The sequence below is a fragment of the Vulpes vulpes genome, chromosome 2 (genome assembly GCF_048418805.1).
Source record: "Vulpes vulpes isolate BD-2025 chromosome 2, VulVul3, whole genome shotgun sequence".
NCBI lineage: Eukaryota > Metazoa > Chordata > Mammalia > Carnivora > Canidae > Vulpes > Vulpes vulpes.
This window is the reverse complement of record NC_132781.1, coordinates 51,546,135-51,821,775: the sequence shown is the minus strand read 5'-3', so window position 1 is coordinate 51,821,775 and position 275,641 is coordinate 51,546,135. Positions and strand designations below refer to the sequence as shown.

Genomic DNA, 275,641 nt, shown 5'->3' with positions numbered 1-275,641 from the left:
GTACTAGCGTCTCGGGAGATTGGGGGGGAACCGCGCCAGTGTAGGTTGGGTCAAACCTTAGTGAACATACTGGTCTTTGTACCGACAGTCACCAAGTACAGTTTTTGAGATTTCTTTAAAGATTTTACTTACCCATGACAGAGAGGCGGAGGGAGAAGCCGGCTCCCCGCGGAGAGCCCAATGCGGGACTCGATGCCGGACCCCAGGATCACGACCTGAGCCCAGTGCAGACCCTCAACCGCTGAGCCACCCAGGTTCCCCAGCTTTTTATATTTTTAGGGAGGGAAGTGCTGATGGAGGCAGAAAGTGATGCCCAACCCAAGTCACTTTCATGCTGCCTCTGAGTCCACGGACTGCATTTGCTTTCAACCTGTGAATGATATATTGGTGTATTTGCTGGCTTTTTTAGTTTTATGAAGTAGCACTGAGTGCGTTTTTTCTGGAAACTTCTTTTTTTAACCCTCCACATCATGTCCCCTGACTCACTGATCCAGGATGTACACAACTGGAGGGTTGGGGTTATGGGCTGTAAGACCCCAACAGTCTCAGTACCTAAGTACAAAATTAGGAATAAAATTAATATTTGGAATGACTAGCACAAATTATACATTTTGTAAAGAGACAATCCACCAATATAAACTCCACCCTAACAAAAAAACTGCAAACATAAATCGACAAAAATTGTGTATTGTGGCTTCACACACTTCAGTGACCTGGACAATAAGGTTGAAGATCAGTTTCAATAGAGAACACAAAGGGAATGCAGTCTTTCCTCTATCAAGGTTGATGGAATTTTATTCAGAGTTTAGGAAAGATTTGGGCACCTGGGTGGCTCAGTCAGTAGGGTGCACAACTCTCGATCTCTGGGTTGTGAGTTTGAGCCCCGTGTTGGGTGTACAGATTACTTAAAAATAAAATCTTAGGGGTGCCTATGTGGCTAAGTTGGTTAAGCATGAGACTTGGTTTTGGCTCAGCTCTTAATTTCAGGATTGTGAGACAGAACCCTGCATCAGGCGGTGCGCTCAGCAGGGTCTGCTGGGGATTCTCTTTCCTCTCCCTCTGCCCCTCCCCTCACTCTCTGTCTCTCTCAAATAATAAATCTTAAAAAAATAAAATAAAATAGGAGCACCTGGGTGGCTCAGTGAGTTAAGGATCTGCCTTTAGTTCAGGTCATGATCTTGGGATCCTGGGACTGAGGCATGTGTCCAGCTCCTGGCTCAGTGGGGAGTCTGCTTCTCTCTCTGTCTCTCTCTCATAAGATAAAATCTTAATAAAAATGTTATAAAAGTTTATTTCAAATTATTCAATCTGATGTCATGAAATTTTTAAGATTGTCAAATTAAAATTACTATCAAGTTCTTTTTCACATATGACCTATAAGATTTCAGAGCACATAGTTTCTAATGTAGTGACTGAGCCTAAATATTTAGAATTGATGACACATTATTACAAGGTTGTGATAGATGTTCTCATTTTTTAGCAATATATTGTGACTTTTATGTGTCAGTTATGTTAAAATTTCAGTACTTTCGGGGTGCCTGAGTAATCGGTTGGGCACCTCTTGGTTTTGGCTCAGGTGTGATATCGGGCTCCATTATTTGTGAGAAATCTGCTTGGGATTCTTTCTCCCTCTCCCTCTGCACCTCGCCCTGCTCACATGCTCACTCTCTTTCTCTCTCTCTCAAATTTATAAATCTTTAAGAAAGTTTTCAGTACTTTCTCCAGTTTGATCATGTGACTCATTCCTCATTATTATTTGCATAATCAACAAGCATGAGAACCCGTTATTATTATTTCTATTTGAAATAGATCTCTTGGGTCACCTGGGTGGCTCCGTCAGTTAAGCTTCTGCCTTTGGCTCAGGTCATGCATGATCCCTGAGATTGAGCCCCACATCAGGCTCTCTGCTCAGCAGCAAGCCTGCTTCTCCTTCTCTTTCTGCCTGCCACTTAGGCAGTGTGCTCTGTCAAATAAATGAATAAAATCTTTAAAAAAGAAGAAACGGATTGTGTGCTTGTGTGCTCTGTCAAATAAATGAATAAAATCTTTAAAAAAGAAGAAACGGATTTTTTAATAAATTGTTGAATTTTTGTTATAATTGCTACTGATTTCAATGTCATTTATCTTACTTTTGCCTCATAGTCATTTTGTCAAGTTTATGTAATTTATATAAAATCATACACAATAAAACAGAGATTCTAAGTGTTTGAGGACTTTTAAACAACTCCATACTTTCATGTACCATCTCCAATCATGATATAAAACATGTTTTTTCATCCAGAAAGTGCTCTTGGGACACTCTGCAGTAATCCCCTTCTCTATACTCACCAAATAGAACTGGTGGTCTGATTTCTATCACCTTATTTATCACCACAGATTCATTTAATCAATTCTAGAATTTTTTTTTTTAAAGATTTTACTTATTCATGAGAGACACACAGAGAAAAAGAGGCAGAGACACAGGCAGAGGGAGAAGCAGGCTCCATGCAGGGAGCCCAACATGGGACTCCATCCTGGGACTCCAAGATCAGGCCCTGGGCTGAAGGCGGCGCTAAACCGCTGAGCCACCCGGGCTGCCCGAACTTTTTTTTTTTTTTTTTTTTTTTTTTTTTTGAGAGAGAGAGAAAGAATCTTAAGCAGGCTCCATGCCGAGTGCATAGTCACATAGGCCAACACAGGGATCAAATTCACAACCCTGAAATCATGACCTGAGCTGAAATCAAGAATCAGGTGTCTGACTGACTGAGCCAGCCCAGGCACACTAGAACTCTTTTTAATGGAATTATACATTATGTAACATTTTGTCAGTCTTCTTTTGTTCAAAATAAAGGGTATGAGGATCAGAGATGTCACTGCATGTATCAGCATTCATTTTTATTATGGAGTATGATATAAGTGAATATACCACAATTTTTTTCATTCATCTACTGATGGATATTGGGTGATTTTAAGTTTTCTGGTATGATGAATAAAACTGTTATGAATTTACTGTACAAGTCTTTCAATGGACATGTTTTCACTTAACTTGGATAAATAACCAAGAGTGGAAACGTTACATTACAGGGTATGCCCTTAAGGTTAAGACAATTTTTTTTTTTTAATTTTTATTTATTTATGATAGTCACAGAGAGAGAGAGAGAGGCAGAGACACAGGCAGAGGGAGAAGCAGGCTCCATGCACCGGGAGCCCGACGTGGGATTCGATCCCGGGTCTCCAGGATCGCGCCCTGGGCCAAAGGCAGGCGCCAAACCGCTGCGCCACCCAGGGATCCCAGGTTAAGACAATTTACAATAAAAAAAAAAAAAAAAGACAATTTACAATCCACCTTCCAAAGTAATTTTTACCATCTTACATTCCTATCCGCCAATGTAAGACTTCCATTTTCTTCCACAATCTTGTCAAAACTCCCTATTGTGAATCTTTTAAACTTCAGTCAACCTATTGCGTTAAAAGTGTACCTCATTTGTATTTTCAATGATAACTAATAGTGTAGAATAGCTTATTGGGAATTAGTATATCTTTGGGAATTGTCTGCATGAGTTCCTTTGGCCATTTTTTTTTAAGGACTTAATTTCTTTAGAGTAGTTTTAAGTTCACAGCAAAACTGACAGTACAGAGATTTCCAATATGCTTACTGCCACCCTATATATGCACAACCTCCTCCACTGTCAGCATCCCTCACTAGAGCAGTACCTTGGTTACAACTGATGAAACTACACTGATAGATCTTTATCACCCAGAGTCCATGGTTTACATCAGGGTTCACTCTTTGTGCTGTACAATCTATCTAGCTTAAACAAATGCATAGAAAGGTATCTATCATTGTATCATAGAAGGCTTTCACTGCCCTAAAAGTCCTCTGTGTCCTGTCTATTCATCACTCCCTGGTCTCACCCCTGGCAACCACTGATCTTTTTACTGCCTCCATAGTTTTCCCTTTGTTTTCCTTGTCATATAACTGGAATCACACAGTATGTAGCCTTTTCAGATTGGCTTCTTTGACTTAGGAATATATATTTAAGGGTCCTAGATGTCTTTTCATGTCTTGCTAGCTTTTTTGTTTTTTAGCACTGAATAATATTCCATTCTCCAGACATACCACAGTTTACCCATTCACCTACTGAAGGGCCTCTTGGTTGCTTCCAAGTTTAAGGGATTATGAATAAAGTAGCTATAAACATCTATGTGCCAGGTTTTGTATGGAAATAAATTTTCAGTTCATTTAGATAAATAGCACAATCACTGGATCCTATGCTGAGTATGTTTAGTTTTCTAAGAAACCATCAAACTGTCTTCCAAAGTGATGGTGCCATTTTGTATTCCCACCAGCAATAGATGAGACTTCCCATTGCTCCACATCCTCACCAGTATTTGGGGGTGTCAATGTTCCAGATTTTGGGCAGTCTAACAGGTGTGTAATAATATCTCACTGTTGTTTTATTTATTTATTTTTTAATTTTTATTTATTTATGATAGTCACACACAGAGAGAGAGGCAGAGACACAGGCAGAGGGAGAAGCGGGGTCCATGCACCGGGAGCGCGACGTGGGATTCGATCCCGGGTCTCCAAGATCGCGCCCTGGGCCAAAGGCAGGCGCCAAACCGCTGCGCCACCCAGGGATCCCTCATTGTTGTTTTAATTTGAAAGCCTTCAATGAAATAGGATATGGAGCATTTTTTCATATATTGCAACCTGTATATCTTCTTTGGTGAAGTGTCCAAGTCTTTTGCCCATTTATTCATCAGTTTTTTTTTTTTTTTAAGAGAGAGAGCGAGAGCAGGGGAAGGGACAGAGGGAGAGGGAAAGGGAGAATCTCAAGCAGACTCCCCGCTGATCTCAGAGCCTGAAATGGGGCTCAATCCCACCACCCTGACATCATGACCTGAGCCAAAACCAAGAGTTGTATGGTCAACAGACTGAGCCACCCAGACACTCCTGTTTGTTTGTTTGTTTTCTCATTGTTGAGTTTGAAGAGGTTTGTGTATATTTTGCATGACAGTTCTTGATCAGCTGTGTCTTATGCAACCATGTTTCCTGAATCTGGTTTCTCTTCTCACTCGACATTGTCTTTCATAGAGCAGAGGTTCTAATTTTAATGAAATCCAGAGTATCAATTATTTCTTTCACGGATTATGCCTTTGGTGTTGTATTTGGAAAGTCATCACCATAGCCAAGGTCATCTAGGTTTTTTTTTTTTTTAAGATTTTATTTATTTATTCATGAGAGACACAGAGAAAGAGAGAAGCAGAGACACAGGCAGAGGGAGAAGCAAGCTTCAGGCAGGGAGCCTGACGTGGGACTCAATTCCGGGTCTCCAGGATCACGCCCTGGGCTGAAGGCAGGCACTAAACCACTGAGCCACCCAGGGATCCCCTCTAGATTTTCTCCTATGGTATTTCCTAGGAGTTTATAGTTTTGCATTTTATGTTTAGATCTATGATCCATTTTGATTTAATTTTTGTGAAGTGTGTATGGTCTATGTCCACCTTCATTTTTTTTGAATGTCCAATTGTTCAGCGCCACTTGCTGAAAAGACTATCTTTGCTCCATTGTGCTGCTTTCAAAGATCAGTTGACAGGTCAGATCACTTACGAGGATCTATTCCTAAGCTATTTTGTCCCATAGATCTACTTGTCTATTCTTGTACCAATATGATGCTGTCTTGATTACTATAGTTTTATAGTAGGTCTTGAAGTTGGGGTAGCATCAGTCTTCTTTGTTCTACTTCAGTATTGAGTTGGCTCTTCTGCATCTTTTGCCTCTCCATATAAACTTCAGAATCAGTTTGTCAATAGCCACGGAAAACTTGCTGGGAATTTGACCAAGACTGCATTGAGTCTATCAAGTTGGGAAGAACCAACATCTTGACAGTATTGAGTCTTCCTATCCATCTATTTACTTCTTTGTTATTTTTCATCAGAGTTTTGCGGTTTTCCTCATATATATCTTGTACATAATTTGTTAGGTTTATACCAAAGCATTTCACTTTGGGGAGTGCTAATGTAAGTGCTATTGTGTTTTTAATTTCAAGTTCCACTTGTTTGTTGATGGCATACAGGAAAGCAACTGACATTTGTGTATTGACCTAAATCTTGCAGTCTTGCTATAATCTCTTATTAGTTCCAAGGGTTTTTTTTTTTAAAGATTTTATTTATTTATTCATAGAGACAGAGACTGAGAGAGAGAGAAAGAGAGAGAGAGAGGCAGAGACACAGGCAGAGGGAGAAGCAGGCTCCATGCAGGGAGCCCGATGTGGGACTCGATCCCCTGTCTCCAGGATCACACCCCGGGCTGCAGGTGGCACCAAACTGCTGAGCCACCCAGGCTGCCCAGTCCCAAGTTTTTTGTCAGTTCTTTTGGATTTTATAGATAGATGATAAAGTCATACATGAACAAAGATGGTTTTATTTCTTCCTTCTCAGTCTGTATACTTTTTATTTCCTTCTCTTGCCTTAATGCATTAACAAGGATTTCCAGTGTAATGTCAAAAATGATGGTACCTGATCTGAATGGGAAAGCTATGAGTGGGACATAACTACTTAAATCTTTCCTATGGGGATCCCTGGGTGGCGCAGCGGTTTGGTGCCTGCCTTTGGCCCAGGGCGTGATCCTGGAGACCCGGGATGGAATCCCACATCGGGTTCCCGGTGCATGGAGCCTGCTTCTCCCTCTGCCTGTGTCTCTGCCTCTCTCTCTCTCTGTGACTATCATAAATAAATAAAAAATTTAAAAAAAAATAAATAAATCTTTCCTATGGCTTCTTTCAAGAATTCTTTTTTTATCTTTGACTTTCTGTGATTCGAAAATGATATGCCTAGTTGTAGTTTTTTTTGGCGTGTATCCTCTTGGTGTTCTCTGAACTTCCTGATGTGATTTGGCATCTAACATTAATCTAGGGGAAATTCTCCACCATTATTTCAAATATTCTTTCTGTTCTTTTCTTTCTTTCTTTCTTTTTTTTTTTTTTTTGGCAAACAGCCCCCAGCTGTCCTTCCTTTTTTCTTTTCTTTTTTTAAGATTTTATTTATTTATTCATGAGAGACACACAGAGACAGAGGCAGAGACACAGGCAAAGGGAGAAGCAGGCTTCATGCAGGGAGCCCAACGTGAGACTCGATCCCGGGTCTCCAGGAACATGCCATGGGCTGAAGGCAGTGCTAAACCGCTGAGCCACCTGGGCTGCCCCCTTTTCTTTCTTTTTCTGGTATTCCCATTATGTGTATGTTACACCTTTGTAGTTGTCCCACAATCCTTGGATACTGTTTGTTTTTCAATCTTTGTTTTCTTTGCTTTTCAGTTTTGTTGTTGCTGTTTTGTTTTTTTTGCTTTTGTTTTGGTAATCTTCATTGCTATATCCTCAAGCTCAGATTCATTTCTTAGCCATGTCCAGCCTACTACTAATAAGCCCATCAAAAGCATTCTTCATTTCTGTTACAGTGCTTATTTCTAGCCTGCCTTTTTAATTGTTAGGATTCCCAACTCTGTACTACATTGCCCATCTGTTCTTGCATGCTATCTACTTTATCCACTAGAACGCTTAGCATTTTAATCATAGTTGTTTTATTTTTATATTTATTTGAGGGACAAAGAGCATGGGGAAGGGAGGGAGAGAGGGAAGGAGGAAGGGAGGAACAGAGGGAGAGGGACAAGCAGACTCCCTGCCGAGCACGGAGCCCAACACGGGACTTGACAGGGGGCTCGATGGGGCTTGATCCCAGAACCTTGAGATCATGACCTCAGCCAAAGTCAGGTGCTTAACTGACTGAGCCACCCAGGTGTCCCAATCATAGTTGTTTTTTTGTTTTGTTTTTTTTAATTCCCAGTCTGTTAAGTCTAAAATCCTGGCCATGTCTAGTTCTGATGCTTGCTCTGTCTCTTCAAATTGTGTTTTTACCCTTTGGTATGCCTCAAAATTTTCTTGATAGTTGGGCATAATGTACCATGTAAAAGCAAAAGTTGTAAACAGGTCTTTTGTAATGTGATGGTGAGTTGGGGGGGGTAAGTGTTTTAGAGTCTTAGGATTAGACCTCAGTCTTTTTTTTTTTTTTTTTAGACCTCAGTCTTTCTTTTAAGATTTTTAATTAATTTATTCATGAGAGAGACACAGGCAGAGGGAGAAGGAGGCTCCATGCAGGGAGCCTGACGTGGGACTCGATCCCAAGTCTCCAGGATCATGCCTTGGGCTGAAGGGAGAGCTAAACCGCTGAGCCACCTGGGCTGCCCTAGATCTCAGTCTTTTAGTGAGCTTCCACCATTGGACTGTTAACTTTAAAAGTGTTTATAATTTTTTTCTTCCCTTTAGGAGAAAATGGCCAGAGTGGGCTGCAGTTGGGCATTCCCCTACCCCCAGGTACTGGAGTTGATTGGATTTGGGTCTTGTCCTTCCCCCTAGGTCATTTAGGTTCTGACAACACCCAGGCAGATTGGACTCTGGTTAGCTAGTTTCTCCTGAGGTCAGGTCTTGTGAAAACAGGGTGCTCTAGTGTATTTCAAAATGATTTTTTCCCTTTTCCCTGCTGGAAAAACAAGGGTTTTTTTCCCTCTGATATTTACTGTGGAAACCTGGTTAAGCTCCTGGAGGTCAATCTCCTAAAACAGTGAAGGCGCCTCTCCAAATCAATGTTCCTGGAGTTTGTAATTCTAAGTTGTCTGCACCAAGCCTCCAAGGATTCCTCAATCACAGGGCAGGTTTTCCTACTCAGCATTTGCTCCCATGGTGGTTTCCATTTGTGGTGTCTGCTCATGGAAGCTGTTATCCTATTTGCCTGCTTGTCTCTCTAATCTTTGAAGCAGCATGTTGCGTGTGTCCTCCTCTCTCTTATAGACCCCAGAAGAGTTGATTCTTCAGTCAGTTCAGCTTTTTACTTGTTAGGATGGAGCAGTGGCTTCTAAGCTCCTTACATGTAAGAACTGGAGTTTATTATATGTATTTGCCTCTCTCAACTTGTGGCTTGCATTTTAATTTTCAGCAGTATCATCAGCAGAGTATAAGTTTTAAATTCTGATGAAATTCAGTTAGGGACAGGTGGGGCCAGGCAGGGAAAGATAAGGGAAAGGCCTAGAGTCGCTCCTATAAATCTCTGGGCTCCCATAAATCCCAAGGACACCAAAAGGCCCAGAGTCAGGTTCCAACCAATCCCAAGTTAACAGAGATAAAGCAACAAAAACAGAGAAAAAAAATTTTTTTAAACCCTGGCTTCCTAGCTCCAGAATGTTAGGGAGTATCTCCCTTTGATGGTTACTAAGCAATCACAGAAACTCACCAGACCCCCAAATAGCCATATGTCAATCACACAAGACAGCATAAAGAAATCTCAAGGCTGTGGGCTCCCTGGTTAGTTTCTCAGTAAATGGCCAGCCAAAAAAGCCGCCCTTAGTGGCAACCCTGTTGGGACCCCTCTCACTTCTGAGAGCTTTCTCTGTATTTTTGCTTAATAAACATTTATCACTTTACTCTCTTTGTCCTTGAGATTCATTCTTCGACTCTTGAGACAAGAACCTAGCTTTCCTGTATCAAAATCCAATTTACTAACTGCCTCCTTAATGGTTCGTGCTTTTTGTGTTCTAAGAATTTATAAGGATTTTGTCTTATATTTTCTGCCAGAAGTCTTATATTAACATTTTTTCCACTGTGTATGCAATGAAGTAAGAGACTAGATTTCCATTTTTCCACTTCTCAGAGGGGAAATTACAGCTGTAGATACTTTCATTAAAAAAACTCAAATCACTGTACACTTTAAAAATCTATTAAATGAAGAGCAAAGAGAACCCAAGATTAGCAAAGGAAGGAAATAAAAGTAAGAGTGGGGAGAAATGAAAAACAAGAGAGAAAATTAACAAAAGCAGAAGTTAATTCTTTGGAAAAGTTAACAAAATTGGCAAATATTTAGCTAGACTGACAAAAAAGAGGTAAGAGCCAAATCACTAAAATTAGAAACAAAGTGAGGACATATAATACTGGCCTTACATAAGTCAGAAGGGTGCAAGAGAATCCTGAGGAAATTGTAGGCCGACAGATTAGATAAACTTGGTGCAATGCACAAATTCCTAACCATCCTCCTCCCCCCCACCAAACTATGAAGACTGACTCAAGAGAAAATAGTGTCTGAAAAGACCTGTAACATTAAAGAGATTGAATCAGTGACTGTTTTTTTTAAGACTTTATTTATTCATGAAAGGCCAACTCTAAAACACTGAGCCACGCAGGAGCTCCTGAATCACTGATTAAAAACTTCCCAAGGGGCAGCCCGGGTAGCTCTGCGGTTTAGCACCGCCTTCAGCCCAGGGTGTGATCCTGGAGACCTGGGATGGAGTCCCACGTTGGGTTCCCTGCATGGAGCCTGCTTCTTCCTCTGCCTGTGTCTCTGCCGCACCCCACCCCCCGCCCCCGCCCCGTGTCTCTCATGAATAAATAAATTAAATCTTTAAAAAAAAAAACTTCCCAAGAAAGAAAAATCCAGGCACAGATGGTTTCACTTGTGAATCCCACCAACCATTTAAAGAAGAATTAATGCCAATATTTCTCAAAGTCTTAAAAAAAAAAAAACAAAAACAGAAGAACAGGAGGTCATTCCATAAGGCCAGCATTACCCTGATATCAAAAACAGATTAAGACATCACACGAAAATAAGACTACAGGCCAGGTTCCTTTATGAGGAAACACGTAAAAATCCTCAACAAAATACCAGCAAAACAAACTCAGTTGTACATGACAAAGATTATACACCATGACCAAATGGAATGCAGGGTTTGTTCAACACAGGAGAAATCAACCAATGTACATTAATAGAATAGAGGGGGGAAAAACATAGGATCATCTCAATTGATGCAGAAAATAACATCATCTTTGACAAATCAGACCTCCTTTCATGATTTAAAAAAAAAAAACACTCAGGAAACCAGAAATAGAAGGGAACTTCCTCAACATGACGAAGGGCATGTATGAAAAACCCCTAGTGGACATCATACTCAATGGTGGAAGACTAAGAGCTCTCCTTATACTTAGATGAGGAACTCGATGAAGATGGCTGCATTCACCACTGCTATTTGATATTTCTGGAAGTTCTAGCTAGAACAAGTGAACCAGAAAAAGTAATAAAAGGCTTCCATATCGGGAAACTATCTCTAAACCCAGGTGATGGGATTCTGTATACAGAAAAACCAAAGAAAGCACAAAAGACTAGAAATAACACCCTTCAGACAAAGCAGGAACTTACAAATTCTCAGTCATGTTTTTGAAACATTCTGAAGCATCTTTCCAAAGTCGAAAGTTGTCTTTCCTTTTTTTTTTTAAGAGAGAGAGAAAATCTTAAGCACTCCACACCCAACAAGGAGCCCAGCACAGGCTCCATCTCACAACCCTGAGATCATGACCTGAATGAAAATCAAGAGTTGGATGCTTAACCAGCTCACCCAGGCACCCCAAAAAGTATTATTTCTATATGAAACCCCCCTAAAAACACATCCCCAAAATGTCCACCACCCTCCCAATGCCACCTTCCCTAGAAGTAACAGAAGTTTAAATCAGTTGAAGTTGAAATAAATACCATGCTTTTGAAATGCTTATAAAAATGTTTTACTTGGGATCCCTGGGTGGCTCAGTGGTTTAGCACCTGCCTTTGGCCCAGGGCGTGGTCCTGGAGTCCTGGGATTGAGTCGGCTCAATCAGCTCCCTGCATGGAGCCTGCTTCTCCCTCTGCCTGTGTCTCTGCCTCTCTCTCTCTGTCTCTCATGAATAAATAAAATCTTAAAAAAAAAAAAAGTTTTACCTCCTAATGCAACAACTTCAAATACAGTTTTTCCCAGTATTTGGTAGAAAACTTGATCCTAGGAGAACAGAAAGTGAGGTATTTACTGTCACCGCTGAGCTAAATTTCAGTCCCATGCCCTTCCATCCCAGGTCCTAGGCCCTCCTCATACCCTCCAAACGTCTGCCTGTGCTTCTCTTCCCATGCTGTGAGAGTTGGCAACAGGGCCACTTCACCATTGGATCCATGAACACAGAGTCCAGGGCTTTGGAATTTGCAAGCGGTTATTAAAATATTGCAATTCTGGAAGGAAATTACTGAATACAAAATCTAAAACTATAATAAATGTTGAAGCTTTTACAAAAAGAAACATGTCTAACCATCAACTGCAATTCATTTCCACTCACAGGATTTTATGCCAATATCCTCAAATGTGGGCTGTGGGTATCTTATATAACATGAGAGACATAGGGCTTCCAAGAAAGCCAGAGTGCATGGAGCCAGTAGAGGCCTTCGAACAGCCCTTGCTGGTAGCTTGGACTTCTCTTCAGCTTTACCAGTGTTCCCAAAATCAGGCTACATAGCCTCCTCTGCTTGCAAACAATGGTGCCCCCAGAGGAGATGAACAAACATTCCTTCTGGACCTGCCTGTGCCACTATGACAAGCCTGAGGGTGAAAGGTGTTCTTTGATCCCAAGCTGAAAACCACTCAACAAAACAGCATTTTCAAGGAAGTAAGTCAATGTTCCAGAGGCAATGACTGGTCTGAAAGAAGAGAAATGCAGGCTTATTAATCTTTTGATGGGTCATATGAAAGACATGCTCTCAAGTGAATAGATGCAACACACAGGGACTTTATTACTGAGCCTGGGGAGGGAAAATAAAACACACAAAATTTAAAAAAAATTTTAACCTTCTGAATACATGATGAGAGCATCTCTAAGCACCTGAGAAAATGCCCTTGCAAAAGATGGCCCCCGGAGCTGAAGATTTAGGAGCTTCATGGTCAGTTCATCTCTGCATCCATCAATCCATTCACTCATGAAATATTTATCAATCACCACCTAAACTAGGGGGACAGCTATGAAAAGATCATTGCCCAGAATTATGATGTGCTGTTGTTGTATTTTTCTGTTTGTTTCATTGGTCTGTCTTTGCAACAGTGCTATATTATAGATTTAGAGTAACTCTTGAAATTTGCATGTAAATATTCCCACCTTGTCTCATTCCAAGATTGTACTCACTTTTTGTCTTTCCATATAAGTTTTAGAATTAGCTTATTAATTTCATAGCAAATCCTATTGATATTTTTACTTTATTGTATAGGGTCTATAGGTCAATTTGGGGAGAACTATCATCTTTACAATGGAGTCAATCATTAAATATACTGTATCTCCCCATTTGTCTTTTAAAATTTCCATCAGTAATATATGTGTATATGTATACATACATGCTTGTTTTGTTTTATTTGACATCTTTAATATTAAGGCATATACCTTTATAAAAAAAAATTTTATTTTGGGACGCCTGGGTGGCTCAGGGCATGATCCCGGGGATCAAGTCCCATATCGGGGCTCTCAGCTGGGAGCCTGCTTCTCCTCCCTCTGCCTGTGTCTCTGCCTCTCTCTTTGTCTCTCATGAATAAATAAATAAAATCTTAAAAAATAAAAAATTAAAAAGATTTTATTTTTATTAATTTCTCCACCCAGCGTGGGCTCAAACTCACCTCGAGATCAAGAGTCACACACTCCACTGAGCCTGACAGGTACTACAGCATTATACCTTTTTTAAGAAAAGTGTTATTTATTTTTTAAAAAAAGATTGAGAGAGAGAGTGCGTGCTAGAGAGAGAGACCATGAGCGGGGCGGGGCAGGGGTAGGGGAGGGACAGGGAGAAGCAAACTCGCTGCTGAGCAGGGAGCCGCATGTGGGGGGTTGATCCCAAGATCCTGAGATCATGACCTGAAGCAAAGACGCCCCAAATAAAGTATTATTTAAAGAAATTATATAAGGTAAAAAAAAAAGTCAAATAAAAGTCAAATATCAGTATTTACCAATGCTTTCTTTATCTGAAACGTTATTTCAGTTGTAAAAAAAACCATCTCCTATTACAAAAAAATAATCAAAATCTTTACTGGATTTAACTCATTTTTAAAAAGTCCTAAATCTTTTTTTCCCTTCTTTTTTTTTTATAGATTTATTTGAGAGAGAAAGAGAGAGAGGTTTGGGGGAAAGGGCAGAGAGGGAGGGAGAGTGAGAATCCCAGACTCTGTACTGAGCCCAGAGCCTGATGTGGGGCTTGATCCCACAACCTTGAGATCATGAACCGAGCCAATACCAAGAGCCAGATGCTTAACTGACCAAGCCACCTAGGTGTCCCTGAAGTCCTAAATCCTAAGTAGAAAATATGGTAATTTTAAAAGTTTGGTATATTACTTCTATGGCTTATTAACATATATTATGTACATACAGCTTGTCCTTTTTATAGTAAACCTGGCTAGATGAATCACTTATACTAAGCACTGTAAAATAAAAGCAAGAGCAAAATGTTTTTAGCAAAATTCTCTGTATGAGAGAACTCTAAGTATTAAAGATATTAATTAGTAGTTGTTACGGACTGAATGGTGTCCCCTACCTTCCCAAATTCATATGTTGAAGCTTCATCTCCAATGTCAATGTGTTTGGAGACACAGCATTTAAGGAGATAATCAAGGTTAAATGTGGTCATAAGGGTGAGTCCCTAAAACCAATAGGATTGGTGTCCTTATAAGAGGGAGACACCAGGAGAGCACACAGAGGACCACAGAAGACAACAGCGAGAAGGTACCACCTGCCAACCAAAGGGAAGGCTCACCAGAACCCAACTCTCCTGGCATTCTCATCTTGGAATTGTAGCCTTCCCAACAACAAATTTCTGTTGTTTAAGCAATATTGTTATGGTAGACCTAGCCCATGAATACAGTGGTTGATCATCATCTGCTACAAAACATGTAACAAAGCATTTTCATTGAATTGTTTTCCCTATTGCAGCTGTCCTTTGGCATCTAAAAGAAGGATTTCCCATAACAATAAGCTGCAATGAAATTCACTTAATGATTAGCTTATAACAATCTCTTTAAAAAATTTTTTTTTTCTTTCTGCCTATTCTCATAGGGGCATCATGATATTGGAAGTATTTATAGGAAGATATTATTTGAGTAATTTCAAATGATGCATAGCCCTTCATGTTAGAAAGGTGCTTTGTGGTCACAACTACTTCAAAACATTAATTATATTCAAATAACCTGACATATCAAGCTTCAGCAATTCCAGAAGCATGGTTTTGACACACAGCAATTTTTTAATCATGCAAATGTGAAATGTGCAGTGCTGAAAACTAAAGTGTACAGTGCTGCAAAACTCAGATAATGACCTAAAGTCCAGATAACATAACCAGCTCACAGTAAGCCATACTACATCATCAAGACTTTGGGGAGCATAATTCCAAAGAAGGGAATACCTTTCCCATTGTTACAACATTTCACTATATCAATACAGTAGTCTTTAACACAATAGTCATACTTTTGTTGGAATCATATACTACTTTCAAGATGATTTTCACTCCATGATTTAAGTACCAAAACAAAGTAGAGTCTCATGATGGACTGCAAGATCATTCACAGAAACTCATAAGGCTTTTAAAAGAATGTATTTCTCCACTTAAAAGTAAATTTTTTTAAAATTTTTTTTTTAAATTTTTATTTATTTATGATAGTCACAGAGAGAGAGAGAGAGAGAGGCAGAGACACAGGCGGAGGGAGAAGCAGGCTCCATGCACCGGGAGCCCGATGTGGGATTCGATCCCGGGTCTCCAGGATCGCGCCCTGGGCCAAAGGCAGGCGCCAAACCGCTGCGCCACCCAGGGATCCCACTTAAAAGTAAATTTACTCATGCAAGCTGTTGAGGTTTAAGACAGCAGAGCAATTGTGTGTATATAAAATGTGGCTCTTCTTTATCCATGGGTTGGTCTGAAAGCACGTAGTTTCAATACACAAAAAAGCTTCAAAATTCTACCTTAAGGAGATCCAACAGCCTTTAAAAAATTTTCCCAATAATATTTTATAGTTCTTTTGCACAGAGGACTTGGACATTCATTCCTAGGAAAGTGATACTTTTTCATGTTATTATAAATTGTGACTGTAACAGACAGAATCATAGTCCTCAAAGATGGCCATATCATAATCCCCAGAGTCTGTGACTATGTTACATTAAGTGACAAAAGGGACTTAAGGTTTGCAGTTCGCAATTAAGGCTGTTAATCAGATAATCTTAAAGCAGAGATCATCCAGGTGGGCCCAATCTACTTAGCTTAATGGCTAAAGACTGAAGCAGAAGAGTGGGTCAAAGGGATGCTACACAGGGATTCAATCTCTCTGCTGGCTTTGAAGATGAAGGAAGGGGACTACAAGCCAAGGAAAGCAGCGGCCTCCAGAAGCTGGGAATGACCTTGAATTTACATCCAGCAAAAAAACTGCTCTGCAACCACAAGGAACTAAATTGTTCCAACAAAGCCAAAGGAGCAGGAGGCAGAATCTCCTAGATCTTCCAGAAGAGTGCAGCCCTGAAGACCTCTTCATCTTAGCCTTGGGACCCTGACCTTTGAAGATACTATGACATAGAGTTTGACATTCCCCCCAGTGCAGAGTAACCCATAGGGGACTCACATCATGGATTTTAAACAGGGTGGTGTGATACAACCACATCTGTAGCTGTGGGAGGACACCAGGAAGGGCCAATAAGTGGAAGCAGGAAGATCAGTGTAGTTCAGAGAGGATGATGTCTGAAACCATGCCAGATGGTGGTGGAGGTGGACAGATTCCAGATGATTGGCTGGAGGCACAGTTGATGGGTTTGCCAAGGGACTGGTTGTAGAGGGTGGGCAGCAGCAACACTGGATGGTTCCTAGATTTCTGACTTGAAATCAGTGAATATGATTTCCCTGGTGGAGATGAGAAAACCTGGGCAGGTGACACACTTTGATGTACGTGTGGGTGACTAAGAAACTAATGTGTCAAACTTGAGATGTGAGACACCTGAATGGAGATCACAGGTAGGCAGACACATTTTTCATTCTTAAAGAAATTTTTAAAAGCTTGTGTTAGGTCATCTCTACCCCCAACATGGGGCTCAAACTCACAACCCCAAGATCAAGAGTGCACGTTCTATCGCCTATGCCCCCCAGGAGCCCTCCAGCAGATGTCTTTTTAAGCTTGGAGTTCAGGGGAGAATCTGACCTGCAACCACACAACTGGAAGCCATCAGCATGTAGATGTTGTTTCAAGGTACTGAGATGTGAAGAGAACCCCCGATAGCCCTGAGGAACACAAACATTTAGAAGTTGGGTGCAGGGGCAGCCCTGGTGGCTTAGCAGTTTAGTGCCACCTTCAGCCCGGGGCATGATCCTGGAGACTGGGGATCAAGTCCCACTTCGGGCTCCCTGCATGGAGCCTGCTTCTCCCTCTGCCTGTGTCTCTGCCTCTGTGTGTGTGTGTGTGTGTGTGTGATGAATAAATAAAATCTTTAAAAAAAAAAAAAAAGAAGTTGGGTGCAGTGGAAGGAGCACCGTGTTAAGTGTTGATTCCGCACTTGTACTAATACATACATATTATATATATATATATACAGATATACATATACATATATATAAGATTTTATTCATTTATTCATGAGACACAGAGAGAGGCAGAGACACAGGCAGAGGGAGAAGCAGCCTCCCCCCAAGGAGCCCGATGCGGGACTTGATCCCATGATCCTGGGATCACAACCTGAGTCAAAGACCACTCACTCACTCAACCACTCAACCACTGTGCCACCCAAGTGCTCTTATGTATATATTTAAAGATGGAAAAAAAAAAAAAAGATGGATGGTATGGGAACACCGGAACCGGTGACGATGATCCAGAACAGGAGACGACAATTTAGGAGAGGGATAAGCAAGAGATCCAACTCTTCAAGAGACAATGTAAGGGGAAGAGTGCAGGGCTCAGGTGCAGGGCGCGGCTTCTGGCAGGAGGAATGAGTACAGAAGAGGTAGGTTTGCCTGGTTGGTGGAGGGAAGAGGGAGTATAACATCTGCCGCCTTCATCCTGCTCAGTAAATCATGAAAAGAGCAGAAGGGTGTGGGAGGGTTGAAGGTACAATAGCTGATGTAGGGAAAGAACAACTAAGTATCAGAGATCAGAGTAGGATTGGATCCTCTGGTGACTGACTGTGTGTCTGAGGTTGACAACCATTAAAGTGAAACCAGCCAGCTCAGTTGTGTGGTTTTCTTCTAGAAATACTCAGCTCTTAGGTGCAGGGAGGAGGCACTCATCCAGGCTTGGCGTCTTGAACAGGGAAGGGCCAAGGGAGAGGATGCAGACACGGGGTGTTGGATGGATGCACTGGTGGATGGATGCACTGTTTGACAAGGTCAGAGAACTAGGGCTGGTGTGTATTTCAGGAGGTGAACTGGAAATGGTGTTCAGCAAGCTTTTAGACTGTGCAGCCTCCAAATCTGCACTTTTAGCTCCCTGCAGCACCTGACTCACCATGTGTGGTCAAAGCTTGCATAACTGAAAGCACATAGGAAAATCAGGGTCTTGTCTGATTACGACGCTCATGCTCCACCTCCTCTGTGCTGTGGTCTTGGACCTCTTTTTTGGGGAATGATGTCTACAAATGAAGCTGAAGAGTTGAAAAACATGCCTACTGAAAAGTGCAAGTGGCCAGCACTGATCCAGGAGTTCAAACCATGCACAAGCCAGACTTTCAAAAACAATTCTCTTTGCTCCTCCGTCTTGTTTCTTATGAGCCAGGCGCACTTTTTTCTCTCTCTGGGTCTGCTAATCCTCCTTCACGTCCTCCCAAGTAGACCTTATGTTCCTCTTCCTTTTTTCTGACTCTAAATTGCGCTTGTCCCCTTGCTGGCTCAGCCCTCACCTCCGTGGAGCTGACAAATCTGCATCTCTTGCATGGCTACTGCTTCTCTTCCACCCATTCTACTCATGCCATGGACCAGGCATCTCCGCAAAGCCTGTACATCCCAAATTCAACTCCGTTTCCCCTCACAAGCCTCTCTTCTTCTGGACCTGCATTTGACATATACAGTTTACCCTAACCTTCTTTTTCTCCCATATTCCTGGACTCTTCTATGTAAAGACAGTGTTTGGCAAAGGTTAATATTTGCATGGTACTTTTTTTTTTGAGGGGGTAGGTATGGAGATATCAAGAAAAAGTTACGAAAATAGAACTTTTACAAAAAGTACACAAGTTTATTGGGTAAGATTCACGGCATGGGCAATGACCCACTGTCAGCACACAATTGTGGGTTGCATCCTCAGAGTCTGTTCACCTCCTCTGCTTAGGGGCCCTGATTTTTTTCACTGGGGTATTTATCCTCTCAGCTGCCCCAGGCATGCTGAGCTAAATCCCAGCTCCAGAGGTGAGCCCAGACTGGCTGAACACAGTCCTATCTTCCTGGCTCCAGTGATGGTTCAGAGCTGGACACAGGCTCTAATTTGGGCTCTAGAAGCAAAACCCAGGATGTAAGCAAGAGTAATTGGAAGAGACCTTTTTTCCTTCCTATGAACAGGGACCTGGTCTGCTGAAGCCTGTGGCTGTGTAAAGGGGCCTCCCTGTGTGCACTGAAGATGAATACACACATGGCAAAGGGGGGAACAGAGAATCTGCAAGGAACCCCATCTTTGGTGACTCCGAGTAGCTAGATCAGTCCTTACTTAAAATGAGCACTCCCTCCAGACTTCCAGGCTTGAGAGTTCCTGGATTCCTCAGACCTACCTGGGTCCCATTTTCTGGCATTTGCAGATCAAGAGTTCTACCCTGTAAATTCACAATCCCACTGCCCCGAGAAGCAATATCGATACTTTGGGTTTAATTTCTCCCATATGTTTTAATGCATCTATGTATATACAATTTTTTTGTTACATTAACAAAATTGAAAATATATACTCTTCTGAAATATTTTAGTCGATAATATTCTTTACTCCTTTTTATGTTGGCCCAATCTATCATGATTGTTCTCAATTATCAGATGACGTCCCCTTCTAGGAATATTCCATAATTGAGATTTCCATTAGGGAACATTTACATTTTCGTCTGTTTCTCAAACTATAAACGTGCCATTCTTATACACGAGTTCTTTTACTTCTAAAAAGTGAAACTGCTCTATCTCTATAAGTGAAATTGCTGGATCATAAAATACATATATTCTTAAGGCTGTATTTCACCCGATCGCCCTCCAGAAGGAACTTCTATTCCCATCAGCAAGGAGACAGGTTACATTTGACAGACCGGAGGTGACCAAAGGTAAAATGCTCACTAAAAAGAAATAGCCACTTGTTTGCTGCATATTTACTGTGTCTTTTTTCTGTGCCCAACACTGTGGCAGGTGCTGGGGATACACCAGCCTCCTCCTAGACTTGTCTCTGGATCCTTCCTTCTCCAAGGACGGCAGCTTTGGAGAAATGTCTAGCTTTGTGGATGACTTAACAGCACACACATCATGATGTTAGATAAGTGGCATCAGAGAGAACACTTAGGAGATGGTAGAGTTCCATCTTGGCACAGATGGTGACATCGCCGCAGGGGATGCTGCTCACCTATGCTTTCTCTTATGTTCAGGTGTGGCCAGAAGCCTGGAAAGCTCACACCCCTTGCTGGCAGGGTTCTGCTGAGAGAAGGCTCATGGAAGACACTCGGAAGATGCTGGGAGGCAGCAGGCACTGTGTTCCAAGAAGACACAGACTCCAGCAAGGGCAGGGGCAGCAGACAACCCAGGTCACCGCGGGACAAGCAGGGCTGCAGTACCTTCCCTCAGCTACCCATGGCTAGGCAAGTCGGCTTTTCTGTTTGCGCCCTCATCCTGTTTAACATCCTGTTTAACAATCCTTACCTTAAGTCCTTCTCTGTTTGAAACATCTAGAGTGGTTTTGTTTCCTGACTGACGGAATCGCCCAACATCTAAATTATCCTTGAAATTCCATGAGGGGTGATGAGCTGTGCCTTAGACCCACGTGGCATCTTTCCATAAATCTAACAGAGCCAGACCTTCTGGAAACAATGGAAGAGACTGCTGGGTTTTTGTTTTGGATTTTTTTTTTTTTTCCCAGCTAGAACACCAGATGAATTCAGTAAATGGCTTTAAGCTTTGAGAACGCAGCTTGGATGCAAAATATGTATCCTTAAACACTCGGCTCCCTCAGGAAGATGAGATCCACACGTGAGGCAGGTACATACAAACAGAAGCCAGTTGGAGAGAGCAGCAGATCTATGACCCCTGCTAATGCTTATCTCATACTCACATACACTGGGAACATAGAGTGACGACCAGGAAAAGAGAAAGCAAACTGACCTCACGCTGGACTATGTCGGCAATCCCTGTTTTGCGGAGTGTGTACGGTGAGATCCACACAATACAATGTTCATGGGACATGACTCTATCCTCTGCTGCAGTGAGAGGGATGTGGGATACTGTTGTTTTATGGAAACTGCTAGTTGTGCTTTTCAATGGTACAGAAATAGTAAATCGACCCTGATGCTTATTTTTCTTTATGTGCTCCAACACACTAGAGTATGAATGTGTGAATCACATAGGGGTGCTCCACAATATGAAATATCATAGACATCCCCTCCCTTGGCCAGGACCCCTTCCCTACTAAACATCAATACTGAAAGCAGTTTCTTTGTCCCATGCATAGAAATACAACCAAACCTGGAAAGCAAATGTGGGGAGGCGAACAAGACACAGTGCCATCCCCTAACTCTTCTCCTCCCCGTCTTCTCCTTCACTGTCGTCATCACGATAAAAGATGTCTCTGAACAGAAAGACCTGCCTGGGTGCTGCGGGACTCTGGATTTCGGTACCCTCTTTCTCCATCTTCTTCTCTAACTTTTCCTTGAGCAGAGGCAGGGTGGTCTCGTAAAGGTAGTCTATAATCTCTAAAAAAAAGAAATGTTAGTAGGGGCAAATGCAGCCAGGATTCAAACCCTGGCAAGGTTTCTGCTGAGTGCCAGAAGAAGGTCATCATACACTTCAGGGCAGTGTCACCCAAACCTATGGTTCTGGAATACTGCTGCTGGGCAGACTGAGTGAGGCTCTCCTGTCTGCTAAGAGAAAATTTAGGCTCTAGACGCAGCTTGGAGGTTAGGATTTAGGATGTATGGGACAAGGCCCAGGTATATATGTGTTCAACAAAGTCCCCATAGGGGTCTGATGATCTGAGTTTGGGAATACCTAAAAAACCCACAAATGGCTGCAGAGAAGGAACTGGACGTCTTAGGTTTATTCTGGAATTGTGTGTGTGGCGTGGTGTGTATGTGTCATGTATGTTGTGTGTGCCCAAGATGGTGATCCAGGAACACTCACAGTTATTTACTGAGTGCTTGCCACGCACCGAGCATGCTGCTGACCACGATTCATCTATTATCTTGTTTAGTACCTTTGAAAGTCCTGTCAGGTGGGGATGAGGATGTGACAATCTGTACCATTTTACAACTGAAGAAACTGAGGCTCCCAGAAGATAAGTCACGTGCCCAGGGTAACACTCCCACACAGCGTACCACCTGCTGTGTTCTTAACTATTTCAATGTTGGAAATACTGACCTGGAAAAGTCTTCTTCTGCCAAAAGGGAACACAGGTAGCTTTCAGCTTATAAAATTTAGTTTGAACATAGGATGGAGGAACATCACTTTAGAAAAGAAAAGATAAAAAAAAAAAGTTAGCATCGGTTTTAAAATCTGGCCATTTCACCACTGTGTACAGAGCACGCTGATTCGGGAGAAGCTACAGACAAATCCCACACTCTTTACTGCTACACTTAGGGTAAATGCGTTTTTGTCATAATCCAAATGCAGATGTCCCCTGATTTTTTATTTTGTGAAGCTAAAAAAAGCAGATGCTTATGATATTTTGGTGAGTCACATGTATTTTCAATTTATGCTAAGGACAGAAATGACCAAATCAAAAACTGTTTCTTAAAGTAAAAATCCCTGACTTCATGTACTGGACACTTTTTCTTAGACAACAAAAGCATGACTTACTTGTTTCTAATAATTACTCTAATAGTTAAAATAATTAGTGTGAATAACTACTCTTATCAGATTCTTCCTCATAGCAACCACTAGCCAGATGCACACTGTGTCTGCACTGGGCTACGTGTCCTCCACGCACGATCTCCCTGGTCCTCATTATGGTCCTATTAAACCATTTTATGGATGAAGAAATTGAGGCTCAGACACAAGTTAGGGAACAATGTGCCCAAAGGCAGCTAGACAATCATCACCAAGAGTCAGTGCCAGGTCAGTCTGACCACAAAGGCCAAGTTCTAAGGCCCCTATGCCTTTCCTCTTCTGCAGTGCCGTGTGCCCAATGGGGCGTACTGCAGACCCAAGCTTGGGCTTGGACAAGTCACAATAATGGATCTGGATGTTTTCAAACCCATGAGGCATTCATTATATCTCAGTAGGCGGACATGCTTTCTTTATATCCTGCCTAAATAATTCACAAGAGAGGCTTTAAGACTCCAAAAAGACTCAACTTTTAAATTTACTTGATTATTTTTCACGTTTAAATTCATTTTTAAAACTTGACAATGCACTATTTTAAACAGTATTGGACTAGATGCCATCATCTCTATTTTACGGTTTTGAGATTTATTAATCTTAAGTGGAACAATCTGTTTTTAAAATACATAATTTTACTAAAAACCATTAAAAGCCCATAATTTAAAAATATTTTATTTATTCATTTGAGAAAGATACAGAGAGAGGGAGAGGAGGAGAGAGAGAAAACTCATCACTGAGCAGGGAACTCAACTCGGGGCTTGATCCCAGGACCTGAGCGGAAGGCAGACATCTAAGCCATCCAATCCAGGTGCCCCATTTTAATTTAAGAACTTGTGATCTGAAGCAACATCATAAAATATACAAGAATTACTGGAAAAGCCCAATTTTTCAAAAAGTGGTTTGCTATTCTTTACAAAGAGAGGGCTTTGCGGCCATGAGTGCTTCTCAAGATGGGAGTTGGTGGGTACAGAGCAAGGTCCCCTCTTTCAAAGCACCTGCCACCTTCACCTCTCAGGGACCCATGATACTGAGCAGTGGGCTTCCCACCCCCTCAGGTCACCTGGAAAAGGGAAGGGTTTGGAACCATGAGCATGTCTGGGACATGGCAAACTTCCCATTCTCCAAGTTACAAAAACCAAACTAATCGTTCTTTGTCCATAATCCCAAGGTGCTAATAACTATGAGACCCAGTTTAAATCCTCGTGGATCAAGGACAATGTCACACTTCTGAAAGTCAGCCAGGTGGCAGCAACCCTGCCCCACTGTCCAACCTTCCAAAACTAAATGCCAAATGACACCTAACACCCCCGCTTCTGAGAGCTCATCAGTCCCCGCACACCACAGCCTTCAAAAATCTGCTCTGCTTACGGGGATTCACTTTGCGAGCGATAAATTGATGCCGAGAGTGGTGGCCTCTGTCTTCAGTAGCAGGAAGGGTTTCAAAACATAAGGACAATTCACAACAAAGGCTCATGGCAAAGGCCAGCAGAGGTAGCTTATAAACATAGGAAAGTTCACTTCACCCCCACAGATGAGAGATGCAAATGAACATGGCCCTCAAAGTACCAAGGGAGCCTTGAAGGAGGAACAGAACCTTCACATGGTCCCAAAATATCTCCCACACCCTTTCTTATCCCCAGGAGAAAAACTGGTATACAGTTAAACAGCGAGGCAACATGGCAGATGCCACCAGAGCCAAAGAATCAAAACTCAGAATCATGGGCCTCACGACATGATGATAAAGACACAGCATCACCTATGTCATATTTCTGCCTAAAATACAAAAACCTAACCACGAAGAGGCACCAGATAAACTCCAAGCAAGGGACAGTCTACAACCAGCCTGTACTCGCACACGTCCTCAACATCCCAAAGACACAGAGATTCCTGATGGAGAAGACACTAAGCAGACAAGACAGTTAAATGTGTGGAGCTGGATCGGATGGTAAATCGGGGGGAGATGCTATAGAGGACATTACCAGGACATCGTTAGTGGGGAAATTTGAATGTGGACTGTGGTTTAGAGCACAACACTGCACCAGCATCTGATTTCCTGAATCTAATAACTGCACCGTGATTATGCAGGATGACGTTCTTGTCTAGGACACGCTGCCCACCACTAACCCTGTGGTTAAAGGAAACGACTTTATTCCCTTGGAAGTGGGAGTGGGAGTAGGAGGGTGGATGATGGAGCAAATGTGGCACACTCAAGAATGTATGATTTGGGGCACAGGGTTTGTGGGGTCTCTATGAGTCATTCAACTTGTTAGCTCCCAGAAGCTCTCACTTTGCACATGTTTCACTCACACTTCCTACGGGTCTTCAGTCAGGTGGAGGGGTAGAGGAAGGGTCTGATTGGCCCAGGCACCCTGATCAGAGGCTCTATATACATGCACATGCAGAATGATTTACATGCGAATCCCATCAAATCTGTCACTCACAAGGCCGGCTCTCACCTTTCAATTAGTCTCACACTGAACACATGGCCTTACCCTATGGCGCTTGCGAGGTCTTCCCAGTCTATCTCGTTAGTGTCCTCCACATTTACCTCATACAATCTACGAGAAAAAAATGAACACAAGGTTTTTGAGCACACATCGGCACGAGGGATACCCTCGTGAACTCACATACGTCCCAGCTTCCTTAGCCCAGTGAGGATGGCATGCCAGCCCAAGGTCATTCACCACAAAAAAAGCCATCTCTCCTCCTCCTGGGCCCTTTGCATCTCCCAAACCGTGTTGCTTTCCCCCAGTAAACAGTCCTGCAGACACATAGTAATGGCATCTGTGTGCCCAACATCATCATGTGCCAGAGCTGTGTTGAGACTTTCACACCTGCTGAGGTCAGGGGAGTACCTCCGTTCCACAGCAGAGGGAACGGGGCCAAGGGCCTGAGTCATTGGCTCAGGGTTTCATGACTATTGGGGCGTGCCAACACTGGAGCCCAGGCCTGCCTGACACGATGGCCTCCTCAGGGCTGCTAGTCTCTGTGCTGCCTCTGGTAGAAGGGAGGTGGAGGCACCACAGGCCAGGCCACTGTGGAGAACTTTAAGCAGGGCTTAGGACACAGAACAGGAAGGATGAGGCTGCACAGGGTGGCCGAAATCCCAAGTTTCTTCTGCTCTTTGCTGTTACCCATTTGGGCTCATGAGCCCAGCCCATGAGCCTTGATGGCTTTGGAAATAAAACAGGCCTGTGCCTCCCCTGCCTTCAGTGGAGGGAGGACTCTGGGTGGACCAGGAACCAAAGACAAAACCAAAGACCAGGCAACAGTGATACCAACTAAGCCATGCTGAAGAGCAGCAGGGCTCAGCTAGAATTGACCTCCACTTGCCAAAGGACAGACTTTCACCCACACAGAACTTTCAAAGTCTGAGACTACTCCATTTATCACGTATGTAGTTCATTGTACATGCATTATTTCACTTCTCCTCCCCAAAACACCAAGAGGCAGGTACTGTTATTATCACCCTCATTTAAAAGGAACCAACCAAGACCTAGAAAGGCAGGAAACATCCCCAAGGTCATACATGTAGGGAGCACTGAAAGATGGCTCTGAACCTTAGCAAAGTCACTGCGGATTGTGCTGCTCAACAGATACTCTTGGGTGAGAGAGAGAAATAGAACAGCATTGCTTTCTATTTCGGTACCTTTCGATCAGGTTGATTTTGGCCTGCAGGGCATTAACTCCACGGTATACATCCCGACCATTTGTCATCCTCTTGGTTAGGATTTCCGTCCTGCGTGAAAAGAAGCAAACACACAGTGTCCTTTCAGGGGTGAAGTTTGCATTGATTTCCAGCACTTTTCTCACCTACATCACCATTACTGAGAACTAGTTTCTGACTTGTGACTCGTCACCGCTAACATTTTCCACCACGGAGAGTATGTCTATTTCCTTTCTGAAAGTGGGAAATGATCAACAAAATGATAGAAAGTTGATAGTTACTGAAACTGGATGAAGGATACAAGGAGTTCTAAATTCTTGTGTGCTATGAAACTTCTGTAATACAAAGTTACAAAAGTGAGAAGAGAAGCAGGTGCTAAAAGAAACTGTAAGCTCTATTTTTTATTGTTTTAAAACAGAGGGACACTGCTGTTGTGACTGTCACCGGCTCTCGGGAACACCGAGAGAGATTTAGTACAGTCATAAATGATTCCACTAAAGACCCAAAGCTAATGGCTGGAGGGAAGGGTGACTGGAGCTCCTAATGAGAGCTCCAAACAACCCAGTCAAAAATATTTTTTAAGTACTCCTCTCAAATAGCAAAACTGGTCATGATCTGATGGATAGGATCTCTAGCTGGATAAGGGGATTCACAATACACATTATGAGGATGATGCTGCTGTTCATACTAGCAACCCTCTGTTCGTTTGAAATGCATCCTCCAGACGCCTGAGTGGCTCTGTCAGTTAAGCAACTGACTCTTGGTTTCAGTTCAAGTCATGATCTCAGGGTCTCAAGATGAAGCTCATCACCGAGACTGCTTAGGATTCTGTCCCTCTCCATCCCCCCCCAACCCCTGCCACCCCAAGCACATGCTCCCACTCAAACAAATAAATGAAATATATCATCCTTAGGTCATTTCAATTTATAGGAAGGAAATCTATATTCAGGTTTCAAGTTTCCTGCTCTTCAAGTTAAAAAGCAGTCACTCTTACACAACCTCCTAATTACACTATCCTGAAGCATGGCTGCTCCGCAGCATTTCCCTTTTAAAACACTGATCTATCATCCTCCAACTGCTTATAAAACACTCCTTCTTTTAGTCTAAACTATAAGGGTAGAAAAGGACCCCGGTTCCTCCATATTAATATGCTTCGTCCCCTAAAACATCATCTGTTCTGTGGAGTTTATGTCCTAGTGTGTAGACTTCCATGAAAATAAACAGATAATTCTACGACAGAATTCTAAGGTAACAATAAATGATATTAATTTAGGAGTCTTCGGGGATCCCTGGGTGGCGCAGCGGTTTGGCGCCTGCCTTTGGCCCAGGGCGCGATCCTGGAGACCCGGGATCGAATCCCACATCAGGCTCCCGGTGCATGGAGCCTGCTTCTCCCTCCGCCTGTGTCTCTGCCTCTCTCTCTCTCTCTGTGACTATCATAAATAAAAAAAAAATTAAAAAAAAAAATTAAAAAAAAAATTTAGGAGTCTTCTTTTAAAAAATATACCAAACTCTGGATCTCACTCTCATTTGACACTGATGATGACCGCATGTCCTGTGTACAAGGTGTGGGCCATGAGCTGTGGGACCCCTACTCCAAGGGGCCCTGCAGCAGCTGAACACCCAGCTCAGAGACTTTGCAGGGCTTGGAAAAGCCACGTCAGGCAGAGAATGTGCAGGGAGGTCAGGACTGAGAATGCTACTATGTGACAAGTGTGTCTTAAAAAGTTCTACAGTAGGGATCCCTGGGTGGCGCAGTGGTTTAGTGCCTGCTTTTGGCCCAGGGCATGATCCTGGAGAGCCAGGATCGAGTCCCACGTCGGGCTTCCGGTGCATGGAGCCTGCTTCTCCCTCTGCCTGTGTCTCTACCTCTCTCTCTCTCTCACTGTGTGCCTATCATAAATAAATAAAATTTAAAAAAAAAAAAGTTCTACAGTGAATACCACACCTCAGCTAGTGAGGATAGAGGAACCACCGAACAAGACAGGCTTGTGGAAAGGGCAAGCTACTGCATAGCACCGTGCTCGTGATCTCTCTCCTAAAGGGGAGTTTTGTGGTTTTTTTTTTTTTTTTTTTTTTTTTTTATGCTGCAAAGAGACAACTATCTTGTTTTACTAAAAACTTAGCAAGGGACAGAGTGAAGAAACTAAAAGTCAATAATGGGTATTAAAGATGTTCAGGTTCCTTTTGAGGAAACCACATGATGAATCAGGGTAAGTGAAGTGCTAACTTGGATCGGATGCTGATACTGAAGTGGTTGGAATGGCTGGCCAGAGATGATCATTCTTGCCATAGAAGGCTTTGTACACACTACTCACACAGATCTCCTTACTAATCCCACTCATCTCCCCACTCTAATGATGTGCGTGGTGTGTGTATGTGGGGGGGGGGTGGGAAGGAGGGAAATATCTTGAAATTTATATAAGAAGCCTTAAAACTTACCACTTACTTTTACACTGCATCCAATTTCTGGTTTCTACTTTGGCTTCTACTTCTACCCAAGATATGCCCTTGTAGAGTTTTTCCCTAACAATAGACAAGCAGCCTTCAGGATTATCTTGGAGTTTAGAATCCACCTCTTTTAACTCATGGGGAGACATTTTCTTTAGAATCACTTCTTCAACAGCCTTGATAAGCTTCTGGGTTTCCGTCTTACTCCAAGCACCGTGATTTCTTGCTACAGACATAAAAGGATGATTTTATAGTTGCTATTTGTTTTCAAGCACAGAATTAAGAAAAAATGATAGTGATGGATACATCCCATTACACATTTGTCCAAACACATATACCACCAAGGGTGCACCCTAACATGAACTATGGACCTGGGGGATAATGATGGGCCAGCATAGATTCATGGACTGTGTCATTTGTGGAAGGGAGGGAAAGATGTTGATAATGAGGGAGGCTGTGTGTACGTGGGCGCAGGGTACATACGGGAAATCTCTGCACCTTCCTTTCCATTTAACTCTGAACCCAAAGCCACTCTAAAAAAATAAAGTCTAAGGGGTGCCTAGGTGGCTCAGTCAGTTAAGTGTCTGACTTAGGATTTTGGATCAGGTCATGATCTCAGCTCAGGTCATGACCTCAGGGTCTTGAGATCCAACCCTGCGTTAGATTTCATGCTGAGCGTGGAGTCTGCTTGATATTCTCTCTCTCCCCCTCCCTCTGCTCCTTCCTCCTTCACCCACTCACTCTTTTCTCTCTAAAACTAAATAAATCCTTAAAAAAAAGATAAGTCAGGCACTTTTCAGAAGACAATGGGCAACATCTCAATACACAAACATACAACCGTCAAACATAGCTACACACAAATTAAAATGGAACCACTTCTTTTTAAGGAACACTGCCAATGGGGGCTGGGAGGCTTAGTTGGCTAACCATCCACTTTTGGATTTGGCTCAGGTCCTGATCTCATGGCTCATGAGATCAAGCCCTGCATCAGGCTCTGTGCTCAGCAGAAGACTGTGGGAATATTCTCTCCCTCTGTCCACCAAGCCCCCAACCCTGCGCTCATGCTTGAGAGCCCTCTCAAATAAATAAATCTTAAAAAGGGGGGGGGGGGGAGGGGAACCAATGCTAGAAAAGTCCTTTCTTAAGGCAATGTATATTTTTTTATTTCAAAAACATTGTTCTTGTTTCTGAGAATAATGTTTCCCAGGTGAACCTGGGATGTTCTCAAACATTTAATGGGGACAAAATACCCACACACCACCACTCTGGTGGCCAAACCAAAGATATCTGTAGGCTGGTTTGAGGCCTCTTCCTCAGCCTGACTGTGACCATCTAGACAAGGAGGATGAACCACAGATGGTTTGATGCCCTCCTCAGAGGTTGCCTTGAAGTTCAGGTGCCTTTTGTCATTGTGGCCTAGGGTCACAATGCAGCCCAGTGACCCACTGGGAGCTCCTGGGGAGAGTTATAGACAATATAAAGTGGTGGTGTTACTTTTTCTCCACAATTTAGATGAATATTTAAAAATCAAGAGTACTACAGGAAAAAAAAAAGTCTACACTACACACACACACACACACACACACAGACACCCCAAATCCAGACTTCTGTTTTACTTCTCAGAACCTGGAAGAACTGGCCACACTGAGTCCTTGCATGTCTCCAGTGGCTGGACGTGGTGGCACAAAAGGCATGGCTCACAGTCACGCCAGGTCCACAGATGCCCGGCCACTCCTTCTGCTACACGGCCCTGCCATGTGATGGAGCATGTCACCCCTTGTGGGCTGTCCTCTTTAAGCAACTCAGGATTTTATAATGCAACAGATAAAACCAAGAAAACTTTTTATGAAAGAGGAGAAAAAGACACAGGAGTTTTGGAAAAGTCCTTGCCTAACCTCTGTTGCCCTCTGGTGGGGGGTACCTCCTCCACGCTGGCTCTGCTACCCGCCAGCTCCCTAGGGTATTGGTCAAGCTGGTGGTGAGAGCTGCGCTGAATGGGACCAACCTCAGGTGGCAGGAATCGGGCTTGTGAATAGAGGCTGCGTGGTTTCAGAAACACACATGAGGAAACACAAAAAATCAGGATGGAGGACGGCTTAAAAAGTGCTCCCTCAGAAGACAGGCAGGCCTGGATGCCTGCACCAGGGGTCCGGGGGCTCATCTGCTCACCCGGGGGGCACCAGAGACCACCACTTACGACTGCCAATTTGGGAGAACTTCAGGGCAACGGAGAGGCTGCTTCGAGCCACCATTTCGCCAATCTTTTTCCAGTCGTTCCCATGCAGGGAATGGTATATCTTTAACTTCTCCATATCTCCTTTGCTATACCTGAGAGAGGAGAAACATGTCACAATTCTCAATTAAGTACAAGATGCCCAAAAAACTGTATTTTTGGGGTGCCTGCGTGGCTCAGTCGGTTAGGCGTCTGCCTTCGGCTCTGGTCGTGGTCCTGGGGTCCTGGGATCGAGCCCTGAGTCGGGCTCCCCGCTTAGTGGGGGAGTCTGCTTCTCCCTCTTCCCACTGCTCATGTTCTCTCTTGCCATCTCTCAAATAAATAAGTAAAATGTTAAAAAAACAAACGAAGTGTATTTTCTTCGCAGTTCCCTGTAGTTCTGAGAAGAGTTGCTGGGACAGGCTGGTCCCAAGGACCAGAGCTCCCGTTACTTCCTATCCCAGCATCTTGGATATGGTCACCCTATAAATCAGTCACTGCAGTCCCAGGCCATAGGCCTGGCTCAGTTACACAGGAGCCAGAGCAAATAACTGGGTCACTTTATTCCCCATCCAAACCCCCAAGGCTTTGTACTGCACACACAAAATACCAGCTCCTCCATGTGCCTACTAGGCCCAGTGCTCCCTAGAGTTCAGCCCCACTAGCCTTCTTTTCCTTCTTCCTCTTTTTTTTTTTTTTTAGAGACTTTATTTATTTATTCATGAGAGAAACACAGAGAGAGGCAGAGACATAGGCAGAGGAAGAAGCAGTCTCCCCACATGGAGCCCGATGTGGGACTTGATCCTGGATCACGCCCTGAGCCAAAGGCCAACACTCAACCACTGAGCCACACTGGTGCCCCCCCCCTCCCACTAGCCTTCTTTAGGCCTTTCTCCCCTAGGAGCCTCTGTGCTGTGGTGAAAATGGCCTTCCTCCACCCACCTGGATGGCTCCTGAAACCCCTGCGGGTGGCCCATCTTCAGCGAGGCTGCCCCGACCACCTGAGCATCCTGTCCCCTTGCTATTCTCCTCCAGAGAAAGCTCTGCCCCTTTCACTGCACTCCCCACAGACAGGCAGTAGCACATCTAGGGGTCCCATCATTTACCCATCTCTTCCCCTAGACCAGCGCGGTCCAACATAAATGTACCATGAGCCATATATTTAATCTAAACCTTGTAGTGGTTGGGTGAAAATGAATTTTATATCATTTAATAAATTTAATAAAATACTAGATTTTTTTTAAAATTTTTATTTATTTATGATAGTCACACAGAGAGACAGGCAGAGACACAGGCAGAGGGAGAAGCAGGCTCCATGCACCGAGAGCCCGACGTGGGATTCGATCCCGGGTCTCCAGGATCGTGCCCTGGGCCAAAGGCAGGCGCTAAACCACTGCGCCACCCAGGGATCCCTAAAATACTAGATTTAATCCAATATATTAAAAATGTTAATCATTTCGACATGTAACTGGGATCTGAAAGTATTAATGAGATATTTCATGTTATTTCCTTCTAACTCCAGCATGTATGTCACTCTTACGACATCTCTGAACTTGGACTAAATTGATTTCAAGTCCTCCTCAGCCACTTGAGGCTGGTGGCCACTGTGATGGACAGGATGGTTCTAAAGAGCCTACGAGGGCAGGGGCGCTGTTGTTTCTACACCATGGTATCCATAATGCTTGACAGACAGCAGACATTCAATAAATATGTAACAAATGGCTTCACACAAATACTCAATTGTTTAAGGAACGTACAGTGTATTAATCCCACATGAAAACAAATATTCTAAAGACAAGGACCAAAAAAAACACTAAAAGTGGATTTGGAGATTAAATCCCTTCAATGTCTAAGTGAAATGAAAGCAATCCTTAGGGCATTCTATAATTCCTTAATATGGGGATGGGGAATGGTGGTTATGTTATTACTAACTCAATCTAAGAAAGCCTTAGCAAACTACTAACCGTTCCTGAGGACAGTGATCCAGAACTACTTTCAACAGTGCCTAGCACTCTCAGAAATTCAACTACAAATGCAGAGTGCAATTTAGTAGAAACCTATAATCCTTCAGTAAAGAATCAAGCTTTCTAGCAGTTTCCTTCTCAAGGCAGTCAGGGTATTTCTGAGATTAAAAACAAATTAATCAACAAAAAAGGAGGAGAAGAGAGAGAAAGTAAGGGCATAACAATGAGGAAACAGGTACTGACCTCTGAAGTTCCCCAGGGCTTTAAAACTCTTTGATTTTTGACTTTCTGTGGGGTTTCTTTTCCAGTTAAGAATCCTTAACTTAGAAAAAATATTCTAAGGGCAAATGGTTAGCATACACAAATCATGTGGTGCAAATAAATGAATTAACTTTCTTATTAGAATGACAGACTTCTATTATTTTAAACCTTTCATTCCCATGCTTATGTCGCAGTTAGAAAAATTCACCTCAGCTGCCACCATTCATTTGCCAAAAGCACATTCTTTCAAGTCTCACTTAAAATGTCATCTTTAGTGAATATCCTTAAGGCTCTGTCCACAGATGTCCAATCCCAGGGCTTGGGAAAAAGGGGAGGGCAGGTATTAGTCTTCAGGCAATCTTTTCCTCTGCTTAAGGTGTATTTTTTTTGGTCAAAATTTAAGAAACCAAGGTCATATCAATGTTTGGAGGTCAGATAATATGTATGTCTTGGTTTAAAATCATGCAGCTAGGGGCGCCTGGGTGGCTCAGTTAAGTGTCTGTCTTCACCTCAGGTTGTAATCCCAGGGTCCTGGGACTGAGCCCCATATCAGGCTCCCTGCTCAGTGGGAAGTCTGCTTCTCCCTCCCTCTGCTCCTTCCCTCTCCCTCTCTCAAATAAATCAATAAAACCCTTGAAAAAAGCAAAAAAAACCAAAAAAAACAAAAAAAACAAAAGACAATGATGCAGCTACCTGGAACACAACTGGCCCTGCCACTAGATTTACTAAATCTGCTTTCCAGAGTGAGATAAAGTAGCTGAGCCACTGGTTGCTTGTCTGGGCCCTCAGAGGGAGAGGCTGATGCCTTCTTGCCTATTCCCTCTCTCCTAAAGCAAAGTGCTTACCTGTAGCTAACACCTGAACTATGCTAGTTTTATCTGGAACATTAGGAACAAAATATAATTGGGTATTTTACTTGGGGAAAAAGGGAGAATGGCTATCACAAGACACTCTGCATTGTCACTACCGACCCACTCCTATGTGACCTCCTGTTAGTGTTTATCCCACCTTCAAATATTCACTAAAAACTCAAATAATTGTGCTGAGTGCTGAAGGGAACACCGCATTGAAAGGGAACGTTTGAGGGGGTGCCTGGGTGGCTCAGTGGGTTGAGTGTCATGGCTCAGGTTATGATCTCAGGGTCTTGAGATGGAGCCCCACGTCTGGCTCCCTCTTCAGCAGGGAGTCTGTGTCTACTTCTCCCTCTCCCTGCTGCTTGTGCTCTCTCACTTTCTCTGTATCTCTCAAATAAATGAAGTCTTAAAAAAAAAAAAAAAAAAAAAAAGGAAAAAAGAAAAGGAATGTCTGGGTACACAGGGAGCTCAAAAATTAGCATAGAGCAAAGAACTTCATGACTAACATAAAAGAGGCATGGTACACTTAGTGCTTAAAAAAAAAAAAAAAAAAAAAAAAAAAAAAAGCCAAGGATTTAGAATGGGCAAGATCACAAGTGTTTACTAAAGATGCAGAAACTGGGCAGCCTGGGTGGCTCAGCCGTTTAGCATCGCCTTCGGCCCAGGGCATGATCCCTGCATGGAGCCTGCTTCTCCCTCTGCCTATGTCTCTGCCTCTCTCTCCCTCTGTCTCTCATGAATAAATAAATAAAATCTTAAAAAAAAAAAGAAAAAGAAAAAGAGGCAGAAACTGAAATGGGCTCTGAAGATATACACCTGACCACAGACATACAGTCTGCTTTCACACACAAAAGATGTTCACGGTTTTTTACCTCTAATGTGTTGTGGACATTCTGATTTATACCATCAGCAAAGACCAGAGAAATGTTCTGCTCAAGCTGCTAAGACTTTTTCTTACCTGCCTTTGTAGTTATTGATATCAAACATCTTCTTTGCTCGATAGTAAACAAGCTTCCAGGGCCGGGCGATGCCCTTTCCTAAAGCCAGAAGAAAGGCAGTCAGGGGGACACATAGGTTTGAAATGGAGTCACAATTGTAAAAGGAACCCAGCATGGCTCCTTTTAACACCATGACCCTAGACCCTGTGTCAAGGCTGGGATCTCACACACCCTGCACAGTGCCAGGTGGGAAGCAGATGCACAAAATCACCAGAGTCCTCGGAGAGATCTGAAAACTACCTGCTTACTATGTCAAGGCTCTCATTTTTGGTCTACCAAATTCCAGGGAAAGGCCCTTATAAAGCAAAGTATCATTAACAAAATTTGATTCAAGAGCAAAGGATGCTAAAGTGGAGGACACATGCCAACAGTTTCCCATAAGATTAACAGAAGAGCTTTCCAAACAAGCAAGCTTTGCTTGCTTCCTCACTCTAAGGACAAAATGGCCTCTTGACAGGGGCGCCCTAGTCTGTTTTCTCTTGTGCACTTGATAGAACACCTAAGAAATCATCCTCTTTAAATTCAGGGATTTTTTTTTCAGTCCGATGACGTGTTGCTTCATAACTTTCTCACTTTCCAAGGACATCTGCAGGAGGAGGGTTCCAGTGGCAAAGCACAGAGAAGGCAATACTTGGAAAACTTCGAAGACCCTGGTGCACATAAGAATGTGCTTTGGGGTGCCTGGGTTGGGTGAGCATCCGACTCTTGATTTCAGCTCAGGTCATGATCTCAGGGTCATGAGATTGAGCCCTGCATCAGGCTCTGTGCTCAGCAAGGAGTCTGCTTGAGATTCTCTCTCTCTCTGGCTCTCTCTCTAATAAATAAAATCTTCTAAAAAAGAATGCGCTCTGTGCAGCATATGCAAAACAACACATAATAAAGACCGGGAAGAGAAACCAAAATGATACTTATTACCAGGTAGGAAAGCTAGAAGTTGGTCGTGTCACTTTTTATAAAATCTGTAAAAGCGCTATACTGGGGAGACAAGAACACATTCCAAATGCCCAAAAGTACAGGCTGTCAGTAAGAATGCTACTGAGTTAGCGACAGATGGGGCCAGGCAGGGAAAGATAAGGGAGAGGCCCAGAGTTGGGCTCCCATAAATCCCAAGGACACCAAGGCTCCTACCAATCCCAAGGAAACAGAGATAAGGCAGCAAAAACAGGAAAAAAAAAAAAAAAAAATCTGGCTCCCTAGCTCCAAAATGTTAGGAAGTATTTCCCTTTGATGGCTAGCAAGTAATCACAGAAAGTTTTCACCAGACGTGAAAGACCAGACCACAAAGAAATAAGTCCTTAAGAATATTATCAGTAGTCTTTGCTCAAACCAAAACTACACAAGAATCTCAAGGCCACAAGCTTCCCAGTCAGTTCTCAATAAAAGGCTGCCACTAACAGCCTTTAGTGGCAACCCTGTTGGGACCCCTCTCACTTCTGAGAGCTTTCTCTGTATCTTTGCTTAATAAACTCCTATCGCTTTACTCACTTTTCATTGTCCACGAGATTCATTCTTCGATCCTGTGAGAAAAGAACCGAGTTCTCCCGTATTACTACTAACCACAGCAGCAGGTAACATGTACCACGTGGGCCAGGTGCTGCACTAAGTACTTACCATGGGTTCTCCCTTTAGGGTTGGAAGGCTGTGGATGGTCAAAAAGCAAATAGTTTTAAACTTACCAATGTGCAATCGAAATGCATATTTTCTTTTTAAGTCGGTGATCACAGATTTCTCCTCTGGGTATCTGTCTGTGTACAGCAGTTTGTCTGCATTCTCGATTCCTGTCAGGGACAGAAATTCTTGCACGTTTTTCTCTAGCTGCTTATTTTCCTTTACAGAAAACTTGCCAAATCGAATAGCAACACCTAGGATTTGGGTGGTGAGAAAAAGTATGTATTGTCAATAATGAGAAAAGCCTACCACCTGATCTTCAGCAATTACAATAAGGTGGCCCGCCAGCTGCCAGCCACCCCCCCCACCCCCCCCCCCAGCAAACTCCCCGCCCCCTGCCGGCAACAGCCCCTGGCACTGGAGGTGAGCTTCCCTGGCCTGGCTGGCTACACTACCCCGACCCCTGCTGTGGACCTCTTACCCCTTCAAGTATAGCATAAGCCCCTCAGCTCCCAAAGTCTTCCCTGGTCATCCTCTTCCAAAGTGATCTTCCCCATTTATTAATCTCTTTTGAAAATAGTTATTTTTTTATATTAAAAAAGAATATACATTCATTAAAAATTCAAGCAGTATGGAAATAAACATCTAAAAGCAGCATCCTTCCCCTTTACTCTCTTCTGCTACACTCCTCTCCCCAAGGTGGTGCTGTGAATTGGCCAAGAAGAGCGTGAATATTCACATACCCTCTATGCATACCTAAGTGGGGTAGGGGTAGCAACGTCACCATGCTTTACATTCTTTCATAAATCCCTTTTATAACTCAAAGCAACCAAGTTTTATTATGTATTGATAGTCTTATATACTATGTTTTTCTACGCTTAGACTCATTTTAAGAGTATCTTTTTATAAAATACACAAATAGAATGGGACCATTCTACAGATACTACTCTATGAATTATATTTTTCTTGTCTGTTTTTTCAAGTGAATCTTTTCAACATGATTAACTCCGTAAGGCCAGCATTCTACTTTTCACAATGACCAGAAGTACTGGGCCTCACGGAGCTACTCAGTAAATAATCACTTATTTGTAGCACACAGCCTTAAATTTGTAGTTTACTCTTCAAATTCCATAAGCTTTCTGGGAGGTTCTTAAAACAGTGAAATTAAGGAGACTATACACTGGGTCCTTGTGTGAAACGGTGGCCACTATGACCAGCCTACCCTCAACTTAATACCTTGGGGAAAGAAGCTATAGTTCATCAATACTGTTTTCATTTTCTTTTACTACTGCATCCTCCCCAAGGGTTCAGCCACTGGGCCTTCTCTTCTTCTGGGCTACACTGGGCTCCTCCACCCCATCCTTCTGTGCCTCCCCTATCAGAAGCTAGGTGGAGAAGACCAAGAACCAGGCTTCTAGACCCAGGCTTCTCATTTTGCTAATTTTATGGCTCAGATAACAATTCAGGAAGGAGGGGAAGCTGAAGGCACCCTAGAGGATGCTTCTTGTGAATCTAGAAATCTGCATCACTCACAAAACAAAGGCAGGGGCTCCCGAGGCAGACAGGAAAGTAGACAGGAAAGTTTGACAAATATTAAAGTGCCACCAGCTCACCCTGTGCTTTAAATTCCTTAAACCGCCCCAAGTCATCCCGGTACATCCGCTTGATTGTAGTGGCGGCCCTTTCCTTGATGTCTGGAATGAATTCTTGGAGCTGCTTCACAGCCGAGTCCAAATCCACATCTGAGTCACCCGAATCTCTTGAATCTTCTGATAGATATTTTGTTTCAGAATCTTTGGCCAATTCCAAGTGGATTTCCTCTTCATTTGTAGGTTCTAAGCTGTGAGGAGAGAATTGGATGGACTCACATTAATGTATCACTTGCCCTAGTGGATTACCGATTCTTTTCTTAAAATGATCCTTAGTTAGGCTAGACAGTGTTAGAGCTAGGAGGGATGTTGGAGCTGATTTGGTCTGTGACATTTGGACTCTCTGATGTAATTTTACTAATGTGCACACACCTCAGAGGCCAGGAGGCCTGAAGCCCTATTTCCAGGATGTGCTAGTTATTTCTTATGTCGCTATATCCCAATTATTCTTGTGTCAGATACTGACTTCTTAATGAGCTAAGCCCTGTTCTATCCCATGGACACTCAAGACACCTCCCCCTCAACCCTTCCAAGGACTTAAATTTTGTGATAATGGTTACTAATCAATTAAATCACTATTCAGGGTCCATGTGGTTACAGTTCCTTTGCTGCAGGTGACAATGGCCACATTTTCCCCCTCTGCTTAGTTTTCTATGCATCTGTCACTAATTAATCCCCAAACTCTCTGCCAGATGTCCAAATCCCCTCTATGGTCAATCTTATCAGCTAACCACTCAGGCAGGAAACTTAAAAAAAAGAAGAAAAAGAAAAATTGTGTGCATTTGTCTGAGCAAAGGCTCAGCAGCTTTCAGAAGGCCCACAGCCCAATACAAGTTTCAAACCACAGTCCTCAATATGCCTGCCTCATATCAGCATTTCCCCTGATGGAGAAGAGGTGAGTGGGCCCCACTTACTGATACCACCTGAAGTGGCATCCTCTCCCATTGAACTTTTTTTGTGGGAAACCATTTTAGGCCAGGGCTACCTAACAAATGTAAGAAAGAAAAAAAGAGCCATTGAGTAAAAACGGGGAGAAAAATCTGTCCCAAGTCCTAGGAACCAAGATAAAGTGGTTTAATAAAAAAAACAAAAAAACAAAACAAAACAAAAAAAACTGCTCTATTATAAATGCTGTGTTTATTCTATCAGCCAGTTGACTTACACAATAATTATATAATTACGCCTAAATTTCTTTTATTAGGGAGAACCCTACTTCAAGGTCTTTCCTGCTCTATAAAAATTCTAAGTTACATGATCCTTTTCTTCTGTGTTATGCACACAGACAAAGGTAATTCAGAGGTCTTAGGATGCCCTTTTACTTATTATTATTTTTTAAAGATTTTATTTATTTATTCATGAGACACACTGAGAGAGAGGCAGAGACATAGGCAGAGGGAGAAGCAGGCTCCATGCAGGGAGCCCAATGTGGGACTCGATTTCTGGACTCCAGGATCACACCCTGGGCTGAAGGTAGATGCTTAACCACTGAGCCACCCAGGCGTCCCTTAAAATGCCCTTTTAAACCTATTTGTAGAATTTCAGGGATGGCATAGTTCTCAGTGAAAATCCAATATAACTGCTTTACTTTATACATGAAGAAAGGAAGCTTCCTGCCAAGTGACTCAGTTCAATGTATACATCGTTCTGTACATTTGATGGTCTGTCTCTCTATGATTTCTGCCATTTACTACAGATGCACTGGATAAAGAGGTCATGGGCAGAATTCACACAAAAGACATACACACCAGGAGACACAACATTCCCACGTTACCTCTGCACCTCTTCCAAACAGGCCTGGGTTTTCTCCTCCTGTGGCCTGGGTTTCGCACTTTCTTCAATCAGGGCACCATTACCTTCTAGTGAATCAGAATGTGCATCCTCAAAGCTTGCAGCAGGCACTGTGAAATCACCACCTGGCATTACGAGACTTTCAGCAGAAGACCTTCGCTTCCTCTTCTTAGACTTTTTCTTCACTCGACCAGCAGTCCCAACTTCTGCAGTCCCAACTTCACTGACCCCTTGCCATTCTTCTGTGGTCCCAACTTCACTGACCCCTTGCCATCCTTCGGAGTACGCATTCTCGACACTACCAGGCCCAGCCAATGCCTCAAGTTCCTGGTGGTGTGAAATTTTTCTCTTTTTTTTCTTACGCTTTTTTTTATCGGCTGCTACTGGTAGTTGTGGGATTCCGCCCTCTGGGCCCACAGAAAGCAGGCCTTCCAGCTCCTGCGGATCCGGATCCGACTTGGGCAGGGCGAGCCTAGCAGGTGGGCTCTCCTGCTCAGCATCACAGGAGGCCTCTTTCCTCCGATGTTTTTTTTTACGCTTTGTCTCCTTAACTCGACAGTTCAGCTCTTCCAACTCGTTTTTATGTGACTTAGGAACTGAATGTAGTTCACCTGCTTCAGGATCTTTTGCTGGTTTTTGTTCCTGGCTCACATCAACATACACGACATCGACATCCCTCCTGAAATTCTTTGGGGTGTTCTCGATATTTTCTTTATCCACTAGGACATACACCACACCTGTTTCCTCATCCACTCCTGAATCTCTGTGCTTTTTCTTTCTTTTCTTTTTGGGTACAGAAGTGGCCATTTCAGTCTCATCACATATTTCTGATTTTTTCAAAGGGGAAGAAAGAAGATGCTGGAAATCCTTTCTTTTTTTTTTATTCTTGGTTACACGAGACTGCTCACTTGCCAGGGGGGAGTCTCTGACACTTTCATGGGGATGCCTTAGATGTCCTTCCTTATATACAGAATACTTTTTCTTTTTCTTGTCAAAAACTGGAGTATGAATTTCCAGTCTGCTCGATTCTCCTTCCATTCTGTTCCTGTGGGGAAATGACAACAATGGTTTATTTTGGCAAAGCATTTATTTATTTTTATTTGTTTAAAGATTTTATTTATTTATTCATGAGAGACACACAGAGAGAGGCAGAGACATAGGCAGAGGGAGAAGCAGGCTCCTCACAGGGAGCCCAATATGGGACCTGATCCCATGACCCTGGGATCATGCCCTGAGCTGAAGGCAGATGCTCAACCATTGAGCCACCCAGGTGTCCCCTGGCAAAGCATTTAAAACCTCACTCTCAGGGAAAAAAACAAAAAAATCACAGAAAATTAAGATTGTATGACAAATGACAAGGCTAGTGTCATGATCATAAATTTTGTATTATTCTAAATGCACAGAAAGTTCACTGTAATTTGCTGTCTGGTCCCACTGGCTTTATGATATGGTAAAAAAAAAAAAAAAAAAAGTTAATAGAGAATAACAGTACCCAGCATGATCAGGGCCCTGTTCCCCTCCTGCCTCATCTTTTACCTCTCCTATCCAACTTTGTGCTCTAGCCACACATGCCTTTTTTTGGGTTCCTCAAACATGCCACATTCTTTCCCTGGCTCAAGGTCTTATACCCTAGGAGTCCCTCTTTCTAGAATGCAATCTGCAGCCTCGCCATCCTCCCACTTCTTTTCATCCTTCAGAGCTTGGCTTTAGTATGGCCTCTTCAAGAAAGCTCTCCCTAGCTAAAGAGTTACCTTATGATACTATGTCTACTAAGTTTAAAACCACAAAACAATTTTACATTATCTTTTTGGATAACATTTGTCTTTTCTGATAACATTTATTTTATAGGTGTGGGGATTACAACTGGCAAATGCAGAGATCAGGGACAGTACAGAGCCAATTTCTCTTATATTTGTCATCTTTCATTTCTTTTATTAATTGGTGGTAATAAGAACAAGGGTGTTTGTTATATTTTTATTTACACTTATTTGAATGCTTGAAATAGTTCACTTAAAAAGCAAGAAGTAGAACAAGGGTACAGATGGCTTTCATTTGTATTTAAAAACAAGCAACTAGGGATGCCTGGGTGGCTCAGTGGTTTAGCACCTGTCTTTGGCCCAGGGCGTGATCCTAGAGTCCCAGGATCGAGTCCCACATCAGACTCCCTGCATGGAGCCTGCCTCTCCCTCTGCCTATGTCTCTGCTGCTCCCTCTCTGTATCTCTCATGAATGAATGAATAAATAAATAAATCTTAAAAAAAAAAAAAAAGCAAGCGACTAAAGGATATACACATATAAGTATTTACAAAGGAGGAAAAGGAGGAGGAGGAGGAGGTGATGGAGAAAGAGAAAAGCATTCTTTGACTCCCTGGGTCCATGCATTCCAAGGTGATATACTTTCAGAGGAAGCTGTACTTCACCTTTGTAGCACTGAGATCATACTGTACTTTAAAGAATAAAATGCTTAGTTATTTAACTAGTCATTTCATGTCTGTCTGCTCTGCTAAAAAAGTAAACTCCCAAGAAAGAAGGCAGTTTGCCTGTCTTCTTGCCCTCTGTATTTCCACCATCTAGAATCCACATTCTGGAATTCCTTTAGAGATAAGTTTCCATGCATCTTTGGGTGACACGAGGTAGAAAGGCCTCTAGGTGCCTCCACTGAAGGGGAGGTCCTGGGACCGGGGGATCTGACTTATGGGGATAAACCCACATGTTCTTTCATACTTTTCCTTCCCTCTAGCCACACAATTCTCAAAGCATCTTCACTACCCATGAAAAATTAGGGACCCTATCCCTCTCCTGTATCTTCAGGCTGTCTCTTCTGCAGTGGCTCCCTTCTGGCCACATTAACTTCTTTGTAGCTTCCACCCCCACTCCTCTGCTGAGACTGCTCCAGTAAGAGTGCTTATGACCTCCAAACCACTAAATCCAAGAGACACTTTCCTAGCTCATCTTTCAGGACTTCTTAATAATAATGAACAAAGCAGGTAATTTATTTAAATATTTTCTCCTTTCTCTCTCCACCATCCTTTTCTTTTTTCTTTCTTTCTTTCTTTCTTTCTCTCTCCTTCCTTCCTTCCTTCCTTCCTTCCTTCCTTCCTTCCTTCCTTCCTTCAGTACCTCTTAAACTTCTCCCTCTGGTCTCTGGAACTCAGCATGACCTTTTATTTTTTATTTTATGATTTTATTTATTTATTCATGAGAGACACAGGTAGAGAGAGAAGCAGGCTCTATGCAGGGAGCCCGATGGGGGACCCGATGCTGGGTCCCGAGGATCACACCCAGGGCCCAAGGCAGGCACTAAACCGCTGAGCCACCCAGGCTGCCCGCAGTATGACCTTTTAAAAACATAGTTGCACCTCACCAAAACTTTTTATTTTTTATTTTAGATACAGAGAGAAGTGAGTGAGCATGAAGGGGAGTGGCAGGGGGGAGAGACTCTTAAGGAGACTCGGTGCTGACCCTGGAGCCCAACTCAGGGCTTGATCTCATGACCCTGAGATCATGACTGAGCTGAAACCAAGAGTCGGACACTTCACTGACTAAGCCACCCAGGTGCCCACCCCACCAAAACTTTTTATGGTTTCCCTGTCATTCTTAAGATCAGGTCCCAAATCCTTATAGACCTACCATGCCCTTCGTCATCTGGTCTGGTCCACGTCTACCTCTCCCCCTATCATTTTTCTCTGGGTTTCAGACACGCTGCTTCTTCTCTCAGTTCCTAGAATGCACAAGTCCATTTTCATTCTCAAGGACTTTTCAAAAGCAATTTGTTCTGCTGGTGATGCTCCTTCCTCTGAGTTACCTTTCTTCGCGTTAACTGGTCTCAGTCCGAAAGTCGTTTCCTTAAGAATGCCTCTCTCTAATCGCTGCCTGGGTGCCGGCTGCCGGGACGCAGCTGCCCTCTAGCACTCGGTGCCGCCGGAACACGACCGGCCTCCCTAAGGCTGGCATCTCGTCGATCTGGCTCCTAAAGGTGCCCTCGTGCTCGCCACATCCGGGGACAAGCATCTGAGCCCACCGGCTGGGAACACGCCCTCTCCCGCCACTTGTGAGGTGCGACAGAAACCCTGCTCGGTGACCGGCGCTCCGGGGCCGAGAAGGGCGGCACGGCCCGGTGTCCGACTCTCGACTCTGTCCTGCCCAAGACCCAAGCCTCGGCCCCCGCGGGCCGGCCTGGAGACCAACGCCATAGGCGGCCTCTGCGAGGCGAACGCCCCACCACACACCACCGGACTCCACGCGCGCATCAAAAATCCCCAACAATCAACGAGCCGAAAAGCTTTTCAACCTACCGCCCAAAACGCCGCCACCTTTTTTCCAATCCGGAAGTGCAGCGGTGGTGGAAGCGGAAGTAGTCACGCGTCACTTCCGGTCCCCGCCTCGGCATCACGCTGCCATGGCAACAAGCACGCCGCCGCGCTTTGACGTAGGCGTCGGAGCCGGTGGGTTTGGTTCCGGGTCCTCCCGGAGCGCAGTGGTGGCGGGTAGAGTGTGATCCGAAAACAGAGGGGACAGAAGCCCCCGCCTGGCCTTCTGGCTCGCGCGTGCGTTCCACCTCGTCACGTTTTTGCAGAGCTCGTTCTAGTTCAGGAGTGAACCGGGCGGTGAGATACCTGACCTAAGCAAGACATAAACAAATGAACCATGATCCTGTTACGTTATCCTAGGGAAAGGAAAACAGGGTACTGTGCTGGAGAGTGACGGTGGACAGCGAGTGTGGATGGAGTATCGTAGTGCTGTGGGTGGAAGGGGAGTGGTGCTGTAGTGCTGTAGGTGGGAGGTAGCACTGTAGTACTGCAGGTGGAAGGGAGATTGCAGTGTAGTACAGCAGATGGAAGAGGGATAGCGCTGTAGTTCTGCAGGTGGAAGGGAGATTGCAGTGTAGTACAGCAGATGGAAGAGGGATAGCGCTGTAGTTCTGCAGGTGGAAGGGGGATAGCGCTGTAGTTCTGCAGGCGGAAGGGAGATAGCGCTGTAGTTCTGCAGGTGGAAGGGGGATAGCGCTGTAGTTCTGCAGGTGGAAGGGGGATAGCGCTGTAGTTCTGCAGGTGGAAGGGGGATAGCGCTGTAGTTCTGCAGGTGGAAGGGGGATAGCGCTGTAGTTCTGCAGGTGGAAGGGGGATAGCAGTGTAGTACTGTAGGTGGAAGGGGGATATCCAATACTGTAGTACTGCAGGTGGAAGGGAGATTGTACTGTAGTTTAGGTGGAAGGGAAGGTTCTTCCAGAAGTAACATTTGAGCTGAGTTGTAAATGATAACAGGGAGTAGAAATCTAAATGGAAGATTGTTCGAGGCTGGAATCAAGGGCAAAGGCCCTGCTCTTGGTCACTGGTGGAACTGGAAGCCAGCCAGGCAGCTGGAGCAGAGTAACTATGAGAGAGGGTGGTAGAAGTTGAAGGCAGAGGTGGGCAAAGGCTACTGCGTTAAGCTGACTTGAAGCTAGAAGGATCCTTGTATTCCAATCCTGCTGTTGCAGCTGTGCCCTGAAGAAACTTGGCTCATGATTCAAAGTAAAGCTTTTAAGTCGAGGCTAGTATATAAACTACTCAAACTAATTTTAGACTCATTGAATAGTGGACATAACCATATTGGCAACTAGCTTTTTCACTGAATCCTACGACTAGCCCATGTGGGTATTGTAGGATTATCTTTATGAGGTGTTACCAGCCTCATGCTGTGGATGAGAAAACTAGGTCTTACTGTCATTTGTCCAAGGGGACTTATGTGGCCCAGGCAAGATTCAAACCTGTGCTCTCTCCACTACTCCACTAACCTGCCCCTCCCTATGATAAGGAAAGATGTTGGGGTTCGGAGCCCTCAGCCAAGAAAGAATTCTTAAGTTGTCTTTGGTGCAAAAAGGTGGTTTTATTAAAGCATGGGAAGTGGACCTCTGTGCAGAGAGAGCTGTACTCCTCACGGGAAGTGATTCATTATATACTTTCAAGTTGGGAGGGATTAGGGAGAGCCTAAGTCTCTAAGGAATTTTGGAATAAAAGTGTCCAGGACCTTGAGAGGGCTAGTTATTGTTAGGAAAAGGTCATTTATTACCGTCTAATAAAACCCGAGTCACCAGACCCTTCAGATGTATATGGGTGGGTCATATGCTTGGGGGATGGTTGCTAACATGTATCTTGGGGGGTAGAGATAAAGAATGCTTCCAAGGGAATTTTTATACATTAGACTCATAGGATCCTGGGAGTCAGGCTAAGGTTGCCTGTTGCCCTTAGCAAAGTATTAACATCGAGGCAGCTGAGTTCCTAGAGGAATGTCACTCTGCATGTTTCAAGGACTTGCCAATGGGCTGTAGGTAGTAAGGACATTTAATTTTTCTTTTGCTTTGGTCTCCCACATTGCCTATACCTACCCCCTGACTTCCTCTGTGTGAACTGCCATGCGGTTTTGATTAAAAGTGCACACCCTGAATTTCTGTGAAAGTCTAGAAGTAAAATAGGCTGGAGAAATCATAAGTACATACCATATCACACACCACCATTGCCACCACCACCACCGAGCAGCTGCTCCAGGTCTTGGATGAGCGACTGGAAGTCAGCATGATCTGCCCTGGAAATGCAGTGCTCATGTTGTCCACTGTTGGTCTATAAGAACTTGAAGTGCAAGTTTGCTGCTGATGCAGCTTGCTCTTGGTAAACCCTCTTACCCAGAGCGTTGTGGGTATTTGCGAATTTAATGAAGATGGTGAGGGATGAACGAACCCACAAAAGGCCGGAACTACAAGGCAGAATAGAGATCATCCAGGCCAGTAGTTCCAAAAGCACTGTGCCAACTTGGCACACAGACATCAAACACTACTTTGTATCATATTAAGATCCATGGACATGGGGGATCCCTGGGTGGCGCAGCGGTTTGGCGCCTGCCTTTGGCCCAGGGCGCGATCCTGGAGACCCGGGATCGAATCCCATGTCGGGCTCTTGGTGCATGGAGCCTGCTTCTCCCTCTGCCTGTGTCTCTGCCTCACTCTCTCTCTCTCTCTGTATGACTATCATAAATAAATAAATAAATAAATAAATAAATAATAAAAAAAAAATCCATGGACATGATAATGACACCGTAGTACTGTCAGAATGTCCCTGTTCTTGGCAGATTCATGCTCAAGTATTTAGGGTCAAATATGATGCTGTCAGCAGATATTTTCAAGATGATTCTGCAAGGTGTGTTGTGCATGGTGAATTTAGGTGAAATCTATGTGGGTTTTCACTGTACTCATTTTTTTTGTACTCATTTTTTTAAACTATTCTGTAGTTTTGAAACTTCAAAATTTTAAAAAAAGTCCAAAGGGAAGATTTTTTTTAAAAAAATGCAGATTCCCAGATCCACTTCCAGATATTCGAAATCAGTGAATCTGTATTTTTCTATTTCCCTCCATTCTGTTGCACGAAGTTGGGTACCACTGATCATAGACAATTCTAGACTCTCCTCCTCACCCATTTCGCGGGAGAAAAAACTGAGGACGAAAGAGGATGACAGAGTCAAGATAACCCAAGTGGATTAGCGGTAACATTAGGCCTGGAACACAGATTTCTATTTCATCAGGACAAATTTAGCGCTCCATCTGGGTGTGTGCGTGTGGCGAGGGGAGAAGAGTGGGAAGGGGCCAAGAGTGGAGGGGAGTGGGTCGAGGGAGGTATCGCCTGGGAAGTCAGGTGTAAATGGCCTTCTAGAGCCTCCTTGCTTTTCACACAACCGAGTGGTAATTCTTGTGTGTTTTTTGTTTTTGTTTTTTTTTTCATATCCGTTGAAGAAAGCTCGAAGCAGTTCCCCTTTGGTGGCCACCAGTAGTTTCAGGAAAGAAAACCCGGTCTCTCGGCTCCGGCGCCGTTGGCGTCCCGTCGCCATGGAGACAGACCGTTCCATTCTTCCTCGAGGGGTGGTCTTGATTTTCTGTCCGTGCCCAGTGTGCCGAGCGGTGCTCACAAGTTGTTCCGAGGAACCAGAGGGGTTTATTTCGGGCGCTAGGGCTCCTTGCGGGGAGCGGGTGACGCGAGGCGGGTGCACGCCCCTCCGAAGGGGGCCGGGCGTCTGGGGCCCCCTCGCCCCGAGTGGTGCGGCCCGAGGGGACTGGCTGGGGGGCCTTCCGAGCTCTGAGCTCTGCGCCCGCCGGCCAGCAGGGAAGCCGGGAGGATCCCGCCACCCCCCGGCCGTCCCGCAGCCGCAGAATGCCAGAGGCCCAAAGCTCCCGCCAGGACCCCCGGCGATGGAAGAAGCAGCCGGTGCGCCGCACGGTCAGCCACATCTGCCCGCCCCCGCGGCGGCCCCTGACGGTGGCGGACATCCGACCCGGCATGGAGAACGAGAGGCTGGGGGTCGTGCGGGATTCCATGTTTCAGAACCCGCTGATCGTCAAGGTGAGCCGCCCCCACGCCCGCCACCCGCCCGGCGCTCGCCCCCTCGCTGGGCACCCGCGGGCCCGGGGCTTCCACGGCCGGCTGAGCGCACTGTGGGAAGCACCCCCCGCCCCCCCTCCGCCGCTCCGCTCTAGACAGACCTGGACCCCCGAGCCGTCCGGGGTCGCGTAGCCGCTCTGCGCCTCAGTGTCCTAATCTTCCAAGTGGGATGCTAAAGGCGCTCATTAAAGGGACTGACTGGGAAGGTTGAATAGAGACCCCTGGCGCGGGGCCTGGCACGCGGGGAGCGCGCAGGGTCGGCTGCTGCTGTTCACCCCGGAGTCTGCCGGGGAGCCCCAGGGTGACCGGCAGGCAACACGCACCCAGACTATGCCCTTGCTCGCCAGCTGCCAGCCCTCTCGGGGTGCAGCCGCCTCCCCCCTTTCCCCTGCACGCCGGGGCGGCTTCCTAAGCGAGCGTTCTGAATCCCTCCTGGAAGCGTCGCTTGACAAGTTAATTTCCATCCAATCACACTCTGACCCAGAATTACAGCCCTAAGAGAAAAGAGCTGGAAACTCTGCCTTGGGGACTTCGCCGACACCAACGAGGGAGGGGGCTGCGATTTCTTAACCAGATCGCCTCCCCTTTTATTGCACGCACCCTCACTTCAGAGGTTTCGGGACTGGTGATCGCCCAATGCTGGAGTAGCATCGCCGCGCCTTTCCGGGAGCCACAGGAAAAAGTCGCGTTGAGGTTTGGCCCTCGGGGAGCTGGTCGGGAGCAAGATCCTCTTGTGCCGCTGGAGGGCGGTGTGCTTTCAAAAATGCGCGCAGGTCCCGGGTGCCAGAAGCAGAAGGCACAGGTGTAACCCTGGATTCAGTAACAATGTACCTGAACGCGCCAGGAGCTCGATTGGAGCCCAAAGGTTTTTGTTGTTTTGTGTTTTGTTTTTGTTTTTTGGTACAGGGAACCTGGGATTTCTTTTTATTCTTATTTTATTTAAATTGAGTTAATTAACATATAACGTATTACTGGTTTCAGAGGTAGAGGTCAGTGATTGATCAGTCTTCTAGGGGTGATCGCATCACCCAGTTATCCCATCCTTCCAGAACCTGGGCTTTCCTAACATCCTGCTATAATTAGCTGAGTTCACTGGCTCCTAAGAAAACATTGACTCTTTCCTCTTGCCTTCCCCAAACTTTGTTCCAGGGCCACCCTCCAGGGGACAGCTAGCTTATCATGCTAGCACCCTTCCGTCTAATATGCTCCCTTTCTTAGCACCCTCCCCCCAAGTGGAAGAGAGTCCTTTATTTATATCTAGGTGGGAAGAGCCACTCTCAGCAGACAGATGGGACAGATGGGGCTCACCTTTCTGGGATGGAGGGGAGAACCAAGTCCTTCACCTCTGATCAGCTGCTTTAGTGTTGTCATTGCTTTCATGCAGGCAGGTATTAGTAGGCCAACTCCATTCTGCTTACATATAAAATAAACCGCATGGGGCATCTGGGTGGCTCAGTGGTTGAGCGTCTGCCTTCAGCTCAGAGTGTGATCCTGGGGTCCTGGAATTGAGTCCTGTATCGGGCTCCCTGCAGGGAGCCTGCTTCTCCCTCTGCCTGTGTCTCTGCCTCTCTCTGTGTGTCTCTCATGAATAAACAAATAAAATTTTTAAAAATAAAATAAAATGAACAGCATTATAGAGTTATTAGTATTCTTCATGGTGAATTAGTAGTGTGAGATGCCCACCCCAAACTATATATGGTTGACCTTTAAAGGATGTGGATTTTGATCTTATGCCAGCCCATTTATATGCAGGTTAAAAAATACAGTACAATACTGTAAATGTTTTTTCTCTTCTTTGATTTTCTTAATAACATTTTCTTTTCTCTTTACTTTTTTGTAAGAATACAGTATACAGTACATATGACATACCGAATATGTGTTAACCAACTATTGGCTGTTAAGACTTCTGCTCAACAGTAGGCTGTTAGTGGTTAAGTTTTGGGGGAGTCAAGAGTTATAGATGTGAGGTGCCTGATTCACTCAGTCAGAAGAGCATGTGACACTTGATCTTGGGGTGGCTAGTTCAAGCCCCACGTTGGGATTAGAGCTTCCTTAAAAAAAGTTATAGTGGAGTTTGAAGTGCTTGGGAATCAGCACCCCTAATCCTTGTCCAAGGGTCAACTGTATATACATATACACATACATACCGATAGGTATATGCATATGTATATGCACACATATATTACACATATATGTACATTTTATGTGTATGTGTACACACACACACACACACACAGGCATATATGTATATTATATATATAATACACATGTGAGAGTAAAACTCTCCCTCCCCTCCTTCTTTTCCTTTTGCTCACCCTGTATATCAAGAAAGGCAATATTTGGCCTCTGGATGGCACTAGCTGAACAGCTTCCAGATAGAATTCAATGCCTTGATTCCTGAACCTGCACTTCAGGGTTAGAAAATATGCAGGAGATGACTGACCCACAGCTGGGGGTTCTGTCTTCAAGGCAGGAGAGGAAGAGCAGGACCATCCTGGCGGGTGGCCACTGAGCCTGAGCAGCAGGAGGCTACTTCCAGGAGCACTCTGGTGATTGTGCCTTGCTCTTTTCAGGTCAGGGACAGCTAGCCTGTCCTTATTGTCCTCCCTCCAGTTCCTGATGGGCTGTAAGCTCCTTTCTGTAGCAGTCAAGATTATGTCCACATTTCAATATTTACAACTGCTATAAGATTTTCCACCAAAACCTGTCCTAATTAACAGTTGCAGAAACATTGAGAGCAATAAGGAACCTTGACTGTTACCTTTTCCAGACCCTCCTTACAAATGGATACATGGAGGTCGTCTGTGGTGAGCCCTTTGCACAAGGCTGTGGCAGAGCTTGGGTTAGAAGCTATGTTCACTTGGCTCCCAGCCCAGCATTATTCTCCCACTCCAAACAGCTTCCTATATTTAAATGAAATTTAAATTGTGAAAATGCTTTGGGATTTTCAGCTTTAAAGCAAAGGAGATTTGAAAGCATTCAAGATTGTGGAGCCTTTAAAAACTGTTTTTGTAATACGTTGCTGGGATTCTGTTGTGTCTTCACTGTGGCACACCAAGGCACAAGGCCAAGTTTCCAGAACCCCATGTGAGTGTGTGCCTTCTTATGTGTGCCGGAGTTGGGAGTGCCCTCTCCTGAGGGTGTCTTTAAGAGGATGAGGATGAAATATATTTTGGTCTTGTCTGAATCTGAATCCGAAGGTTGCATCTATATTGAAAAATATACCACCTTTGAAATAGTCATTTATCCCACCGTATTGGGGGGAGGGGTTGTTGCTCATATTGTTTTCTCCAGTGAATAGGATCAGGATTTGTTTAATTTAAAATGCAGACACACTGCCTGAACAAACCCAACACTGCTATTTCACACCCATGGAATTTACCAGGATGTATACACATCAGTTATTCAAGAACATGTCTGCAAGATGCCACGGCAACCAAGTGAAAAGTGAAAAACTCAGACATCCAAGCAGGTACTTTATCTACAAATGCTCAACAACTACTTGCTTCATTTAAAATCAAGCCCACTGGTTATTAGTGGGACTGATTGAATCAACTGGGTGTTTTATGTGGCCGCAAAAAAAGAGGTAAATATTTTCCATTAGAAAAGGCTTCTACCCTCTTGTATAAAGTGATGTGCAGTTAGCCAGTTTGCCTTCAAATGTGACTCTCCGGGAAGAATAAAATTAAATAGAGAAAGAACCAAGCTTCTTTCGGCTTGATTCCCATTCCCCCAGAATCCTGTGACTCAACATAGGATCCTGCTACAGTAGCCTTCAAGGCTCCTTCACAGAAGCTGTCAGGGTGCACCCTGCCTGCCATCGGAACTCAGGTGATATCTTGTCAATACAATTATAGGGGAGAGACTGCTTGGTTTGCTCCACTGACAGCCTCGAATCTTCTGTCGCCCTGGAGAGGCAGGCAATGTACAGGGGTGGAATTTATTGAATCGAGCACCCTTAGAAAGTGCAAATGATCATGGCACCCGATTTTTTCATAATTTATCATGGACTTTGTTTTTCTGTGGGGGTTTATGTCACAAATAAGAAGTGCATGCATTTGTAAAATAGAGTCATAAAATCACATCATTTGAGGCTGGAAGGAGGCTTACAGATATCTAGTCCATTTTTTTTCTTTCTTTCTTTTTTCTTTTCTTTTTTTTCTTTTTTTTTTTTTTTTTTTGAGGATATTAAGGCCCAGAGAGAAAGACACTCTTTCAAGGTGCCCTCTGACCTGGTCACAGAGGTGGGATGAGACTTGTGTCTCCTGACTTCCAGCCCTGTGCCCTTCTGGCCACATTACATAGCCAATTAATAAATTAATGACAACCCAGATTGGTTACTTCTATATGGCAGGCAGTCAAAATAATGTTCACCAATGAATCTGACTCCAATATCATTTTTCCTCAACACTCCTTCCAATGTGAGCTCTACTAACTTCCCAGGATTTGTTGGCAGCCAAGAAGTGTTTATTGAAAGTTTACTAAGTGCCTAGCACCATCCTAATCTCTTTTGGGGGTAGGGAGGGCACAGAAACAAGTTCAGAACTCAGCCCTTGCCCTCTTCTCCCCCACAGAAGTCACAAGGAGTTAAGTTTTTAGCGAGGAGATGGAGCGTATATGTATATATTGCTTAGCACAGCACCTGCCTTTAAAGCAAGCTCTCAGGAAATTAGCCTTTATTGTTGCACACAAACACACACAGGCACACACATGCATAATAGGATAAGCAATGTCATGGGTCACTCTTGGCAAGTTTCAAGTGCACCACACCAGCTAAAGGGTCCAGCTTTAGGGGGAAGAAGTCGTGAACAGGACTCGGGGGGCTTTATGAAGAAACAGACTTGAAATTGGACCTTAAAGTGTGGAGAGTTAGGTTCTGATCAGGAGCAGACCAGGAAAAATTCAGCCATCTGGAGCCAAATGATTTCACCCTCCTTAGATCCTAAGTGTTCAAAGGTTTCCACCCCAAACGGAGTCCTGATTTTTCAAGACTAGGTGCTGCTGCTGAGATCATTATCATTATCATCACGAGGAAGCATTTATTTAGAGCCAGTGTGTTCAAATTGGATGCTCTACAAAATTAGGCAACCACACCATGCCTACTAATGGTTTAACATCTCTAATAAATATTGATGCTGGTGAACATAAATGCATAGAGACAAACGCAAAGAAGGCAGGCAGACAAACACACGGTTGTACAAATATCCCAGCGTAGGTCAGTATTTTTATTACGTTTGAGTAAAATCTGAAAATGTTAATTCTGCTTTATCTGTTGAAGAGAATATACCTCTCTAATGGTTCAAATCTTTTTACATTCAATTACGATGTAACAGGAGAAAATAAAACGTTAGGAGAGGGATGAAAGACTGAACTGCCCATCCTAATGGCTCCTCTCGGCTGGCCAATACATAGGGTTCATTTCTCCAGGGAAAGCCATGGGGTTCTCTCTCTCTTGGTCCTTTGTACTTTATTCTTTTTTTTTTTTTTTTTTAAGTCAAAGCTTACCCCTTCCAAGTGCCCAGTAACACCATTTGGTGAGCAGAGGCTGAAGCAGTGACCCAATCTCTCTGCTCAGGCTTCAGCTTTTCAGAAAGCCAAGTTGCTCCCTTGTAGGCTTCTTACCACCCTCTGGGGTGGCTGTCCCACTGGAGGAGCCCACCTTCCTCCATCCTTCTGGAGAAGGGGTGCTTTGGCTCTGAGACATTAAGGAAAATCAATCCTTGGTGTGGTGGGAACTCAGCCACCTTCTGATAATGTGGCTCTCCAAACACTGCAGCATGGTGGGAAGGCCATTCCCTCAGGAAGAGTTCTGAGTCCATGGTGAACAAGTCAGCAGTCGCTTCTAGCACCTTCCAGAATCTTCCAGGTTCAAGTGCTATTCATTGTATAATTCAGGCTGCTTTCTCCTTTATTTGAAAGACAAAGTGTTCTTGATTTACAACTGGCCCTGTGGACAAAATTTCAAATCCCTGTTTTCTATTGCAGTGGTTTTCAAGCTGTTTAGTGGTCACCAGAAGCATTGGAGTTCCCATTAAATGTCTGGGTCTCACTCTTCTTAAGAAAATGCATCTTTAATTGTTGAAAAAGTGTAATGAAAAGGAAACTCAGTTAAAAGTGTTCTGGATGGAATGCTAACACTGAGGAACACCAACTCATTAGCTATTGAGTTGACTAGTTTGGGGGTGTCAGTTCTGTGTTTGTGCTGAAGCCACAGTGAACATGTCATAGACAGGGAGGATTGTAACTACGTACAGATCTTTCTGGACTCTCAGGCTGGGTGAATCTGTTCTCATGGGACGTTGTGCATAGCCATGGCCCCCAGGAGCTGGGCTCTTTCAAACTCACACCCATTGCTCCTGCTTCACAGCCTTCTGGCTGGTCGGGCAAAAACAAGTGAACACACAGTCTCAATCACGTTGCATTTTGCTTGGTTTTAGTGTATATTGTAAATAATGATGTATGTTTCTTGTCTGACTTTTGTATTTGTAAAAAGAAAAAAAAAAAAAGAAATGAGAGCATTTGTTGGCATTGGTAACAATTCAACTCTCCATGAAATTGCTCCTTGACTCTCTTTTCAAGCTCCTGAGTCAGTAGGACTGTGTTTTTTGTTTTTTGTTTTAAGATATTATTTATTTATTTGAGAGAGAGAGAGAGAAAGAGCATGAGCAGGGGCAGCAACAGAGGCAGAGGGAGAAGCAGACTTCCCGCTGAGCAGGGACCCCAATGTGGGACTTGATCCCAGGACCCCAGGATCATGACTTGACCCGAAGGCAGACGCTCAACCACTGAGCCACCCAGGTGCCTTCAATGAGGACTGTTAAAACAATTCCAGGCTGTAGCTATTGTCCTACAACCACACACACACACACACACACACACACACACACACACACACACACTCCTAACCAGGCAGACATAAAGCTGTAGCCACCTCCTGGACAGAAAGGCCAGCAATCGCAGATGGCAGCCTTTGGATCCAGGCAGATGAAAGGGTGAGCTTTGTCTCAGTCACTTTCTTGGTAACGTGTCTTACCTTTGAGCCTCAGTTTCCTGTCTGCAAAGTGGGTGATCGTAACTGGCACCTGGGCATGGGGGGCTCATGAGGATTCAGTAAGATGACATGGGTATGCTGCCCCCAGAGTGGATGCTTTTTTTCCTTTTCCATTATTCCAATTCCAAATATTTGTGTTCCTCCAAACAACCTTCATGTTCTCATCTATCGACTCTAAGTATATGTTGTAAATCTGAACTTATAAAATAAATTTATAACGAGGCAAATCTGTGCAAGTGCAGCTTTGTCCCTCCCTTCATGCTCCTGTTGAAAGAAAGTGTCACCCACTGATGGTAACCACACTTGCTGTGGTGAGAATTTCGTAGTGTTTATAATTGTCAAATCACTATGTTGTACACCCGAAACCAATATGATATTGTACGTCAACTCTGCTTCATTAAAAGAAAAATACCGTTATCCGCCTCATCTCAAGTTTTGTGCAACCATGTGCCCTGGAGCTGATGAGTTCATCCTGGTTGAATGAGAATAGCTCGGTTTGTAGCTCTTTTGAGGGTCCTTGGGCAAGTGACCTCACTTCTGAGCCTCAGTTGCCTCATCTATAAAGTATGGGTGCTGATACCTACCTTGCCCTTGTCAAGGTTGCAACAAAGACTGATTTAAATGAGACACTGTCTTATGGAATGCACAATGACCTTATGGAATGAACCAGGGCTTCTCAACTGAGGGAGGTGCTTTTGCTCCCCAAGGAACACCTGGTCATGTCTGGAGGCGTTCTTGGTTATCACCACTGGGTTGGAGGGGCTATTGGCATTAGGTGGGCAAAAGCAAGAAATGCCACCCCTCAATGTTCTCTAATGCACCTCCAGCCCCCGCAGCAGGGAATTAATCTGATCCCAAATGTCAACATTGCTGAGGCTGAGGAACCCTGAATCAGAGAGGAACCACATGGAGCATTCATGGCTAACTTCCTTATGGTCCAGGGGCTCTTGAAACTCAAAACAAACACTGTAGAAGTGAAACTGTTCTGTTATAATTGCTTCTCTCTCCCTTGTTTGGCTTAGTTTCCCCTCTCACATATTTTATGGCAATTTTATTGATTGATTGATAGGGTGGAGGGGTGGGGACAGAGAGAGAGGAAGAGAAAGAGAATCTTAAGCATTGAGCCTGACATGGGGTTCCATCTCACAACCTTGAGATCATGATCTGAGCTAAAATCAAGAGTCTGATGCTCAACTGACTGAGCCACTCAGGTGCCCCATTTTATGGCAATTTTAAATCTATCCCCTCTTTCTCTCAGTTATAGCTTTCAAAAGTTTGCTGGCTTTTATCTGGGGCTTGTCTATCTTCAGCCTCACCCATGTTGTTTAAAAAAGTAAAAAGTGTTTCCAACAATTCATGCAGTGTGGCTCATTAAGTCATCAGATAAACACTATTGGTGCAGAGGCTGGTTTGTTGAGTAACCGTGGACCACCACACAAGCTTTGTTGCCCTGGCGCACCACCTTCCAAGGGTTCGGTTTGGTTTGGTTTTTCTCAGCATAAACTCATCTAGGATCTTAAACAGAATTGATCTGGTACATCAGAAATTAAGCTCTTGGTAGGCCAGAGCCCCATCATAGCAGGGCCCTTATACTGTCATTATGGCACTAAGGACAGTATCTCAGGAAAGCATATAAATGTACTTTATAAAGAAAACAGCTGTGTTTTTCCACCCAATAATTTAAAGGCACATCAGCTTTCGGTCAAGAAACTGACTTATGTGGGTCAATGAGCAGAAAGGTCAATGTGCGGAGCACATGGGTGGCAGGGACAGCAGCCAGCCAAAACCACTGTAGAAAACACATAATGAGCCCAAAAGAGGGATTTTTGATCTTCTATGTGAACCACACAATACATATTTGGGAGACCAATGAACCCAGAAGCATACAAGATAAATTTCTTTGCGTGGATCAAAATCTATTGTATGTGCCCAGAGAAATCAAAGTGGAGATTCAGAAAGTTTTGGATTCTAGGGCCCAGCATTAGTGCAAGGCCATAGCTTGGCCAGGTGGCCCACCATCACCTCAAAGCTGCGTCACAGTACCAGAGAAAAAATGCTAGTGAGTTCAGACTCCACAGTGCCCCCATGGCAGTGGGGCCGCCCAATGAGACATTGAGAGAGGTGATATATATATAAATATAGATTTATTGGGGGTTTTTTAGATTTTATTGTTAAGTAATTTCTACACCCAACATGGGGCTTGATCCCACAACCCCGAGATCAAGAGTCACATGCCACGCCACACCAGCTGAGCCAGCCAGGTGCCCAAAGAAAGGTGATCTTTAGGCTACAACATTTCAGTTGAGGGAATTAGAAAAGTTTCTGGCAGCCTTGTCGAGCAATGTTACTGGACAGTAGTGAATTTGTATTGCCCCATTCAAGTGCCATCGTAATGTACCCATTATGTAGAATTGCATTCATTTCCTCCCTCTGTCCTCCAGTAGGTCTTTTAGGACAGAGAGGTTAGCTTGCTTATTTATTGGTTGATTGGTTGGTTTATTTGTTTCTTTTTTAGTGTGTATTGGAGACTGTTAACAGGCCCATCAATCACTGAGCGAATATTTAGTAAGTCCCTACTGTGTGCAAGGCACTGGTGGAAACATAAGAAGTTTAAAGATTCATTTCCAAGAAGTATATGGTCTGGTGAGGGGAGAACCAGACTTTGCACACCACAACCAATAATAAAAGTTACTATAGGGATCCCTGGGTGGTGCAGCGGTTTAGCGCCTGCCTTTGGCCCAGGGCGCGATCCTGGAGACCTGGGATCGAATCCCACATCGGGCTCCCGGTGCATGGAGCCTGCTTCTCCCTCTGCCTATGTCTCTGCCTCTCTCTCTCTCTCTCTCTCTCTGTGACTATCATAAATTTAAAAAAAAAATTAAAAAAAAAATAAATAAAAGTTACTATAAAGGTGAAGGAGAGGCAAGAGGAGTCATATCTCAGAGCTTGTGCACTTGGGCTGGGGCTCTGGACCAGGCTGGGTGCCAGTGGGTGCGGGGAGAGGAGGGGGCACCAGGGGCAGGGGTGGCTGGCCTGAGCAAAGGCACAGAGTCTGAAATGGACGAGGTTCTTCATGAAGAACGAACGACTGTATGAGCCTGTGTTCACTATAAGGAAAAGAGCAGCAGATATATTCATTCACTCACTGCTTGAATTAAGAGATACTTCTGAGCACCTACATACAGCAGGCCCAGAGCTAGGCACCCAGGATATGGGGGTAAACTGACCTGGAGATAGGCTTTGCCTTCAAAGAACTTATAATCTAGTATGCAGAAACACCCAGAAAAGCAGCTAAGTGGGACTGATACAGTGACTGCCATCCTCCTGACAGACTCCTTGCTTAGTGCTGAGGGCAGCACCCTCGGTGGGGGTGGGGTGGAACATCTCCCAGGCCAAAAGGCTTGAGCAGCTTGTGCTGAATCATAACATAAAGATTGGTAAGTGTGTATAGGGAGCTGGGGACGGGTGAGAGGTGTATCCAGGTTTTATATGGCCTGTAGCTTATACCATTTTGAGATCCCTCTTAAAAAAAAGGGGGGGATGCCTGGGTGGCTTAGTGTTTGGGCCTTTGGCCCAGGGTGTGATCCCCCTCAGGGATCCAGGATTGAGTCCTGCATCAGGTTCCTTGCAGGGAGCCTGCTTCTCCCTCAGCCTGTGTCTCTGCCCTCCCCCCTCTCTCTGTCTCTCATGAATAAATTAAAAAAAATTTATTCATGAGAGACAGAGAGGCAGAGGGAGAAGCAGGTGCCCCACTGAGCAGGGAGATGGGTGTGGGGCTTGATCCCAGGACCCCAGGATCACGAACTGAGCTGAAGACAGATGCCTAACCGACTGAGCCACCCAGGCTCCTTGAGATCCCTCTTTAAGGAACAGATAAATCATGTTGGAAATTAAATCCAAGGGCTTGGATGGGGCCATGTGCAAGGAAGCAACTTTGACTGGGGAAGAGCCAGCTTTCTAGGAAAAGGTGTGGAATGTTGAAAGGGGCCTGGGGGAGGAATGCCCGGATGAGCAGACCCGAGGGTCCTCAGTTCTAGTTACCTGTCATTCATTCACTCCATAAGCATTGTGTCAGGCACACCAGGCCCCAGGACCACGGTGATGAGCTCTCATCCTACTACACAACTCTTGTTGACTCTGAAACCTTGGGAGAAACAGCCTCCCCTTACACACCTGGGTGGCTGAGAATTACCCTAACCAACCTTTCATTTGGTTATTCCACTATTTGCAAAATGCTTATGAAGGGGCCAGTAGGTGCAAGTCCAGGGCTGGGCTTTGAGGGCAGCTGGGCCGAAGGGAGGGCCTCAGTTTCCACCTGTAGGCAGCTTGCAAGACCCTGCTGAAGACAAACAATAAGGCACTGTCCCTTACCTATGGAGAAGCAACCCAGAGGAGGACTGGCCACTAAAAGGTGTCAACCAGGAGTCTAGGGGAGGTCTACCTGGAGGAAGTGACATTTTAGCCCAACCTTCTGAGCTGAGTAGAGGTGGTCAGTTAAGAGGTGCTGGGGCAGAGTGTGCAGGTGGGCCATTGGTGGAGACTGTTCAGGGCAAAATAAGAGGTTTTGTACCTCGATGGCAAGGAGGAAGTTGGAACCCTGGTGGCTGCAGTGAAGCGTCAGGGGAGTAGTGCTGAAGGGGGGTTGGCAGGGAGTGAGACTGGATCTGGCCAGGCCTCCAGTTGGCCAAACTAAGTAGGATAAACAGGGAAGAGCACAGAGGGCTGTGAGAAAGGCCCAGAAGTCAACAACGGGGGGCCGCAGAGCCAGCGCCTCCCTCCCTGCACTCATGGGGACACAGGCCAAAGAGAGAGGGGAGCCCCCACTGGGAGTGCTGTGCTGTGCTGTGTGTGGTTTGACTGGAGGGACATTGGGGCGCCCTCCGCTGCCAGAAGCTGCTGGAATGGACATATCATCCTGTCCCCTACCAGGCCTCACGTTTGGAGCACAGCCATGGGTAGGGGTAGCGACTGTGATTTGTTTACTTTTTGCAAATTAAACCAGCCCCCTGGCCTGCCAGGCTCCTGAATCTCCACAGCCCTTTGAGGGAACCTGCTGGAGTGCTACCCAGGGTCCCTCAGGGCCAAGTGCTGGGCTTTGCGGCTGCCTCCGAAAACTTTGTGAACTGTCACTGAAGATTTTGCTTGCTCTGTAGGCACCCAGTGGGCATAAATTCGGAGGTTTGAGCAAATCTTTCAAAAACTCCCCTTCTAGGAGGAAAGCACCTGTCTGGTATTTCTGAAAGCTCCGTCTTTTCTCAGGCAGCTGCTCGCTTCTTCCCAAAGATCATCCCTGAATCGCCTGGCTGGATGCTCGGGCCTGACTTCTCCAGAATGGGAACAGGAGGAGGCTAAGGCCTGGGCTCTGGGTTCCCAGGAAGCTCCCGGCTGCAGCCCCATTTGGCCAGCAGCGACCCCCCCACATGGTGCCAGCTGATACCAGCTGTCCTCTGCAGAGCCCACTGTGTATGGGGCATTATCTCCTTAAAGTCTCTGCAACAGTCCTAAGGAACAGGATTGGTGGCATTCCATTTTACAGATGGGGAAGCTGAGGCTTAAGGAGGTCACACATCTTTGCCCACGGTCATCCAGCCAATGAGAGGAGGAGCTCAGTTTCAAACCTGGGCTGTGACTCCATGGTCCGTGGTCATAACCATTGCACAGCTCAGGAGAGCTTGGTGACCATCCATACCACCATTTGTTGACTACCTACCAACTGCCAGCCTCTTCCATACAGGATCTCAACTCTGCAAGGTCATGGACCTTTGGAGAATGACTGAGGTCACATGAAGGGTCAGTGGCAGAGTAGGGGCTGTCACTGTGGCATGTGGAAGTCCACTGCTTGTCATGGTCTTTACATGTTGTGCCACACTCCCATTTCCCTGGAGACTCCTTTGTCCCGGTGGAGGAAGAATCCAGTTCATCTTTGCCATCAAATCTACATCGATCAGAAGGGTCAACATCACCTGGAGGTGTGCTTTCTGTTCTCGAGGAGCTTGTAGCCTAGTTGGGCACCTGCACACACACCTGGAAGTGGCTGCATGAGGCTGAAATCAGGAGGGTCAGGGTAGTGAGGGCAGGGAGTGGCTGTTAACAGGAGGCTGTTAACAGAGTTGGTTAGTAAGAGGGTCCCTGGCCTGGAGGGGCTGCAGGACTGGGTAGCACTCAGCTTGCCATGTGGAGATGAGGGAAGGTAATTTGAGATGCAGAAATGGCCAGACAAGTGAGAAATGGGATACCCCAGAACTTGGGTGTGTTTGGAGGACAAGTCTGGAGTGAGCCTAATGTGAAGAAGGCAGGGCAGCAGGAGGGATGTGGCGCCAGATTGGGATGGTGTCAGGGGCCTGCACTTTGGGTGAACAAATTGTTTCAAGAAGAGACAAGCCAGAAGGGGGTGACACACGTGACGAATGGATACCTGGTTTCCCGAGAAATCTGGAGTTTAGGCTGTCATACCTGTGCACATCTACCTGCTTGCCGGGGAAGCCTGCATGCTTGGGGGACAACTGGCCTCTGGGCTGACCAGACTGTCTTTCCCCTTTCAAAGGGAAGGCGCCCCCTCCTCCTCTCCGGCCCATCACCCCGTCCCCTCCCCGCCTCCCTAATCAGCGAGAGCAAATTGTTATCAGATTAGTGCCAGCAATGAAAAGCACAGTCCCTCTCACCCTCCCAGTTAGTTAGCATTTAGATAGACTGTGACAGGGGCCCACACAATAGGCATCAAAGCCCTCTAGGGCGGCGGGAGGGATTAATTTCTTTAACCAACAGGCCTGATCTGGCCTAACTCATTACCTTGCCTTGTCAGTGTGGATGTTAGATTCGATTGAAGATTATACCATTTAGGCCTGTCTCTTGTTTTCTGCTGAAACTGGGGGGGGGGGGGGGGGGGGGGGTATTGAGTTGCACACGCTCGCATCGCCCGCATCAATACTCAGCGGCCTGAGGTTCTAATTCTGCTTCATTTAAACTTCATCAACTTTTCCAATCAAGTGGAAGGATCCGAAATAGGCTCTGTGAGCAGAAAGGCCCGCTTCCCTTTGTCAGATAATTTATTCTGTTTTCTCTTCCCTCCCAGACTTGCTCTCTTTCTCTCTCCAGCCTCGCTCCCCTCTCTCCCCCTCCTCACCCCGGTGCTGAAAATGAGATTACAGTATTTAAATGACTATGATAATCAATCTAGGGACCCGGAGCTGAGATTGAGGTTAATTATTCTTAACAGAACAAAGAAGCCAGATGCCTTTGGGGACTCGGAGGTGCAATCTGGGTTTCTTGCTTGTGTTTTTTTCCCCCTGAAATTGCAGTTTTAGGAGTCTTTTCTTGTTCCTAACTAGGCACCAAGTGTGATTCTTAGCGGCGGCAGCCCCTAAGAGAGCAGAAATGTAATTTTGAGCTGATACACAGCTAACGGCCTTCAATCAACAATTTTAATAGGAAAAAAAAAAAGTCACTTATATGGTATGAGTACAGATCTAATGAAAGGGTGATCATTTACCTTATTTATTTTTAAACACACTAGGAATAATTTCCCACTGCGTTAGAACTAGTAATTACAGCCGCACAGTGCACCCGTAAACTTTTGAATGAAGAGCCTTGTCACTCAGGCGGTCTTCTCCCTGGCAGCTTTTGCCGCTATAAAAGTTGAAATTTTGTCATGTTTTGGCTAATTGGAAACAGGGTCATTATAGCATTGAAACTCTACATGAAAGTGACTTGTTCAATTGTTACCTGAAGCATTCACAAGCTGGCCAGTCATCGCGCCGGTGCCTACCCCCAACCTCAGCTTCTAAAACAGAGAGAATCAAAATATGTATATTTCTTTGTCTCCCTCTGCTATCTTGTCAGAGCTGTTTTACATGCTGCCACCCAATGTTATCTTTTATTTGTGTCAGGAGAAAGGATTTGACAAGTTCAGTATACAATGTTCATTTGGCAAGGCAAATTTTTCATACCAATTTTGAGTAGGAAATGAAACTATCTTTCAACGGAATGAGCAACATCATTTTTGGACAGACTTATTATGAGAGAGAGGATTGCAGAACTTTATTTCCTCGCATGATCCTGAAAAGTCTAATCCATTTTTTAGAAAGTAGGATTTGGTTTCCACACGCAACCCTAGTTGGGGGAAATAAGAAAGGCCCGTAATGTCTTCAAAGAGGGATGCCTACTATTATATTCCCCTCCCTGCTCCCTACAAGTTATTAATAGGCTAGAATAAATTGTTACTCTTCTATATTATAATGACTTTGTTTCAGGCCCTTTAAACTGCGGGGGAGTCTCTGACAGTTCTCTGCATTTGCAAAGCAAAATATTTAATAACCACCGTCGTATGAAGGAGCAGCAAAGACCATAAGCAACCCGATTTGTGAGGAGTGACCCCCCCCCCACCTCCCTATCCTCTTTCCATCACTGTTTACCTAAAAAGAAGACTCTCTCACCCTCTGTGCTACCAAATTCATTTGGGGCAGTGGTTTATGGTGACATTTTTCTTTCTTAAAGCAAATATTGACTCACCATGGGGAAATTAAAACTCCATTAGGCATTGCTACATTGTACAGCGGGCTGCATTACAACAGCCAAGCTACTATTAATTGGTTTCTTCCTCAGGAATAATTCAGGGAGGGCCGAAGCAAAGGGGAAAGGGAAGATGGATCGAAGCCATAATTTCTTAAAATGACACCATCTAGATCAGCCAAGGTGATCATTACGTGGTTATTAATCTAAATATAAAGAAGATGCCGCCTAATAACATAATGAATTTATCAATGCAAAAAGCCTGTGGTCGGGTTATTTCCAGGCTGGGCAGAATGTATTTCAAGCCACACGTGGGCCAGCCTTGGCCAGGTTTGGGCAGCTCAGGACTGCCTTCCCCAGAGCACGAGCAGCCCTGATTCTTCTTTTTCGGTGTAAGATGTTTTTCTTTCCCCTTCCAGCCTGTTCACTGCTTCCCTCCCAATGCGAATGCTCTGCTTTTCTGCAGCACCCCAGTCCCTCTCTTGCCACTAGCTCTTTTTGGGCTGCCCAGCCCAAATCCACCAGCCTCATCATGACTTCTCTGGTCCCTCTCGGGTCTATGTTTGCCCTCCACCTGAGTTGGCTAGGGCTGCTGTAACAAATAACCACAACGTGGGCAGCTTAAAATCAGTTTATTGTCTCCCAGCCATGGGAGCTTGGAAGTCTGAGATCAGGGTGTTGACAGGGCTGGTTCCTTCTAGGGGCTGAAAGACAAGGATCTACTGCGGACCACCCTCTCTGGCTTGTATTTGGCCGTCTCCATATTCACAGGCATACTCCCTGTGTGGGTGTTTATGTCCATATTTCACCTTTTATAAGGATCTCAGTCATACTGCAGTGAGGGGTCCACTCTTCTCCACTAAGACCTCATCTATTTTTTTTTTAAATTTTTATTTATTTATGATAGCCACAGAGAGAGAGAGAGAGAGAGAGAGGCAGAGACACAGGCAGAGGAAGAAGCAGGCTCCATGCACCGGGAGCCCGACGTGGGATTCGATCCTGGGTCTTCAGGATCACGCCCTGGGCCAAAGGCAGGCACCAAACCGCTGCGCCACCCAGGGATCCCTAAGACCTCATCTAAATGAATTATCTTCAAAATGACCCTATGGGCAAATCAGGTCATATGTTGAGGTACTAGGGGTTAGGACTTTGGCCGGTGACTGGTTTAGGCTTGGGTCCTGGTCCTTGGTCCATGAGTTGTGGTAAGGATGATGGGGCTATCAGTAGAGTGGCATCCTTTGTGTTGGATTTGAGGCTGCCGTCCTGATGAGGGCTGTGGATATGGCAAATATTTAGAGCTCTGTTGTCCCTCCCCATGTGTTGTGGACTACTCATAGGATAAGCAGTCACATACATTCCTGTGCCATTTATGGTACTTTTGCCTTGTTGGAATTTAATGCTTAAGCATAACTAATTTGGGTCACTAACCAAGTATACAATACTCCTGGAGGGCAGATTCCACAACATGCTTCTTTTTATCTTCCGCAGAGCTATTTATCCAACCATCCATCCATCCATCCATCCATCCACCTATCCATCCATGCATTGATCCATCTTGTGTTTTAGTCAACAAATAGCTTAGTATTCACTGAATTTCCAATATACGTGCCTGGCACTGGGCTAGACAATAGAGAAAGATTGATGAACGAAATTTGACTTGATCATTACTCTGTAGAGCTTTACAGTCTAATCAGGCAGATAAGCATTAATCAAAACATCATGCATAAATGTGAGATTTCAAGCATGGTAAGAGCCAAGGGGGAGAAGCTTCTGGTACATCTGATTGGGAGGCTTCAAGTGGGTGCAGGCCAGGGAAGTCTACTTGGATAAAGTAAAGACTGAGCTGAGAATTGAATTAACCAGGGGAGGAATGTGTGTGTATATGAGATAGGGTTTGGGGTGTGGTGAAGGCAAAGGACAAGGGCATTCTAGCCACTTAGGAGAGTATGTGTAAAGAGTCTGTGGTAGAGAAAGTATGGGGATTCAAGGCACTGAAAGAAGGCCAGAATGGCTGGGATGTGGGGGTAGGAGAGAATGGTGGATCATGCAGGCCCTTAGTGGAGGTTAGTTAAGGAGTTTGCTGTGTAGCCCAAGAGAAATGGAAGCCAGTGAAGGCCTTTAAGAAAGGGTTAGGACCGACAGTAGAGGGAAACAATCAGATTGGCATTGGAAAGGCCCTCTGGCCAGAGCATAGATTGGAGTGCCTAGGGTGGCCATGGGAAGATCGATTAGGGGGCTTACAAAGTAATGTAGGAAGGAGAGAGGCTGACCCAAACTGATTGCTCCAAAAGCATCTCAGTCCCTGACTGTTACCCCAGAGCCACTCCTCTTTTCTGTGTGTTTGATCTGGACCTTGTATTTATGTCTGGTCCTATCTGATCTGGATCATTTGGAAGTTTCTCAAAAATTTAGGTTTTTAATGGAGCTCTTTCTTGTTTTTCTACACTATATTGGATTTTTTCCTTTTGAAAAATACTTTCTTTGTCCTTTCATGGTATTTTGAGAGGGTGGGAAGGTAGACATGGGTGCTCAGTTCACCATTTTGAGCCAATATCCTCATTTCTCCTTCCTAAGATTTTGAAAGCATTACATCTCATGATGTGCTATTGGGAGCATTCCAAATCATAGCCTAAGGATAGTTATGTTTATCTTTTTTTTTTTTTTTAAGATTTTATTCACTTATTCATGAGAGACAGAGAGAGAGAGAGAAGTGGAGAGACAGAGGCAGAGGGAGAGGGAGAAACAGACTCCACGTAGGGAGCCCTATGCGGGACTCGATCCGGAGTCCCCAGGATCAGGCCCTGGGCTGAAAGTGGCGCTAAACCACTGAGCCACCCGGGCTGCCCCTATCTTTTTTTTTTTTTTTTTTTTTTTAAAGATTTGTTTATTTATTTATTTATTCATGAGAGACAGAGAGAGAAAGAGGCAGAGACACAGGCAGAGGGAGAAGCAGACTCTATGCAGGGAGCCCGATGCAGGACTTGATCCCGGGACTCTGGATCAAGCCCCAAGCCAAAGGCAGACACTCAACTGCTGAGCCACCCAGGTGTCCTGAGTTATGTTTATCCTTTTAAAAAGTTTTAGAAGGTACCTTAGAATCTACCTGTAAGTTAAACATCACAAAGTATGTTTCCATTTTTCCCAAATGACCAGAGCTATGAACTAGAAAACCACTTTCTTGAGATTTGAAGAAAAACCCTTCTGTCCTAATTGTTCTACCAGACTGCTAAGATACTAGAAAATCTCAACAGACTCTCTCCTCTTATTTGGGGCATCTGGGAATTCAGTGAATATGTCTAGAGGAGGCGGCATATTAAGCCATTTTATTATCCAGTAACAGAACACTTGTTCCTCCTCTGGTCACGGCGAGTAAGCTCCTCTCAGACCAACCCTCCCAGAGGTAACATCTATAAACTCTGGGTCAGACTTAAAAAACAAACAAAAACTCAATTACCTGAAGATTCTGGAAAGGCAACAAACATAGGTGAATAGAGAAGTCAGATGAGGATGTCGACGCATGGAAGAAGAGAAAAACAGGCAATGGTTCTCTCATTTGGAAAATGACTTTTAGGGCAGCCCTGATGGCTCAGTGGTTTAGCACTGCCTTCGGCCCAGGGCATGATCCTGGAGATCCAGGATTGAGTCCAGCGTCAGGATCCCTGCATGGAGCCTGTTTCTCCCTCTGCCTGTGTCTCTGCCTCTCTCTCTCTCTCTCTCTCTCTCTGTGTGTGCGTCTCTCATGAATAAATAAATAAAATCTTTTTTTTTTTAAAGATAGTATGCTAAAAAAAAGGAAAATAACTTTTAGTGAAATGCCAGGCTGCACATGGTATCTAGAATTTGGATAGAAACCTATGGTTCCATCCAACCCGTGATTGAAGAACCAGAAGATAGAGTTTGAGGAAACCACAGTCACCAGGAAATGAGGGAAGAATCCAGGAAAAGAGAGAACCAGAGAAGAGATGTCCAAATTCAATAAACTTCACTGTAAGTCTCTGGAAGATCCCTGAACCACATATAGGTGGGACAGATTCTAAAAGTTCAACAAAGGCTAAAATAAGTGAACTTGGATTTGAACTACTGTGTATCACAGAAGACAGACTTTTCAGTTTAAGTTCAATCAACTTAGCCACTTGCAAACAAAACAAAACAGAACAAAAATTCCTAGGAGGAATATAACCTAATTCAGAGTCCCAATGTCTAGAGTATAATTCAAAAATACTTGACACACAAAGAAATAGGAAAACATGACTCATCTTCAAGTGAAAAGACATTTAATGGAGACAAACCTCATAGATTTCTCATATTTGGAATTGATAGTTAAGAATATTTATTATCGGGGCGCCTGGGTGGCTCAGCGGTTGAGCATCTGCCTTTGGCCCAGGGCGTGATCCCGGGATTCCGGGATGGAGTCCCACATCGGGCTTCTTGTGAGGAGCCTGCTTCTCCCTCTGCCTATGTCTCTGCCTCTCTGTCTCTCATGAATGAATAAGTAAAATCTTAAAAAAAAAAAAGAGTAGTTATTATCTACTTATTCGTGAGAGAGAGAGGCAGAGAGAGAAAGGGAGAGCATGAGCTGGGGGAGAAATAGGCGGAGAGGGAGAAACAAACTCCCCACTGAGCAGGGAGCCCGACTTGGGGCTTGATCCCAGGGCCCTGAGATCATGACCTAAGCCAAAGGCGGACTTTCAACTGACTGAGACACCCAGGTACCCCAAGAGTCAAGAATTTAAAGTAGTAATTATAAGTATGCTCAAGATATAGAGGAAAATATGTTAATAATAAATGAAAAGATTGGAAAACGAAACAACAAGAACCAAAAGGAAACTTTAAAAATGAAAATACCTGAGACAAAAAAATTTACTGAATGAGCTCAACATCAGAGTTTAGATAACAGAAGAGTCGGTGAACTTGACTATATCAATGGAAATTATCCAGTGGAGGAATAGAGAAAACAGATTTAAAAAAGTAGGCAGATCCTCAGGAAGCTGTGAGACTATATCAAAAGGTCTAACGTACATGTAATTGAAGAAATAATGATCAAAACTTCCCCAGATTTACACAAAGACATACTTTACAGATTATAAGCTCAGTTTTTTAAAAAGTATTTTTAAAAAGCAACAAAACCAAACCTATGTACAAATAAGTCAAATTGCTAAGAACCAGAGAAAATCTTGAAATCAGAAATAACACACTGCCTACAAGGAAATAACAATTCAAAAAAAGCCCCTGAATTCCTATCAGAAACAAAAAGTCCAGTAACAGAGACAGTAGTCTAAATTTATTAGAATTTCTAGTTTTTTTGTTTTGTTTTAGAATTTCTGGTTCTGTAAAAGAAAATCAGGGAGCCAGACATAATACAGGTGAGTCTAGGTTGAGCTGAGGGAGGAAAGGTGATGTAAGGAAGGAAGGAGAAGGTGTGCTTTCGGGCACAAAGTAGATGAGATCCCTAAGCAACATGTGCACAGAGAATCTAAGGGATGTGAAGAGGTGGATGGGTCTGAATCCACATTTGAGAAACACTGACCCTCCTTCTGCTGCTCCCCATCCTCATGGCCTCAGAGAACTGTCTTTACCTCCTCAATCCTCAGTTCCCTGTTTATAAGAAAGGGGGTGATCATGGGTACCTACCTCACAGGGTTGCTGCAAAATTTAAATGAGGTAAATGTACGTTAATGAGCTAAGTGCAAAGGTTAGTAAATGGTAAGGACCAAATACATGGCAAATGCAATGATTATTGCTGTTTTTTTTCTGTGTCGGCAGCCCCTTTTTGACAACATTTCAAGTGCTTTATGAATTTTTATCACACCCTGTGAGGTGTGATATCACATCACTCCCTGTGAGGTGTTATCACGATGTGGCTACTTGCCCTCTTGCATCCGTAAGGAAAGATACCCCGGATGGCATGAACTAGTCAGCATGACTAGTCACCTGCCTGTGGGCAAGCTGCTCCCCTCTCCTCCCTCCTGTTCTCTGTGATCATGCCTCACTAATTGTTTAAAACCTGGCTCTGAGTGCCCTCTCCTGGAAGCCTTTCCTGACCCTACTCCTGCTCTGAGATGTTTTATGTGCCTCCCTCTTTGCCTCTGTAATATCCTGCATGTGTTTCTGTCACTGCTCTTAGTGAACGTATTGTAATGTCTGTTCTTGTGGGTTCCTTATGGGCAGGAACCAGACCTCATTCATCTTTTTATTCCCAGTGCCTGCAGTGCTTGGCATAAAGTAGGTGTTCAATAAATGTTTGCCAGATGAGTGAATAAATAAATGGTTTAATGAATACCTGGGAGACTGTTTCCTAGTAAATAGTAACCCTGGCATTTGTATGAATGTCTAAATTTATTTTCAATTCAAACTTGAGACACTTTAATTTTAAGATTTAAGGATGGGGTGTTTGTTCTCCATGAAGGAACACATGGCTTTGTGCACAGGTGGCTGAGAGCTTATGAACCTGCAATTCAACCTTGTGGAGAAGCAGAATATCTATGCACAGAATTTCGTGTCGCTAAAACACAACTAAAGTTTTATTTTCTTTTTTTTAAAGTAATCTCTACACCCAGTGTGGGCCTTGAACTCACTACTCTGAGGTCAAGAGTCACACCCTACTGACTGAGCCACTCAGGGGCCCCTCATTGAAACACAATTAATATCAGTAATGCATGTGTTTTCAAGACCCCACGTACCTAAGAGCAGCGGAAATGCATATAGGAACTTGCTGGGGGCTTGAGGGGACTGTTTCTGATCCATCTTTAGATTCAAGCACTTAACAAGTAAATCCAAATGAGGACATGGGAGCGATGGTCCCACTGAGCATGGCCATCCTGTTCTGCCTGGAAGCCTGGAACACAAAGGCGAAAAAGAGGGAACACATGGCCAGTCCCAAACTAGAAAGGGCTTTTCTGTGGCAGGATATTGAGCTGTTTGATAAAAGCCTAATATTACGCTTGAATTATACTTGAATGCTTAGCAAAAGCGCATTGTTCAAAGACACTTAACGTGGACTCGGGTGGATCCCCTTTCTTCTGTCGCCTTCTGAGGTGGTTTTGTGGGCTGTAATGATTTGTATTGTATTTATAAGCTGACAGGGTAATCCTGCGAACAGCAGGAGGGGAAGCAACCCAAGCAAGACTTCTCAACCCTGCTAATTAAAACAATCCTTCCTCCCCCCACGAAGGCTAATGAGACAGAAAGAAAGTGGGCTAATGAAAATGTCACCACGAGATTGCCCACTTATTTTATTTATTTACTTAATGCTGTAACTTCCATTTGGGGGTTCTGAGAGAGAGAGAGAGAAAGGTTTTCAAAAATTTGCTAAGAAGACCCTTTCTTATTCATCATGGCTCCACACGGCATGAGCTGTCACCAAGCATATCTTTAGGGATAGGAGATTTTATCTCCAGTTGTCAATAATAACAATATTCTAGGAAGAGGGGTTTGCCTGTGGTCACTTTGAACAAAATAAAAATGAAAGGAATCTGAATCCCTTTTCAGAGTATCTTCCCCCAAATCCAAGAGGCCAGTTTGCTTTATTGAAAAGCCTTGGCTCCCCAGTGCAGGTGGCCAATCAAGTTGAAGAAGTGTCACTAATATTGAGTGGTGTTTGGAGAGACAAGTTCACTGTGCTCAAACAGACTTAATGTTGATCCCATCATCAGCGTTTGGCTCTGCCAAGATGGTGAGAATTCTATTTATACATTATTTAACGGAGCACAGCGTGACCTGACCCTTCAATACCATGAGGGTGCCCAAGGGTCTTCCACCTTCATTTCAGCCCCTTAAATGCTTGATGATTTCAGTTAATGCCTTTATTGGCATCCAGTGTCCAACCAGACTAGAAGGAAGAAGGAAGGAAGGAAGGAAGGAAGGAAGGAAGGAAGGAAGGAAGGAAGGAAGGAAGGAAGGAAGGGAGGGAGGAAGGTTGCAACCTGGTATTGATCTGCTAAGTGGGATTTTTATGCTGGTCAGTCTGAGTTTTGTTGCCAGAGGGTATTTGCACAACAGGGTACTTATGCTGGGAGGCTCAGTGTCATGGTCCCTCAGCAGCAGATGCTCATTTCCTGGGAGAATCAAGGGAACCAAGAGAAGGGAGTCTGGTTATGAATCTGGTAGGTATATCCATTTCCCATGGCTGCCATAACAAACCATCAAAAACTGGATGGCTTGAAGCCACGGAAATATATTCCCTCATAGTTCAGAGAGCAGGAGTCTGAAATCAAGGTGTCACCTTGAGAATCTTCGAGAATCCTTCCTTGCATGTTTCAGCTTCTGCGGGCTCCAGGCATCTCTTGTACTGAACCAGTACTCCTCTTTCTGCTCCAGTGGTCACATGAGGGCTTCTCCTCTATGTTGGTCTTCTGCTATTCTTTCTTTCCTTTTTTTTTTTTGTGTGGCTAAATTTTTATTTTTTAAATTTTATTGAAATTCAATTAATTAACATGTAATGGGCAGTCCGGGTGGCTCAGTGCTTTAGTGCCACCTTCAGCCTAGGGCATGATCCCTGAGTCTTGGGATTGAGTCCCACATTGGGCTCCCTGCATTGATCCTGCTTCTCCCTTTGCCTGTGTCTCTGCCTCTGTCTCTCTGTGTCTCTCATGAATAAATAAAATCTGATGAATCACTGAACTCTTCCTCTGAAATCAACAATATATTACATGTTAATTTTTAAAAAGATTTTATTTATTTATTCATGGGAAACAGAGAGAGAGAGAGAGAGAGAGAGAGAGAGAGAGAGGCAAAGGGAGAAGCAGGCTCCATGCAGGGAACCCAACACGGGACTTGATCCCAGGTCTCCAGGATCGTGCCCTGGGCTGAAGGCGGCACTAAACCACTGAGCCACCCAGGCTGTCCCATCAGCCTTATATAACACCCAGTGCTCATCACATCACATGCCCTCCTTAATGCCCATCACCCAGTTATCCCATACCCAACTCCTCTCCCCTCCAGCGATCCTCAATTTATTTCCTATAAGAGTATCTTATGGTTTGTCTGCCTCCTGCTACTCTTTCTTATAAGGACACTTTTTGCTGAATTTAGGGCCCACATGGATAATCCAGGATGATCTCATCTCAAGATCCTTAGCTTAATTATATCTGCAAAGACCCATTTTCCAAATATGATCCCACTCACAGGTTCTGGGGATGTGTCTTTTTGGAGTCCACCATTTAACCCGCCGTAGTGGGACTGGGCCAAATCAAGCTGAGTTAGTCATTTGATCCTAGTCAATTAAATGAACATTTCCCACCTCTGCTTCAAGAAAAATGTGTTCTTACCCCTTTTACATGATATGAAGATATATACAGAGTGACTTTTATAGAAAGAACATTCAGAAAAGGACACAACTTTTATTTTTTATTTTTTTATTTTTAAATTTTTATTTATTTATGATAGTCACAGAGAGAGAGAGAGAGAGAGAGAGAGAGAGAGAGAGGCAGAGACACAGGCAGAGGGAGAAGCAGGCTCCATGCACCGGGAGCCCGACATGGGACTCAATCCCAGGTGTCCAGGATCGCGCCCAGGGCCAAAGGCAGGCGCCAAACTGCTGTGCCACCCAGGGATCCCCCCCCTTTTTTTTAATTTTTATTTAAGGACACAACTTTTAAATAAAGACTTTGTTCATTGATCATTCCACCCTTCCATATTTAGAGTTGCAGATTTTGGGCAGCCGCGGTGGCGCAGCGGTTTAGTGCCGCCTGCGGCCCCAGCGTGTGGTCCTGGAGACCCGGGATTGAGTCCCATGTTGGGCTCCCTGTGTGGAGCCTGTTTCTCCCTCTGCCTGTGTCTCTGCCTCTCTCTCTCTGTGTCTGTGAATAAATAAATAAAATCTTAAAAAAAATAAAGTTGCAGATTTTAATGCTGTAGCAATTAAAAGCAATACTTATGAAGACTTTGAGCAATGGGAAAACACTCATGACATAATGATAAGTAAGGGAAAGACTGGAAGAGAACTCTGAAAAATGAAAGTGGTAACAATTATATATAAGGGATAGATATTCTAGGTGGTTCTCCCCCATCGTGATTTAAAAATTCCTGTTACAAAGATAATACAAAATTGTAGTAGAGATTGCCTCTCAGATGGAGAGGGGAATTCTTGAGAGACAGGAACAAGAGGAAGGCTTACTCTTCATTTTCTACCTTTTGCACCTTTTGAATCTTGTGCCATGTGCATGTAATACTCATTCAAAAAAACAAATACATAAAAAGATAAAGTCCTGTTATTGTGAAGCCTCTGATCACTGTCTCCCCAAGAGCTGAACCTGCTTTCTGAAGTTTCCCTTAGCTGTTTCTACAGGATTGGGCATTTATCATAGTGCTCTGCGATGGTTTGTGTATTTGTTGCATCTGGAGTGTAGATAACAGCAGGTGCTAAAGTCCTGAAGGAGAAAGACAGTAGGGTATATTCCAAGAACAGAAAGATGGCCAGTATTTGCAGGTTCAAATTTGAGGCAGGACGTGGCAATAGAAGGGTCTGGAAGAAGGAATCTTGGATGCCATTGTAGGAGTCTAGGCTTTGTTTGAGGGCAGCAGGAAGCCACTTAGAGGGAAATGATCACACTGGCATTGTAGAATGAGTGTGGGAAACAAGTATACAGTATTTCCACCATGCAGATATAGTAGATGTAAATAAATCTCAAAAGTATACATAATAGTAAAATAATTAGGAAATGATGAGTTTTGACTATTTATTGCCTTTGTTTTTAAATATAAGTTACTTAATTGTAAGTTTATATAATTTAATTTTAAAATTTTTTTTTTAATTTTTTTATTTATTTATGATAGGCACACAGTGAGAGAGAGAGAGAGAGGCAGAGACATAGGCAGAGGGAGAAGCAGGCTCCATGCACCGGGAGCCCGACGTGGGATTCGATCCCGGGTCTCCAGGATCACGCCCTGGGCCAAAGGCAGGCGCCAAACCGCTGCGCCACCCAGGGATCCCCTATATAATTTAATTTTAATAATGACTTTAACAACTGGCTTGCAAAATACCTGAATATTTAACCAACACAATGAGCTGGTACAAAATGGCTCTACACACCACCGGTTTCAGCTGAGTCTCAAATGTGTATATTTTAAGAGAATGTAATTGCCACCACACAGCAGAATCTCTGGGATAAGAGGATCCCTGAGTTCCCTTTATTTTGCAGGGTAGGGGAGATACCATCACTATCCTTTTTTCTTTTTTTAGAGAGGGAGGGAGGGCAGGGAAGGGCAGAGGGAGAGGGAGAAAATTGCAAGCAGCTCCACGCTTAGCGCTAAACTGACCAAACCACCCATGAGCCCCACAATTTTTTTTAAAAGTAGGCTCCAGGCCTAGCTTGGAGCCCAAATCAAGGCTCAAACTCATACCCCAAGATTAAGACCTGAGCTAAGATCAAGAATTGGATGCCTAACCAACTGAGGCACCTAGGCACCATTTTACTTCTTAAGTAAAATCTTAGGAAGAAGTTGAACATGACATTTCACTAGCATTGGGCCCAGCCCTAGGTCTCCCAAAGACCTGGAGGATGCAGGTGGAAACTGATTGGCAATTGGGGGCTTCTGTGGTTGGGCATGCAGGATCAGCATTCCCTGTCCCTTTACCTGCTTAAATCACTGGCTCTGGCTCCCCATGGTTAAGCCAGCCCCAGCAGCATCTTCCTCCTCCCACCAATCTCTAATCTCTGGGCTGATCTGCTTCCATCTCCCCAACTCATCCTCAGAGAAACCAGCCACTGTTCCAGTTCCTCTGCCTTACTCTATATGTCCAGAGCTGGCCTCTTTCTATGATCACCACCCAGGGAAGAGTGGGAAATCTCACTACCAGGAGCAGCAGAAATATCAATATCCTCATTTTCATTATTGCCATCATCACCATCAGCATTACCATCACCATCAACATCATCACCATTACTATCATCATTATCACACCATCATCATTGTCATCATCATCACTGTTATCATCACCATCACCATCATCATCATCACCATCCTCACCATTATCATCAGCAGCAATAACAGTAACAACAACCCACATTTACTGAGTCCTTTCTCTGAGCTAGGCACCAGTTTTAACATGCATTCTCTCATCAAATTCTCACAATAAGCCCTCAAGAGTAGGTACTACTGTTATTTCCAGTTTTTTTAAAAAGATTTTATTTATTTATTCATGAGAGACACAGAGAGGTAGAGGGAGAAGCAGGCTCCCTGTGGGGAGCCCAGTGCAGGACTCGATCCCAAGACCCCGGGATCACAACCCGAGCCAAAGGCAGATGCTCTACCGCTGAGTCACCCAGGCATCCCTGTTGTTCCCAGTTTACAGCTGAGGAAATCGAGGCCCACACTGCTAGTGAGTGGTGAAGCAAAGATCTGAACCTCAGTTGGGCTGACTCCAAAGTCTGTGCCTCAATTTCCATTGATGAGCTATTGACAATAATGATTAGCAACTAGGTAATACTTGAGAGTTTACAAAATACCGTTGCACTCATCATTTGCTACCTGTGAGGTCAGCGTTATTACTGTTGTCATTTGATAACCAAGGAACCTGAGGCTCTGAGAGGTGAAGGGACTTTAAGATCCCACACATGGTAGGCGGTGGAAGGGTTCTGGAACCCAGCTCTTGAACCCTGCAGGCTGTGTGGGCTGCCCTATTTTACATATACACCTTCTGGGGTCTGGGCCATTCTTGGGTAAAAATCTCCCATACATGGCACTTTCTGATGCAACCTGTGTATGTTCCCAAAATAGCTGTTGAGTGACAGTCTAGCCTCCTTGATTTGAAGCTTGCAAAGACCACCATATTCATCACCACCACCCTTCTTTTACTCACCCTTGCATTCTAAATCTGCAGCGGGGGTGGGGGTTTTGTTTTGAAAGTGAAGTGTGGAGAAGCGCACCCCATAAATCTGCCATTTGCATATGTTTCTTTGGGAGTAGGGGAGAAAGGAGGCTGGGGCCAGATTTTCGCATGCAAGTCTACTCATTATTTACGCAGACAAGGAGATATTTCAGTAAAACTGCAGTCTACTCTGAGTGACAAGATATCTTTCTGCAGTGCAAGGTTCAGGGAAATTGTAGTGAAGTTGACAGCTTTTTAATGTACAGTTGCTATTCCACTGAAATACGGCATGTTTTTATTTTGGAAGTACAAGATGACCTGTTTATTAGCTGTGATTCAAACTGAGTGTACATGCTTGGAAACACAAAGGCAGAAGAACAGCTTGTTTCTTTTGGGGGGTCATAGGCGCCCCCTCTCCCTCCCCCCCGCACACACTTAAGAAAACATTGAACACATCGAGTGTTCCCAATTGCGGTGGACGTATTTTCCTTGAAACGACAGCCTACCTTAGCATCATGGGAAGAAGTTGCCAATTGCTTTAATCATCCTCCTCTGGGTAACCAGAAAGTGCTTAGGTTCCTCTGTGGGGTGGGGAGGCAGAGTGAGCAGTGAGATCTGGGGAGACAAACAATCTGGGTATTTGACTCAGAAACCTGCACTTTTTCTTCAGTGGCAGGGCTTGAGTGGCGTGTCTGGACTTTTGCTCCTCCAAGTGTGGCTGGTGGACCAGCAGTGTTTGCATCCCTGGGTGCTTATTGGAAATGCAGAATCTGAGCTCCCACCCCACACCAGCCTCACCAGAATGTCCATTTAACAAGGCCCCAGGTGATCTACGTGCACATTCCAGGTGGAGAAGGGATAGCCCTGAGTACCCAGTACCCTTCACCCTGACTGATGAAGCTCAGCTGCTGGTGTCATTCACTTATTCAGTGAATAAGTGTCACACATTTATTTGGGATCTACTATGTGGCAGGAGCCAACATACTAGGAACGCAGAATAAGACAAAAAAAGTCCCTACTCTCCCTTCGGGAGCTTGCAAACCAGTGGTAGGGAGCCAGACGGGGAACAAGGAATTACAGGTGAGATGGATTACAAAACCATCCTCACCTGGACAGGATGGCATCTACACCTCGGTGGGATTGTAAGTGGCAAAACATAAACAAATGAGAAAAAAACACATCTGTGATAGTTTGTGCTCTAACGTTTTACACATTCTCATAAACTTTGTAAGTTACTCTGTGCTTGGAATTTTTTTTCCATTGAGGTGAAATCCACATAGTATACAGGTGACCATTTAAAGTGTATGGGGACGCCTGGGTGGCTCAGCAGTTGAGCGGCTGCCTTTGGTTCAGGGCGCGATCCCGCAGTGCCAGGATGGAGTCCCGCATCGGGCTCCTTGCGGGGAGCCTCCTTCTCCTTCTGCCTGTGTCTCTGCCTCTCTCTTTCTCTGTCTCTCATGAATAAATAAATAAAATCTTTAAAAAATAAAAATGAAGTGTACAGGTCAGTTGCATCTAGGGTATTGATATTGTTGTGCAACTACCACCTCTCTGGTTTCAAAACGTTTTTATCACCCCACAGAAATGCCCCATATCCGTCAAGTGATCAGTCTCTAATCCCTTCAACGCCAGCTCTGCTTTCTGTGTATCTGCCTATTCTGGGTCCTTCACATAAAGGGAATCATATAATATGTGACCTTTGGCATCTGGCTTCTGTTGCCTCTACTGTTTTCCAGGTTCATCGTATCATAGCACTTCATTCATTTTTGTGGCTGAATATTGTTCCATTGTATGGATAGCACACTTGACTTATTCACTCATTGGTTGATGGACATTCATGCTTTTTAAAAAGAAATCTCTCCATTTATGGGCACCCGGGTGGCTCATTGGTTGAGTGTCTACCTTTGGCTCAGGTCTTGATCCCAGAGTCCTGGGATCGAGTCCCTCATCGGGCTCCCGACTTCTCCCTCTGCCTGTGTCTCTGCCTCTCTCTCTGTGTCTCTCATGAATAAATAAATAAAATCTTTTTAAAAATAAATAAAAATTATCTCCATTTAAAATAGGCCTCTATTGAGGTGCCTGGGTGGCTGCTTAAGAATCTGGCCCTTGGTTTTGGCTGGGATCATGATTTTGGGGTTGTGAGACTGAGCCCCACTTTGGGCTCTGCACTCAGCATGAAGTCTGCTTGGGAATCTCCCTCTCTCTCTCTCTCCCTCTCCCTCTCCCCCTCTGCCTTCCTCCCCCTGCTTCCCCTCCACCCACTCATGCTCTGGTGCATGCTCCTTCTTTTTCTCTCTCTCCCAAAATAAATAAATAAAATAGGCCTGTGTCTATTTTATGCAAAGTAGACCATCTTGTTAGCTTCATGAAGCAACAGTGCTCATTTTGGATTATCACATTAATAGACTGTCCATTGTCACTTATATTGGTCTGTAAGGCTAAAATCAGAGTGTTCCCCTGAACACAGGACTCCGGGTTACATGCACAGGGCTCCTGGACACATACTTGAGTGGTAGATACTGGCTTTTGAAAATCACTTGTTTGGCTTTGCAAAGCATGAATTTTGCACCTGCCACACTGCATGAAATCAATGGCACTTCTGGGCCATTTTCCCATTTTATTCAAGCAACCACTGAGTTCCTGCCACAGCCTTTTTTTGAGGTTCAGCTCTGCTCTGGGTCCTAGATGGATGACAGTGGCCCTCTGGCTCTACTGCTCAGATGCCTGGATACTCCCATAATGAGAGCGGAGCAGCCACCAGGGTGAAAGGCTCCACCTGGTGCCTCACTGGGTTCTGAAGATACCCCTCCCCATTTCCTGCAGAGAAGGGGCCTTGCAGCTCTGAAGGAAATCAGCTTGAAAATGAAAGCCCTGAGCATAAGCAGAATCAACGGAAGAAGTTATTTGTGAGGATAAGGCGCTCAGATGGAGCTTTCCATCCAAGTAAACCGAGAGCCACCTGCAGCCATTGCCAGGGAGACAAATGCCACATCTGGAAAGATATCTGCATAATCCACAGCTTGTCATTTGGGCAGGAAGTATTCTCTCTCCTTTGAGAATCTGCCTAATTATGGGTTGGATATGTGCCAGGAAAGAGGACCGAGAGAGAAATGAAGCAGTACACACGACACATCCAAGCCACGGTGCGTCCTCCCAGATCGCAGGCCATCTCCCGGGGGCTGTGGTGTCAGCAGGTACCTATGGTCAGATCAAGAGAGCCAGCCAAGGCAAGGCAGGAGGGTGATCTATGACCTACAGGCTGGTTTGCGGAGTCTCTGCTGTGGTCTCCTGAAACGCTGCAGTGTTTGAACCTTGTGAGATGTGTTTCAAATCATCAGGAAAAAAACTGACTTTTGCAGATTATTGCATTTTTTGGTCCTTCTTTTAAATTTTTAAGAAGTGTGGTGGGACGCACATGACATTTGCCAGCTTAACCATTTTTAAGTGTGTTAAGTATATCCACTTTGCTCGTGCCACCATCACCCCCATCCCATCTCCAGAACTTGTTCATCTCCCCAAACTGAAACTATCTGCATTTAAACACGGACTCCCCACACCCCCTTTCCCAGCTCTGGGCACTCACCACTCTCCTCTGTGTCTTTGTGAGTTTGACAATTCAAGGAACCTCATCTAAGTGGAATCGTATAGAATCTATCTTTCTGTGTGCAGCTTGTCTCGGCATGGTGTCCTCAGGCTCATCCACGTTGTAGCTTGAGTTTACAATCTCCTTCACTTCATTGTGTGTAAATACCACATTTTGTCTAGCCATCCACTGATTGACGGACACTTGGTTGCTTCCAGCTTTTGGCCATTGTGAATGGTGCTCCTGAGAACACGGGTGCAGGTTACTGACTTTTTTTTTTTTTGGTTACCGACTTTTAAACAACAAATAGAGCATTTCTCTAGCCTTGCTCTTTAATGAATGTTTTTGGGGGAGGCCTTGGGCCCTGTTCTCCACATCTGATTATGGCCTACAGTGAGAGGCAGACAGTGTCGGCTCTTATACAGTCCTGTTAGTTATGAAGGACTGTTTTGATTTAATTGTGCTATAAATGATCGTGGGGGAGCTTTCCTCCCGGGCACTGTGAGTACACATGAACTTGGCCTATCAGATAGTTCACAATGGGAAAGGTTTGAAAAGAGCCTCCTTAAAAGCTAGGAAATTAAAGAGTCAGCTGCCTGAGGCTGTTGCTCTAGACCCTGGGCTTTGGAGTTCACCAGGTATGGGTGGTCCATCCTTGCCATAGAGACACCAGCCCTAAGCTAGGACCCTTCCCACTTTATTAATGACCCAGGGAGCCTGTAAAAACTGTGGCTTCCCTGGGCCCCGGTATCTGGAATGTCTGACTCAGGAGGGGGCCAAGGAATCTGCATTCTGGTGATACCCACACAGGTTGCCCCTAGACCACAGCAACGGGCACCCGGTGGTGCTGAGGTGGTGATGTTTAAGGAGGTAAAGTTGGATGCTGGCTCTCCTCCCAGATGTCCTGCCTTTGTGGGATGACGTGCCAGAGGCGGGGTAAGCACAAGGAGATATGTTAGAGGCAGTCAACTCCTTACCAGCCCGCCTCTCTCTAGGGAGGGAGGGAGGTGCTTATGTTGATTTCAGAATTAACAACCCTCCCCCCTTCTTTTGTTCAGTCCTGAATTCATTCCTTTCTATGGCGACTCTCGCATCGAAGGCTTGAATTATGAGGAGAAAAACCTGGTAAGAGTTGGGCCTCTAATCGTCCCCATGGTCACCCTGGCTCCTAAACTTGCCTTGGAGGGGCTTTACTGGCACTGGACACCTGAGCATGGCTGTTTCCTTCTTTTCTCTCACAATTAGACACAGAATTGCACGATGAAGGCTACACTGTGGTTTCCTGAGGGCTCTGCTCTGCTTTGGAAAGCTTGCATTGACATCAGTGCATGCAGGTTAACCCCCCACACACAGCCTCATGAGAGAGGAATCCATTCCCCCATTTTACAGAAGAGAAAACTGAGGCTCAGGGAGATGAGGTGACTCGCCCCCCAACCCCCCCGGCCCCAAGTTCTCAGACTCAGTGAAGTGGGACAGCCAGGATTCAAATCTGAGTCTGACTCTCCAGAATCCACACTCTGCCACGGATTCTGCATTTTTTTGTGTTTTTCCCCCTGAAAATCAACTAACTAATGAGTCAAGCCTGATGCGGGATGCTGGGATGCCGCTGGAGGTGACACACCCCCGTCTGTCAATTAGCACCTGTCTCTTCCTGAGGATGCAGAGAATGAACTAGGTCAAATTAATTGATCATTTTCTATTTCAGGGGATCCCTCCTAAGGAAAAAAAAAGCCATATTATTCTAATTCTAATTCATTTCAAGCCTAGGAAATAATTGAAAGCAGGTCCCAGAGAAGGTAAAGCAGTTCACCTGGCAAAGCTGCCAAGGAGCTTCGTCTCCGCTCTCTGCTTGGACTGGTCCTCCTCCTGCCACCCGGAGCATGTGGCCTCTCCTCTCTGTTCCCCACAGAGCAGGTGCAGGCACGGTCTCAGTCCATGCAGACCGGCATGCCCGCTACACCCGGGATGCCCTCCCCCGTGTGTTCCAATTCACACTCCCCTTAAATGTACTAAGCTGCTGACAGCAAACACGGAGACCTCAAAAGCCCAGCACCATGCATATGTTGCAAGAGTGGATTTCTAGAATGCCAGAAAGTAGAACACGGCAGAAAATTGGTCTGATTAAAGAATCAACCTGCTACTTCCATTCTGTACCCAGCCCTCGAATATTTCTTAATAAAACCACCCAACGTTCAAAGGATGTCTGCTGAAGGGAAAGACCTACTTAGGAGTGCAGTTTACACGGCAGCAGGATTATTTGTTTTACAGCGAGCCACTGTGCTCTGCAGTTAGGGGCTGCCAGGGGAGGTAGCCATTGTTAATGTGGTGACACTGTTATGTGCTTTGTTTGGGAGTGTGGCTTAATTAGGTGGCAACTTGGAGGTGCTAGCTGTTTGCAAGGTAACACTGGTCTCCCGGGCAGAGGGCTACTTTAGCTTTTTAGTTTAATTCGAGAAAAAGTAGAGAGAAAAAGCTCAGATTTTAGTAGATCAAGAACGCACACACCCACACATACATGCGGATATTATACGTACATCACAAAACTTTGGTTGTGTGAACCTGGGAAGACCGAGTAGGGGAGGAACAGAAGGCTTCCTTGACAACACATTGTTTCTCGGGGCTTTCTCTAGGTCAAGTGCTGCATTGGGGGGTATAATGTAGTGTGTAAGGCACAGTCTTGACTCAGACAGATCTGGTGGAAGCCCAGTCCCACCATTTGGAGCTGAGGTTGGCAGGTATTTATTCACTCAACCCTTCTGAGCCTCCATGTTTTTGATAAAACCAGATAGTAATACCTACCTCCTGGGGTTGTGGGGAGCTCAGTCAGGACGGTGAAGTCAGCCCGTGACTGAGTTCTTGGAGCATGATCAGTGCTGCGTGAGGGAAGCGTCCTGATTGGGGAGCAGGGGAACAGGGATGAAGGAAGGAACCTGGGCCCTGCCTCTGGGTGAATGGAGAGACAGACCCGTCTGCCTCCTGCCAAGACCATAGGAACAGTCCACCGATGGTCATGATCAGGACAGAGCAGCTGGAGGGGAAGTCCCAGGAGGCGGTACAGAGGGGGCCAGTCTGGAGGTTGGCTTTGGACTTTTTCTTCCTTTACTGTTTTGTAATGTAGGACTTTAATATAATAAAACTCGCCCATTTATACGGTTTGGTGACTTTTGATAGTTGTGTACAATCACATAACTTACTGCTGTCAAGGTACAGAGCAGGTTCCTTGCCCTAGAAAGCTTCCTTGAGCTCCTTTGTGCTTCATGTCATTCTCCAGTCCTGGCCCCAGGCAACCACAGATTGCTCTTCATCACCACGGTTTGCCTTCCTGGAATTTTGTATAAATGGAGCCACACCATGACTTATTTCATCAGCTCAACACATCTGAGATTCATGCAAATTGTGGTATGTGTTGGTACCTCGTTTCTTGTTGCCAAGTATGTCTCTGTGGTAGGGATGGACCATATTTTGTTGATCCATCCATGAGCTGATGGACATTTGGGTTGCTGCCAGTTTGGGGCTACTGTAGAAAATACGCTATGAACTTCCACATGCACATTTTTGTCTGGGCATGTGTTTTCATGTCTTTTGGGTAGCCTCTGGGAGTGGGATTTCTGGGTTACACAATAGGTGCGTGTTCAACTTTGTAGGGTTCCGCCATATTGTTTTCCAAAGTTGCCATACCATTTTGCATTGTCGCCAATAGCGTATGGGAGGGAGCTCTAGTTTGCCCCACGTTCCCACCGACACATGATAGTGTCAGTATTTTTAACTTTGAGGCTTGAGTTTGGGAGGATGATTAAGAGTTTGGTGGGCATGTGAGAGGGAAATACATTCTAGGTAAAGAAAATAGCAGATGGAGAAACACGGAAGCAAGAAGGATGCCATGTGTGAGAGCGACAGGTACATCAGTATTGCCAGGGAGAAAAGGGTATACGGTGCAGGAGTGGGCAGGTTTGCAGAGCAGGAGATGACCTCCGGATGTGGTCATGGATGAGCTTAGACTGTGAATAATATAACGAGCACAACCAGCATCCACTGAATGCTGCGTACCAGGTACCAAATGTCTATGAGATGGGTCCTCATATTATCTCTGCTACCAAGAAGACACAGAGCCATGACCCATGAGTAGAGCCAGGGAGGTCCACACAGTTAGTAGACAGTAGAGCAGAGATTTGAATTCTGGCTGTCTGGCTGCCCAGGCCATGTGCTTAAAAAAGCACACTGCCCAAATCCTGTTTCTGTCTGATCTGATGGGCCCATGGGATGCTTTTAAAGGTTTTAAGTGGGGAAGTGGAATGAATAGACCTTTTTTTTTTTTTTTTTGGAAGACCAGTTGGCTGCAGAGTGATCATGGCTTGGAGGGGGGTAAGCCCCGGGGGTAGGGAGACGGCAGTTGGAGGGGGGCCCTGGCTGCTGCAGGAAGGCTAGGGACAAGTGAAGGTGGGTCTTAAGTGAGTCAACAGCAATAGGGAAGCAAGAAAGCAATGGACTGGAGAGCTGTTCAGGAGGCATCTAAATGACTGTGGAGGACGAGGAAAAGAAGCTGAGAATAGATATTAAGTTTTTTGCCTCGGGCAACTGAGTTAGTGGAGGTGCCGCTAACCAAAATAGAAAATTCTAGAATGGGAGAGAGTCTACAGAATGATCGTGAATTTGTTTTGGGCTTGTGAATGTGGACAGAGGGTCTGGCACAACTTATGGTCTTTCCGGGCTGGTGGCTTTAACACAGGAGGGGCCTGAAGTCCTGTGATCAGTGATTCATAGTTTGGTGGAGACATGCATTTGTATGGCATTGTGTGTGTGTGTGTGTGTGTGTGTGTGTGTAGGAGTCACTTAAACTAGTGAGTGTGCCTAGTCAGAGAGAGTATCCACACTGCAACCTCCCTCTGTAGTTTTTTTTTTTTTTTAAGATTTTATTTGCTTATTTGAGAGAGAAGAGCATGAGCAGGGGGAGAATCAGAGGGAGAGGGAGAAGCAGTCTCCTTGCTGAGCAGGGAGCTCCATGAGGGGCCTGATCCCAGGACCCTGGGATCACAACCTGAGCCCGCGGGGTGCTCCCTCCCTCCTCCTTGCATGACACTCTCGAAGAGTCTTTTCCCCTGTCTCCACCCTCTCCTCCTAAATTCTGGGTCATCATTTGCTCCAGAGGCTAACTGCAATTCCCTCCTGTCTCCTCTGCTCTGTTCCCTACCCAGAGTCTCTTCCAAAATAAAAAAAGTCTTCCCCAGATAAGTCAATTCCTATCACTCTCCCACTGCAAGCCCATTAGGGCTCCCCCACTGTCCACAGGGCTGATCACTGTGGATGTCTCCCCTCCTCCAGCTTGGTGTGAGCTCGCAGGGAAAGGACCATGGAAGAAAGAGCGTTTCAGCACTTCATGCCTTGACAAGAGCACCGACCTTGCCTCTTTGGGAGCCTAAGGGGAACTGGAGTTTGTTCGTGAGAACAATCTTATGGGAGCCAAGTGGTGTTGGTTTGTGCAATGAAGCTATGAATGTCCATTCCCCAACCACCCTCTTCTGTGGGGAGGACCTGGGCTCAGCTCTGGTCACTGGGGGATACTGGGTGTGAAGAGGCCAGGGAGAGCTCAGTGGCTCAGTGAACAGTCCAGAAACCATGAGAGGACCAGCTGAAGAAGTCCATGGTGCATGCTCAGTTGGCATGAACCACTTGGCTCTCCTTTGGCCCAGTACTGTGGCCTCGTCAGGCTGGAGGAATCTGGGCCACTGGTGTGACAGGTAGGCTGGACCCTCTTCTGTGTAGCCTCAGACAGACTCAGCTTCCTTCTCCATCAGAGGAAGGGAGCAACTCAGTGAATCCTACAATCCTTCCCCAACCTAACATCCATTTTTAAAAAGCCAATGTGATTCTCATCTCTTAAAGAAGAAAACCTATCTCATGGTGGCTAAGACTGAAGCCGAAAGATCTTTTTTTTTTTTTTTTTTTTTTTTTTAAGTAACAAACATTTTAATGGAAAGGGCTTTAGTCTGGGCCAGGTGCACCAGACGATGGTCCTCAACCCTGTTATGTGCTGCCCACTTTTGTAGCAATTCCCGGATTCCGGGGCCGAATTCGGAAAGCCCGGTCATGGTGGATGTTTTCCCCTCCGGCTATCTTTTGGCCTCTCACTGCTGAGTATCTAAGAATCATTTGGTTTTCCAATCTCTAACATTTCCTTTTGGAATGTTGTCTCTTACTGGTTTAGAGAAAGGAGGACGTTTGTTTTAATAGATTTGAATTTTATCAGCCTGTGTATTTGCACCGAAGCATAATAATAATAAATTATGGTCCTAATAAGTAGGCTGCCCAGAAGGACGGTGGTGGCACCCCCAATAATTGATGCACATTCTCTGAGATTTAGGGGTCTCATAATTTATCGGGGTTCATGTTTTTCTATCCAATTTGAGGAAAGGCAGCTGTGTTTTGTAAGCAATAAACTCTGCCATTGTATTTCTTGGCTATGCAAAGAAAAGCATTCTTATTATTTTCTGCCTATTTCCTAGTTATTTCTGCAGTATCTAGTAGCCTCTTTATGGGAAAGAGTTTATCAATATTTCAATTATAAACTCCAATTTTCAGGAGTCAGTAACTCGCCCATTTAAGAATCAGAGCAGGTGGAAAACACAGTAAGTAGCTCATCATCCCAGGAACCTGAGTGCTTTCCAAAATATTAAGCGACCAGTACAAGTAAGTCCCATTCCTTACAAGTTTTAGCGTGAGTCTTTGGTTTTTCTAAGCTACATGCGTAAGATGGAATTAAGCCTCTTTTTCCATCAGATGTTACTGAGGTTCCTGCCTGATGATGGAATCAGGGTCTCCACATATGCTCAGTGCAAGATACGCTCTGGAGAAGCTGACCACCAGTCTCTTTTCTAACCAGTCAAGTGATAGTTTGATATAACGCCTTTTTGCACTGCACAGTGGGTCTTTTTCTAGAAGTGAAGACTCTTCAGGAACACAAATAGGCACTCTTAATCATGGGACTGGCATACTGGCTTTTAAGAGAGTAGACGTACTCGTAAGTGTAGCCAAAGGCCAGCACTAGCCTCACCATGAAGCTAATGAGGTGGAGCCAGCCATTGGGTGGTGTAGCCCACAGGGACAACGTGCCAGGCATCCCAGGTACCAAGGGCAATCTGTTGACCTCACTCAACCCTGACTTGAGCCAGCTCTTTCCACCCATGCCACATGCCAAAAGGCTCTTCCTTCCAAGTCCCCATGAGCCAAAAGTTCTTGATCATTTAGAGCATCCCAGGGCCACTTGGAGTGAGGACACAAAATGTCATGACACCTCATGCAAATTATCCCCTGGTTACAGCCCTGAATAGATTTTGTTTTATTGGCTTGGCCTTTGAAAGAGAAGCCAATAAATTAGCCTGCAGGAAAAACTCTAGTCTGTGGCAAAGCTCAGCAATATCTCATGTAGGAGCAGGTGGCCTCTTTATTGTACTGGCAGATTCTGTCCGGACTGTTCCTAGGCTTTCTTAGGGATAGATGGAGTCATTTCTGGCAACGTCACTGTGGCAGAGCCCACCAGGACTGTGCTGTGCGTGGGGTTCTCACAGTAAAAATGAAAGAACCCCCCCTTAAATCTCTCTCCCCTCGGCCCCCAGTAGGACATACAGTCAAGGAAAAGCAGTGAGCCCTAACTTTAGGGTTTGGGGAGGCCATGCCATGTGTGGCCAGAACACCGGAGTGCCGATCCTGCTTCAGCACCTCTTGGCTGTGTGACGCTGGGCAAGTTACCTAACTGCTCTTAGCTTTCCCGCCTGTAAAATGGGGATAGTCACACATACCTGTGAGCATTGTGTGGAGATTGAATGACAAAGTGCTAGTGCTGTGCTTGGCCTTTTTATGAAGCACCTACTATGTATCAGGCGCTATCCTAGGCTCTGGGGATGAGACAGATATATAAGGTGCCCCTCTCGTGCTTATGTTTTTTTTTATTGTTGTTGCTTTTAAGATTTTATTTTTAAGTAATCTCTACCCCCAACGTGGGGCTCAAAGTCACAACCCTGAGATCAGGAGTCATATGCTCCTCCAGCCGAGCCAGCCAGGTATCCATCTTATGCTTCTGTTCTAATGCAGCAAACAGACAATATATGAGTAAAAAAAATGGCATTTAAAAAAAGATTTTATTTATTTATTTGAGAGAGAGAGTTGCAAGCAAGAGCAAGAGAGAGGGCATGAGCAGGGGGACTGGCAGAGGGAGAGGGAGAAGCAGACGCCTCACTGAGCAGGGAACTCAATGCAGGGATCTCAATGCAGGGCTGATCCCAAGACCTGAAGATCATGACCTGAGCCGAAGGCAGACGCTTAACCTACTGAGCCACCCAGGTGACCCCCCCCAAAAATAACATTTTTTGTGGTAGACAGCTGGGCAGGGGTTACCGAAGGCTGCTCTGAGCCATCCACGGTAGCTATCATTGTCCTTCTTTCAAGACCCATTTCAAAGAGCACCTCCTCCCACAGCTTGGCCTGACTCCCATCCAGATGGATGTCCCCTTCTCTCCAGCCTCCGGATGCCTATTCCCATCCATGCCCCATCCTCAGCCAGCACCTTGCCTCCACATTAGTGCTGATGGACCAGAGCACAGATGCAAAATCTAATTGAGACTTCCAGAGGGCTGCCCTTCATGGTGACCCTGCTCGGCTCATGGGGCCTTGAGTCTTCCTTCTTCCTCTGGTCTTCATGAACAAGAGCAGGTCAAAGAAACTGTCCAGTCTGGGGGATGAGGAAAAGAGGCCTCTGATCCACTTGGAGGATGAACTGTCTTGCACCCTTGGGTGGCCCCACCGTGAAAGCCACTGAAGGCAATCCTTCTTCCGTGCCCCGGAGCCACATGAGCCCCTGGAACAGTAGCCCCTGAAGTAAGGAAGGCAAAGAGGCCTCTGAGGCCGAGCCCCCTGCCCTTGGCGGAACCTGGCCCGTGCAGTCCTGAGCAGCCCGATCGCACGCATGCCCACAGCGGCCCCGAGTCCCGCTGACTGACAGCACGCTGTATCCTCTAAAGGAAAAAAAAAGGATTAAAATCGAGATTTTGCTATTATTTTCCTCTGATAAAAGTGCAGCAAGGAATGGCTCAATTGTGTCACCGCCTCGTTCTTCATTTTGTGTTTTTCTTTCATGCTTCAATATCTTCCTCCAGCTGCTCGTGTCTCCTTTCTTTCTCCTCGCTTTGATCTATTCGTTTTCCCCAGAAATGGGGTTTATAAATCATTGTAATGCAGCCTTGGGAAAGATGGTGCTTAGTGCAGGGAGAAATACATCGCTGCTAACAGCCCCGGCAGGGAGACAAACCCTCGGCTTGTTGCTGGGTTCTGGCGACGGGTTACTGATGGTATTTGCTTTTTATGTGTGCGCGCGTGCCATCGGGGCAGGGCCGCGGGGAGCGTTCCGCACGCCACCTTTGTAATATTTCAAGCCTCCTCCGGCAGTCGAAAACAAACTGCTCCTGCCTGCTCTCAGGGAAGCAGAGAGAGGACGGGAAGGAAAACGTAAATGCGAGAGAGAAGCATAAAGAAGTGTGCATGCTTTTCTTTGGATTCCACCTCTGGTAAACCCAGCTCCTAAAACACCTCTGTCCCCCCTTCCTTACACCAGCCTAGCAGGGCCGCCTTAATGAATCTGGCATCCTGGGTCGTCGGGCCCAACTCTCTCCGGCACAGTTAGGAGTCTAACGGCCCAGATCCCTTCTTGGCGAAGGCCTGGGGCCTCCCTTGTCATGTTTTATGGTCCCATTTTCTCGGTAGCTCAGAGCAGCGTTGGGCGCGAGGTGTGGGTTTCCTCCCGACTCAGTGCGGTCTCGCTGTGCATGTGAGATCCAGGACACTGCAATGAAAAGCCTGCCAGGCCTTAAATCAGAACATGAAGACGGATCCTGTTATCCTGAGTCACACAGAGGGGCTGCTTGGCGTTGCAGTGACATGCTCAGGGAGTCTGATGTCTTCCACTTCCACATACTGGCCTGTGGGTTATGGGGGGTGGGTGCGGTACAGGGAAGGCTAGGCTGTTGCCACCTTCCTTCTTCCACACCAGGCTTCTTGGCTGCCTCCTCCATTGGAAAAGTCACCATATGCCATTTCCTGCTCTTGTCTCGGCCCTTGTCCTAGCTCCTGGGCAGCTCAGTCGTCAGACTGCCTGGCCACATCTGTGTTCCTCCACCTTATGAGTTATGGGGACTTGGGTCAGTGACTTGAGCTCCCAAAACACCTGTTTCCCTCTCTGGGGCCTTGGATCAGTGACTTGAGCTCCCAAAGCCCCCATTTCCCTCTCCAGAGAATGGAGGTGATAATAGCACCCCCTACAAAAATGTACAGACATCCATCAACAAGCAAATGGATGCACAAAATGTGATCTATCCAGACAAAGGAATATTATACAGCCAGAAAAAACACATTGAGGCACCTGGCTGGCCCCATTGGTGGAGCATGCGACTCTTGATCTTGGGGTTGGCAGTTCGAGCCCCATGTTGGGTGTTGAGATTACTTAAAAATAAAATCTTAAAAAAAATGAAGTATCAACACATACTACAATGTGGATGAACCTCAAAAACATGATACTAAGTGAAAGAAGCCAGACACAAAAAAGCCACACATTGTATGATTCCATTAACAGGAGACGGCCAGGGGCTGGGGAGATCGGAGAACAGGGAGTGATTGCTTAATGATAGTGATTTTTCTTTAGAGGTGATGAAAACTTTTGGCACCAGATAGAGGTAGTAGCTGTATACACCACCGCAAATATGCTAAATGCCACTGAATTGTACACTTAACAACGGTCAGTTGTATGTTGTGTGATTTTCACCTCAATTTAAAAATGAATTAAAATTATATATGAATGCTCTTTGACATAAAGACCTCAGCCCTGCACCTGGCATGTGGTAAGTGTTGAATAAAAGCTGGCCTTAAAACAGCAGCAACGGTAGCCCAGCACGCATTTTCTGATCTCTGCAGAAATCTCCTCTTTTGACCATAGGCATCTCTCAGGATGAACAGGCCACACGCGCTTGAGTGATGTATGCGGGGAGGATGCTTACACAAGGCACACGTGAGCGGGAGCATGGGCACAGGGCCAGCTATTTCTGGGTTACACAAAACCCACACGTTGGAGATCATGTGTGGCCAAGAATGTGCCCTGCTTCGGGGGCACACCTGCCCGTCTCTCCCTTGTGGCGTGGTGAGTTAGAGACCCCACGGTCCTTTCCAGCGGTGCCTGCCGAAATCTGGCTAACACGCCCATTGCACTTGCCCCCGTAGCCTTCCCACTGGCCCAGGACCACTTCCAGTTCTCTGCTCCTTGTCCCCGGCAGCCACAGGGGCAGGCGCTAGCGGCGGGAGCGGCTTGATTTCTCAAGCCCAAGGAAGCTATAAATCTAGAGCTTTAATCATGTGTTCATGATCATTCAGCAAAGAGCAACGGAGGATTTATTCTGTCGGGACCACAACGGGGAGGCAGCAGGGGGTTGTCATGGGGGATATTGGTTTAGCAAAGGTAGAACTGCTCCCCCGGGCCCTTCCTGGGACTGGCCGATGAACGATGACACCGATGGCCATAACAAGGCAATTACTGGTGTGTGCAGGCAATGCTTTGTTAAAGAGGCAGGCTTCCTACGTGGGCCCAGAGCGGGCCTTTGTGGCCCAGCCTCGCCCAAGTGGCACAGCCCCTGTGATGTTCCCCCATCTCGGCTCCAGGGCCTGCGTCCTTGGGAAAGCAGTAAGCATTTTTTAAAAGCCCCAAGGGTCCCTTCCAGTGTTCTCTGCCAATGTTAAGGAGGAGAAATCAGGGAAACCTAGAGACACTCTGTGGTCCCTTGCATGCAGCAGGCGTCTAATAGCTATTTCTTGAAAACCTCTGCTCCTTCGATTTACAGGAGAGAAGAAAGGCCCAGAGGGGTAGCGATTAGTAACTGTCACTGGGCTGGTCTCCCCTTCTGGGTGGGAGCTGGCTGCCTAGGTGCCTGGCCTTGTTTACAAACCTCAGCCCCAGCAGCAGAAAGAGAGTGGCCTCCCCTGGGGCAAATAGGATGAGCCCAACCCTGTTTCCTGGGGGGATCTCTGTGGGGTGCTTCTGGTATGTTACTCTAGAAAAAAAATTAGGGGCATGCAAGGGTTCCTATCCTTGCTGTTTGCTTTTGTTTTTCCACAAATGGGTTTCTCTTCACTTAACTTTCTCTGTGTCAGGATTGGGACACCTTTTCGTAGCAGTAGGTACACGACTCCCTGCTTTCTCAGAGATGCATTTCATTCCATGGACCATATCTGCCCCTGCCCCTGTCATATCTGGGTTCTCAACATTACAGCATCACGCTGCAAGGACATGTTCTCAAGTATTTCTACAGGATACACCTTAGCTGGGGAGTTGCTGAGCTGAGGGCTACAACTCACATTTTAAAATGTCACAGGTGCTAAGAATTGCCCTTCCTGGAGGTTGTCCAGCCTGCTGCACCCCCTGCCCTCCCCGCCACAGCCTACTATCCAGCCCTCAGCTGGACTGGAAGACACAGATTAGGTGCTCATAGATAACAAACACATGTACGAAGGCCCGAGCGCCCACTCATGCCAGGTGCCAGGCATTGTCACCGGTGCTGGGATAAAGACTCAGGCTGGTCTTCACGGTCAGAAGCTCTGTGTCCTCCAGGCCACCTGCCTGGGTAACCTGGGGAAGGCAGGCTTTCCCAAGTGGGTACCACACACAGGAGATTTCTCATGCTAGAGGAGCAAGCCTGTCCCCACTAGAAGACCCCTAGTAACACCAGAGAAAGAGGGGCACAGCCCACAGACACAGAGGGAGAGGGAGGGGTTGCCATACCTGGGGACTGATGGATTGAGGCGATGCCTTCTTGCATTCAGCACACCCAGCTTGGGGCCACCTGGTGTCCCCACTGTCTTCAAATGGAACTGCCAACAGGAAAAGGGCAAAACCTTGGGGGGCTTGGCTCAGAAGGGTCACACACTCAGCCTGGGATGCAGGGGCTGCTCCTAGGGGACCTGAGCTGGGAGTCCCTAACTAAACGTGAGAGCCCTTGGCTGGGACAGCAGGCAAAGGAGGTGGACAGGAGCCAGGGAGAGAGGTGGGCTTACCTAATTCCCAGTAGCAGCCGGCCTACAGTGAACATCTCTCTACCCCAAGACTAATTTCTTATTTATTAACAATGAAGACTTTCAGACGTTTCTCAGGAAATGCTGTCTTAAACCTCTACAAGCGTTTTATGACTTCATATTTGAAGGAAACATGCTCATTTTCTAATCGATGGCTAGTATATTGATGGCTACCATTGACTGAGGGTGTGCTCTGAACCAGACCCCAGGCTTGTCCTCTGCAGATGCTTTTCCATGAACCACCCCACCAAGAGCCCCATTTTACAGATGAGGAAAGCAAGGCTTCTAACCCAGGTTTGAAAAAAAAGAAAACGCAAGAAAAGACAGATGTGCCTGTCTAGGAAGCAGGCTTTCTGGATGCCACAGGCCTATGGGGCATGAGGATCTGGGAAAACTCTATGAGCCATACATGTGCTTTGAAACCTTCTAGTAGCCACATTAAAAAAGTAAAAAGACACAGGTGAAATTAATTTTAATAGTGTATTATTTAACTGAATTGTTTACGAGAGTGTGTCTTCATGTCATCAATAGGAAAGTTATTAATGAGCTAATTTACACTTCTTCCCTTGAACTCTGGCTTTGAAATCCAGGATGTATGTTGTACTCACAGCACATCTGGGTTAGGTCCAGCCGCAGGTCAAGTGCTTATTGGCCACACATGGCTGGAGGCTGCTGCCCAGAAGAGCATAGCTCAAGAGAAGGAAAGCTGACCATCTGATGTGCAGATGCTGCTCAGACAGTTCCCCCGACCTGCCATGAGGGCTGGGCCTTTGTGGTCAGTTGTCTCAGGAGATCCTATTAAAAGGCGAATTCACACACACACACACACATACACACACACACACACACACACACAAAAAGGCGAATTCACATCCTTTGGTGCCTAATTCCTCAACTTTGGGGAGCCTCTTCAACAGAAATCTCTTAGGCATGAATATATGTGTGAAACCTTATTTGCAGCAGCAAAGAATAAAAACACACCCCCCCCCCCGAAACAGCCTGACTGGCCCTAGTCAGGGGGAGAGGAGATCCACCCTGTGGAATATTATACAGCCGTGAAAAGAGAGAAAGGCATAGAAAGACAAAGCTGGTAATGGAGGAGACCTTGGTGAGGGGGAAGGGGGCAAGATGATTACTCTGTCTGCACACACACCTGATTATTTGACTTGTACAACAAACACGACTTGCCTAAAATAGACCTCCCATAATCTTTCCTAAAAAGCCCCCTCCACTGCTCCGACTTTGTCAACCTGTGCCCCTGGGTCCCCACACAGATTAGACAGCTTCTCTGGCATGTGTTGCCAGCACTTCATAGCAGCCATTGGTTTTTAGAAGGAAACAGGGTGAACTGAGTGAGGACATGAAGTGACATAAAAACCCAATAGAGGGCAGTCCGGGTGGCTCAGCGGTTTAGTGCCTGCCTTTGGCCCAGGGCCTGATCCTGGAGACCGGGATTGGGTCCCGCAGTGGGCTCCCTGCATGGAGCCTGCTTCTCCCTCTGCCTGTGTCTCTGCCTCTCTCTGTGTGTCTCTCATGAATTATTAAAAAAAAAACAATAGAGGCAAATGAATGAATCGGTTAAGGTAGTTCGAGGTGAGATATTGAAGGAACCAGCCAGGAGGAAGGCTCTCCCCAGAAGACTCCCAACGTTCCTGTCTGCTTCTATCTGTGGGTATCTGGCACTGATACCATTTGAACTTGCGAAATCTGCAGGCGAGGGGTTACGATGTGGGCTACAAGGGATTCGTGATGATGGGAGGATTATCTAGGGTGGGACCCAGACATGAACATTTAAAAAAATATTTTATTTATTTATTCATGAGAGACACAGAGAGAGATGGGGGAGAGAGAGGCAGAGAGAGAAGTAGGCTCCTCGCAAGGAGCCTGATGTGGGACTCAATCCCGGGACCGGAATCACACCCTGAGCCAAAGGAAGATGCTCAACCGCTGAGCCACCCAGGTATCCCATCGATGTGAGCATTTTTTAAAACTCGTGGGCGATTCTAAAGGGTGGCTAGGATTGAGAATGCCCATCCTGTGGTCCCAGCAGGACCCATCCCAGGATGCCCTTAGACGACATTTGTACACAAATTCACATAGCCTGCAGGCTGCAGGGCGATGTCTCTGCTGTGCGGAGCCAGGCACACCTGTAAACCAAGTGCCAGCAGGACTAGGGTTCCTGGAACTTGTGGGCAGGGCTAAGGAACATTCTGCAAGGTGGGATGCCAGATAGCGAATGTTAAAATTGCCCTCTGGACTGTAAGAGCATTTCCCACGTATCAGGTCCCTGGGAAAGAAAGACAGGGTTGACCTGGGGGCACGTGGCCAAGGGAGGCCTTGAGAAGCCATCTCCCCTTTGAGAAGAACATAAGCTCCCCCAGTTCTCAGAGCCTCTTCCGGAGGCCTGCGGCCTCTCCTCCACGGCCAAGAACTCGCCTAGAGGACATAGCTGGGAGAGGCCACCCCAGGCTCCTCCCCCAGCTCTAATTCTTTGATCCAAATGAACCAATGACGTTTGTCACAGCCAGGTGGCCCAAAGCTGGGAACTTCTTTTTTTTTCTTTTAAAATTGTTGTAAAATTCATATAACCTAAAATGTACCGTGTTGGCCATTCCTAAGTATTAAGTACATTCCCCACTGCTGTGCAAGCGTCACCGCCATTGAGCTCCAGGGCTCTTTCATTCCACAAGATGGAAACTCTAGATCCTTTCAACCATGTCTCCCCATTCCTCCTTCCCGGCCCCGGGCAGCCCCTTCTACTGTCTGTCTCTGAATTCGACTTTTCTAGGGAATTCCTGGACGTGCGATCATACAGTGTTTGTCTTTTAGTGACTGCCTTATTTCACTTGGCATCACACCCTCGGTTCATCCCACACTGTCACAGGTGTCACGACTTCTTCCCTTCTTAAGGCTGAATGCAGTTCCACGGTGTGGATCGGCCCTGTTTTGCTTATGCGCTCATCCAAGGATAGACACCTGGGTTACTTCCACGTTTAGCTATCATGACTACCACTGCCATGAACACCGGTGTGCAAATCTCTCTTTGAGACACAGTTTTCCCATTCTTTGGGGTAAATACGCAGAAGTGGAATTGCTGGAATAGGGTAGTTGTATGTCTGATTTCTGAGGAGCCGCCGTGCTGTTTTCCACAGTGCCTGCCCCGTCTTGCATTCCACCCGCAGTGCACCAGGGTCCCCCTTCTCCACGTCCTCGCCAATGCTTCTTCTTTTGTTTCCTCCTTCTTTTTGGTAGTAGCCATTCTAACGGGTGTGAGGTAGGGAGCATCCTCTTAAAGCTCTACGAGTTAAGCATCCTGGGGTAAAGGTCCACAGCAAATGCAGATATGATGAAGTCACCTTCCCTCTCATGTTCGAAAGGCTTCGAAGGCTCCTTAGTGCCTCATACCCACAGATCAGAGCCCCTGACACGAGCCTCAGCCCCAGGCTCCAGGTTGTGCCTTCATGCTCCTCCCTCCAGCTCTTGTCCCTTGCCCAGTTCATCCTCGCTCATTTATTCCCACTCACCTTCGGGTCTCAACTCAAATGTCACTGCCTCAGGGAAGACCCTAGACCAGGCCACAGCCCTCAGTCACAGCCTGCAACACCTACTACCACAGTGGGGAGTGAAGCGCTTCATCCTGTAACATCTGTCATTCTGATCAGAGTGCAAGAGGCACATAATGGAGCACCAGGATGTCTCTTTTGCACATTGCTCTGTCCCTAGTGCCTTTCCTATAGTAGGAGCTCACTTAAATCTGTTGAAAAAGTAAACAAAGACACATGCGTACTTGTGAACACATGTGCGCACATATGCACACACATATGCAGCCACACACACACAGGCATGCACCTGTAGGCACATACACATACACATACACACATGTGCCCACATACACATACATACGAGCACATATACATACAGATACATACACACACGAGTCATGCACACACATGCAGATACACATACACACACGTGCACACACAGACACATACATACAGATACATGAACACAGGCACACACATACAGACATGTGCACACATATACACAGGCACGCACACGCATGTATACACACAGTCACACACATGCATACGTGCACACAAACAGATACGGGCACACAGGCATGAACGTGTATGCACACACATACAGATACAGACACACATGTGCACACAGACACATACAGGACACACACAGACACATGCATACAAGGTGCACACAGATACACACACATAAGCACACATACACACAGGCATGCACATGTGTGTGCACACAGATACACATGCACACATACAGAACATACATGCAGGCACACACATGCGTGCACGCACATACATACATGGCCCCTGTATATTCTAGTTTCACTCTCAGCTTGTGTACAGAAACCGAGGCTGCCCTTCGCAAAATGGAAGAACCAAAATCATAATAAAATGCATCATATTTTGAGTTTCCCCTCCTTCAAATTGCCTCTCTCTTATCAAGCATAAACGCCTAAAAAGTACCCATCTTTGCCCCTTGCGTCTTGGTAGTGGAGCTGAGCAGCTTTCTGACAAAATACCCCGGATTCTTTCTCCCTTATCCGAGCAGGGGTGGTGCAGGGCACCCCTGCTTGCCTGGGTGGCAGGGGATCTCTGTGAACAGCCAGGTGAGAGCCAGGGCAGAGACACCGGCCTCCAGAGGGGCTGGGGGACTGTCATGTGTATCACAGGGAGATTTTTCCTCCAAGTGCCTTCCAAAAGAAGATAAAAGCAAGATAAAAATATCTTCCATTTCCCCCCTAATTTGTAGTTTCCTGGTGTTAGCGAGGCTTATAAGACACATGCTCCCAATTAGCTGCTCCTCTTAATTTAAATGCTTCATAAATTATCTCCTGCGCGTGTGGATTATCACTTCATAATGCGAGTTAGCATTTAAATAAATAGCTGTGGTGTAGAAAATTAGAGAGGTTTACTTCTGAGGCACTGGCATAATGAAGGAAAAGACCACAGCAGCTGAACAGGGGCAGTGGGGGGTGGGGGGGGACGTGAGGGGACACACGAGCTCCTCAGAGTTTCCCAGAAAATGAGAGTTATTCACGAAGTCCATTCACCCTTTGTTGGCATTCATATTCTTTATTTACGAAGGGCATTTCTTTGGCCCCATCTTTTCTTTTCTTTTCTTTTTACTTTTAATTTCAAAATAATTATCAACCCATAGAAAGTTGCAAAAACAGTACAGAGGGGTCCTTAGGTCCCTTTCCCTAGCCTCCCCTGGTGGTGACATCTCAGATAACTGATAATGCGTCAATGCCAGGAACTTGGCATTGGTTCCCTCCTACCAGTTGCGCCATCGTTTCTTTTCTTTTCGATGACATTTCAGTGTGCAATAGTCACAGGAATAACAGCTACCCTTTGGTGAGCACTAACGAGGTGCTGAGCCTCATACTGAGTGCTTTATGCCTGCCTGGTCATCAGAGCGGCCCTTGGTGGTAAGTGGTGTTGCCGTCCCCATTTTATGGCCGCAGGAGCCAAGGCTCAGCGAGGACCCCCCCTTATTCCAGGCTTCACAGCTGGTAGGCAGTGTAGGCAGGATTAGAACGCAGGTCTAGAAGATTGCAGAGCCTGGACCCCCCTCAGCACCCACATGGAGGCCGTGGTGGTGGGAGGAGGTGGAGTCAGTTTCCTGCTTTCTCTGTGTGTTCTTTCTGCAGGAATGTGTGCTGCCCCCTGGGCAGCAATGCCCTGAGATCCAGATGCTTACTCCTTCCTGAGAAAGAAACTGGGACCATTTCCCCAGCCATGCGCTTGGGGCACTTCTGCTGTCATGAACCTTTAAAAAAAGAAAATTTTATCTTATAGATGGATATGTTTCTTTTCTTCTGCTTGGGAAAGAAATTAAAACATTTTTGCAGGCCCCTCTAAGTCCTGTGGGCCCTGGTCACTGTGTCCCAGGCCTGATGGATGAGCCGGCCTTGCATCCAAGATTCAGAGGTTCCAGGAAGCACTATAATTTGTTAGGAAAGCCGTGGCCCTTGAAGCGTGCATGCAACCCTGACATCTGTGACCCCAAACCCAGCAGGAAATGATGCTGAACAAGATGGAGAAGCTGGAGGGGCTCCCAGAAAATGATCTAGAGGAGGTGGCCACAAGCCCAGCTCCCCGGAACTCTATGGCAGGTGACAGAGTCCCCGAGCAGAAAGTGTTGATGTCATCCTGGAGCGCCCCATCTGCCCACAGTACTCTTGGGCCCCTGAAACGAGATCTGCTCGCTCTCTCCTTTCAATCACTTTCTATAGACCCCACAACCACCCCAAGTCAACGACCATGCCCTCAGTTCCTGCACAGATGTCTAAAGCTGCTTTTCAAAACTGCATGTTGCTTCTACTCTGGAACGCGTTGACATTGTGCCATAAACAGGAAGGTTGGTGCTGGGAAGGCCAGTCGACCTCAGGTCATTCTGTTTTAGGGGGAGCATGATTTTTACCTGAAAGATATGCTACAGCGGACTGTGTTTGTTCTCCCAAATTCATATGTTGAAATCCTACCCCACAAGGTGATAGTATTAGGAAGGGGGCTCCTTGAGAGGTGATTCATCATGAAGGAGGAGCCCTCATTGTCGGGATTTGTGCCCTTATAAAACGGACCTCAGAAAGCTTCCCTCACCCTCTTGCTGCCATGTGAAGACATGGCAAGAAGTGAGCTGTATGCAACCACAGAGGGTTCTTAACCCAGCCAAAGTGCTGGTGTCTTGATCTTGGACTCACCAGCTTCCAGAACTGTGAAAGTAAAGGTCTGATGTATTCTGTTAAAGCAGCCTGACAGTCTAAGACAAACGTGTACCCCGATCGCTTGGTGATGTGCCGGGGGTCATTACTAGCTTCTGAATGACTACTCGTGAGGATGCCCACAGCCTCTGGCCCTCCCCTCAGGGTGAACTAGGGCTCCCTTCATGTCATTTATACCCAGCGAGGGCTGCCAGATAAAATACAGGCTGTTCAGTCACATTTGAATCTGTGATAAACAATGAATAAATAATAAGTATGTCCCACGTAATAATTGGGACACATTTCTACTAAAATTTTTTTCATTGTTTATCTGAAATTTGAATTTAGGTAGATGGCTTGTTTTTTTTGTTTTGTTTTGCTAAATCTGGCCTTGGAGCCCAGCACCCAAACAGATCCCTGCAACGGCTCCCATGACTCTGCCCCATTCCCAGCTGTTTCCTTCTTTCTGTACCCCAGAAAATTATAAGTTTTGGGGGCACCGAGAATTGTGTCTCTCATTTCAGTACACCCAGCACGGAGCACAATGCCTGGCACACACTTGATAGTAGATTGTCTGTCAATATGGGCTAGTTATTTTGGAAGTTATTTGCAAGGTTCCTTACTGTAGGATGGAAATGCCAGGCTGCTCAGGGCGGCGATGTGACCGGCCCTTTGGTGGGTACTTGGACCAAGCACGGCAGATGGGAACACGAGCATAGCCATACCGGCTCCCTTCTCCCGAGGCTTTGGTGGGTGCAGACACTGGGCAAGTTACCAATGGGACTGAGCTGCATGAGATTGCTAGTGTTTTCTGGGTTTGCACCCATACCACCAGCCGCTTTGTGTTCTCTTCTCGGATGCTCATAACCACCCTCCGAGGAAGTTCCTATCTGCATCCCCACTTTCTAACTGGGAACTTTGAAGCAAAGAGGGGGGCAGTCGGGGCGCCTGGGTGACTCAGTCAGTTGAGTGTCTGACATTGGCTCGGGTCATGATCCTGGGTCCTGGGATCGAGTCCTGTGTCAGTCTCCCCACTCAGCGGGAGACCTGCTTCTCCCTCTCCCCCTGCCATTTCCCCTGCTTGTGCTCTCTGGCTCTATCTCTCTGTCAAATAAATAAAAATGGAATCTTTGAAAAAAAAGAGGGGGGCAGTCGTGTGCTCAAGGTCTCTCAGCTGGGAAGCAACAGAGCTTGGATTTCACCAGGCAGCCGTGGCTCCTAGCCTACACATTAAACTTCCAAACTGCATGCAGGTCAGGATGACAACTTGTGTCTAGAGAGAGCCCTTCCAGGCCAAACCCAATGTGTGAAAACTGGACAGCCCGTGGACACATCCCGGGAGCTTTCCCGGCCCTGGTGCATGGCTCCCAGCTGCCACAGGAGCTGGCGCTGAAGATCCAGGTTCAGAGGGTCCCACTGATCATGTCGGTTCCTCCTCTGATAAACCTGAGTCCACCACCTGCCCTGGAGTCGTGGTTGGGGTGCCTGCGTGTGTCAGAGTTCGTTTTTAGAATTGGGGATTGGCTCTTGTAAGGGTTTGCATTTGACAAAACTCTTGCTTGGCTCTAAAAATGAACTGTGTTGTGCCTTTTAAGATAGATTATCTCTTTTTATTTAAATAGGGAATACATGTGGTCCAGCGGATGCCTTCCCCAGGAAAAGTCGAATTTTCCTAGTTCCCATCTGTGTGACTTTCTGCTGGACAATCATACACTCAGGAAGGCTTTGGGCTTTCGTTCGCTCACCTGTCCATTCATTCGCTCAAACATGAGAATTATCGAACTGTGACTGGCTCCATTCATCCCAGGAAGGAGCATGGCTCCAGTGGCCTGGGAAGAACGTGGTGGTTCAAAGTGCGCTTGCTGAGCCGGGTTCCTATTGCTCAAGGATGCCAGGGATCAAAGGCCACCGTGGGAATGTTCTAAGCCCTTTGAAGCTCTTAACAAAGGGGTTTCTGAAAAGTTCAGTCATTAGGACCAGAGGAAAGCTCACAGACAACTACGAGCTGCTGGGAATGGGCTGCCAGGGGAAACGTGAGTAGGTTTGTGGCAGCAGATTCCTCTGGGCAGAGAATCATTAGGGAATTTCGAAATTCATGATGATTCATGCAAGGATAAAGGACAAAGGCAGGAGAAATGGCACCCTCGTCCCAGGGCAGGCTGGTTGGGGGTGTTTCTCTGAAATAGTCAAAATTGGATCTGACTGCTTATGCCTTTCCAACTGATCTACTAATTATATTTCTTCAAATTTTATATCCCTGACCCTTGTAAAAGGATTGCATTGAAGGCGTGTTTTAAGCTGCTTTTTAATAAGTCAATAAGAAAGCTCAAAATTATTTAAAGCTTCTTAAAGAGGATTATATTTGATTTCTTAGGGGAATTCTGGGGTGTAGAATAGTAAAGATGCTCTGTCCTTCTGAGATTGTTTTACATTGAGGAAGCACATCATTTAAGAGGAAAACTTTTAACCATTTTATTGTTGGAAAGGGGTTGACATTTCTGTACAAAAAGACTTTTCCTACATGCCGGCAGCATTAACGGAGTCTTAGGTCTTCGAGGGGGCAGGGATGGCATTTGAAGCTTTCCAGCAAAGGCTGGGACTCTCCTTTGAAGTTTGTTCCCCATTCTTTAAAATGAGGCTTTTCTGACATTCTGAAAAGAACAGATTCCCCGGGTAGCTGGGAGAGCCCAGTCTGGACATCATGCATCACGAGGAATGAAAAAAATCTGGGCAAGAGCAAATATTTAATTATTGTTCTTTAAGGGTCACGTGCACCAGTGAGGCCTGACTCTAAACCTGGTCTGCAGCGGGGAATGTCACAGGACGCAGGAGGGCTCCAGTCTCACTGCCAAGGGGACACTGGGGTGGGGAGGAGGCCTGCTGTGGGGCAGAGCAGAGAATCTTCTCCAAATGTCCCTAGTGCTCGCCAGTCCTGAATGCCCCGGGGCTAAGGAGAGCTCCTGGGGAGCTGGGCAGGGAGAAGGGGATAGGTTAGGGGCAGGAAAAATAAAGAGGCCACGTGACATCAGCCTGCAGCTTTCTCTGCACTGAGTCACCTTTGGAGATTCTCGAGACTGACCAGCTCAGATGTCCTGCACTGACCACGTGCCTCTCAATTCAGACTCTTATTGTCCCCCCACTGGAGCATCAAGCCAGACTCCTGGGGACCCCCTGCCTCCCAGGCTCTGCTGTGCTACCAGTCTGACTCTCCTAACTGCTGTTTGCTGATCGTCCCATGACCACTGACCCGCAACTGTACAGGCCACTGCCTGGGCACACGCTGTGAGATGCCACCCGTATCCTGTTGGTCAGCTTTCCCAGTCCTGAAATGCTGCCTCTCCTGGGAAGTCTGCCCCTTAGCTGGCGGGTAGACAAGCCTGATCCCTCCTCAGCACCCCCACAGCCGGATGTACTTATGATGCCGATGTGCCACGGGATTCTGTGTGTCCTACCCTCCACGTGGTCTCCGTGGCCACATGCTTCCAGGAAGGCCCCTGGCATGTTACCACTAGAAAAACCCACTTCTCCCTTCACTCCTACTTCACATACCACATGCTCTGGGAAATCTTCCCCACATGATCCCACAGCATCCTGGGAGGGTGGGTGGTGCACTTCTTTCAGCTTCTGGGCCCCTAGAACCTTGCTTATCTACCTATTTGAGCTCCTGTCTCCCCGTGAGCTGTAATAAGGGTCACACACACGTCAGCCCCAGAAGATGGGGTCTGGCTTATCCTGATATACTGCTTGGCACCGAGGTGGTTCCCTGACATCTGTTTGATCAGGGCTGTGCATTAATAGGTGCCCCCATGCCCCGCCCCATGCTTGTCTGTGGGTGGCATTGCTGTGCCATATCGTTGGAGGGTGTGGAGGGCCGAATGTGTCCCCCAAAAGGATTTGTCATAGTCCTAATCCCCAGTACCTGTGAATGGGAACTTATTTGGAAATAGGGTCTTTGCAGATATCATTGAGTTAAGGATCTCAAGATGATATCTTCCTGGATTTTGGGTGAGCCCCAGTTCTAATGACCAGTGTCTTTGTAAGGGAAAGTGTGGGGGGGAGGTTTGAAGCACAAACACATAGGAGGAAGAGGCCCAGTGACTTGGGGGCAGCGGGTGGAGGGAGACCCCTGCAAGCCAGGGTCTGCCAAGGATTGCTGGGGCCACCAGAAGCTCGGAGAGGGACACAGAGCACATTTTTCTGAGTGCCCCTGGAAGGAAGCAATTCTGCTGACACCTTGATTTCGGACTTGTAGCTCCCAGAACTGGGTGAAAGCAAATTTCTGTGGTTTTTAAGCCACCAAGTTTGCGGCAATTTGTTGCAGCAGCCCCAGAAAACCAATAGATGTCTGAGGGCAATGGAGGGCTTCCTGACCTGTCCAGGCTGTGACACTGACTGCAGGCCCCAGGGACAGCTGGAGACACGAGCAGTCTCTTGTGCCCACTTCCTACCAAGCTGACTGTTGTGTCTGTGCTGCAGGCTGGTGAAGAGGCTGCAGTACACAGTAGAGGCCTTAGCAGGAGGGAGGCCAGAGTCAGGCATCCCTGGCCTCCCAGCCTCCCAGCCCCTGGCCATTAGCTGGGTGGGCCAGGGTGTGCATGTCACCGCTGAGCACTAATCTGTGTCACTGGGATAAGCACAGACCTGCTTTGTAGGATACAGTGAGAATTCATTCATTCATCCATCTATCCTTCGACAAAGATTTGAGCACCTACGATATGCCCATAACTATTCTAGGCACTGGAGATAGAGCCTTGAACAGCACCAGCAGAATGACCCCTGCAAGCTCATTTGTTACGGGGAAGAGACAGTTGGTGAGCACAATTCATCAGTAAAATACACGGTTGATAAGTGCTGTGGAGGAACACTAAGGGGGGTGGAGATGAGGAGAGGTGGGGGCACAGTTCTCAATGAGAGGTCAGGTCAGAGACAGTCACTGAGGGTCCCTGGGTGTCAAGCGCTTCCCTGACCAAGACATGGGGCACAGAGTACTTGCTTGACTTCCAGGAGCTGTGTGTGCTTGTCTGAGCCAGCTTGGGCTGCTGTCACAAATTGCCACAGACTGGCCTGGGGTGTGGAGAGGGGGCCCTTAAGCAATAAACATTTATTTTTCCCAGGTCAGAGTGCCGGCACAATTGGGTTCTTGGGGAATGCCTTCTTCCGGGGGTTCACGGCTGGCTGGCTTCTCCTTGTGGCCACACACATGGAAAAGGAACAAGCTAACCTTCCGGCCTTTTCTTAGAAGGGCACTGATCCTATTCAGGGGGACTCTGCCCTCATGACCTAATCACCTCCCAAAGGCCCCACCTGCAAAAGCCATCACCCTAGGGATTAGGCTTCAACATATGAATTTGGGGGTCTGAAACCAGCACCCGTAACAGCACTCAACACAGGAAGGAGTTCGTGTCTTCTGTGTCTCCCCGTTTCCTTTGTCTCCCCATCTCCTGTGTCTCCACCCAGGATGCTCTGTGCTCGCTCACCCTGCATTCTGCTTGGTCCCTCCTGGCTTCCCTGCCTTGGGCAACCTGAATGCCAGGGCAGGCATCTGGGGTGCAGAGAAGCAGGGGCCACTGACTCACACTGGCAGTCTCGGGGGCATTCTTGGTCTGAACCTGTGGTCATATGGAGGAACCTGCCATGGCCTCCTGCCTCTCCCTCATTCAACCTGCTCCTCTTGGAACCATAAAGAAGCCAAGACGTTTGCAATTCCTTTGAACACAAGTTGGAGAGCGGAGATGGGAGATTGTGGCGGCAGAGTAAGGCGGCGTATTCTGTTTTTCTCTTCTCATCCACCCACCCTGGTCAGGTCTTACCACTCTGCCCCTTCCACAGGCGGTGGCTGTGAGGAGGGTATCACCGCTGGGCAGTAAAGGGTTAACCCAGCAGGTTGGGGATGTCCCTACCCTCTCAAGTTCCAAAGAAAGGATGAGGCCCCGGCTCCTTGGAGGCAAACCTCTAAGCTCTCAGCCCTTGAAATGTCCTTCCTCATGAGAACGTCTGGCTTAGCTGAGGTTGGGCTGAGCCAGTGGGTCCATGCTAACAGTGTGACTTCTGGTGGGGGCCTCGGGCCACACAGCGTCATGGAGCTCTGGAAGGGCTGGAGACTAAGATGAGCCATCCCAGTGATCAGCCTGTCTCTGTGACCAGCTCCCAGTAAAACTCTGGACACAGAGGCTTGGGGAGCTTCCTTGGTAGGCGATGCTCTGTAAGGATGGTCACACCTCCAAGCTGGGAGGAGTAAATGATATCCACACAACTCCGGGGGGGCAGAGGAGAATACTGCTGGCTCCTACCTCACCTGCTGGTTCAGTCTGTGTCCATAAACTGTGACCGTGAGAACAGTGGCTTTTCTGAGATCGGTGGTTCCTTCTGGTGAGTGTCTGAGCTGGAGACGGTCTTGGGAACCCCCACAAATGGCAGCCACACTTTTGGCCTCTGCTCATCCCTGAAGACCTGGCATGAGGCGGAGAGACAAGGTGCACCCTCTTACCTCTGTGGGCCAAACAGAGTCCACCGAGCTGACCGAGCCTGAGAGGTGGCTGACCTGGGGGGCACTCCGGCCCATGCAGGGGTGCTTCCCCCGCGAGTCGCTCCGTGCTGCTGATGGCACTGGGTGTGCTTTCCACCCTCCGGGCTTCAGAAAGTGCCCCCTTGGAGAACAGCAGATTAGACTCCTCTAATCAGCACAACTCCATTGACTTTTATTACTTTGGGCAAAAGAAAATTTGCTCTTGAACAAGCAAAAGCTCCCTGAGAGTTCTCGAGGTGTCCTGTTTGGAAAGATATGAGGGACGAGGGACAAGGCAGGTGGGGTGCTCGTGGGCTTGGGTGACAAGGAGAGAAGTCATCGTCTGAGGAAGAGAGGTCTGGGCCTGGCCCTTTAACACCAAAATGATGGAGTTCATTTGCATTTAGATCTCCTCCGCTCCCTCTTTTCATCTAAAGACAAATCCTCACAAAAGGCTGCTTAATTAGACCAAATTAGATTTCCGCTCAGCAGCTTGTCATTCATTACAAAATGCTGTTCTTTTTCTATTTTGGTAATTATAGGCTGGTCTGTACGAGTTTGTAAGCATTCACTCCAGCCAGGGAGTATGACTAGCATTCCTGATTTTGTTCAGAGAAGAGGAAAATTATTCAGTTGCACCAAATCTGTCTATTTTATAAGTTGGATCAAGACCATCGCCGGAGTCTTTTACAATAATGAGTATTCTCCCTCTTAATTCTTTAATGATTAATTGTCGGAGCAGCACAGAGCTTGGTAATTTCCAAGACTAAAAGCTAAGTACAAACAGATTTCACATGTAGCAATTATGCCATATATTTGAAATCTTTACCTGAGTTATTCAGCCCTATCGTGTGTGAGAAGCCACCCATTAAATCATTTATAGCACGGCCCTCATCCTCCGTTAATATCGATCAGCAGGCGCCTTCAGGGGAGCTTGGATCTCTTTTCCCATCGCTCATTTCCTCCTCCCAAGCGAGGGGCTGGAGCCGGGGCATCTGCAATGTTCACCTGCAGGCCTGGGTTTGGCGGATCCAGGGCCTTCATTCCCATGTTGCTCACACGCCCTCCATCCATTGCCCGCAGTGCAGCTCAGCATCTAAGAAGGCTTCCCACAAACCAGGGAAGGTTCTCAGAGTGGCTGCCATGTGTGCTGGAGAAGCCAGCTCAGTCCTGTCCCAGGGTGGCCCCGTTGGCTTCACGTTGGTCACTCGGGTTGAGGGCAGGTGGGTGGTGTGAGCCCTGGGCAGCATGTGGAAGTGGGACAGGTGCCATCAGGTCTCTCTAATTAGTGCCACTCGTCCCTGTTCCCTGAGCTTACTGCGTGAGGGGCGCTGAGGCCTCTCTCCTCGCCCAGGCATGAGCTAACAAACAGGAGCGTCCACACTGGGCCCAGATCACGCTAGCTCTGCAGCTTTCCTGCTGGCTGCTCTGCCTTCCTGAACAAAAGACCTGGATGATGTGGATCGGGGTGATGGGGATCCAGGCATGCTCTGGAGAGAGAAAGGCAGAGCTGGAGGAAGTCCTAGAAATCAGCTCATCTGCCCTCTCACTCTATCGATGGGATCCCTGAAGCCAGAGCAGGGGAGAGGGAACCTCCTCTGGGCTGCCCTCCTGGACTGACCCTCTCTTTAGCCCTCAGCCTCCCCCACCTCCTGTCATTATCACAAGTGGGAAACTGCCCAGGCTCTGGTGTTCTCACCAACTGCAGGAACTGTGACCTTTCCATGGGGCCCACTGCAGGGCAGGGCTGGTCTTTTCCACTTTTTGCCCTCAGAGCTCAACTCCCTGGAGAATCTGGGAACAGATGCCATACTGACAAGTCAGGCCTGGGAGGAGCAATCTTTCCATGAACTTCCAGAACAGCAGCCGCCTGCACGACTCATTGATATTTAGTCATGTGAACAGTCCTGAAGTGTTCGTTGAAGACCTACTGTGGGAACACCTGGGTGGCTCAGCAGTTGAGCATCTGCCTTCAGCTCAGGTCATGATCCCAGGGTCCTGGGATCAAGTCTTGCATTGGGCTTCCTGCAGGGAGCCAGCTTCTCCCTTTTGCCTATGTCCCTGCCTCTTTCTCTGTGTCTCTCATTAATAAATAAATAAATTCTTAAAAAAAGATTTACTGTGTGCCCAGTACTGGGGACACTGTAGTAAATGGAACAGAGCTGCCTGGTGCTCATGCCACTGATGTGCCGTTGAGTGAGCTGTGGCCAAGACTACCACCCAAATGATTGGTTGGCTACAGTGAGGTGGGTCCAGGGAGGAAAGTGAGATGTCACAGAGGCTTCGACTCAGGGATGCAGAGTTCTGAGGCCGTGACAGTTAAGCTAGGAGTTGGTGGGGACCCAGGAGTGGATGATGGAGATGTGACTGATGGTGGATCTGGGTCCCTGGGAGGTATACTTCTTCATAGCAGGCTGAGACTCCTCAGCTCAAAAGCCCATTGGCACCAACACTTCACATACCCATTTGTTTTAAAAACAGCCCGAACAAGCAGATTTTTAGCCATTTAGGGCCTGCCTAAATGTATATTTCATAATATCTCATCGATTGTAAATTTTTAGCCATTTAGGGCCTGCATAGCTCTCTAATTAAAAAAATTTTTTTTTAGAATTTTTAAAAAGATTTTGTTTATTTATTTATTTATTCATGAGAGACACACACAGAGAGAGAGGCAGAGACACAGGCAGAGGGAGAAGCAGGCTCCTCACAGAGAGCTAGATTCGGGACTCAATCCCTGGACTGGGATCACGCCCTGAGCCAAAGGCAGATGTTCAACCGCTGAGCCACCCAGGCATTCCCTGCATGGCCCTCTAAATGACACCAGCATCTGCTAGCCATTGATCAAATAGAGCCTTAAGTTCATAAGACCCCAAATAGTCTCATGTTCCATGTTTAAGACTCCAAACTGCTGCCGCCCAGTGGAGCCAGCAGAGCCAGGCGCCCTGCCCTGTTCTGAGCCACATCACCTGGACACGGAAGCCCGTCTCCATTGCTTCCCCCCACCCTGGGCTCCTGTGCTTTCCTCCCCTTCTGGATGGTGGTCCCTCCCCCATAAGCCTCTGGACAGCCTCACACTGTGAAGGATTTCCTTCGGGTACAGTCCTGTCCAAGAGGCTTGTGCATCAGTGCCTCTTGAGGTCAGCCCAAATGCCTGCACTCACTCCCTGACACTCCTTCATCCCAAACCAGATTATTATCCATCTCCGTATGCTCCCAGGTACCGAGCACTGTGCCCTGCTCCCTGCAAGTGGCCGCCACTGCCCGTGCTGGAGGGGTGATGCATTGCTTGGGTCCCCACATCACTTTGTATGAGCAGTGGCCCAGAGCCAACCAGAAAACAAGCCCACAGTTGCATGGAGGGGGGAGCAGTGGGGCCCTGTCCCCCAGCCATCCGGCTCCACGCTGCAATCAATACCCATCCTTATTAACAGGCTTCATCCTAGAGCCTCTTCCTCCGTTTCTGCTACATGCTCTGCTAACAGGTCAGCTGCCATTTTGTGTTAAACTCCTTCTCATTTATTACAATACCAGTTTTTTATTGACATGGAAATAAAACTTACAATCAATGAGATATTATGAAATATACATCAAAACAGAAGTCACTGGAGCTGGCGTTTTCATCTGTTCTCGGGAAGGAACAAGGGTGTATGTGGGGGGGGGCGGGAAATACTGAACATTTTTCTTCCCTATTACATGATGCGATTTTCAATGAATCTATAAAGAAAATGAAAACATAAATAGAGTAACCAAACAGAATGATCCTTGCAGCTGTCAAAACTTAAAACAGTTCAGTTCTCCTTTGATTTCTGTTTTAAGTTTTGAAAAGTACATAGATCATTCTCTGCTTTTTCTTTTTCTTTCTTCTCTCTCTCTCTCTCTTTTTTTTTTTTTTTTTTTGGTGGGGAGCCTCCTTCTTGGGTCTGTGGTCCTGCGGTCCTCTGCCTTTGACCCTTGGCTGCTGAGGTGACCAAGTAACCAGATGAATATGTCATTTATCCATCATGCTGACGGCTCCCTGTCGGCGGAGTGGCTCCTGGTCTATTCCTTACTCCTCAGCAGTCTGGAAGCGTGCTCCTTTGCTTGTTGGACGCCACATCAAAGTCAGCACAGACGTGTTTCTTCCCTTTACTGAGGCAGTGGTGCGCTGGAGAAGGGGAAGGAAGAGCCCATCCCAGCTGGTGCACACCTACTGCGCACCTCTCACCCCTTGACGCTTCAGACTCAGGTATCTCTCTAAATCTGGTCTCTCCACTCAAGGTGGGGATGGTTATCCCTGTTTCATGAATGATGGCAAACTGAGACTCCAAGGGGTCACACAGTCGCTTGGTGAGAAGGATCAGAGTCTGGATTCAGATCCCATCTGCCTTGCACCAGGTGGACCTGGTGAGGACTCCCGAGATGGCCTCGCTGAAGGAGTCCCTTTTTTTTTTCTGAAAGCCTTAGAGCCCGCTCTGCAAAAGAAATCTGATGTGGAGACCTCCCTGTGAATAAAACTTGGATGATAGTGGCCGCCTGGCTGGTTCAGGATGAGGGCTTCATACACCGGGGAACCTCTCCTTTCCTCTTCAGGTACCCCGAGCTCCTCTCTGAGCCACAGGGGACTTGTGGCACTCGGTGGGAAGGTCACTGATCTCCTAGTGTCTCTCAGTATAGATGAGGCAGGGGCCACGGGGAGCAGGCAAGGTGGTCGGGCACCAGCTCCCAGGTCTCCGTTGGCACGGTCCAGTACTCCCTCTCCACCATTAGATGGTACATAATATCAAGTGAAATCCATCAAGTTCCATTGGCCCTTGGCCTGCTTTGGAACAACTACTTCGTGAAGCTCTCAAAAGCCTCTCGTAGATGTGCCTTCACCGGCTTTGCCATACAGACTACCTCAGAGAGCAACAAAACCACATGGGACCTGGTTTAAATATTTGAGTCCTGGCGGAGACACCACATACCCATGCCACGCAGGCTTACTTCCTTAAGATGGAAGGATGTTTTCCAACTTTCCAATGTGTCGTGGTGAGATAGATATTTGCATTTCTTTTCTTTCTCATCCCAAAGAGAGAGAAGAGTTTCCTAAATTGCTTGGGTGGGAAGCATGGCATATCTTTCCTGTGGACATATCAATTTTTCTTTTTATGGAGGCAAAATTTACATAGAATTCACCATTAGTCATTTGTAAATGTATTCAGGGCTATGTAGCACATCCACAATGTCAACAACTGCCTGTCTAGTGGCAAGACTGCAAAAGGAAATCCCATACCCATTAACCAGTCACTCCCATCCTCCTCTTGCCCTGTTCTCGGGCAATCACTAATCTACCTTCTTTGTCTGTGGATTTGCCTGTTCTGGACATTTCACATAGATGGAATCACACACTCTGTGGCTTTTGTCTTGGGGCTTCGTTTCCTTTAGTGTAATGCTTCCAAGGTTTGAGCACACTGTAGCATGTATGAGGACTCCATGCCTTTTTATGGCTGACTAATATTTTACTGTATGGATCTAGCTCATTTTATTATCCACTCATTGGTTGATGGACCTCTGGCTGGTTTCCATCTTTTGGCAACTGTAAATAATGCTGTTGTGAACATATATTAGCTTGAGTACCTGCTTTCAATGTCCTTGGGTATGTACCTAGGAGTGGAATTGCTGGGTCATCTGATAATCCTATGTTTAACTTTCTGAAGAGCCATCAAATGGACATATGAATCTTATGACTCGTTCTCTATGGACACAAATGCAGACAGAGTTGCTGATAATTCAGAATAGTGGAAAGGCTCATGAATACCACTAGCTAGTATGCCTACTTTTTATTAAGAACCTCTGCTCAGGGGATCCCTGGGTGGCGCAGCGGTTTAGCGCCTGCCTTTGGCCCAGGGCGCGATCCTGGAGACCCGGGATCGAGTTCCACGTCGGGCTCCCGGTGCATGGAGCCTGCTTCTCCCTCTGCCTGTGTCTCTGCCTCTCTCTCTCTCTCTCTGTGTGACTATCATAAAAAAAAAAAAAAAAAGAACTCAGGGGTTGCTTGGGTGGCTCAGCAGTTGAGCATCTGCCTTTGGCTCAGGGCTGATCCCAGGGTCCTGGGATCGAGTCCTACATTGGGCTTCCTGCATGGAGCCTGCTTCTCAACTCTGCCTATTGTCTCAGCCTCTCTCTCTCTCTCTCCCTCTCTCTCTGTCTCTGTGTCTCTCATGAATAAATTTAAAAAAAAAGAACCTCTGCTTAGAACTTGCCCTGCATTATGAAATGCCCCAATAACCCTATGAGCTAGGTACTCTCATTGTACCTATTTTATAGGCTCAGAGGTTAAGTGACTTGCTCAAAAGTCACACAGAGTTGAGAAGCTAGAATCCTAACCCAAGCGGTTTGGTCCCAAGATGGCCAAATGGTAATGTCTCTGTAACGTTCCAAACAATTTCTGTTTGGATCTGGAAGGTCACAGGGTACAGGCTGGTGGCGGTAGCTCTCCACTCCTCATTATGCCTGGGCTCAGACTACTATGAGAACAAGCTTGCCTTCCTCGAGTCTGCCCCAGCTGTGGGCATCTGGAGTGGGCCTGCCAGTTCCCATCGTGCACCGCCCACAAAACACACAAGTGACATGTGACTGTAAAGCATGACAGTGAGGGACTTCTCTCCATGAGAGCATTTAGCTTTATTCCTTGTTTCTTCATTAAACAGCCAGTTTATTGGGCATCTGCTTTGTGTCACCATGGTTTGTGGTCAACACAAACACATGGTTGTTCACTCATCTCAGCCGTAGACTAGAGAGCTGGGGTCGTTTGCCCCATTTTACAGATGAGGAGCTCGGGGTCCGGACCACACGGGTATAATTGGCAGCGCCAGTGTCAATCCTGACTTTCAGGTCTGGGAGCCCTGCCAAGTGGGCAGAAGCCATCCTAGCCACCTTCCTACCTTGGGGGCACCCTCTCTTTTAGGAGCCTCTGCTTTTGCTGGGGAGGAAAACTTTCTGTGAGTGTGTTCTCCAGGACAATGAGCCACCTCAGAGAGTGGCTTGGGGCTGTTCATAATTCAGATGACATCGTAGCCAGTTTCTATTGCTTTCATTAAAAAAAAAAAAAATCGAGATCATGGTGTTTCTCCTCCCAGCCTCTCACGTTCGCCTTTTGAAAATGCTGCGCGTTTCCCCCTCATCCGCCTAAACCTGCTGTTGAGTTACCGGCCCCCAGAGGCTGCAGGCTCCGAGAGACGCATCCATGCACTTTGCTGCTCACCGCCTTCTCCGAGTGTAATCAAACATCAAGCTAAGTAGCAAATAAATCTCTCGATCTCATAAGCTGCACAGCGAGATCATGTAAATGCAAATGAAGGACCTGGTTTCAAGCTGTCGGGGGGAGGGGAGGGAGCGCAGGGGCCCTGTCACCGTGACCGCCTCAACTGCAAGGGCCATACATCAGTCGCAGTAACAGTCCCCGCAGCACGAAGGGAGAAGGGAGCCCGAGCCGCCCCAGGGAGATGGAGGAAGCAGGCCGGCTGCAAAACACATGCAGCTCTGGCCGTGAGAGCAGGGTGGCCGGGCAGGTGCCATGGGGCCTGGAGAGGTGTCTGGCTGCCTGAGACTCCCCTTGGCCTGAGCTGGGGAGTTGCTCTAGTAAAACCAACTCTAACCGCAGCAGTGGCTGAAGCCACAGCAAGGGCCAGATCCCACTAAACACTCAGTGCAGCCCTGGGAAGTTTTACAGGTGCGGAAGCAGGGGCCAGACAGTTTAAGTGACTTGCCCAAGGTCACACGGGCAATGGCAGAGCTGGGCCTCAGTTCTGTGTGACATTAATAAGCCGGCTTCCTGCATCCTCACCCTGGCTTGCGGCCTCCCCTCCACCAGGGGAGCAGCCAGCTCGGGCCCCATTATAACCCCCACAATTACACTGACACAGGAGAAGAACCGTGAATGTGGCCCTTGACAGGTGCATAGGAAATAGAAACTTATGCTTTAACTCTGCCATTCGACTTTTTCAATTATAAAAGTAAACTCCCAGCACCCTCTCCAAAGGCCCCATCCCTAACCACATACCCTCACACAATCAGTTACATTAAGTTTCCTTCCAGTATTTTTTTCAATGAAGCTTTTTTTATACGCTCGTAACCATAGTATATGTAAAATTCTGAACCCTGCTGTGTTTTTTTTTTCACTTGACATTATTTTATATGCCTTTGATCATATATGGATGTGGTCTTCCCATGTGTGCCTTTTTAGTATCATTATTCGGTGTTCAACTGCCACTCACACAATGCACATGGTTCAAAGAATCTGGCTTCTAAGACGGTGCCAGAGTCCTTTGATGCATAATGCACCTTATTTCACATGATTGTTTATCTGAGGTTCTCATTATGGAAATAAATAAATATCCTCTATGCTAATCAGGATCACAATTTGCATTTATATTGTGCTTTTCATTCGAGGATCTTAAGTTGTTTTATAATAATGAACTATCCCTCTATGAGCGCAATGGTATGTGTGTGCATTCGCATGCATGGGTATAGCTATATACAGATATTTATTTAATAACTACCAGGCAATAACTGTGGGATTTCACGTAACTACACTTTAATAGGATGCAGGAAAGTGAGTGGAGGCTTTTCAACTGTCGGACAAACATTCATTTAGTTCAGACGCTGGGCTAGAGGGTTAATGAACTACATTCTGTGTGGCTGCCAGGAAGAGGGAGGGATTCCTCTACGGGGATTTTTCTGGATGGAGTGAGTATCTAAGGTAAGTCTAGAACCCACACACTGAGCTCCCAGACTGGAAACCCATCTTGGAAATGTTCATTTATCTAGAGTCAGATCTGGTTCCGGGCCAACCAAGAGATAAAAGGTGAACTGATTTCACCCATTTTCACCTCTTGGCTGGGAAACAGGGGCTGGTTAAAAATTTTCAGAAGCATATTGGGTGGGAAATTCTTAGACTTGAATTGCAAGGCCAGCTCGCATGTTGTGCAGTTGTTTCACGAGCACCGGCTTCGGTGAGGCTCTAGGGCTAGGGGGGTGGTCTTTCTTACCCTCAGGTGACTTCAGAGCAAGGTAGCAGCTGGAGGGGAGCGCCATCTGTACTTGCCCCTGGAAAACCCCCGTGATCCTCATGCCAACCACTGCCTGCTACGAGGGGGCTTCCGTGAGGGGGTGGGGGGTGAGGGCCTGCCTGGCCAGCCCAATCCGGGGCCTGTTTCCAGAGCCTGGTCTCTCATGCAAGTGGCAGAGGGAGCTTCAGTGCAGAAGGAGCCCAGAGAATCCGGAGACCCCTGGGACAGGGAGAGAGCTGGTTTTAATTAGAGCTGAGAGACGGGAAATAAGGCAGCGAGGGATGACATCTTAATGAGGTTTAATGAAGCTGTCTGCTGATGGGGACAGCTGTCACCCAGAGCTGTATTCCAGCCAAGCCACGTTGTGACAGAGGAAACTCAGAAAAAGGCACAGTTTGAATGCTGCTGAGGAGGGCCGGGTGGTCTGATGCAGAGCCCCGATTCTGCTCCCACCTCCAACACCTCTTGACTCAAGCACCTCAACCACCAGGAGGGATCCCAGCTACTGGGCCATATTTGAACAGCTTCCTACGGTTCACACTTCCCTGCGGTGCAAAGCTAAGGCGTCATGCCTCTTAAAAGACCTTGAGGATTTTGCAGGAGACGCCTTAGAATTCCACCACCAGACATGGGAAATGCCAGAGGGCCTTGCACGTGCGGGCTAAAAGGGATTCATGGATCCCTTCTCTTCCTGAGCCTTGACTTCCCCATCTGTCCACTGGCGATGATGTGACCTCCCTCAGAGCGCTGCTGGGGGGTCAGCATATCTGGGGGAGCTGAGTTATCTACTTTGGCTATTCCATTTACTACCTGGGTGGCCTTGGCCAGGTGTGAACCTTCAGGTTTCCCATCTGTAGAATGGGAAAACTACCTCCAAGTGGGATTGGCAGGGTTCAGGGGGGAAGCACAAGAATTTCTCAGGACAGAGTAAGTGCTCAGTAGAAAGGTTTACTAAATAAGATCAGATCGCATGAGCCCCACACATAAGAGGTGCTCAGTAAATGTTAGCTCTCTTCCTTGTTTCTTTCTTCACTTCTGCAGCAGACAGAGGGTGATGGTTCCAAGGGATCCCCGTGTGGGGAAGGTACTTATAACCTTCACATGGCCCAACAGCCCGGCCATGTCACCTGCCCCAGGACCTTTGCACATTCCAACTTGAGAGCTGTTACCTCTGGGCTGCCCCTCATCCTTTTCTGGGCTGGGCCAGGGGCGGGGGGGTGCGGTTGGTGGGGGCAGGTAGCGTGGGGGTCTGAGTAGCCAATTAAAGTGGAGATTTGTGGCCAGTCTCATCAGTTTCATGGATATCAGACTGGAGTTGCCATGGCGAAGCCGGTGACTACTACATCAGACCTGAAGTCACCTTCTCTTTCAATGGCAGCTGATCTCAGATGTCTGTCATGACTCACTTGCCTGCATCTGGAAGTTCAGGGTCAGGAGCTCTGACCACCTGTTTGTTGATCCTCAGCTGGCTTTACGTGGCTCCCCTGAGGTGCCCAGAGACCTGCAGAGCCCTCCACTGAGCAGCTTTCCCCTGGAGGCTTCTAGAAGGTCTTTGTGGACAGCTGGGAAAGGAGGCCCAGAATTGGCTCCAGGCCCTCACACCTCTGGCTCAATGTTCCTTCCTGCTTCCAAGAAGCCCCTCGGAGAACCCTTGGCTCTCTGGCTCTCCCTGGCTGACCCACTGGAACCTTCTTCAGGTTGACTCTCTCCAAAATGCCAATCCAAGGTCGACATCTTTCTTTTTTTCCTGCATACTTGTCCCTGACCCAGTCAGGACTTTCCGTCCTGTGTCCACGTCACATCAGCCTACAGTGTTTTCCGAAAGGGCAGCTCTTGCCAGAACCCCAAGCTATTCGTGAAAACAGCGGACTTTACCTGGGGCCCTCCTGGGCATCAGGCTCCCGAAGTGCATGCTCTGTGTGTGCGGAGGGAGGGGCAGTGCAGAGGCCAAGGCACATCCACTCTGCATGAGCAGCATGTTGCCTGCAGAGCTAAGATGATGGGTATACTAAATGCCAACTGAGCAGTTCAGAGGCAGCAAAAACCACATGGAGTCAGGCGTGGGTTCAAATCCTGCCTCGGCCACTCATTAGCTGTGCAGCAGACCAGGCCTTCCAGTTGCCCGGGCCTCTGTTTCTCCCCCAGAAGCTGGGCCAGTGGTGACCACTTTGCAGGGTTATTTTAAGCCTCAGAGGTGATGGAGGCTGAGGAGCCTGGCTCGTGGTCACCAGGATTACAGGGGTCACCTGTGGTCAGTGGTGTTGGCACAAAGTGGGCTGGGGAGCTTGTCTCATTGGTCAGCTGAGCTGGTCATGGGTGAGTCCGCTGCTCCTCTGGGCATTCACATGTGAACACAGGGGTCCCGAGGCACCTGGCCTTTGGACCTAAAGGCCTGAGCTGCCAAGGGTGGAGTTTCAAGCACAGGAGAGTTTGGGGCTGGGTGGAACCCCAGAAAAGGTCAGGGAGCACTCCCACAGCACTAGCCTGGGATGCTCTGCGCACAGCTCTGGGGGTGCGCTTGAGACAGGCCGGGGATCCTTTGGTGTCCTACAGGTGACCCTCTCGGATGCTGGGGTGTGACCTGCCCAAGAGGGAAGCCAGTCCAGCTGTGGGGCTGGAAGGCTGAACCTCCTTCTCGGCTGAACTCTTGGAGAGCCCTACCTCATTCCGCCGGCTGATCCTGCTGCCTGGAAAAGTTAGCGCATATGACAAAACCAACACTCAGGCAATTCCGGGCACGAACCCACCATCGCAAAAGCACACAGCAGAGCGCCCTTTGGGACTTGACAAATTGTTTTTGTGCTACTGCTGCCAGTGCTTACACTGTGCTTGCGCAAAGCGGGGGTACCCCATGGTGCTCGAGAACACAGTGCTCCTTCAACCCGTAGCCATGGCCACATCACAGATGAATGGGTTCTGAAGGAGGCCTGCATGCAGGACTGCACGGCCTGCGGGGCACCCACGTCAGGTCAGGAGGCAGTAGGACCAGCACCCCCGAAGCCCCCTCGAGCTGCTTTCAGCCGCCACCCCTGCTCCAAGGACTCCCGGCATCCTGCAGGGGTTTGAGCCCCCTCTGCATGGCCCTTGCGTGTCTGGCTCCTCTCACCCTGCACTTCATGCGAGAGCTGCCGTATGGTTGTGTGTGGCTATTTTTTTTTTTAAATTGTTGCCGTAGCGTGGGACTTCCCAGCCTGGGCAGTACTGGCATTCAGGGCTGGGTAATTCTTCATTGTTGGAGGTGAGGCCTGTGTTGTGCTTTGTAGGACGGTTAGCAGTAGCTGGCCTCCACCCACCCCATGGAAGGCAGTACCCCTTCCCAAGTTGTGACAAGGCAGAATGTGTCTGACCCGGCCAGGTGTCCTCTGGGAGGGCAAACCTGATTGAGAACTGCTGCTATGGGGCGTTCTATGGAGCAAATACGTCACAACTTTTTTTAACCACTTATAATGGCCATTTGGATCGTTTCCAGTACCTGGCTAGTAGGGGTTGAGGTGCTGTGAGCATTCTCAGACATGTCTTTGTTGAACATGGGCACTCATTTCTGGTGCATGTCTGGGGGGAACTGTTGGGATACCGTAGCCATATGTGTAGCTTTAATAGATATCGCTAAACAGTTTGCCCCAGTGGCTGTTTATACCTCCCACGAGGTGCATCTGTGTTCTGGTTCCTCCACATTCTCACCAATAGTGTTGTTTTTACTTTTTTTTTTTTTAAGATTTTATTTATTCATAGAGACAGTGAGAGAGGGGCAGAGACACAGGCAGAGGAAGAAGCAGGCTCCATGCAGGGAGCCTGACATGGGACTCGATCCCCGGTCTCCAGGATCACACCCTGGGCTGCAGGCGGCACCAAACTGCTGAGCCACCAGGGCTGCCCGAGTTTTTACTTTGCATTGCTCAGAGATTAAACAACTTTGAAATCTGGATCTTGGCCACTTGGACATCCTCTTAATGAAGTGCCTGTTCAAGTCTCTTGCTCATCCTTCTATAGGATTGTCGGCCTTTTTTTCTTATTAATTTGTAGAGGCTCTTTATATACGATGGATAAGGTTCCTTTGCCAGGTATATGTATTGCAAACATCTTCTCTCACTGTGGACTCAGATTTTTAGAGCTAGAGGCAATCCGTGCTCCCCCAATCCAACTCCTGAGTGCACTTGACTATGGGGTTACTCGGTCAGTTGTCCTTTTTGCAAAACAATGTATTTCATAAGGGCAAAGACTTTGTGTCTGCTTTGTTTGCCCTAGAACTCCCAACACAGGACTGGGTGCAGAGTAGGTACAAAATAAATATTTGAGGAGTGAAATAATGGGTGATCCTCCCATGGGATGATTCTTGCAGCCTAAGGCTTCAAGGCATTTGGGCAATTGTTGATTCCAGTCAACTGTTGGTAAAAAGTGCAGAGATAGGCACCCATGTGCTTTTCCACCTCCCCGCCCACCCCACCCCCAACATAACAGCCAGCTCCTGAGTCTGTCTGTCCTTTCTCTGCCAACTGGAAGTCTGCCCACCTGCACCTGCCCTGAGGGAGGCGGTGGGGTGGGGGAAGCCTCTCCTGGAGAAGTCACATTTTAATTAACTTCCCCTGCAGTCACCAGAGAGGCCAGATCATTTTCAAAAACAAATGAGAAGCCAGAGCTTTGTCTGCAGCTCAGAGTGAGTCTTTCAGAAGGAATTCAAGGCAAACCACCCAGCAGAGGCCCCATGCACTAGCCTGGAACCCAGGGCTCCATCCCTTTCGAGGGAAGTGGGGCCTCCTGGGATTTGAGTTGGGAAAGAAGAGGGAGAACGATGTGTAGAAGAGGGATGATAGGGTCTCCAAGGAGGCATTTCATTCATTCATTCATTCATTCATTCAGCCCCTACTTGCCGGCATCTTTTCAATGGCACAGGGAGAAAGAGGGGTGAGGATAAGGGGGCAGGGGACACAGGGGTGATCTCTGTACCTTCTGCTCATTTTTGCTGTGAACATTAAACTGCTCTAAGAAAAACAAGGTCCAGGGGCACCCAGGTGGCTCAGTCGCTGAAGCGTCTGCTTTGGGCTCGGGTCATAATCTCGGGGTCCTGGGATCGAGCCCCGTGTCTGGCTCCCTGTTCTGTGGAGAGCCTGCTTCTCCCTCTCCCTCCTGCTCGTGCTCTCTCTCACTGTCTCTGTCTCTCTCTCTCAAATAAATAAATAAATAAAATCTTTTAAAAAAAGGTCTATCTTTAAACAACAACAACAACAACAACAAAAAAAACCTAAAAAAATTAACCTTAAAATAAATGAAGAGTGAGAGTACATTCTACTGGGAAAGGCATGTTAAGCTGATCATCATGCAGTTAATGACTTGATTACACTGCTTTGTAATTTCTAACGGCTTTACTGACACTTAGTCACACAGTGTACAATTCACACAAAGAAAGTGTACAATCCAGTGGCTTTTCGCTTATTCCCAGACTCATGCAACCATCACTACCATTGATTTTGGGATACGTCTTAGCCATCACTCCCCACCCCAAACATTCCCATCCCATCCCCCTCCCAGCCAGAAGCAACCACGAATCTACCTTGTGTCCATTTGGACTTGCTACTTGAGACATTTCACGTCAAGGAAGTCATGCAGTACGTGGTCCTTGGTGCCTGGCTCTTTCCCTGAGCGTCATATACAGACCCAAAGCCCTTCTATGCTGCAGAGGTACTACTGGGCAATTTTGAAAGTGTCCTGTAGATAGAGCTCACCCTAGGGTGCCGTATGACAGGGAAAGTCTGGACTGAAGGCAACCCGGGAGAGCTTCACAGAGGAGGAGGTTTTTAATCTTGGGCATTTATTGAGCACCTGCAATGTGCCAGCAGGAAGGGGAAGGCAATAGAAGTCATGGTTCTGGCTGTGTGGGATTTTATCATCCAGACATTTGGGTGGCTCATGGGTATTCGTTTAGCCAGTGGATCTGAGCGTGGGCTGGAGACAGACAGCTGGTGTTCAAGTCCCAGCTCTGCCACTTTCTACTGTGTGGCCTTATGCCAACTGCCTGACTTGTCTGTGCATCAGCTTCCTCATCTGAGAAATGGGGTTAGCAAGGGGGGCTGCCTCACAGGGCAGCTGTGGGGACTCAAGGAGAGGCGCAGGGGAAGGGCTGAACATTGTATCTGGGACACGATCAGAAGTCAACAGAGGCTCCATGAAGCAGAGAGGAGATGTTCTAAGCATCATGAGGAGTAGGACCTCTGACCTCAGGAAGCTGCTCCGCTAAAGAGCTGCAGGGCAATCTAATGATTAGGAGTCCCGGCTGGAGGCCTGACCCAGCCCCGTGTGGAACCCAGCCCAGCCCTTAGGAGCTGTGGGTCACCGCCTCTCTAAGCATCCGCTCCCCTGTCTATAAAATGGGGGAGTCACGTGGTCAGTTATAGGGCCATTTGTTCCTACATCTCCCTCCTGGGGGGCAAGGAGGAGTGCACCAGGGACACCGAGAATGAGAGCGGCACCTGGGTGACTCAGTGGTTGAGTGTCTGCCTTTTTTTTTTTTTTGTATATTTTTTTATTGGTGTTCAATTTGTCAACATATAGTATAACACCCAGTGCTCATCCCGTCAAGTGCCCTGCTCAGTGCCTGTTACCTTTGACTCAGGTCATGACCCTGGGGTCCTGGGATAGAGTGCTGCATCGGGCTTCCCACAGGGAGCCTGCTTCTCCTCCTGCCTGTCTCTGCCTCTCTCTGTGAGTCTCTCATGCATAAATAAATAAACTCTTTTAAAAAGAGAGACAGAGAGACAGAGAGACCCAGAGAGTGAGGAAAGCTATCTAGCCACTATAAAGGTGATACAGGCCTTGTTGCCATAGCCCCACCTGCAGGTGAGGATTTGAGAAGCCATCCACATCTTCACGAGCTGCAGTAAGCGCCATATAAGCCATTGTGTGTGGTAGGAATGAAGAGTCAGGTAGGAAAGATGCCCCCCACCCCACCCCAAGGGGACCTCCAGGTGAATCTCTGTGAACAAGGCCTTCCAGCATATCTGCGTAGGTGAGTCACCTCCAGCTCCAGGCAGGCAGATCTGGGCTGGGCCCCGAATGCACCTACCCTGGACGAATTCGCCTCCTCTTTCAAGGCCTCAGGGGTCCTCCTGACTTGACTCTTGACTCTGCTCGCTTGTCCCTCAGCACGAGCACCCCAGCAGCCTTCTCCAGCGGGAAGAAGTGGCCCCTTCCAGGGAGGCTCAGTCATCCACACCCTGGCAGCCCTGCAGTCACCCACAGGGCCTGTGGCAAAGTGAGCAGGTCCCATGACTCCCACTGCTGAATTTGGTATCATGTGGTTGGTCCAGTATTCCACTCCTCACCCCTGCTCTCTATCTTTCCCCAAACAGGCTGAACTTGGGAAGCCCCGAGAAAGAAGCTGCAGTCTGCCTGGGATCGACTTTAATTATGGACTCTACATCCGGGGGCTGGATGGAGGCGTCCCCGAAGGTGAGCAAGCCGACTCTGCACCTCAGGGGATTGAGCTCTCAACCCAGCCTGGCCACTCGGCAGCAGGCCACGCTCCGGGAAAAGAGCCAAAGAGTCACGGTGTCTGCCCCACAGCATGATTCTGATAGAAACCACAGTCAGGGCTTGGCCGAGATGGGGAGGTCCAGGCAGGGCCCAGGTGAAAGGAAGCAGGGACATAGCACGGGCCCCAGCCAGTGTCCAGCCTTGTCCCCAGGCAAGGGACTGTGCTCCGTCCCGTGTGAGCTTTGAGCACAGAAGGGGCTCAGGCCCGACCCTCTGATGGCCTCAAGGAGGTAAAGGCCAGGCCGACCCAGCTCCACCAAAGATGCTCAGGTGCCCTGTGGGATCTCTGGGGATCCTGACCCCTCCCTTCCCAGCAGGCCGAGCAGGGCTGTCCCCGTAGCAGGCTCTGGGCTCATGGGAAGGTATGCATGCCTGGTTCTCCTCAGTCAGGTGCCACCGCCTGCTTCCTTCCCTGACTGCCACACCGTGGTGCTGTCTCTCCCCACGCCTAGCCATCGGACACTGGAACGTGTTTAAGCAGCAGCCCACCTGCCCCCACGAACTGACCCGGAACTACATAGCCATGAACCGTGGGGCTGTGAAAGCCGGCCTGGTAACTGCTCGGGAGAATTTCCTCTACCGTCAGCTCAACGACATGCGTATCAGTGACCAGGATGACCGGCACGTCAAGAAGGAACTGCCCTCTCTCCCACCAAATATGACGTTTGGGATCCGGGCACGGTAAGGTAGCTGGCACGCAAGGCTGTATCCCTCTCCATGGGGCAGGAGGGTGCCCAGAGGTGACTGCATCAGAAAACAATGTGAGGCATGATTTTTGACTCCAGGAAGGGGCGAGAGTTCCAGGCCTGTTTGATCAGTGTGTGTCACAAACCTTGGTCACAGTGATTGGTACAGCAGCACACATGAATGCATGACACTCTATAAAAGCAGAATGTGGTTGCATGTAATCAAATCTCAACTCAAACTGCCTTGATGTGTTTGTTGTTTTTTAAGTGGGATTTACTGGCTTATATGATTGAAAAGCTCAAGGGTACAGTTTCAGGCATGGCTGGATCTAGGTAATCAAGGGATATGATCAGTGTTTGGTGTGTCTCTCCGTGTTGTGGCTGTGCTTCTCAGTCCTGGCTTCATTCTCTGACAAGCTTCTTCCTCATGTAGCAGAATGACTAGGAACAGTTCCATTTTTTGGTGGGAAGAGCACAGAAACTTCAATAGCCTTGAGATTAAAATTCTTTGGTCCAACTTTAGAGCCTGGCCTATCCCTGAACCAACCACCATGAATAGGGATTGTGAAGTGTACCGATTGGTCAGTCCTGGGTGACATGTCTGCCTCTGAACCAGTTGCCAAGACCAGGAGATCCTGACGCCCTGATCGGCCAGGCCTGATCTTCTGCCCCTTCTTGGAAGGGGTGGTGGGTTGGAATCAGGGTCTACCATCTTAGGGGCTGGTGGTGGGAAAGACGCAGAGATGTGGGCTCTGACTCCAGGAGGAGGAGAGCAGAACACAACAGCAGACAAAAACATCAGACATCCGATACAGCAAGCCTTCCTAACCTGTTCTGTGTCACAGTCCAAATCGGACAAAAATCCCTGATATTTGTGCCTCAACTGTACAAATAAAGAGAAGCACTTGCAGCTGGCCAAATGGCCAGGGGCTGCCAGCTGCCCCAAGCACCCCCAGATGCCCGAGACTGAGAAGCCAGTATCCTGGTCCAACAGTGCCTCTGACGATCTGTCCCTCACCCTCATCTCACTGTTCCTGGATAGGTGACTTCCTCAGTCTCTGCCACCATACTTTATTTGTTCATTTATATATTTATTTGGTGGTTCCTTCTTTATTTTTATTCTTTTCTAATCTTTTTTTCTTTTATCGTGGTAAGCTTTACTATTTTTAAATGTATAGTTCCCTGGCATTAAGCACATTCACATTGCTGTGAACCACCACTGCGTCTTAGTGGGCGCCCGAATTGCCTTCCTTTTTAAGGTTGAATAATATGGGGATCCCTGGGTGGCGCAGTGGTTTGGCGCCTGCCTTTGGCCCAGGGCGCGTTCCTGGAGACCCAGGATCGAATCCCATGTCGGGCTCCTGGTGCATGGAGCCTGCTTCTCCCTCTGCCTGTGTCTCTGCCTCTCTCTCTCTCTCTGTATGACTATCAAAAATAAATAATTTTAAAAAAAAGGTTGAATAATATCCCATTGTACATATATACCACGTTTTGTTTACCCATTTATCCATCAATGCACATTTGCATTATTTCCACCTTTTCAGCTATTGTGAATAGTGCTGCTATGAACGTGGGTGTGCAAATGTTTGAGTCCCTGCTTTCAATTCTTTTGGGCATCTGCCCACTAGTGCAATTGCTGGGTCATAGGGGATCCTAGGTTAAGTTTTTTTGAGGAACTTCCACAGTGTTTTCCATAGTGTGAGTCACCATACTTTTGCATGCTTTTCCCTTGCCTTTTGACCCTACCTAGTAAAACCTCCTTGTTCTTCAGAGTTCAGCTCAGCATCATCTCTGCGGTAAGCTCACCCACCTCCCATGGACATCTCTCTACCTAAAATGCATTTCTATTCACCAGCCCTCAAAACCCACAACGTGACACTAGAGACATATTGGAAAGTCATTCCTGGACTGGCTTATCTAATCGTCTGTACACCATCCTTTGCCCCCTGTCAGTCCCTCCAAGGCCAGGCAAGGTTTCCCAAGATTGCCCGGAGTGCAAGGGGAACAGAGAGTCCCACTATGCGCCACATCACTAGATGAGTCTGGGCCAGTCACCAGTGTCTCCAAGACAGCATGGTTTCTGGGCGCAGCTTTGGCTAGGGGTCAGCCTAGGGTTCTAGTTCTGGCGTGGTCCCCAACTATTCTCCCTCCAAGGTTTCCAGTTCCTCCTCTGTAACTCAGCATTCCAGGATTCTCAGGTTATGTTTGGGCTCTGTGCTAGTTTCCTTTCCTTGTCTTTTAAACCCTTGTGCAGGAGGTCTGTGGGGGTAACTTGCCAGCTTAGGCAGGGAGAAATTAGCTGACCTCCCTAAACTGTGTTCTTGACCTGATGTGCTTATATTTAAAATAACAAAGTTTTAGGGGCACCTGGGTGTGCAGTCAGTTGTATCTGAGTCTTAGTTTCAGTGCAGGTGGTGATTCCAGAGGTTGTGAGATGGAGCCCCACATTGGGGCTCCCTCCATCTCTGCACCTCTCTACCACTCTCTCTCTCTCAATAAATAAATAAATAAATAAATAAATAAATAAATCTTTAAGAAAAAATTTTAGAAGACATAGAACATTAGCTATCACCTAGTTCAAAGCCTTTATTTAAAACAAGAAAGCAGGGGCACCTGGCTGGCTCCATCGGTAGAGCATGTGACTCTTGATCCTGGGGTTGTGAGTTCAAGCCCCATGTTGGGCATAGAGCTTACCTAAAAAAAAGAAAAAAAGATTAAAAGTAAAATAAAAAGGGACACCTGGGTGGCTCAGTCAGTTGGGCAACTGATTCTTGATTTTGGCTCAGGTCGTGAGATCAAGCCCTGGTGTCAGGCTCTGTGCAGATTCTACTTGTCCCTCTCCCCATGCTCCTCTTTCTCTCTAAAATAAATAAATGAAATCTTAAAAAAAAAAAAAAGAAAAAAAGACAAGAAAGCAGAAGTTCAGAGAAGTGAATAGACTTTTCCAGGCAAGTTGTGACCCAGACAAGAACCAGATTTAGAGTCAGGCCGGCAGACTCCCTGTCCAGTGCTCTTTCTTCCACACCTTGCCTCCCTGGGGACTGAGTTACATTGCGAACACCCACAGCTTCTGGTCCTGGGGCTGCGTTGTTCCACGTACAATGGAAACGCTTAAGTCAGCCGGGCTCAGAAAGGACATCCATTATCATCTGGCTTTCAATATAAAATCTTAAATTGCTATAAAACTGAGTGGCTACAATTCCAGGGGAAGGACGTGATGAAGTGCCGGCTATATCTTCTGTGATGGTAAATGGGCTTTGCATATGCAAATTGAATGGATTTTAAAATGGTATTTAATGACAATTTTCGTAGCAGACGTTAACATTAATTGCACAAAAATGAAAATGCTGCATTAGGTTGCTGTTAGCAGCAAATATCGTGGCCATAAAGCTTTATCTTTATCAACAGCAGCCCTTTCTCATGTGACAGGGCAGCTCAGCAAATTGCAAGCAAAAGGGCTTTTACGGAGCAAAGATATCCCCCAAAGCAGGCCCAAATCAGCATCAATTCCGCTTTATTTCTTTGTAAGTGGAGGTTAAGTGGCTGCTGGAAAAGCTTTTACCAAGATGCCCAGCCTGCCTGCAGAGCCCCTCCACCTTACAATGTAAGTGCGAGGAGCAGTTAAAAGATGATCGCCCCTCTCCATAATGGGGCTATTACTTTGAAGTTATGGGGCCGAGGCCCATTTCCTAATGATCACCTTTTACAAGTCTCAATTGTATTTATTTCTTTACTTTAAAAGCATGTTAAAAAACCAAATCTGATTACACACGACTACCCGAGGAGTTGTTGGGGTGATTTGGTCCAATAAATAAATAGACAAAGAAACAAATGAGTGCCATTTACTCACACGTACAGATATGTTAAAAAAAATAATAAAGTCCCATCTCAGACTAAATACATGGAAAACACACTCTAAGCTAGGGATGCTAATGAGCATGCTAAGTGCCACGTGAGGCAAAATTCTGACCACAGCTATTACTCTTGTGCCCCGGTATCAAATCCTCTTGCCCTTTGTGTATCTTACAGTGCACAAAATAACAGGTGTGAGGGGGCAGTGCACAACTCCACCTGCCCACCTTCCCAGCCTCTCCATACCAGACGGGATTCAAACCTGAATTTGGGGTTGTTCAGTTATTTCCTCTCCAGTTAGCTCATTTGGTTTCCAATCCACGCCGATTTATCAGATTGTCACTATGTTGGAAAAGTACATTTCAGTTCATGAGCTGGTGTGGCTAAAAGAAAGTGGAAGCCCCAAGCAATGATCAGGAAACAGTGCCCACGTGGACGTGGGGTCACGAGCTGGGGCCACGGCCAAGTCAGCCCACAGAGATGTTTGGCCCCTGCAGTAATTTTAAAGTTTTGAATGAGTTGCCACTTTTGAAAAGTCAGGCGATTTCTTTCTCTCTCTCTCCTTTCTTTCTTTCTTTCTTTCTTTCTTTCTTTCTTTCTTTCTTTCTCTCTTTCTTTCTTCTTTCCTTTCTTCTTTCTTTCTTTCTTTCTTTCTTTCTTTCTTTCTTTCTTTCTTCTTTCTTTCTTCTGTTTTATTAATTTATTTATTCATGAGAGACCCAGAGAGAGAGGCAGAGACACAAACAGAGGGAGAAGCAGGCCCCTCATAGGGAGTCTGACACGGAACTCCATCCTTGGCCCTGGGGTCACGCCCCCAGCCAAAGGCAGACAGTCAACCTCTGAGCCACACAGGCATCCCAGTCAGTCAATTCCATATAAAACCCTGGATTTCCCGTTTCTCCTAAAAAGTCAAGAGCCCAGCAACCGCCACCCTGCCTGGCTGTTTCTCCCCTTGTTTGCTATTTGTCTGGTCCTGGTGGGAACTGAGTTTGCAACCCACTGGTGTAGACTGGCCATCCTGACTCCTCAGCTAACTGCTGGTTCCTTTTGTCCTTTGATAAAGTCCTCTGTTGTCCACTGACAGCAGCTGCTCTGAACTGGGTTTATGTGTCAGGCACTTCGTGCATGGAATCACCAATGCTAACATCAGCCCCATGAGGCAGGTATCAATGTATCATCCACTTCTCAGGCCAGAAAAGTGGGTACAGCTTATGGTTGCAAGGTGGCAGAGCAGGCCTCGTGCCCTGCCTGGCCGGCCGGCTTGGAACACCACACCTCTCAGATGAGGCAGCTGGCGAGAGCCTGCGCATCACCGCTCTATTGCCTCACCGTCAAATCTCAGGCTTCAAGTCAGGGAAGGATTTTAAATTCTCATTACCCAGGTGTAGGGCCATCACACAGATCTCCAAGCACACTGTGACCCGAGGTCCTATAAACAGATATGTCTGGAGGCCAGAATGTAACTATTAAAGAAACACTTAATTATTGATGCATTTTAATAAGTGTTTGCAAATGTTCACATGCCCTTGGCACATCTTAATTGTTACTGCTCCTAATTGGTCCGGCATTGTCAGTTATGATGAGTCAGGGATGGCGGGGAGGGGAGGAGCAGCAAGGGCCGGGCAGCAGCTGGTGCTCCTGGCAGATTCTGGGCACCCGGGGCCCTACCACTCTCCTGCCTGGGAGCCTCATGCCGCACGCAAGGCAAGGATGCTACTCTGTGTGTGACATGGGCCAGATGAAAGGTAGGTAGCCCCTGCTCTGAACTCATAATGGCAACTACGTATTATTGCTATAATTCCACATCAGGCCTGAGCACCTCCAACACACCCTCTCCTTAAATAACTCTGAACAGCTCAGTGAGTGCCATTTGGGGCTCTTACATCCCATTAGAAGAGACAGAGGGTCAGAGAGGTGAAATTATTTTTGCCCTGGCCTCCCCGTGCTGGGATGGGGGTTGGTATGGCCTGGACACTTGTGACGGTGACTGTGGCACTGATCTGCCTGCCACAGGATGGAGGTGATGTGGGTAGAGATGTTACCCAGGTTTTCTCTGTGCTAGAGAGGGGTTGAGACGGAATGTGTGTATATACTACATAGAGTGTAAAGCCATTCAGTCTGGATTTTTCTTAGAGCTTTATTTTTTAAAAGATGTTATTTATTTATTCATGAGAGACACACAGAGAGAGGCAGAAACACAGGCAGAGAGAGAATAAGGTTCCACGCAGGAAACCCAATGTGGGACTCGATCCTGGGAATTGGGGATCATGCCCTGAACCAAAGGCAGACGCTCAATTGCTGAGCCACCCAGGCATCCCTTTTTTACAGCTTTAAATTTAATCTGAAGACAACGAGCTTCCCTTCCAATGTGCCCCTTCTCAGTCCCCTCCCCTTTGGTGGCCTCCCACTTCCTGATAGACAAACTCCTCGATGGGGCACCCAGAACCTTCGCTGCACTGGATGCTCCAGGCCAGCTTTGGGCACCTTGGTATCCCTGCTGCTGACCACAGTGCCCTTGCTGGAGGGGGTCCTCAGCAAATACTGACTGGATGAATCCACCAACAAATGGTCCCACTGGAATCTGAACTCAAAGCCAGTAGCAACGTGCAATTTTGGTAGGATACTTGGTTCACCCACCAATTAGTCTTGTCTAGGACCGCCCCCAGCCCCCGATCCTGGTGCTGAACGCATTCAGACCATGGAGAAATGAGAAACACAAGAAAGGTAGGAGACGCTACCAGCCCACCCTCTGTCTGTGCTGCTGCTCGCCCAGCTATCAGATGCATCATCAGCCTGACGTTGACAAATGTGAAGGATGGAGGAAATTTTACAGGCTGTTAAAAAATGTTTGCTGCCTGACAGGTTTTTTGAATCTTTCTGCCAAGCTGATTTATTTTACAAATTTACAATGGGCCCATCAATCACTCTGGGTTATTTTGTTTCTCCCAGAGCTGACGGCCAAAATCCAAGCCGCCCACCCAAACTCCTATAAAATAATAATAAGCCCCTTCCCAGACAGCCGTCCCAGCGATCCAAGCCAGATTCTGAACGGCGAGCCCAGCTCCAGATCTCCGGGTGGCCTGAATGAAACCAGCCTGACCACGAGGGGGAGCATGTGGATCTCGCAAAGTCCCTCGCACCTGACACACACATCCTGCTGGTGAAAAAACCCACGGGGCCAAAAAAACAAAACAAAACAAAACAAAACAAAACAAAACAAAAAAAAAAAAAAAAAAAAAAACCCAAGGGGCCTGACCGGCTCCCAACACTCACAGTGAATAGTTCTCTGCTCTCCTTGACGCCCTCGTCCTGGAGACCAGGGGCAATGTCAGTTTTGTCCACTGCTACATCCTTAGATACGGTCCAGGGCCTTCAAAGGCTTTGAAACGGGGTTATTGAACGTGAGCACACACAGTCCATTTGAAACCAGAGAGGAGATGGTAAAGCCAGAGTCCCGCATCATTTAACAGACAGTGCTGTGTTGCCCTGTGGTTGATGCTATGAATCAATATTGTGGTTGATGCTGCCCCAAAGGGTGGATGTGTCCCTTGGCCATGTTACTAGAGTCTCAAGTCCAGAACAAAGGGAGGTGACCCTCCTACTCTGTTCTGCGGCTCAGGTCACACCTGTAGCATCAAGTTAAAAAATGTGAGGTCATACATTCGGGGAAGGCCCATTAAACAGGAAAGTGGCCAGAGACAGCAGGACTGGGGGTGGGTGGGATGAGGGAGAGAAACCACTATGTACAAAGAACACGACAATAAATGAGGACAGTGGAGGGACTTTGTTCTCAGAGATTTGAGAGAACAAAATGAGGACTGGTGGGTGTGTTTGGAGAGCAGAACTGGTGGCCCAGGTGGCAAAGCCTTTCTAAGCAGCTGACAGGTGCCTCATCTCCTGAAATCCCTACAACTCCATCCAGCAGGGAGTAGCATCTCCGTTTCATAGATGAGGACACTGAGGCTCGGCCAGTGACTTGCCCAAGGCTCACACGGCCAGTTGGTGACAGAGCCAGGATCTGAGCAACGTCTCCTTCCAGAGCCTCTGCTCCTACTCACAGTCTGCATGTTTCCGGGAGGCAGAGCCAGACCCTGGGTGAGGAAATCATTTCTCATCCTGAGCCCCTGGTCTCCTGGTGAGTCCTTGGCCCTGGGATGGCTTCTGTGAACAACAGCTGCAGCCATCAGTGGCTGACGCTGGCGAGCGCTTACCAGGGACCTGGCTTTTCACAGAGTAACTCAATTGATCCTCACTGCAGCCCACACCTCCTTTTACTCACGATGAAACTGAGGCAGGGGCAGTTATGTCCTGCAGCAAGAGCTCACAGGTTATGAGAGTGAAAGCTTGGGGATTTCAAGCTTTGAAAGGCCAGGCCAGTTTACTCTAGGACTTAGAACAATCTCACCTTGGGTGGAGGTGTTGGCTGGCACCCCAGACCTGCACATCACTGCCAGGCTGCGTCCCGGGACACCCCAAACTGGGTCTGACAAGGGTCCCCTCCTCCTTGGGGGCTGCCTGCTTCCATGGTCCTGACCTGGGCGGCCTTTTGTTAAAAGAGGTCCAGGCAGGGAGAGTAGCTGGGAGGAGATGTGGCGGGGGGCCCATCCTCTCCCCCTTCCTCTCTGGGCCCTCTGCCTGACTGCTGCTCCTTCAACCTCTCCCATCGCCCCAAACTCCTGCTCACTCCTTCCTCAGAGGTGGCTTTGTTGCCAGAGTAAAGAACAAGACATTTTTCATGCTTTGCCTTTTTTCCCTCCTGGCTCTCCTGTAGCCCAGACAGAGATTTATTCCCGGCCCGAGGCTCTGAGCGTTCGGAGCAGGGAGGGCTCAGGGAGGCGCTGTGGGCCTATAATGGATAGGGCCGCGCTCCCCTGGGGCCTGGCCCTCCCGAACCCCATCCATCAGGAGCCGCTTGGTGCCAGGGTCAGCGCTAACGAGGCCCTGGGCCCTCCCCCTCGGGACCTCCCCAGCTCCTGCTTCCCGCTTTTGATTTTTGCAGAGCTGGGCCTCGCCTGCCCTCATTGGTGGGCTAAGCGCAGGAGTGGGCCTGGTGCCCAGCCTCTGCAGCTCCAGCCTGGACGCAGCTGGAGCGCTTGCTGGGCTGCGGCTGGCTCTGCCCCTTGGTGACACAGTGGCCCCTGTGACCTGGGACACGGAGGAGCTGGTCCTGCAGGGAGCCCACCAGCACCCCCAGGGCCACGAGGAGAGCCAGGTTTCGAGCCCAGCACAGCTCCAGTCCTGCACCACGCAAGACCCACAAGCAAAAACATGCATAGAGTAAAGCGTGTCACTGAACATGTTGTACTCAAGGGCCAGCTCCGTCCTTTTCCCTTTGGAGGCCAGATGGAGGTGGCCGTTGGTACCAGAAAACCAGGTGCCCTGCATCAGGTTCGAATAATAATAATAATAATACCAGCTTCCACTTCATTTGCTCCTTGGGAGTCAGGCACGTGAGACAGGTGCTCATGCACATCCTTTATGTGACCTTCAGAATGACCCTTTAGCAACAACGCTCTTTGGGGCACCTGGGTGGCTCAGTGGTTGAGCATCTGCCTTTGGCTCAGGTTGTGATCCCGGAGTCCTGGGATCAAGTCCCGCATTGTGCTCCCTGCATGGAGCCTGCTTCTCCCTCTGCCTGTGTCTCTCTCTCTCTCTCTGTGTCTCTCATGAATAAAGAAATAAAATCTTGGGAAAAAAATGCTCTTTTTACAGATAGGAAAACTGAGACCTAGAGACACTTGTCTGTGAGCATGTGGCCAGAGAGTGGGAATTGACCTCAAAGGTCCTATCTGTTACTCCTGTCCAGGCTTTACTCAGTGCCATGAACTTAGGGCTTCGAACAACAGAGATTTATTCTCTCCTAATGTGGAGCCCAGAAATCTAAAATCAAAGTGTCAGAGGGCCCTATTCCCTCCGTAGGTTCTAGGTGAGAACTGCTCCTGCTTCTGCCAGCCTCTGGTGGCCCTGGGCCCTCCTGGGCTTGGGGCTGTGTCCTTCAGCATCCGCTCTGTGCTCACAGGGCCTCTTCTCCATGTGTCTGGGTCTCTCCTCTTTTGTTTCTCGATATGAATCCAGGGCTTCCCCAGTAATCCAGGTAATCTGACCTCAAGATCCTAAAGCAAGTTACACCTACAAAAGCTCCTTTTCCAAATCAGGCCATGTTCATGGGTTCTGGGGGTTAAAAGGAGGACATATCTTTGGGGGGGACACCCACTATTCACCCCACTATGATCATCGAGACGTCTTGCCACAGAGTCAGAAAGCCCTGCATTTTAGGCACTGTGGGGTTTGGGGGAAACTGCTTTATTGATAACTGAGTATTTCCTTTGGGATGCCTACTGCTGGAGTCTTATTACATGTTGCCCATCATGTTTTTGTGGAAAATAAGAACGTGGCTTGCAATCAGCCAAAAGATGATAGATATCAATGCTTTCCAGAGGAGCAAACGTTTTGCCACCCCTTTCTTCTGTGTTTATTAGGAAACTCTCCAAACATACAGAAAAGTCCAGGAGCTTCATAACTAACTCCATGAACCTGCCGCTCAAATTTAGCAAATTTTTTTAAAGATTTTTTTTTAAAGATGTTATTTATTTATTCATGAGACAGGGAGAGAGAGGGGCAGAGACAGGAGAAGCAGGCTCTATGCACAAGGAGCCTGATGTGGGACTCGATCTGGAGACTCCAGGATCATGCCCTGAGCCAAAGGTAGATGCTCAACCACTGAGCCACCCAGGCGTCCCAAATTTAGCAAATTATATATATATATATTTTGCACTATATTTGCACCCGAGCCCTTAGCAAAGAAATAAAATAGAACAAATGCATCCCGTAGCCCCTTCTCAGACCTTCCTAGCCCCACGCCCTTCCCTCTGTTCCCAGAGGACCATCCTGAGGTTGGAATGTGCATGCTCCCCATCCAGGTTTTCCCATCTTTGCTACACTGTTAGATGGCCATAAATAATGCATATTCATTTGTTTGTGTGGCTTCAAACCACATATATCCCTTTGCGTGGCGACTTGCTTTTTTCACTCCACACCTCTGCAAATGTCACCCTGGTCCGCTGGGTGGGGGTATTCATCTCCCGTCACCTCACATGCAGGTGTGCGAGAGTCCCCAGGGTCATGTCCACAGGCGGGGTTGCTGGGCGGAAGGGCCCTCTTCAGCTTCTGCCAGACACCAGCGCCCTCTCCGCCAGCCTCACTGTCCCCCACCCCCGCAGGACAGGGAGGGCCCGTCTGCTACTCACTTTGTCCCCAGTGCCAGGACCCCTGCATAGCAGATGTCTGAGCGGTCTACGTGGCATTTCGTCCCCAGGCATGTCCATTGGCTTTGCTGGGCCTTCTCCCCCAAGATGGGCTTAAGCCTGGAGCCCAGGCAGGGGGTAGCAGGGGAGCTGTGCTGCAGGTGTTCAGGGGGAGCTCCCAAGTTTCGGGTACAGGCCCTCAAGGTTGAGAGAAGCTTCCGGAAAGCCCGTCCAGCTCTGCTGCCCATCCTGCCGCCGCCCGCCTCTGGGCGCCTGTGTGGGGAAACTGCTAATTGACTTCACCCTTGCGAAAAATGTTAACAAATTGCAAATGACCTCTTAGACAAATTTAGAAGTCAGGAGTGTGCTGCTAACTAAGCCTCCCTCCTCTGTCATTAGCTTTTATGTTGGATCCACAAACAATTAAAAAATAACCACAAGCCCAGAGGTCCTCTTCTCTAATTAGCTCTAAGAGTCCTGCCAGGGAGAGCTGCACCTCAATTACCGCCCCTTCCTCTAGGCTAGTTAGAAAAGACAGGCCCTCAGGCCAAGGGGGGGCAATTAGGAACAAGACAGTGGGGGTGAGGAGGAGTGTGGGAGCCGCAGCGGGGCCCCCAGGGCCAGAGCTGATGGGTCGCCCGCCCGGAGGAGGTGCTTGTGGCCGCTGGGTTGGAGTGTCCTCTGCAGGAGCGAGGAGCAGAGCTGGAACCCCCAGAGGGGCCCAGGGACCACGTGGGCCAGGACCTCTGGGGGGGGGGTTGTGTAGAGGGGGAGCTGCACCCTTGGTGAAATGCAGAGGCCTGGGCCCCAGGCCTGGTGAATCAGAAAGTCAGATGACGGATAAGCTGTTAGGGCGATTCTTGTCCGTCAAGGCTGAGGATCTCTGGCTGCAACAGGATTGAAACGCAGCTTCTGATGCAGGCACAAGCTGCGTCTTCCTGCTCCTGGGCCAGTGGTGGCAGCACGACTTCTGTGGCCCCTGGCCCTCTTGGCCCCTTCCTACACACACACACACACACACACACACACAGTATTCTAATAATTTAAAATATTTTATGGCTGTGCTGATTTTAAAAGAAATTAAAACATTTTTAAGGGCCCCTAACAGTGTCTTAGGGCCTAAGCATCATGCTCCTAGGCCAGTGGACAGGCTGGCCCTGCTTTTCCCCTTCAGACCTGCCTAAGCCCTTCCTCCTCCTTTCCCACCCCTGCCTGAGGGAGCAGAGAGGGAGGCAGGAAGAGGCTGGAAAACTAGCTGTGAAGCCTGAAGGCCCCAGACTCCACACGGCTCTCTCCTGCTCCCATGGTGAGGGATTCTCAGCACATCACTTACTATCTCTGTGGGCCTCCATTTCTAGGTCCTCTTGGGTCCGAAGAAGTGGAGTGAGCTCATCAGTCAGGAGTTCTTTGAGCTCTTGGGAAGAGAGACACCATGGATTGTCAGAGTATTGTTGGGATTCAAGAGGCATAGAGCCTGGGCTACAATTGCACCTGCCTGGAGAGGCCTGGCAGGCAGAAGGGGAGGAAGCTGGTGCTGTGTAAGGCAGTAGGGAGTGGTGGGGTCGTGTCACACTTGGGCACATGCCTGGCCTAGGGGCAGCGGCTGTACCCGGTTATTGACATGTGGGAATGTGGCCCAGGGTGGCCGTACCAGACAATCTAATACCTCATTAAGGAAAGCCAGACATTTGGATTTTTATGTGAGTTCCGATTTTCTTTTTTTTTCTTTTTTTTAAATATTGGTAGCAAAGAGTTTTTCAACAACCACACTGAGCACATGTGCGGGCCAGTGGGGCCTGGAGTCTGCTATTTACTGCTGTGCTGGCATAGTACTGCTAGTTCCGGGTCTGAGCAGGATACTTCATCTCCTTGAACTGTACCAATAATTCGGTATCATTACCAACTAGTTCTTTATCAACCGGTTCCCTCATGGGAAAAACGGGGAGTGATTATAGTCACAGGTCCTCCCTTTAGTGGGGCTCTTGTTGCTGGGTGCGGGGGACAGGAACCAGCCCCAGGCATGCAGGGGCAGCGTGGGAAGGAGGGGGCATGGGGGTCAAGGGTCCCCAGAGGGGTCTGGCAGGGGACAGGACTATTTTGTATCTTGACTGTGCGGTGGGTGTGTGAACCTCTCCGTGTGATGAAATTGCATAGAAATAAACACATAACACACAGATGAGTCCAAGTAAATCTGGGGGGATCCAAATGAGATGGGCTGAGATGGGCGGACTGTGTAAGTGTCGATATCTCAGGTATAATTTTGTTCTTTGGTTGATGTTACCATTTAGTGGATGTTACCATTTCGAGGATCTGACCATTTATTTGATGTTGCCATTTCGTTGATGTTACTACCATTTTATCGTTACCATTGTGTTAATGTTGATGTTCCCAAGCTCTCACCATGGAGAGAACCCGGGTTAGGGGTCACACAAGGGATCTCTCCGTTTCATTTCTTACAATTGCCCATGAAATCTACAACGATTTAGATTATTTAAAAAATTAATTTAAAAACAAAATAAAAAGTGGATGTAGCCATCCGTGGCTTCGGTACCGTATAGGCAAAGGTAGCTGGAAGCACTTACTAGAAGAAACAGCAGTGCAGCTGTAGGCAAGAGCCAAGGCTCGGTGGCCGGTCACTGAAGTCACCTGGCTGTCAGACAGACGCAGGAGCCCGATGACCAAACCTCAGGTGCGGAGAAGGGAAGGCGACCAGGCCCCGAAGCACAGCCGCGCGGTGCTTCTGAGCGCGCAGACCCCACCAGGCAGGAGGAACGCCTCCAGCTGATGCTCGGGAAGCTAGGGCTCCTCGGACGGTGGTGCCACTGTTGCGTGTCCCTCGTGGGCCCGGTTTCCTTTGAGAACCTCTGACAGAAGCCCAGCCCTCCAGCCTTCTCCCTCCTTCAAAACCAGACCTTCTCGGGTCCTCGGCGGCGGCCCACCCCGGAGGCCACTGGTCCTCCTGCAGCCCCAAGGCTAGTGCCAGTGCCTGCGCCTGCCCCCTGGGAGCAGCAGACCCCTGGCATATGAGAGATGGATTTTAATTTTATTTTAACAAAACAGCTGTCTCCACTGGAAGAAGCATCGAGCGCCAGATAAGGACCAGTTTTGAGCGGAATCACGTTGAACAGACCTCCATGCTGTCATTGATTTGCCAGGAAGAAAAAAATTGCCTCTGGCTACTAAGCCGAATTAGTAGTCACTGATGACCAATTATTTTAGCCCGCTGTGAACGGAGAGCCGTACTAAAATCCGGTTTGTCAGACCCAAGGCTCCTTTCTCAAACACCTTTCAACAAATGTGTACCTGAAGTCCCTCAGAAGGTTCCTGCAGCTTCCTCTCTTCCGCCAACTTCTCCAGCTCCACAAAGTTTTAATGAGCCGCGAAGATGAAGATGGGTTGCCATGAAAGGGGCCCCCCTAATCCACAGAGCGCTCTTTGGCAGAGAGGAGCCGTGCCGGCAAATCAGAGCTGTCAGCCCTCATCCCCCGCACGCACAAAGTGTCAGCCTAATGTTTGCAAATGATAATTTCCATTTCCCTTGCTCGTCCCTGGTGCCTTCATCCAAGATCAACCCCTGGTCTGGGGTATCAATCGCGAAGCCGCAAAGATGGATTGGATTGAACTAATTTGAAGTTTCTTGCAGGCCTACCCCGAGTAGAGCTGATTTCGTTGCATTTTATTCCCCATTTTCCGCTTTATTAGACTTAGTTTTGACACGGTTTTGTTGTTAGTGAAAACGTCAGGGTGGTGAGGAACTTCTCCGAGAGGTTCCTGCCAGGTTATGGACAAACAATTTGTCACCGACGGGCACTGCTCAGACACGGCGGAAAGAGCACGCAGAAATCCTCGTAACTGCGGGTAAGGACGCAAGGCCCTCGCGACGGGGTCGCCCGGGTTCAGGACCCCTTGGCCTCTTGGCGGAGGGAGCGCTGTCGGAGCAAAGCCGAGGAAAGCACAGCTTTACCACCTGGGCGCCGAGCAGGACCAGCGATGAGGCCACCCAGACAGGCCACTGCACAGCGACCACCGGATCTCCTAGATCCACTTTGGGGTGGCTGAGCTTACAGCCCGGTCGTGAGGAAGCAGACTAGAGCCAGGGGAAACCTGGATGGGGACCCCGGGTGGGCGCCCCAGCCCTCAGCTCTGGCACCTGGCCACTCTGTGTCCGTGAGCAAACCCTGGGCAAGGTGCTTGATCTATCTGAGCTTCAGTTTCCCTCTGTGAAAGTGCGAATGTTCCCCTTCACTTTGGGAGTCATGAGGGAGGAATCAGTGGGACCACAGCTGGAGCGCTCAGCAGCAGGCTTGGTGTAGTAAGTGGTATTAAAACAGGAGGGGGATCCCTGGGTGGCGCAGCGGTTTAGCGCCTGCCTTTGGCCCAGGGCGTGATCCTGGAGACCCGGGATCGAGTCCCACGTCGGGCTCCCGGTGCATGGAGCCTGCTTCTCCCTCTGCCTGTGTCTCTGCCTCTCTCTCTCTCTCTCTCTCTCTCTCTGACTATCATAAAAAAAGAAAATTAAAAAAAAATAAAAGAAAAGAAAAAACAGGAGGTATTTCTGACCTGCGGTTAGTCTCCAATGCCCACCAGGCCGGGGCTGGGCTGGGAGGCACAGCGCCAGCCTGATCACACTCCCTGTCTTTGTTCATGCCCACCCCTCCCTCTGGAGTCCCCTGGCTTCACTCCCCAAAACCAGCCACACTCTGCTCATCCTCAAAGATCTGTGCCCTTGCTGAATTAAGTTCCTGCCTCCTGGCTCCAACAGAGGCTCAACCTCGGTGCTTAGGCATGGGGTGGGGAGGTGGGGGGAGGCAGTGCAGCAGGCCATGCAAATGCCACACTCACTTGCTGTGTGGTCTTCGGCGAGACAGTGAACTTCTCTGGGCCTTGGATTTCCCATCGTGAAATGGGAATATTAATATCTGTCTCTAAGCGCGCCTGGGTGGCTCCGTTGGTTGAGCGTCCGACTCTTGATTTCAGCCCGGGTTGTGATCTCGGGCTCATGAGTGCAAGCCCCATACCCATCTCTACGCTCAGCACAGAGTCTGCTTGTCCCTCTCCTTTGGTTCTCCGCCCCCCTAAATAAATAAATAAATAAATAAATAAATATCTTTTTTTAAAAAAGATATTATCTATTTATTCATGAGAGACACACACACAGAGAGAGGCAGAGACACAGGCAGAGGGAGAAGCAGGTTACATCCAGGGAGCCCGATGTGGGACTTGATCCCAGGACTCCAGGATCACCACCTGAGCCAAAGGCAGGTGTTAAACCGCTGAGCCACCCAGGGATCCCTAAATATGTCTTAAAAAAATAAATCTGTCTCTAGAGCTGTTGTCCTCAAGATTGAGGAAGCAGGTGGGAAGTGTGCACTGTGATGATTATTGTTATTTTTGCTGCAGGGTGCAGAGAGCATGTCCCTGCATTTTGTAGAGTCCAGCCCTTTAGGGGGAGCACCTTCATGCTCCTGGGTGGGTGGACAAACAAGGGAGTGGACACTGGGCTGAGATGTTACTCATGGGATATGTAACCCTTCCTACCCTGGAACGGTCTGGCTCCTCAAATCCTGTGCCACCACCCCACTCCCAGCCTAATTCACTCCACCACAGCAATGGTTGTGACATGTGGCTGTCACCATGCCTCTTCCTCTCTCCTCTTGCTCAGAAACCATCTGCAGCTCCCCAGTACCCTCACCAACACCTTCCTCTGTTAGGGCTCCTGCCTTGGCCATTCTTCCTTCAATCTGCCTTCTTAGTTTTTCTCTTAAAACAACTTTATTGGGGTGTGATTTGATTTATAGACCCTGAAGTGATTCATGTACAGTTTGATGAGTTTTGACAAATGTATACAACCTTAGGGAGAGGGATGCCTGGCTGGCTTAGTTGGTGGAGCATCTAACTCCTGGTCTTGGGAGCCCCACATTGGGTGTAAAGATTACTTTAAAAGAGTTTATATGTTGGGTATTCAGTCAAAATACAGCACATTTCCATGACCCCCAAAAGTCTCCAGAACCTGTTTGTGGACAGTCCTTCCCCTGCTCCCAGGAGGACACCCTCCAGTACCAAGCTCCCTGACTCTGGGGTAGACTTGGCCCCGTGCCTTCTGCCTTCTGGGCCCCTCCCCAGACGCTTGTGCATGGCCAGTCCTCTGTTACTCTCTGCGCTTTGAAGAGCCTCCAAGCAGCCCCCAACCCCACCTCCGGGGACCCCTCCTGTATCACATGAAAGCACAGCCTTTCACAAGCCCTAATCACTTTCAAATGGTTTTAAAGATTCGCAGTGAATGGGTCTGAAAGTCCCAGATTCTCCTGGCTGGGTGGGCCCTCCGAGGACCACCCACCCCCTAGCCGGAATCCTCTTAGACTATACATCCTCAGGGAGGGGCTGCTGCCCTGTGCCACCTGTCTTGACTGGGCCCTCTGTTCTCTGAGGACAGCCACTGCTGCCCCTTTCAGGGTCCAGGATCCACTCCAACTTGCTGGCTTTAATTACCGAGCCCCTCATGACAGGGAGAGACAGGAACCAAAAGACCCTGTGGCTGGCCCTCCGTGTCTGCGCCCTTCCTGCAGGATGGAAGGGCCACCCCACCCCCATCACTAGTCTCCCCAAGGAAAAGCTCATTTCTTCCAAAAACCTCCTCTTCGGCATTGCAGTGGAGGAGGAAAGCTGTCCTCAGGGAAGGGGTCCTCACCGGGAGAGGGACTGGGATTCTGGAGCCACTCAGCCTATTCACCAAGCACAGGCTGGCTGTCCAGGCTGGGAGGTGCCCAGAGAACAATCCAGCCTCGACCCCTGTTCCATGGAGCTCAAAGCCTGATGGGACAGGTGGATGCTGAAGTTGTTGCAATAAAAAATATCTAAAAGACCTTTATGGGTGCGAAGTGCAGGGACAGTCATCCTGCAGAGCTAAGGGAGGTCTCAGGAGGGATGGTGGAGCAAGTGGGGGCAGGGGGTGGGGCTCATTTAAGCTGAGACCGGAAGATGACACAGGAGGTATCCTGGGGTGTGCTGGTCTGGGAGGAGGTGGGAGCCGGATGCAGTCCGGGAGATAGCACAGAGCCCTTGAAAATTGTGTCCCACGCCCCAAGGGCAGTGAGAAGTCACCCATGGGTGTCGAGAAAGATAGGATCCGATGTGCATTGTTAAGAAAGCCTCAGCTCCTGTGTGGACCAGGGCTGGGGGCTGTTACAGGGCCTAGTGAGAGAGGAAGGGTCTGGGAATGTCTGGGGTCCTACCTGAGAGTAGCCGGGCCCCCAGAGTCTGGCCTTGGTCTGCGGTTGGCTCCCTGGCGGACACCTTCAGTCTCCGTGTACATCAATTGGCACTCTCCTGGCTGTAGCCCGAGGGTAGGAGTCCGGGCTTTGCTGGTGGAATGTGCCGTGTGACCCTGGTTCAGCCATTTGACCTCTCTGGGCTTTGGCTTCCCCACTCCCACCTTTCCCACCTCATTTAGTGAGGATAAATAATTAAGACCTTCCGTGTGCAGCCCCTCCAGCTTCTCAAAAGCAAGCTGTAGATAGGATAGCTGTAATTGTGACCACAGGGGCTTCTCAGCCTGTGGCAAAAATCATTCACTTTGGGGTGGAAAAAGAATGCCGTTTTTTAAAAAAAATCATCATGATAAAGAATTACATTAACTTAAAAAAAAAACAAAAAAACCCTGAACATGTTTTAAGGTAGCAGCAAAAAGTAGTTGCAGAAGAAAACAAGGAAATAGCTCCTCAAGATGCATCCTCAAAGGGTCTGGTACCCAGGGAAGCGGGTAAATTCCCTGGCACAGCCACGCACGGCACCTCCCTGGCCTGGAAGGCCTGGCCACCCTCAGCTGCTTGCGAGGAGCTGCTGCGAGTTCCAGTCTGATGTTTTCAGGGGCGAGATTGGGGGGCTTGCATTTGTCACCCCTGTTACTGGCTGTGTGTTCCTGGCCAGGTCACGTGACCTCTCAGACTTGGAGCTCCCTTCCTCTCTCTTTCTTTCTTTCTTTCTTTCTTTCTTTCTTTCTTTCTTTCTTTCTTCTTTCTTTCTTTCTCTTTCTTTCTTTTCTTCTTTCTTTCTCTCTCCTTTTTTTCCTTTTATTCATTGCAAGAGTCCTAGAAGCAGTAAACAGACTGAAGAGGAAGGGCCCTCTCGCCTCTCCCCCCCATCATCCACAAGCTTCCTTCCAGCCTTTTCTCCGCCTGTCCACACTGGTGTGGATGCAGGTGTCTGCATTATGGCTCTTTCTCCCAGACTTGTGTTTTTACACTTCACATAGGTCTCCAAGATCTTTCTGGGTCATTTACACGGTGGCCAGAGCCACCCTATTCTTTTTGGTGGCTATACAATATTTCCTAATAAAGACACTGTTGCTTTTATAAAAGTGACTGGCACCCTAAACAAGTGGGAGAATTCTAGAACACCCATGATGTGTTCAAACCTGCTCTGAGGGCCGGGTGCTTCCCCAGCTCCTTGCCCTGGTAAAATCTCAGACATCCTAGCCTTTTCTGCTCACATTCAGTACAAAAGACATTCCAGTGCACTAGTTAAGATGTCTAGTCGAGTGTAATAATCCAAACTTCTGGCTTCACTGGGAGGAAAGTTTCTCCCCCTGCTCCCCTGCCCTGGGCTGGAAGCTCAGTGGGCAGGGACAGGGATTGAGCTGCCCTGTGTGACCTGTCTCACCTCCTTCTAGGCTCGGGGGGCAGGTGGAGGGCTGACAGAAGGGCCCAGTTAGTTTGGGGTGTTACAATGATTTGGGAATCTTTCTTAGGAACAGTCTGGAAAGCCCAGGAATACTGTCTAAAGCGAGGTTGTAGGAGCTGGTGTGACGGATCCCCAGGCCCAAGCTTGAGGCTCTGTTAATATTTTATGCACATGGGTCAAATTGGAGCTTTCATGTTGTCCTAGACCAATCACCCATTTTGTTTTGGTTTTCACACATATTAGCATAAAGTCATCGACACTGTCCTCTTACAATCAAAATAAGATCTTACTTACACTCGAGGGCAGCTTCAGGATTTGTGCGACTTGGAACTTATTCAAGCTTGAGGCCCTCTTTGAGAAAGAAAATTCAAAATCATGAATACAAATTTAGGCTCAAAACTTAACACCTAATTAGACCAAGAAAAGAAAAGATTGCAAATTTAAGTCAGCTGACGAACACCACAAATCGCAAAATTACAGAAAAATCAAACTTGAAAAAAATTAATTGCCTGACAAACCCTGTCTTCATATTCCTCCCTCCCTCCCACATTTTGAGACCTCCTACTCCTTGTTCACCTCTTTGTATGACAGGAATTTTATAATACTTTCCCCTAATGTGCCCATATTAAGCAATATTGTCCCTTGAAATAATTCTAAAATCACAGGAAGTTGTAAAGACAATACAGAGAGATCCTGCATCCTCTGCATGCAGCTTTTCCCCAGGATAAGATCCTATATAACTATGGTGCAATGTCAAAACTAAAAAGGTGGTGTTGGTACAATACACCAACTTTCATCACTTTTATATGTGCTCATGTGTGTAGATCTGTGTAGTGCAGTCAAGATACAGAACTGTCCCGTCACCTCAAAGATCTCCCTCCTGCTACCCCATCGTGACTTCCCTCCCTGCTGGACCCTAATCCCTGGAAAGTTCCTCAAGGTTATGTGCATGAAATCACATGGTGTGTGACCTTTTGAGATTGTCCATGTCCACTTGGCACAATGGCCTTGAGATCCACCTAAGCTGTGGGTTCCAATAGCCAATTCCTTTGTACTGTTGAGTGGAGTTCCATAGTGTGCGTGGACCCTAGTTTGTTCATCCACTCATCCACTGGAGGATGTTTCGGTTGTGCCCAGGTTAAACTAATAAGAAAGCTGCTATAAACCTTTGTGTACAGGTTTTTGCATACCTGTAACCTCACATTTTTTTTTGGAATAAATGTCTAGGAAGTACAGCTGCCAGGCCATACGGTAAGTGTATGTTTAAGGGTCTTTTTGGTTTTTTAAGATTTTATTTTTAAGCCATCTCTGTACCCAATGTGGGGCTAAAATTCACGACCCCAACATTAAGAGTCACATGCTCCATGGACTGAGCCAGCTAGGCATCTCTGTATGTTTAGTTTTTTAAAGAAACTGCCAAGTTATTTTCCAGAGCGGCTGTGCTTTTTCGCATTCCCACCAGCAATGTAAGGGAGGCTTGGTTTCTCTGCATCCTTGCCAGCATTTGGTACTTCTCATTTCTGCATGAATGGGTGTGTAGTGGAATGTCATCAGGGTCTGAATTTGTGTGTCTCTGATGGCCAGGATGTGGACTATTTTCTCCTGTCCTTATGGGTCATCCATACTTCCTCCAATGAAATGCCTCTTCGTTTGCTTTCCACATTGACCTTGAGAGCCCTCCACAGGTTCTGAGAGGAGCACTTTGCCAGATGTGTGGTTTGCAGGGATCTCCTCCCGGTCTGGGTAGCTGGTCTTTTCATCTTCTTGAGAGGACCTTCCACAGAGCAAAAGTTCTTCATTTTGAGGAAGTCCCAATGTATCACTTTTGTTTTCTCATATGGATCATGCTTTTGGTGCCAAGTCTAAGAAGCCAGCACCGAGCCTAGCCTGAGTTCCTAAAGATTTTCTCCTGCATTTTCTTTAGAAAGTTTAATTGGTTTACATTTATATCGAGATCCTTGATCCATATTGACTTAATTCTTGGGGAAGTTCTGAGAATTCAGTTGAGAGTTGTTTTGTGTTTGTTTGTTTGTTTGTTTGTTTTTTGCCCACAATGTCCAGTCATTTCAGGGCCATCTGTTGAAAAGACTATCCTTCATCCATCCAGTGGCAATGTCCATCAACTTACAGACTTTATTTTACCTTCTGTGTACCCTAACTTTTAGTACCCTGAATTATGAAAAAATGCATCTCCTAGAATTTTTCCTGATCTTTCTTTCTCTGACTTGCCTTCCTTCTTTTTCAATGACACATAATTGCTAAGAAATGCACTGTGCCAGCTCATACCGGACATGAGCCATTCCTGCCCTGGTGGTGTGGGCATCCAGTGGTCGAGGCTGGTGACAAACCTGTAAACAATGAACCTGAGCACTCGTGCATGGTGGGCACCTGGCAGGGGCCATCCGAGGATGCATTGTTGGGCAGGTCCTCTGGGGAGGCGACCCCACGGCTGAGACTAGGGGAAGCTGAGCATGTGCCAGGTGGAATAGGGGTGGGGAAGGCTTGGGGGCCCATGGCCTGAAGTCTAGGCTTAGTGTAAAACAAGAAAGTGTGATGTGACCCAGTTTATGTCCTGACAAGCCTCTCCATCTTTCTATCCAAGCTAATGAGCCAGAGCAGAAATGGGCAAAACCTGTTGGATGTCCCTCAGCCAGCCAGGCTGGGGCTGCCATGACCCCCAAGGTTTGTCAGCTGTTTCAACCTGCTCTGAGCCCCTCCCTGCCTGTCTCCAGGTAATAACCACTGACCGGAGCAGGACACAAAGACGGTCAGCCCAGGCTGCAAGAGGGCCTCAAAGGGAGGCTCTTGGTGATGTATGCAATGGGGGCTGCTGGGAAGACAGCTCTTCTGTTGTGAATGGCCTCTTGGGGTAGATACTGTGAGCTTACGCATCTCATGTCATTAGAAAGCATGGCCATAAATTAGGCTGCTCAGAAGCATGGGGTGTGTAATAATTAAGCAATAAAAGTCACCACAGGGGTAAAGGAACCAGAAAACAAAGAGCCACTGTTTTTAGACGCACTGCAGACTGCTCTGTAAAGAGACCTCTGAGCTTGAGTGGCATTTCAAAGCTGCTGAACCTCTGCTGGAATAGAGACCTGGCTCAGCCCAGCCCCAGGGAGGTCTGCACACTGGAGAGTCAGACTACACCAGGAGAACACAAGGGGCATGGGGTAGATGTTTAGGGTACCATCGATTCTATATCCCCTTCTGGGGCCATGAAATCCAAAACCTGGAGGGGCCTCACAGGGAGTGAAGCCAGTCACGTAGAGGGGTGACAGGGAAGGGAGAGGGGTGCGGCAAAGTAACACCTGATGCTTGGCTCCAGCCAGTTGTCGCTACACAGGCAGATAGGCCACATGGTCAGAACTTGCATATTTTCAAGGCAATCTGGAAAGCTGGGTTTTCATGTAAAATCTCCCACCTTTTTTTTTTTTTAAGATTTTATTTATTTACTCATGAGAGACACAGAGAGAGGCAGAGACACAGGCAAAGGGAGAAGCAGGCTCCCTGAGGGGAGCCCGATGCAGGACTCGATCCAGGACCTCAGAATCATGCCCTGTGCTGAAAGCAGACGCTCAACCTCTGAGCCACCCAGAGCCGCAGATTTTAGGCGCCTAAAATCTCCCAATTTTTAACTGTTGATGACAGTTTTGAAGTCTCTGAAGACTGCTGTGCAGGCCAAATCAAACAAAGCCAGAGGGGCATCTGGGTGGCTCAGTTGGCTGACTGTCCAACTCTTGATTTTGGTTCAGGTCATGATCTCAGGGTTGTGAGATCAACCCCGTCAGGCTCCATGCTGGGCTTGGAACCCATATAAGATTATCTCTCTTTCTCTTTCTGCCCTTCCTCTCCTAAACACACACACACACACACACACACACACACACACACTGACACACAAACAGACTTGAGGTTTGCCTTGAGATCCTGGGTAAGGGGGGTGTCTCTTCTTAATACTTTCATTTCTGCATTCCCTGGTCTGTGGGATAAGGTCACTGGGGAAGATTGGAACATTTCCTGGGAGCACTCACCTTTCCAGAAGTGCAGTGAGAAAAGCTGTGGATCCTCCCCACCAGACACCAGCTCAGAAATTATTGTCCACAACTTCTTGGGACCTGGGGAGCTAAGACCCCTGGGGCTAAGTCTTAGGCCACAACACCTGTGGGTACTGGGCCCCAATACCCGTGGCCACTCCAGACCCACCAAACCAGAATGTCCTGTAACAAGATCCCCCCATGACCCATGCGTGCATGCCAGGTTGCAAAACGCTGCTCTGTGCTTCCTTGGACTGTAAAAGACTCTGTGATTTCTAGTCTTGGGACCTACAGTAGACGTCATCCATTAAGCAGTTTCTACTGGTGTTTCCCCGAGGTGAGCTGAGGAACCCCTGTGTTATCAGTTCCCTGGGGTCCTCTGTGACAAATTACCATGCTCTTGGTGGCTTAAAGCCACAGACACACATTCTCTAATAGTTCTGGAGACTAGAAGCTTGCAAGGTGATGGCAGAGCTGTGCTCCCTCTGGAGGATTTAGTTGGAGAAACCCTCCCCACCTCTTCCACCTCTCACCAGCATGTTTGGCTTGTGGCAGCATCACTGTGCTGTCACCTCTGGTTTCCACACGGCCATTTCCTCTTCCCCCCCGTGCCTCTCTTTGCTGTCTCCCATATGAAGACACTTGTCATTGGAGTTAGGTCTACCCTAAAAAGCATTTGCATAATTGTTAATCCCATTTCAAGATCCGTAACTGGATTACATCTGCAAAAGCCCCCCCCTTTTTTTTCAAATAAGGTCATATTCACAGGTTCCAGGGGTTAGGATGGAAACAGCACGTTGAACACCACCCTTCAACCCCACACACCTGTATCAGAACTACTTCCTATATTTGCTTAGAAAAATGCAATTTCTTGGGCCCCCCTCCCACTTCCCAACTCAGAACCTCTGGGGGTTGGGCCCAGGTGATTCTTATGCACCCCCCAAAAAATCTGAGACTCTCTGTCCCAAGGAAACAAGGAAATGATCAGCTCAGACATGAGAGGTAGAAAAGCTGGCTGTTCGCCATCAAAAGGAAGGTCAGAAAGACATGATGGGGGGAAAGCAAATGAGCCTGTTTCACTGTTTCTTCTTCTTTTTCTCTTTTTGCTTAGGATGAAAATTTTCAAACATGCATTAAAGCATAGCAAACAATATAATAACATGCCCATGATCAACCTCCATCACACAGCTTCAACTGTTATCGATACACTCTGCCATCTGTTTTCACTTTATTTTACTGTATTTTATTTTATTTGGTGGACGTTCCTTCTTAAAGCAAACTGCAAACAACCTATTATTCTACCCACAAGCCCTTTTATAAGCATCTCCAGCAGAGACACTTAAATACCTTCCAAACCTCGGCTAGTGTTCACTCAATCCTGGTTGCCGAAAAACAAACCTTCCCACTGATGGTTTGCTGGACTCGGGGTCTGAACAGGTCTGCAGACTACCTGGTGGGCGTGTTCCTTAGGTCTCTGTAATCTACCTCACTTCCTCCTCCTTCCTTCCCAAGTTCCTTCGTTTGCTGAAGTGCTTGAGTTACTTGTCCTGAAGAACATCTCACACTCGGGACTTGGCCCTTAGCATCCTCGCATGAGCGTGTAGCAAGCTCCCCATGCCCTGCACTCCCTGTGAAGCATGGCAGGTGGGCCGACAGCTTGCGAGTCCAACACAGGGGCACTAGCCACATGTGGCTCCAGAGCCCTTGAAGCATGGCTCAAGCCGCCGAGGAACTAGATTTACCATTTTATTTAATTTTGACTAATTTGAATTCAAACTTTGGAACTGAACCTTTTGAACACCCCATGAATATTTTAAAAGGATTATATGTTGGTGTGATAATATTTTGGATAGATTAGATCAATAAAATATGTTAGTAATGAGAGCAATAAAATGTATTAGTAAAACTAATCCTGCCTGTTTCTTTTTCACATTGCAACTGGAAAAATTCTAGTTTTGTGGTGACTCGCATTGTATTTCTATTTGACAGTGCTTGTCTAGAAGTTTGATTACCTTAAGGGTCACTTTGGTTTCTTTTCCCAAAGAAATGGGTCATGTGGTACAGCTGCTGCAGGCTGTCCCACCCACTGTAAAACCCCCACCAGCTCTCCACCTAATGGCGTTAGCAGCCACTGCCGATTATTACCTCAATCCATTCTTTTCTTTTTAAGGTTTTATTTTATTTACTTATGAGAGACACAGAAAGGCAAAGACATAGGCAGAAGGAGAAGCCAACTCCCTGTGAGGAGCCTGATGTGGGACTCCATCCCAGGACCCCAGGATCAAGCCCTGAGCTGGAGGCAGATGCTCAACCACTGAGCCACCCAGGCGTCCTGATCTCAAACCATTCTTTCACTGGGAGCAGCATACCAGTGATTCCCTTCCCCTCGGCTCTGTCATTCCTCCTGCAATTATCAGCTCTGGTTCTTCTGTAAAGAACCTGTCCTTGTCACCTATCTGGTTACTCTGGGCTGGTCTCACCTGCTGCCCCCACTGCTCTGGGACAGAGACAATGATGGTACCCGCCTGACAGTGTTGCGAAGAGGTGGGGCATGCAACATGCTCTTCACAGGGTAGATGCTCTCCTAGCCCTGAGACCCTTGTCAAGGAGACCCAGAGTCAGAAACTAGAGGCCATAATTATTTTACTCCTGCAAAAGGAGAGAGACTCGGTGGAAAATGGGGCTCCATTGTGTACACGGCACAGGTGGGGACTTACAGCCTGGGAAGAGGGAGTGAGGGGTCAGGGAAGGACCCACAGAGGCAGGCCGATGCTTGCTGAACGGACCTGATAGGATTCTTGGTAGAGGCAGGCCAAGGTGATCAGATACCGAGGGAGAGATGGGATGGGGGGACTGACCTCACAGACTCTTGATGAAGACTGGCTTCAGCAGACCAAGGACGGGGCCCAAGGACAAGGTCTAGGTGAAAAGACGGCTCCAAGGAACCTGTCTAAAGTCTGATATCAGAGACAGTCTTTGTTACCATCTCCCAGAGCACAGCCCTAAAGGTCAGGTGGGCATCCTTGGTGGAGGGGACACCACTGGCCTTCCAAGACATCAAGCCTCTGCACTTCCTCCCTGCAGGCCTTCCACCCCTTTCTTTGACCTACTGCAGCACCGCTACCAGCAGCTTTGGGTGCAGGAACAGAAGGCCACCCAGAAAGCCATTAAGCTGGAGAAGAAGCACAAGGTACATGTGTCCTCCACTCCAGAACGGCCACCCTTTGGGGAGGGAGTGGTAGGAGGGGCTGGCCCGGCAAAGCTTTGAGATAAACATCGGTGCATGATTCTCACTGCGGGGGAATGGAGGTAGGAATCAAGCTACTCCGTGCTGTGCTAAAAGGGTCTTGGTGATGATCACGCCCAACCACTACTCAAGCCCCAAAAGTGGAAGATTCTGGCCCGGGTCCTGTGTGCCTCTGAGACAGGAGCAGGACCCAGTGTCCAACTCCCACCTGGGGACTCCTTCCATCAAAACTTCACATGAGTTTGCTCATCCAGAAATCTGATTCTAAACTAATCTGACCCAACCTTGACAGAAATATGCCCTGTATCATCTGTAAAGAAAAGGCTAATAAGGCAGGATCACACATTTTGGGGGTGCCTGGGTGGCTCAGTTGGTGAAGTGTCTGCCTTCAGCTCAGGTCATGATCCCAGGGTTCTGGGACCAGCCCTACATCAGGCTTCCTACTCAGCAGGGAGTCTGCTTAAGCTTCTCTTTCTCCCTCTCCCTCTGCCCCTACCCTTGCTCGTGCTTACTCTCTCTCTCTTTCTCTCTCTCTCTCTCAAATAAAGAAATAAAATATTAAAAAAAGGGATGCCTGGGGGGCTCAGCGGTTGAGTGTCTGCTTTCAGCTCAGGGCAATATCCTGGGGTCCCAGGATCGAGTCTTGCATCGGGCTCCCTGCAGGGAGCCTGCCTCTCCCTCTGCCTGTGTCTCTGCCTCTCTCTGTGTGTCTCTCATGAATAAATAAATAAAATCTTTAAAAAATTTAAAAACCACATTCTGTTATACTTTAGGAGTACATTTTGTTTCAAATTAATGATGAGGCCACATACTAAACCCATTCTGTACATCACGTACATCATTTCAGTGATGTTTGACAAAAGCCCCAGGAGTGGGTATTATTCCTGTTTCCTGGGCATGGAAACTGAGCCTCAGAGAGGCAGCACCTGCACAGGGAAATTGAAGCTGAGGACAGAACCATGTCCCCATACTGCCACTTGCTAATTAATAGTGTGAGTTGTAGTCGATCCAAACAGGTGGATGTAGTGCTACACAGATTCCATGAGAAGCATGATTGTAGCGTGTCCGGTGGGTGCAGCAATCCATCCAGGGCTGTCCCTATGTCGTGCTCCATACAGGGAGCTGGGCTGAGCATGCACCTGTGTTCCTGCACTCTTATTTCCTGAACACCCCTGCAGGCCAAGATCTCATCAGGGCAGGGCGGTTGTTCCGTTTTCATATGGTCAAACTCATGCTCAGAGGGATTAAGTGACTGGCCAAAGGCATCAGAGCCAGGCCTGGACTCGAGTGTGTGCAGCCCCAGAGTCTCCACTCTTCTTCTTCTTTTATTTTAATTTATTTTTTAAAATTTATTTATTCATGAGAGACACAGAGAGAGAGGCAGAAACACAGGCAGAGGGAGAAGCAGGCTCCACACAAGGAGCCCAATGCGGGACTCGACCCCGGGAATCCAGGATCACACCCTGAGCCAAAGGCAGACGCTCAACCACTGAGCCACCCAGGTGTCCCATCTCCACTCTTCCTAATGGCAAGGTCCCACTCATGCTGGTTATGGGACAGCCTGGAGTTCAGCAACAGGGCAAAGATGTTCTAGAACAAAACTGGGGAGCGGAAGAGTCTTACTAAGGGTCCTGGTGCCTTCAGGACAGGCCAGGAGTGGCACTGATGGGCACAGGGTGTCAGTCTCCCCAGACCCATGGCCGGCGGCCAAGGCCCCTCCCGCTGTTCTTGGCATCGATAGAGCGCGAGACACCAGCTCATTAAAAAGCAGAGTGTTGTAATAACATTTTAAAAGCAGCCCATGACTAGTTTATTCGTTAATGGCTCAAGAAAGAGTCAACTTACTATGGTAACGACCAGTTTCAGAGGGAGCACTGCCATTACAAACTGCTTTATAGCTCCAATTTGGTCGTGTTTTTTAATTAGCGGCAATTTCACGGCAACTCAGAGTGTCGCAAATCCATGGAAAACCGGGCTCCCGAGGACACATCTTCTGACTCTAGAGACAACTGTGGCCAGTGCCCCTCCTTGTTCAGCAGAGCACTCTACTGTGATGTTCCCAAGCACTGGTTGGGAACTGGGGCCAGCTCCAGGTGTGACTTCGAGTGAGCCACCAACTTGGGATCTCAGTTCCCTCATTGGGGAAAAAAATGGGTCAGACTAAATGAGGCTCCTCCCCCCCCATGCTGTCCCCAGCACATAGTAGGCCCTCAGAAACCACTTGTGGAACCAACCCCAGGGTTCTCTTCCTGTTCCAAGATTCTCTGTGGCTGTACATTGTCTAACAAACAGCTAATGAACACCCAGATCCACAAACACTGGGGCTGAGGTTAATAAGATGACTGGTCTACAAGGCCAAGTTGCCACCATCCAAGGGGAAGCCTGTATCTCCAGCTGCTAAGATGTCCTGGGTTTTTGATGGTGATGCCCTCAAGTGAAATTGCGGGCAACAGCTTCCATGTAGTGAGTCATCATCTTGGGTCCTTCTGCTCAAAGCTGAATCCGGCAAATCCTACGGTAACCAACCCTGTCAGGCATCAGTGACCACTTCCAGCAGGGAGCCCCACCTCCATTTAGAAAGGGGAAATGAGGTGCTTGTATCCCTCTGATTCTGAAGGCCAGCTTGGTAACTCCCGGCCAGATAGCATCTCTGGTTTGCAGATAGTTTCCAAACTGTTCTAGGAGACAGAGAAGACAGCTAACCCAAAGGGCTTCTAAGTTATCCAGAGATACATTCAATAAAATTAACTTAGGGACACCTGGGTGACTCAGCGGTTGAGTGTCTGCCTTCAGCTCAGGGCGTGATCCCAGGGTCCTGGGATCAAGTCCTGTATCGGGCTCCCTGCATGGAACCTGCTCCTCCCTCTGCCTGTGTCTCTGCCTCTCTCTCTGTGTGTTTTTCATGAATAAATAAATACAATCTTTTAAAAAATTAATTAAATTAAATTAATGTAAATGGGGGTGCCTGGGTGGCTCAGTGGATTAAGCTTCTACCTTTGGCTCAGGTCATGATCCCAGGGTCCTGGGACCAAGCTCCGAATCAGGCTCTCTGCTCAGCGGGATTCAGTGGGGTGGTGGCATCTTCAGCTACATTTGGGTCAGTTTTTATTGTCAGCTCCTCCTTTTGTGTGCCTCCCGTCACAGCAGCAGCCCTCCTGGGAGAGCGCTGGAAGTTTATCAAGCCCTGCCCTCTGAAGGAGAGACGAAGCACAGCCCCAGTAGAACCCAGGGCAGATACAGATTTTGAGAGACCTGAGACTTCCACACGTTGGAGGTCCTATTTAAGGGGAGTGGGACAGGGGCGCCTGAGTAGCATTTGCCTTTGGCTTAGGTCATGATCCCGGGGTCCTGGGATCGAGCCCCATGTCTGGCTCCCTGCTCAGCAGAGTCTGCTTCTCTCTCTTCCTCCACCTCTCCCCATGCTTGTGCACTCTCTCGCTCTCTCTCTCAAATAAATAAAGAAAATCTTTTTCTTTTCTTTTCTTTTCTTTTTTAATAAAATCTTTTTTTAAAAAAGGGGGGCAGAGTGGGACATACGGGTTCTAGTTATGGAATGAATCAGTCCCAGGGAATAGTCAATGGGACTGTGCCCGTGGCGAGTACCTCATAACCTATAGACTTGTCGAGTCGCTATGTTGTCCACCCGAAACTAATATAACATAGTGTGTGAGCTATACTTCAATTTAAAAAAAGAAAGGAGAAAGTACATAAAACGTATTACCATTACAAATTTTAGAGAAACAGAGCCCATGAATAGGACCCCCCCAGGACCTTAGGAGGGACCCTGTGCCATGAGGATCCCCCAAAGCTCAAGCTGTATCAGATCATGGGAAATTTATGTCTAGAGCCAAACCAGAAACCAGAGCAACATGCTTGCAACAGCGGGTGGTCCCACGCCTTAGTCCACTGAGCAGTGTGGCCCGGGAAGCAGGTGCAGTGAAATCAGACTCAGGAAGGGCTAGAGCCAGGAGGAATGTGACCCCTGGGTCTGCAGCACCAGGAATCCCAACCCTCTGCCCTCACCTCCCTTCGTCATAGCTTGGGCTCCTCCAGGCAGCCAGGAAACCACCTCAGCTCTTCATTTCTCTGGCCTGCAGGTGATCCTGGGGAAGCTGTATGAGACCCGGAGCAGTCAGCTGAGAAAGTACAAGCCGCCAGTGAAACTGGATGCCCTCTGGCATATGCCTCATTTCCAGAAGGTCAGTCTCGCCTCCAAATGCCCCTTCCCACACCTAAGGTGGATGCCTCTCACTTTGCCTGGTCTATCTGTCCTCTAGACAGTGAAATTCTGTGGCCTTCTACCCACTGGTTGGCATAATAATAGATACTATATTATTGCTGCAGTATCTTATATTATCTTACTGATTCTTCCTACTTACTGATGTGGGGGCTACTGCCATCCTCATTCCCCAGATGGGGAGCATGGCCAATGCTGGCTTAAGTGGCGGCCCTTTGCTGAACTTGGGCCACTGACCACAGAGACTGGTTGTCTGACTACTGCAGTGGACACTGTCTGTGCCAAACCACCCCCCCTCCACTGATGGGGTCATGGGTGCACCACATCCCTCACTGGGGATTTGACCAGCGCTAAACCTCCTTGCAGGATGGCATTCCTGGAGCAAGGGGAGCAAATGTCTACTAGAGGCTGACATAAAGGGATAGCACACACCCAGAGTGATCTTAGCACCCACCGTGCCTCAGCCTCAGAACTGAACTGGTGCTCGTTAGGCCACGTACCCCTGTCCCACCCAGAGTGGGATCATCTTCAGGGCCTTTTAGTAGGGGAAGAGCAGTGTGAGAGCAAGGTGCGATGTCCAGAGGAGGGGAACTGGGAGACTTGGAGACAGCAGCTTCTGAGTGGGAGGGGAGCCGCACATTCCCAAGTCGGGCCCAGCGAGTCTTTCTAGGGGCCACAGGGACACGTCTGGCCCCAGGAAGACAGCTGGACAAAGCAGCGTTCCTGGCCAGCCCAGCCCACCCGTGGTATTGAGTTAAACTGCAATTTGGACAAAGAAGGGGCCAGTGCCTTCCTGAGCCTAATGCAATCGAACAAGCTGCCGAGCTTCATGGAGAAGCCTGCTTGCCCCCCGATGTGGCCTCTTGCATCCTGCCCAAGTGGCCTTTGTCAGCATATGTCAGTGACCATTCACCTGGCGCCCGTCAGCCCGTATCACCCTGCACATGAACGTGACCGGGCACTGAGCAGGAGGCACCAGGAGTCCCTGCCCACGTCGCTTTGTTGCTCCTCCACCCTGGCCTGGTGGTATGGCTCGGTTCTGGTTTCTCTGTCTCCCCCAATTTCCTGCCTTTTTAACCACCTTCCTCCCCCCACTCCTCTCTCCACAGCCTCCTTCCGGGCCCCTCCTCTGCAGTCTTCCCTCCTTTGCTCTTTTTACTCTGATTTTTTTCTCTGATTTTCCCTGGGAGGCTGCCCAGGGAGGGATGGGGACCCAGCACTCTCTGAGCACCAGAGGCCCTCTGCAGCACTCTGCTCTACAGTGTCACCTCCACCCCTCAGCCCCGATTTAGAAGCCACTGAGTCACTGAGGCAGTGGACAAAGGAGGGATCAGGGGGGCTTGGGCCAGTGGAGCAAGGAAAGGGCCCCTACCCTGATGCCCCCGGATCAGGAGAGCATGTCCCCCAATCTGATGTCCCCCAATCTGATGTCCCCACGGTGGCTGGCGCAGAGTCCGACATGAACCAATCAGCTTCTATTTTCAAAAGCGGGGCTTTGACTCAGCTGTGCCTGAGTTCTTCTATTCTAGACTGCTGTTATTGAAACACGGTCAGGAGCAACAGGAGGTAGCCTGTACATGCCACCCTGTGATTGGGTGCCAGGCATTGTGCTAAGTCATCTCTGTATATTATTAGGCTTCATGTTCAGAACGAGTTCCCCCCACTGTTTCGTGGTATGGGGGTGGGCAGAGTGCGGTGTCCTCCTCCAGTGAGAGGGGTGGTGGGCCTGGAAGTCTGGTTCCTCTGACCATTGGCCCCAAGCTCCAACACCCTGCACATGGTGCCATAGAAACAATGAGAAAGAATAAACATGCAGGCCCCAGGATTCATAGGACACTTTTCATCTTTCTGGGGATGTTTGCGGGTTCCTCTCCAGGACTCTCAGAGCAAGGCTTGTCCCTGGGCGCCACTGTGTGCAGCCTGGCAGAGACCCTAGCCACCTCCCCCACAAATGATGGCTTTATGAATACAACACTTAGCCCCCTACTTTTAGGAAACACTACCAACAGGATGTGTTCGTTACTCTCACTGTGCACCCAGCACTAGTCACGCATGGTTTTGTAGACAGGATGTCCCCATTCAACTGGCGTGGAACCTGAGGGTCAGCTGAAGGGACATGCCCTGTAGGAAAGGGTCCCAGATTCCATCCAGGGCCGCAGAAGCCCAGGGCCTCCTGAGGATCCTACCCTCACTTCCTGCTGCACCCTGGCAGGTGCCTCTGCAGCATCTCCGGGCTCCTCTCTCCCCTTCACAGTGTGCGTCCTCATTGCAATTAATTAGTTAAGTGGGCAATTAGTTGTCCATCTTCCCCAGCAAAACGGGAGCCCCCAAGGTCCATGCCTGTTGTCCTTGGACCCTCATGGTGTCCCCAGAGCCCCGCACCCAGTGAGTGGTCAGTGAATGTCTCTGGGAAGAATGAATGAAGGGGGAGATGGAATGAATGAATGAATGAATGAATGAGCGGTACAGCCCAGGACGGGGGACGAATTACCAAGCCTTTCACCGAGCTGCTGACAGCCCTCTCCCAACCTGAGCATCCTGGTGCCCCCACCCTGGCCACCCCCACCGGGTCCAGGCTCAGGAGGGCCAGCGCGGACGGGGGCCGTGGGGGGCTACGCGGCATTCTGCACGAAGCCCCAGGAGGGTCTTTGTCTGTGCCTCGTGTCTGTGTTGAGCCGTCGCCCCCCCAAGCCCCCCCCCAGACCCATTATGAAAGGGAAAAGCGCTCCCAAAAAAGTTGAACCTGTCACAGTGATGGATAACCTAAATGGACTCTCCCCGCTCGCGAACAGATGTCGCCGCTGAACCCTGTCAGAAATAATTAAACACCTCTCACGTGGAAAAGCAGCAGGCAGGGGCGGGCGGCCCGCTCCTTGCGCCGGTGGACGCCGGGCGAGCTGGCTTCCTGCACCTCGGCCCGCCCTCTAGGGGACCAACCCCGGCCACCAGGGGCCACCCAGAGCCGGCCACCTGCGGCACCATGCGGGCAGAGGTGAAGAAGCACCCCGTGGGCGGCCGGCGCTGTCAGCTGCAGGGCTGCCCGGGGCTCCGGCGCCCGTTCTGGTCTGTGCCACCAGCTACCGGCACGGATGGCCCTGTCCCAGAGACTGGGTAGGCGAAGAGGCTCTCTGGGCCTCAGTTTCCTCCTCTGGAAGTGAGCGCTAGCACAGTTCTTAAGGGCGTCCGCCAACCTAAGGCCTCATGATCCCAGGGTTCACTGATCAAGGAGCCCTGCGGGAGGGGGCTTGGTGGCTCCCGGAGGTAGCAGATCCCCAATCCGGAGGGAGCTGTCAGGGGAAACTGCTGGGACCTTTTCCCTCAAGCTCCCATTTGGGGGACGGGATGTGAGCTCACCGCCTCCTGTCCCTGAGTGAAGGCACTGCTGGGCTTGCAGCCGGCACCCTCTGTACCCAGTGGCAACAGGGCTCATGCCCTTCGCGATGCGCCCGGGAGATGGGGGGGCAGCCAGCGGGGAGGGACCCCGCGAGCTATGTCTGGGTGTGCATGTGACTCGGGGCAACCCTGCCACTCCCTGCCTGTCACGTGGCTTTACCCATCCAAGACCCCGTTCCCTCTTCTGAAGATGAGGGTGGCAGAAGGATTCGATGTATACATGCAGCAGGGCACCTGGACTCTATTAATGTGCCAATAAATGGTATCTGCCCTGGGGAAGGTCCTGGTGGTCATTCATTCACTCACTCATTCATTCACAAATCTTCTTGAGCATCTTTGCACCAGACCGGGTTCTCAGTCCCTCCTGAATTTACAAGTGCTCTGTGCTGCTGGCCGTGCTCGGTTTCCCACACTGGCTGCTGGTGACTGGCAAGAGGAGAAGTGAATAGATGGACAGAGGGGTGCACAGCTAGATGGGGAGGTTTGGAGCAGCTCCACTCCCTGGTGTCCAGGGTTCAAAGCCTGAAATGGTGGGGAGACCCCAACCTCAGCTGGCAGCTGTGAGCTGGGGACTGGGGGGCAACGTGAGTAACCATACCCCCATCAACATCATCCTGGTACTGGCTGGCCCACCCTGCTCACCTGCCTTTCTGCAGAAACCTGCTCAGGTTTTCCAGGCAGGGCCCGGAATCCAGGCTTGCCTGTTGGGAGGGGGGATTATTAATAGTGCTACCTTCTGCTCTCAAGAGTGACCTAGTCTGAACCCGCACATCGTGTGGCCGCCTGATATTAAGCCAGGAAAAGCAGACGGTTTATCCTTCTTTACAAAGATTGCCAGTGATAATAGCCCAGAGACAGATATCCGGGGGGAGTGCTCCCAAGTATTTATGGCTACACCCCCACAACCGTGTCAGCCCGGACGTGCCAGTAGAGGCAGCTTCCCTATGACTTGAAGGATCCTATACTGACATCACATAGATAACATATAATCCTGTGAAATAGTATACAGCCACTGAAAATAATTTTTATAGTCCCCTTATTGACATGTTCCTAACACATTACTGGGGAAAGAACGTGTGCTGTGTGGTGCCATTGGCATGGAGGCCCACACACCTGCACAGGTGTCTGTCCAGAGGGAGGGGTCCCCAGGTGGCAGCAGCAGTGACCTCTGGGGTGGGGTGAGGCTGAGTTTTACTTTCTCTGCTTCTCTTTTCTGCATCGTTTGAATTTTTACAGGGAGTACATGACTTTTACAAAACCAATAAGGCTATATTTAAAAAAAAAAAAAACAGATTTGAAAGGTGGGGAGGCTATGTCCTTCCTCCAGTGCTCGTCCCAGGGCTCAAGACCCCTTCCACCCAGTCCCTCCTGAACTCACAAGTGCTCTGCGCTGCTGGCCATGCTCAGTTTCCACCCTGGGTTTCCATCAGGCACCGAGATCAGAGGCCAGTGCTCTCCCCCAGCAGTGAAGGCAGCTGACTCCCTGAGTCTGGTTCTCCTTGGCCAAGTCTATGCTATAATTGGAGATCCCCAGCCCATTTTAGAGAGAGGTTTGCCCAAGCATCTCGAGGTCACCTCTCGCAACCGAATACTGTGCCTCTCTCCTGACAGACCTGTCTGTCCTCCCCAGTGCCAATACCCACTGACATTACATAGTCATTCAGTCACTAAAGTATGAACAAATTGACTATATTTTCATTTGGCTTTTGGTTTCAGCCCCACTGCTTTAGAATAATGGCCGAAGCTATTAAACTAACAGTTTGATTTACAAGCTCTTGTGCTCTGAATGCTGGGATCAGACTCCTCTCTTTGTGGAAGACTAACCCTGCCTTGGGTCTCCTGGGCCCCTAGCTCCCTAATAGAACCGGAGATGGAGACGGCAGGAAAAAAATCAGCAGTCAGCCAAGCAGTGACACCCAGAGATGCAGCTGATTAGTGAAAGCTGCTGAATCTAAGAAAAGGATTTTCTTCCCCACCTTTAAGCTCCCTTACAAATCATAGCCGGCTGGAAAGTTAACTCTCTGTTAAACCCCCAGAGCGGGCTCTGAGCCCGTCCACCCAGCTGCTGCCACCTCTCCAAAGGGCTCCAAAGGGCCAACAAAATATAAGCCCTTCCCCGGACAGATGTGTCCAGCCCCAAAGTCACTCCTTCCAAGCCTGGAAAGGACAGATGCCAGATCTGCTGCCCCTCCCCGAGGTCCCCGCACCAGTGATGTATTTTAAGAATCCTGTCGCTCTGCTGCATTGAAATAAGAATCAGCCCATGTTGCTGCGTAGGGCACTGAGCACAGGGATGGAATGTGTCACACGCGGAAACAGGGCAATAGGGAGAGTGATTCAGAGGTCCTGATGCAGTTGACATTTCTTCCCTAAATACAGATGCCCCCATTATAAATCAGATTAGTATGCAGAAGAGCTGCCTTGCTGGAGAGATGAAAGCGGGGGCCTAATTGGTTTACATAATCTTGGCACCTTGGAGGGACAGAATTTTTAGGCACCTGCTCGTGAGGTGACATTGCTGCTCAGTACTGGCAAGTCACAAAGAGCCAGAGCTGAAGCTCTGGGGACAAGAACAAGACAAAAGTGGTGGTGGGAGGTCGGGGGATGGCAGCAAAGTTTCTGGAACAGTGGGGACGAGTCTGCGTTCCCAGGTCACGGAGGGACAGGTCAGGCATCTATGTTGGGACCCAGAGAAATGGGAGTTTGCACTTCTAACTGGGGACCCCCGGCCTGACTGTCCCCTTAATATTTCCAGTGCCTCAGAACTGTCAGTTCACGACAGAACACTCTTCTCCTGAGCAGGGGACAAAACCACTTCTAATTTGGTGTTGAAAATCAACCAGAAAAGAGACAAGACAGCTTGTTTGGCATCAGGCATATATTTCTAACCTCTAGATGTAGCAAAACTCTCACTTTGAATTTGGAGTTGATGGGGCTCTGGTGGCCCCCAGTTTCTTCTTCCATCCCATCCCCAAGAGACCAATTCTTGGTCATCTGAAGGGGATCTCCCAGCTTGAGCAGAACTTGGGGCTAAGCTCCATTGCACGCGTCTCCACGCACCCGCTTCTGTCACCAGGCACCCACGCAGCCACCATGACAGGACCCAGAGCCACCTAGCATGTGGCCAGCAGGAGGTTCCAGTGATAAACAACCGGAGGTGATTTGCTTCGGTACACTGAGCTTTGTCAAAAGTGCGGGGCAGGACGATCCAAGAGGCTGGTGTGCTTGTATCTGAAAGCCGCACGCAAGAAACACGGCCTCCCTGATGTCCCTCAGAGATGCAAAGGTGTTGGGGAGAAAGTAAGAGGATGGGAGTGTTTCCTGGCCTCTTCCCTTCCTCCACTCAGAGAGGTCCTGGGCAGTGATGCATTAGAGCCCACAAAGGAATGTGAGCAGTGTGACCCGAGTCCAGCAGCTGGACAAGCAAGAGGGAAGCATGCCCAAGAAGTTCCTCAGAGGCAGCGTTCCCAACGGCAGTGACAGTGACAACACTCAGAGCTCACACGTCCAGAGCATCTTGTAGGTGCTTTGAGGAGCACTCTCATGTGGCAATGCTCCCCCTCACTCTCCATGGCCAAGAAGAGCCGTGCTGTCTCAGAGATGAAGGCACTATGGTGGGAGGCCTCAAGTCATGTGCCCCGGTGAGTGGGGGCTTGGGCCCCCTGGCAGGCTGCCCCAGGCCTCAGGCCTTGGTAGAGCTGATAAATACTACAGATCTGAAACTGAGGTCAGGGGCCAGTCGGGGGCTAAATACAGGGCCTGGGAAGGAGAGTGAAGGGCAGTCAGGAACTTGAGTTTTTATAGGTGTCCAGAGGGTCGTGGCCAGCCCTGCTCTTGGCTGATTTAAGCCCTTGCAATAAACAAAATTTCCCACTGCCCTGAAAGCCTTTAGACCTTGATAAAGCCCCCGAGCATCTTTTAAATTGCAATTTGGCCCCAAGGCCAAAAAGGAAAAAGATCATTGATCACAGGCCTGCTGCATGAAAAGGTGGGCATTGGGGGGAGGGCTGAGCCTGTGGGCTCGTCTGCCTCACGCCGGCCTCTGCACCTGCACCCATAGCATGGGGACACATAAAGTGCCCGGCGTGGGCCTGGCCAGGGGATGGTCATGGAGCAACACAATCTCTGTGTTGGATGGGGCTTTGGCGTCTGCTCCTACAGATGCACAGGTCTCAGACTTGTCTGTGTCTGGGTCCCCTGAGGAGAGCTTTAAAATGCAGATTCTAGGTGCCTGGGTGGGGCTCAGTTGGTTGAGCATCTGACTCTTGATTTCAGCTCAGGTCATGATCTCAGGGTCATGAGATCGAACCCCAAGATGGGCTGAACGCTGAGTGTGGAATCTGCTTGGGATTCTCTCTCCCTCTGCCCACCACACCCCCCCCCCAGCTCTCTCTCTCACTCTCTCTCTCTCTCTGTCTCTCTCTCTTAAAAAAATGCAGATTCCAGAGCCCCTCCCAGGATCCAGGCTGGTGGGTCTGGGGTAGCCGCCAAGCATGCATTTTCAGCATGCAGAGCCTGGAGTTCCCTGGTCATTGTCACCCACTCTGCACAGGGATGCTTAAAGCATATATCTACCGTGGCATGTGGGCGCACTTCCATATGTTTGCTCTGAAGCATGCTGGGGCCTTCCAAAGGAAACGCCTGCAGGAGGCAGGCTCTCATCTGTTAAACAGCCCTGAGGATTATGAACTTCTGTCTTAATCTGTTCAGGCTGCTGTAACAAAATACCATAGACTGGGTGGCTTACATAGCAGACATTGACTTCTTAGTTCTGATGGCTGCATGTCTGAGATCAGGGACCGGCATGGTGGGGTTCTGGTGAGACTCTCCCTGGCTTGCAGGAGGCACCTTCCCGCTGTGGCTTCTCATGACAGGGAAAGAGAAAGTGGGCTCTGCAGTGCCTCTTCTTATAAGGGCACTAATCCCATTGTGGGGGCCGCCCTCATGACCTCGTCTGAGCCCAGTTACTTCCTAAAGCCGTACCCTACATGCCATCACACTGAGGGGCAAGACTTCAATGTAGGAATGTTCAGGGGCAGCCACTTCTTTCTCAAGTTCAGCTGAAATCCACCTCCTTTCACAGAATCACCTGCCCCCCCTTTTTGTCTGCCAGTACACTCTCTGCATGGATGCCTAGGCTCTTGACAGTTCCTCCGGGTACAGAGCTCTGAATGCCAGAGGTGGGGTGCTATGAGGCAGTGACAGTGGACTGCCCAGGTGCCATGACCTCTGCCACTTGGTGTTGTATTCTCTACCTATATCTACAGTCATAAAGATTTGTCAACTTGGGGCACTTGGGTGGCTCAATCGGTAGGCATCTGACTCTTGGTTTTGGCTCAAGTCATGATCTCAGGGTCATGAGATTGAGCCCCATTCGTGGAGCTCCGTGCTCAGCTCAGCATCTCCTTGTGATTCTCTCCCTCTCCCTCTGCTTCTCCCTCCACTCACATTCTCTGTCTCTGAAAGAAAGAAAGTCTTAAAAAAAAAAAAAAAGATTTGTCAGCCTTTCTACATATTTGTGAGTGAGGCTGTGGTTGAAGATGTCTGTCAGTGTCACTTGAATCATTTAATACAAGAATCTATGTGAATATGCCCTGCTTGGGGGCAATCTCAGAAAAACATCACAGTCAGATTTATATCTGGTAATAATAGTAATAATAGTAGCAGCCACCATGTCTCGAATGCTTACTCTGTGTGCCAAGAACTGTCCAGGAGCTTGGCAATGACCCCATGGGATGGAGAATGTGACTCTACATTTTCTTCAGAAAGTCTCTGCTTTATACAACTCTTAAATACTTAATTTCACATCATGCACAATTCATTAGGCCTCTTAAAATCATTTGGTTAGAGACAAGAGACAGTGAAGAAAATAAAGTATCTTTTCTACTCAGCAAAGCAGATGGAGAGGATGTTAAGGATGCCCGTATCTTGGATGCATTTCTAATGGCTGTTACTCTATCTCAGCTCCTAACCCATCCAACAGCCCATCTATCTGTGCATCCGTCTGTCTGTCTGTTCATCCATCCATTCATCCATCTTCCCCTCTGTCTACCCACTCATCATTCTGTCCATCTATCCATCCACCTGCCCGTCTATCTGTCCATCCATCCATTTGTCTGTCCATCTGTCCATGTGTCCATCCATCCATCCTTCCACCCATCCATCTATTCATCCACATAGTCATCTAGCCAAGATTTGTTTAGTTCTACAGAGTGCCCTAGCAGTCGAGTAACCCCTGTAACTTGAGTTACTTATCTGTCGCTATTTCCCTGGAACAGTGTCCAGAATGTGGCATAACATCCTCACTGTCTAGCTAAGGACACTTAGCTCCATTCTTATTTCTGAACTGACAGTGTCAGCCTTGTCAACCACAGAAAGGGTCTGTTTCTTCTTAAGAGTTACCCTCCCCGCAAATTCTTCATGCTCATTATTTCAATAAGGAAAAAGGGAAAGACACCAAACCTCACCATGAGTGCCCCAATGCAATGGGCCGTGGACACCAAACATCTGAGTGTGTCCCCAGCTTCCCTGGCAGAAGCACAGGAGTTGTTCAACAGCCGATATGAATAAGCGATAAGGCACCAACGGGCACTGTACGGATGGCTCAGCAAAGGACTTAATTTGCAACCAAGCACAAAATCAAAGACTCTGTCAACCGAAGAACTGTGCGCCCGGATAACCACCTTGCGCTACCTGAGAAAGCAGTGTCAGGTAAATTTCCAGAGAAAGTAATTAAGGAATCCCCATTGTCTAAAAGCAACCACAAAATTTGGAGCTCTGGAATTTGATGCTCGCTGGGGATCTGGTATCTCCTCCCAGCCTGATCCTTCATCAAAATGAACAGCGGAGGTGTATGAGGGGATCGGCTGGTGTGTCTCCCCCTCACTCTCCCAAAGACGCCCCTCCAGCCCCTCATGCTCCTGCAAGCGTTGTCTTGTTGGACGAGCAGTAGGCAGCAAATGAGGTCACTGCTTGTGGGACGGGGGTGAGATTAATATACAAATCTGTAGACCTCTCTGAGATCTGCGAGCGCCAATTAATATTTATCAAGTACCCATGGCGTTCGTGATACCAGGCATCAACATGCAGCACATACAGTCCCTGGCATCAGGGAGTCTACACTCGGATTCAAAAGCTACACACAGATAGATGCTCCACGTGCTTGGAGGCCCCCACCCTGGTGGGAGAGCCCACTGCGAGTCTGCGTTAATATTTATAGCAGGTGGCCTCTTCCGACGGAGATGATGTAGAATTGTCGGCCAGGCACAGCACCATGGCCTCCGTTGGGGGAGCGCTACGGAGACGCCAGCCCAAGTGGCCTCCACTCGGGGGCATCCGTTCAAAAACTCCTCGAAGGGCCTCAGCAACACACCTCTTTCATTTAATTCCCTCCTTGGCTCTTCCTTGAGCTTAAAATCAAAGACAGGGTCCTGCTGTCCACGGAAGATCAGCCTACCATGACCTCCCAGGTCCCATTCTTAGATGTTTCTGAGTGGGGAGGGTGGGCTAAGCACCCCGACGGACCATCCCGTCTCCCATTGGCAGATGGACGCCTGACGGCCACCTCTCTAAAGAATAGCACCGAGCAGACTCCCATCATCTGGGCTCTGAAAAGAAAAGGGGGCCCCCCCTCCCCGGCAGCTCTGCCTGTCACGGCATTTGTTGACAACCCCATTGAAAACAGCCTCTACCGCCGCTGTGAAGGCTCGTTCTGTCTCCCATTCACTCCTTGCTCAGACAGTTTTTGAAAGGCGAAGAGTCTGGAAGGCACACTACCCACCCCCATCCCCCGCCTCTGGCCCGTCACGGAGGGAGAGAGGCGTCAGCCTGGGTGAGCAGGGCTGACGAGCCTCCTCACCTGGCCCCACGGTGCACCGCCTCCAATTAAATCAAAATGGCTTGTTTTTAATGGTCTTTTACACTGACAAGTGGGCGATCATTTCGGGCCCACTAGCTGTCAGGGAGCGGAGGCAAATCCTCGGTTGATAATGCCCAATGCTTCCAATTAGGAGCCGAGGCCGCTCCTGGCGCGCTAACGATTCCCCAGCCGCCCCCTAGGCCCCTTTGGCGCTGGTGTTTCTTCTTGCCTCCTCCGCCGCAAATTACTGACACAAAACGGAAGGCCCCTCGTCTCCTCTGCCACGCCAGGCCGGGCCCTGTTGGGCTTAATGAGCCGATGGAAGTTTCGTGGCTCCGGCGCTAAATTCTTTTCTTGTTTGACAGCTGCTCGGCTAAGGCGAGTGTTGACCTTATAAAAGATTTAGTGTTTCTCATTATTTTCTGTCAAGCTTCACAAGTGATGGCTCTGCGGTTATCATTTGCATCCTGGATGTGTGTGTGTGTGTGTGTGTGTGTGCACGTGCACACACGTGCTGGATGGGGGCTCCGGGGTGGAAACGGGGAACGGGATGGGGTCCTTCTCTTCCTGCCTCACATCTGGCTCTCACACAACAGCTTCCAGTGTGACATTCTTCTTGGGCTGAGCTGTTTCAAAAAGGAGCTGAGAGGCAGAGCCCAGATGATGGATGGTTCCAACGAAGGCATCCAGGGCTCCCGGATGGAGCCTCCGTGGAGGCTCCCTGAGACTGGCTGACCCCAACAGCCCAGACACGCTGGGCAAGAGGAGGATGGGAGTCAGGAGTCACTGCTGGGGACAGTCTTTGGGCCACACTTTGTTTTGTTAAGTTTATTTAAGCAAACAGCACGGCTGACATGGGGCTCAAACTCACAACCCCAAGATCAAAAGCTGTATGCTCTACTGCGTCAGCGGGGCACCCCACATACTTCGGATTTCATTGGAAGGGACTCCTGCTTAAAGCCATTGCCCACCAGCTTCCTCCCCCTGCTTTGCATCCTACATAAGGATGTGGTTTTTAAAAGCAGAACCACTGAAAAAAAAGTGGCACATGTTATCCCCCATGACATGACAACAGCAGCACTGGTCAGATCTCACTCTGTTTCTGTGTCGCTGCCGCTTTGGGGCCACTACACATTAACAAGACTCCAGGCGGTCCATGCTGGCTTCTTTGCCAGCCTCCAGCTGGCCTCCCCACTTCATCCCTTTTCTATCTCCATGCCCTCCCCTCGCTCATGGACCCACTGGCCATCCCAGGTAAGGGTGACCCAAGGGGACTTGAAGAAGGAGACAGAGTTAAGGGCAGATGAGCCGATGGATGTCTTCTTCTCCTGGGGGTTTGAGTCTTTATTCGTCTCCAATAGAAGAGACTCTTGTCATCTCTTAGAGCAAAAACATGGTACCTTCTCTCTCTCATGCCCATGGCAGGTCTTGCCAGTTGATCCCTGCACACTTTTACATGAGCTTCAATTCAGCCTGAGAATATTTTATAACACACAGCCACCATCAATCTATTTGAACTGATATGATTTATGAAATGAAGACTGCTCACCGTCCCTGCCTTAGAGGGGCTGTGTAAACAAATTGCTCAGTATCTCCTGAAAGTCCTCCCTTTTGTGGTGCATTAATATGATATGTATGTAAGAGGAAACAAATATAACCCACTAAAGGAAAACAGGTAAATTGGATTTCATCAAAACGAAAAACTTCGATGCTTCAAATGATACTAAGAAAGTGGAAAGCTAACCCACAGACTAGAAACAAATATTTGCAAATCATATCTCTGATGCAGCACTTGTATCTGTGAATATAAGTATTACCCTTACAATTCAGTAATGAAAAGGTAAATATTCAAATTTTAAATGGGCAGAGGATCGAATGGATGTTCCTCCAAAGAAGATACACAAATGGCCAATAAATACACGAAGGATGCCCAACATCATGAGCCATCAGGGAAACACAAATCAAACCTCAATGAGACACCACTTCACTCCTACTAACTAGGATGGCCATGATCAAAACACAAGAGCGTAACAAGTGTTGGTGAGAATGTGGAGAAATTGGCAACCTCCCATGTTGCTCATGAGAATACAAAGTGGTGCAGGCACTTTGGAGAACCCCATGGCAGCTCCCTCAAAAGGCTAAACACAAGAGTTCCCACATGGCCCAGCGATTCCACTGCCAGGTATCTCACCAAGAGAAAGGAAAACATGTTTCCACATGACAACTTGTGCATGAGTGTTCACAGTGGCCTTCTTCATCCTAGCCCCGAAGTGGAAACAACCCAATGTCCATCAGCTGGTGATGGAATAAAACTGTGTAGATCCATACAACAGAACATTATTCAACCATAAAAAGGAATGAAGTTCTTACATCTGCTACAGTGTGGAAGAGTCTTGAAAACATGATGTGAAGGGAAAGGAGCCAGTCACAAAAGACCATGCCCTGTATTATTCCATTTCTACAAAATGTCCAGGCAAATCCACAAAAGTCAGAAAGTAGGGGTTGCCGGGAGCTCGGGAAAGGGAAATGAGGAGTGAGTACAAATGGTATGGGATTTCTTTTGGGGGCAATAAAAGTGGACAATCCTATGCATGTACCTAAAATCACTGATACATATACTTTAAATGGGTGAGCTTTATGATACATGAATTATATCTCAATAAAGCTCTTTTTAAAAAAAAAAAAAAAAGGCAAGCCCCTTGAAAAATAAGAATAACCCACTTAAGTCAGATGAGTGTTCATTGCCTGGATGCAGTCTTTGGAGGCTGGAGTAGGGTGATAATTGGCTGCTGTGAAATGGTCTCAGATGGTGAAGGAGGGTCTGGTGTGTTCTCAGCTCCCCCAGATTATCCATTATGACTCTCACCTCCCTGAAGCCTATGAACATTATAAGCGGAAGAAGCAGAGGTGGAGGTTTTGGGGACATTCAAACACCCCACCATGGTGTTACCTTGTTACCTATCAGCCTCTAGCGAAAAGATTCATTGTCCAACTTTGATCGCAACTGCTAACTAGCCTTAGCTAATCCTCAGAAATGATCTAGAGATACCATATAGTTTCTGGAAACAGCAAGTTGATACTCATTTTCAAAGGCATGCGTGACCATCTTTCCTCCCACCCCTGTAATCTCAAAGAGCACAAGAGTCAGTGGAGCACGACCTGGACCCCAGTTCTGGCTTCGTGTGTAAGGGAGCTGGGTCTCCTGAGGCCAGACACTTAACCATCCCAAGGCCTCCTTGTCAGATGAGGATGGTGTCCCCCAGCCCCTCAGAGAGCGGTGGTTCCCACTGCTTGCCCCCCCACCCCCGCCCCCACGCCAGCTCACCCAACGACGTGGTGATTCCTCGTGATGCCACATGAGACCCTCCGCGGAGGCAGGAAGTTTGCTTCCTAAGCCTGAGCTTGGATGTTCTTTGAAAACGCAGCATGTGTCAGCAGGGAGGGTCAGGCCCCGTGTCCTTGCTTCATCTATTTTTGGACCACAGAGAAATTAGAGCCAGTAGCAGAATAACAACTTAGGGGACCAGATGTCTCAGGAGAGACTGTCACCCTCGTTAATTACTTAAACCATGAACCTTCTACATCAGAGCTTAGGACGCAGCCTGTGTGCCGACGATGTCTTGCATGGATTTGTGCTCTACCAGGGCCTCTGACCTCCAGCTGCCCTGAACTTGACAGAAATTACTGACCTGGGACTGATCCATAATTTTCAAGTACCTCTCATTAGAGGAGACAGCCCCTCAATCTTTTAAAGCAAAACCTCTCTCCCGGTCCCCAGAGTGGATGTCACTTAAAAAACAAAAAACAAAAGAAAAAACTAAGCTAAACTAAACTAAACTAAGATCTTTATAGTTGCCTTTTTTGTTTGTTCGTTTTTGTTTAGCTCTTTGGCAGATTTTTTTTTTAAATCTGGCCTTTTTTTTTTTTTTCTCAAATCCTGCTTTTTGCCTTCTTGGCTCCCAGACTGGGCACTGGAAGGCTTGATGTCCAGTTGGGGGGCTATTGTGTGGCTAATGAGAGGGGACTGGAGGGTCAGCTGGCCCAGCTGCCCCTTTTAATAGGACCGTGTCGGAGACCTGGGCTCAACAGGCAGGTGGGGAAGCTGCTCAGCCTGCGCACCTGCCGGGCGGCGGGTTAGTTGCTCCAGCTGCCGTGGGCACTTGCACATGCCCTCCATGAGCGTCTGGGGGTGGTTTCATGAACAATCACAGGACCTGACCTTCTATAAAGAGCCCCGTGCTGTGGCTGCCACCACATACCATCTACAGAGGTCTCGTATGGAAGGGAGAAGACAGGAAGGAGACAGGGTCAGAGAGAAGGCAAAATGCCACTCACTCTTCAGCATGCAGACCGGACCAGAGGCTGGTGTCACCAGGCAAAACGACCGCGTCTTTCCTCCTTGGATCTCAGATGTGTTCCTGGACATTGAGATGAATGTGCCCAGTGAAGCAGGATTAAGTCTAACAGGGGAAAAGTCAGCACAAGCCAACGCCACAGACCACCGGCCATGAAACTTCATTTGGCTGCAAAACTCAAATGATTCAAATGGATTCATGCACAAATCTCCAGCAAATAAATCTCTTCAAACAGAGTAACTCTTTCTAAGTTGTGTGTGGAGGGAGGAGCCCCCGCACGCCTCCATCCCTTGCCTGAGTCACTTCTCCAAGATGCAGTTCCAAAACCCCGCCTTGTGTTTTCACATCAAAAAGAAGAAAACGCAATCGTTCCTTACAGATAAAACTGACGCCCTCGGAGCTTCCCTCCTTGTTCCCACTCCCCGCCCTCCCCGAGGCAGGGCTTTGCATGACTTCCTGGCACATCTTTTCCTTCCAGCTCTATTTAACTAGATTCAGACACATGCTTGAACAACACAGGGGACTCTTTTGTAGGTTTTAAATCTTTCATATAAATGGCATCATCCTTATGTTCTATTCTGTAAATTCAACTTTCTTTCCCCTGCAACATTGTTTTCGAGATTCACACGTGTTGACCCAGACCTAGAGCAGTGCTGTCCCACAGAACTTTCTGTCATGATGGGAATGTCCATCAGTAGCCACTGGCCTCATGGGGTCCCTGAGCTCTCAGTATGTGCTTAGTACGACAAAGGGACTGAATTTTTTTTATTTCCCTTAATTTTAGTTACTTCAGATTTAAATAGCCACATATGGCTCGTGGCCACCATGTTGGACAGGACCTCTCTAGGGTGTTCGTGTTAACCAATGCGGGGTGTTCCACCATATGAATTTACCACCTTTGGTTTGTCCAGTCCCCACTGATAGACATGCAGTTATTTCTAATACTTTGTATCCTGTTACCACGAGGATTCTTTTTTTTAAAAGATTTTATTTATTTATTTGAGAAAAGGGGATGGAGAGAGAATGTGTGAGGGCACAAGCAGAGGGTGGGGCAGAGGCAAAGGGAGAAGCAGACTCCCTGCTGAGCAGGGATTCCCAACTCAGGGCTCCATCCCAGGACCCTGGGATCATGACCTGAGCCAAAGGCAGACGCTTAACCCGCTGAGCCCCACAGGCATCTCTACCATGAGGATTCTTGTACACATCTCTTAGTGGACATTTTTGAAAGTTTCTCTAGGGTCTACAGCTAACCATAGACTCATTGGTTCACAAGGCGTGCACATGCCCAGCCTTTCCAGGTAATGCCAAATCCTCTTGAGTTATTGTACCAAGTACCACCCTTGCTAGCAGCATATGAAAGTTCCCACTTCTAATGTCGGGCTCGTTACCATTACTGCCGCCAGCTGGTGTGATGGGCACGACATGGCATTTTGTCTCTTCATTCTCTGGTTGCATACATTAGGTTGAGCTTCTTTCCTGCATTTATTGTCCTTCAGATCTCCCCTCTGTGAATGGCCCGTTCATTACTTCTTTCTGTTTTCTGACCGCCATGGGATAGCAACACCACTTTCACCCCCAACCCCCAACCGCATCTCTACCTTATTTTTGAGTCTCTGTCTGTGTCTTATCCCCTTGGGAAACCTCCACTGTCTCCAAAGTAGGAGTTTGGTTCTCTGTGTTATTTAACTTCTCACAAATCTGGTACTTCTGGGGGTTCTGGCTGGCTCAGTTGATAGAGTGTGTGACTCTTGATCTTGGGGTTGTGAGTTCAAGCTGCATGTTGGGTGTAAAGATTACTTTTAAAAAAAAGTCTTAGCACTGGGTGTTACATGCAACTAATGAATCACTAAACTCTACCCCTGAAACTAATAATACACAGTATATGTTAACTAAATTGAATTTAGGGCAGCCCGAGTGGCTCAGCGTTTTAGCGCCGCCTTCAGCCCAGGGTGTGATCCTGGAGACCCGAGATCGAGTCCCATGTCGGGCTCCCTGCATGGGGCCTTCTTCTCCCTCTGCCTGTGTCTCTGCCTCTCTCTCTCACTCTGTCTCTTGAATAAATAAATAAAATCTTTAAAAAGATAAATAAATTGAATTTAAATTTTTTAAATGACATTATATCCCTGGAAAAAAATCTTAAAAAAAAAAATCTGGTACTTCTTTTGAGTACTCAGCACAAATGAAACTGAGTAATTAGTTGTGTGATTACATTTTTATTACTGTTTCCTGGGTCCATGATAGCAGAGGCTTTCTTCTTCTTCTTCTTCTTCTTCTTATTCTTATTCTTATTCTTATTCTTATTCTTATTCTTATTCTTCTTTTTTTTTTTTTAGAAAAGCCTGGTGCCTAGCACAGAGTCCAATCTTCTGGTGCCTAGCACAGAGTCTCAGACATCACGGATACTCAAATAACCAGTACAGAAACAAAAAGGACAAAAAGGACATGTCTTATCCCTGAACCCAGATCATGTGGGCGCCAGCTCCATAATGGTGCCACTTCATTCCACTGAGGGGTTTTCTATTGAAAATAGATCATATTTTCAAGGAAGCATAAAAATAAAAGCTGAGCAAACACACAGGATCTGATTCATGCAAATTATGTTGGCACCAAAGAAATCAAATTAGAAATCAGTCACAGATGTAACTAATACAATTGCCTGGAAATTTAAAAGCACATTTATAAATCACCAAAAGAGCAAAGAAGGAACCCAAACAGAAATATGATAGCAAAATTAGATGAAAAGAGAATGGAACAAAAATAAATATACTCAAAACTCGAAGCTGAACGGAGATCAAAGAAAATTTAGAGGGCAAAGGAGTTGCTCATGCTATGTTATATAAACGGTGATATTAGAAAAAGAAGGAGTGAAGGGTAATTAGCTTGCAGATGACTCGAGATGCCAGGAATAGAAGTTCGGTAGGAGTGGCCTCAAAGAAGGAATCAATGAAGTCATGAGCAAAATTAGGGAAGAGGTGATGGTACAACTAAGGTACGGAGCGGATGAAAAGCTGGTCCATTGAAAGTGGATTGGAAGAGCAGAACACAGATGTGTTCCACAGCAGTGGGAAATGGAATCCAGGAATCTAGATCCCCTGGGGGCCAAGCAGGGCCACAGGCGGCAGGGGTGGACTCGGGAAAGGTGATGGGCTGGCTGTTGGGCTCACTGCCTGGGGCTGAGCCCAGAATAGGGCATTGCTTCCTACCTGGGGGCCTGGATTTGCGTCTATAGATTTGGATTCCATGGGGGCCAAGGTCTCTTCAAATCCTGGGTTTCTGGGAATCTTTTATTCAAGTTCAGTTGCCAAAAATATCATCTGAGGGGCACCTGGGTGGCTCAGTTGGTTGGTTAGGCATCTGCCTTTGGCTCAGATCATGATCCCGGGGTCCTGGGATCAAGCCCTGCGTAGGGCTCCCTGCTCAGTGGGGAATTTGCTTCTCCCTTTGCCTCTGCCCATCCCTCCTCACCCCCTGTCCTGCACATGTTCTCTCTCTCTCTTTTAAATAAATACATAAAATCTTTATATATATATAATCTGAGGAGGGGATTAGGAATCCTAGGACCAGCAGTGAACACTAATCTCTTTTGAGATCTGACGGCTGCTCAGCGCCCCTGCCTCATCTCGTCTCCCAGCCACACTGATACACTTTCATTTGCTCTCATTTGCCCAAATTCTTCCCACTGCAGGGCTTTGGCAGGTCCCCACCATCGAAGACTTTTCTTCCCTCGCCGTCCCCTGCCCAGCTCCCTCATCCTCTCCAGGAAGGCCTTCCTGCCCCCTGGATGGAGTGAATACTCCCATCCACAATCCTAATAAATTGCCACTAAGCATGTGTAGTGTTTTCAGTAGCTACTTCCCATGCCATCTTGCAGGGTCCACGGGTACAATTGCCACCGTCTGCCTCACTCACTGGCATATCCCCAGGTATACTGCACAGTGGAGGTGCCCAGTCCCGATTTGGGCAACACTATTTGATGCTGCCCATTCAAACGGGTCCAGGGCCTCGGCCAACGGGGATAGAGCTGCCCCCACCTGCTCTGTTCCCAGGGCTCCTGGCAGGCTGGGACGCTCGCCTCTTATTTACCTGCATGGACCCTAGAGCGACTCAGCTCCATTGAGCAAAGCTGTCTCCTGCCAAAGCCGTTACAATTTCTTAGCTCCAGGCAGAGGCAGACCGCAGATGGCTTAATTTAGAAGCATCTCTGAAGGAATTCCTTGCTCCATAGCTCTTCATCCTTTGACTCCAGGGGTCCGTGGGGGTCGTGACCATACACGGCTTGAGGCCTGACTTGTAATTAGGATCCTTATTCCTGGTTGAGTTGCTATTTTAGGAGGGGAGAGTGTGCCTGTGGGATAGGAGCCACAATGTTCCCAGCAGTGACTCTCTTGACTCATTTCATGGGCAATTATTAAGAAAGAGTAGAGTCTCTCAATGAAGAGCTAGGCCGGTCCCACGGCTGTGGGTTCAATCTATGCAACCAGGGTGAGTGACTTAACCTTTCTGGGCCTCTATTTCCCCATCTGTAAGATGGAGACAACGTCTGGATGTTCTGGGGCTCGTGTGAAATCCGTGTGTTGTGCCGGGCAAACAGCAAGTTCGGCGCCGCTGATGGGTGCAGTGGTGCAGAACAGGACAGATTCCGCAGACGGGCACCCTGCTTCTTGGCATCTGAGAGCCAGACCTCCCCTCTCCATGGACTCCTGGGTCCTGATGGGGGATTTGGGGATTTCAAGGGATCCAGTTTCCCTTCTCTTTCCAAAGACCCATCCCATGTCGAGGGCGAGCTTTTGCTTGAGTTAGGCCTTAGGAGAGCCCATTACACCCAGCAACACACATCTCCTTTGGTTTTCACCTTGGACACACACACCAAGCCCAGGACACACGCACCCCCTGCCACCCCTGCTGACACCATGTTCCCTACACCTCCCTTCCTACCTCCCTCATTCCAACCCCTCCAGGCCATATTCAAGGTCCACCTGGCCTGAGGAGCCTTCTCTGACCACCTGAGGCCAGATGAGCCCTGCCGACTGCCTTCATTCACTCACTGGTTCATTCACACACCCTTCCAGTTTTGTTTAAACATGGCCCCAGGCCAGGCACTGCAGGGTCCTGAACAGAAGAGGTGCACACCCTTCCTTACAGGGCCCCAGGGATGGGCACTCGCTTGAGCTCCCTGTCTTGGATGACTTAACCAAGTCATCCATCCAAGTCATTTTAGATGAATGTTTGAATGAAAATACCTTTCCTACCAAAGTTTCTAAGTAAAGGGGGACTGCAAAAAAGAAAATTTGCAGATTTCTCTTTTGTGTGTGTGATTTTCACCTGATTATTTCTAAACTGAGCAGCAACTCAGGGGCTGTATCTTTCTGCCACTTCCTCAGGGATGAGAGTGAGTACTGAGCCTCCTGCCACCAACACCAAATTAACACCACCTACCACTGACCATCAACACCACCCACCATCAACACTACCCACCATCAACACCATCTACTATCAATACTACCCACATCAACACCACCATCAACCAACACTATCCACCGTCAACACCAAATCAACACCATCCATCAACACTAACCACCATCAACACCACCATCCATCAACACTATCCACTGTGAACGCCAAATCAACACCAGCTACCACCATCCATCAACACCACCCACCATCAACACTATCCAATACCAACACCACCATCCATCAATATTATTCACCATCAACACCAAATCAACACCATCCACCAAATGCCATCAGTACCATCCGCCATTCCTGCATATTGAAATGCCCAAGGAATGGCTTGAAAGTTGTATTCATTTCCTGAGGCTACCATAACAAATTACCACAAACTTGGTGGTTTAAACAATAGAAATGTATTCTCTGGCAGTTCTGGAGGCCAAAACTCCAAAATCAAGGTTTCAGCTGGGCTGCACTCCCACCAAAGGCCCTAGGGAAGAATATTTCCTTGTTTCTTTCAGCTACTGCTGGCTCTTAGCATTCCTGAACTGTGGCCAAATCACTCAGCTTATGGCTTCTACCTCTACCCTGTGTCTATGTCTTCTGTCTCAAGCATCCATGTCATTGGAGTCAAAGCCTTCTTGAATCATTCAGGATGTTTTCATCTTGAGATCCTTAAATTAATTACAACTGCAAAGACCCTTTTTACAGATAAGGTCACATCCATAGGTTCCAGAGGTTAGGATGTAGAAATATCTTTTTTGGGGTCACCATTCAGCCCACTACAAGGGCCAGGGGGAGGCATAGAAATAGCAGAGATGTGGGCTGCTGAGCTATGCTTCCCTGTTAAGAGCCTGGACACCAGGGAGCCTTGCCATACCCTCAGTGCTACAGGAGACCATGGACATGCAAGAGTCCCAGCCAGCTGGTCATCTGAATCAGCCAGGGTGCCCACAAGATCTTTGGAGATCCAAACTGCCAGCCTTCCTGAGCATCTCTAGCTGCCGTCTGGGAAGCATGGGTGTCAGCTTTGCACCTGGTCTCAGTGGAGACATTACCCAGTTCTCTGCCATCAGGAAACCAGTTGGGCTATGAGCTTAGATGAAGGGTTATGACTTTCCCCAGGGGTGGGGAGCTCCCAGGCCTCTGTTTTCCCAGACGGGGGCCAGAGTATGGAGGCCCCAAGCACAAAGTCTCTTTACAAATCCCTCCCTGTCTTCTAGTGCCTTTTACTATTGTATCCTCCTCCTATCTTTCCCTTCCCCTGTTTTGACACCTAAAGGTTGCCTATAAAACATTTTAAGGGATCCCTGGGTGGCGCAGCGGTTTGGCGCCTGCCTTTGGCCCAGGGCGCGATCCTGGAGACCCGGGATCGAATCTCACGTCAGGCTCCCGGTGCATGGAGCCTGCTTCTCCCTCTGCCTGTATCTCTGCCTCTCTCTCTCTCTCTGTGTGACTATCATAAATAAATAAAACACAAATTAAAAAAAAATAAAAAAATAAAACATTTTAAAAATAAATAAATAAAGGCTGCCTATAGCACTGGGGCTCAGCTACCCCCACCCAGAGGGCGGCCCTGGCCTGGGTTTTAACAAGAACGGGGCCTGCTTTATCACCTTGAAGATGTAGCAGAGCCTTCAGCTGCTCCTGCAAACCCATAGGGAACCCCTGCCAGCCCCCCGCTGTGGCCACCTCACCCCCTTACAAACTGGAGTTCCAGTGGGCTCTGGGGCCAACAGACACCTGCCCCCTTAGCCTGGGAAAGCCCTGCTCACCCTTCCAGCCTCCCTTTCACATTTCCTCCCCAGAGAGGCACCCCCGACTCCCGTGAGGGCTGAGCTCATGCTATCTGTGCTCTCTGCACACCCTCTACTCTCTGAGTTCTGGTGAAACAGCTGCCTAATTATCGTTGATGTCTGCTCCTCCTCTGGATTAAAAGCTCCCCCCTGATGGGGTGCCTGGGTGGCTCAGTTGGTTAAGCACCTGCCTTCGGCTTAGGTCATGATCTCGGGGTCCTGGGATCAAGGCAGGAGTCAGGCTCTCTGCTCAGTGGGGAGTCTGCTTCTCCCTCTGTCTCTGCCCTTCCCTGCTCTTCCTCTCATGTGTGCTCTCTCTCTCAAATAAATACATAAAAATCTTGCAAATAAGTAAATAATCAATTAATTAAATAAAAGCTCCCTGAAGGGACAGAAAATCCCCCATTTCCTGCTGTATCCCCAGTGCCTGGCACAGAGTTTTACTCAATAAATATGCATCACCTGAATGAATGAATGAATCAGTGAGTAAATAAACAAGCAAGCGCAAAACCTTTCCACTCTGGGCCTCCCATAGTTGTCCTAGAGGAGATTTTCTTGCTCTTGGAGGTGATGGAACTGCATGAGGCAGGAGGGGTTTTCGCCTACCACCATTTCTTGAGAAGGAAGGGCAGCCTGAAATACTGACTGCATAGCCTTTCAACAGAAGAGACACTCATTGGATCTGTCCCTCACGTTTCTTCTGGAAGGGTGGCATTTGTAAACTCTGGTTCTGGTCCCGTCGCCTCCTCGGGCAGCTGCCACCTGGCAGGAGGGACTTGGAGCTTACTCCCAGGAAGGAGCACTGGCGGGGCCAGAAGACCCCCCCGCCCCGGGAGAGGGCAGCTTGTTTAGGGTTTTTAATGGTGGAAAACCAGCATGGGAAGAGTGATGCTGGCTATTAGGTCCCACTGCACAGTGACTCCGGTCATCGTCAGGTGATGTTTATCACTCGTGCGTCTTCCCTAACAATGAGCTGGACAGAAGGAAAACTGCTGACGCCAAGAAGCCTTAGCTTCGCCGCCTTCGGCCCATGGTCATAACCCATCCCCCCTCGGTGCCAGGATGCTCACGGCACTGACTCTTCCCTTCCTTCTCCCATATGGTGATTTGTATTACTGCTCTAAGATCGAAATGGAGGGGCGGGCAAGGAGAGAAGGGAGCACTGGGAAGGTGCCTTGTGCCCACTAACCTGCTCCCCTCTATCCATAGGTGTGTCCCCATCTCGATACCTTCCCCACCGAGGCTGATCGCCAGAGAGCATTCAAAGCCCACCAGGAGGAGCATGCGGTGCGCCAGGGGACCCTCCGGATGGGCAACTACACCCACCCCTAAAGCCTTCTCAACACAGTAGAAAATTCTCCAAGGACTCACTTTTCTTGCCCCAGCTCACGTTAGACACTCCCCTAATTTTATGCAGGTTCTGCTTTGGCAAGGACCTCAATTAGGGTCTTTGATTCTTTTTGGTACGAGTCCCCCCACCCCGTCCCGTTTTAGATTAGCCAATACTAACTTACCTTAGCCCCAGCAACCCTCTACCTAGGGATTCTCCCTCCTGCAGGAGGCCACCCACCCTTGGTTCTCAAGCCCTCACCTGGTAAGACAAACCAAATCACTAGGCAGCGGTTAGACTCCAGGCTAAGGGTAGATTCCAAGGCTCTGCCCATGGAGTGTGAACAACCTGTGTATTTCCTGCAGAAAGCATGACAGCAACGTGCTGTAAAAACCCTTGTTTTATATTCCAAACACCAGTTTAACTGTGAGTTGGGGATGCCTGTTGTTTCACCATGCTGGAGGACCCCACGCTCGGGGCTCAGGGCCTACCCCCACCTCCTCCACGCCAGGGGCCTGTCACTCAGGCTGGCCAACATGGGCTTCTCCACCCAAACAGACCTTGGGAGGGTGACCCCACAGGAGAGAGCCTTCCGGGTGAGTGGGTCGGGGGGTGATACACAGGCTGAGAACCTCACCGGCCAAACTCCTGGGTGCTCCCTACCTCAGTCGTTCTGCACATTCTTGCCTTCTCCCCACAAATTACATACTGGTCTATTTTGAATTAAAAATGCTATTTGTCCTCATCCTGCTGTGTCTTTATTTGAAAACCAATAAACCTACAGCCAGGGCAAGAACCAACCTCACACTCGTCAGACGGTGTCCTGATCCGGGCATTCTTTGAGGTAGATTACCTCCCCTGACACATCCCAACGGTGCCTGTAGGAAGTCAGGCGCAGCCTCGAGTTCTTAAATCCCAATTCTGGCCTGAAGATGCCAATTGCTGATCTTCGACCCAGAGCTCTCCCTGGGATTTCAGACTCACTCGTCCAACTGCCCGCCTGACGTCTCCACTCAAGCGTCTGGTATTCATTTCAAACCAACACGGTCAAGACAGAACACTTGATTTTTTTTTCCCCCACCAAACTTGTTTCTCCCTTGGTTGTTTTTTTTTCCCATCTCATATGTGACACCACCATTAACCCTGTTGCTGAGGCAAAAATCTTCATTACTCTGTTCCCCTCCACTCTCACCTTGAATCCAGCGACGAGCCTGTCAGCACCACTTCCAAGACACCCCTACCCGTCCCCTGATCTCTGAGCCCCACCAGGTCTCTGGAGACCTCACCCTCTCGACGCTACCCTCTCAACCACACTCTCCACAGGGCAGCCCCTTAGCATTCCAGAAGCTTCTGTTGCTCTGGAAGGAAAACTCCACGCTCCCCACCGAGCCCATGGCACACTAGGTGAGGCGGCCGAAGGCTGTCCTGGCTGCATCTCCCATCTTTGGCGCCTTTCTGGTCCTGGCTACCTCCAGCCACTGTCCTCACTGCCACCTTTGGCTTGCTGCTCACTTTTCCCTCTGCCTGGAACACCTGGGCCCCCCGATTGTCTCCAACCCACCCCTTCTTGTCATTTAGACCTTAGCTCAAAAATCAAGTCCCCTCAGCCTGGGTGGCTCAGCGGTTTAGCACCGCCTTCAGCCCAGGGTGTGATCCTGGAGATCCAGGATCGAGTCCCATATCAGGCTCCCTGCCTGGAGCCTGCTTCTCCCTCTGACTGTGTCTCTGCCTCTGTGTGTGTGTGTGTGTGTGTGTGTGTGTGTGTCTCGTGAATGAATAAATAAAATCTTTAAAAAATATATCAAGTCCCCTCCTCAAAAGGCCGTCCCTGAAATAGCCATCAGTAAAATTCACATCAGCTTGTTTGATTATCTACAAAACAACGATGCCTTGTTTACTGCCTGTCTCTCCTGTGGCAGGGATGTCACATGGGATCAGGGACCCGAGTCCCAAGGGCCTGGCATACATGGTAAGGGCTAGTGCTTTCTGTGGAAGGACCTCCTGCATGAATGTCTGCTCCGGCTCCTGCCCCCCACAGGCCGAGTGCTGGGCAGGGAGACACACCACGTCTGGTGATTACAGGTCTGATTGAATTTCTTGATCAGCCCTCCCACCCCCGCCCCCACACGCACATGTCTTCCAATGCCATACAAATGCCACACACACTAACACCCCTCAGGAACCTAGCCCAGCCAGGACCTTGACAGACCCCAAACTACTCCAAGGGCCGGAAATCCTCCTGCCACCACACGAGCCAGGGGGAAACAAGCACCCCTACTGATTTTGGCTAAAGCTACCCTGAAGTCTTTTGACCCGCAGGGAGCAGTGGGCCTGGTGTGCACACAGGAGAGCCCCAAGGAGCCTGGCCACTGAGCTGCAGCCATTCCATGTGGTCAGGAGCGTGAAGCCCAGCATCATCAAGGGATTTCTGGTTGACTCTGAGCAAGCGTCTTAACCTCTCTACCTCATCTGTGAGTCAGGACCCTGGCACAGTATAGGACATTTCCTCAAGCTAAATTATTATTTTTTTTTCCTCAAGCTAAATTAGATCATGATTACAGCAAAGAATGTGTGCAACATGATTAGCCCAGGGTCTGGCACTTTTAAGCAATAGATTAATGTGAATCATTGTCTTCTTATTAATAAAGCACACTAAAAAAAGGGCAACCAGAATCCTGTGACAAGGGCATGCTTTTAAAGGAACAATGCCTGGGTGGCTCGGTCGATTAAGCATCTTGCCTTTGGCTCAGGTCATGATCTCAGGGTCTCAGGATGAGACTTGCGTTGAGCCCTGCATCAGGCTCCCTGCTTAGTGGGGAGTCTGCCTCTCTCTCGCCTTTCGCCCTTCTCCTCAGCTCATTTTCTTTCTCTCTCTCTCTTAAATAAATAGAATCTTTAAAAATAATAATAATAAAGGATCAAAAGACTTTGTGTCTAGGTACATCAAGAAGGTAAAGATAGGGGTCCCTGGGCGGCTCAGTGGTTTAGCTCCTGCCTTTGGCCCAGGGTGTGATCCTGGAGACCCGGGATCGAGTCCCACATCAGGCTCCCTGCATGGAGCCTGCTTCTCCCTCTGCCTGTGTATCTGCCTGTGTGTGTGTGTGTGTGTGTGTGTGTGTGTGTGTGTGTCGTGAATAAATAAAATCTTAAAAAAAAAAAAAGGAAGGTAAAGATATTTTGAATTAAATCCACTTTTTTGCCCTGATGTCCCCTTCAGAAAGTGGAAAGGGGCACGCAGAATTTCCTGAGGGACCTGAATGTAGGCTCTGTTCGCCAAAGGGTAAGGCAATCTCTACTAAGACAACTTAGGGAGGGGGTCGTTGTCTGCTTTTCCAAGGACCTGGGCGAAGGGGGAAGTCCAGGAGTGGGACAGAAAAAGCTATGGGGTGTCTATTTTGCTTATATGATCATGTCGTGTCCCAGCAGGGTAGGCCGCGGGCCGTGACACCCCCTGGGGCTGTGGCAGGTGATCCTGGAGCAGCACCCTGGGTCCTGTCCTGGAGATGCCAGCCGCTCTCCACGGAGAGCCCCCTCAGCTCCTTGTCCTATAGCGCCACCCACTGGCGAGTCCTAGTCAGAGGCCTTGGAAGTTCGGGTCCTTCCTCCCTGCGTCCCTCCCGCAGCTTGGTTCTTCCCTCTTCATTAATTATTCGTGCCCGCACGAAGCCCCAGGTCAGATTCCGATCTGATTCCACTTTCTTGGGTGTCCAGTTGCATCAGGCTGAGCACTTGTGCTCCCCTGAGTCGACCCCGGCCAGGGGTCCCCCAGCACAACTGGGGTTGCTCTGACTGCCCTTTAATAACCTGGGGTAGAACCCTTGAAGGTTCCAGCCAGGAGGGGCCTTGGGAATCATCTGTTAACCTCCCCCTACCACGTCCACTCCCCTTGTTTCACGCATAGAAAACAGATGTCAAAGGAGGCCTGTCGGCACTCAGTAAGCCAGCCCCAGGCCCGTGTCCAGTCCACCACCATGTGTTCCAGAGCCTTCTCCTCAAACCACTTCTCCAAGGTGGGTGGCAATGGGGAGAGCTTAGCTTTCCATCCCAAGTCCTCCTAATTGCCCACCAAGAAGTGCCATGCCAGGATGGCCATTATCAGAGGTATGGCCTTACGTCCCTGGTTTTGCTCATTTCCTTGATGTTTGGCAGTTTACCTCCTGGTTGGGTTTCTTGGCAACATCCCATCAGAGATTTAACCAAACAAAGAGGCCCATGGGCACTGCCTTCATGAGCCACAGGAAAGCAGCTGGACCTTCATCTGGACAGCTTGAAATTCCTTGGGGTGCCCCCCACCAGGTGGAAGGGGCCATTTGCACGCTGCTCCTGCTCCGTACTTAGCAGGGGAGGGAGCAAGTGCAGGTGTGGGGTGCGACAGTGGCAAGATGGGGCCTCTGGAAATAGGACCCGTGACAGGGAGGGGCTTAAGAAAACAGCTCGTCCTGCCAGACAAGACAGAGGGTTGCAGAGCCACTTAGCAGCCAAACTAGGACTGGGACAGACCTCATGGATGATAGGTTTGGCTTTCTATTCGTGCTCAACCCCCACTGACTTCAGTCTACTCCTGGGTTTTTAAACCAGGGCCCAAGCCTCACTCATTCTCTCCTCCCTCTCTCTTTCTCTCCCTTTCCCTCTTCCTCTCCGTCTCCCTCTCCCTCTGTCTCCCTGCCTCTCTGTCTCTGTCTCTCCCACTGACATAACCAGATAAATGTTTTCTAGGCCAGAAGAACAAAGGTGGGATTCTGGAATCTGACAGTCCTGCAGCATTTTTATCAGTGTTGGTAGCAGTGAGCCAATGGAAATTTCTGCTTCTGCCTGGCAGGGCGTTGCTAGAAGTCTGAAGAGGAAGCCTGTTGGTAGGCCGCAGATTCTAAATCCAGTCCCCAGGGTTGGGCCTAGGATCCAGATGGAGATGGTTTGGCTTTCTGGTTCACCTACCCCATGCCTCAACTAGTGCTGGTTTAGAAATCAGAGATTTAGGGCGAGAGAAGATACGTGTCCATGGCAGCAAGTGGACCAGCGGCCCAGATGCCCAGGTGGGCCTCATGGAAGCCAGATAGGTCTGTGTCCAATCAAGTACCTTCTCTCACATTTGGCTTTTTGGACCAAAACAGTCTTTTTGCTGCATTTCTTTTTGGGTCTGCTTTGATGCTTGAAATCATCATTAAAAAAGAAAAAAAAAAAAACTAGGTTGGCTTTTTACACAGGTTCCTAGAACTGAATGCAGGTATACTTTAAACTTGAATCCACAAATGAGAAATTATCTATGAAAAGGAGTTTATTTTTAAAAAATATTTTATTTATTTGAGAGAGTGAGAGAGAGCATGAACAGTGGGGGGGGGGGGGGGGGGGTTGGTGGAGGTGGAGGGTGGAGGGAGGGGCAAAAGGGAGAGGGAGAAGCAGACTCTTCCCTGAGCAGGGAGCCTGACAACAATGCAAGGCTTGATCTCAGGACCCTGAGATCATGACCTGAGCTGAAAAGGCAGACACTTCACCAACTTAGCCATCCAGGTACCCCTAAAAAGAAGTTTGTTTGTTTGTTTGTTTTAAAGATTTTATTTATTCCTGAGAGACAGAGAGAAGCAGAGACATAGACAGAGGGAGAAGCAGGTTCCTCACAGGGAGCCCGATGTGGGACTCGATCCCCAGACTAGGATCATGCCCTGAGCCAAAGGCAGGCGCTCAACTGCTCAGCCACCCAGGTGTCCCCTAAAAAGGAGTTTAGATTGATGGACACCACTGTCCTCTTTGGATTCGTGAGGCAGATCCTTTCTCTCATAATCCCCATGGCATTGCCAGCATCTAGACCAGTGCACAGGCCAGAGTGCATGCTCAGAAGGAAAAAAGTGAGGAAGGGAGGGAGGGAAGGGAGGGAGAGAAGGAGGAGGGAAGGAGGGGAGGCAGGAGGGTGAGAAGGAGAGGAGGGAAATAAAGGATATGCTCTCTTTCTGGTTTCAGGAGCTCCATGGGGTTTTGAGCTAAACAACACAAATGGTTGAGAACAGCATGACCTTGAGGCCCATGAATTGTCCAAATCCTTGTCCAACCCATCTGTTTGCAGAGCAGAGAGATATTAGCATCCAGGTCTGGCCTCTGTCATCCAAATCCCCTGCCCACTCCACATTAAAAACAGGTTTTAGTTGGAAGGCCCTGGGCAAAGGTGGGGAGCTGACCTCTGCAGCAGGGGCTGAGGAGACAAGATAACCTGCCAGAGAAAAAGCTCTGGCTGTTGTTAGTAGTAATTGTATCATGAGTTGCATAATCACCACTCTCCAGGATCTGAGCCGGGTACAGAGTCCTCACAAAGACGGGGTAAAGTGGGCCACATCATCCTCACCTTATAGTTGAAAGAGCCATGGCTCGGAAAGTATTTGCTCAAAGTCACAGAGCAGGGCTGGGACTATAACGAGGCAGATAAAGCACAACATTTACAGGACTGCCCCCAAACAGTAACCAAGACAAACAATACTTTAAGGCAATTTTTAAAAAAGATTTTATTTATTCATTCATGAGAGACACACAGAGAGAGAGGCAGAGACACAGGCAGAGGGAGAAGCAGGCTCCATGCAAGCCCAACATGGGACTTGATCCCGGGACTCCCTGGGCTGAAGGCAGGTGCCAAACCGCCAAGCCATCCAGGGATCTCCTAAAGCAATTTTTTAAATCAAAATTTTAAAATTTCTGATGGACAAAATAGCAATCGTTTCAGTATAGATGTTGGTGGCTCACCTCACCTGCCTCCCCTTGGTCCCAGCCTGGACTCTAGAACCAGGATTCTTCCTCAAGTCTGGCCAGTTGTGCAGTCCATATCCTCAACCACCCGCCCTGACCACACCGCACTGCCACTGGTCCCAGTTACTCAGGACCTTGAATGGCATTCAGGTTACAATTCTTTATGGGCCAAGAGGACCTGAGGAGCATTCTCAAAAGGCTGTGGGTGCATCTCCCCTGTGTTGCTCTGCTCGCTGAGCCAAGGGAACAAAACTGGCCAGAACAACCCCTCCTCCATGCTTGGGGCCTGGGGGCATTCCGTGGAGAGGGAGGGGAAGCTGAGAAGAAGGAAGTTGGTTGGTAAGAACCGTGGCCCAGCCAGAGGCCCAGACACTCCCAGGGCAATTCCTGACCCAAAGCCAAACCCGAGGCAAGAGCCTCAGGTGGAGCAGGAGGATGTGTATTCTCCTTCATCACCATCTTCATCCTCATCCATGGGCCTCTTCCACCCACACCCCTGGCTACAAATCTCTGAAACGAATGTTTGTCCAGGCCAGAGAGATGTTCTGCCCAGAGTAAGGTCAGAGCCAGAACCCAGATCTTCTGAAGACTTGTCCATGAAGCTGCCCTTCCTGTCCCTGGAGAAGAGTGACAGCTTGATAGCTCCTTCTCTGTGGGTGTCTCTCTGTCTGTGAGTGAGTGGTTTGGGACCATCTAGGGCTCTGGGTTTGTTTGTTTGTTTGTTTGTTTGTTTGTTTAACCCAGGAGAGGCTGAAAGGTTTTTTTTAAAGCCACCTCAGAGCCCCTGAGTGGCTCAGGAGGTGAAGCATCTGCCTTCTGCTCAGGTCATATCCCTGGATCCTGGGATTGAACCTTGAGTCAGTCCTTGGGCTCCCTGCTCAGTGGGAGAGGGGGCTCTCCCTCTCCCTCTGCCCCTCCCCTACTTGTGCTGTCTTTCTCTCTCAAATAAATAAAATCTTAAAAATTAAAAAAAAACAACCTCAAAAAACAAACAAACAAACAAACAAAAAACAACCTCAAAGAGCCTAAATAACTGGAATGTGAAGCTAGAAGGTCCAAGAGGAAATGAGAGCCTGAAGAGGGAGAAAAAGGAGCCTGGCACAGGGGTCTGGGTGCTGGAGTGGCAGTACGAAGCCCTTTGTAAGACAGAGCGATCCTGGGAGCCTGGTCCAGGAAGTGCCCTTGCAACACTCATTCACTTTGTTTCCCCCTTGAGGCCCCCAAGTCCCCCCACCAGGCTCACTTCCTCCTTGGGCAGTGGGCAAGAAGTCTTCCTCCTGCTTTAAATGGAGCTTTCCGAGGTAAGTCACTTGCTAAGGTCCACACCCAGCTTTGCTGGACCTCAAACCCCTTTTATCCATCCAGGACCAACCAGGCTCCTTTCTGAAAGGGTCGGTCATATTACCTGCCCCCGGGAACCCCTGGATGCTCAGTCAAATGCCTATTCTCCGACGCCTTCCCAGCTAAACAAGAGCCCAGGTGAGCACACACACACAAACCTCATAGGCTGTGGACCGGCTGAGATGCAAGAACCAGCCAGGTGACAGAGTAAAGAGAATGGAGGAGGACTGGTGGTGAGGCTGGAAACACCCAGATAGGAATAAAACGAGGTTAATGAGACGCTGAATCTCAGAGAAATTTCCAAATGAAATAAATTGCATAGCATGTTCTATATTAGAATAGAGCATGATCATTCAATACTAATGATAGCACACTAACAACTTGTTAAATATTCTCGGGCTCTAAGGAATGCTGAGAAGCCAGCCAGGGCTGCAGGAAGTCCGGGTTCATGCTGTTCTTTTCAATTGTAAGTTTCGCCCTTACACACACTCTGCTGCAGCTCTGTTTCCCGTGGCTCAGGGCTCAGCACTACTGGAGGCTTCGTTTTTCGATAGGTCCGGGATCCAAACCCCAGCCTAAGACCAGGAGGCCAGAGAAGGTCCGTGCCCAGCCAGATGCAGGTCTGCCTGGCGCAGGGCTGACAAGAGCAGGACAACGACTTTATCAGGACCTGGGCGGGTCCATGGATCCTGGCCCTGGGTGCATCATGACCTCTCAGAGGCCCGGGATGGGGGATCTTGTTGGCTGGAGTTGGGACCTTGGCTGCACTGTTGGAGATGGTTGCTTCAAGGATGCAGCACCAAGCCTCAAGGAGCAGGGGTGGGGCCACAGAGTGGAGAAAGTAGAAAAGGCCTCCAGAGGCACCCAGAGCAGGAGGAATGAGGCCCGAGCTGGGGGCTGGCCGGGAAGGGCCAAGGCAGCCTGCGGCCCTGGTGATGTATGTCCCCTTCCCTATCCACCCAACGAAAATGAACGAGCTGCCCGCCGGCCCGCCACAGGAAGCGTCCACTGCAACCGCGGCCGAGCTGGGGCGGGGGCCTGTCTGCTCGCGGCCCCTCGGCGCCCGCCCTCCTGCTTCCCCGACAGCTTGCAGCCGAGCGGGGCCCGCGGTCCCCGGGGAGCTGCCCGTCCTCGCTCCCAGCCCGGCCGGCGGCGAGGCCGCTTCCAATCTGCCGGCAGGCACAGGGGGAGAGCGTGGGGAGCCAGGCGTGAGGCCACCGCCAACCTCGCCGGAGCAGGAAGAAAGTTTCTGCTCGCCGGGCCGTGCGGGGCTCCCACCGGCACCCGGTCTCGGGTTTAGGGAGAAGCGGAGGCCTCACGGTTCCACTGCCCGCTCGGCCGCTGAACCTGATGCGGGGCCCGGGTGGTTTTCTGGGGGCCTGTGGGGAAGGGGTCGGCAGCACACAACCTGCCTGGGAAGGCCTGGGCTCCTGGCCTGGAGCTGGCCAAGGGTGCCCAGGGCCTGTGGGGCTGCCTGCAGGTGCACTGGCTTGGCTCTCTCCGCCCTTGGCCACCGCCCTGGGTCGCGATCCCTGGGGCCGCGCCGGGAGGATCTGAGCTGATCCAGGCCGGGCCGCGCTTCAGATCTGCCCGCCGCCCTGGGCCCCACACTGGAGGCTCAGCCCCTGAAAGGCACGGAACTTGAGCACTGTGGCTGGGGGAGTCAGGAGGGTGAGGACGCATGTTATTCTCAATGAAAAGACCGTGTTTCCAGCGCTGCCTTGAAAACATATCCCCGGAGCGAGCGCCGGCTCTGTGCAGAGTAAGAAACCAAGCCATTTGCAGACATCTATACTTGCACTCTCTTTTGCGTCCCTGTTTAGAGATACAAAAACACCCGGTGCCTGGCACACACACCACAGGAGGGGCTGTGGGCTGGGCAGAGGTCTCTGCCTTCTTTGTCCGGTGCGCTGCCTCCCAGGAACCAGTCAGATTTCTCGGGGTCCTCAGTGTCCCCGACACAATCTCCCCTTGTGCTCCACCCTTGCCCCACAATGAGGCCATCGTTGTGCCCGATTCCATTTCAGGGCCCGGCTCCAGGCTTTCTCAAACCCCTTCGTACCCCACAGGGTCTAAAGAGGGCAGACACAGGGCTGCAAGTGTCCTATGTGGGAAACACCTAAAGCCCAACGAAAACACTCCAAAACAATGTCGTTTAAACTAATATCTCTTCCCCCACGACCAGGTCAGGGCTTCTTCACAGACACACACGCTTCTTTCTCAGCTGGGCTTAGTCCCTTTCGCTGGAGGAAGAAGAAAGTGTTGGAGGGTGTGTGTGTGTGGGGGGGGAAGAGATGGAGAAAGTATCTCTGACAGCCCCGCGGACAAATAATTTGAATAACTGTGGAAGAGGTTAGGGAAAACTTTAAAAACCTCCCATCCCGACCCACCGGCAGAGACAGCGGCTCCGGACCCCTCCCCGCTAGCCCGTGCCCCCCTCGGCTAATCACCCTCATTAGGAGCCTCATCACCGGCCTAATGAAAGCAAACCGTGTGGAAATCGCCGGTAAACAGTTGGGTCTGTGCTGTAATTAATTCAGTGTCTCTTTTAATCAAACTGAAAGGGAATCGGGCAGCGGCTTGCGGAGCCGTGACATCACCCCCAAAATCGGCCGGAGCCAATCAGCGTCATCACTCCGGGGACACGTGGGCGAGTCCCCTTTAAAAAAAACACACACAACACAACGAAAAAAAAAAAGAAACAAAAAAAAACCCAGCCCCAAAGTAAAAGTGACACAAGTTCATTTTTTAAAGGAAGGGGGGGAGGCGAAGGCTCGCGCGGAGGACGCGCCGAGAGCTGCGCCCGCGGAGCCGGAGGCGCTGTCCTCGGTGCTGACGGCCCCGGAGCGGCGGGAGCGCGGCCACAGGACCTCCCCGGCCAGGTGCAGCGCCATGCGCCCCGGGCCCCCGCCGCCGCCGCCGCCGCCGCTCTCCGCGGTGCTGACGCCGCCAGGTGCGCTCCGATCCGCCGGCTGGTAGCGCGGCTCGGCCCGCTGCTATCCGCGGTTCTGACCCTGCTGCCCTCGGCCACTGCCAGCCTGGAGGAAGCGTGCGGTTTGGATTCTTTTTTTAAAGCCGTTCTTTATTTAGATTCCAACATCCTCGCATCTCTTCTGTGCCAAAGGGGCGCTCAGGCCGTCCATCTCCCCCTTTGCTCTCCCCAACTTGGCGCACCCTCCCTCCCATTCCTCCCTGACACTCCCACCACCCCCCCTCGGCTCGGCAGCTCGGCGCGATGCTGCAGAAGACGCGCTGAGCCCTTTTGGATCTAATGCGCAGAGGAGGTTGGCCCAGAGCTCCCCGGCTCCCCCAAGGCTGAACTCCATCCAAGGTGCCCGCAGGCTCCCTGCCCGCCTTCCCCATGCCAGCCCGCAGCTAGGGGCAGGGGCAGCGGCGGCTGGGGTTGGGGGTGGGTGGGGAGCTTTTGGGGAGGACAGGTCGCAGCTTGGCTATGGAAGGCTCCAATGGCTTTGGGATCGACTCCATTCTCTCCCACCGCGCGGGCAGCCCCGCCCTTCCCAAGGGGGACCCCTTGCTTGGGGACTGCCGCTCGCCCCTGGAGCTGAGTCCTCGCTCCGAGAGCAGCAGCGACTGCTCTTCACCAGCCTCACCAGGAAGGGACTGTCTGGAGACGGGCACCCCGCGGCCTGGCGGGGCATCAGGCCCAGGTTTGGACTCCCACCTGCAGCCTGGGCAGCTCTCAGCCCCAGCCCAGTCGCGCACCGTGACCTCCTCCTTTCTGATCAGGGACATCCTTGCCGACTGCAAACCACTAGCGGCCTGTGCACCCTACTCTAGCAGCGGGCAGCCGGCCGCCCCTGAGCCTGGGGGCCGTCTTGTGGCCAAGGCTGGGGAGGACTTTAGAGACAAGCTGGACAAAAGTGGCAGTAACGCCTCATCGGACTCTGAGTATAAAGGTAAGAAAACGGGAGAAAACTTGGCAGCAGGGGGGTGGCATGCTACATCTCTAAGAACTGCTGTATTTCTAAAAGCACACAGGGACATGGACATGCTCACTTGGCATTCCCCCGGGGCCTGGGCTGAACCTTTTGGTCTTGTCTCAACCTTTCAGCTGGCCCCGTGGCTATGCCTTTGAGCAACAGAGCCCAGCAGAGAAAGTAGAAGAGGGACACTCTGTTTCCCAGGAGGGATTCCCCAAAATGCAAAAAGCGAACTTTCTAAACTTCACCTGGGACCACTCTTCCAGCATCACTGGTGGGCAGGAGCTGTTTCCTATCAGGCTAATGGTTCTCTGGGAAAAAATCTTGCAGAAGCAATGGAAGATTCCCAAGGGTTCTGCTTGAATGCCCTTTTAGAAGAGTAAAAACCTAGCAGGATATTTCAGACGGAGCCTTAAAAACAGTCAGAATTTTCCCCTTTAATCTGAACTTCCAGGCGGGAAGAGGAATTGAGCTTTCCCTCCCGTTGGGCCCAGTGAGATCTGGGCCCTGGGAATCATGCAAAAGAAAGGCTCACTTCAAAGTAGAAACAGCAGCCGCTGGGGAGCAGGTTCAGAGGTCTGGTCAAGAGGGGAGGACCCTGCACGCACCCAGTGGTTCTCACTGAATTTGATTTCAGGTGCATCGAGCAACCAACTTCAGGCTGTGTATGGGGCCCAGAGACTCCCAAGTGACCCTCCCTGCTTCCCCAATATTGGAGCTGCCGTCCCCTCGTTTGCCTTTCCACCTCTGTGAATCTTTTGTTGATGTCATTCTTTTTCCATCCCGTCTTGATCTGGAAGCTAAGATTGGGATTCAAAGAAGGAAAGAGTCCCTAATTTTCTTTCTCACTCCCAGCCACAACCTTGACTTTAGCTCTTTGGCGAGGCCAGAGGTGCAAAATTCTTTCTAGGAAGAAGTCAAGAGGCAGGAGGGAAAGGAGTCTCGGGCTGGCAAGGGAGAAAGCTCTGTGTCCCCATCCAGCAGAAAACTAGGGGCTGGTAGTAGAGGCTGCTCAGAGCTCTTTCCGTCTTACAATTAATTCTGAGAACCCTTTTCATGAGATAAAACTTCCCTAATAAGGCAACCTCTTTATTGTCTTGGGAGCCCTGCACCTGCTCCACCCTATTTGTACAAAGTCTTCAGAAGAATTTAGGGAAGCTCACTTTAACGTTCTCCTCCCAACCAAGAGTTCATTTGTGGACAGACCCTGACCACAAACCGAAATCCATTTGGGGTCCTGCTCCACATCTCACTGCTCTCCACTTCCCCACACTAGCTACTGAGAGTCTCCTTCAGCCTCACCGGGCCAGCCATGCCTAGAAAAAGGGCCGGTTGGGCTAGAGAAGCCAGGAAGGAGGAGGTCCAGAGGCATGTAGTCCAGCGACCCTTGTCCTGCCCACCCCACCCACCGCCCCCGGCCCGTTTAGAGAGGAAAAGAAAACTTGCCCCGGAGAAAAGATAGGTGTGTGTGGGGGGGCAGTGTAAATATGTATTTATGACATAGTGGCTTGTTATTAATAATTCTCAACGACACCCCAGCATTATGGTTACAGTAAGGGTGAAAATCCCCAATGCTGCTTGCTAACGGCTGGTGCTGGTGGAGGTGAAAGATAGTTTGGCTCTTGTCTCTTTTTATTTCTTTGCCCGTAGGTGGGATTTTGAGGCGCGATTTCGTTTAAGATAATTGGAATATCAATTTTCTTCTCCTGTCCCTGATGATATCTGATCAGGGAGGTGATGAGGGCCGGCTGTCCACATATCACTTAAATAGGTTTGGAGCAGGGGAGGGGGGTGAAGTTCTCCCTACCACCACCACCCCTAGGCACTACTGCCTTTGCACTTACAAAGCTCCCGGGTAAAAGCGGAAACATCCACTGCTGAGACATTGTCTGGAGCGTTTCTCCAACGTGGAGGCCAGTTTTTCAGGGACCGGATTAGGACGCCTTGTTGCAACAGAGACACACTGAGCGAGCCAGCCAGCCAGCCGGCCTGCCGGGGCGGGCATCTCAGCAATTCAACTCCCCATCCACCTTCCGTGCTAAGAATAATTTCTTCCAAGGAGGGTAGAGAGGAAAGGTCAGCCCCATCCCGTTTTTTTGGCATCAAAGGCTCCTCGATCATCACGATCATCACGCTGAAAGAAACCGAAACCAGGCTTTGAAGTAAGGCAGTCTGCGGCTAGGTCCTGCCTACTAGAGCCAGTGTCCGTGGAGAAATCCAGCCAGTGCTTTGCTCGGAGAGGCTGGGTCGGTGGGCCTGGAACTCTGGGGGCATTGAGATGTGGCCTCCAGACCACAGTCTGAGGCCCCACTGGGCTAAGACTGTTTCGGAGGCTGATGCTGAGAGGCACCCAGTGCAGATCCAAAGGGTCCAGCCTGTGCCAAAGAAGGATTAGAGAAAAGCCCAAGTATCCAACCCGTTCCTGACACCACAAACTCAACCCCCCATCTCAGCCTAAGAAGCTAGGGATTTCCATACTCAGTCCAGGCCGGTCCATCAAAAAGCAGGGTTTCCACAATATCAAGTTTGAGGTTTGAATAATTGTTTCCTCATGCTCATGTCAACTTTACTTTCGGGCACAGACAACTCAAATTTTGCCCATCCCAACACCTTCTGAGGCTGACATACCCCAATGTGGCCCCAGCTCGGGGGGGGGGGGGGGGCAGGGAGAGCCTGGGCCAAGAGCCCTGTGGAAACAGGAGGGAAGCATCCGGAGAGGTTTCGGCAGATCAGGCCCTCCCTGCTCCCCGCCTCTGCGCACCCGGTGCCGGGTGCCGGCGCTCTCCCGGCCGAGAACCTCTGCCTTTCCAGTTGAAAAATCTGGCTCCCTAGCGGCTCAATTAACCGGATTATTGTTTCCTACAGAGAGAAATCAACTTGCATTCAGCTGAACCCTGTCACTGCAAACGCCACGCACAATGAAACTCACCATAAAAGAAAATACGGAAACAGAGGGGGAAGCCCCCAGCTCGCACAGCCAGTTTTGGGGACACAGTCTTGTGGGTTGTATCAGCGCGTGAGGGAGAGAAGGAGGGAGATAACTGAGCTTGTTCTATCAAGCGTGCGTTTTCAGTGCAGTCGACCAGGAACGAAGGTGTCTGAGGGGAAAAAGAAGCCGCCCCTGTCGGGTCCATTCTCAAACCTCAGGAGCCCCGATCGGGCGTTGTATTGACAAGGGAATACGGACAACGGGGACAGGCGCACTGGAGGGGCCAACGCTCATGTATTTTCCCTGGCAGCTCGGGCCGGCGGGGGCGGTCGCTAGGGTTAGGCGTTTCTTAGGACAGTGCTTCGCTGCGGGGTGAACAGGTTTTCGCCTCTCCACGCGGGTTTTTCTCCCCACATTCGGGCTCTCAGCTTCCTCCCTGCCGGGTCCGCACGTGGCCAGAAAATCGGGGTGCGGCTGCAGAGCCCAGACCCACACCCCCCAGGCGCGCACCCACGCCGCCCACCTGCCAGAACCCTCCCGCCCCCCCTCCCCAGGCATCTCCGCCCGGTCGCCTGGCGCCGTCTCGGTTACTCCTCCGTTGGTCCCTCCAGGGAGCGCAGCGGAGAGCGAGCGGGTCGCGTCCTCTCGCTTTGGATCATTTGTCCCCGGAGGTACCAGTCCTGCTGCTCCTCCGTGAGGGTTTGGGGAGCCCGGAGGTCCCGCTCTCGGAGCCGCGCTCGAGTGCGGCGGGGCCACGGCGGTCGGGAGCCGCGGTTTCCACCAACGGGCCGGCGGGCCGACGAGGGCCAGGCCGGGGCGGGAGGGCGCGGGCAGGCAGGCGGCGAGGCCGGGCCCTGACGCACCGCTGTGTCTCCGCAGTGAAGGAGGAGGGCGACCGCGAGATCTCCAGCTCCCGGGACAGCCCCCCAGTGCGCCTCAAGAAGCCCCGCAAGGCGCGCACGGCTTTCACTGACCATCAGCTGGCACAGCTGGAGCGCAGCTTCGAGCGGCAGAAGTACCTGAGCGTGCAGGACCGTATGGAGCTCGCAGCTTCGCTCAACCTCACGGACACGCAGGTCAAGACCTGGTACCAGAACCGCAGGTGAGGCCTGGCTGCGGGGTGGGGCGTGCAAAGGGCTCTCCCTCCTGTCCTGACTGCCCCTCCAAGGGACCCACTGGGGCACCGCCTGGTGCTGAGAAGGGCCTGAACCTTCCCTATTCTGTAAAAGTAAGGAAACTCCGGCCTGGGGGTGGGGGTAGGGGGAAGGCCTTACCCAAAGTCCACAGTGAGGGAGAGCCACAGGACTGGGCTCGCTCTCCAGTGCCCAGTCATCCCCCTCAAGGACAGGAGGACAGACACACGGGCCACCAGAGAGGCCCAAGGCCTGCCTGCATCCCAGCCAGGGTCCTACCATCCCCCTCCCTGGGGACTAGCCTTAGCCCCTGTGGGGGCCACTGAGCTCTCCTGGTGGCAGTGCCAGGCCAGGGGTGGGGTGGTGGCCTCCATATCCAGAATGTCTTGGAGGGTGGGAGTTACTACGTGGCAGTCCTGACATGTCTGTGTGAGGCTGGGAGGGCCTGTCCGAGCTCTCCTGGGACTCTTCTGGCCTCCTCAGCCTTTATAGTCCTGAAACCTGAGGAAGGAACAGACCCAGCTCCAGCTCCTTGGGGACAGGGTGATTTGGAAACTGGTGGTGGGCACTGGTCTAGAACCTGCTGCTTCCTCATCTCCCTCCCCAACACAGTCACAGGATGAAATCATTCACACACACATCCACGGTCACACCCACACTTGCAGGCGCACACTCACATTGACACAACTCACACAGTCACACACACCCACACATTCAGTGGAGGCTGGAATGGTGCTTTCCACAAACAAGCCTCAGAACACATCTCCCCATTAATAATAAATACCGATTACTGCTCGGGGCATCAATAATTAAGGCCCGTTACAGTAATTACACAATTATGATGATGATGAATAATTCAGGGAAGGAAACGCAGTTGGTGTGGCTGTGCCTGCCTCGGTGGGACTGTGGTCGGCTGGCCCAGCCTCGCTGGCCAGGTGCACCCAGGGGTCCCAGCTGAAGCTCAGGCAATGAACCAGCAGGGCCTCGACTTCCCTGCCACCCCCAACCCCAGGCGGACACTCAGCTGGTGGTCTCCTAATTCGGGTCCCCACAGGCCTGAGAGCTGGGTGCCCGAGGTATCCGGTGTGGTGGAGAGGGTGTGTGCAGCCAGTACTCATACTCCCCAGTGGCTGACTCTGGCCTGGGCGCTTCCACAGAAATCCCCTGCTGCCAACAGGGGCACCTCACGGTGTTTGCATCCACCAGCTCCACGGTTCAGCTGCCGGTTCAGCTGCCGCGGGGCCCCTTTCCACCACTAGCAGACCAACCTCTTCTACCCCTCAACCCCTTGCCCCCACCATACTCTCCCCGGGGTCCGCCTTCCTAAGTCCCCCCATATCCCTGGCTGGATGTGCCCAGGGGAGCCACAAAACCCAGTTCCAAATGTCCCCCGCGATCCCGGTCCCGGGAGCAGAGTGTGGTGAGGTTGGAACCCCATCTTTGGGGTCAGGAAGCCTGGCTTACAGCCCCGGCTCTGCTTCTTTGGAAACCATCTCGAAAACTGGCCAACGCCTCAGTTTTCTGATCTGTAAAATAGGGATAAATAGCTATGGAAGGCGGGAAGAAGATCACAGGAACAGGTGCATGTGACACCTGAGCACGGTGCCAGGCACTCCGTTATTTATTGACAAATTCGCGTGATCCCTCTCCGCCTCCCTGCAGGCGCTCTGGGCCAAGCACACGAGACCGGTCGGAGGTCTTCGGGTGCCGCAGCCCTGACCCCGCGGTACGCGTTTATTTCGGTCCCTAGGACTAAATGGAAGCGACAGACGGCAGTCGGGTTGGAGCTGCTGGCGGAGGCAGGCAATTACTCAGCGCTCCAGCGGATGTTCCCGTCGCCTTATTTCTACCCGCAGAGTCTAGTTTCCAACCTGGATCCCGGCGCGGCGCTCTACCTGTACCGCGGGCCCAGCGCGCCGCCGCCGGCCCTGCAGAGACCTCTGGTGCCCCGCATCCTCATCCACGGACTCCAGGGCGCCAGCGAGCCGCCCCCGCCGCTGCCCCCGCTGGCCGGCGTCCTCCCGCGCGCCGCGCAGCCTCGGTGAAGCGCCCGCCCGCCTCCCCGGGGCTCTGCGCGGGGCCCCTTCCGCCTGCCCTTCGGGGGGCGCGGGGTGTCAACGCCCCTCCCCGGAGTCCCAGCCAGTGTCCCCCAAGGGCTGTATGCCAAGTCTCCTGAGGCCCGGACCCAGACTGAGTGTCCCTGAGCCCCCTCCGCGTGCGCCGACCTGTCCGCGCCGTCAGGGAGCCACTTCCACCCGCCGGATGTACATACAGGCACCCCCCCTTCCCGGCTCCCCAGGGCGCCCCGGCACCTCCTTGGGAGCAGGTGGGGGCGACCCCGGCTGCACTCTCCCCCTTCCCCTCCGTGCTCCAGCTGTACACCCAGCCCTCTCCCCGCACCCCACAGGCGGAGGGGAGCGTGGAGCCCTCCTCCAGCGCCGGGTGGGGCAGAGCTGTACATAAGGTGTGCAAAGTGTATATGAAGTTATTTATTCGTGACCCATGAGCCCGTGACCGTGTCCGTGAATCAGTGAGTCTGTGGCCTGTGCCCTCTTTCCTCCCAGGCGAGGCAGGAAGGGGTCAAGGGGCTTGCCCACCACCCCGACCCCCAGCCCCCACCTCCAGCCTCCTGCCGGGGGCAGCCAGGCCCTCGGGTTCTCTCTCTTTTTTAAATGTCGAAATAAACTTCTTACAAATGACCACGGGCCTGTCGGCGCGCAGCCCTTCTTTCCCACCCTCCTTAAGATCCATTTCCCTTGCTGGGACTCAGCCTTCTTCCATCCTTAGTAAGGAAATAGATTTTTGTCCACCTTTCTTCCCTGGCACTGTGGTCAGGGGCAGGGGCCCGATCGGGCTTGTTGGGGTCCAGGCGCAGGGCCCCCCACATCCCCGGCCTCGACCTTCCTGTCTCTACAGTGAGGTGAGCCCGTGGCTCCCCACTACCCCGCCACCCCCGCCCCCTTCCCTCTCCATCTGGTTTCTCGCTGCTCACAGCCGGTCCCGGGGGCTGGAGCTGGGGTCAGCGCCTGGGCTCGCTCGGCTGCGGGCCGGGCTGCGGTGCCCTCGCTGAGCCGGCTCATCTGGCCGCAACGAGGGCGCCGGCAGCTGGTGACCGGCTCGCCGGGCGCGGGGCCGACAGATGGGCTCCGAGGCTGTTCCCCCCGCCGGCCCCCTCCGCCCAGCGCCCCGGCCGCGCTCGGGCTCCGGACGCTCACGGGCGCCCAGGCGGCTCCGGCCCGCGCCGCCAGGACCCGACGAGCCTTCGCTGGGAGCCTGTCACCGCATCGGTAACCCCCCAATCCTTCACCTTCTCATTTCCTCCTTTACCCCGGGAGTACAGAGATGAGACCTAGAGGGGAGCGTCTGCCCCCTGCCCCGGCCCCGCGGCTCCGGGCTCCGCGGCTCCGGGCTCTCAGGGGAGAGGGGGGGTGCGGTTTAAGGCCCCAGCCAGACTCCCGGCCTCCAGTTCACAAAGGGCCAAGGTCACCTCCTGAGGCCCTTCCCTCTCAGGGGAGGTGGGCGCAGGTGCTCCCTGCCACACACCACCTGCAGCTCAGACTCTCAGGGCAGAAGACAAGTCTAGGGCTGGGAAGTTTTAGGGCCCGGCAAGCCGAGCCCCCTCCAGTTTAGTGGCAGGATTGCTCTGGGAGAGGGCTGCCTCCTGGGGGAGGGGTGGAGGGCATGTTTAAAGTAGCCCTCCCCAACGGACCCTGCTACTGTTTCCTGCCCCTCCAACGCCCCCAACCCTCCACCCCCTCACACCACCGCTTTTCTTTCCTGGGATGGGTGAGGGTATTATTCTAATTTTGCAAAATGCACAGCAGCTAATTAAGTCAAGGAGCCTCTCGGCTTTTGAGTTCTTTTGCATGTGAATGGGGGTTGGTAAATCCCCAGCTCTGGCTGTGGTGGGGGGCGAGGGGAGACTGTCCCCAACTCAGGGTTAATGAAGTGGGAAAGGAGTCTCTCATAGCCTCCTGCAAACAAAACCCCCCATGCAACAAACCCAGCCCAAATCCTACATGGATTGACTTAAGCCCAGGGGATAAGTGCTTTAAATTAATCTCATTGAATAAGAATGAGACCAAACAAAACTCTTTAAAATCATATTAAAAATCTATCAAAGGACAACTTGCACTGGTGTGCTTTTCATTTTGTGAAAGTGAAGGAGGTAGACCAGAGCAACCACCCTTACATTTACACAGCGGCAGTGTAAACCACAGACACATTCTCAACTATGTAATTGTCCTTGTACCTCAGAGGCGATTTCATATCTTACATTAATGAAGAACAAGGCTTCCCTACAAGTTTATAATTACAATATTTTAAATTGTCCTGCACTTCCCATCTGTAATAATAACTTTACAACCTTTGCAGCGAGGTGGGCTTCTGCTTTCATCCATTTAGAAGGCTAAATTGGCTTCTCTGTTCCCAACCCTGGGGCGGAGTGTGAATGCTTTTTAAAATACAAAGAAAGAATAGATGCAAACCCCCACCCCTCCCCTGCGGGCAGAACAATAGCAGAGACTCCCAGGAGGCATCTCCTATGCTCGTCCAGCGGCCCACCCCAGTCCCTTACAAACCTAGGCTCAACAGGGTAGGGACAGCAAAGTTTAAAGCAAGTTTAGATTCCCCCAGTGAGCCTTGTTACAAGGATTCTGGAAATTTCTGAGGAGTCTAGCTGACTCCAAGGGTGCCCCGCTGCCCCCACACAGGTGTAGGCTCTGCTCTGAGTCTTCCTCATGGTGGGAGCAGATTAAGAGAGAAGGTGAGATGGTCATGCAGGCAATTTTTTAACAACACCCAAGAAGCACCCTTTCCAAGCAGGGCCACTTCTCCAGTAGAAACAGCTTTAAATTTGTATCATGGAAACGATGCTTGGATTCGAATGGCTTTCCCTGGCTTCATGTTGAGGGCAGCAGTGCTAACTAGCGAGGTCACTAGCAGTTTGGGATGCACCTGCCTTAAGGAGCTCTCATTTATTCCCCTCTTCCCTAAATCTCACCTCCCTTCACTACAGGAAAGGTAAAAAAAAAAAAAAAAAAAAAAAAAAATCAAAGGAATCCTCTGGGCTTTGTCAAAATGTCCTTTGCTGAGACCCGGTTGGCTCTTTGCTTCTCCAAGAGTGGAAGATGCTGTGCACACCAGCACTGACTTAATCACTCGACAAGGGCTCTCTGCCCTTCAGTGTGTGGGAACGGGGCCCCTCTGAAGAAGTGCAACCACTAGAAACTGCAAACATGATGTTTTGGATGCAAAACCACCATTCGACAGGCCCGTGAGGGGAGAAAGCTTTAGGTTGCAACACTCCACGAAATGTCCACATTCTCTGTGACTTTTAAATACAGGCGATCAGGCTTGCGACACAGAGAAATAGGTAAGTTTGGGAAATCAGAAAAAGAGGTATGATTAAAAATACACACAAAATTAGACTATGTACAGTGGAATTAGGCCAAAGCTTTGCCTAATTGGTGCCTGAAATGTATAATCTGTCAGGAGCCATAATGGGAGAGAGAGATTTATTTTAAGGTTATTTAAATTTAGATAATATTAACCCTAAATCTGTTAAATCCATGTTTCTTTATTAACTGGGGGTAATAAATTGATTCTGCCTAGAAACAGGTCCACAAAGCATCCATGGCAAGAAACTCTCACCTAAGTGTTAGCAGATAAGGACAAGTCCCACCTCAGAATCACAGTCCTTTACACACACCAAAGGTTCCAGCACTCCTCCCCCAGGAACGCAGAACCCGGACAGGACCGCTTGAGGAATGAGCACATGAGGGGGTCGGGGTTGGGGGGGGTGCGGGGCGGGGGGAAGCAGGGCTTCTTTGATCCTCCCCAATCACTGGCATTAATCCTGTTTCTCACACAGCTGGGTTTTGTCTCTAAAGTTTGTTTTTTTTTTTTTTTTTTTTTTTTTTTTTTTTTTTTTTTTTTTTTTTTTTTTAAGAGTTATTTTTTTTTAGATTTTTATTTATTTTTGATAGTCACACAGAGAGAGAGGCAGAGACATAGGCAGAGGGAGAAGCAGGCTCCGTGCACCGGGAGCCCAATGTGGGATTTGATCCCGGGTCTCCAGGATCGCGCCCTGGGCCAAAGGCAGGCACCAAACCGCTGCGCCACCCAGGGATCCCATGTCTCTAAAGTTTGATGCCTCCTTTTCTCATCCAAATCTTGTGAGCCATTACACACTGCAGTAAAGATGGCAGGATTCCCCAGGTCAGCTTGACATCTGTGGAGGCTTGAGGATGATGATTCTTAATGTCAGAAACTGCACCAAGCATCCCTGCTAATTCCTATGTAACAGCCATCGTAAGGAGGCCCCATCTTCCCTCCTGTGGAGGATCCGTGCTCACTGGGCTCACACTGACCCTCTCCCTGGGTCCTCTGGTGTGGGTGTCAGCTGACTGCCGCTACCCTGGCTACCAGAGAGGGACAGAGGCAAGGACGCCAACCCCTCTGTGGACCCCGCAGATGGCCCACCTTGCAATTCTTACAATCCTCTCCTGGCCACTTAGTTCCAGGATCTGGAGGGTTTTAGTAAAGTGGGGCCCCAGCCCTCGCTGCAGGACCTGGAGGAGGAGGAGGAAGGCAAAGAGAACAGGAGAAGGTGGACAGAACAGAGCACCTGCAGACAGAGAGGTGCTGACCTCTGGCCTGGCTCCTTCCAACCTCTCTAGAGTCTCCAAATCTGACACTTACTGGGAAATTGGTAGGCCCCCTTCAAACCTCCCAAGAATCACAGTGCGAGAGGGGTGGCTGAGGACTGGGCCACACTACAAAGGACCCCAGACCCCAGACTTGACTTGAGGACAAGGTGGGATTTGATGGGAGAAAGCACTCAGGAGACCAGTACCTTTGGACTTCAAAGGCAAATAATGAAAAGGCCACAGTAAAAAAAAAAAAAAAAAAAAAAAAAAAAAAAAAAAGAAGAAGAAGAAAGAAGAAATAAAAAAGGCATCAGTACATCCATCAGCCGTGACAGAAGTTTCCCGTGGACATGAAAAAGGAAGCCACGTTCAGGAATGCAACGTGGGGTTTGGAGCAGCCTGTACACGGGACTGGGAGCCTTCCAACCCACACCCAAAGCTGCTGGTCCTTTTACACAAAGCACTTGCATATCAAGGAAAGAAGCTGATTTTTTTTTTTTTTCTCGCTTTCACACACCGCATCCCAGTTTTTAAAATCCTATTTTACAAAATGCATTGTAGTCCATGTGCTGATACAGGGCAGCTAACGTAAAACTCGGACACTCGTTCAGAACCCTGTCCCGAGGCAGGAAGAGGCCTCCCTGCAGCTGCTTGCTGCACCAGGCCCTCGCCCGAGGTTGAGGGGGCACCATGCAAGCTGCAGGCCACGATGAGTGTGTAGTGCTGGTGAAAGAGTAGAAGTATGAGCTATCTCACAGAAGGTAAGCATTAACTAGTTCGTCTACATGACGCTGACCCCCGCCCTGCTGACATGCTGGGACAAGGGCTGTGGCTTCTCTGGGTCAGGGACATGTATCTACAGGGAAAAGTGGCACCAATATTTCCCACAAGGCTCCTGGCAAGGACGGGCAGTCAGCCCCGGCCTCTGGGGCCTCCAGGATCCCCCCAAGCCCCAGGCCTGTGGAGGCAGAGTTAAAAAAACAACAACAATGCAAACTTTTTTGGGAAGTCTTGTTGAACCCTGATAAGTCCTTTAGGGTTTTTCTGCTTCATGGAAAGTGTTTCTTAGTTTTTCCCACGGCCAAGGCTGGGCACTGGCTACAGACGGCGATGCGTGGCTGGCTGCCGGGCTCTGCATGTTTGTTTTGCTTTTCGACCTTGGCGATGCCGGCCTCCATCCCACTTGAGTATTCGGAACGCAAGATTTCAGCAAGGCGGTGGTGTGTACTGTGGCTCTTCTTATGAAGGTCAGGCCTGAGGAACAGTAACAGCAGAGGGGGGAAAAGAAACTTTATTATTTTTTTCCTTCCCATTGGAAAGAGGCTGAGAGCAGCTGGTTCCAAGACTGTGGAACTGACATTTTTGTATTAACAGAAGCACAATCCCTTCAATAGCGCCTGTTTTGATATTCTATGCACCGGAAGATTAGATACGGCACTGACAGATTTTCATAACGGTGGCAAAATATCATGGCATTTTTAAAAGTGAGGCTTTGTTCTATGTTGTTTTCATGGAAAAAAAAGAACGATACACACTCATACTCTGATGGCAAACGAAGTGTATGATCCAGCTGTTTGCCAAAGGATGGGGGGAAAAACCCGCCTGAAAACTCAACAACATTTCAGCAGTGAGAGCTCACCAGTGGCTTCCTGCAAGCGAGCTCCGTGCAGTTCAAAGCGATTGGCCTCCTCCCGACAACGACGACAAAGAGGCCAAACAGGGAAGGCTGGCATGTCAGTCACAGATACCTCTTCACTGACCGAGGACACTCAAGTAAATATTTCTGACCTCAAAAACCCCAAATCAAGGGTCTGCAGGGGCAGCCGGGTCCGTGTCTGCACAGCAGCCAAAATGGCAGCCCTCAGCTGACCACAGACGTGGGGCAGCTCAAGAGGGGTCTCCCTGCCCCCAACCAACTCAGAAAGTGCCCAAGGCTGAAATGAAAATCAGTCTCCGAAGTTGAATCCTAATAACTATTTTCAAGAGACAGCAGCTTACCATTTGATCGGAAGATCAGAGGGAGATATTTGTAGAAGTTCAATTGTACACAGGAAGAAGGATTATGAAAATGGAAGAGTAAATGTTTCTTAGGACACGATATTAAACCCAAACAACAATCCAGAAACTCATACTGTTATGTGGGCCATTCTCTCAACCTCCCAATGGTGGTGTCCTGGGGTATCATGGTGTCTTGGGGTTCTTACAAAAGGCACATCACCCTCTGTGACTTACAGTTACAACCTTTTCTTTGTAAAAATTAGAGATTGACTGGACTAAAGCTATGCTCAAAATAAACATAATGGAACTCCTTTAAAACTGAACAATTAGCAACAGGACTAACTTATGCTAATAAACAGATGAGGCTCTAGGATTCTGTGACAGCGTCATAAGTAGGCTCTAGGATTCTGTGATGGCATCATAAGTAGGTTAAGGCAACTACACCTAATTATAGGCACACTCCACGAGGTGGGGTTCAAGCAACAGTGCAGCTAAATCCGTGGTACAGTCAGAACATGGTTTCCTACCATGACACACAGGGGGAAATACAGTCACATTTTGTTGGGAAAAAAGAAAATTTAAGGATAATTACGAGCCCATATTTAAGCGTTAGAATTTACCATAAGGGTGCCTGGGTGAGTCAGTGGCAATACTTAGAGAGATTAGGAATATAGAGGGAAGCGCTTTCCGGGTTCCACATAATCTCATATAATCTCTGCTGGATGATGGAGGTGTGATAGCACCCTCCTCTCACAGATAAGGAACCTACTCTGGAGGAGCGTAAGTACTTTGCCCAGGACCATCTAGCTCCTAGGTGAGAGGCAGAGATGCAAACACACACCAGAGGGACTGGAGCCCACAGTCTTTCCACCAGGCTGCTCTGGTCCAGGGGTGAACAATGAGGAAGGCCAGCAGGATCAAAGGTGACAAATACTACGATTTGACACAGGAGAGTCCTGTGCTCACACAGGGGACAATGGGGGCTGAATGTGGGTGGCAGAGGAATGAAGAGCAAGGCTGTCTGGGCTTCAGTTTCCTCATCTCAACAACAGGATGACACTTAGAACAAAGCTCAAAAGTGATATAAGGGTTTAATAGGCACACAGGCTGCTACCGAGCATGTGGATTTTGGTCAATCAGTTAAAAACGAGGAAACTGAGGTCCAGAGGTACCAAGCAACTCCCGTAAGGCCACACAGGAGGCAGGCCAGGGCACTTCTGCTTACAGCCCCCTCTCCTAATGGGGTAGACATTGTGACCCCGGTGGGGCAGTGGACAGTGTGGCCCACTGTCCCCGGCGGAGGGCCGGGAAGAGGAAGGACACAGGCCTGCAGTTGGGAGCACTCAGCATGTTCCAAAGCGAAGGCTGCCAGTTCTCATGCTTGTAGTTTATTTTTAGTCGGGTTACATGACAGGCGGAGTGAAAAGGTTCTGACAGGAAGAAATGCTGCTTCTTCCCCTTTTGAAGCCAGGTACTCACAATGTGTATAATTTTAAATGTAACAACCTAAGTTTCAAAATATGCAAAATTTCAGTCAAAATATCCTCCCCAGCATAAGCTCTATTACTGCAGTGATCGCTCCTGCCACAGCTAAAGCAGAATATATAACCAGAACCCAATTGGAGCGATTGATACCCTAACCGCCGACAGAGCAATAACGGCTGCAAGGGGGCATACTCCCTGCCAAAGGCGCTCGGTGGGGTACCTGAGCCCCCCAACCAGTGGCCCCACAGCCAGAGCGAAGACCACATGGACAGAGGCACCACTCAGGCAGGCACACACGTGCGCGCACACACACCCTGCCCCCTTCTCAGACACATGAAGCTGGGTGTTCCAGGCAGCAGAACATCCCGTCTGGTGGGCATGTTTATGAAGGATCTTCAAGTCCACACTGTGGTAGAGGACAGCACTGAAAGCATGTGTTGGAGGTGGTCTCGCTTAAGCCTTGCGCTCACCATCTCAAAATGTCCTAGCTATTTTATGATCTCCTTCTGGTTAATGTACTTGCAGCCTGGAACCCAAGACCAAACTCTGAGGCTCTTGGTGGTCCCGAGAGCAAGCAGGGTTTTGCCTTCCAGACCCAGACTGCTTCCTCAGGATGAGGACCTCAGGATGAGCCTTGCAGGAGCCTCGTGCTGTCAGAGCAGCAGGATCTATCTTCCCCCTCGGCCAGCTCGCTGTATGCTGTTCCTTTGTTCTGAGGCCCAGGGCCGAGAAGGCAATGTACAGATGGGAAGGTGGAATGTTCTGAACCCAGGCCTGCACCGTGTGCATGTGGGCTCTCGCTTCCTTCTCCTGCCAAGCTACAGTTCTCCCAGGGACTCGCCAACTTTCTTGCCCTCCTTGCCCTCCAAATACTCGAACCCCTCTCGAATGGACTTCCCAGGACTTCCCAGTCCACCCGAGTAATCCTGCAGTTACCAAGCAACAGATCAGTTTATCTAACCACAGGGAGCTCCCTTGTAGTGAAGGCTGAATGAGCCCCCTCGGTCACCAGGCTAGATTACCCGGCAGGATGGGCAGATGCCACTTTCACTGCCAATAAGGTGAAATCACAGCCTAATTAGGAAATCAATATGCCTGCTTGGGTTACTGCTGCAGAAGAGGGGCCCCAGGACCTCCTCTCAGCTTTATCAACAGACTCACAGAGAGCCACCCCAGGTAGGAAGCCACCCCAGCCCAGGGTTGTGTTAGTGGTGTCCTTTTGCAGGACAGAGTGTTTCACTTTATTTTTTTATATTTATATACTATCCAGCCAATCAATGTTTTCTTTTCCATTTTATCGCTTTAAGGTCAGGCTCACAAAAGTCTTCCTCATCCTAGCATTGAAAAATGTTCAAGCCTATTTTCTTTCAGTCTGCTACTCCCTTAATTCCATCTAGATTTTCTTCTGGTTTAACGATTTCTCCCCAACAGCTATCTGGTTATCCGAGACAGTCACTGGACAATAAATCTGCCCCCTGGGGACTCAGAATGTGTCCCTGTCACACCCTTTAGGATGTTCAGAACACTTCCTGCAGGCAACATTTAAAGAGATGAGGATGACAGTAGCTAACCTTAATGAGGTCTACCAAATATATTAACACGTAACTGACACGGGGGTGGTGAAGGGATTTGAAGGCAAAAGAAGTCAAATCCAAGTCTTTCAAACTGGCCATGTGATGTGAATAGTAATTCTACCACACTCATGTGGCCCTTGGAGCAGGTCAGGTACTGTTTTTGGCACTTGACAAGTATTCAACTCACTTCCTTCACCAACGACCCCCATGATACAGGCACTGTCAGCAACCCGACCTTACTGGTGAGGAATCTCAGGCACAGGGAAGAGAAGCAGCACACCCAGAGTCACCAACCACTGACAGAAAAACTGGATCAGCCCCGAAAACCTGACCCCATGACGTGCACATTTAACTACCATGGTGAGTCCTTATCCAAACAAGAAGTCTCTTTCATGACATTTTTTTTTAAAGGGGGGTGCAGGGGGAGAGAGAATCTTAAGCAGGCTCCATGCCAAGCACAGAGCCCAATGAGAAGCTCAATCCCACAACCCTGAGACCAGGACCTGGGCTGGAACCAAGAGTCAGAAGCTCAACCGACTAAGCCAGTCAGGTACCCCAAAATATTTTTAACAAGACAACGTTCATGTTATCTTAAAACCTCAGACTCTTGGAGGCCCTGACAGAGTACATCTTAAATGTAATGGTTGGATAACTTAGTTGAGAAACAGCAGTTTAAAAAAAAAGCACAATCTAAAAAAAAAAAAAAAAAAAAAAAAGCACAATCTGTTTCAGTTTCATTATTGACACAAACACAAATATGGACACTTGCAGAGGAAGTCTGAAGGGCACAAAAGATGTGATTCAAGGTTAACTCAGATTGTGGGTTTATGGGTGATTTTTAAGCTTTTCTCTATTTCCTGAATTTTTACAGCAAACATGCATTATTTTTATAATCAGAAAAAAAGTATATTTATTTTAAGAAAAATAAAATAAACCAAATGGTAGATTTTTGTCCTATAACGAAATATCAAAGTATTTAAATCTTTACTTACCAAAACCTCTGTCCCTTTGGCTGGCTGAATGAGTCTGTGAAGGATTTTTCTCTTAAAATAGACACACAGAGGAGTAGTAAAATCTACTTACTTCTCTGATTTGAAAGTTGCTGCATGTAAGCCAATGACTCAGAACCACGGTGAGGCCCCCACCAAGGACTCTGTAGGGAAGCAAGCCCCCCAGCTGGAAGAAAAGCTGGGATCTAAGTGACCTTGGTCGGAAACAGTGATGCTTTCAGATGGCTTGAGGTGGACTCAAAAGTTTCTACTTCCCACCTTGCTCTTATGGATGAAGGAAAAGCCAGCAATGTCTGAGCGGGGTTTTGGTGGCTCTCAGATGACAGTAAAAGTAACGTACAACTCCAGGGAGAATCTGACAAGCAGTCCCTCTGGTGCAACAAAGTAGTTCAGGTAAGGAATCAGGTAGCATGGGACGATAATTTTGCCTACACACTATTAAACCCAAAGCTTTCAGGTCACTGAAGAGCAACTGTATCAAGACTCCTCTAACCTCTGGATTCTGTTCTGGCAGAGATGTAAGCTGGTGGATGGACCCTAAAAAGGATGTTTTCTTTGTGACTTCTTAGCATCAAACCAACTCTAGCTTCTGTGAACCTATGAGGGCCCCAGAAAGCACCCCATTCCAGGGGAGCCTCCCTGTGGCAATGGACACTGCAGAAAAATTCCCGAGTGTGCCTTTGTGGACACAGGGATTCATAAACAGTGAGTTTCTGCCTTATGTCCAAGAACAAGACCCAGTGAAAAGCAGAAGACAACTCCATGCCCTGGGTTGAGGGCAGGCATGCTGCTAGGCCACACTGGCCACAGGCAATCAATACATTGACAGCATGATAGATCTGCCATCTGGCGGGCAGCACAATGAAAGGGAGGACAGAGATAGCAGAGGCCTAAAAGGGAAGAATGGAACCAGAATCTCAGAATGGACAGGAACTTTGAGATTATTTACCTGAGTGACAGAAATTCTTAGAGCAGCTTTATCAGGATGCAGGCATAGACATCCCTGGGCAGGTGGGCAGCGCTGGGGAAGGAGGGGTTTGAAGCCCAGAATTCTGATGACTCTGGCTAGAAACCCAGCTCTGCCCCTCACCTAGCTGATGTCCCCGTGGAGTCAACGGCTTTCTTTCAGCTGAGTACCCCCCATGTCAGAAAGTGCCTCCACAGACACCTACAAGCATGTTAAGTGCTCTTTACACATTTTAATTCTCTGTGAAAATACCAAGATGGAGAAAAATCAAGTAGGTGTGGAAACAATTAAGCGTATTTGTAACTGGTAGGGCTATATCCTGAAAATGCTGTCTGAGATTGATAAGCTCAGTGTAAAATTGCAGCACCAAACCCCAGAGCTCAGCCCTCTGGGCCTGTCCTGTTTGACATTACTACGGATGCCTTGGATGATATTACGAGGCATATTTATCACATCTCCAGATGAAAAGCAGCCTGCAGGGACAGTTAACACAGGGGATGACAAAACACCTGCCACACCCTAGGAGGCCGAAGGGATGGGCCTTCAGCTAACAGGTGAAACACAACAGGGCACAGGCAATGTCTTGCTCTTGAGGCCAAGCAGCGGGCTGGTCAGAACTACCACACGTGCAAACAAGATGGGGCTTAGTTGGCCAGTTTCAGTCTAAGCCACAGGATGACCCAGATGACAAGAATGCAGGAGACAGGGAGCCAAGAGGCCTGGATGCCTAAGAACACTTGCCCCTCCCTATGAGGGGCCCCACTGCATTGTAAGCCCAGTCCATGCTGAGTCCCCCACACGCTCTTACCATCAACAGACCAACAGCTACCATATCATTGTCCTCTTTTGTGCTGATCAGTCTCTGCTGCACATTTGAGGAGTCTCATAAACCCGATTTTGTAAAGAACCTGGGCTGAGAGAAGAGCTGCTGAGATGAAGGACTGTGACCAGCAGAGGTGGCCCCTCCAAGGGAGAGGACCCTGGCACTGTCCCACACGCGCTGTGCGACTCTTTCGGTTTGGCCGAGGCCTGATTTCTCCTCGTGCCAGTCTGCTCACTCACAAAAGGATTAAGTGAACTAATGAATCAAAGCGCTTCTCACAGTGCCTGTTGCGAAGGCCCTCATTAAATGTTGACTGTTATTGTTATTAACAGTTATGGAAAAGAGGAAAGGCGGGAGAGAAGGAGCCATCATCAGATATCCGACACCTGTCATATGGACCAGGGATGGCTTTGATCAACAATAACAACACCTTGTATTTTTGTGTTTGCAAATCATGCACATTCAGCATTTGAATCTCACAGAGACCACAGAGTGAAAATCAGACCAATGGGGGGAAAATGAAAGTGGTCCAGTGGGGCTCATTTCTAGGAGCTCTCACAGTAAGCAGGGGCCACTGGGGAGGTGGTGACCCCCATAGCCGGGAGGCCTAAAGCAGAGGCCTTCCATACTGAGGAGCCACACAACAGGCGGCAACAGGCGGGTCAAGGGCGGGCTGTGGCGGAAGCACTGAGAAGATTCCAGGAAGTGCTCACCTCTCTCTTACAGACTCAAAGAGGAAGCAGGATGGGACACTGGGAGAAAGCAGCATTTGCTCCAGGCTCAGCACGGGCCAGCTGTTACACGGTTAGTACCGCCTCCCACTCCTCACAGCCCCATGAGCCCCACAGCACAGGTACACTGTTGCCAGGGCTGGGATCAAGCTCAGAACATCTGACACCAGCTCCAGGCTTCCCTAATCCACTGCATCCTTCTGCCTCTGGATCCGGAAGGAAGCCAGAGAAAAAGGGGGATCCAGATCCTCCCTGCCATCATCTCTTCTCAGAGATCTTTCAAGGTTAACTGCCCCACAAACTCAAAGCTTCTACCACCCACTCCAGTGGTCACCACTCTGATGGTTTCAAATCAAATTTTTCCATATACACAACCCAATGACCTCCTGCTTCAAGTCTGTTTCTTCTACTACTATGGAGAGCAACTATTTGCACATAGAAAAATATGTGTAGCAAGTTCCAAATACTTTTTTCTTTGTCCAATATTAACTCTAGAAACTGGAAACTTCCACAAAGGGTACACAAGGCACCAGCCAAGTGCTCAGAGGTGGGCTCCAGGCTCTCTCAGACTCGGGGCCACAGGATCAGGCCTGCCATGTCCACTGGGTTACTGGGGACCAGCCTTGGTCACAGGGCCCTGGTGAAGTCTCAGTGGGATATGCACATGGACTCGGCACAGCCGAGGGCACACAGAGGCCCCGAAGAGTCCCAGGCCCAGCTGCTGCTCCAGGGCGATGCTCAAACTGCATCCCTCTTCTGGATTACTAAGTACTTAAGATGTTACTCTCCATTTCAGACTGCTGCTGTAACGTCAGGGCCAGAATGAAGAGGACACCTGAAAACGACCTGGAATCATTTCATTTAGGTCGTAACAGGATGCAAAGACTCTGGCCTCTTTGAAGTAAGGAGAGCATGGAGGGGCTGGGGATGCATGCTTTCCTACTCAGAAAGGAACCCGAGGCCCATGGGAACAGATCAGAGGAGTGAGTCACCATAGGAAGGGCCAAGACAGGTCAGAATGACTAAAACTGAATCGAACCACATGGAGTGAAGGAAAAGCTAGGGTCTGTCACGTTCTTTCCTATTTTTTCAATGGAATAAACCACAAGAGCTCTGGGCAAGGCCAATCTAAAGAAGAGCCGGGCATCCTGTTGCATGCAGCCTTAACTGCCATCTGCTGAGTCATGCTGGGCCAGCCGTGTCTCCCAACTCCAGTGGCTGGGAGGCTCCAACAGGGACTGTGACTGCCCAGCATCCTCCCAGGAGAGGCTGGCTGGGTTCCTGTTCTTTGTCGTTGGCCCTGACTGCTTGACTGAAAGCACAGCCTGTGTCTCCCACGGTCTGCAGGTGACCCAGGTGTGGAGGAAGAGTAGGGTCACCATGAAATCCCTCTAATAGCCTCATTAGCCAGGGGGGATGAGGATCTGTTTGTTCCACGAGGAGGCACAGGGCTGGTAATTGCATGGTGTCAGAGAGAAAAAAATAGTGGTAGAAGCAAAAGGCTTCTTCTGTAAAAAGCTGCATGTGCACTGCTATAATGAAGTCAGGGCACAGTACCTGGCAGGGAAGGAATGAAGACTGGGTGTGTAGCAGGTGAGCTGGGTAGAAGGGGGCAAGCCCTCCACCAGAGCCTGCGCCCACACTGTGCCACCTGCCCGGAGCTGCCTGTGAACGCAACTTGGCGAGCTCAAAACCAACAGGGGACTCGCCGACACACAGGCTCTGAGCGACAACTCTGCTGTGCCGTCTTTTCCAACAGAAGAGGCCAGGCCACCTTCCACAGTACTTTTCCTGTCCCCGTCTCAGTCTGGACATACAAGAGTAGATTCTCTTTGGTACAAATGCCCCAAAGTGATAATCCAGTGTGAACTTCAAAGTGACCCTTTTAGCTCCCAAACAGAGAGGCCAGTGGGACATACTTTCATGCATAACCAGTGCAGCTCACCCACGCTCTACATGAATTAATCCTGACTCAAAAAACTCAGAGCACACAAACACATAGCCAGCACCTCACCGTCTTACTGTGTTAAGGACACCCCATCACCTGCTCCGAGGACCTGGGTCTAGGGACCTGTTACGTTCATGACTCCATCCCACTCTTCATGACTCCAGGCTTCACTGAAGCGTGGTCGCCTGGGTTGGGGCCTGGGTGTCTCTACTGTATACAGCTCTCCAAGAGAGTCTGAGGGCAGAGTCTGCTCCCCTGTTCAACAGGACAAGCACATCTTTCTCAAGGTGTCATCTGGTGGTCCTCAGCTGTTTCTCTCTGTCCTTCAGGCTGAAGTCAAGCTATCTGGCCTTCCAATGGGGTATCTGCTCTGGTCCCCTAGAGGCAGGGTCCTGACCTGGCTTATCCCCAGGCCTCCCCTACCTGTGAAGCCAGGGAAACTGTGTCAGAAGATGATGAACCCAATTATTGTTCTCCCAGGACAGTCTGACTGAGGAGTGGAACAGGGGGCAACAGGGAGACAGTTCTGTAAAGCAAGTGTGCTCCCCGCCCCCAGCAATTCCCCCACACAGGATTGGCTGTTTGCAGAGTTCACTAAAGAGGTAAGTAAGAGGTATTTACCTCTTTTCCTTATCTTTCCTTTCTTCCTACCATGCTCTTCCTCTTGAAATTACAGGGTGCTTTCATTTTCTATTCTCCTGTTCAAAACTATTCCCCCAGCATCCACTGTATACTCGGTACTATGGGAGGTACTAGGAATGTGATGAGAAAAACCAGACAGGTTTCCACCGTGAGCTACACTTGAAGGACATAGACATGAACCACACAAACACCCACACAAACAGATGGCAGTCTAGGGTGAGGGGATGGTGGGGTGCCCACCTGGGCAGGCAGCCCAGAGAAGACCTCCTTGCAGAGGAACTGGGGTCCAAAGATAAAGAGGAGTGGCGAGAAGCCCAGGCCCTCAGGAGCTAGGCAAAAGCCCTGAGAGAATGGGCAAGTGGGGGCCATGCAGGTCCTCGGGAAGAGGGGGTCTGCCGTTGTCACTTGTCAGAGTCATTAGAGCCATGAGACCCAGAGAAAGGGTGGCCACAAGTGTAATGGGTGAGGGGTGCGAAAGCTCTTCGGCTCGGAGCACATGTCAGAGGGGAGCAGAGTGGCCACAGACAACAGCTCCAGAAGGCCAAAGAAGATGAGGGGCCGAGGGCTGCCACTGACCGCAGCAGGGTTTGAGAAGTGGTATGAAGACACTAGTGCAAGGCAGCCAGGGTGATCAGCAGTTTTCAACGCTGCTGCAGACCGGATAAGGAGAGATCTGGCCTGCATGTGGGGGGTGAAGAGGCTCTCATAGAGATCCCCATGCTTTCAAGTGTGGCTTTTGTCTAGCCTCTGATCTCATGTTTGGCCAATCTGTCTTTTTTACAGAATGAAATCGAGAAAATTTTCACAGTGGGCAATATTCCAGGTTTGCCTTCAGCTAATTAAGTGATATTAGGGAGGTTGTAAATGCCACATAAAAATTGGCAGGCAAGCTGCTCCTAATGATGAGAATATTGCTTTACAGGGAAGTGCAGCTGCAGCTTCTTAATGCTCATCTTAGAGAGGACCAGTTCCACATTTTCAAGGTTGTTCCTGATAAGACAAGTTCAAGGGTGCTGCACAGCTGTTAGCCACACTTCCCACTCCCCATCCCAGGGAAGCTCACAGGGACAGGGAAGGAGGGCACAGAGAACCACCAGTATTGTCATTTTTGTAACCAACAGCCAAGGGCTCCTGCATGTTCATGTTTGGGAGGCGAGAGGACTAGGTAGAGAGAGGGAGAGTCACCCATCCCAGGGCACAAAGAGGGTTAAGTGGCTCAATCCCAACTCTTTATCACTGGGTGATCCTCCCTTGCTCAGCACCGAAGACACAAGTGGGGCACTAGATTACTAGTCAGTGCAGGAACTCTTGATAGTTGTTTAATAGCTACTGATTAGGCCAGGGTGAGAACCAGAGCAACTGACTGGGCAAAGGCCTCCAAAACTGAAAAAGGCCCTAGATGGAGCTATGTAAAACCCCTAGTTTAAACTTTGGTGATAAAGCGTTTGTGGTAATTCAGATGGGAAAAGTCTGGCAAGCATCCTCTCCAGGAGGATGTTTACTTGTAGAGAATACACTGTATCTGGGACTTTGGGGTTAAGGCAAAGCTCTGCGGTGCTTGGGTGCTGGTGGCTCTGACCTGAGGCCAGGACGTAGAGGCGCCAGCCCCATGTACCCCTGCATTTGACTACAGCCTGCTGAGCACTGGCCAAGCACATGCAGATCCAGGTGTTAGGGGTTAAGAGATCTATCATTTCAGATTGCTTACCTGTTTGATAAGATCAGGTAACACTTTAACAAGGTTGGTTTGAGAAAACTTATACAAATAAAACAAAACTACATTTCTTTTATGACCAGTCAACAATTCAGACTGTTGTTTCTCTACTAATTTTAAGAGGAGGGAGCAAGAACAGAGGAGCATAGTTAATGGATTACTGATAAAGGCGATGCCCCAGATGGTTCTAGGTACTCAGAAAAACATCAGAAAGACACAGGTGGCAGTGGCCAGAGGTGAACAAGTCTTAGGTAGCTACAAACTAAATCGTTTGGGGAAGCACAGCACAATCATGATAATAGCACATAACTCACATGAAACAGGGTGGTTAAAACCAGCAGACTTGCTCTTCCATATCGGCCCGGTAGCACTAACATGGTGAGGTATTCTATTCTTGAACCATTTTCCACAGTGTCAGATAGCTGAGGGGATCCATAGCCCTCCACAGTGTGCCTCCTCACGACTCATGTGCGACTGCCCACACAGACAGACACCCTGGCAAAAAACACAACTCTGCCCTCCCGCAGCAGACAGTAGTACTAGGGTTCAGTGTCTCCTGGGAAGATGGAAACTTTGGAAGGTCTGTTACCTTTGCTTCTCAGGAACTGCTGAATCTACCTTGCTTCAAAATCAGAACTATGTTTCACAGGGGGAAAATACTGTGTTTGTGATGGATGTTGCTAAGGGGCCATTCAATATTTTACCAACAGTACTGACTTTCTGTGTGCATGTCTATGTCGGTGGTTGGGGTGGGGGTTGCTTTGGCAGGCCTGTGTGTAGGTGTCAGAAGAGTTTTGTAACAATGACTGTATTTGTGTGCAGGGGAGAAACATCTTGTGTTCCTTTCAGAACTAAGCACTGAAAAAATAGACACAGACCTGGTGATTAAGATCTCATTTGGGGACATTTCTTTTTCTGAACAGTGGTCAAGTAAAGGAATAAAAGCATACAGATGAGATAAAACTTCCCTTTGCTGTCACACGGAAATAGTCTCCTAAGTTAACTTGTCCTTGCTTCATATTTTTAACGCTCAGAAGAACCCCTTGCTTGATGCATGACAAGGTGAGACAGGATCTTGCTTAGCGTGGGATGGATTTGGTTCACAGGTATCAGAGGTCTGCATGTAACATCTAACTATTCTAGGCAGTAAACCTCATCAAATGGAATGCAGAATAATTTGGCGAATTTAGTGCTATTACTTGATCCACCCATACAAAAACATAAGAAACCACTCTCTTTCTTGACAGATGGATTTCAGGAGACGCTTGAGCTCAGAACAATCACTGTGGCCACAGTATAACTCTCTGCACTTTGTGGGCTTTAATGGACTTTTCTTCCCAGTCCTCAAAAAGCAGCAACTGGCATTTGCTTGAGCCTTGACTGAGGTGTGGAAAATCTGTCAAGTTTTCTCTGCTGCTTATCCTGACCACAATTATACGGTCCATGTGCAGATTAGCTGCAAAGTCATTCTTCTTGCACGAGTGACAAGATTTTCCCAAATAAAAAAGGTGCCTACTGTATCTGTGAGTGCCCGTCTGCGTTATCAAGGCGGGGGTGGGATGGGAGGATGTCAGTGTGTGGAGAGAAATGCCTTCAAAAGAAGGGCATAACAACCCAAAAAGTAGCTGTAACTGAGTGGTGACATGGCCAGAACAGAGAGCGGTATTGTCACGGGCGGAGTAATCCTGTGACACACTGCTGTCACTCACCACCCGGCTCCCTGCCGCGCCAGCCAGACATCAAAGGCTGCCCCATACCATCTTACATGCTCTTTATCGGCTAATCAGCCCATTCTTCCCTAAATAAAGCCCTGTTAAATCCCCCGCTCACAGGGGTATCGTAGTCCTGGTGCCCATCTGCTAGCAGGGTCAGCCGAAGCAGGAGGCGGTGGCTTGCTCTCTCCCTCGTGGCTTCTCAAGGTAAGGACAATGCTGGCTCCAAGTCCTCCTCCCAACGGCCTCCTTGCCTTGCTGCTCTGCTTTCCAGGGTCTGGGTAAGAGCTGAGGACATCCCAGTCTGAAGAGCTGCTATCTGGATTAACACTTGCTAATGCAATTCCCAGTCATAAAAGTAGATGGGCTGCTAACAATAAAATACTGGGACTGCATTTATTTGCGGGGAGAGGAATCAGCAAAATATGGATTTCTTACCAGTCATCAACTGGCAGGTGCATTATCTTCTTGAAGTGCCAACATTTTAGAGACGGTGGCAGGATGGCCTGGCTTCCAGATCACTAGGAGGTTACCCTTAGGCCTGACCTCAAGTTTCACAGACTCAAAATCAAAGTTAGCATGTGGATATACCAGCCACCGCCAGTCTCGGGACAGCAACCTAACTCTGGCACACAGCTGTCGTGTAGGGGAGTAGATGTGAGGCATCTTTTCCCACTGGGAGGACGGGTCAGTAAAGTCTTTGGCTGTAGCCCTGCCCAGAACATGTAGCAGGGGCAGCAGGCAGTGCCCTGCGCCTCAAAACTGCCTGGAAGAAACCAGTGCTGGATGTGTCTTAGTCTTGTTTGGGCATGCATGAATAGCAGCATGTGGAGAACTACCTGCCTCACAGAATTACTGGAGTGGGGTCCTATCTGAGAGGTACTAATATAAGAAAAAAAGCAACCATCTTAAAAAATCCAAAACTGGCATTAAATTTAGGCAAATTTTATCCATTACAAAGAGCCTTGAAGATGCCAAGTCCCAGAACAGATAAAGCTGGATGTTCCAGCATCTTAACCCATCTGGTTTCTAGGTCTCTGTTCTAAGGTGCTTCCATCTGTATGGCCCACCCTCATGCTGATTCTCAAAACAATCTTGGGAAATCACTAAAAACATCAATTTCCTTCTCCCTTCTGTAGTTGGGGAACCCGAGGCTCTGGGAAGTTAAGCAGGGACATGGCCCAAAGCTCCGAAGCTCACATCACAGTGGAGCTGGAACTGAGTCCAAGTCCCCTGCTTCCAAGGCCAGTGATCATTTTCCTATACTGGGTGGTCCTTTTTCCCTTTTGTCATCACACTCCAGAGAAACCAGGCCCTGACAAGGGTGGTGGCGGTGAATGCACAAGCAGGCATTGTGTGGGAACATGCAGGAAAAGTGTGGCACACCCACAGATGCTCAGAGTCAGGGCAAGTGGATTTTGGTATTTGTAATTAACAAACAAAAAGAATGATGTGCTATACAAAATAATTGTCCAGAATGTTCAAGGGTTCACAGACCCCAAATGTGTGTTCAATGTATCCTTCTCACACACGTGCTGTAAAAGCAGTATCAACAACCCATCCCCAAATTCCCCATAAAGCAGCCCATGGGATCTGAAGTATTCTGGTTCCTGCAAGGGGCTAGGGCTGGTATTAAAAGTACACCTGTCTCTGAGGAGAGAAGACCATTTCCAAAGGTATTTTGTGGAGTTTTACAACCTCCTGAGACTGTGGAGGGGGACTCAGAGCTCAGGCTTCAACCTGTAGGGCAGCCCTCCTTACTCTCCTCCCTACTCCCTAAGACCTCTGGACAGTTCAGAACATGCTTTTTGAGGGAGAGGAGGCAGGGAAGGGAGGGAGAGTCTGGCACTTGCCTCCGCATGTGCTCACACACCAGAGGTACATGTTAGCACCAAGGAGAGCAACGTGAACGTGGTGCAGGGAGTTCAGCGTCAGCCCTCAGTGCCAGGCTGCAGGAGAGTCATGCTAAGCAGGAACCCTGGACACAGCCCCTACCATCTCACCAGGACAGGGCCAGGGGAATTTCATAGAACATGCCAGTTTTCAAACAAGTCCTTGAGGCTTTCCAGGGTGATCCACAGCACATCTGAAGCTCTGACTCCAGCAAGTCCCTGAGTTACTCTTCTGGTAGGCAGTGAAGACAACCCAATAGGTTGGTCTTGCTGCCCCAATAATATCCCTACATCTGGACCCGACAAGAGACCTCACTGCATTTCTGCAGGTGCCTTAAAACATTCAGATTAGGTATCTTTCCTCTTGTTCCAAGCACTGTCAGTAGAGCTCTCCACACCCACCTGAATCCCAGCCATTTGTCACAGGACCAATTCAGCTCATCTTACCTGTTCAGGTTTGCTTTCCTTCTCTTTACAGTTGTGACACTAAGCTTTTGGGGGGCATCTCTCAGCCCGAAGCTTTTAGCCACGTGACCAAGGTGGAGCGATCGGACATGAAAGATGTGCTTCAGCTCCCGGGGGTAGGTTGCATAGGCTCGGATGAAGGCCTGTAGAGCTGCAAGGGAACAAGGTCAGAGAGGCCGTCAGGATGGCAGCTTGGAGCGCCACACAAGCCCTGGCCTAGCAGCTGTCCAGCACACTTTGTCTTGCTAGGCAACGTGAGATGCATAGCCAGGATGGCACAACATACGTGAACCACTCTATCTATACTTGTGTATATATATTTTTTAATTCCTCAAACTCCTGATAGGACATAAGTATCTGTTGACTAATCTAATTTCAGATTTTACTGTGCATCTTATCATCATCCTGGAGGGCGGGGGCCCCATTTTGTCCTTCATTACGATCTTGGGGCCTCCTGTAGTAGCTGGAACACAACAGGCAGCTAGTGTTTGTTGTAAAAATGACTGAAAAACAGAATGAGTGAGGAAACCACAACATGTTCAATGTGGTAGTCTCTCATAAAAAATGAGATTAGACCTTTATGTGAGGAAAGCATTTTTCTAATTCATTTATTTTTTGCATAGCTAATACATGAACATGTTATAAAATTCAAAAGGTTCCAAAGGCCTTACTGCACTTGTTATTATGCTATCACTGCGATGTGTTGCTACTGCTATAAGGTTGCTCACCCGCAAGTCCCACCTCCAGCTCCCCTATCCAGAGGGATGGCTGCTACCTCTTCGTTTACTCCTGGGATTTTAAAACCAAATTCATTCTAAAGCATCTAAGGTTTATCGATGCAGTGCTTCTTACCCACTTGAAAAATGCATAAAAAAAGGCAATGAAAACAGAATTTTAAAAAGGCAGAAGGCAATTATTAAATTTCTAACATAGTCCTTCCCTTGAAGATTGCCAACAGTTTTGAGATGTCCATCCAACATTGCATGGTGGTTTCAATCCTGTCTTAAGAAGAAGGCCCCTATTCTAGAGCCCAGTGCTGGCCAGAGAAAAAGGCAGACGTGGTTCCCAGGAGCATGGAGCTCTGGCTATACCTTAATTTAGTATTCCTATGAGGAAAGAGACGTTCCTATCTCCAGATGCCCTCGAATATATTGAATTCCAATGAAAATCAAGTGTCTGCCTCTTCTCACTACAAAAGGGCAGGAGAGGATGGATGGCTCTGAAGGGGCCCCCATCCCATCACTGCTCACTTTCCTTCCAAGCCCAGCTCTTCCAGCTCTTCCACTGGCCAAGCTGGGGCCCAGCACTGCTTGTCTCATGGAAAAGCAGGTGCTAAACACCAGCCTCTCTCGCCCTCGCTTGTTGAGCCACTGGACTGGCAAGTTTGCCCACAGCTTAAACGTAATATCCCAGCAGCACCTGGAGATTGGCGTTTATGAACAGTAATAAAAAGTGTCATTTTAGCAGATCAGCTCCTAGAAGGATCCTGGGAATCCACGAAAGCTCTATTTACTGAGTAAAGTGAACTCCTTTTCCCAATCGATGAGAAATAATAACCAAGGCAACTCCTCTGCACCCCTCTCGTAAATCTGTGCTTACTCCCCTTTTTAATAACTGGGGACTAGCTTTTTCAGGGAAAATCTTTAACACTTCAAATCGCCTGCGCTGTCTGCAGGTTCTGGCACCTGCAGGTTCTGATAGCAGGTTCCAGACATGGAGCTATACACTCCAGTCCTCAGGGAAGCCCCGCTGCCACCACCCTGGGACACAGGCCTCTTCTCCTCCACACCTCACCTCCCCTTCCTGAGCCTCAACCGGGACTCGGGTCTAACAGAGGAGACAGCAGCCACCCTGAGCCAAGTCAAAGACTCTGCACCTTTACAGTCTCATGCACATTGCTTGTAAGCACATCAGCCTCCTATTAAGGCTGAGGATGGAGAGCACCAAACTTAAGAGCTGAGGATGGAGAGCCTCTGTCCCAGGAAACGCAGGTGCCCAGCTAACAGCTCTACAAGCCTAATGAGTTTGCCAAGAAATGGCAGATGTGTCTTCTCTCTCCACAACTGCTCAGGCAGCATTTCACACTATGAATTTTTACTAACCCTCCTTGTCCTGGAGGCTCCTGTCTCACTGGGGCCAGGGACACTTGGCTGTCCTCACATCCTTGAATGGCCTCCCGTGTCTGGATGGTTCAGAGAAGCAGGAATTCCAGCAGAAGCTGTTCATAGATGCTTCCCAGGGGCAGTGTCGAGAATGTGCAGCAGGAATAGGGGTTGTGGGGCCCAGAAGAGAGGAGAGCAGAAAAAGAGGGCATTTATTCAGGCTGGTGGAGGAAACTGCAGCCACTTAGAACACGTGCTTGAGTCACAGTCTCCCATCTTATAGCCGTAAGAGAGACAAACTAAGGAAAATCTACTCTAAAATACCCTACATGGCCATTTCATCCTTGTTCCTAAAATCAGATTTATTCTTGGACATCCGAGCAGGAATATTAGTACCTTATGGATGATGCTTAAGATCAAGGAGGTACGGAGGAAAAGGAGGGAACCTCGCCCCCTCTGCCCCCAGAAAAACGAACGTCCATACAGAATAAAGGCACGTGCATCTGACTACCTGGGATCACACTGAGGGAGGGGGACTGAACTGTCACCAGTGGTTTGGGTTTTCTTGACTTAGAGAAGCAGCCCTTCCAAGCCAGACTCAGCTTCTGTGTGTGTGGCCCCTGCCCCTCCAGGAGACCTGAAGCAGAAAGAACCTCACTATACGAAAGGGGTGATTTGTAGGTAAAGGACTCCAGTTTCTGAAATTTTTGTTCAGGAGTCTGGGGTTCAAACTTCTGTTACCACAGTCTTTAACCACTTGATCTCTAGCTAAAGGAGGCAAGAAATGAGGAGGAAAAGAGGTGGCTGCTTCTGGAAACTGACAATTAAACGCTAGTTATTAACAATGACTGGGTCAGGAAATGCAAAAGGAAAACAAATGCATCCTTGGCCCAGTTTCTAACTAGTTTTCTGCCATAAAGGCAAAAACCAGCTGCTTTGTTAATTATTTATGAGGTAGGCTCTGAAATGGCATAAAAGAGAGGCACGTCTGGAGTGGGGAATTTGCATATGCAGATTGAAATGCCGAAGAAGATAGTTTTGACTTCGGGGTGCAGTCACTGTCCCCACGTTGTGAACTGAAGATTCTGAGTGGCGCTTACATGTCTGCTCCCCCCATGCCTCCAGAGCTCACCATGCCACGTACCAGAAGAGAAGGGAGGGAGTGCTTAACATCTATGTGGAAAGGCCAAGACCTACTGCAGGCAGTCTCCTCCCAGACCATCACCAATCTGATGTGGAAATCAATTAGCAGAGGAGGAAACTGCATGTTTCTTTCCTTCTTGGGGCCTGAACATTGCAGAGCAGCCCCACTCCGACATCCTTTAGAGAGAAAACAAGTAACTGCTTGTTTCTTGGTATGAACGATTTCTACGGTGATGATGACAAAAGAAAACACAAAACCACACTCTCTAAGGACTCCTTACTACAGCCTCACTCTGACGACCCAGACACCCTGAGACAGCTGTAGTCTCACTAGAATATCCAAAACACCCCTGACCTCAAAACCAAAGATGAAGATGAAGGTGTGAGCTTGATTTCTTTCTTTTCATTGCAACTTTGTTATTAACCCAGAAATTCTGCAGCACAGCACCTAGGGAAGTACCACCCAGCAAGCTCACTTTGCCTGTCAACAAACGACCAACCTCTGTAGTTATGCTGTGACAGATAATCTATTCCTCTTGAGAGACATGTGCCAGTACTTCTCTAAAAGTAGGTTCTGAGGAAAACCCTTAGGAACTGCTGAATTGAGGGAAATGCAAGGACAGGCTACCATGAGAAATGGGTCCAGAAGGATACACACTAATTACATATCAGTGATTATGGGGCCATCACTGGGACTTCATCTTTCATCCTGGGTACTTCTGATCTGTTCCAGTGGTATACCACAACAACCAAGGGCTGCTTTTATAATGTGCCAGGGTATACAGTAGGCACTCATAAACATCTGCCGACTAACCCATTCTTACCCTCTATTTCCTGATGACCACAACTGCCTGTAGTTAAGTTCCCCAGCACTCACTCTCTCCCACCCCTCCCGAGTCTATTCTCACACAGGGCATATTTTCCAACCTTAGTGGGCCATGCTATGTCTCTGCTCCAAGTCCTGCAATGACTTCCATTGCCCTTGGGGTGCCCCCAAAGTTCTTGGCAGCTTCTAAGCCTCCCTTTGCTGCATGGGCCCTCCCCTCCTGTGGCCACACTGCCTCCCAGAGCTCCTCTGGGCCTGGAACACTCTTCTGTCGCAGGAGGGCATGACCCTCAATTTGCTCATGCTGCATCACAGCAGGGCTCATGTCGACCCTCTGTGTAAAATGCACTCTGCCCAGCTATCCCTTTACCTCCCTTACCTGCTTTATTTTTTCCACAGTTAACACCTATTTTAATTTTATTTTTTTAAAAGATTTCTTTATTCATGAGACAGAGAGAGAGAGAGAGAGAGAGGCAGTCACAGGCAGAGGGAGAAACAGGCCCCATTGCAGGGAGCCCGATGCAGGACTCGATCCTGGGTCTCAGGATCAGGCAGGCCCTGGACTGAAGGCAGCACCAAACCGCTGAGCCATCTGGGCTGCCCCAGTTAACACCTTTTAAAAGACTAATTCAGTCATTCATTTTATTTTTACTATGTACACTGTCTGCTCCCTCACTAGAATGTTAGAAAGGTTACGATTTCTTTCTGTTTTGATTCCTGATATTCCGAGCACCTAGAACGACTAACTCAATAGCTCTATTAAATGATTTAAAAAAAAGAATTTTCAATTCATAAAAGGAAAAGATGATGCTGTGGTGTTCACAAACTGGTAAGCCAACCTGGCATTCTTCTCTAAATAGCAGATAACCATTAGAAAGAAGCCGGGGCGGGGGGGGGGGGGGGGGGGGACCCTGCATGGACTGCGTCTCATTGGCACGAGACACAGTCACCAGCCATGACACATGGCACACCCATCCAGCTGTTCTGAGCCCCCTTCCCCCAGGCTCTTTGCCCTGTACGCCAGGGAATTGCTTGAGTCCTGGTGATCCCAGGAGCCAAGTTATCCTATAAGAGGGCCTGAATGTTAAATGAACACCTAGCTCTCTTGTAAATTCCCTATGAATTGGGGTCAGGGTCTAGTGCCCTCCCCCTCAGTACTGTTCTTTCTCATCTTCCTTTGTATGTCCAAACTGAGACTGCTCAGGTCTGATGGCTTCTGGTCCTTACCTTCATCTCCAATTTCCATGCCTACAACGGTCTCTGCTGATGTGTCATGTCTCTTCTATCCAGTTTTCAAAGACAGACAAAAATGGATCCCTGAGATCCAAGTCACTGGGTCAAAGTTCTAGTCTTACGTAAGCCAAGATAAAGCCTCATTTGTGTGAAACATGGGGAAGGATAAAATTAACATTTAATACAGCTTTAAAGCCTTCCGTGCCTGCTTCCAGACCCTGTAGGACAAGCAAGACAGAAGACCCTAGGTCGGCCTCTCAGCCCATCAGGGGTATGCCAGTGAAGTGGGGACAGCGTCCTTGGGGTTATCTGTCCACAAGCACCTAGGAAATCCACCAACCTTTCTTCGCCCAGGAGACCCTCCTCTCATTGGAGTGCACATAATCTTCAAATACCGTCTGCAAGACTGTGGCTCGCTCTCGGATTTCCTGGGGGCCAGAGGCTCGGGATTTCTGGGAGGGTGGCGGAAGGATTAAAAGAGAGACAGAGTCAGAGTCAGGAATAATGAAGCACTTTATAATAGATTTAATAACAGTAAAACCACCCGGGAACCACCGAGGGTCCAACAAGGGTAATCCTTTCAATATTACTAGAGGAAAAACAGGAGCTATAAAGATGTTAAAGTCAAGCAAAGATGAAGATAGCTTTGTGAGGGAGTAGATCGGGTCTGTTTATTTGTTTACTTGTTTGCTTACTTGTCTTCCTAGCCTCTTGTCACTCACGTTCAAAATGAAGGTCCACTGGGGATACTCTGGAATTGTCCGAATCCGGTTTGGGCACTGAAAACACCACTGAACATAGGCAGATCTCACATGACCGGTGTGTCCTACCAAGGCCTGAAATCTTGCGCCTCCCTTACATTCCACAGGGGAACAATGGGACATTCTCTTGAAGAGGGCCCCATGGGGGCCTGCCTAAAATTGAATTTCAGAGCATGCTCCCTCATTCCTAGGGAGGTTCAGACTTGAGTGTTTCAGATCCACTCTTTCAGCCCGGGACCACTGGACTGGATGCCAGGGACCTATTAAGGAGTGGTCTGTTCCTTTATGCCACGTGCAGAGAAGACTGCAGAACCTCTGCAGCAAACCATCCCTGCGTGAGGAGTGATGTCTGGATGCACTAAAGTTCTACAGATGGAAAACGTTAATAAAAAAAAAAAAAAAAAAAATCCTATCCTTTTCAGTCTTCAACAATCCCGGAGAAAAGATTTCCTTTCTTTATATCCCTCTAAAACCAAGTGCTGTTTCCTGTATCTTTTTTTTTTTTTTTTTTTAAGTAAGCTCTAAGCCCAATGTGGGGCTTGAACCCACGACCCCGCGATCAAGAGCCGCAAGCTCTACCAACTGAGCCAGCCAGGCGCCTGTTTCCTATGTCTTCAAACAAACATGAATGCTTTCTACTGAATGTGAAACTGAGATCCAAAAGAACCCAGATTTTTCAAACTCAGTTTGGCTAATGTGTTCCCCCAAAGACACGGATTTTCTTAGAGATGCTACTCAGCCTCTACTATAACCCACCACACACCACCCACGTGGGTCACCAGGAAACAGCCAGTGTGAGTCCCAGTCCCTGCTTCCCTTAACCCCCTGTGGAGGACAGGGTGCCTGCACCTCTGTCTGGCTCCCCGTACCTAACCTAGACTCCAGAGTCTCTTTCACTTTTAAAGCTGACAGAGGAAGAACAAAGGGGAGAGAAGGAAAAGCCTCATTCTTTGGGTCGACGTCCCTCTCTGTGTTAATAGAGACTTAACAACCTAAAAATGTTTTTAGCTTCGTCAAATCATTCCAGCTACCTGTTTGGTTGATGACAGTCTAGCTGATTTCACAGTACATGGTCCCCTAAGGGTTTTATCCACTCAAATGTCAAGAGAAAAGTCACTCAGGAGCTGTGTTATGAAAGTGGACATTTGCTATTGTCATTAACAAGGATTTTTTTTTTTTACCCTCTTAACTGATGTGAAATGCAAACTTTTTTTTTTTTTTGCTGCCCTCCTTTCGTTAAGCCACCTCAGCAATGCAACTGTCACCTTCCTTGTGTGTGTGTGTGTGTGTGGTTTTTTTTTTTAATATGAATGTGAAATTAGCAAGGATGCCCTTTCCCCTGGCGGACAGAATCCTCTGTTATTAAAAAGTAAAGCACTTTAATAATGAAAACTTTTTCCTCTTTTTCCTGTGTTTTAACTGTTTAAAATTAATGAGAAGGGCAGAATGGTTGTCAAAGCGATATTGAAAGCCGGGCAGCCAGGACCGAATAAGCACAAAAATCCCTCTAGAGTGTTAGATAAACAGAGCTCCAGCCCGCTCGAATCCCTCTGTTGGTTATTGTATACATTCTGTAACAGCTCTCAGAATAGATCTGAGAGCCAGGGAGGCAGAGAGGTTTCAGAATTCCAATAAAGGCCTCAAATTAAAGACAGCCTGGTGCGAATTCCAGGAGAAAATTAAAGAGACCTCAAGCTTAAGTGACAGGTGACTTGCTTCTGTGTCACAACTGTCAGGGGATTTAGTGATAATATGGCAATATATTACAAAGGGCTTTTCTTATTCCCCCTTTAGGTTTCAAAATGAGGCATCTTTTCTTCCCAACCAAAAAAAAAAAAATTACATACACACACATATATAATGTGTGTGTACAAGTGAAATAGGTAGAAAAAAGGAGATAAAACTAAGTTCACACGTTTCAAATGATGAGGTCAGTTTTAGTAAAATATGAGAAAAAGTTAATGCAGAAAACATAATATACTCAGGAAAAAGCATGTCTTTCTCCCCCTACCCCCACTTCCAGAAATACTTTATTTTAAAATTACCCCTCTTGAGAATGAGGTATTTTTCAGTTGTCTTCTGGGGAGGACAGTCTAAATTTAAACTGAAGACAGGGGCAGAGTTATGCACGCAGCACCATCTCAGCCCCAGACAGGTAAAATGCTCCCGTAATGAGAGCGGGTCAAAGCCCGGAGGGCGCAAGAATGCCCTGCAGGACTGGCTCGCCCACCCCTCAAAGACGCATAGACCCAGTACCGGTTAATGAAGCTAACTTGCAACCAGTGGACCAGGGCTAGCTTAGGAAAATACAGTTCCAATGGTCCACACTCAGTATTTCTTAGGCTGTAAAGCCCTGCTGATCCTGGAGAGAATGATGATCAAAGGGACTGAGGGAGGGAAGGGGCTGCTGATCTCATTTTAATATCTCACCATGGCCCAGTCTTTTGTTAAGGTCTGTTTAGAGGCATATTTCACAGAACAAAAAAACTCGTAGAAAAAAACACATTTGGGTGTATCCATACTTTGAAGATGAAAATTTCACACCAAGAGGCAACAGATGAGCTGAAGATATTCAGGCTGCATTTTTTGTTGTTGTAAAAAGTTTTAGGTAGTAGCAGTGGTGGGGGGAGGGTGGCTTTTCTTTTCTTTTCTTTTTTTTTTGAAGCATGTCTTGATGTTGCTAACTTCTAAGGTATTTTTAAACTAAATGGAAGGATTTTGTTTTAATCACTTGATTGCCAAGTTGAGTTCCACCCTCATGCTTCCCTAGAACCTTCTGAGTGCTTCCCAGTAAAGTTGAAAGATCAAATTTATTCTCTTTGTAGGTGGGTGAACATTCGCACACCCAGACGTAGTTATATATATTTTATATACCTAAATATGAAATATACATTTTACAGATGCTTCACTCACTCTCTTTCTGTTCACAGAAGCCCAAAAATGTATGTGCCAAAGGGACATTTACAATGGACTTCAACCAAGTGAGAAGAGGGGCCTTATAATGAGGTGTCTGGCTAAGTGTGTGAAGGCCTATTTAGTGAGCTCACATTTATCTGTCTGGCACTGGTTCGTGTGCTAGACAGAACTGCCCAAACTGAGAGCAACAATTAAAACATACAGTATTTCTTATTGAGCAACAGAACTAAAAGTTGTATCCAGCATCTACTTTATTCATCTTACTTCTCACACGGATCACACACATAAAACACTCTTCTAGGCTGTAGCTCTGTGTAATAATTAGTAATATAGTCAATTTCATTTAGTTTCTCTTTAGCCTCTGAATTCAAGTTAACATTGGTTAACCAAGCCAGGTTTGCATCAATGGGACACGTGGGACTCTAGGATGATTAGTTTTGTAAGCTAATCAGTTATTTTGGTGTCAGTGAAAGCCCAACCTTGCTGAGCATTTTTTTAAGATTTTATTTATTTGAGAGAGAGCAAGAGAATGAGCACAAGCAGAGGAGGGGGCAGAGGGAGAAGCAGACTCCCCACTGAGCAGGGAGCCCCAAATGGGGCTTCATCCCAGGACCCTGAGATCATGAACTGAGCCATAGGCAGACACTTCACTGACCAAGCCATCCAGCACCCTGAGTGTTTTTTCTTTTTGAAAACAAAGTTCACAGGCAGCCCTGGTGGCTCAGCGGTTTAGCGCCGCCTGCAGCCCAGGGTGTGATCCTGGAGACTCGGGATCGAGTCCCACGTCAGGCTCCCTGCATGGAGCCTGCTTCTCCCTCTGCCTGTGTCTCTGCCTCTTTCTCTCTCTCTCTCTCTGTTTCTCATGAATAAATAAATAAAATCTTTTTTAAAAATTAAAAAAAAAAAATAAAAGCAAAGTTCACCACACCTTAAAGATATAAAAATATTCTGTTTGTCCCTCTCCATCAAGGCAGGAACTTGGGGCTGGGACAAACTGAAGTGCATGGTGTTTTCTGCCTCATTTTGGGTCAACCTCCCAGCAACCTACAAGATGGGCACTCTTGTTCTCAGTTTACAGATGGGAACACTGAGGCTGGAAAGGAGACAACCTGCTGGAGGATGCAGAACCACCAGCTGTGAAGCAAAGACTGAAACCCAAGTCTGCTTGCCTTGAGGCCCCAGCAAGGCTTCAAGGCTGGCCTCATGCCAAGGAAAGGACTTATGGAGAAAAACCACACAAGGCCACCAAAGGGCAGAGGTTAAGACATGGCCATCGCCTGCTCCTGAAAGAGGAGAGGGCACTGCAGCTGCTCTGCTACCTCTCCCCTACATCCATAGCAGGGGCTCCATCCAGAGATGCACACAACGATCAGCTCCCTGGACAGAACTGATGTGTGCCCAGTTCAGAAACAAACACCAACAACAGAGCCAGTCCCAGAAACAGTGTAAGTGAAGATGAGCCTGGACTGAATCTTTATGATCTCATTTCGTGACTTTACTGCTTGTTCTGACTTCTGGAGAGGAGGCAGATGCTAACGTTCCTCTGTGACACAGCAAAAAAGCACTGGGCTTCGTGTCACTGAGTCTCAACTCTGAATCCCACATCCGCTACTGATAATGATGATGAACACCCTTTAGAACCAATGTTGGGCTTTCAGGTTATTTCTTACTCAAGCCTCCAATCTCCTAATGAGAAGAATACTAACATGATCTCAACTTGACATATGAAGAAACCAAGGCTTAGGAAGGTCCAGTACTTGCCCAGAGCCTCGGAGCTGGTAAACGAGATTAGGAATCTAACCCTGAGGCCGTGCCCTTAACCTCTCTGCTCTGCTGCCTGCAGGAACAGCATTTCTGAACCTCTCTGCCTCCCCTACACTGTCCTGGGCTATAATGAAGTGTCCATGGGAACATGAAAAAACCCTACTTAGATGGAGCTTCAGGGACACCTGGGTGGCTCAGCAGTTGAGCATCTGCCTTGGGCTCAGGGTGTGATACTGGGATCTGGAATCGAGTCCCGCATTGGGCTCTCTGCAGGGAGCCTACTTCTCCCTCTGCCTATCTCTCTCTCTGTGTATGTCTCTCTCATGAATATATAAATAATCTTTAAAAAAAAAAAAGGCAGCCCAGATGGCTCAGCGGTTTAGCGCCGCCTTCAGTCCAGGAGATGGGAGAGAAGCAGGGTGCCTATGTCTCTGCCCCTCTCTCTGTGTCTCTCATGAATAAATAAATAAACATCTATTTAAAAAAAAAAAAGATGGAGCTTCAGAAGAAGCGTGCCAGGAACAATGTCTGGTGACTGTTCCATTCCCTTGACAACGAACTATTGATAAGGGATGTTTCATAATGAAACATCGCTTAAAACAACTTGTTGATCAACTGAGTCTCTAACCCTTCTCTTGCTTACAGGGATCTCTGCTGTGGTAACGTTCATTGACCAAGTGTCACCTCTATGACGATGGTTAACATTACCTGATTGAGCAGTCATCTAGCTGCACTGCCTCAGTCTCATGAACAGTAAGGGAAGCACGTGCTCTAGGTCAGGCTGCCCCTGCGATGGCCCCTCACCCCTGCAGGTCCTGGTTACCTCACCTAGGAAGTGGAATGAGCATCTGCCTGCTCGGGTCACTGGCAGGATCAAATGGGACCAAGAGTGTGAAGAGGGCAGCATGGTCTCAGGACCAGGACAGGTGCTGTAAATGTGTCCCTGCCTTTTCTTAGATACATCTCCTTAGGTTCTCTCTGGAACAAGAGGACTGAAGTCAGGGCCAGTCAAATCAGGCCCCAGCCTCAAGGAGAAGATTCGATTCAAATAAAGACACCTCTTGGGATCCCGGGGTGGCTCAGCGGTTTGGCGCCTGCCTTTGGCCCGGGGCGTGATCCTGGAGACCTGGGATCAAGTCCCATGTCAGGCTCCCTGCATGGAGCCTGCTTCTCCTCTGCCTGTCTCTGCCTCTCTCTCTCTTTGTGTCTCTCATGAATAAATAAAATCTTAAAAAAAAATAATAAAGGAATTAAAAAAAAAGACACCTCTTGATGCCTAAAGGAACTTTAAAAAAATTTTTTTTAGATCTTATTTATTTATTAATGAGAGACACACACAGAGAGGGAGAGAGAGAGAGAGACAGAGACACAGGCAGAAGGAGAAGCAGGCTCCATGCAGGGAGCCCAATGTGGGACTCGATCCCGGGTCTCCAGGACCATGCCCCAGGCTGCAGGTAGCGCTAAACCGCTGCGCCACCAAGGCTGCCCTAAAGAAACTCTTAAGTCTGATCAATTTGGCTCTGATTTTCCAGTCTATCCTCAGGCTTAAGACAACAGATGTAATATATTCAAATAATTAATATTTCAAAGACAAAATTATATTCAGCAACATTGTACACATGGATCTGTGATATATGGAGTGATGGGTTGGAGTGGGGTGGGAGAGCCATGGACTGGCAGAGGCAAAGATGCAGAAAACCAGCAGGAAAGGATGCTCATGGCTATCTGAACCTGCTCAGGGTCTCCATATGGAACTGCATGGATAACACACATTTTTCTCCTTACCAATCCCAACTTTATTCTTCTTCTGTGTATGGCACCCACATTAAAAAATAGATGAACTGAGCATGTCTGAAAGGAGATACAGAGAGATCTAGTCCTTCCATGGGTGTCTTGGATGTATGGGTCCAGTCAGTTGTCCTTGCTGATAGTCTGGACAGGGACCACCAGGGCTGAGCAATGTAACACTCCCTCCAGACTCAATCTGGGCCAGAATGAAACCTCCTTTCTGGGAAGCCTGCCATGGCCCAGCGGACCTCCAGAATGGACAGTAGCCCATTAACTGGATGAGACTGGTAAACACATCCAGAAGCAAAGAGAGAAAAAAAGGAAAACACGAATAAGGTGTGGCTTCATCTAATGTTCACAGTCCCTTAGGTACACGTCTGCTTGACAGAGGAACTAACTATCCCACACACACAGTCTCCACCACCCCAAATCAAGAAAGGAATCATGTCTGTTCACAGTCAAGTATAATAAATAATAAAACTCACCTGGCTTCCCCATCGGCTCCTTTTAAAACAATCATCCCTTGTCAGAACAGACAAAATATCTTCCATCTTAATCTCAGAAATGCTGTAAAAGGAAGGGCACATCAAGGCAAACTTTTAATTTTCCCAATAACATCTGGAATCTTGATGCATAAAACTGGCCTGTTCTCAAGCTAATCAAATATAAAGTAGAAGCTATGCCTACACAGGAAAGAAAATCATTTCCTAGACCTTTAGGAGTTTGGAAGGAAGGGATCTCTATGACATAACAGGGACAGATGCGGTCATATGCCCAACATTCTCCGTCCTCTCTGGTGACTTTCAAACAGGCTAAATTTAGAATTTCCTGTATAGGGATCACATCATTGTTTCTTAATCCATCTCAAATACTAAACAAGTAGGCCTGCTTATTAACATACTACTTTGATTCGAGCAGATAAGGAAATCAAAAAATATTTTGGGTAGTCACTTTAGTTTTGTACTAAAAAAAAGTGGGGGTGGGGGAGTGTGAATGGCTAAAGGTCCTTAACTGTTGAGGTCAACTCCTCAGGGAAAGGTAACAAGTGACCACAGCACCAGAGCTCTCTTCTCATCCACCCAGAAGGACATCTACCCTCTCACCTCTTAATTATTAAGGGGTGAGAAACAAATGACTTCTGATGGACCTAAAGCTATGTATAAACAGCTGAGATCAGAATCTGGACTTGTGAGCAGAAGCCACCCTGAGCCAGAAGAGGAGGCCCATCCTGCCTCGTGGTGGGGAAGGGAAACCACAGCACTCAAACACAGGAGGTGCATGCAGATTCAAGTGTTAGAGCCCAAGGAAGAAACGGGAGCTACTGAAAACATACTTCCCAGGGAGAAAAAAAAGGAAGGAGGAGTTCTGGGGAGAAAAACAGATCATAAAAAGATAAATGATTTCCTTGTATGTTGTTTCTTTCTTTCTTTTTTTAATGTAACAGCAAATTAAAACATGAATGGCAACCTCTCATGTGGGAGAAGACAATTCTCCCCCTTTCCCCCAAAGGTTACTCTGACAAAGCTATGAATGAAAATGTCACATCTCTGACAGCGATTTACCTGAAATGTGTCACCGCTTCCCTGAACACCCCCAGCCCCCCGCCCCTCCACATTCTCTTCCTCTGCTGCCAGCTCACAGCCCTATGGATACGTGAAATCTTTTTACAGCAGGAGGAGTCAACCGGAGAAGGCAGAGCATGTGTTTTCGAAGGTAGCAGTTTGGGGGAAAGGGCTCATGATTTCATGGAGAATCTATTTTTCATATGAGAGAGAAAAGCTGTGGCTGTTGAATGTGTCTCTTGTTTATGCCTGGAAATCTGAAGGTGAAAACACAGCCCAGTCCTATCTTTTTCTTTGTCTAACGGACTTGCCTCTATTCATCACTTTTTTTCTTGAGGGGAAAAAAAAAGGAAAGTAAAAGGAACATAAGGACTTGGGGGTGAGATCTTAAAGCAGGGAGAAAGAAAGAATAAGTCCATTCAGAGTCAGGGATGCAAATAACTAAATACAGCGCAGAGAGGCACTGTTTTCTGAAAGGCATGGCAGTGTTGACACTCCAGCCAGGGCACAGCTCTTTGGCCGTGTGTCTGTGTGACAATGCTGGGGGACCCGGCACAGTAAGTGAACAGGAGCTGGAAAGGAACTGGAGTGATTTACAGTTTAAAAGGGGCTGCCTCCTATTCTAAGAAGTCGTTGCTGCTGAGGAACAAAGCCAATCTAGTCTGCCTGTTTATGGTTCTACCAACAGATCTGAATCACCCTGCCTCACTATGAAAAGAGACAGATAAATAAATTCAGGCAACTGTCTCATGCCTGATCTGAGAAATGCACGTTTTGATGAAGCATTTACATTTTAATAAACCAATGACGACTTTCATTAGAAACACATTTAAAGGAGAAGTGGAAAACAGGGAAGAAGCTGGCAAACACCAGGAAATCAGAAGGATGCAGAAACAAAGTCCTGAGCATTCAAATAGAGGTGGCAGTGGCCCAGGGCGCCTGTCTCTAGCCCTGGCTGCTAAATCACACTGTCAGGGCGAGTTCCACGGTGCTTGCTGTAGGAAGGCAGGCAGCAATTTGTTGTGATGGCCCTTGCTGCCACGAGCCTCGGCCTGCCTTCCTGAATCTCTCCTGTAATTCATCAGCCGTCCTAGCATTCTGCTGCCTGGCTCCCAGGTTCTAAGGCACAACACAAGCACATCTTCCTTCTGTTTGTTTGTTTGTTTTAAATATTTGGATTCCAAAGATGTTCAAGTTTGTTTCTTTCCATGGCACACTCTGCTATCAGATCTTCCTAGGTATAATTTTTTTGTATTAGGTCAAGATACCCAACATATAGCCCTTCCTCAGACAGAAATTGGAAAGCATAATGCACAGCTACAACACGGTAACTTAGATCTGATATTTTGGGGGAGAGACTGATCACACCAGGCCCACAAAGCAGTCAGTGGTTCAGGAATACAAGCTTCAGTAGGTGCATTTTCAGGGCAGAAACGAGTGAGGCTGGACCCCTCCAGGACTCTCTTCCCCCTGAATGGATGTTCTCTCCACAAAAGACCTGAATCTCTTCCTTGGGGTACTTCTGTCTTCATCTTTCTAAACTTGCCCTACAAGTCCAAATATTGAGAATTACTGGATCGTGGAGCTGTCTTCTGATTGTGCACATGGTTATGCTGGATTTTCCATGAACACCACTGGCAGTTTTTTCCAGAAGAGACCATCAGAGAAAATGAGTGTTATTTTTATACACATGGCTCACTAATAATTCAGGTTGGTGCTATTATCTTCCCCTTTTGAATGCAGGTTTATATTTGACCTTTCATAGCCATTAGCCTGAATGAAAGAAAGACCTGAGAGCAGAGAAAGAAGACCTGAGAGCAGAGAGAGGCAGAGGCATCCGTGCAGGTAACTTTGGGGCTAGACAATAATCATCTGACTTCCCAACAGCTAGCACCCACTTTTCTGATCTTATCAGGTCAAAGTGAATGAGCACGGGAGAACATCCAGGAACTGCTGACAGTAAGGAAAGGAGAACATAAATTGGTAGATCTAGAACAGAAGGTGGGGGAAAGAGCCACGGGTAAGAGGCCACCAAGGTGCAGTGACTACATGTTTTCCCGTGGATGACAACATAAGCCTCTGAAAACACTTTCCAGAGGTCTACAAATTCCTGTGCCAGAGGAAAACAGTCGCAGCCCCGTGATAGGCTCCCAGCCTGGGAGGACAGGGTAAGGGAAGACAAGAGGAGGGGCTACACCTATGGGTCTTCATTCAACCCCCAATGTTTCCGGGGTATAGCTGCCCAGTCAAACACCAGCCAAGGCTCTGAAAGCTCCTGCAAGAAGGACCAGTCAGCCCCTTGCCCTAGGGCATTGAGAAACCAGGTGGAAAGGAAGCTCTTGGTGAGGGAGACTGATGAACTGACCACCAAAATTCCTCTTACAAGTGAGATAAAATATGCAATCTTCCTGAAACCAACAGAATCCACTATTTCAGTTGTGAAATTGTTTTAAGATCTTAAATGACAGGAAAACCCAAACCAGCATTAGTTGGGCCCAGGTTCATTAGTAGAGGGGTCCTGCCTCCCCACCACTGAAGGGTATATAAAAAGTACATCTTCTGAGGAAGCCCCAGCCCACAGATGTTCCCATGAGCAACCCCGAGACTGCTGAGTGCTGCGAAGTCTGCCTCGGGTGCAGGGAAGGAGGGAAAGAGAGGGGGAGCTCTCTCCCCAGGTGGGAAAGGGACAGCTCTGTAGGCGGGAACTGTGGCGGGGTGGTGGGGACAGTCACAGGCAGTTCTCCATGTGGGTGGCCTGCACTTGGTCCCCAGACCAAGTCCTATGCCACCTGTCTGGGAATATTAGTACAGGTGCAGAATGCAAGGACTCTGCCAGCGCTCTACTATACAGAAAGAAAGTCTCATCATTTTATTTGCTGCTTTACATAAAACACTGGCTGGGCAAAGTGAAGCACCAGCAGGCAAGATCCTCGGGCACAGCGGTACAGGGGAGCTATGCGCCAGTTCACAGCGTTGGTTCCAAACAGCACTCAGGGCCCCCTGTGCAGCAAGGTTCGTGTCCTACCCTCCCGAGCATACACACAAAGGACTCTTCCTATACCTCCAAAAACACTTTCTGTATCACTGTGCTATGTCTGAGCACAAGAAATTTGTGAAAGTAGACCAGTGTGAAGAACCCCATGCTTTTAGCAGCCTATTATTAGCACTTGTTACTTCAGGTGCCAGAGGACGTACTGAAAACAGGACAAAACATGTTCATTTCTGTGGCCCAGCTGAGTTCCTTCTGCCTTCATTACATTCACTCCCGGCCGTGTCAAGACCCTATTCTCTGTTGCTGCTTCACTGTCCTTCCTGGGTGAGGTCAGGATCTGCTGGAGGCCCTGACTGCGCTTCCCGGCCATTGAGGTGCTGGCTGCATAGCCCCGGCTGTGAGGGTGTACGGGCATCTCTGCTGCCCCTAAAGGATTTTTTCCCTGACTTTATTTTCCTGGGGGAGCAGGGAGCTGTGTGAGGAGTCAAAGCACTATTTTTTTTTTCAAAGACAAATCATCTTTAAAGGTACAAAACGTTGAGCATAAAAATAAAACTTGTGAATGATAAAGGTCTTTAAGCAGCTGGCTGCAAGGGCCGTATACACGTATCTTACAGAAGGTGAAGTGAAACACAGACCTCTATCATACAGAAAAACCAAGTGCAACCGATCCTTCTGTGACTTAGTCTGGCAACACAATGAAAATTGTCATGTGCTGACGGTATGAAGGGTTTTAGTGTTTGCCACTGGCTATTCTGGGACTCATTTAGGGATCACAAGGGTTAATGGCTCTTCGTCAGCTTACAAGGCCCATCCACTGTAGAAGGCGACAGAAAGTTAATTAGGTGAGATCAGCCGAAACCCCGTTCAGGTTTCTGACTCACTTGATTTTGTGAGAAGCCAACGAGTTGACATATTCTGCCTCCGAAGGAGCCAAAATGAGCAGGCTGCTCCCATGGCAGCCAATCCGGGCGGTTCTCCCGATCCGGTGGATGTATTCAGCAGGTGAAGACGGCGCGTTGTACTAAAAAGGGTAACAAAAATGAAGCATTCACAGATCAAGGGATTGCCATTAATTGGAAGTGCAATACCCCTCACCTGCCTCCAGGTATCCCAAGAATTAAACCCTGGTGCTATGGTTACCCTCACACAATCCCAAGGAGAAGTCATTCAACTCTGAAACCCCTGACTTCACTGGAAATAACGAGGCTCTGACACGCAGACGTGAACAGTGGCCAAGTTTCCGATGAGCGAGTCGCCTTCCTGTCCCAGTATCTCCTCTGTAATTTTACTTCTCCACAGGTCTCTTCATTTTCCTATCTGCATCTTTTCAACCATGATGACTGTGCAAGGTGAAGTCAGAGGCGGGTGGGGGCACCTTTCTGCAGGATGGCCATGTGACCTTGGCCTGCTTCTGTGGCAGACACAGCAGTGGGGTGGAGGCCAGAGGACCAGACGGGGTCAGCAGGGAGGGGCCGGCTGCTCTGATCAGAGTTCACTCTGCTGCAGGGCCGCTGGGAGCTGGTCCCCACCACCTTACTGCACTTCCACTCAGTCCCAATGGCACAGAAGTATAGGGCAATTGAGAGGCAGGATCCCCTCCTGCAGGGACTTGCTTCTGCTCCCAATGACAACATTCCTGACTCAAGGGAAAAGGCAGACTCTAACTCAGCAGAATGCATTATCGTTATGGCAATAACTTCGTCATCATGAAAAGGAATTAACCATCTATCCATTCTTCCTTTTTTCGCTTTGTTGCTACATGACTCAAAGATCAGAGGCCCAAAAAGGATAGAATATATTGGGGGGTAGGTGTGTGCCAGGCACATGAATCTCATCAATCTCACAATACAGGAAAGCTCTGAACAGTCTGCCCCGCACCCCCAACATTAAAATTATCCTATCATTTTTTTTTAAAGATTTTATTTATTTATTCATGTGAGACAAGGAGAAAAAGAGAGAGGCAGAGGCTCCTCGCAGGGAGCCTGATGTGGGACTTGATTCCGGATCCTGGATCAGGCCCTGAGCCGAAGGCAGATACTAATCTGCTGAGCCACCCAAGCATCCCTATCCTGCCTTTTTATCTTTACTTTGCTCCGTGGCCATGAGGAAGACACAATGCCTCTAGTCGAAGAGTGGTCTTCTGCAGGGAGCAGATCAGATTTCCTAGCCAGTGACAGGCATGCAATTCCACTAAAATGTGAATAAACCATGACTCACGTAAATGGGGCACGTGTCCCCTGACCCCCACACAGAAGGGCTTAAAAATACCATTCTGCAGACTAACGAAAAGAAAAAACAAAACTGAAACCACTAGACTCTAGTGCTAACACCTGTACCCTCTGGCAAAGCGTCTAAGGCTAGAGGTATGTGTAAGATGCTGTCAGGGACTTAATTGCCCCCTGCAGGTCAATGTACATGGACACAGCTCTTAGGACAGCTGAGCCATCTCCTTCTGGACACAATGAGACCTCCCAAGGGCCCTAGTAATTCCTGTTATTTTCAGATTGCTGAAACTTTGTGTGTGACATGCATTAGTCTGGGAGCAGGGGAGCCTGCCTCTCCCTCCCATGACTGCTCAGCCTTGGCTGTTTCCCTGCAGCGGGTAGGTAGGCTGGGTTAGGGAAAGATACCAGGAGAATTGTGCAGATAAGGCTGGCTGCTGCCTGGTTACCAGGGCAACACCCAAGAGGCTAATAATAATTATTCCACTTAAAGCTAATGTATCTACTCACAATCTTGTATTTCTGCCTTGAGCTCACACCTTAAAAACTTAAAAATTACCTGAACAATCCATGTGACTTGAGGGAGGTCTAAGCCCCGAGCTGCAACATCCTTCAAAACAGAAAAGAGTATGGCTTATGACTGAGTTTCTGAACTTTTGGGCAATGGATCTATCTGATAATCTAATGCAAACTGTGCACCCCCAATGTGCACAGTGGGTACACATGTGTACGTGTACACACACACACACACACACCAGCATTCAACTTCAGGGACTCACTCAAGTCCATCTGTTCTTGAAAATTCCAACTGAGGGGTAAGTTTCACAGAACACGTCAGTGAGGTGGTCACCACTCTACCAGAAGAACATAAACTGTTAACCTCAAAACTGTCATTATCAGTTGTGTCATGTAAGAACTATGAAAATGTCTAGCATGTCTTATTACTTTCACGTGGTATCTGAACCACTCTATGATGAATGCATTCATCCCTTCCCTATCAGCAGTGCCTAACAATGACATGGCTTTGAGGCATGCATCTAGAAGATCACCCCCAAATATTCCCTTTCAGAGGTGAGTTGCGAAGTCTTTACTGAGGACTTATCAGCCTCAGATAGCAGTAAAGATCAAATAATGTTCCAAAGACTTAATCAGACATGAAAATTATAAAAGCAAAGGAGATATAGTTTTCCTTTTTAGTTGGTTACCACCCAAAGAGCAGAGTTTCTCTCTCTGCTCTCTAGTGTCTGTGTGGTCATTCTGGCAGAGATTGGAGAATAAGTACCTCTCAGTTTTGGGGGATAAATTTACATGGGGCATTCATGTTTAAGCATGACAGTTATAAGAATATTCCCCTTCGACATTTACTGAGCACTTACTATACACCAGATGCTGTGCAACACTTCACCTGCATTATCTCAAGTGATCTTCCAAATAACTCCTCAAACAACCTGTACTCCCATTTGATGGTCAGGAAACCAAGTTTCAGACAGATTAAGTAACTTGTCCAGAGACACATAGCTAAAATGTAGAGGCAGCCCGCAAATCCAGGTCTGTTTTACTTTTCCACAGCCATATTATACTATTCCACCATCAAAATAGATGCTGCATCCTTCACAAGCTGCTGGTAGGAATGCAAAATAGTAGGAACCCTATAGTAGGAAATTTGGTAGTATCCAACAAAATTACATATGCATTTGCCCTTTGACCCAGATGCAATCTCACTCCTAGACATCCATCCCAAAAATATACTGGCAAAAATACAACATGCTGCATTTTGGCAAAATGTGTAACTGCACGTGTGGAAAAAGCCCCAATATCTAGCAGGAGACAGGCTGACCAGAATACAGCCATACTTACCCCTGCAGCATAGTGTTGCACAGCTGAGACAGGATGGAGATGCCAGCGTGTGGGCATGGACAATCTCTATGATCTGTTCTGGGTGTGCAGAGTAGGCTTTTGCATGAGAAATGAGGGAAAGGACATATATCTACTCACCTTTCAAAAAGAAAGAATGGAGGAAAAAAGCCAAAAGCTTACAAAAAGTTAGCTGTAGGGGATGGGGCTGGGGTGGTGGACAAGGGTGGAAGCTGGGCTTCCTTTAAGAGGTTTTTATAATTTTGACTGTGAAACATTAGTGTTTTGACAAAAAGAGAAAGACAATGAGCTGTCGTGACGCAGGAAGTGTGGAGTATCGCCTGTGGTGTATTCTTGCCAAAAACAAAAGCAAATCTAGCCAGGTGTGTAGCTCCAACTCCTGGCTTATAGGATGTGCAGGAGAGGGAGGAGCACGTGGGCCCAACCAAGAAAGTCAAATCCCAAATGTCAAGTATTCTAAAGCACGAAGTCTGGTTTCTTCCAGAAAAAAATCCAAGGAAAAAAAAGGAGGGTACCTAAGATGAGACATCACACGGGTAGATGGATACATGGAGAGAGGAACTGAGAGATCACTGGGGAACCTACCCCTACAGAACTATCCCCTGTGGTTCTCTGATGGTACAGGGGTTGTGGTAACTTTTATGTTTCTCTTTACAGTTTCCTCCATTGTTTGCTTTTTTGTTCAATGAATGCATATTGTTTCCCCAATTTTTTCCCCCAATTTTTATCTAGAAAAATTTAACCCAACAGAAAAGTTGGGAGAATAGTATGATGAACAGTCATATATCCTTTGTCTAGATTAATCAACCGCTAATCTTCACACATCTGCTTTCTCTTGCAAAGTAAGTTGCAAATACCACGACATTTTATCCCTAAATACTTTAGCACTTAGTCCCTAAGTCAAGGACAAGGACAAGAACATTCTTCCACACGATCACAGTATCATCTCGTACCTAAGAAATTTACTATTAAATAACATTATTTTCTAATAATCACCTCATACTCAATTTTTCCACCTGCACCTAAGATTTTTTTTCTTGCCCAACTCAGGAACTGACTCATAGATCATGCATTGTTTTTATTATATCCCTCTAGAATTCCTTAATCTAGAACAATACCCTTGTCCTTAATATTTATTTAACTTTTGACAGCTCAATTTTGAAGGAATCCAGGAGTCTTGGAAGTACATCCCCGAATCTGTATTTGTCTACCTTGTGTCCTCATGGTGAGATTCTCGGGGGGCTCTCTGGCAGAAAGACATCAGGATGGGTGTACTTCCCAGTACCTGATGCCAGGAGACACGCCAGGGCAGCCTGTCCCGCACTGGTGGCACTATGTGCGATCCCCCAAGGAAGTGGCATCTACTCGCCCTCTCCACTGGAAGGTACCTTTCTCTTTTGTAACTAATCATTAAACTGGGGAGTAAAACTTTGAGACTGTTTCCCAAAACCTTTTGCCCAAGGGCTTTAGCGTCTACTGACGTTGCTTGTGTGCATGCTTGTGTGCATCGGCTGTTGTCCTGATGGCAGCAAACCGATGGCTTCCTAGGTCTGTCCTTCCTGTCTTCCATTTACTAGGAAGTAAAGCACTTTCCCATAAAGCACACACAGCTCGCCTTCCTCTCTCCTTACTTTTCATGCAGAAAGCTTTCCTGGAGAAGAAGAACCCTGTGCAAAGTCTCTGCAGGAAGCACGTTGAGACCCCTGTGCCCTGTACAGCCCACGGTCAGGGGAGGAGCTGAGGAAGATGCTGGCCCACCATCATCTAACTCACCAGGAGGGACCACTGAGGGCAGCTGGGATTTGTCTGCCTTCGCTCCGACGACACCTGAGCTGGCGGGTTTCCTCTGAATGGTGGCTAGGCTGCATTTATTAAGTGTTCAGTGAGAATTTAATGTACTAAGTGTGTCAACCACCCATGAAATGTTTTCAGACAGCTTCCACTGCCCTGAAAACTGAAGGCTGATGTTCCAGAGCTGATGCCTTTGAGAACACAATTTAGAGAGTTCTCTATCGTAAAGGGGATCAGGCACTGCTTTCTACACTAACCACAGTTGATGTCTTTAGAAAAACTGACGGGTTCTTAAATCTGCTAAGCTCTTGTTAAGAAATGATTTATTTTATTTAAGTGCTCTGCAGTGGGAGATGCATGTAGACAACGGGCTGTCTGAGCTTTACAGGCAGGCTTTGTAAAAAATTTAATGCTCATCAGTTTAGTAAATTCAACCAAGAAACACAGATGAAACTCTAAAATAGCATATGACGTTCGTGGAATTCACAGAGCACAAACATGCTGGAACAGTAAGGAAGAATGCTAGCAGCCTTCATGGGACTGTTTGCAGTTTGATTTCCTGCCTGGTGATCAGGCTCGGGGTGGGGGTAGACTGGCCGAGACACCATCTTCCCATCTCCCACTATGTCTTGTCTCGGGCTGTGGGACCCTCATTGCCAGCTACCACCGCTCAGGCTTCACCCAGCCATTTCTGCAAGTCCTCCTTCCTATTCTCAGCCTAGGCTACTACAGAGAATGGTACAAGGGATAACCTTTGTGGTCTAGGAACAGAGAGAACAGGACTCTACCATCACTGTACAGCCATCCCATCTGGGTCAATGTAGCTCTCTAACCATCAGGTTAACCACCTATACAATGGCTATAAGATCCACCCTATTTATCTCCTATCTCGAGGTTGCTATGAAGACTGTATGAGACTGTGCACGTGGAAGTGCGCTAAGAATTACAAATCCAAGGATTTCATTCCACGACGAAGTAGGAAGCGGCATGGTGGCAATTAGGCGGTGGTTTGCTGATTCTCTTCACACCCACCCACCCGCCTGACCTGGGCAGAGGGCCACAGAGAAGTGGGGTCTACTCTGTCCCCTGGAATGTCGTCAGCTGGAAGCACTGGACCAACAGGAAACTGACCTGCCCTAGACTCAGCAAGGTTTCACTTCTCTGCCCATCTTAGAACTTAAATCTGGCTCAACTGTATTCCTTTAAGCTAATTAGGGCAAAAGAATTGCTAAAGTCAGTTCTGAAAGACACTCAACGGTGAGGCCTTGAAGGCTCAGGGCTTGACAATTGGCTGCCTCCATGAGACCAAGGAGTACAGATGGAAGGCAGCTTGCTCAGGTGCCAGCCTGTCAGTTGGATTAAAATGACTCATTTATTTACCCAAGAACCTCACAAAGTGCTTTTACTAACAGGGAGAGGGGGCCTGCCGGCTCTCTGAGCAAGGGACGCAGCAAATTCGCCTCTGCCGCCTTCCCGGCCTGCCAAAAGTCATTATTGCCGTGTGTGGAAAGCCATCAGCGGGGTACAGGCCCCCGTTGTCCGGGTGACAGATTGGGCTGCGTAATCAGAGGAGGAAGGAGAGAGTGCAGAAGCTGTCAGAGGCAAGAGATCTTGGCTGGAGCCGCCAAAAAACTGGCAACATGAGTTAGCGTAACTGAGTAAACAGCCAACCATCTCCAAATGATCTTGCCATTAACACGAGTGAAATAAAGTGGAAAAGATAAACTTTACCTCAAAAGCACACCCCAGAGAAAACCAAGAAAGTCTACATTTATTGTCAGTGGTGAACTCACATTCCCATGACTCTTGCAGCCTCACCTCCTGGCCTCCTTTGTCTCCCAGCCTCCTGGCACAGTGGAAATTCCCCAAGAGGAAGGGAAATTAAGAACTGCACAGACGTAACAGTGTGCTTCAAGACAAAAACAACAAAACCCACAAAAAACAAAGAAGGTGGAGGGAAGCAGCATGGGTGATTTGGCTGTCTTCTAAAGAAAGCATGTGCTGGACAGACAACCAAGATATGGTCCCACGGAGAAGCAGCTGGCAGAGCAAGCAGCACTAGGAGAAAGGTTATGGTGCTCTTTCTACCCAGGCTGATCAGGGAGCGCCATGTGGATAACCGAGAGCCCAGTGTCAGCCTTAAAACCTCTTCCAGAATATGCTCTTCCAGTTCCTTGTGGGGCTTCCCTTTATCAACTCATCAACACAATAATGCTGTTGAAACCCACCTTCCTCTCCCTTGGCTTAGGGTAAATTCTTTACCAGAAGCAGGAGGAAGTATTTTGTAAGTAATCTAGTATCTCCTAACTGGTTCCTTTGATTTCTTAATTCCATTTGGGAAAGTGGGCTTTGAACTTTCCAATGGCTCCTTCCTACTAATCCCTACTCCCTTAACTTGGTTTCTTCTCAGATCTACTTCTCCGGAGAACACAAAATTATATTCTGAATGTGTAAGGACCGCTCTTTCACCAACGGGTCTCTCCTGCTCAGACTATTCTCTCACTCCTGCCTGAGCTTCACACCAACCAGCATGGTCTCGCACATTCACTGGGAACCCACAGTACACAAAGCCACGGACCAGGGTCCTGAGAGGCTGCATAAAATAAGAAACATTCTTGCTTGAATATGTGTATAATTAGAATGAAAGAAACATACACACACACACCCTCAACTGTTCTGAACAACAGAAAAGTCGGCAGAGAGGAAAATGGATTGCGGGGGGGGGGGCGGATTTTCAAGCAGTAACTAGCAGCACTGTGAGTTTCTGAGCAGTTATACCACAGTTCCCCACTTCTCATGGAAACATTCAGTCTTCTGAGCTTGCTAACAGATCTTGTAATGATAAATCAAAACAGCAAAAGGCATGGTACGAAGGGGAGGGACAATCCCCTTGCTACAATTAACAACATGATTCCTCTTTATCAAAAGAAGCCAGTTCTCCATCTGCCTTGTCCTGACATGGCCCCCGTTCCTCATTAACACTAAGGAGGCTCCTGGAGAGCATGCAGAGGGCCTGGCAAGCAACAGGCTGCTTAAAAGGCCACAGAGTGACAGCATCTCCCCGATCTAGCCATGATCTATGGCAGTGGGTCTCCTGTGCCTACAGCTCTTGGGCACCAGAAGCTTCAGGCTGAAGCAAACGAATATGATAAAAGTAGAAGGAATTCTGACAGCGTGAATGAAGACCTCCTCATCACCAGGGGACCATGTGCTTGGACCCAGGCTTAGAGACGGCCGGCAGTGAGCCCCTCCCCCAGCTCTTCTGAGGTAATCTTCACTGCACAATGAAAGGGAGGTGAGGCTGGCAGAAGGGCAGCACACTGGAAGGTTCCTCAACAAGCAAACGAACATACACCAAGAAACTTTAATGAAATCAGATTGTGGGCAAGTGAGAGTTGGCTTCCTGTGCAGCACCCAGGACTGGTGGGGGACCAAGGGGTTGGGGTGCTATGCTCTGCCAAGTCAGTGGTGCTCTTTGGCTGACCTCACTTCATGCAGGTATTAGCCAGATGAAACAAGTAAAGTCATCACAGGCTTCTGACCCCACTGAGAATTATCCATCAGAAAGAATGACCTTTACTTCCATGTAAACCTACTAAAAAACCCAAAACCAACACCAACCAAAACACTGAACTTCAAATCCCTGGAGTCCTCTTTGAGACCCAGAATTGAACCATGTCTGTAAAACACACCAGGAGACTTGACAATTTTCCACCAGGGATAAACCCAACATCTTAAAGGTCAAAGATAAAACATTTTGTTCTGTCATAAACTCCACACAAAGGTTCCTACCGCCTCCTGTTTCACCTTGGACAGCCTGTAACATTCACCCCTCAGGCACATCGAGTGTATGAAAAAGGGGGACTTATTCCCACTGTGCAAGCATAACATCAGCCTCCCTTTCTTTAGAAAAAGGTAGGCAGACATTGGTGGTTCTCAACACTGCCGTTTCTTGGGCCCCAACTATTCATCCATTCGGTCCACAGGTATTGAGTGTGTACACGCACCTGCTCTGTGCCAGACACTGGCATGAGACTGTAGACAAGACACAGTCTATCTCTAGGGGCTTGCGATCTCGGGGAAGAATACCTAGACCAGGTGTGATGAGTGCTGTAAAAGAAGTGCAGGGTACACTAGGAGTGCCTAATGGGGAAAAACTGGGGCTTGTGGAGTTCACTTTCCTGAAAAACTGAAATTGAAGGGAAGGCCTAAGGAAGGGCTAGCTTCCCAGGCAGAGGGAATGCATGCATGAAGGCCCCGAGGCCATAAAACAGGAAGAATGGTACATTCAGGGAGCAGAAAGAGGAGCCTGCCTGGCTGAGGGCAGGGAGCAAGTAGTGGTGGTGGTGGTGGTGTGGAGACCATGGAGACAGGAAGGGGTCAAGTATATTATCTGGACTCATCTTCACTTCAGATCTGGCCTTTCAAGATTATTGAGGATGAACACAAGCTTCTGATTTGTGAGTGGGCTTTACAAAGGGTAAGGCTACTGGGTCAGACACAGTCTTCCTCAAGAGGCAAGCATGTCAGTAGTGAGACGGTTCCCAGATCTGGACAACTAAGTCACAGAGCCACCATTTGCCACACTCGTGTGAGAACTGCCACCCTATGATGAGCGGGTAACTGGGTAGCCACCTTGTACAGAAGAAACAAAGCTGTACTCACCCTGTGTTTAGAAAGAGGACAACATGTGTTACCTTGAAAACTGAATGCAGAAGATGGGTTTCTTAAAAACTAACTGCACGAAAAAGTGAGGCCTAGACAGATATGCCAATAGCCAACAGTCTTTGTTCTGCCTAGCACTCGCCCACTGGATGACCCTGTTAACAGTGCAATTTCATGACTGTATCAACAGTGATTTCTCAAATAACCAGCTGGGGGTTCAGTTACACCCTCCAAAACAGCAAGGAGGGAAGGTACTTTAATCTTGGGAGCCATGGTGAAGTGAATCCCCAGAGAAGGAGGCACTGAAGGTGTGAGTTTTCAATCTCAAAACAGCACACAAGAGGTGGATGAGAAAGGCCAGCTCTGTGCTGGAGGTGGTGGCTGTCCACACCCACAAAGACTGAAGTCGAGTGACAAGGCCCTGAAAACTACAAGGGCAAATAAGACTTTTAAACAACAGCAAAGAAAATCTGTCCAAGCTCATGTATTTTCCTTTTAAAAAAAAGGCAAGCAGAGGCAAGGAGAGTGGTTCTGTTTCAAAAAGGCTTTCTCAGCTCTAATTACTCCCGATAGCTGTAATTTACACGTTTTTGGTGGATAGAAATCGCCAAGATTCACACGTTTTCAGACCAACAGCTGCCACTATTAGTGAGCAAATCGGCAAGACTTCTGCACAGTGGCACAGTCAGGTGACCCAACCAGAAGTGCAAGGCAACCAGCTGCACCCAGAGGCCCCTGCTATCCCTGCAGTCTGTGAGGTGACCTGTCGAGAGGAATGGCAGGAGTTTCCGGCCTCCCTGGGGAGTGCAGAGGAGTACTTACTGTGCACAGAAGGATGCCTGTTTCACAATGGGAGAATTCTTGAAACACTGCTGTTCTTTCCTACAAAAAGAAGGAAAAACACAGCCTTACAACTCTGAGGTCAGTCCCAAAAGAGTGGGCTTAGGTTCCCCTAACTCCCCCATGCCTTGCTGCTAGAATAATTTTTAGGCACTGAGAGCCTTTATCAAAGAAGAGGAAGAAGCAGATTCTTCACATCTTTTCACCAGACCCTGTCCTTACAGGACTAGGCTTTCTCAGACTGTAACAAAGTAATGGAGTTTTGGGGGCAGCACATCTTACAAAGGCAGGCCCAGAGGGGCATACACTTCAGGAACAGCCAAGACCAGGAGCAGGTAAGGCCAAAGTCCACAGATTACTGCACTCCAGGTTCCCAACTCCGAATTTATTCTAAACATGTTTTTCTACAGGTAGTCTAGAGGCATGAAGAACAGCCACCGTTCTTACAGGGCAACTTTTTAAAAAGTGAATTTTAAAGAAAACACAAAAATTATAAAAACCATGTATTTTAACTGTGGAAAATTATTTATTTTTAAGTCATAGGAAGAAAACCAAATTGTCCCACCACTCAAAAGCAAATCACCATTAGCAATCCCTTCTGGGCACATGACCCAACATGTGGGTTCTTAAACAGAATATGAACATCCTTCCATGCCAATAAATCTCCAAAATAACATCATCTCTCGTGACTACACAGTGTTCAGCCCATTCAAGGCTCCGTTACCAGCGTTTGTCTCCAGTTGTCTGCTGTTATACCCAGTGCTGTGATAAACACCTTTAGAGATTATTTGTGGTATATGTGTTTCACTATTATTCCCTTGGGGTAAAACCCTGAAGGCAGTCTCACTGCATCACAACATGTGTCCACTTAAAAGCCTCAATGTAGGTTGAGTCATAGCACAGGAGCAGTTCAGATTTGGCATGTCTCTCTGTCAGCCAATAGGAAAAGGAATACAACCAAACCACTAAAAGTCTGGAAAAAAGAAAAAAGTGATGTCTCTCTGTGTGCTGGCACAGCCACCATGCCACTGGGGTGTAGCTCATTTTGATCCTTTGCATCCATCTATTTTGTCACATGGCTAGAATGCACTTAGTCCAGTGGGTAATGACAACCAACACGCACAGAATGCTGCCATGTCCCACACAGCTTCTTGTACTCTACATGCCTGGACTTCACCTAACCCGTGTGACAACCCCACAAGCAGTATTATCACCACCCCCATTTCCAGAAAGAGAAGCTGAGCTTGGAAAGGTAAGGTCACTTCTTGCCCAAGAGACACGCATGCAGCAAAAGGATGGACTGGTACCCGGACCCAGAGAGCCATGTTCCAGATCTGGCACCCAGGTACCTGCTACATTTGCCCAGAGTGCTGCACAGTCTTTAGAAGGGCCGTGTTTAACAGTTCCATTGGAGAGTGATAATTAGAAAAGTTCAGAAAAGCCTGTGAGACATCCTGTGGACTGGACGTAAAATACTCAGATGTGGTGTAAGGAAAAAACTGCCAAACCCAGAGTATTCCTCACAGTGATCAGGCAGGCAACTTCTTCAAACAGCAACTTCTCCCTAATGCTCACAGTCAGGGCCACGTAACCACCAGGGAGACCACACTAAGGTCACATGGAGCAGCGGCCAGGCAGATTCTTTTAGCTTAGTGTGGGACGAGATGGCTCATAGAACGAAATATAGAGATACCACCTCCTATTTCTACCCATCTCATGAAAAGGCCATGAAGGCTAAATATTTAATAAACAGAGTAACACAAGGGGTACACTAACCATTCCAGAAAGAGTGAGAACAGCAGTAATAACGGCACCTACATCCACAGAGCATGCAGGAACCATATCCTATACTGAGCACATATTCTGCGTTAACCCAGTGCATCATCACACCAACCCTGTAAAGTAAGTACTAGGATCACCTCCATTTTAGAGATGTGCTAACTGGGGCACAGAGAGGTGTCATGCTCTTCTGAGGTCCTACAGCCAGTAAAGGTGGAGGCAAGGACAGGAGCACACAGCTGTGAGTGCCCTGCTAGGACCACTGCCCTCCCAATGTGAGCCAAATGGTTTGAAAGATTTTTACTACAAAGCCTTCTGCATAACCTCTTCAAATTCTTAGATCCTCCTGAGTCCATCCCCAGCTCCCTTGTCATCCTCATGGCCACCTGCAGAATGCCTCAGGTAAAGAAGACCAAGAGGATGAGGAGCAAACACTGTAAGTGGCATTAAATTGTGAAATCAACAAACTCAATTGAATCAGGGACCCTGAAGTTAAAAAAGCAAGGATTTATAAAATGCATGAAGCCTGGACCACTCAGGAAATTCAATCCAGTCTTGTGGTAAATAGGAAGCTGTGTCCTTGAGTGACCTTGAGCAAGTTCCCTTTTCTGAGGCTCCACACCCTTAATTATTAAAACGACAAAAGTGAGCACAAGAAGCGTGCTGGACCAGATTGACTTTAACATCTCCTTCAGCTCTAAAGATGTGTTTTCAAGCCGGTTCAAGTCTTGCTCTGATTCCTGGTTGTCTCTCCTTCTGCCTGTCTCCTGGCGGCGCTTGGTCACCTCCTCCTTAGACAAGATGGCTCCCCCACACAGAGCCCACACGTTCCTCTTCCACGCCAGCGGGCTCCCTTCAGTGTGCTCTCCGCTGACTCCCTACAGGGAACGAGGACCATGCAGCTCAGAACCTAAAATCAGGGAGACACTATTCTCCTCTTCCTGAACAACAGATTACTCAGAGCTGAGACCCTGAAGCCCCTCTCCCAACCAAGGTGTTAAGAGTGAAAGCGCTGTATCTTGTTGACAATGACAGCAGTCGCGCTCAGCAGTACCATATGGGATCCACAATTTAGCTCCATTAATGCTCTTAATTTGAAGACATCAAGCCCTAATTACACACTGGGTACTAAAAAGGCAAAACCCTTCCCTGGTGCCAGCTACTTAGTGGTACTCTGTTGCCTTAACAGCTGGTTGAGGTAGATTCAGGCCAAGACAGGCCTGTGAGCTCTCTCAGGTGGAAGAGGGCAGCTCTTGGAGCAAGAGCACACAGGAACAACAGACGCCCTTGCCCACACCAACACAGTCGAGGTGTCCGCTTCCAGGCCCAGCAGGTCGCCTGCCTAAGGCTCATCCCTGCCTCACCCAGGGGAGCCTGAGAGGGAATGCAATGCTGGCCCTGGAAGACATATTCATGTTCCTCGGACGTGGGTGTGCTCCTGGGTCCACCCCTGGGGACAGTGTGGTGCTCACCTCCTGTGCCATGTTGCCGTGCAGTCGCAGGAATTTTAATTGTGTGGAGGCAGATGGTGGCCGTCCTGACGCCAGGGTCCCTGAGCAGCTCGGCAGGGTCTGGAGGAAGAGGTGGTAGTGGAACTCCACCAGCTCACAACTTGAGAAAAAAACAAGCATCTTCTGGTCTTTTTCAAACTACATAGGTACAAAAGGGGAAAGAATGACCACACATTTTTATAAGATCAGGTGAGGCCAAGATGAGGATTTCTCTAAAATCTAGTCAAGCCGGCCCCAATTTGGCCACACAGGTGACAGACAGCTCTGAATTATTTTATAAAAATAACCCTAATACAATATGCTACAAAGAGGAGATGAAAGGAAAATGACAGAGCTGTAACTTCCACTGGCTTTCCTGAATCTTAGATAAACAAATATGCCGTAGACTAAGGCTGTGCACCACTGTTCCTGTCACCCATCCAGGGCTTGCCACACACATACCCCTGCCCAGCTAGGACCACAAATGTGGCAGATGTGAAGCTTCACCCTCCTGCCTCTGAATGCCCCCATCTCCTACCTACTAGGAAAAATTATTACATGGTCCAGGAAATAATAAATGCTGGGATTGTAAAAACCATGAGCACAGGGCCCTCTGTCTGGCCACGTTTGGCAGGTCTCTGCCACCTGTGACACTCCTGGTTCTCAGGCCCAGAAGAGGACATGGACAGACTTCCTATCAAATGTGACAGTGATCGCTGACCTCTGGTTCTATACCACAACCCTGGAATTGCTGACTCCTAAGGTCTGCATTTGCAAACATTGAGGAGTTGGGAAACTTCCCTGTGTGTGTGAGGGTCTCTCAGTTCGTTGCTATCAATGCCTGACACACCCACAAAAAAAACCAGGATCTTCTTCCCTTAACTGGGCCAGGCCTTAGTGCAGTCCCACCTTGCACTTCTGTAGGATGAAGGCTGCCAGGGTGACAAGTCTCAGTTTGCTGGGAACCAATGTCACATGCTGATCGAGACTCTCAGGAATTGCAAAGCTGTCCAGCTCACCACAAGCTGGAAGAGGGGAGGCCTCAGGAACCGTTCTGCCCTTTAGGTCAGACTGCCCATGGTGTTCGTCCAGGACAGAAATCCTGACTGGATTGAGCAAGCTGATACCAGCGAGCCATGTCACACCTTGAAGCAAAAGTGAAAAAAGTAAAACAGGTAACAGGTACAAGATGTGAAACTTATCTTGTATAGGCACCACACCCCCACCACCACCCACCACACATCCAGGCTTAGGAAGAGGCTCCCTATGGGCAACACCAGGGCCACAATGGCCTGCCCTCAGGTCAGTCTGGTGTGGGAAGCCGACTCATTCCACACAAGTGTTTCTTAGCTCTAACCCAGGGAAGACCACTGAAAGGAACACTAACAGCCATCTGCTCCCCAGACGGAAGGGTTCTACAGTTTTATCTATCGATGAAAGGGCGTCATGGGATTCTTTCACAGGGCTTTATAGGTTTATAAGCCTTCTCAGAACCTTTATTGTATTGACACGCACTAGGAATTTCTAAGAGAAGGAGGAAATATGAGGCATCCCCCAAACTTCTGAGCACAGCATGATGGATTATCTCTTAAAATTAATGTCACTTAGGATATACATTTTGAGAACTGGGATGTGCACACTGCCAGAGGGCCAGTAAAATGGGTAACCCAGACCTGAGAACACGAAAGCTGGGTTATGCTAGGTGGGTGACTCTGCTGGCAGCCACTGCCAAGCCTTGGTGCGCCCAACTATGAAGGAAAGCTCAGAATGTCTATCCTATAGCATGGAAAGATAGAAATGAACTTAAAGAAGTCTCTGCTTAAGGGTCAGTGCTCTTTAGCAGAAAGGTAGCCTGATAACACCGACAAACGGGAGTCAGCGTTTTCTCTTCCTCTTGCCCTGCCACGAGCAGCTCTGCATCTGCTCCGCCCTCCCCTCCCATGCCCCAGGGAGCACAGCAGAGCCTGACAAGACTAAAGAAGGAGGCTGGGGGTGCAGGACAGGAGTCTGAAAAGGCAGTGCTTCAGGGACACCTCCCTCTTCACCCTCTGCACCCTGCACTGAGAACCTCCGGACAAATGATGCGTGTTATGTCCACATCCTTCCTCCTGGTTGAACAAAGAGCATTCCTTTTCAATTCACCTTCTGTGAGTGTTGCTGACAGCAAGACATTCTGTCGTTTCTGGCACTCGGCGTTGAGAGCATTGAGTATCACAGTGATATCCTTTTCAAAACCCAAATCCAAGATTCTGTGGTTTCAAAAGAGGGAAATTTTACTCTGCATCCAAAGTAAAGACTGCAATGAGGACAGAAGAAATAGCTCTTTTCTCCTACTTTTCATGCTTCTGGGTGAGGCTCACCTGTCTGCTTCATCCAAAATCAGCCACCGTATTCGACAAAAATGAATGTTCTTCGTGGATTTTATATGATCCACTAGTCGCCCAGGAGTCGAGATAAGGATATTTATTCCTTTGCGGAGTCTGTTTAAAATTATGTATCATAAAGTAAATCAAATGGAGCTGTATCAATAGCAAACACAAGAAACAGGCATGGGAGACAGATTCATGCATGTCTAGCACCGATGTGCACAGCTTGAAGCCATGACAAACACGATGACAAATGGATATACATATATCTGAGTTTCCATTTTCCTCCAAAGTTTCTCTCATATAGAATGTAATTATTAAGATCCAAAATTCTATTAAATTCATATAACCTTAAATTTGAAAAGAATCTGTACTATATAATCCAATGCCCTTTATCTGATCCGTGGATCCTCTCTTTCTAGAACATTTCAGATAGATGGTTATCTAGCCTGTTCCTGAAAGTTTCTGTGCCAGGAAACCTCCAACCTAAACGAGTTATTCCACAGCTATGTGATCTAATGGCTAGAATGTTTTCTTATATGGAATACTTTCTCTGTAAGCTCCGTACAATGGGGGACCAGCTTTGTCCCATAGACTAAAGAGAATAAATCTAAGTTTTTGCTTCCAAGCATCCTTTATCCCATATTTCCACAGCAATAAAATCTTCCAATTTTTAGCTGAGTATATTTTCCAGCCTCTCTTGAAGTTAAGTATGGTTGTATGCCTATGTTCAAGGATGGGATAGAAGGATAAAGGGAATATGCAAAAACCACAAGTATCTTTGGAGGGAGGACGTACAATTATCTTTGTTCATACTGGCAGGAACAAGATGTAATGGCTGGAGCTCTAGCAAGTCTCTAAGACTATGGAGTACCCTTAAAAATGGAAACTTGATACAAAAAGATAAAAGGGACCTAGATCTGGACACCAGAGCACCACAACCAACCCGCAATGGGCTACCATCAGGCTTCTCAAATGTGAAAGAAAAATAAAATTGCCACATGTTTGTGCCACTGCTGTTTGTTGTTATTTATAACTGAATCAAATCTAACCAATACCTTTAGGTTTCAAGTTTAACATTTATTCAATTACAAACTGCATACATACACACACATGACTGGGTGTTACTACTGAACGTTAAGATTTAATATAATAGAAATGTTTCAGAAAGAATATACAATTTGGGATTTACCTGTTGCAACATTTTCTCCTGACTTCCATTACCACTTCCAAAACAGAATTAGGAATCAGTGTTTTGGATATAAAAGCAAAGCGTAAAGCATCATGTAAGTTTATGATCTTGTTTTCATAGAGCCAAGCAAGACCCTAAACTCCCAATGTACACATAAAAGAGTCGCCGAGGGGGATGGACACCAAACAAGGCAGACTAGGGGAATGGAGGGGGGGGGGGGATGGAACTTAAGAGGATAGTGTGCATCACTACCAACCACATCAGGAGGGAACCCCTTGTAGGTATTTCTTAAGACAGCCCCGTCCACAGGTGACAGCTCCCTGCTGCCTCAAGCTCTCCCTATGCTCTGGGACTAGGAAGCACAGTTTGAGACAAGGCTCTCCCCAGGTTTAGAAGGAACAAGTCTCACTGAGTAGGAAGGCAGAACAGACAGATCCAAATAGCAACAGACAAGAAACAAAGCCCCCATACCTGGCCTTTTCTGACTTCCTCTTCTCTCCTCCCATCAACACTCCGGGCACAATCCAGGTAAAGGGCTACGGAAATCCATCAGATGTGAATTAATGCAAAGCCCCCTTTACTGAAGACACAGAAACTGACTCCAAATTCTTTCTCCTTAGAGAAGCTAGGAGGGAAGACCCAGGCTTCTCATTTGTAGGAGGTATGACTGTGCAGGCACAATTCCTAGGCATCACTCTTGTCATGGTTACTAGCAGCAGTCACTTAAATTACAGCTCTATAATGAGCTTCCAGAATTGCGAGAGAAATGGGAGCTTTATTTTATTTTATTTTATTTTATTTTATTTTAAAGATTTTATTTATTTATTCATGAGAGACACAGGGAGAGAGGCATAGACATAGACACAGAGAAGAGAAGCAGGCTCCATGCAAGGAGCCCAATGTGGGACTCAATACCGGCATCCAGGATCATGCCCTGAGCTGAAGGCAGACACTCAACCGCTGAGCCACCCAGGTGTCCCCAAATGGGAGCTTTCTAAATGATTTCTGTAGCTTCTCTACCTCTCCCCATGAAGCCTGAGTTGAAAACACATTCCTTCTTTTTCCTTTCTGGGTACGATAAAACCTAAGCACGAACCCTCCTTACTCCCCATCCCTGACAAAAGAAAGGACAGATCAGTTCTCCATCTAATTTGGTAGGCTGGCAGGCTATGGCTCTGCAGCCCACTCTCTCTTCTTTCTTAAGCCCTATGTGCAGCCTTCCTGTAGCTTTCCAAGTGATCACTTTGTGGTCGTCCCTCTGAATCTCCACATGTGGCTTGGTAAGGACCACAGTGAACAAACTACAGGACTGTATGCACAGGAAACACTAGTCACCTAAGCTAAAAACTGGCAGTTAGTAAAGTTTAAATGAGTAAAATCCTACAAGTTATACCTGAGTACAGCAGAGACACCCAGAGAATTGAGAAAAACTGAAATAATTCCTTGCTTTTTGAAAACAAAAATAAGACTGGTAGACTTCTCTTTTCTTAAAAAGTCAGGGGGAAAAGAGACAAAACTGAACCCATGGCTTACCTTACCTTAAGCAGTTTCTGGACGGTGTCAAAGCTTTGCAAAGCCAGCTGTGAAGAGTGAAAAGTTACAGATAATGAACCAGGCTGTTTTCCACTCTTCCCCGGCAACCTTTTAAAAACTGTTAGACAATGTAGTGATTAGGATTCCAACTCAGACCTTAGGGTAAGATTTAAGAAAAACAAAACGTGATACACAGAATCTACTCAGAATAATATGCCTTGTTCTTATACTTCTGGAATCTGTCAGTTTAGAGACTGTGGACCGAGATACCACGTCCACTCCTTGGACATATACAAAAATAGTGTCTTGTGCTCCCTCTGCTGGCTCAAATTCCCAGAGTGCCACACAGAGAAGTACAAGTCTACAGTGCACACGGATGGAGAAGCAAAACAGCATCACCCTGAATGTGCCTCCCTTTAGGAAGGTAGAGAATAGAATATGCAGGAAGGAGTAACTTGGAATAGCAGTCAATAGGTGACCTTCTGGGCACATTGCTTTACAGGTGGTATAAGGTATCCTTGGAATATGCAAAATAGAGCACCGAGAGATGGTCACTCCCCAAGTTTATTAAAGGAACAAAATCCAACAAGCCCAATGGAAACCAGAGGAACTGAAAATTAATGTAGGTTATAACCATTAACAACCATCAAGAAGCCTCAACATAATCCCTTTATCCAAGAATATATATGATATATATAACTATATATATATATAGTTTCCACATGCTTAGTATTCATGATGCATCCTAGGGAAGTAGCAAGTTGCTGCTGTAAAAATTTAAATAGCTTCATGCCTGCTCCTTTACAGGACTGAGCTGAGATAGGGCACTGCAGGCTATATAACAGGCTAAGTAGAAACCTCCATCTCCATGATCAATTCTCTGCAAGGAAGTGATTAGTATTTGATATGGGAAACAGATACCCTAATCTAAACTTGACTCTGTAGGCAAATAAAATAGATCAGATAGAAGAGATCTCCACCAAGAAAGAAGAAAAATGTCAAGAAGCTTAACTCTGAAGAACAAGTAAAATTTTTGGTATACTAGCCTCTTTTTTAAAAAAGTTTATTTTAAGGCCGACTGCTCTAATTTTTAATTAAGTTGTAATACAAACCCAAAAAAGTAGATGTAATTAATTCCTTTCAATAGTGCAGAAATTTATAGTATCGTTAGTTTTAGACAATAGGGAATGCTTTTCCACACTTAGCTTATGATTTTCAAAGAGTACTTGATTTTTCTTCTTGATGGTAGTCAAAAGGATGGCCCCAGGCAAAGGTAAGAGAGCAGCAGGGAGAAAAAACGGTAAAATCCACTTTTAAATTCCAAAGGATCTCACTTCCAAAAGGAAGTGCCTGTTTAAAATTCATCCAGAAAGTGAGAATGCTTACCTCTCTCGTTGGCACTAGTACCAGGGCATAGGGGCCTTCACTGCGCTATTGACACAGAAGGAAAGAAATGCCATGAGTGGGTGAACGAAGGTCACAGGACTCCAGGTGGACAGATCATGAGGGTGGCCACTTGCACACATCAGCAGCAGTATCATTAAGAAAGGGACTATGATGCCCACTACCCTTATTATTATGCAACCTGTTCTAAAGGTTCTGGCCCATGCAATCAGACAAGAGAAAGAAATATGTATAAATCTGGAAAGTAGGATATAAATCTGTCATAATTAGCAGATGATATTTTACCCTAAAAACAAAACAAAACAAAAAAACTTAAAAGAATCAACTGAAAATCTACTAAAAAAAGGACAACTCAGGTAGCTGAATGCAAAATTAATATCCACAAATCTACAGCTTCCAACACAAAGAAGTTACAAAACACTATAGGGGGGAGGGAAAACAAAAATCACACCAGAGCAGCAACAACAAGAAGCTTGACAAAAAAAATGTATAAAATCTATATGACAGTTTAAAACACTCCTGAGGAGCATAAAATAAAATTTGAATAAATGGGAAAATGTATCCTATTCTTTGATAAGATGGCTCCATATGACAAATAAGCTAAGTCAACCTGCAAATGTAATACAAATCTAACAAAATTGCCACAAATAGGCATGTATGCATATATATGAAATATATAAAATCAGACAAGCTTATTTCAAAGTTCCTATGAAAAATAAATGTGTAAGAATAACCAAAATATATCTGGAAAACAGCAGATGTTAAAACAATTAAGACTACCATAATTTTAGCAAATTGATACTGGCATATGAATTGAAATTACAACAGCAAATAGTCTACACCAGAATAAAATATACACAGAAATGCAGTAAATAAGGTGCATTCTACATCAATAGGGAAATGATAAATTATTCAGACTTCAAGAACAAAGTCAGAAAAGTTAGAATTAAGCTCCCCTTTTTACAAATGACATAAAACTCAAAAACTATAAAAGAAAACACTAATAAATCCTATTACATAAAAATTTTTGACTTCAGAATGGGAAAATAATACCTAAACAAAATCAAGTATTAAATGACACAATGAGGAGAAAACACACTATACATAAGAGAAAGGGTCAATGTCCTTAGTTTACAAAGGTCTGTGATTCAATTAAAAAATAAAGAAAAAAGACCACAACAACTGAAGTAGAAAAATGGAGAAAGGACATAAGTAGCTAATTTATGGAAACAAGAATTCAAAATATGGCTTTAACAAATATGAAGAGATGCTCAACTCTACTGTTAAATGAGCAAACGTAAAATAGCTGGTAGTGTCACGAGGGTGCAGGTGAGCAGGGAGGGGCTCCTGTGTGTCCCTACTGCTGGGAGAGCACTATGGTTTTACCCATTTGAAGTTCAACTGAGGTGTTTATCTACCAAATAAACATGCCAGTTTTCCTTACAGGAATTTCCCTAACAGATATACCTGTAAGTGTGCATAAAAAAGTAAAATTATTTTACAGACCTTAAAGTATGTACAATAATAGCCTTCTTTATAGCAAAATATTAACATAATATAAATTCTACCAATGAGGGACTGATGAGGTAACCTGTGGTAGTGACAGGCGTTGGGATACTAGATAGCCATTAAAAAAGCAAGGCAGGGACGCCTGGGTGGCTCAGTGGTTGAGCGTCTGCCTTTGGCCTAGGGCATGATCCTGGGGTCCTGGGATCGAGTCCCACATCAGGCTCTCTGCATGGAGCCTGCTTCTCTCTCTGCCTGTGTCTCTGCCTCTCTTTCTGTGATTCTCATGAATAAGTAAATAAAATTTATTAAAATAAATAAAAGCAAGGCAGATTGGGCAGGGTACCGCTAAGAAACTATCCCAAAACATACTAAGTGAACAAAAGCAAGGTACGAAACATCATGCATAGCAAACCACCACTTATGTATCAAACCAAACACAACAGAAAAAAACACACACAGAAGCTCCAACTGAAAGGGGAAAGGAACTCTGTGTGCTCACACTTGCTCTCTCTGCAGAGACTAGCCCTGGGAGGGCCACCAGGGTGGGTCCGACGGCCTTGCACCCAGAGAGAGCTGGACCATGTAGGGGAGAGGGAAGTATAAGAACTACTTTCCACCATGTACTGTTTGGTAGTCTTTTAACTTTTTTAAACATGTAAATTATCTCTAAAAAGGATCAATGCAGATAAGAGAAAACCAAAAGGAACCTAACAAAGGCCTCAAAGTCAGTGGCATCTTGAATCTCCAAAGTGCTCACAGACACTTAGGAATTAATCAAAACAATGTTAATTTAGAACCTAGGTGCAGAGTTAAAGCAGATTTGATTGCAAGCATGGTTTTCATGTTTTGCATAGGAAACATTTACCCACTAAGGAGAAAAGGATTTGGGATTCAAACTAGAGCTGTCTGTACTCGACATCAAGTCTGGGAGGCTATGCTGAAGCCCGGGTGAGGAACGGTAAACATGTTAGTACAACGGTATCAACGTGCCAGTGTGACGTTAGGAGATTCTGACATTTCAAAAGGTGTTACTACACAGAGAAGAAGAAAGAAAAATCAATTCCTCGCAGGGCAGAAGTGAGTAAAGAAGGATGGATGTGTTGTTAAAAAAAATCAGAGCCCAAATAACTGAAAGAGTGAAAACCCAGAACAGCAATCCATTCTCATTCCATCACCAAAGTAATTTACGACTCTGCTGGGTGCCATGAGTTTGCTGCTCCCTCCAGATAGGTTTTTTACAGGTCAAATCATTTTACAATGAATTCCAAGGGTCTATACTGAATATTATTTGAAATAAGTGAATTAAATTTGGCCAGAGAAAACTCTTTTTACAGAATATTTCGATCTTCAATAAAATGAGTTGTTATTGATGTTAAAACATATGGAATAAATAAAAACAATGGCATGGCTGGTGAACGTTTCTATGTATAAGCAAATCAAATCATTGCCGTTCAGACCAGCCACATGCCCAGGTTGTCGACAGTGAGAGCTAACACTTCATGAGCAAGTACTATCAAGAGGAGCTGGACACCAGCTCTCTGCCCTCCACATGCATTAGCTCAGGAGCCTCATGGAAACCCTGGGAGACAGGCATTGCTATTGGCCCTGCACCACAGGTGAAGCCACAGAGGGATGAAATGGTTTGCCTGAAGATACACTCAGACCCAGGCTTTGAGCAGAGCTGCCCACCACATGGTCTCCCTTATGGACATAATTTAATCTCTCCTGTCCTCAGGTCACCAACCTATGAAATGAGACACTTGGGTTGGAACTACAGGACCCAGGCTAGCTCAAATATTCCCTAATTCTCCAACCTTATAAAAAACCCACCGCTAGCAAGAAACTCTCCTAGAATTTATAAATGGATGAGACTTTACCACATTATTGCAATACTTGGCCTCTCTTCTTCTCTAGCAAGATATCAGTAATGATGCTAAGTCCTCCATATGAATTATCTCACTGAAAAGTGCCCGATGGGAAGAAAAAAATCAGTCACTTGTAGGAAATAAATTCCTCATTTATCCACCTCAGAGGAAAGCAGTATTAATAGTTTCTTTCTTGTTTTTTTATGCACACAAAGTATTATTTATGAAATCAGATCATACTGCACATACTGCTTTGTACCCTGCCTTTCTTTAACATGTAAGAACATTTAAAATTCACAAAGAGTAATTGAAAAAAAAATGCCACTTTTAATGTCTATGTAAGGTTCCATCACTTGGATGTTGCATAGGATTTATTGATTTTAAATTATTTAAATAAAGTTTAAGTAAAACTTAAACACTCATTTTGAAATAAATTTAGGCTTACAAAAAAATTACACAAATAGTACAAAGAACTAATCTCTCATACCCTTCTTCCAGCTTCCTTATGTGGTATCAATTCTCAAAATCCCAGTACAATGATCAAAACCAGGAAATCAGCACTAATGTGATGAATTAATCTGCAGTCCATATTCTGACTTCACTAACTGACCTATCAACATCCTTTCCCCAGACCAGGATCCAGTTCAGTACCACATGGTGTATTTAGCTGTCATGCCTTGTCTCTTTTAACTTGGGGTAGTTCTTCAGCATTTCTGTTTTTGGTGAAATACTTTGGAACAGTAATGGCCAGTTACTTTGTAGAAGGTCTCTAGATTTGCGTTTGTCTGATGTTTGCTTATGATTAAATTCAGGTTACACATTTTAGGCAGGAAAACCACAGAAGTGGCTGTGTCGTCTGGGCACCTATCTGGAGGTACAGGAGGCTGCCACGTCCTGGCACTGGTGATGCCCACACCTGGGTATGGTGATGAGATGGGTAAGGTAAATAACCCATTTTTCATCAGATTTCCACCCACTCATTTCAGCATCTGTGATGATTCTTGTGTCAAACAGTATTACTAAGGCACTTGCCAAATGGTGATGTTCTACTTCCATCACCTCTATGTTTATCCACTGGAATTCTGTGAGGAAGGCCTCTCCTTCTCCCATTTGTTTATATATTTATTCAATAATTCATTTCTATCAGTTTGTACTCATGGATATTTGTTTTAGCCTATGGGCTGTAATCCAATGCTATCACTACTTATTTGTCACTGAGTATCAGGTAGGCTGGATACATGCCTAATTCTATATGTCCAAACTGAGGGCAAAAGTAACTGATTTGCTCTTCTCATCTGCCTTGTACCAACCTCTCTTTCTATTTCAGATCCCACCATGTCCTCTCCACTGAGGACAACCAGGACATATTTGTAGGACTCTGGGCTGGGTTTTGAGATGATGCCTGTGCCTCTGGAGCAGGGCAGTTAACTTGCCTCCTATGGGACCCAGGGAACCCAATTTTGGTCCCTTTGGCCCAAGCACTAACTGTATTTCCCAACTGAAGACAAGTATTCCACCACTGCTCCTCAAGCCTCCATTTCTTTCTGTAAACTTAGGGTAACAGTAATACCTGTAAGTCACCAGGGTCAGGGGTGGGGTTTAAGATTCAAGAAGATAACATGGGCAAAGAATGCAGCACAACATATCACACAAGGAACATTTATTTTACCAATGTTCCCTATTAGACCTGCCATGATGATTACAAAATATATTCTATTCTATTCTGGGCACTGTCCTCAGATGCAGTGTGTTTCTGTAATAAGTGAATTAAAAAAAAAGAAAATAATGCTAAATGAAAACAGACTCTTTAGGTCCCCATATTATTGCTTTGGTTCAGTTCAACGTTACTAATGCACTATGAGCAATAACAGAAAAACGCTATACTCACCTGTATTTTCGGTTTCATTGCTTGGAGAGACTGGACCACAGGGATGCAGTAGGCAAGGGTTTTACCTTTTAAAAAAGTATAAAAACAATGAAAATCACAGACCCTACAGATGTAGGAAAAACAAAGACAGTAAAGAAAAGGGGCTTTGCTATCTTTGGGGTAGCACTAAACTCTGGCAACAGGAAAAGTTCAAGTCTTACATCCAAGAGAGGTGAAAACAGAATTTGCCCATCTGCCACAACTCCCAATTTTGTTTATAAATACAGTACTTCCCCCAAAATCTGCAGCCTCAGCTCCTTTGTCCAACTAACAAGGGAGATAATGACATATTTCCCAAGTTACACAAAAGCTCAACTTGAGGACTATGCCTCAAAGACAGAAAACTCCTTTAAAGTCATCCTTAACTGCACAGATGAGCTTCACAGACAAGTGAATGACCTGGATGGTGCTGATATGCTTAGGAGCCAGTCTGAACCCTGTGCCAGACTCTAAAGACTGTGGAGAAACCAAGGACAGCAAAAGCTTTGGGTTTCCACCCACTTGAATGGTGGCTGAGCTGGGGAGGGGGGTGGGAAGAGTAGTGAATAGCCAACCTATCATTCTGGGCACAAGAGGGTCAGAAGAACAAGTCTACAGACAATTGGAACATGTAATATCTGTGTTCCATATTGGAGCAAAACAACTGGTATCCAATCAGTGTGTGCTCATGTTAGAACTGGGCTTCAGTATCTGAAGAAAATATTCATCCCCCCACTGGAGTGATGAAGGCAGCGCGGGCCACCCACAGTGGAACTGGGCAGAGCCCTGACAGAGGCTCGGAAGAGTGACAGTGGAACCCAACCACCTCCTGATTATTTCTGATCACAGCACCATCAACCACCCCCTTCCTTTCCCTAGGGAAACAAAGCTCTAATCAAGAGCAGACATGGCCTTCCTCCCTCCCCCCAAAAGACAAAGCCGCCACCAGACAGACACCTTACTATAGAACCGACTATGTGAATGGGGCCCAGATATCAGGGGATAAGGGGCAGAAGTGATGATGACTGACCTGAGCCTGTCTGCGATCTCACCAGAGCATCTCTGCCTTCCAGCAATGCAGGAATACTTTGCTTCTGAACACTTGGGCCACCCAAAAGAAAGAACACATGCTGATCTACAATATTTTACTCTCTCATGTTTATAGGCAGAGAGGCAGGATACGTAAATCACAACCACCCCCATGCTTTGCTTTGTCTGCCAACTGCTACCTTCGAAGTTACCTAAATGTTTAAACAAAGGTGCTGAGAAACTTTTGATAACTGGAAAGATAAAACCACAGTCCAATTTCTGGAACTCAGCTGAAAATACTGAGGCAAGCCAGGGACTGGCTGCTCCAGCAAACTGATTAAAAAGAAAAATGGCACAGGCATGATGACCAGCTGGAGCGACCACGAACGCCTATCACACATCTCCCTGCCTTCTGTGGCAGACAGTGTGACACAGTAAGACGTGACGGACAGATTCCCATGCACAGGGAGGCTCATGAGCCATCCAGATAGCTGGGGCTGCTTCCCAGTCTCCAGAAAACCAAGGTGTGACTATTATACACACACTAAGACATGTGTCCACATGTGTATCTAAAAACAAACAACAACAAAGGGCACAGAATTCATTTACATTTGGTTGATGAAACTGAACAAAGCAATTGGTATGGGACTCCTCATTTTATTCTTTAATACTCTTATTCATTTGTACATGTAAGTGAAACACAATGATTAGTAAAATGTAAAGCATACATAGTCACTAAAAGGAAGTTCATCTCTAGCCTACACCTTTTTACTATTCTATTTTCCAAAAGTTATCACTATTAAATGTTCAAAATAATTTTTTTCTTTATCCCATTCTATTTGACCAAATATTTACTCTCTTTTTGCTCTAATTCTTACTACTAAAAAATGACGTGGTAAATTCTATATCGTGGACATATTATTTTCAGGGAAGCATGGACAGCAGCAGGATCACATGCAGATCACATCTTTTGGACCAATTCAGAGCTGAGAACAGCAGTAGATGGGGGTTCAGTCTCCCCATTTAACCAGTAGGGAAACCGAGTGGTTAAGTGTGTCAAGCCCTCAATAGGCAACAATCTGGCAGTGTTCTCTAACAACAAGACACAAATTTGCTCTGTGCTCCACAAATAATTCAGATTTCACTGATTATGCCCATTCAAGTCTTAAGAAAAGCAAGACTGGTCTGGAACCCTTACCTGGTCATACTAGTCATGTTTAAAACCGTATTTATTGTAGAAATCTAAAAGAAAACACACACATAAAACATTTTTAACTACCAAATTTTTGGCATATCTTTAATGCAAATGAGGATGCAAAGTAGCCGAAGAGACTGGGATTAAACGGATGACCATGTTCAAGTCAAGTTCTTCCAACCAGTGTTACCTGGGGATGGTTCTGCCCATCCCTGCCCCCCACATGTGGCAATGTCCGGAAAAATTTTTGTTGTTATAAGTGGGGCAGGGGACATCACTGGCATCAAGTGAATAGAGACATGGAGTGCTGCTGCACATCCTTACCATGCACAGGATGGTGCCCATGACAAAGAGTTATCCATTCCCAAATGTCCACAGCATGAACCTGCTCAATATCTCCATTCAAACCCGCAGATAAAAAAACAGGTTATGTAAGTCACCCTAAAGGAGTAAGCTGTGGCCACAGGAGCAAAGGAAATCCAGACTCCCTAAAAGTTAATGCATTTCTCTCTTCTTACTCACAAATAAGAGCGAAAATTTCATTTACAGCCCCCCCCCCAAAAAAACAACAAAAACCACCAAGAAACCATCTATTTGTAGAAAATGTAAGTTAAAATAGCCTCATCTTCCTTCAATTCTCTGTTAACAACAGCCTACCCTTGCTATAAAGATGCCAGCTTAGTTACCTCTCCTATGGTTACTGTGACCCCTGCTACCTAGATCAGCCTCATGTCCCATCTACCCACTAATGAGGAGCTGGTCCTGGAGTCTAATAATTGGAGTCCCAGGCCTAATTTGAATTAGGTAAGTGTTTAGTTCTTTAAAAAGGTGATGGGAATAGAGGTAAAGACAGCAAACAGTAACCTGAGCTCATTGGGACTGTCCTAGAAGAGCATCTTATCAATCTGACTTCGTTCGGGTAACTTGGAGCAGAAATAACCATTCTTTGACTTTTCTTCCTAGAACTGTCATTTCACAGACATTCCAAATGAATAACCACACTGAAAAAACCAACTGCACAAGACACTGAGAGATACTTACTAAATGTGGGTGGAGGTCCAGTTCATGAAAAGCATCTGAAGTAAACACCTTTTCTTGTACCTGCTTTACTACAGGTCTGCAAGTGATGAACAAAACCCAGGCATCAGTTCCAATCAACACAGAAAAGGACAGAACACACTTAACTCCTCTTATTCCTGAAGCACACCTGCACCCGAACATACCTGTGGAGCTCTGGAATTTCAGGATTGTTTTTAAATAATGATGAAGTCCTAATGCACAATTTCTGTTCTCGGTTTCCATTAGTCACACCAACCAAAGATTTCTTCGGAGAAAACGTTTTCTGTGCCTTCCCCTTAAAAGTCCTTTGTGTTTCTTTAGCAGCAGCTTTCCTGGCTGGGAGAAATGATGCCTCATTCCTCCGTTTCGCTGGGGGAGCCTCACTGGATGTTTGGTGTTTTCTTTTGGTGGCCTCTGCTTGCTGCGTTGTTCCCAAAAGGCAAGAGCAACAAGAGATGCATTAGTCCATGAAAACAGACCTCAGAGTGAAGCCTGACTGCCCACAGAATTGCATCTCTCCCTGCAGAGATCATTATGCCCCATATGTCAAGCAACAGTTTAGGGTCTGCAATCAGATTCTTTGACTCAGCTTTTTTTTTTTTTTTTCCCAAAAAGAAAAATTCAAAATGAAACAGAACACAAAAATCTTCAGCTTATTCATCCACTAGACCTCACCATCCATCTTAAACCATCAAATCAACCAAGAGGAAAGTGAAGATCAAGAAGGAAGAATCTGGGCTGATTATGAACAAATGGGAGTCCCTTTTAAGGGAAGAGAGAACTCACCTTGTGAAATGTGCATGCTAAGTCAATCCTTATCCCTAGATGTCCATCTACACAAAAAGGACAGGGGAGGGGGCAGTGCATCCTCTCTCCACCAACAAAGCCTGTTGGTGACTAGACATGGGAGGCTGCATCCCAGCCCATGCCCAGGAAGCGGAAACCTTCATTACTGCTCTACCCCAGAGTGCTTGGATCGCTGTCATCCTCCCCCCTCACGCTGCTCCCCCAGATTCAGATGGCTTGGAGACGATTCCTACTTGCCGTTTTCATTCCAAATGAGAATTCTGCTCCATCCATCACTTCTACCACAATTATTTCCAACTCTCCTTGCCTTTCAGTTCCCCCATCTGATTGCTGATTACAGGCCACAACATTTAGTATTTTCTTGCCTGTTGCTTATTTCTGTAACATGAATGTAGCTACATGTGCGATGTCCAAACTTCTAGGAGAAGAAACATCCAATTTTCTTTGGCCTACTCTTCCAATTTACACATGAATAAAAAACATCCTATGAATAGACAGGGCTTATTATTAGGGCATTTTGGTTTCTCTTGGTATGTTATTTTCACCTTAGTTTGAAATGATGAATTCCATTTACACATCAGCTTGTTTTGGCCATGACTGTCAGCTTCAGGCTAACCTAACAATAACAATAGTTGTTTGTTCCTGGCATCTACAGGACTCCTGTATCTAACTAATTCAATAAATACAACTTTGAGGGCAGCCCAGGTGGCTCAGCGGTTTAGCGCCGCCTTCAGCCGAGGGTGTGATCCTGGAGACCCGGGATCAAGTCCCACGTCAGGCTCCCTGCATGGAGTCTGCTTCTCACTCTGCCTGTGTTTCTGCTTCTCTCTCTCTCTCTCTCTGTTTGTGTCTTTCATGAATAAATGGGTGAAATCTTAAAAAAAAATTTTTGGAAAAAAATACAACTTCGAGTATTTACTATTAATAAAGTATTAATATACTCTATTTTACAAATCTATTTTTACAAAGTCTCAAGTTTCTGAATGTTCAGATTAAAGAAAGAGGTTAGGCAAAGTTCCAGGTCTACCGAATCATTTGCAAGGCAGAAGGAAATGTACTAACATTCCTTGATTTTCAGAACTATAGGCTCTCAGAGAATAAAACGGCCTAAAGGCCACTCCTGCCATGCACAGACTTCCTATAACAGGCTCCCTGACAAGTGGCCTTGCAGTACGCCTTGCCTACACACCTCCCCTTATTGCTCTCCACCTCTCCAGACATACCAAATCCTAGGGGTTAGAAAACTATTCCTGACACTCAGACAAGATTCGCCACCTTGATTATCTATCTGCTAGTCTGAGGTCTGCTATCTGCAGCAACACAAAACAAGCTTACTTTCTCTTGTACATCACATTCCTTCACACATCCTCTAACTTTTTGTTTCTTCTTTGGACTAAATGGCCCAAACAAGACACGAACTTTCAATCCTTTGTCATTCCAGTCAGCTTTTATTCCCATGTCAACTGTTCTCTAAAAGAAAGTGTTCAGATTTATAAATAGTATTTCATAGGCTTTCTACTGCTCTTAGGCTAAAATAAAAAATCTGTAACATGACTTACAAAACCTTCTAGAGGCTGGCCTCTGCCCATCTCACCAGCATCAGCTGTCCTGGTCTTCCTTAATTCCTAGAATGTATCATGCTCCTTCCCTCCTCAGGGCCTTTGCACATGCTACTGCCATACCTATGTCTGCAACCCCTCTTTTGGCTGACTAACTCAAACTCCTCCTTCAGATCTAGGCTTACAGGGTCCTCAGAAGAACTTTTCCTGACGTCTTCTCTCCACCTAGTCAGGCCAGGTACTTTGGCTCTTCTGGCACTCTTTTTTCTTTGCTGTAGCACTCACTACAACTACAAGCATAAAATGTAATTTGTTACATGGTGTCAGTCCTCCCCATTAGACTGTGAACTCTATGAGAAAACGGACAAGTCTGTCCTGTGTGGCACTGCATCCCCTGTATGGGCTCAATTCTGGCCAAAGTCAGTGTTCAATAAATGCTTGTAAGATGAATGATACAGAATGAAATTATCCCTTTCCATAACAAGGACAAACAAGGACACTACTCCACTACTTTTTAGCTTTTCTGCCCCAGCATCCACAACACGTTCATTTAAAAAACTGGCCATTAAAAACAAACAAACAAAACAAAACAAAACAACCCCAAAAAACAAAAAAACTAACCACTTAGTAGCTTGGTTCTGAAAATGCAAGGCTAGAAAATTAGCCAAGCCCTTGAGGAACTCATAGGTTTGTGGAAGAGACAAAAGTATAAAACCACAAACCCAAACCTATATTTGTACTCAGAAGAAGTAAGTCACAAAGAATTATGATAGCACAAGATAAGATGTCTACCATGGCCTACAGGTAGGGTAATGGAGGCCAGGAAACAGAAATGCTTCATGAGGTAGCATCTAACCAAAGAGGGACAAGGACCCAAATCTACTAAAAAATCAGCTCTACGTTAAGCAAATCACCTCCCTCTGAGTCTCTGCTCCTACCTGTAAAATGAGGGGGTCCTGGCAGATGACCTCTAGGGCTCATTTAGCCTTAAAAGTCTAAATGCTACATCTCTGATATTAAAAAAAATATACTGTCCCCCAGGCAATACGCTAAGTATGTATGTGAATTATTTAATGTATCAATATAGGTAACGGAATCATCCCATTTTAAGATGAGAACACTGAGATAGAGATACAAAGTAATTTGTCCTAAGATCGAGGCTTTGCTCAGGCACCGATTCCAAAGCCAGGGTTGGTGATGATTATGCTATGACACTATTTATTAACTGATTCCTGTTTGGTTGGAAAAACATCATGTGTAGCCTGATCCTTCTGTTTGCTTTCTAGAAGAGTATACACCGAAATGTTAACCAGAGTCACCTCTGAGTATGGCAATTATAAGTTTTCCATTATCATACTTCCCCTGTTTCCAGTAATAAATTTGTATTACTCGAGTAATCAAAAACATTCTTTTAGACAGAAAACACTGCATAGTGTTAGGTATAGCCGTCACTTGAATTGTCAAGGCCTTTCCAAATTCAGCATATTAGCTACCCATCCCAAATTCAGGCCACTGGTGAATCTGACTGGCACACCTGTAATTCTCATTCAAGACAAAAAACGCGGACAAGGGCGCCGCAGACACTTGTCATCACCTTATTAGTGCATATCCTTGACACCGCGGTTCAAGAGATCATAAATCCAGACACTGTTTTTATCCCTTCAATTCACTCAACAAGGTGTTAGCAGCGCTTCTTCTGTTACTGGGCGCCTCTATGGCGCAAGCACCCCACTGACCTCTGGACACAGCAATGCTGTTGCTCAGAACGGAACCGATTCAACTTCACTTACCATGGGCATTTATTAAGTGCTTCTACCGGCCGCAAAGTAGATAGAGTTTCTTTGTATATAATTTCATTTACTCCTCGTGATAACTCTTAGGCGAAGCAGAAACTGCTGCTCTCACTTTACAGACTGGAAAAGTGAGGTTCAGAGAGGCGGAGCAACTTCCCCAGGTTCACAAGCCAGCACGCTGCAAGCCGGGCACCTCACCCCAGCTCCGTCCTACTGCAAAGCCCACGCTCCCGCGGGCTCTTCAGTGTTTCCCCTTCCTCCTCCCAGGAAGCACCGACCCCACCGGCTACTCCCAAACCTCTAAATCCCAAAGCTTGATCATCACTGAAAAAATCACCAAAGAGAATCCGTGTGCGACCTCGAGGAACGTCGGCTTCCACCTCTGGCCGCGGACCCGTCAACGGAGTCACCTGTTGCTCCTGGACGCGAGGTGGTGCGACCTCCGGCGCCCGCGCTCACTCGGCCCTACCGCAGCTTCCTCCCTGCGCCCCGCCCCCCCCCCAGCAGAGCGGTCAAGCAGCCCGGACGCCGGTTTTCAGAGCCGGCTCGGTTGAAACGGAAGGCACCTGTGGCGTCCCCGGTGAGCGCTTCCCCGGCGGGCGCTCGGTGTGGCCTCCCTCCCCCGGCACGTGGCTGAGGACCTCGGCCGTTTCCGCACGCTCCTGGGGGGCGCCCTGCTCCCCGGCCCCGTTCCTCACCCAGACGCCGCTCAGGTGAGACCCCGTGGCTGAGCGGCCCTCGGAGGTGCGGCCGGCAATGCCCGGGCGGGGATCGTGCTCCCCTCCCCTCCCCCCCCTCCCGAGCCCAGCCGAGCCCAGCCCAGCCCAGCCCGGGGGCCCTCCATCCCGGCCTGCGGGCGCTCCCGGCGCCGACACGTGCCGCCCGGACGTCCCCAGAGGCCGCCAGACAGCCCTCGGCGCCCCAACTCCGTCGGCGGTCCGAGCCCTACCCGGAGGCGAGGCGGCAGCTCGCGGCGTGCGGCGGGCCCGGCCCCGGGCGCGGCCGGCTCGGAAGCGGCGGCGGAACTCAGCCTTCCCGCCGGCGCCCGGCGGGGCCCCACGAGCGTCCTGGGGGCGGCGGCCGGAGACTCGCGGACGTGGACCGACAGCCGGCCCGCGGCAGCCATGGCGCACGGCGAGGCGCGGACGCAGGCCCCCGCGGGCGCCCCCGGCCCTGCCCCCCGCCCTGCCCCGGCCCTGCCCCCGGCCCGCCCCCGCCCTGCCCCGGCCGGCGGCGAGGCTCGCACCCACGTGGGCGGCGCGCGAGGACCCCGCGCAGCTGCCCCGCCGGCTCCTGCGGCCGCGCCCCTTCCGGCCCCCGAAGGGCCCACGGGCCGCGGCGCCCGCTCGGCCTGGCGTCCGTCGCGGTCCGGCCCGCGGCGGGCGATGCCCCAGGACACCCGGCCCTGGGGTTCATGCTAGACGGGTTCTCTGAGAAAGCAGGGGCCGTGTGCCTCCGGGCCAGCCTTTCCTTCCTGGGCCGCCCGGCTACCGCTCCCTCGGCACCAGTTCCCCGGGAGGCGTCCACAGGGGCCCGGGGCGTGGCGGCCCGGAGACGGGGCCCTGCGGGACGGCCGCTGCCCCCGGCCCACCTCGGCCGGGCCCAGGCGCTGCTCCGTCCGGCCCGCGGAGGCGGCGCGCTTTCTGGACAGGCAGCGCCTCGGCCACCTGGCAGGGCTGGGTCGCCTAGCAACGGCGGGGTCCTTCCTGGCTCGGCGGCGCTCCGGGCCTGAGGGGAGAAAGCCGCGGCGGAGGGCGCTGGGGGCCGGCGGCGGCGGCTGCGGCGGCGCAAGAGGCGGCAGCGGGACGGCGGCGCGGTGTTGGCGCGCCCCGGCATCCCGCCTCTGCACCCGAGGGGAAATGAGCTCGGCCGACAAGGCCCGGGTGGGGCCCGCGGCCGACGGGCCCGCGCCGCCCGAGGAGGACGAGGGCGAGGGGGGCGGCGAGGCGGGCGGGAAGGGGCCGGCGGCAGAGGCGGCCCCCGGGCCCAGCGCGGCGTTCCGCTTCCTGGTGACGCGGCGGGAGCCGGCCGTGAAGCTGCAGTACGCAGTGAGCGGCTTGGAGCCGCTGGCCTGGTCGGAGGACCACCGCGTGTCGGTGTCCACGGCCCGCAGCATCGCTGTGCTGGAGCTCATCTGCGACGTGCACAACCCGGGCCAGGACCTGGTTATCCACCGCACGTCGGTGCCCGCCCCTCTCAACAGCTGCCTCCTCAAAGTAAGTCACCCCCGGGGCCCCCGCCCTAGGGTCTCCTCTTGCCCCTTCCCGCAGCGGCGTTACCCGGCCCCCGCGCCTATTCCGGGGCTTCCCCTCGTCGGCCCAGAGCTTGGGGCTGAGCGGCCGGGGTCGCCGTATTTTGGGGAGAAAACAAAAGCGTGGCAGCCGCTTGCGCCCGGTGTTCCAGATCGCCCTCCCCCTTGCGATGCGCACAGGTATCCCGGGAGCTCCGGTCGCAGCCAGGTCCTTCCTGCGCCCCGGCGCCTGCCCCACTGCTGGCGCGGAGGACTCTCCGCGGTGCTTTCTGAGACTCCACCCCCTTTGACCCAACCCCAGACCTTGCCTCCACAGTTGCTCCTATTGTCTGGAATCGACTCCCGAGGCCCTTGTCTGGCTTTGTTTACTGTGACGTGCCCTCCTCCCGTGCCTCTTCTGCTTTGGAGAAGAAAATTTGGTCCTTTTCATTGCCTTAGCTTTCGTAGCGACTTTATTGTACGAATGTTCCATCTCCCCTTGAGCAGCTTGAGTACTCTAGTTTTTTGTTTTTGTTTTTAACAGCAGAAAATCTTTGGGATGGGGAATGAAAAGTAAAGACTCTGGCAATAAAGGCAATTCTTAAACTTCAAGGCCTTTGTGTAGGGCTTTCGGCTTCGTAAAAACTAAGTTTGCTTTCAGAACTTTAGGGTTCCTAGTTTGACTATTTTAATGTCACTACTTTCAAATTTATTTTTTTTCCCCCAAATAATAAGTCATATTGTTCGTTGGTGGGTTTAAAAGTATGGAAACTTCCCCAGTTTCCCTTATAAGTCTTTATAAGTACACACATATGTCTTTAGTACACATGTATGTGATCTGTGAAAACTGGGCATTCTGTATATTCACTCATTCAGCAGGCATTCGAATAGCAGCACCATGTATCAGGTAGGTGCTGATCTAGGTTCTGGAAATAAAGCAGTGTATGAAACCAAGTCCTTGCCTTCATGGAGCTTATGTTCTTTGGCACATTATGAGTGAGAAGGACCATCATATCATTTAGCGATAAGCAGGGTAGAGGTATGTATCTGTGCCCAGAAAATGCGTTTATGTGAAGATGAAAGGTTTGTAAACTCTTTCTTTGCACTGCCGTTTTAAATATGAATCATTAGCTGTGGGTAGGGTTCAGAGCGCCCATGCCACTTTTTTTTTTTTTAAGCACAAGAGTTTTATTTTTATTTTTTTAAAATACAGCATCTTTGTTTTCTGTAACTTTTTTTTTTTTAATTTTTTTTATTTACTTATGATAGTCACAGAGAGAGAGAGAGAGAGAGAGAGAGGCAGAGACCTAGGCAGAGCGAGAAGCAGGCTCCATGCACCAGGAGCCTGATGTGGGACCCGATCCCGGGTCTCCAGGATCGCGCCCTGGGCTAAAGGCAGGCGCCAAACCACTGCGCCACCCAGGGGTCCCTGTTTTCTGTAACTTTTTTAAAAATTTTTTTAAAGATTTTATTTATTTATTCATAGACACAGAGAGAGAGGCAGAGACACAGGCAGAGGGAGAAGCAGGCTCCATGCAGGGAACCCGATGTGGGACTCAATCCCGGGTCTCCAGGATCTCACCCCAGGCTGCAGGCAGCGCCAAACCGCTGCACCACTGGGGCTGCCCAAGCATGAGAATTTTAAACAATTGAGTTAAATCACTGGTAGACTGATATGATTAAACCCCGTGAGATCTTCTTGAGAAGATACGAACAAATTGGTTCTACCTATAAATAAATTGGTTCAGGTAGACAGATATTGGTAATACTGTGAAATTGAGAAACCAGGAGGGAGGCAGAAGAAAGGGGCTTTATTTTATTTTATTTTTTTTTTTTTTTAAGAAAGGGGCTTTAAAAGGTATATCCTTACTATTTCTAAGAATGTTCATGTGCACATGAACTAGAGGAAGCTTTGAGTGTGTGTGTCCAACATGGTCCAGATTTAATACTTTAGCAAAGAGAATTTTTTTAAGGGGGTGAGGGATAGGAGGAGCAGAGGAAGAGGGAGATTCTTAAGCAGGCCTCATGTCCAGCGCAGAGACCATCTCCTGGCTCAGTCTCACAACCCTGAGGTCATGACCTGAGCTGAAATTGAGAGTCGGGATGCTTAACCGACTGAGCCACCCAGGTGCCCCCAGCAGAGAGAATGTAAAGAATCCAAGGAATAGTGAGGGGAGGCTCTTATATCAAGTGTTATCTGGTGTTGAATCTGAAGGAGATCTGAAAGAACATAGGATTTGGTTCATAAGAGGAGCAGAGGAAAGTGGCATCCACGTAGCAGGAATGAGGTGTCCATCTTATTCACAAACATAGTTAAGTCATGGACATACTTTATTGTTTGGGTAAGTAATGGTGGATCTAGAGAGAGAAAGTGAGGTGAGGTCAATTTGGGAACTTCAAAGGTCAGTCTGAAGAAGTTGGCTTCAATCTAAGAAGCCCAAAGGTACTGTAATAGTTTCATAAGAATGGATTGGCCTGGGATGGTTCAGGAATATGAGTCTGGCGGGCCTAGGAGTAATTTAACGATTGTTGAGGTCAGTTTAAAATAGAGGGTATGAGATTGGGCTTTGGCTCAAAATAGCAAGATAGGCCTGTCTGTAGGAAGGGGATGATAAAATCTGTGTTGTTTCAACTTTTTTTTTTTCTTCCCTTCTGAGAGAATGTGTGTGTCCAAAGGGTGGGAGGGGCGGACAGAGAGAGAATCCTAAGCAGGCTCCACACCCAGTATGGAGCCTGACCTGGGGCTTGATCTCATGACCCTGACCTGAGCCCAAATCAAGAGTCTGATACTTAACCAGCTGATCCACCCAGGGCCCCTAGACATCTTGGAAGATTAAATACAAATACATACATGTACGTATGTGTATATACGGTGGATTATACGGTGTTATTATGTGTATATACGGTGATGGATTTGTATACATGTATATATGCACAATCAGTAAGGTTCCTGGCATGCTGTAAATACTGAGTGGTAAATGCAGTCCTACAAGTATGAAGGAATAAGGGTCTGGATTAGTACTAGAGCTGTGGATATGAAGAT

The 275,641-nt window shown here is 47.9% G+C and overlaps 4 protein-coding genes and 1 non-coding gene across 11 annotated transcripts; 2 read left to right on the top strand and 3 right to left on the bottom strand.

Moving 5' to 3' along the window:
• Nucleotides 1-19,018: 19,018 nt before the first annotated feature.
• TTF1 (transcription termination factor 1) lies at nt 19,019-44,688 on the bottom strand. Of its 4 annotated transcripts, none has more exons than XR_011999798.1 (11): nt 44,599-44,651; nt 40,287-41,348; nt 38,480-38,706; nt 36,935-37,120; nt 35,219-35,297; nt 31,167-31,297; nt 28,968-29,195; nt 26,501-26,590; nt 25,344-25,409; nt 22,390-22,475; nt 19,019-21,725 (listed from the first exon to the last, which is right to left on the bottom strand). XR_011999798.1 is itself a non-coding variant. In XM_026009556.2 (11 exons), the coding sequence occupies exons 2-11, from the start codon at nt 41,339-41,341 to the stop codon at nt 21,544-21,546; spliced, it is 2,337 nt and encodes a 778-aa protein (XP_025865341.2). In that variant the 5' UTR covers nt 41,342-41,348; nt 44,599-44,688; the 3' UTR covers nt 19,019-21,543. The 4 variants fall into 4 exon arrangements, 2 of the variants coding, with proteins under 2 accessions (XP_025865341.2, XP_025865343.2); XR_011999799.1 differs by lacking the exon at nt 44,599-44,651 and adding an exon at nt 43,934-44,024; XM_026009556.2 differs by having other exon boundaries at nt 28,961-29,195; nt 44,599-44,688.
• A 3,600-nt stretch (nt 44,689-48,288) lies between these two features.
• On the top strand, nt 48,289-180,460 carry CFAP77 (cilia and flagella associated protein 77). Of its 2 annotated transcripts, none has more exons than XM_026009559.2 (6): nt 48,289-48,669; nt 123,370-123,469; nt 124,006-124,234; nt 151,136-151,241; nt 155,396-155,497; nt 179,595-180,460. In XM_026009559.2, the coding sequence occupies exons 1-6, from the start codon at nt 48,481-48,483 to the stop codon at nt 179,715-179,717; spliced, it is 849 nt and encodes a 282-aa protein (XP_025865344.2). In that variant the 5' UTR covers nt 48,289-48,480; the 3' UTR covers nt 179,718-180,460. The 2 variants fall into 2 exon arrangements, with proteins under 2 accessions (XP_025865344.2, XP_072604415.1); XM_072748314.1 differs by lacking the exon at nt 179,595-180,460 and adding an exon at nt 155,902-156,087.
• Nucleotides 180,461-190,541: 10,081 nt separating this feature from the next.
• On the top strand, nt 190,542-198,493 carry BARHL1 (BarH like homeobox 1). The gene is made up of 3 exons (XM_026009236.2): nt 190,542-191,702; nt 195,535-195,757; nt 197,539-198,493. Exons 1-3 carry the CDS (start codon nt 191,237-191,239, stop codon nt 197,831-197,833), a joined length of 984 nt encoding a protein of 327 aa, XP_025865021.1. The 5' UTR covers nt 190,542-191,236; the 3' UTR covers nt 197,834-198,493.
• A 4,416-nt stretch (nt 198,494-202,909) lies between these two features.
• Nucleotides 202,910-272,583, bottom strand: DDX31 (DEAD-box helicase 31). Of its 3 annotated transcripts, none has more exons than XR_011999797.1 (20): nt 271,960-272,583; nt 266,374-266,630; nt 266,192-266,267; nt 265,154-265,197; nt 263,957-264,027; nt 262,909-262,973; nt 257,629-257,673; nt 256,248-256,289; nt 255,181-255,245; nt 253,512-253,631; nt 253,294-253,400; nt 252,061-252,296; nt 251,134-251,310; nt 247,865-250,539; nt 239,271-239,321; nt 237,371-237,510; nt 232,418-232,499; nt 225,044-225,155; nt 219,382-219,550; nt 202,910-203,692 (listed from the first exon to the last, which is right to left on the bottom strand). XR_011999797.1 is itself a non-coding variant. In XM_072748283.1 (20 exons), the coding sequence occupies exons 1-20, from the start codon at nt 272,500-272,502 to the stop codon at nt 203,488-203,490; spliced, it is 2,667 nt and encodes an 888-aa protein (XP_072604384.1). In that variant the 5' UTR covers nt 272,503-272,583; the 3' UTR covers nt 202,910-203,487. The 3 variants fall into 3 exon arrangements, 2 of the variants coding, with proteins under 2 accessions (XP_072604384.1, XP_072604385.1); XM_072748283.1 differs by having other exon boundaries at nt 247,865-247,924; XM_072748284.1 differs by lacking the exon at nt 271,960-272,583 and adding an exon at nt 271,318-271,783 and having other exon boundaries at nt 247,865-247,924.
• Nucleotides 225,989-226,061, bottom strand: TRNAK-CUU (transfer RNA lysine (anticodon CUU)). The gene has a single exon. It is a non-coding gene; the product is annotated as a tRNA-Lys (tRNA).
• Nucleotides 272,584-275,641: the final 3,058 nt, after the last annotated feature.

Coding starts and splice junctions, on each gene's coding strand:
- TTF1 (XM_026009556.2), bottom strand. CDS start 41,341: ATGGAAGGAGAATCGAGCAGACTGGAAATTCATACTCCAGTTTTTGAC. Junction 38,707..40,286: donor TGTTTGGAAGAGGTGCAGAG/GTAACGTGGGAA, acceptor CTCTCCTCACAG/CTTAGAACCTACAAATGAAG. Junction 22,476..25,343: donor GACCTCGCAAGCGCCATAGG/GTAAGGCCATGT, acceptor TCTTTTCTAAAG/TGATGTTCCTCCATCCTATG.
- CFAP77 (XM_026009559.2), top strand. CDS start 48,481: ATGCCAGAGGCCCAAAGCTCCCGCCAGGACCCCCGGCGATGGAAGAAG. Junction 123,470..124,005: donor GGATGGAGGCGTCCCCGAAG/GTGAGCAAGCCG, acceptor CCCCACGCCTAG/CCATCGGACACTGGAACGTG. Junction 124,235..151,135: donor ACGTTTGGGATCCGGGCACG/GTAAGGTAGCTG, acceptor TCCTCCCTGCAG/GCCTTCCACCCCTTTCTTTG.
- BARHL1 (XM_026009236.2), top strand. CDS start 191,237: ATGGAAGGCTCCAATGGCTTTGGGATCGACTCCATTCTCTCCCACCGC. Junction 191,703..195,534: donor ATCGGACTCTGAGTATAAAG/GTAAGAAAACGG, acceptor GTGTCTCCGCAG/TGAAGGAGGAGGGCGACCGC. Junction 195,758..197,538: donor ACCTGGTACCAGAACCGCAG/GTGAGGCCTGGC, acceptor TTCGGTCCCTAG/GACTAAATGGAAGCGACAGA.
- DDX31 (XM_072748283.1), bottom strand. CDS start 272,502: ATGAGCTCCAGCACAGCGATGCTGCGGGCCGTGGACACCGACACGCGG. Junction 266,268..266,373: donor GAAATTCCAGAGCTCCACAG/GTATGTTCGGGT, acceptor CATCACTTGCAG/ACCTGTAGTAAAGCAGGTAC. Junction 257,674..262,908: donor CAATGAAACCGAAAATACAG/GTGAGTATAGCG, acceptor CTGTGTCAATAG/CGCAGTGAAGGCCCCTATGC.